Source organism: Ursus americanus, chromosome 2 (assembly GCF_024610735.1).
Source record: "Ursus americanus isolate L20-20 chromosome 2, mUrsAme1.1.p, whole genome shotgun sequence".
In the NCBI taxonomy this organism is placed as follows: Eukaryota; Metazoa; Chordata; class Mammalia; order Carnivora; family Ursidae; genus Ursus; species Ursus americanus.
The window spans coordinates 65,286,806-65,536,332 of record NC_142128.1 but is presented as its reverse complement, the minus strand read 5'-3'; the positions used below and the strand labels follow the sequence as shown (position 1 = coordinate 65,536,332).

General features: G+C 49.4%; 7 protein-coding genes and 3 long non-coding RNA genes across 29 annotated transcripts; 2 read left to right on the top strand and 8 right to left on the bottom strand.

Annotated features, from left to right (window-relative positions):
• Window positions 1-5,266: 5,266 nt before the first annotated feature.
• Window positions 5,267-22,795, bottom strand: ELK4 (ETS transcription factor ELK4). The gene is made up of 5 exons (XM_045787523.2): window positions 22,440-22,795; window positions 15,430-15,645; window positions 13,463-14,341; window positions 11,862-11,978; window positions 5,267-10,288 (listed from the first exon to the last, which is right to left on the bottom strand). Exons 2-5 carry the CDS (start codon window positions 15,634-15,636, stop codon window positions 10,190-10,192), a joined length of 1,302 nt encoding a protein of 433 aa, XP_045643479.1. The 5' UTR covers window positions 15,637-15,645; window positions 22,440-22,795; the 3' UTR covers window positions 5,267-10,189.
• LOC123785676 (uncharacterized) lies at window positions 21,634-36,455 on the top strand. 7 transcript variants are annotated; one of them, XR_015722097.1, is made up of 5 exons: window positions 21,634-22,054; window positions 26,484-26,636; window positions 28,845-28,949; window positions 32,537-33,536; window positions 34,099-36,455. It is a non-coding gene; the product is annotated as an uncharacterized LOC123785676 (long non-coding RNA). The 7 variants fall into 7 exon arrangements; XR_015722096.1 differs by having other exon boundaries at window positions 29,144-33,536; XR_015722099.1 differs by having other exon boundaries at window positions 28,845-32,676; window positions 33,354-33,536.
• Window positions 36,456-37,322: 867 nt separating this feature from the next.
• On the bottom strand, window positions 37,323-56,678 carry SLC45A3 (solute carrier family 45 member 3). Of its 6 annotated transcripts, none has more exons than XM_045787522.2 (7): window positions 56,534-56,667; window positions 54,874-55,008; window positions 53,970-54,130; window positions 43,860-44,235; window positions 42,196-42,978; window positions 41,181-41,446; window positions 37,323-39,088 (listed from the first exon to the last, which is right to left on the bottom strand). In XM_045787522.2, exons 4-7 carry the CDS (start codon window positions 44,029-44,031, stop codon window positions 38,651-38,653), a joined length of 1,659 nt encoding a protein of 552 aa, XP_045643478.1. In that variant the 5' UTR covers window positions 44,032-44,235; window positions 53,970-54,130; window positions 54,874-55,008; window positions 56,534-56,667; the 3' UTR covers window positions 37,323-38,650. The 6 variants fall into 6 exon arrangements, 4 of the variants coding, with proteins under 4 accessions (XP_045643478.1, XP_045643476.1, XP_045643477.1 ...); XR_006777699.2 differs by lacking the exon at window positions 53,970-54,130 and adding an exon at window positions 40,340-40,448 and having other exon boundaries at window positions 38,955-39,088; window positions 40,571-41,446; window positions 56,534-56,668; XM_045787520.2 differs by lacking the exon at window positions 53,970-54,130.
• Window positions 56,679-84,659: 27,981 nt separating this feature from the next.
• Window positions 84,660-112,236, bottom strand: NUCKS1 (nuclear casein kinase and cyclin dependent kinase substrate 1). 2 transcript variants are annotated; one of them, XM_045787518.2, is made up of 7 exons: window positions 112,001-112,236; window positions 94,969-95,018; window positions 92,419-92,524; window positions 89,690-89,745; window positions 87,849-88,001; window positions 86,900-87,046; window positions 84,660-85,841 (listed from the first exon to the last, which is right to left on the bottom strand). In XM_045787518.2, exons 1-7 carry the CDS (start codon window positions 112,015-112,017, stop codon window positions 85,642-85,644), a joined length of 729 nt encoding a protein of 242 aa, XP_045643474.1. In that variant the 5' UTR covers window positions 112,018-112,236; the 3' UTR covers window positions 84,660-85,641. The 2 variants fall into 2 exon arrangements, with proteins under 2 accessions (XP_045643474.1, XP_045643473.1); XM_045787517.2 differs by having other exon boundaries at window positions 86,900-87,049; window positions 112,001-112,232.
• Window positions 100,624-111,960, bottom strand: LOC148110641 (uncharacterized). Its single transcript, XR_015722078.1, has 2 exons — window positions 104,102-111,960; window positions 100,624-103,872 (listed from the first exon to the last, which is right to left on the bottom strand). It is a non-coding gene; the product is annotated as an uncharacterized LOC148110641 (long non-coding RNA).
• An 8,139-nt stretch (window positions 112,237-120,375) lies between the features above and the next one.
• RAB29 (RAB29, member RAS oncogene family) lies at window positions 120,376-127,014 on the bottom strand. Of its 5 annotated transcripts, none has more exons than XM_045787513.2 (6): window positions 126,897-127,014; window positions 126,358-126,615; window positions 124,006-124,077; window positions 122,932-123,113; window positions 122,523-122,644; window positions 120,376-122,239 (listed from the first exon to the last, which is right to left on the bottom strand). In XM_045787513.2, exons 2-6 carry the CDS (start codon window positions 126,479-126,481, stop codon window positions 122,128-122,130), a joined length of 612 nt encoding a protein of 203 aa, XP_045643469.1. In that variant the 5' UTR covers window positions 126,482-126,615; window positions 126,897-127,014; the 3' UTR covers window positions 120,376-122,127. The 5 variants fall into 5 exon arrangements, with proteins under 5 accessions (XP_045643469.1, XP_045643471.1, XP_045643470.1 ...); XM_045787515.2 differs by having other exon boundaries at window positions 126,923-127,010; XM_045787514.2 differs by having other exon boundaries at window positions 126,358-126,620; window positions 126,897-127,005.
• On the top strand, window positions 126,325-138,703 carry LOC123785672 (uncharacterized). Its single transcript, XR_006777698.2, has 3 exons — window positions 126,325-126,463; window positions 132,797-132,897; window positions 134,075-138,703. It is a non-coding gene; the product is annotated as an uncharacterized LOC123785672 (long non-coding RNA).
• A 107-nt stretch (window positions 138,704-138,810) lies between these two features.
• SLC41A1 (solute carrier family 41 member 1) lies at window positions 138,811-161,060 on the bottom strand. Its single transcript, XM_045787512.2, has 11 exons — window positions 160,672-161,060; window positions 157,885-158,936; window positions 150,064-150,171; window positions 148,885-148,956; window positions 148,094-148,238; window positions 147,804-147,950; window positions 147,049-147,196; window positions 146,112-146,191; window positions 145,063-145,197; window positions 144,585-144,733; window positions 138,811-141,381 (listed from the first exon to the last, which is right to left on the bottom strand). Exons 2-11 carry the CDS (start codon window positions 158,257-158,259, stop codon window positions 141,196-141,198), a joined length of 1,545 nt encoding a protein of 514 aa, XP_045643468.1. The 5' UTR covers window positions 158,260-158,936; window positions 160,672-161,060; the 3' UTR covers window positions 138,811-141,195.
• Window positions 161,061-170,080: 9,020 nt separating this feature from the next.
• On the bottom strand, window positions 170,081-193,464 carry PM20D1 (peptidase M20 domain containing 1). 3 transcript variants are annotated; one of them, XM_045787511.2, is made up of 13 exons: window positions 193,238-193,463; window positions 189,643-189,729; window positions 187,982-188,214; window positions 187,483-187,569; window positions 186,277-186,410; window positions 185,865-185,948; window positions 185,082-185,157; window positions 184,649-184,710; window positions 184,324-184,402; window positions 182,392-182,463; window positions 176,815-176,983; window positions 174,317-174,416; window positions 170,081-173,115 (listed from the first exon to the last, which is right to left on the bottom strand). In XM_045787511.2, the coding sequence occupies exons 1-13, from the start codon at window positions 193,407-193,409 to the stop codon at window positions 172,992-172,994; spliced, it is 1,479 nt and encodes a 492-aa protein (XP_045643467.1). In that variant the 5' UTR covers window positions 193,410-193,463; the 3' UTR covers window positions 170,081-172,991. The 3 variants fall into 3 exon arrangements, with proteins under 3 accessions (XP_045643467.1, XP_045643465.1, XP_087712695.1); XM_045787509.2 differs by having other exon boundaries at window positions 185,865-185,984; window positions 193,238-193,462; XM_087856569.1 differs by lacking the exon at window positions 170,081-173,115 and adding an exon at window positions 173,813-173,983 and having other exon boundaries at window positions 185,865-185,984; window positions 193,238-193,464.
• A 7,132-nt stretch (window positions 193,465-200,596) lies between these two features.
• Window positions 200,597-229,139, bottom strand: SLC26A9 (solute carrier family 26 member 9). 2 transcript variants are annotated; one of them, XM_087856565.1, is made up of 22 exons: window positions 228,984-229,138; window positions 221,640-221,744; window positions 221,329-221,471; window positions 218,478-218,617; window positions 218,247-218,357; window positions 217,450-217,625; window positions 215,569-215,733; window positions 214,844-214,996; window positions 214,456-214,538; window positions 213,544-213,691; window positions 213,137-213,250; window positions 212,856-212,933; window positions 212,201-212,296; window positions 210,257-210,363; window positions 209,529-209,598; window positions 209,317-209,409; window positions 209,071-209,184; window positions 208,195-208,476; window positions 207,080-207,134; window positions 205,809-205,954; window positions 204,295-204,366; window positions 200,597-203,085 (listed from the first exon to the last, which is right to left on the bottom strand). In XM_087856565.1, exons 3-22 carry the CDS (start codon window positions 221,451-221,453, stop codon window positions 203,038-203,040), a joined length of 2,376 nt encoding a protein of 791 aa, XP_087712691.1. In that variant the 5' UTR covers window positions 221,454-221,471; window positions 221,640-221,744; window positions 228,984-229,138; the 3' UTR covers window positions 200,597-203,037. The 2 variants fall into 2 exon arrangements, with proteins under 2 accessions (XP_087712691.1, XP_045643845.2); XM_045787889.2 differs by lacking the exon at window positions 221,640-221,744 and having other exon boundaries at window positions 228,984-229,139.
• Between the last annotated feature and the right edge of the window lie 20,388 nt (window positions 229,140-249,527).

Sequence of the window (249,527 nt, the reverse complement as noted above, 5' to 3'; positions counted from 1 at the left end):
GCCGGATCAGACAAGCCACGGCAGGAGCCCGGATTCTGTGGTTTTTATGTGAGCTCAGTGGGAGTTGCGAACAGGCAGGGCACATGGTCTCATTTACGCTTTTTTTTTTTTTTTAAGATTTTTTAAATTTGTGTGTCAGAGGAGGGGTGGGAAGAGAGAGCAGTAGGCCAGAGGGAGAAGCAGGCTTTCCGCTGAGCAGGGAGCCCCACTCAACTCGGGACTCATCCCAGGACCCTGAGATCATGCATGACCTGAGCCGAAGGCAGACGCTTCACCGACTGAGCCACCCAGGCATCCCTCACTTACACTTTTTGTTGTGTGGAGGAACTGTGGGACAGGAGTGAGACCAGGACACCAGCAAGGGCACGACGGCCCAGACTATGTAAGACAGGATGATGGACAACATTGGTAGCGTCAGAAGTAGTGAATGTGACTGGGTTCAAGCTATATTTCCAAAGTCAGAATTTGCTGATGGATGGGGCGTGGGTGTGAGGAAGAGGGGAATCTAGGATGACCCCAAGGCACGTGACTTGAGTTCCTGGCCCTATGACAAGGCCATCGGCCACTGGAAGATGAAGGGGGTGGTGCTCAACAGCTCTGTTTCGGGCATGTTCATTTTTTGATGCCATCTTGGATATCAAGAAGGCTGGTAAATTTCAAAGTTGAGAGCTTCAAAGTCAAGCCCAAAGGTATCAATTTCGTGGTCACATACACATAGCACTTACAGCCCTGGGACTGAAGAAGACCGCCGAGAGAGAGAGAGAACGTAGAGGCTGGAAGGCTGAGCCCTGGGGTTAACACCTCGAGGTTTGAAGAAAGAATATGATCCAGCAGGGCGAGAGAAGCCAGGGAAGGAGGAGGAAGTTCAGGAGGGACCGTGGTTTCCTAGAAGGCATCGTGAAGAGTATCTCGAGGAGGAAGTAACCAACGCCACCAGGAGTTCCGATGAGGGCTGACCATCAACCGCAGGACTGGGCAACGTGGACGGTGGCCTGGACGAGAGCGGGGTTTCTGGCAACGATGATGATGACATATTCAAAGCGCATGGGAACCCTAACATCAATCGTGATGCTCCAGCAACCACCTTGACACCACTGCTTTCCATCGGGTAGAAATGATCTTTCCAGTTTCATTTTTCATGACATGCCGTCCTTGGGTTATCCTAAGGGAAGTCACCTTCATGGACTCCAGTTACGGGGCGTTATCACAAGTATTGTGCTTTCTAGTGACAGTCAGTGTGAAAGCTTCCAAAAGTTAATGATGCTCTCCTACCTGGTAACGTGAGCCCTGGGAAATTACCCAATGTTGGGCTAGTCTTTTGTCATTCGATGCATCTAAAAAACCCAAAGTGACTGCAAAATGGACCTTATGCCTCTCAGGAGGATGTGTCCACAGAAAGGTTAGAGAATGGTGGATCAAACAAGCTTTTTTACTGAAGGATTTCTTAGAGCTTTCCATATTCTAATAATGCATTTTGAATCTCCAAGAGGTGGTGCCACCATTTCCCAAACTTATTCGACCTCATGGGACTGCTGTTATAGGTAATATTGTGACCACAGTGGCTTAGGATCCAGCAGTCGTCAGAAGTGGTTCCTACCCAACCACCTGAACACGGCTTACCCACCACCTGAAGGGACTCTTCACTGCGGCCCCCAAAGAACCCTCTGTGACACTATCCTGTCATCCACACCTAGGGACAGGAGACAGACCTCTGTGATGTAATGTGTGCCACTTACTAACCCCGCTTTCCCCATGGATATTGGATCAACTCAGTTCTGAAAGAGCCTCATTTCATTTACTTCATGAACTCAAGTCTTCAGTTTCTTATGCTGAAAACTACACGAAGAGACAATGCCTTGAGCAGAAATAAGCAAAACATGCTTCTCGCAAGGGCTAGAATGAATCGGATTAAATTTTTTAAAATTAAAAAGTGGAATTCAGAAGTAAAATAAAAAGATTTCACATGGAGAGTAACTTTTCTAGCCCATCGAGTTCTCTTAATTCCTTTTTATATCCATGATCATTTTACAGTCTCCCCTTTCCACCACCTATATCCCAGCTCAGGCTTTAACTATTTTAATGTAGATGTGCATCAGATAGTTGAGACCAGGTTTTAATGATAACCACGGGGACCGAACTTTTAACTTACACTTATGTATTTAGCATGGATGAACACAGAATCCACAGAGACCACCTCAATGGATGTGAGAGGAATGATCAATTCAGAAAGTCATTTTGTTAAAAATATTTATTTAAAAAAATACAATTGTTGTCCATATCTAGTTGCACATATACCTATTAACATATCTATATAGTTTTGGACTTCAGTTAATCTGCTACAGTGCTTTCCTAAAGCTAGCTTGCCATTATACAAAGCAAATTCCTCTGTCAGTTCCTGCATAAAAATAGGTTTTTTTTACACATCATCTTTCTAAAAAGGCGCACATCACCATTACAGAATTTAACAAAATTTTTGCATAAAACTTGAAGTGATAGAAAAACCGATCACCTGATTGGTTATCAGAGCAACGCCTTGCTACGTCTGGAGATGCACTGAGTATCAGCTACACTCTTCTCTTTTAAAAGCAGCATATCATAAATCCCTCAAAGTGCTAGCATGTCGTCCTCACCTACCTACGCTCTGTGTGAAGGTTCTTTGCTGCATTCGAACAGAGTTCGAGACTCTGGCTACGGTCAATCCTAATCAGCCTTAAAACATCACCCCTCTGTTTCCCGACAGACTAGGTCAGACTGCTGAGCTAGGAGACACGGCTGCTTCTCTCCAGCTGCACCAACAATCAGTATGATTTTAATAAATGGTAGCGGTTACCATCATATTAACTGCGGTGTTGGGGAAGAAGAAAAAAAGCGATTTTAATACTTTGAAAGTCTCCCTAACATAAATTTCACGGACGTTAAGACAAGGTAGTAGTGACGCGTTACCCTCATTCATTGCTTTGGGTAGGTGTGCGCCTGCATTACACAGAAGCGTTCCACGGACACAGAAGGGGTGGATACTAGATACTGTGAGAGATCGATTTCAACAAGGGGGAAAATAAACAACGAAGGAACGGTCTTCTCAGTCAAGTTGATCTAGGCTGGAGAAAAGCACCCTTGACAAGTTCTTTTTCCCGCATCTCCTAAACTAAGACGCGGATGTAAAAGAATTCTCCTCTCCGGTGTTAATGCCACAGCAGCCATATGCTTTTCTTCCGCATCAGACACGGGGTGGATGGAAATCAAATGTTGACTATTTAATAACATTCAACTTCCGTGTGATAACCACACCTGAAGATCCAGTAGAGCTCACAGAAAATTACTGGTTTATTCTTCAAAATGCAAAGTTGTACACTTCTTTTTGTTTTTAAGCCAACTTGATTATCTGTCCGATAAAGGGTAGAATTCTAAAAAACTAATTTTGTCAAAAATTGTATTCACCTCAAACCAAAGCTACCAGTAGCAGAATGACTGGACTGAGTGTTTCACATTTAATCTTCCCTACCCACAGAGGTCAGTGAAACTACATGAAGGCAAAAGTGCAGAAGCCGATATGACTGTGATTAGGAAAATCAAATGGCCAGACCGAATCAATAGGCCGCGAGTGATCAAAAAACTTAATTGTATTAATTTCTATCTTTACATATATGCATATTAGTTAATTTCACTAATCGTGAACAGGGAAGTTCGTAAGACATTGCTACTTCTCACATAAGCACTGAATGTAATGTACATATAAAGGCCTTGGTAATACTGCCCTCAAAAACAGAAAATATGAAATGTCTTAGAAGGGACTATGTCCCCCGCCTAACGGACAATAAGCAACGACGAGTGAACAGGAAAGTGGATAGTTTACAAAGCTGAGTGTACCCCATCAACTGCAGATCATTTAAAAAGTCATACATTTTTACAAAGCACAGTATTAAAAGCTTGTAAATGATTTTAAAACTTCCTAGCTGAAAGATCATACCTTCCAGAGCCTGAAAGAATAGCTCATTTGGTAATCTATTTGTCTCTTCTCCAAAGAGTCTTAATTCCAGAAAACATAAATGAGAAACATTACTTCTCTGACCCTCAGTATCCTTAGGTCAAAATTAAACAAAATCTTTAAGTGCTTCCAGTTATTAATAACAAAACAGTGCTAATAATGGTGCCCCAAAAAGTGCCAAGTGATTTAATACCAGTACGTGGCATTCCCACCCCTGAACTCTACTCTAGGCTTATCTGAATGATTCTACTGGCTAGAACTCTGGCCCAGCCACAGGCCACGCCCACCCTTGTCCAGAAGGTCCCAGGCCTGTCCTAGCAGGGCTCATGATCCCTGGAGGGACAAGAGTCAGAATGGGCCCTTATGAGATGGGAAACAAGGCAAAGCTGAAAAGAACATTCAGCCCAAGATACTCTGAGGTTTCTGCTAATGCTTTTTAGGTACAGTTTAGAAGGATAAACTAGGCTACGGTGCCCGAACTCCCACCATTTCATCAATTCACGGTCAAATCTGTACTTTAGAAATACTATTCTTAGTATAAACCCCTGAGAAACTTGAGACGACCCCACCAGAATGAGGATTCTACACAAAAGTGGAAGTGTAGAAATGTTAGGAAAGGGCAGTGATGCACACGCCAGGAGAACGGGTCAACTTGGCTTCGTTCAGCACATGGCACGTGCAGCCTTCTAGTTCTAAAATGGTGGCAACAATTAGCCTTTAAAGTCTATGATTCTAGGGATTTAAAAATAAATGTGCAGGGCATTCATTTTTTAAAAGTGGCAACTGCAAAGTGCGGCCAATTTTTTTTTTTTTTAAGATTTATATAAAATAGCCTAGGAGCCATCCTAAAGGAAGAAAACTGTATGTTCCCTCTGAAAGATTTACTTACACGCACACGCACACACTCAGAACAGCAGCATACCCACACGTACACAGGTACTCAGCCGATACACCAGAAAGACTTGGAAGGAAATGCTCTCGTCTCCCAATTACATCTTTAAAAATAAAATTTTAAACCTCATAAAACTTTCTGATGAGAACTAAAAACACCTAGAGTTCAAGAGGGTTACTATGTTTGATTGTATCCCTCGAGAGTTTTGTTAGGGGGTTCACTTAAAACGATGTTAACAACAGCTCGAATGTCTTGGTTTCTCTGGAAAGCCTGAAAGCCAACACCTTCCCTCTCACACAAGCCACTCCGGGGCGCCCCGTGTAGATGACAAATGGCAGCATTCCAGCGACTGCCACCTTCTGGCAGGCCATCAATCTATCGCAAGTTGGTTTGGGTTTTTTTTTTTTTTTTTTTTTTCAGAAAAGCCTGATGGAACTGGCAGCTTCAAATGGAACATTTAAACCACATCAACAACTCACCTTTCAGACTGCTCTGTTTACAGGTCAAAACATGACTTTTGTGCTTACAGGTTCCACCAAGTACGAGAAATGAAATCAAACCGCCTTCTTTTCTTGCTTAATACACTACCACCCACAAGAATTCTAGATTCTAAGATTAAAAACTTCAAACTTCGGTAAGCAGAATTCTGATGACCTAAGAGGAATAACAGGGCACCTTGTTTCAGGTAATGCAGCATTAGAACTAACCACATTTATTTGTTGATCCAAAACCAAGAAGGTAATTCCTAAAATGTTTTCCATAGAACCCACTCTCGGGTCAGGGCACCCGCTAAAGAAAGGTAGTTCATGTTGACCTGCACTTCCCTACTGTGGGGTGAGCAATTCACTTCTCAGCTCCATTTAGAAATAACGTGTTCTGTCCTTCCCTCAGCTAACACGGTGAGTAGTTTTTTTAACTCTCCCGTTGGTTTGGTGATTCATTTGGAGCTCCAGGTTTCTGCACAAAGACACATGCACTCGTCTCCAGACTGGTCTACACGCCTAAGAGCGGCACCGAGCACCATTCTAGATTTCTGGCAGGTATAACTAAAATATATACAAGTAAGTGAAGTGGTAAGTAGCACTGGCCCGTCAAGGAAAGTATTTCTTCAGATGCTGAAATGTTCCAACAAATAAAAAAATCAAAACTTATGAATGCAGCAAGAAAATGGAGGTGGTTATAGAGTTTTGCATAAAGCAACTTAAAATAATTCAGAATTCGTTGGTAAAATAGAACATTAATAAGACCAAAAGAAGTTTGTAGGCAGAGTAGTCAAATAAAAGTCAATTACAGAGTCATACCTAATTTGGAGAGAAAAGAAAACAGGTTGTCAAAAAGACTATGCATGAAGCTCTGGAGAACATCTGGTAATGGGTTATGTATGAAAAAGAATTAATACATTTCAGGAAGTTGAAGACAACTTTTCCTGAAGATTTCCAAATGGAACTTCTAGAGATATGACAAGAAAATCAGATCAAACATGTAAAGCATTCCTCCGTATATCACAACAAAAGCATCCACCTTCTGTTTTCAAGATCGGACTAGACACAATACCGAGTCAGGGGTCTTTAAGGTAGAGAGTGCATGCTGCCAGAAGGCGCACAAGACAATCTCCTGGGGGCAAGAAGAAAATACTAGAACTTACAGTCAAGATTTCCTTTTTATACCATCCTTAATTCCGATTTTTGTGTACGTCTTATAATGTACATGACTTTCACACAGCGGTTCACAACTTAACTTACACACGTTTGATTCTGCAATAGGAAAATGGCGTTCAAAAACTTTTACTGAGCAAGGTGTGTGCTCACAAAGGCTGGAGACCGCTTTTCTGAAATGCCAGGGGGTGCTTCCAGGTGCTTGTGTTCCCTAGAAACATACAAAACTGACTTCAGAACTTCACAATCCTAACAAATACTCTGAGATCAGGATGAAACAAGGTTACCAGGCCAAACCTCACATAACACCAGCTATGAATGGGCCTGTAGTGACACTGTGACCAAGAGCCTGCTGTGACGGCCACAGCATCCCAAGCCTCTGACTTCCTTTCCCCTCCAAGCCAGAGTGACACACAGTATGGAGAAAACCAGAAATTGTGCCAGGTGAATAGACTCAACACACCTGCCTTTTTGGACCTCTAATACAGTATGTAAATCGTCAAGGAATTCTTCCAGTTAAAAAAAATCCCGTACCCTTTCACCATATATACATGTGTATATAGATGGGCTCATGGGCTTACTTTCCCCATCAAAATCTGAAGAAAAAATTTATACTCATATTTTTGCCATCAAAATGTGGAAAAGTTAAACTATATTTTAATTCTAAGAGGCTTACATTGACTTTTTGAGGATTTCTGGATTATTCCCTTACATATGTATTTTTAAAAATCGGTGGAAGTTCTCACCTTTGTTAGAACACACAGAATACGTCATGAGGAATATTATATTACACAAGCATTGACAAACCATTAAAAAAAATTACTGAAGTTAGACATGTGATTTTAATTTTGTATTTTAAAAAATCAGCATATGAATGAGAAAAAAATGATGTTAGAAATTATGTGAAAATCCACCCCTGGGATGGAATGATGCCGGCTGAGTGTGCAGCTCTGTGTTCACCCCTGCTCGATTCTAAGGCAGTGGCTTAAATTCAGCCACAGGGGGAGTCATTTACATCATGGAATCAGCCAATGCTCCAATTTCAGGACTTCTTTTTTTTCCCCCTTCAGAGAGCCTGGTTGTATGTTCCCAGCATACAAATGAGTAGATATGGGCCAGAGCAGATGAAAAGGTAATAAGATAATCACAGATGATTAAAAAACTCATTCAACCTGCTCCCTTACCTTACTCTGGGCTACTTCTGCCCACCAGCCATCATCCTGGTGAAGTGCCTCGTGATGGAATCCAGCTACAGATACCAAACAGAAGTCTCTCTAGTGAATACTGATCTGAAGTGGTCTGTCAGCTTTTGACGCTAAGAACAACCCTGGATGTTCCAAAAACATGAAGCTGAGACTTTTTCAGGAAGGAGGTAGTTTACAAACAGAACGGTCTGCCTCATACCCTTGAGCTAAGGTTGTAAACTTTCATTGAAAAAAGGAAACACACACACACACACACACACACACACACACACACACACACACACACTTCTCCACGTCAGCTGCTCTCAAAGAGAAAGCAGATCATCAGTCTCCTGAGGCCCGCGCTCTTGGAGGCTTCCGGGGCTGGTTTGCAGGACAGAGGACTCACTAAAACTCGCTCGTAGGAAGCTGCTGTGACTGAGTTTTAATGGTGCCCTTGGTTCCCAGGCACCCCTGTGCTGCGACAGTTAATCTTCAAAGATACTGTCTATGAAAATGACCAATGGCTTTTCTCCTTTACTTCAAAAAGATAAAATACTTTTGTGCTTTCAAAATTAAAAATACCTAGTTAAACCAAGCCATCAATACTTACATTGAAAGTACAAAATATTCATTAACCTAATAAAACTATTCCAAAGTGCTGCTGAGAGGTCCGATTTCGAAGAAGCATGCAGAGTAAACGACTCCATGTGGGAGCCAAGGGCCATCGTCTGCTCGCCATCGCTCGGAACACGGCCTTGCGACACTGTTACGGCCCCCCTCAAGAACAGGTCTTCCGACTGGTGACCACAAATGAACCGCTGACAGGGCTCCCACACCACAAATACAGAGACAGCTCCCTGAATACCGTTCCTCCGCCGCTACTAGCCTAGTGTGGACGCCTCACACTACAGTTTCTCTACACTGCGCAGAAACATATTTAAAGTGAGCATTACACGTCTGGAAGATGCTGGTTTGTCTCAGTGTCCATCTGAGCCCTCAAATCCTTACTCCCTCATTCCACTTAGTGGATGGGATTCAGTTACAAGAACTGTTTCTAGAGTTAAAAGATGAGGTTAATGGGCAGTGTGGTGGTGGGGGGCATATAATCAACTCTAGACTTTAAAAGCCAAGTTTTCAGAAGATTCCACTGTGAAGTTGGTATCAGTTCAGTCTGGAGGCTTCACAACTCCGCCCACACCTGGCACTGATTACCATACGCTAATACTTTATAAATGTGGTAACGCAGAGATGAAGGCCTGCGTTTCTCACTACTGATGTGAACAATCCAATCCCTGCGTGTGAGCATTTCCAAACAAATTCTGCCGCTCTCTGAAAAAAAACTTTTGTCAAAGGAATAAACACATCTCTACCTGACCACAGATTTGGAGGCTTTGCTTTGCTTTTCATCTTCCTAATAACATCTTTAAAACTATCACAACCTCTAACAACCTTAAATTTAAAAGAAGGTAAAAATGCAGTGGAAAATAGGGTAAAATGAACAGAAAAGAAAAAGTCTCTTCTAACTGGGACAGCCCCACATGTTGTTTCAAGTCATTCAGCTGAATGTTGACTCAGAGACACCTCCAGATTCAAAACCCAGCTTCACCCTAAAAGCCATCACTTACCAGGCTGTGTACCACGGGGGTATAATCATACCACCCAGAGAGTCGGCGGCACTTCTGTGCTAGAGATGGGGTCCCCTAGTCTCACTGGTTGTTGCAAACACTGTCTTAAACCCCAGGTTTAAAACATCTTCCTACGTTGAAATAGACTAAGCTCCACGCTCCGTTCACAGGTTCAGACGAAATCACACCTATGGCTACGAAACCCACTGTGATAAAGGTAAGTAAGAGTCTTTCTGTGGAGTTGCTTAGTATGCTACCCTTCACAGCAAAATAGAATCTCTCCAATAATATTCCTCCAATCTTACTTTGTGTGAACAGGAACGATTCCTTTTCCTTCACTGCTTGTATACAGCTCACTTTTAGTTATTCCACAGAACACACTTAGTCCTGAATATACGGCCAACTGCATTTCACATCTCTCCAAATAAGACACTCAAAGCATTCATTGTTTTCCTGGCCAAAGGGTCCCAATAAGGCAAAAGGAGTAACTTTGTTCTTAACTGCTCTTGCAAAGCATAGCTAGCTGCTAAACCCCACCAAAAATTTCTTTAACACAAAGCTCAAAATATTTAGAAAGAAAGGAAGGAAGGTAGGAGTGAAGGAAGGAGTGAAGGAAGGAAGAGGGAGGTGGAGTTTGAACTCCAATTAAGGCATTTTTATATACAGTCCAACTTCAGTCATATTCAAAGGGAATCTTAAAAAGGCATCTCAATGGGGAATGGCAAAAATCACAATAGTCTATTATTAGCATTGTAGAACTATTAACCGCTCACTTCAAATGTAATCATGTTGAATGTCTCTCTGTTTCTTTATTCCTTGGTTCTCTCATTCCACAAGTGCATAGGTTATGTTTTCTGTAGATCTGGGGAAAATGGGCCAGGGGTGGGTGGTCCATCCAGGCCAGACACAGTGAACGGTCCATGACTATTCAGTACAGAAGGAAACTAAGAAAGAAAATAAAACACGTTATTATCCTATTACTCAACCCCAACTTTCACTTTCTGTCCCTGCTACAGTCCGAGGCAGAACGTGAAAGCCACCTGCAGTGGCTCATGGGACAAAGGTAGTAACCATTTATCGTGGAAAAATATGATGCCACGGCAAAAACTTTAAAGAAAAAAACTGTTTGTCCTACACGTTAAATATTAACACTCTCTGGCCTACCTTGATGGAAAGAACAAACCAAAACCTTCCCTCATAGCCTAAGGCATACAGGTTTACGTTTAACTTCACACAAAGGTTTTACAAAGTTCATGAACTAGAGTATCATTCAATTACAAAGCAAATCACAGACCGTCAAAAAGAGGTCCAGAAAGAGATGCCCATCTATGAACTCTATTTATAACCGATGCAAATAGTTATAGGGTGTTTATCCTAGAACAGAGCTCCCCGTCCTGTATTCTAAGACCAGTTCTACAGGGAGAGTCCAAGCTGAAACTGTGTGAGCACTGTGGCTTTGCTTAAGGTCTCAGATCACTCTAGAACTCAATTATCTGTGAGAGGCAAAGAAAAATGTAAAAATAAAATCTGAAACATTCTCAACACTCTTTCTATTCAATAATTTAGAACTTTTTGCAAACAAACAAACAAACATAGAAGGACTTAATTTTCTTTTGTCCTTCCCAGTTCATTTTCAAAAAAACAAATGAAAAGTTAAATTGCAAAATACAAGAAAATCTCCCAGTGAGTCACCCCTAAGTAAGTGAATGAATCAACCAAAGTAACTCTATAAGTTATAAAGTCTAGACGCTTGGGGAAAAATAATGGTTAAAAGCTCTGAGACCTTTCCTATGATCTCAATATCCATTTTTTAAAATATATATTTTAGGGGCGCCTGGGTGGCACAGCGGTTAAGCGTCTGCCTTCAGCTCACGGCGTGATACCGGCGTTCTGGGATCGAGCCCCACATCGGGCTCCTCCACTGTGAGCCTGCTTCTGCCTTTCCCACTCCCCCTGCTTGTGTTCCCTCTCTCACTGGCTGTCTCTATCTGTCAAATAAATAAATAAAATCTTTAAAAAAATAAATAAAATAAAATATATATTTTAAATGTTGATAAGTCTCAATTCTAAATGAGCGAGAAACAGGAGTATCTGATAGAACATTCTCAAAAGTTTTCTCTTTTTAAAAAATCCTCAGGTAAAAGAGGAGATATATGTGCAGATTTTCCCACAAATTTTCACACACGCCTATTTTCCTTTTTTCCAAAAAGAAAAAAAAACACAAAAAAAGGATTTCTAGCATTTAAAATGACAAAGAAATTGGGTGGGTTCAAAATCTACTACAGTACTGAACAATTCTTGGTCTAACTGAAGTGTGTCTAACAGTCAAGAATGAAAGGGAAGCACGGCTGTGAATATCCGTCAGTTGTTTGCTGCCTGGCAAATTAAGCCTCAGAAAGCACATTTATTAAACAGAAGTTTTACGATGATGAGACTGAGGAGTGAAGACACTGCCTTTGGCCTTTTTCTTCATGTGGCAGACCCCAGCTGCAAGAGACAGGCTGGTAGGTGCCTTACCTGGAAGAGTGTGTTAGCACCTTGCAGTCTGGCTGGACTCAGGGGAGCGACCGGGCTCAGAGTACTCCAGAAGTGGATGCTGGAGAGCAAGGGGCTCGGCGTCAGTAAGATGGGCGTCTGCAATACGCAAAACAAAAACGGTCACTAAGTGACTCATCAGGAGTATGTTTCCACCTTATAATACTACACCAATAGCCCTGAACCCAAATATTTTTTTTTAATTTATTTATTTGAGAGACAGAAACAGTGAGAACGTGCACACGAGTGGGGAAAGTTAGGGGCTGAGGGAGAGGGAGAAGCAGACTCCGTGCTGAGCACAGAGCCCCATGCGGGGCTCAATCCCAGGACTCCAGGATCATGACTTGAGCTGAAGGCAGACGCTTAACCAACTGAGCCACCCAGGCACCCCAACCCTGAACTCAAGTAGTGTCCTCTTCTCTGCTAAGTATGTCTGAAATTTTATTATGAGGAAAAGCTCAGAAATTATTTTTACAACCTAAGAAAGATAAAGGGCGAAGTATTTTTTAACCTGTGTTTTGTAGGGTCTTTCCCAAATAGAGAAACCAACCTGGTCAAGTGCAGAGAAATAACGGGTAACTGAAGTCACAAACACAGTTCTCCTTAGTAATGGGAGGTCTGGGAGTCATCTATTTAAATGTTACGGGGGAGGCGCCTGGGTGGCTCAGTCGGTTAAGCCTCGGACTCTGGATTTCGGCTCAGGTCATGATCTCAGGGCCCTGGGATCGAGCCCCACGCTGGGCTCTGTGCTCAGTGCAGAGTCTGCTTCTCCCTCTCCCTCTGCCCACCCTCCCAGCTCATGCTCACTCTCTCTCTCTCTCTCTCAAATAAAAAAAATAAAATCTTAAAAAAAAAAATTCTCTCTCTTCCTCTCCCTCCCCACCCCCCTCTCCCTCTCTTAAATAAATAAATAAATGTTATAGGTGAGCAAGTTAAGAAATAGCTAATGCAACTACAAACTTGTTAACATCCCACCAGTTGGTTTTCTTTTTTTTTTTTTTTTTTTAAGATTTTATTTATTTATTTGACAGAGATAGAGACAGCCAGCGAGAGAGGGAACACAAGCAGGGGGAGTGGGAGAGGAAGAAGCAGGCTCATAGAGGAGAAGCCTGACGTGGGGCTCGATCCCGGAACGCCGGGATCACGCCCTGAGCCGAAGGCAGACGCTTTAACCGCTGTGCCACCCAGGCGCCCCCCACCAGTTGGTTTTCTTAAGGTTCTCAGGACTTATTGTTTTCTAGCTTTTGACATTATCACTATTTTTTTTTATAAGATACCAATGAGTTTTATAAGACGCCCCCCCCCCCCCAAAAGAGGAGAGAGAATAGTTGCTTTAGGAGGAAGTGGACAACTATTTCTGGCTTGCAGAGCCCATGAGCTCTTGTGCAGCCCACGCTCCTCCAGCCTCGTGCGGCCACAGTTCTCATCGGGTGCAGAACTGGATTCCTTTCACAGGGTCAAAGCCCGCCTTTCTCAGACAGACCGAAGGAGCCGCAGGAGGACGGGAGGTTATCAATTCGGGATTTGTTTTAAAAGTGAGTCAGTGCAACCATCGGCGGCGCCAGAAAACAAGAGGTGGTTACCTGTGAGAACAGGGCTGGCGTAAGAGAAGCCGTGGGGAGAGACGGGCTCAGGATTCCCAGTGGACTCGGGTCACTGCCCGTGATCACGAGGATGGGTGCCAGCTCTAATCCTTTGGGTTTCTTGGATCTTGAGGAATTACTTGTTTTGTCCTTTTCCAGCAAAGCTGAATCCTGGTCTTTCGGATCCAGTGACAAGTTCTCTGAAAGTTCCATGGGCTGCGAGGCCACTGACTCGATGTCGGTGTCGAGGTCAGGGTTAGGACTCAGCGGCGGTGAAGGTGTCCTGGGGGTGGGGGGCTCCTGCCCAGAAGGGGAGGCGGACGGGATGGGGGGCGTGGCAAACGCGGGGGCGACGCTGGCCGCAGAGGCCGGGGCCTCCAGGGAAGGCAGTCTGGGGGAAGCCAAAGTCTCCAGCGCTTGCAGAGTTTCATCTGAAGGCGGAGAAATGCTTGGGCCGGCCGACGGGGCGGCGGCGACAGGTTCAACGGGCAGCTTTTTGGAAGGTGTTGTGACGAATCTGATGACAGATGGTGTTGGCTCCTGGGGCAGCTTCTTCTCCGCCAGCTTCTCAGCTGGACTCTCGATCTTCATGGGTTTGAAGAGCTTCTTATTGGAGGAGTTCAAAGAGTTGAGAGTGAAGGAAGAATACAAGCCGGAGTGTATGTAGTCATTGCGGCTGGAGGCCCGGGCCCCGGGCTGCGGGGGCCTCTCTCTGCCCCCGTTCTCGGGGTCCCTGGAGCTGCTGCCCCCTTCCCCGCAGCTCACGGCTTCATAGTCTCCCTCAGTCCTGCCCACAGTCAGTGGGTCCATTTTCAGAATCTCTGGGTAAGACACAAACTTGTACACAAACTTCTGACCATTCACCTTTTTAATGATATTCTGTAGATAAATAAAATAAGCATGCTTATACTTTCTTGTAAACGTACCTCCAGCAGCCCATGAAGACGCTGACCTGATACGGGTCTCTATTTGGCAAGGGGTTTACTTCTAAGAGCTTCAAAATCACCTACACTTATCTAGCCATGCCAAACCCAGGTCCTAGCGCTACGGAGCATAAGCTGAGCGTATTTAAATGTGTTAGGAACAACTGCAATGATATGCTACATGAAAGAGAGGTTTCAATTGCCTAACACCCTCAACCAAATTATCTGTATTAAGGCAAAGATCACTGAACTCCAGTCTCAAACAATTCCAAAGGTACCAGCCATTCGCATCCTCAGTAAGCACAAAGGAAGAGAACATTACTTCTGCTGGGCCTTCTACTTCCTTCCAAAGTTCCAGTTCTTTCTTACCTCACACCCCCATTCGGGAAAACTGATAAGACCAATCACTTAAAGGTGAAAGAAATTAAGATCTCAGCTTCTCATTCTCATTCTATCCATTGGAGCCATTCATTTTACCTCAGAGCCCAAGAACGTATCCAAAATAATAAGAAATTTAAAAATAAATTTTAATTAAGAAATCAAATCTGTGTATTAACAGCTATTCTTTAAGGCCTTAGTTTGTGTTCTCTGGATAAAATTAAAAAGTAAAAAGTAAACCTAAAAAACAAGCATATATGTGACAACTTTTCAATTACAATATACACGAGAATGTTTTATTTCATCCTCAAGAATCTCAAATTCTCTTTTCCTTATTCCAACCCTATACTCACTTTTTCTTTAAAGACAACTGCAATTAGTAACAACACATGCATGAGAAGTGGGCCTGCAGAAAGAGGGCTGGAACATTTACATGTTTCATCCTAATTCCCAACTGCTGAAGTGACGAAATAAAGCGGATCGAAATCAAACAGGACAGTGATCATTTTGCAATGGACACAAATATCAAATCATTACGTTGTACACCCAAAACTAATAGTCAATCACACTTCATTTAAAAAGGTTTAAAAATAAACCAGGATATTAGTATCTTATAACCTCAACAGAAGAGAGGAACAATTCTTGTCTCAGGCGGACGTGTATTACCTTCACGTAATAGTATCTGAGAGCGCGGCTGAGTTTGTCGTAATTCATATTAGGCTTGTTTTTACGAATCCCCCAGAGCCGAGCCACCTCTTCTGCCTGCAAAAGCTTGAACTCCCCATCATTGGAGGTCCAGCTGATCATGTGCTTGTTCTGAGGCTCCTGTAGGAGCTGAAGGAGGAACTGCCACAGGGTGATAGCACTGTCCATAGCAATGAGCTGAAAGACACACAACAGTATTAACAGCCAACACTCCCAGGACACCCCATGCCGGGCACCGCGCTCCGAACATATTCTGCCTTCATTTCATTCCCACAGCAATCCTACAAAACAGACGCCGCTGCGGCCTCATTTCACCTTTGAAAAAACTGATTCAGAAAAGAGTTAAGTCACTTGTCTGAGGCCAAGCAAGTAAATGGTGGAGCTGACATTTAAATCCAGGCAATCTGGACCCAGAGTCCAAACTCTTAAGCAAGCCACACTGCTTAAGAAAGTCTTGCTGGGAGACGAAGTTAGTTCCGTAAGTCACAGGAGCAGTCCGATGGTTGCCGGTCACCAGAGTGTACCGCTCTTACTGAGTTTGCCTCAGAGACCAGCATTTAAATCAAGCAACTTGGTTTATTTGCCAGGAGTACCGTGTGCATCTCATGGTGGCCCGAAGATGTAGGGAATAATCTACTTTTGCTCCATGGGTATGTCTCTCCAAATAGTTTCCGTTCTCATAAATTAATTTACATTTAAATTGGCAGCACTGAAAATTCAGAAAATGCTCCCTGATTTAATTTACAAGTTCTGTCACCATTCTGCCCACAGGGTTACTCCTTTTTAAATTTTTTCTTAAAAGGAGGCTCAGCTTGAACTCACAATACTGAGATCAAGCGTCACATGCTCTACCGACTGAACCAGCCAGATGCCCCCATAGAGCCTTCTTTATTTGATTAGTGGCCTTTATTTGATTATCAAGACATGAAATGAAAAATCATTCAAGATCTCGGGTTTTAGGATCTCCCTGTTTAAGCCAGAGTTTCTCAATTTTGGCTCTACTGACATTTTGGGCCAGAGAATTCTTTGTTCCTGGAGGCTATCCTGTGCACCGTAGCTGCTCTGATCCCCTAGATTCCGGTACCCCTCCTGCCTGGTCATGACAATCAAACATGTCTCTAGACGTTGCCAAAAGTTCCCCTGTGAGACAAAATCATCCCAGTTGATAACCATTGGTTTAGGCAACGGAGCAGCAAAGAAATGCTCTCACAAAGTTATTTTCCTTATAAAACTTCAAAACCATACCCCATCTATTAGGAAGAATTCCCTAGGGCAGAAACTCTGGCCAAATATATAAAAGAACATCCTAAGAAGCCTATAACTGAACTATAGACACATAAAAACTGAAAAACCTTCCTTTCTTTATCTAGGAATGAGATCTCAATGGACCAGAACAGGACTTGGAAACAAATTAAATCAATTCCATTAAAATACTACAGAAATAGGTAAGTTGGGCTACAACAAAATTTAAAACTTTTCTGCTGCAAACAATACCATCAAGTAAGAAGCAATATTCAGAATGGGAGAAAATATTTTCAAACAAGGGACTTGCATCAGAAATATATAAAGGAATTTTTTAAAAGATTTTATTTATTTATTTGACAGAGAGAGCACGCACAAGCAACAGGAGGGGCAGGCAGAGGGAGAGGGAGAAGCAGGCTCCCTGCTGAGCAGGAAGCCCAACGTGGGGCTCGATCCCAAGACCCTGGGATCATGAACTGAGCTGAAGGCAGATGCTTAACATCAACTGAGCCACCAGCTGTCCCTAAAGGAATTATTTTTTTAAGATTTATTTATTTGGAGCACCTGGGTGGCTCAGTCAGTTGGGCATCTGCCTTCAGATACGGTCATGATCTCAAGGTCTTGGGATCCAGCCCCACATGGGGCTCCCTGCTCAGTGGAGCCTGCTTCTCCCTCTGCCTCTGCTCCTCCCCCTGCTTGTCCTCTCACTCTCAAATAAGTAAATGAAATCTTTTTAAAAAATAGATTTATTTATTTATTTGAGAGAGAGAGAGAGCTGGCATGCAAGCTGGGGGAGGGGGAGAGGAAAGAGGAAATTCTCAAGCAGACTCCCCACTGAGCATGGAGCCCCACATGGGGCTCAATCCCAGGACCCGGAGAAAATGACCTGGGCTGAAATCAAGAGTTGGAAACTCGGGGTGCCTGGGTGGTACAGTCGTTAAGCGTCTGCCTTTGGCTCAGGGCGTGATCCCGGCGTTCTGGGATTGAGCCCCATATCAGGCTCCTCCGCTGGGAGCCTGCTTCTTCCTCTCCCACTCCCCCTGCTTGTGTTCCCTCTCTCGCTGGCTGTCTCTCTCTCTCAAATAAATAATCTTTAAAAAAAAAAAAGAGAGAGTTGGAAACTCAACTGAATGAGCCACCCAGGCTCCCCCAAAATTCTTATAATTAGGGGCATCTGGCTGGCTCAGTCAGGGGAGAATGCAACTCCTGATCTTAGGGTTGTTGAGTTCAAGCCCCACAATGGGTGTAGAGATTACTTAAAAATAAAATCTTAAAAAAAAAAAAAAAAAGGAATTCTCATAATTTAAAAAAAAAACAGAAAATAGGCAAAGGATTTGCAAAGACATTTCTTCAAAGAAGACAATCTGACAACAAGCTCATGAAAAGATACTCAACGTTAGTTACTAGGGAACTGAAAATCAAAACCACGTAAGATACCACTTCACACCTACTAGGATAGCTATGATCAAAAAGACAGACAGTAGGGGCGCCTGGGTGGCTCAGTTGTTAAGCGTCTGCCTTCAGCTCAGTCTGGGATCGAGCCCCATGTTGGGCTCCATGCTCTTCTGGGAGCCTGCTTCTTCCTCTCCCATTCCCCTGCTTGTATTCCCTCTCTCACTGGCTGTCTCTATCTCTGTCAAATAAATAAATAAAATCTTAAAAGAAAAAAAAAAAAAGACAGACAGTAAGAAGTGTCGGCTAGGATGATGTAAAGAAAGTGAATCCCTCAGGCATTGCCGGTGGGGATGTAAAATGGTAGAGCTGCTTTGGAAAACAGTGTGATAGTTCCTCAAAATGCTAAACAGAGTTACCATATGACCCACCAATTCCGCTCCTAGGTATATACCCAAGAGAAGTGAAAATACATGTCCACACAGACACCTGTACAGGAATGTTCGCAGCAGCCTTATTCCATATCGATATCCAAAAAGTACAAACAACCAAATGCCCATCAACTGATGAATGGACAAGCAATATGTGGTGTAACTACACAGTGGAATATTATTCAGCCAGAAAAAGGACTAAAGTACTGGTACATTCTACAACATGGACAAACCTCTAAAACATCACGTGAAGTGAAAGATGTCAGCCAGAAAAGACCACATGTTGTATTTCCATTTATATGAAATGTATTCAACACAGAAAGTAGATCAGTGGTTGCTAGGGGCTGGGTGAAGAGAAGAATGGGGAGTGACTGCTTTTGGGTTGATGTGAATATTCTAAACTTATGATTGTGGTGGTGGTTTCACAACTCTCTGAATATACTAAAACCACTGTACTGTACAACTTCAGTAGATGAATTTTATCTCAATAAAGATGTTAAAAACTAACACTACAAATATTACAAAAGCGTAGGCCTTAGAAGCCTAATTCTAACAACGTGTAACTCACAAAGGATGGGATCCTTAAAGGTCAACTATGTCTGCTCCCAAAAAAGGCAGGAGATGAGAAACTGTAGTGGAAGACAGCAGGGTTTCGAGAACTTTTCCGAGACCCTCAAAATGTCCTCCAATAATCCTTAGTTGTCACTCTGAAGCTGGTTACAGATACTGTCTTCTAAAAGCAGAGATGAGAAAATAAAAAAGAACAGGAAGCAGGAGACGTCCCCAGTCACACAGTTAATGAAGAAGCTGAGCCCATGAATCCAAGTCTCTTTCATCACAGTCAGTCACAAACTCTGTTCATCAGGAGAACCACTCCCTAGGTGGGTAACTGCATTCACATCACCAGTAGGTTGTAAAGTATTACAACTGGATACTAAGTGATAATAGCCTACAAACAGAAGTGCTGCTTTAATGCTAAGTAACCCTGCCCACTAACCTTTCCCATAGCCTCACTTAAGCTGAGTTAAAAGAGTAGGTTTAGGGGTTACCTGACTGGCTCAGTCAGTGGAACATGTGACTTTTGATCTTGGGATTGTGAGTTCAAGCCCCAGGTTGAGCATAGAGCTTAAATAAAAAAGAGTGATTTTATATTATGATCCATCAAGTATGGGGGGGGGTTGCTATTCCTCTCAAATTACCAGAGACCCTTTCTTCTAATGATGTCTGCTCATGGCTAGTTATTTTTTAATCACATAATTTCCCGTCTAAATTTTTTTTTTTTAGTCTAACCCTGTGAAAACTACTCCCTAGTAAATTTTAGCCTAACCAAGAACTGTCTCTATATTTCCAGATATCATCTTCATAACGAGAATGCCTAGGGGGGCTCCTGGGAGGCTTATCAGTCAAGCATCAGACTCTTGATCTCAGCTCAGGTCTTGATCTCAGGGTCCTGAGTTCAAGCTCTGCATTGGGCTCCATGCCCACCGCCCCAATACTTATAGGGGTCGGGGTGTGAATGTGTGTGTGTGTGTGTGTGTGTGTGTGTGTGTGTGTGAAAGAGAGAGAGAGGGAGAGAGAATACACCAGTGGGAAGGGAAACGGGGAGCGAGGGGACAGCGGGAGGGAAGGGAAAAGATGAAGGTCAGAGAACTGAAATCTCAAAATGACTACAAATTTGGTGACTGTAATTCCATTTGTTTTTGGAAAAATTCCCAAACTAAATCCCAGTCTTAATACCTATCATATAGACAATGCTTGAGCCCCATGGGTTTATAATGGCTAAGGTTATAATTGCCATCTCCACAATGAACACATAAGTGCCATCCTGGGCAAAGTGAAGGGTCCCCAAAGTATACATGCACCCATAGGGGTTCAGGTTTCACCTTTCAAATTCTACCTTCCCTTCTGGTTATTAGGGGAGCGCATGTATTGAGTCAAATGTTGGTGAACTGCTGCTGATACTTCGGGGCAGAACCTAACTGTTGCAGAAAATGCCGATGCTTTTTTAGTACTTTACAGTGCCTCTGGGATACAAGGTTGTTTAGAATCAAAGGGCATTGCGGTTTTGGAATGAAGCACTGGAAAAGAATGTTCTTTTGCAAAAAACTAATATGCATATAAAATGGACATCTTCAGTGAGTAAAGGAATATTTTATTCATTCAATTTTGATATCAGATCATACTCTGAAAAGTTGGTGAACTCTGGGTGTACAGTCAAGTTGAACCTCTTCATTTCAGTTTCTAAAAGTGGGCTAGCAATATGAAATTCGTTATTTCCTCAGCCATAAAAGAGAACTAAAGAAAAAAACTTCCAGAAAACAGTTATTAAAAAGGTGAAATAAGTCGAAAAATACAAATAATTTTATTCTAGCTACTTATCAATAAAAACCTTTATTTTCCTTCACGGAAAAATTCAAGTTTTCTAAAATTACACTTTTAGAAGAGCTTTTCAGGAGTATAAGGAAGGAGCGAAATACTCAACCGCTGCAGATGAAAGAGTGTGATCTCCTCGAGGAGTTAAATGTTGAAAACAGTACTGATTCTGCCTTAACACTTCAAAGACAGATCAATCCCAGAGGTAAACGGAAAGAAAGCATGTTGAAATAACCTATTAGGGAAAGGAAGTCTCTAGTAAATGAAACTTTTTCCACCCTAAACATGTTTATAATACACATAGCCCAGTTGCTGTGGTGACCCACAGCCCAACTATTTTTCAGAAACAGCAGTTAAGACCCAAACACTAAAGGTCTCCAAATTCAGCGCGCTGCTTAAATAAAACAAAACCAAATTATGTATCAAGATTAGTTTTAAATTAAAATCACCGTCGTTTACGAAAACCAGGAAATCTCTTAACTGTACAGTACCCTATATTAAGAAAATATTGAAAGTATAGTTATTGCAGTAAAACTTGACAATATTTCCATAAGACTGTAATGGATTTCACTTTCATACTTTTAACGCTTAAGGAAAATCAGAGAAGGGAGCTCCTGACGGGGAGGTGGGAGAGGGTGAACGGAATCACACACATTTTAATGAAAACACCACTGACAGTCCTAAATATTAAAGCACCAAGTACTCCGCGCAGTGGGGTAGTGGCTGGGAGCCCGCAAGGGGAAGGGAGGACCATCCACAGTTGGGATGAGGAAGAGACCAGTCTTCATGTGAATGCCCTAAACTTCAAATAGCAACAGCCTGGGAAAAAGCCAACTGTGTATTTTTTTGACTACTTCAGTCAGTCAACAATACCCCTTATTTCCTGCCAAGGCCAGTTAATTAATATTCCGCCCCCAAAAGATGTTTCCAATTGATCCTCCCAGGAACCAAGAAGCGACCAGCCTCGCGGCAGCTGTACATTAAGCGGAAAGTCAAGGGGGGAGGGGGCTCGCGGGACAGAAGTAGAAAAAGAAATGAAACTTGACACCGGATGAACAGCGAGCTTGGGGAGAGGAAGAAACTTCGGTGACCGTGTGCCCCAGAGCAGATCAAAGTCCGGGGAAGAGCCGCAACCTCACGCGGCCTTGGTAAGCACTCAATTACTGTACTTTCATTTTCCAACTTCCTGTCACCACAGAGTCAGAATTCGGCCCCCTCCCCAGGCCAAAGAGCCACTGCCACCCTGTGCCCCAGGGACCTGCGGGGCGAAGCGGGGGACCCGGCGCTCCGCCGCCCACCTGTGCGCGGCGGGGCTGGGGCCGCGGGCAGGGCAGGGCGGGCCGGGGGCGGGTCCCAGGGGAGCGCCCGCCCCCGCCCCCGCCGCCACGCTCACTTCCTGTTGTGCCGCCTGCCCGCCCCCCCCCCCACTCCCGGCCCCGGCCCCTGCTCCCCGCTCCCCGCAGCTGGGGGGCGGCGGCCGCGAAAGCCCGAAGGGGCGCGGGGTGGACGGGGCGCGCGGGGCCGACCGCTCACCGAGGCTGCGCGCGGGGCTCCCTCTGGGTCTCCGCCTCAAGCGCGATGCTTCTCTCTGCCCGCCGCCTCCTCACGCTGGTAGCTCGAGGACGGCGCGGCAGCCGCTGCGACCCCCGCGGCGGAGCCAAAGAAGGCGGCGGCGGCCGACCCGAGCCCGCCGGGTGCCCGCAGCCGCCCGCATCGCCCGCCACCGCCGCGCCCGCCGCGGCTTCTCGCGCCCCGCCCTCTCCGCCCCCGCACGCGGCGGCGGCGGCGGCGGCGGCGCGGGTCGTGGGGCCGCTACCCGCCGGGCGCGCGCTCGGGGCGTTCCTCCACGGGGCCCAGCCTGCCAGTCGCTCCGTGGCCGCCGCCACTCTCAAACCCCCCGGCTACGTCGGGGCCCCTCCCAGACGCCGTTGCCTCCACGCGTCAGTTCCGGGGGCGGGAAGGGCGGAGCCGCTGTTGGTGCGGGGTCGTGAGCGGCGGCCGCTCTAAGCCTGGGTTTCGGGGGTCCCGGGGGCGAGCTGGGGCGCAGTGCGGCTGCCCCCTGGAGTTCCGCACTCGCCGCTCTCCGCCGGACTACTGAGTGGCTGCTAACGGCTTGCTGAAGCGTCCGACCGAGTCCGCAGCACCAAAGCTGCCATCTGCGGGGGGGGGGGGGGTGGGACTCCGGACAGCTGGGGGGCCTCTCCGCCTCTCCCGGGTCCGAGAGAGAGGGAGGCGCTCGCCGGGCGGCGGTCCAGGGGACCACCTCTGTTGTTGCGAAGCTGAAGCGTGAGGGCTTCTCTCTCCTGGGCCACTCGTCCTGCCTTTTCCCCAGCTGAGTGGACGGAGGAGTTAGTAACACAAGGAACACCCCCCCCTCCATGAATATTAACAGCACTGTGGCTCACTGGCCCGCGGACTGACAAATGGAGTCAGATCTGGAATCCAGTCTTGGCTTTACCCCTCACTATCTTGGAGACCTTAGTAACTTTAACTTCCCAAAACTTTCGTCGTCTATGAAATGCAGAGAGAATCCATTCTCTTAGAATTGTGATGATTAAAGCAGATCAGGTGCACAAGTCACCTAGCAGAGTTTCTAGCACATAGGTTCTTGTTAAATAGAATTCTTAAGGAACCAATCACACTTGGTACTAAAGACTACTTGAGTAATTTAGCAGCAGAAGGGATGCACAGTCAGTAAGCTGGATTGCTGAACAAACCCCGAAGAAATAGATTGCATATTCTATTTAACAAGAAACCAGAAGGCCAGCATGAGTTAACTTTGCATGGCCATTTACTATCTGTAAGACCTGCAGAGAGTTGCTTAACCTCTCTGAACCTCAGTTCCTCGTGTAAAATGAAGATGATAATGTGCAGCATTGCTAAAAAGATTGAATGAAATAAAGACTGTAATGTGCTTAGTGCGTTTCCTGGCATATAGTAGACACCATTAAATGGCGATGTCATTTATTTTTGCCTCCACCTCACCCCCACAATTGAATTCAAGGTAAAATTAATTGAACTCACTGAATAAAGTGTGATCCTATTATCCCTGGTAGAGTTTTGGAAGAGAATTAACACTTCATTTTATTACCAACCTCCTCCACCCTAAGAGTAATTATAACCCAGAGGTGTTCCTGTAAAAGCAACACTACCAAAGATGTTACCTTTTTAAAAATAATTTTACCAGAGGATGTAAACATTTTCATTAAAAGGAAACGTGCAATAACTGAAAAACACTAGCACTCTTGGCCTCTGATATAAAATGTTTCCTCGCAACAGTTTCCATTTTAGAAACCGGGAGGAAAAAATAAGTATTATTAAGGTAGGCTGTGTAAGCGACACCTTTGGAAACATTTGTTTATAGAAAGATTTCATTTTAAGCCTTAGACCAAGAACAGTTAAGGGTTGTGGAACTCTTCAACGGACTACCCTGCTCTGCCCAAACTAGCAGGAAACCTCTGATTCAGCCTCAGGGTCTGCGGTGGTATCACAATTCCTTTAGACAGAGTTGACAGTCTTGTCGATTGCAGTATATTTTTGGAAAAGAGCCTACTTTGGGAGTTCTTAAATTAGTCATAGCAAGTCTGTTTTTAAATTGACTTTTTTTTTTTTTTTAACAGTACATGTTGACAGCAGAGAAACTAGAAAAGTCAGATTTCGGATTGGTGAACTGGGGGAAAAAGTTGATTAATGTGCCCGGTTTTCCCACTCAAGATTCTATAAATACAGAATCTCTCTCCACGGTTCCTCACACGACAGATGGTTGTTTTTGCAAACTCCATGGTGGTTATGTTGCTTTTTTGTTATCTTGTTTGGTCACTTTCCCACTCAATAGATTTCTAGTTGTAGCCTTGGCTGCTCAGGGTTATCTCAAAGTTTGCAGATTTTATTTAAGTGGTTTCATACATGTTTCTCTGCCTGCCCTGCCCTCAGTTGTGTTTTTCAACCATTTTAGTTACTCCAGCGCTGCCACCCGTATTCCCCTAATTTAATGACATTTCCTATCCCAGTAACATCTCATTATGATTATTTATTCTCCAAGCAAGTTCCCCTTCCCTCTCCCCTATTTCTCTGCCTCGTCATTACCCCCAAGTTAAGGTCCCTTTTTCCTTAAGAAATATTTCATGGACTCTGAGCAAGCACGGAACCATCCGATTGCCTGCCCTGTCTTCCAGACAATGTCTTGCAGCACATGGAGTAAAGAAGAGAGCCTTAAGTTAGAAAAAGCATCGGCCGCTCCAGATAGGGACAGATGTGAAGCAAGCTGTGGCGTGTGTGTCATGAAGGAATAAAACTTGGGGATTTCTGAGTTCTCGCCTTGCAATCTCCCTAAACTCCAAGCTTGATCCTCCTGAGAAAATCTTTATGACTTATCCCTTCTGGGCCTCACTTTCAATATCTTTAAAAATAAAAGCTATTCATACCTTTCACTTGTAGTCTGTAGTGGATGGAGGCAAAGAAAAAGACAGTTGATCAAAGTAGGCTTTGAGTTCTTGTTCAGTGACCCTATAGTTATTACGTTCGTGGGGCTTAAAAGGCCAAAGGAAAAGTTAACTTTGAAGTTAAAATGCAGGCTAACTGGATATTGAATCTGGCAGCATTTGCTAACCCCACTACTGATCAAGGCCCTAAAATTCACCAAAGACAACCAGTGGCGTGATGGTTAGAAATGATCTTTACACCAAGACTATTATTCTGGGCAAAGAAGTTTTATTCCCAACAATAAGACCTATAATCAGAGGGTATTCAAGGTCCAGAGAAAACCCATGAAAAAGCCTTTGAACAAGGTACTCGTGGCCTCTAGACTATGAGGAAAGCTCATGGAAATATCTTTCAGCGCTAACTGTAATCTTCACACAACACCCTGTTTTCCCAGAGAGGACATGACAAGACATGACTTTATCGCAGCTCCCTGCCTGGGGCATAGTACGGATCTAACACATTTCATGACCCGTCCCAAACACACCTCAGAAATGGCTTCGTATACTCTGCTTCATTGGACTCTACACCCAGTCAACTTCTTTCCTCCTCCACTAATATCTTTTTGAAAAGATTTTATTTTATTTATGTATTTATTTATGTATTTATTTATAGAGGGAGGGAGGGAGGGAGGGAGGTAAAGGGAGAGGAGAGAGGGAATCTTCAAGCAGACTCCACACCTAGCACAGAGCCTGACGTGGGTCTCAATCGTGCAACCCTGAGATCATAACCCGAGCCGAATTGTTCTTTGATACATGTATTTTTTCTGGGTTATGAAAATTGCTGCGGAATATGTATTAGAGAAAGAGGACAGAACTGATCACTTCTTTCCTAACTGCCCTTTGGAAAAGATGTAACTTGATTGACAATCTACCTTGTGGGTAGGCATGTAAGATTCTGGGTGGTTTGACTAAACTCGTTGTATTCAACTCTCTGAATTTGAAGCCAGAAGTTTTGTTTCCTCTCTTGTAAATTTTATGATAACTGGCTGGAATTTTTTTTTCCACTTAAAATTAATTCAGGAACAACAAAAATGTTAATTCAGGAACCACCACCAGAAGGCTTTGTTCTTTTTCTTTTTTCTTTTTTTTTTTTCAGGAATTTTCAGTCGTGGACCCGCAACACTGACGCCCTCGGAGACCATCAGTTTTACGGTTCTCTCGCATTATCTCTTATGATCCTATTGACATAGACAAGAAATTCAGCCAAGGATCCAGAGATGATGGGGAAGGAACAGTCAGACTGACAAAGGTAGGGGTAAGCGCAGCTCTTGGAGCCTGGCAGTGTTGTGGTGAGGAGGGAGAGGGAGGGAAATTACCACCTCCCACTGCATTCAGGAACATTTCCTGAAAGAGGTGGAGTTTGAAACATTTGGTGCTAATTCAAAAATGTGTACTGCCAGCTTTTTTCTGCCTTACTTTATTTACCCAGCTGCGAAACAGAATTAGTTTTGCCATGCCAAAGAACGCGTAGCTGGCAAGCTGCATACCCAGTTCAGAAGTGTGACACAGCCAGCAGCTTCCCTCCTTCAGACGCTCAAGGGAAGGAAATTTAAATTCTGTCTAGGCTCACCCCGTAAAATGGGGTAATTATAGGGCTTTTTCCCCACTTCTTTCAGCTTCTCCTGCTGCTCAGAAAATGCAGCCATGATGCATGTAACTGAATATGTCTAGAAATCAGCTTCCAAAGGGAGAGCCCTGAAGTGGAGGGAGAAGAGGGGGTTCTCCCAGAATGGAAAAGAATCCAAAGGCAAGGTTTCATGGCAAAGAGAGCTCTGGTTAGATTTTGTTTGGAATTGTCTCCCTCCCCACTGTGTATACCCTTCATCCTTGTTTTCTTGCTTCCTCCTGACCCCCCACCCTAGCTGTCTCCCTCAGCCTTATTTTTCTTTCTTGGCCTACTTTGCCTTTCCCTTCCTTACCTCTGTGCCTTAACCCTGCCAGTGGCCCCCTTGAGAATTTACTAACAGTGATAGTGGTCCTCAGGCCTGAGAAAACTTCAGAGCAAAAAATATATTTTGGGGAGCGCCTGGCTGGCTCAGTCGGTAGAGCATGTGACTCTTGATCTCAGGTTTTGTGCTTGAGAAAGCACAAAAAAGAATTAATGCTTTATAAGATAGATAGATAGATACAGATATAGATAGATAGAGATAGAGACAGAGATAGAGATAATATTTAAGCAGTAGCCATGTGCTAATGCTCTACCCTGGATACTTAAGGAGCCAAGGAGATGACTAATTCTCTTTAGAAGTTTCCTAAAAGACCAGGGGCTAAAACCCACCCGGACACAGGAGGGGTGTTAGTTGGGGGCGAGGACTGTGCTGGGGGGAAGGAGGAGAGGGAGAGGAGCCTCCCGTTCTCAGCCCAGCACCACAGGAGCGGGCCAGGCCTTGGAAGAAGCAGGAGGGGATTCCTAGGGAAACATTCTGTTCGGGTTGCTCTTCCGGTTCGCCTCACCGGCCCCACGCAGACTTTAGGGCAGACTTTAGGCTCAGCTCAGATGTCACCTGCTCTAGGGCTGGTGACCTCCATCGTCTCCATCGCGGCCAGTGCTGCCCCTGCCTGCGGTGCTCCCCGCGCTCACCTTCTCTGTCTGTTCCACCCTTCAGACTGAGTCCTTGAGAGGAGAGCCTCGGTCTCAGTCACCCTCACAGCCCAGTGCCCGTGGCTGCCGTCCCTTTGCCAGGAGCTGCCCAGTTAGTGCTCATGGAGCAACTGGACCAGTGAGGCCAAGGGGGGCACCCAGCTCAGAGACGCAGACGGGAGGTGGGAGGTGCGGGGTGCCCAAAACTTCCCCAACCCCACCCCCCCGCATCCTCCCGCTCCATCCCCTTGCCTCTCTCAGGTCCTTACCCTCTCACCCTCTCACTTCTCCATCCCGCCAGTCAACAAGTTTGGTCTCACCCATCCTAAGAAAACTCCCCTTCCACCATCAGCCTATTCTTTCCTTTCCTTCAGGATCAAACTTCAAAAAATAATGGTTTCTATTTGCTGCCTCCCTTCTCAGCTGCCACTCACTCTCCAGTCTCCTGAATGTGCCTGCTGTCCCCACCAGTGGCTCTTCCCGGCCTTGTCCCACCCACCACCCCTAGTCCTCCTTGAGCCCAGCTTAGACCTCTCCGTTTTAGGTAAATATCCCCAGGTCTCCAAAGCAGGCTTAGATGTCCCTTCCTGGTACCTTCCCCGAAGCGCTGGCCTCCCTTGTCTTCTGTGAGTTTCCCTCTGTCTCTCTGACCAGTTTTGGTCTCTTTCGGGCTTTCTGTTCCGCCAGCTCTGAAGAATGGGTTCTGGACTTGCCCCAGGCCTCTGGCTCTGGGTGATGGTCCCTCGGTACACTCCCCGTGAGGGGCCTCATTCTCTCCACGGCTTTGTTCACTACCCAAATGTTAGACCCCAAACCTTTCTTTCTGACCCTCAATTCTCCCCTGACCTCTGGATCCCTGTCTCCAATTTCCTACAGGATTTCTCCTCCTGGATGTCCTCAGAACCCTCCATCTCAGAATATACAACCTGAACTCAGTACCCACACCGGCCACCTGAACCAAGTCCTCCTTCCTGCTTCCAGGTGAAGGCACCAGCCAGACACCTCAATCATCCCTAACAATTCCTTCCTCCTCACTCTCCAAACACAAGGGGTCACCATGACCTGTTGTGTCTAATCTCTAGAATATCTCACACCCATCCCCTCTTCACGGCTGTCCCCAAGGCTCACTGTCTCTTGCCAGGACTGATGCAATGGTCTTCTACTTTCTTTCCCAGGATCCGCGCATGCCAGCCCACCCCCACATCGCCATAAGCAAACTTTCTGACACACATGCTCGAGTGTGTCACTCCTCTGTTTCAGAGTGCCCAACGACTAATTTCTCTTCTGCTTCCACGAAAAAGTCCAAACTCTAACCTGAAAGACCTGTGAAGGGCAAGGTTTAAAGGCCACGTCACCCTGTCTCGGTGTCCCCTGTTTTGATTAGTGGCCTTTTCCCGTCTAGCCCCTTTTCAGCCTGAGCTCCAGCCTCATAAGCTTTGACCCCTCAGACACATCCAGCACCACCAGGACTCCAACCTTTTGTTTCTGTCGCTCTCTCGGCCTGTAACATCCCCTCCATTCCATGGAGTTCCTCGAAAGCAAACACCATGTCGGTCATCTTTGCACACCCTGTGTCTCCTAGCCTTGTGCCCGGCACATAACAGGGACCTACTGAATATTGAATGAAGGACTCTAAGATCTCCAATGTCACTTCTCCCCTGCTTCTCCTGACCACTTTCATCCCAGGGAGATGTGAGTGTTCCTTCCAGGCTCATTCACTCAACAAATATTTCATGAGTTCCTGCTACATTCCAGGCACTGTGCTGAGAGGCAGGGATATGAGAAACTTCAGTCTAGGGTAATAGACTGTCAAGGAAACAATTATAACACTGAGAGAAGTGCTGTGATAGGGGTCCTTTGTCACACACCTTTCCTGTAGAGAAATTAATATGAAAAGCCAAACCATGACCATCATGCTAATTGGGGAGAATGGTGTCTGGGCAGAGTGGTGGGGGGGGCAAATGTTCGGTGATATCTCAGTCTATTCAGGCTGCTGTAACAGTGTACCACAGACTGCGTAGCTTATAAACCACAGAAATCTATTTCTCACGGTTCTGAAGGCTGGGAAGCCCAAGGGCAAGGCACCAGGATGGTTGAATTCTGATGAGAGCCTCCTTCTTGGATCATAGCTGACAGCCCTCTCTCTGTGTCCTCACGTGGTGGAAGGGGAGAGGAAACTCTGTAGGGTCACCTTTACCAGGGCACTAATTCCATTCTGGAAGGTTCTAGCCTCATGACCTAAGCACCTTCCAAAGGCCCCACTTCCTAATACTTAGGGATTAAGATTAAGATTTCAACATATGAATTGGGGAGGGAGGGGTGCCAACATTTGGACCATAGCACATGATAACTAGATGTGCCCGCTGCATTTCAGGCCTCACCTGCCACAGGCGAGAGAGTCCCTTTCCCTGCACAACATCGGGCCAGTCACCCCCAACACCTTCTTCATCTGGTCCCCTCTTTCTGTTTCCTACTGACCATCTCCCTCCTGCTGCAGCATTCTTCTTAGCTGTCTTAAAACAATCTCCTAGGTTCTAGCCAAACTCTGCCACCTTACCCTAGTTCTGTATGGAACAGAAGAGGAAGAAAAGCGTACACCCATTTTTAGCCTCTATAACATTCTGTTTTCTCTTATAGCCATTTGTGTCCTTGGGATGGGGACCTGAGTTTCCCTTACCAAGTAGAGTGCTTTATACACCACAGACCAACATGTTCAGTTGGGTGAATGGTCATACTTCCCGCCCATGCCCTTTGCGGCAACTGACCATTCTCTACAGCGTCCTATCAGAGAATCTCAGGGTGGGAGGTGCTTAAAAGTAGAGTAGCTCAACCTTGCCTTGTGCGTGAGTCTCCTCCGCGACCTGCCCCGAACACTGGTCTGGTCCTCGTTCCCCGGCTTCCAGTGCAAAGAACCCCGACCTCCCACAGCAGCCCGGTTCCCCTCTGACAGTCAGAGTCTGTACTCCCAGAGCCTTCCCCAGCCCTGCTCTCTGGAGAACACGTACAACCCCACTCCGGCCTCCCCAGATCAGCCCTTCTGGGAGCCGGGAGCTGAAGATGGCTCTCCGGCCTCCTGAGGGGTCTCTCCTCGGCCAAGCTGGACACATCTTCCTCCACCCCTCCCTCCCGCACGTGATGGGATTTCAAGCAGCTTCAGCATCTCGCCTGTGGCCCTTGCTCTGGATAGGAGGGGCAGTCACGGTACCGTACGGAACCGGGCTTTCTCTTTCAAGCTCTTGACCCAAAGAGAGAATCGATCAGAAGCATCATAGGAGCAGAAAAGCAAAAACATTGCACCTAAGGTTTGAAAATAGGCTACTGATTCCCTCGCTGCTCCAAACACCCTGCCACCCACTCTACCCACAACACATCCCCATGTAACTAGGAAGGCAGACGGCATGCGCTAAAAATGTTCTCTTTAAAAAGATGTGAGCGCTCCTGCTAGAAACCCATATTTTCAGAAGTTTTCTGTGAGCTCACTGAATTAAGGATGGGGCCAGCTCCGTGCATGCAAGCCCCCAGATGCGTGCAGTCTCAGCTTCCCAGCGTAGCAGGGCTGGTGCTGCTCTGAGCCGGCCCGCAACAGAGTAATAAGGAGTGAGGCCTGTGGTCCTGCCCCGTCCTTCCTGTCCCCTGTCTCCCCTTGTCCTCAGTGCCTCTTCCTTTCACTTTCAAGGACCAAACCATGCCAGCTCTGCGTAGTTCACTTCAGTCAAGGACCTCCAAGAGAGTAGGAACTCTGTCTTCTTACCCTGTACCCTTGTCCAACCCCTTCAACAATTGCTCTTCAGAAAACATTTCAAGTCGCTTATATTCTCTTATGAATTCATGTCAGTACCTTATCTTCCCAGGGACATTTGCATCTTAAGTCTTATTTCTAATTATGGTCTCCAGTTAAGGGGATTCCAAACGTCAGCTAAGACGCGAACGTGGCTGGTAAAATGGGCAGCGGGAAGAGCCTTCATTCTGGGGCTTCTGTGTTGTCACCTATAAACTGAGTGGGGGCTGTTTGATTTCCGGCTCTGGCATCTATGAGATGCTGATTTGTCGGGCGGTAGTAAAACCTCCTCGTATTAGTCAGGTTTCTCCAGAGAAACACAACCAGTAGAACGCACCTGGAGAAAGGCTTGTTACAAGGAATTGGCTCCCACGACTGTGGACACTGACAAGTCCCAAGATGGGCAGGTGAAGACTTGGTGAGCTGGAGACCCGAGAGAGCCGGTGGGTAGTTCGGTTCAAGTCTGAGGGCCTGAGAACCAGGCGGACCGAGGTGTAGCTACAGTCCGAAGGCCAGCAGGCTCGAGGCCCAGGGAAAGCCGATGGTTTAGTTTGGGTCCACAGGCAGGAAAATGTTGATGTCTCGATTTAAAGGCAGTCAGGAAGAAGGAATTCTGTCTTGCTCAGAGGAAGGTCAGTTTTTTTGTTCTGTTCAGGCCTTCAACTGATTGGACAGGGCCCACCCACATTTGCTTTACTCGGTCTTCAAATTTAAATGTTAATATCATCCAAAAACACCCTCACAAACACACCCAGAATAATGTTTGACCGAGCATCTGGGCATCCCACAGCCCCGGCAAGTTGACACATAAAATTCATTGTGGAAGCAGATGATGGATCAGGTTTGCGGTCTGAGAGGCTGGGGAGGCTGTGAAGGGCATAAAGAGATGGAGCCCCTACGTCTGTGAAGGAGCTTCCCGGCCACGTGCAGGTGAGTCACCTGAGGCTGCTACCCCTCAAGTGTGGGGCAGTGAGTTCAGCGCGCTGGGGGGACTCAGGCTGCGAGCAGGGCCCTCAGGGCAGCGAGTGGGTGGAGAAAGGGCGATGGCGTGGCTCATAGATCGGTCCCGCAGAGAAGCCACGGGACAGTGGCAGTGAGGTGAGCAATGAGGTCATCGGCGTGAGGCACATTTATGATGCAGAATCAATAAGACTCCGTGGTTTTATGACTAGCGCATGAAGACCGAGAAAAATGTATGTACGGTTGATTGAAATGCTCCTGTATTCCAAGTGCTCACAGGGTTGAAACCATGTTGAACTTGTTTCATAGAAGGAAATAATCTTTGTCCTGGTGCTGCTTCCCTGCCTCTCCTGCACGCTCCTCCGTAGGGTTGGTACTTGTCAGCCTGCCTGCACGGTTAGAAGTAACTTTTCGCCAAACCTGTCTTGTTTTCCCCTGGGGAAATCTGAGCACCCGAGAGCAAGGACCGCACCCCACGCATCTTCAGACGCCCCCCCTTCGCGGCGTGCACCGTGCACTTCTGCCTCTCGGGTAGTCTGTGAACAGGAACGGTTGATGAGTCGACTGGCTTGTGCGATGGAAGGTGAGAAGACGGGTCTCACCTTAAAAAATAGAATAATGACCTTTTTATTTTGGAATTCCGTTAGATTTGCAGAAACGCTTCGGGGTTAACGCAGAGGCTCCTTGTAGACTCACCCCCACCTCGTGCAGTCAGTGGTAGAACGGACATCGGCCTGAATGCATGAGCCCTCGGACGGATGCGTCACATCCTCCCCGTTGGCCTCGGTTCTGTCACCAGTGAGAGACGGTTCTGTCACCAGTGAGAGACGGTAACAGTGTCTGCCCTGCCCCCCATGCTGTCTCCATGTCACTGGCAGGAGGCCAGCCTGTGGGGTGGTCTGTGGGTCCGGGCTGCTGTCCCTGGAGCCCGCTGCCTCCCCCTTCCCGGACCTAGGGCCCCCGGCAGCCAGCGGGCAGCGCCCAGTGCGCCTCCTTGCAGCCCCACGGGAGCGGCCGCCGGTCTTTTGTCAGCACAGCCCCAGGGCTAACAGAAGCTCCGCATATGGGAAGGCAGACAAATACTATTTGATGAAAAGGAGGAGAGAACATTACCTAACATTACCTGGGGACCGTAAAGTGCTCAGCAGTTTCTCGGAGAGTGGGGGCACAGGGCACAGGATGATAGAGAGGTCAAACACCGGAAGGGGCAGATCGGGGTGACCCTGTCACCAGGGCCTGCCAAGCTGCCTCCTAATGTGTGCAGAGGTCCAGTGACAGTGTTGGGTGTCAGAAAGTCCCTGCCTCAAGTGGGCCTACAGTCAGTGGTGACGAGACAGCCAGGCTGCTGTAATCAAATCGGACCCTGGAAAGCAAGGGTTTTTTCCCCAACAGCATAAGAAGTAACCCAAGATCCCAGCTGCCCACTGGCTGTTCCCCACTCTGCTCCTCCTGCCCCCCCAATCCAGCTATAACCGGCTCTGCAACCGCGGGCACCCCCAGCCGGAAAGAAGACCCAGGAAGGTACAAGGGACTGGGGTACCACCCACCCAACTCCACCCCTCGCCCCCCTTTCTCCAGTTCCTAGGTTCAAAACACAAGCTAGGATCCAGGGCTCCATCCCTGCCTGGGAGGCGGGCAGAGCGCAGCAGGATGGGGCCAGAGCAGGCTTCCTTTCTCCCCCACAGAGATCTTATTTTTCCCTCCTCTAAACTCTCTGGTTTCTGCTCTGCATTTTCCATGCATATCCTGCCCCATACATGTTGGTACATTTGATTCACAGATGTTTGTTCCTCTCACCTAAATTCAATGGTCTTTTTTTTTAAGATTATTTATTTATTTATTTATTTATTTATCTGACAGAGAGAGAGAGCAAGCGGGGGGAGTGGCAGGCAGAAGGAGAGGGAGAAGCAAGCTCCCCGCTGAGCAGAGAGCCCGGACAGATCCCACGACCAGAGTCGAGGGGACTGAGCCACCCAGCGGCCCCTCAATGGTCTTTAAGGGCACGAGCTCGACTGCACTTGTCTGAGACCCCATGTGGAGAGGACTAAGGCTAGTTGTAAGGTCTTTGAGGCCACTGGCAGCCTCTTCCCCTCTCCGGAGTTCCCTTTCTTCCTGCTCCTCTCCTCCCTTGTCCTTCTCAGCAAGTTGGTGTTTCCATGAGGAAGGCGGTGAGGAGCCGGGGCGCCTGGGTGGTGCAGTCGCTAAAGCGTCTGCCTTAGCTCAGGCTCAGGGCGTGATCCTGGTGTTCCCGGATCGAGTCCCACATCGGTCTCCTCCACTGGGAGCCTGCTTCTTCCTCTCCCACTCCCCTGCTGTGTTCCCTCTCTCGCTGGCTGTCTCTGTCACATAAATAATCACATAAATAAATAAAATCTTTAAAAAAAAAAAAGGAAAAAAAAGGACACTAAAGGAAAAGGCCTCTCTGGCAACATCACGGAAGTCGGGGAAGCAATTCGTTATTTTGGAAACCAGTAAATACAAAGAAGGAGTCAAGCACTTTTTGAAGAAATACGATTTTCCACTGCCTATGAAATAACGGATAGAAGTAAAGATATCGGTGACTACTAAACATCAAAAAAGAAAGACAGACAGACAGTACGTGCTCTCTTCTAAGGAAGTACACACATCTATAAGGTATCCTTACAAAAACAAACAAATCGAATCTGATCTGGTCTCTGACTTTACCAATTTACAGAAAATGCGGAGGCAATAACATGTGACATGTCACTCTGGGAATGTAATCCGCAAAATCCCGATGACCTATGTAACTGTAACAAATGACAAGGAAAAGAAGAAAAGAAAACTGCGGAGTCACCCACGGATTACAAGAGATCTAGGAGACATACCAACCAACTGCAACATCTGGGACTTATTTCGGTTCCAATTTGGGCAAAAACTACACAAAATTATGAACACTAGATATCTGATTACACTAAGAAATTATTTTGTGGCCAATAGTAATGTGGCTATGTGTTTTTTTGGTTGAAAGTCCTTACCTTGTAGAAAAACATTCTGAAGTACTTAGGAATGCAGTATGAATGAATGGAATGAAATCAGCTTCAAAATTATGTAGGAAGAGTATACAGAGGTATTGTTAAATTAGTTAAATATTAAAAGGCCTGTGTCATTATGATGGGACAGTCAAATCTGAATCTAATCAAGCCTCTGGATCTTGTTACCAGCTCAAAGGGAAAAAAGGAGAGAAAGACGAGCATCTTCAATAACACTGAGGATACATAACCTGATATAGAATGTGGGCAATTCTGGAGAAAACCTTACTCTTCCTTCACAAATGCACGGCATTAAAAAAAAGAAAATTAAAAAGAGGGAAATTGTTACAGTGAAAAGAAACCAGAGACATTGCCACTAGACACAATTTATCTTGGATGGATCTTGATTTGAACAAACCAACTGTGGAACACCATTTTTTGAGCAATTGGAGAAAATTATACATGGATGGGGTGATCAGTGATGATAAGGAAATGCTGTTTGTTGGATCTGTTCATGGTATTGTGATTAAGTTGCTGAAAAGTTTTACTTCTTAAAACACACACTGAAGTATTTACAGGTGAAATGAAATTGTGTCTGCCATATGCTTTAACAATACCTCCCCCTCAATGGGTCGGGGAGAGAGAGTAGATAAAATTAAAATGGCAGAATGTTAATAATTATTAAAATTGGGTTCGTTGTACCAGGCTCATTATTCATGTATGTTTGAAATTTTCCATAATAAAAAGTTAAACATAGAACATTTTAAAGATTTTATTTATTTATTGGAGGGAGAGAGCATGGGGGGGGAGGGGCAGAGGGAGAAGCAGACTCCCCACTGAGCAGGGAGCCCGACTTGGGGCTCAATCCCAGGACCCTGCGATCATGACCAGAGCTAATTAGACACCCAACTAACTGAGCCACTCAGGCGCCCCCCCTTTTAAAGATTTTATTTAGAATAAAATAAAGAACATTTTAAAAATAAATAAAGCTGGTTCTTTTAAAAAAAATTATTTAAGTAATCTCTGTACCCAGTGAGGCTCAAACTCCCAGTTCCAAGATCAGGTGTCACATGCTCTAACCACTGGGCGAGACAGGTGCCCCGAATAAAGCTAGTCCTGCACATGGTGTTACCTACACTGACCACGAGAACTGGGAACAGGAAGGCCAGCCAAGTTTGAAAGGGTGAGGGAGATGGCATGGCAGGGAATACTCTGAATGTGACCTAAGCCTGGCAGGAAGGGTGAAGGAGACAGGAACCAAGGCTCAGCGGTGTTGAAATCCTAGCCTGCACGCCTCCAGGTTCCTTTCTACGTCCTGCTGCTGTAGTTGATAGAGGGTGCTTGTTCCAACGTTTTGGCCCTCTGAGAAAGAAAATGCCCCCACTCTCCTGGACTCTGTTCTTCCTGCCCCCCACCCCCAAATTCCCAAACACACTCTCCAATCCAAGGGGGGTAGCACATCCAAGCCCAAGCCCCAAACATTGGACGAGTACTGGTCTATGGCTCCATCTGCTGGTGACACTGGGAACTGAAGCTGCCCAAACAGGATCCCTACTGAGAAGGATGCTGAGGATAATTTGAGAGAGATCTGATCCTTCCCCCTCAGGAAAGATAAACACAGGCCAATGAAACATAGAAGAAGCCTTTAATTTCATCACCATAAACATTATACTCTGATTGCTCACATACAGTATAAAATATTTACTCCACTAAATAAATAAGACACAACATTATTGCAAACGGCACTTAAACCCCCCAGAGATAAGACCTCCTTAGCCCAGGCAGGGGGTACTCCTGAGTTTCTGTGCGAGATTCCCCAAGCACAGATATGCCCTGGGGCTGAGACGGATAAAAGCTCGAGGAGCCACACTCTGTGCTTCTTTCTGGTCCTGCAACAGCCCCAGGGAGAGGGCTGTGGAGCCAGTAGGGAAAGGTCGGGGGTGGGCAGCTCCTTCATCAGCCCAGCCCTAGAGAGAACTGAGGGGAGTGGGGGTGGGGGGCAGGCTGGGCCAAGAGAAGAGGGGAGGCTAGGGAGGCTGCTGAGACCTGGAGCCCCACCGTCCACTTACCCCCAGCTCCCCCAGCCTTGGGTAACAGGATTTGGGATATCAGCTGGGTAAGCAGAGCTTCCAAGGTCCTGCGTTAGGCAGTTTTGGGGCCAGACCAATCACCCAAGGGAAGATGATTCTGGCAATGCTCAGTCCAAGAAACCAGCCATGTCCCGGGGCCCACTGGGGATCTCACCTCTTAGACACTGAGATGACAGAGCTGGGAATTGATCCCCCTCTACTTAGTTAAATAAATAAGTTAAATATTTAAAGGCCTGTGTCCCTATGATGGCAACACAGGGGCCAACAAGCCATGTCCTGATAAAATGTAGTCGTGGGGAGGATGGGAGAAAGGCAGTGCTACGCGGCCAGGCTTCCTCTCTCCCCACCAGACTCTTACCCAAAATTAACTTTCATATTCTCAAATCCTGCCGAGGAGTTTCACACTAGAAACTTCTCTGCAAGAGCAACATTGAGGGAATCTATGGGATAAGGGGTCTTGGAGGTGAGAGGCCTGGGTATGTCTTGACCAGGACACTAGCTGTTAACCCTGCCCGGGTAATCCCGCTGCAGAGTCCTGCATTCCAGTGCATGGAGCTAATGAAATGCCCTACCCTTCTGGCCTCCCTGTATTAGTCCAGACTGGAGCCTGTTTGGACCAACAGCCGGCCCTGAAGACTGGAGAGAGAAAGAGAGAGAGAGAGAAGCCCCAGTCCCCCACCTCTGCAGCTCTGCACTTCACCGCCACGGGGTGGCAGCAGAGAGCCACACCACTTCGGCAGCAACAGAAACTGGAAGGCCGGCCCCCCAGGCCTAGGAGGCCACCTGGATCCGGAGTGGGGGGGGGGGGGGGCTGTGACCAGTGAGGCAGGCCCTCCCTCAGTGGGTCAGAAGGTCAGAAGTACTCTACAGGGAGTATTTGGCCAAGTCGCTCTTGTCGAATACTACCTGCGTAGCAAAATAAATGGCCACCAAACCAAGGCCTGCAGCGGACACCATGTAGGCAGTGACAGACTGGCTGAGCTGCACAATGGAGCCCATAAACAGGGACGGGGCCACCTGGGACAGCAGGAAGGCACTGTCCAGGATGGCAAGGTCCAGGCAGATGCCCCGGCCCGGAATGACCCTGGCCTGAGGCACCTCGCCCACCACCACACGCATGGAGACGTCGCAGGAAGAGGCCCCACAGAGCACAGGTGGAGAAGGGAGGAGGCTGCTGCCTCCAGCACCCGTGTGTCCATTGGGGAAGGGAGATCCGGTCTTGGGGCCTGGTGGAAAGCTGGGCATCAGGCTGTCCTCACTGGCACTACTTCCGGCATCTCCTCGGTATTTGGGCAGGAAAACCTGGGGCAGGGGGACAAGGATATGTAGGTATCCAAGCATAGGATCCCAGCTCTAAGAACAGACCCTGGCCTTCATACCAGGGGCTGGAAGAAACCAGCCACCCAGCCTTAATGACAGTTGTGCAGCAGGTCAGAAAACCAAGCACACCCTCCTTGGTCTGGGTCTAGTTAGGAATCTCCCCAGGGATTGGGGATGGGGAGGGGACAGATCTGAATCCAGAAGTCTAGGTCTCCTCTAGCCTCTCCCGGAACCAGTAAGTGGCAGACAAACTCCGACTGCAGGTCAGGAAGAGAATAGAACCCCAAGGTAGAGGAAAAAGACGGAATGAAGACAGGTGAGAAGAGACATGTGTGAGAACAGAGGAACAAAATCCAAAGGTGGGACCCCTGATGGCGAAATCCCCACACAGGCTTTCTTAACCCTCCTACTTCCTGCCCCCCACCACTTCGCTTTGGGACATCCTTCTTAACCTCGCAGAGAGAGGCTCTGCTCCCACTGGGGTCCCAGGCCCTACTGTGAGGTTCATGGCCCTGGACTGAAGATCCAGCAGACAGCTGGGGGAGGAGAGGAACAGGAGGAAACTTCCAGACTCCTATAGCCTAGCCGTGCTAATGTGGAAGCCCTTCTTGCTTCTTACTGTGTGCCTTAGATTAGGGTAGCCTGCCTCTGCCCAGGCCCCCCTATTTAAGGACGGGGCCAGAATTCATCCCCCACCGTCCCTGTGCCCGCTGGTGCCTCACGCAGAAGGCTCCCGAGAGGGCTGCGCTAGAGCTGGGACCTATGGGAGCTCAAAACGGAAACCAACAGCTCCTGGTGCGGCCAGCAGTAGGCAAGGCAAGTACAGACAGTATACAGGGCCAAGTGTGCCGGCAGTGGGCCTCCCAGGACCTGTCCTCCCTGCCTGCCACCCCCGGGAAGACCAGTGAGGCTGGAGCCCCAAGAAGCCCCTAGGGACAGACACGCTCCGCGGTCCCAGGGGACCAGCCCCAGCACGTTCCCTGGCGCGAGTGCGTAAGCCCACGCCTGGCCTCTGGACACCAGCCCCCAAGCCCCGAGCCGGGGCAGTGGAAGGATGGAGGCTGAGGAAGGTTATCTGTGTGCTGACGGGGGCCTCAGGGACCAGGCTACCCCAACCCAAGGCCTGGCCCTCCCTCCACACACCGCACCCCTGCAGCTACCTACTCAATGAACCACCCTCCTAGCTAGCTACTGCCCCGCTACCTCACTCATGCCCTCCAGGGGCAGACGTACATCTTCCCTGCATCTGGAAGCTCCAGGAGGGCCGGCCTGCATCTCCTCCCTCAGGACACCCCAGCTTCTTACCCTCTGGGCGGAGCTCTGCACCCGGGGCTGTAGCTCACTGAGGCCAGTGAAGGGGACAAAGGCGACCACACAGCTTTGGTCAGGAGGCTTCCCACAAAACGGGGCCCCTGGAGGGGCTGGTTGGTGTGGGGCCAAGCAGGAAGGAGGCCCCCAACTTACAGTGGCCAGGCGAGCGGTGGCAGGTGCGGCAGGCTCAGAGATCCGCCGTGGGGGCGGGGGAAGGGGACGGAGACAAAGGGGTGAGGCAGGAAAAGAAAAAGAGAGAATTAGGCAGAAAAAGAAGATAAACCAGAAAGAGAAGGGGTAGTAAGGAGCCTTCCCCAGCTGGGAGACCAAAGCAGGGCATGGGTCAGTCACAATGCCCCTTCCTGAATAAAGAGAGCCGTTGCCAACCCCAGACCACCCCCACTCACTGGCTGCTGAAGCCAGGTGCCCCAGAGGCCATCTGATCCAGCCCACCGCCCTGCCTCTGCCTGGAACAACCCAGCCCAGACTGAGGGCCTCCACTAGCCAGATTCTTCAGGATTCCCAAAGAAGGATTTAGCATTTCCTGCAATCATCCACTCAGTGCTTTAGAGTCCTGACACCAGGAAGTCATTCCCAGAATCGAATCTACGCCCTCCTTCCGCAGCCCACGTCTCTGGCCCTGGGCTACATGGGCTTCCTCTCCAATCAAAGAACGGCTTCTCCCATGTCTCTGCCCAGACCCGGTTAGGGGCTTATCCGTCTCCCCTCCGCCCCCGCTCCACCCAGTGGCCAGCGTGAGTACCTGCTTCTCGCGGTGGTAGAGGGAGGCTAGCGTGTAGGGCAGGATCTGCAGGGCTGAGAAGGTAAAGCCGGTGAGGGCGGCCGACGCGGTCACCACAGCCACGCTGCGCGACAGGCACATGGTGCCGGCAGCGACAGGGAAGGCCACCACGCTGGCCAAATAGACGGCCCGGGTGCCGCATCGCTGTACCAGCCGGTCCATGACCAGAGAGAAGAGCAGGGAGACAGCACACTGCAGGAACAGCCCCAGGCTGCCCATCCGGACCCCTGCAGGGTGGGGGAGAAGAGGAGGTCAGCCCCCCAGCAGCGGGAGGCCCCGTACAAGCTGGGGAGGGGTCAGACTGTGGGCACCTGTCGTCGAAGACTCGGCATGGACCGGACCTGCTCACCCGCGTCATCTCCACCCAGCTGTGGCCACCGGAGTCTAGGTTTTTCCACCGCCCTTAGACGGTGGGTGCTGCCAAAGCCTCTGGCTAAGGGCAGAGGAAGACGTTCTGAGGGTTGTTTGGGGGCCTCAGCTAGTGCTCAGCTCTCTGAGGGTACGAGGAAACACAGAGACCGCTCTGCCTCTGGCTCCAGGACAGAGCTCGGGAGCGCCTGAGCTGAAGGCCTGGCCAGGGAACGTGGCAAGTCAACAGCGGGAGGAGAGGGCACCCTGAAGTTGGGGCCCTGGCCTTACCCCTCTACTCCCTCTGCTCCTTAACTAAGCTTAGCCTTTTCTTCTGGCAAATTGGGGCAATGACTCTGAACAAACTCTCCACGGCCAGAGGCCCAGAGGCGTTGTCAAGACGGCAAGCCCAAGCCGAGCTGCCCTGCACCGTGGGGGCCACGTGCAGAGATGGGGCCCACTTTCCTGACAGGCAAATCAGGAGCCCAGACGCACAGCTACCAGCCGGGCACAGACTGCAGGCTGTGGGCCTCTCCCAAGGCCGGGCCGTCCCCTGGGGGTGGGGGGGAATCTCTCACAGCAGCCCCCTCCCTGCCCCCCCCCCCCCGCCTCGCTGCTAAGGCCTTACCTTCATCATACTGTCTCCGGGCATCTGTGCCGGGCGCAGCCCGGGGCACGCCCTGGTACAGCCCCTCGCCCACGAAGTCCGTGTAGAACAGCGTGAAGGTCATGAAGGCCATCCAGCTGCACAGCTCGGCCACGAAGAGTCTGCGCAGCGTGCGGGGCACACGGCAGCAGAGCCGGTGCAGCCGGGGAAACAGGGCGCCCAGGGTCCGGAAAGCCAGGCGGGTGTGGCACGCACAGCAGTGCGGCCCCGACGGCACCGCCAGCCCTTCCGCCGGCTCGGCAGGCCCCAGCGCGGCCTCCTCGGCCACAAACAGTGTGGCCGCCACGCAGGTGAGGAAGATGACGGTGAGCAGGCCAAAGAGGCACTCCTCCTGGGTGCCCAGGTAGGGGGCCAGGGCACTGGCATCCCAGTCGATGGCGGGCAGGAGGTAGCCCAGGCAGCCCCCGAGGCTGATCATGAAGGCATAGACGGAGAAGGCCTGCCGACACTGGTCTGGGTCCCGGAAGAGGTCAGAGAGCAGGGCCTCCAGCGGGGTGAAGCAAACCTGGCCACAGAAGTCCAGTAGCCCCACCCCCAGGATCAGCAGGGCCAGCTCCAGGGGCCTGGTGTCCGGGCACAGCAGCCCCGCCAGCCAGCCGGCCCTCGGGATGAGGAAGAGGCTCAGCAGGACGCCCAGGGACAGGGCCCAGATGAAGGGCCTCCGGCGGCCGTAGCGCCCACGCCAATGGTCACTGGCTGAGCCTAGGAGTGGGACCGAGACGAGGCCCAGCACTGGACCGATGCCTGCAGGAAGGACACACCGAATGAGCCAGAGGCTGGGGGCTGGGGCCCTCAGGGGCCGTGGGGGAGGGGGACCAAGCTCTTAGAGAAGGATGGAAATGACCACCATCCTATCACATGCAGGGCCACCTCTGTGCTGGACACAGTGCGGAATATGTCACACCGACTCGAGTTTAGTCTTCGTAGCTAGGATTGCTAACGCCCCGTCTTGAGATGGGCACGCTGACGCATGGAACAACTGGTAAGTGAGCCTTGAGCACAGGCGCCGAGGTGGGGGGCAGGGGCAAGGGGCAGAGTTTCAACAGGCAGTCTGACCCCAGGGCCTGTGATCCTGGGAGCCTCCGCCCCAGGGTGACCACTTGCCTTCTGTGGCTTTTGCAGAACACATCTGTGGTCAGGAGCCCAGCCCAGGCCTGAGGGGTAAGAAAGAGCCCTGGCTGGGAGACCCTGATCCCACTAACCAATAGCTAGCCCTCCAGCCTGCCTCAGTCACCCAACCACTCATCAGCCTCCATGACCTCCTCTGTGAAATGGGGGACCCCAAAGGTGTCGCAAGGATTAAATGAGTAACAGAGAGAAATCAGAAAGGGCTGGACAAAGGGGTCAAGAGCAGTGTCTCCTATTTGCCAGGCATTATGTAGGGGTCAGGGGTATTGGGGTGACCACGGAATGTTCCTGTGCTCTTTTCCTATTGGGCCCCCCTGCCCCGTCCAGCCCACCATCACCCCTCCACCCTGCAACCCCTCCCTCCCCCCCCTCCCCCCGGCTCCACAGGCCCAGGAAGAGCACGCAGCCACCTCTCCCGCTTTGGGCAGACGCACTGCCACCCTACCTCCTGGGTGTCGTGGATCTGCAGTGCGAGGGAAGGAGGATGTGGTACTCACCTAGCACCATGGTCATGAACTTCTCCTCGACCCCCACTTCCAGCAGCAAGGGCGGCACATAGGTGATGCCGGCAGCCAGGCACACCTCCAGGCCAAAGGTCAGCAGGTTGACCAGCAGGAGCTGGGCCTTCCGATGCCGCAGCAGGCGGCCGGCCCACAGCCTCTGGACCATGGTGGGCTTCACACGCTCCACAACTGCGGTGGCTCAGCCCTGCTCCGGACGCCCAGGCCTCTCCTCCTTGCTGCCACCAACTGCCCCGGCCTCGGCCAGGAGCCCATTTCTGCCAGCATTCCGTGCAGGTCCGGCTCCTCAGTCCCTGCTAAGCGCCTGTGGCCGTAGGGTGCCTCGGTGGGGACATAGCTTGTCACTCGGATCCTGAAAGGACAGGGACCATCAAACACAGACTGTGAAACCCCGGGAACCAGGCCTCCAGGATTTGCTCTGAGTTCTGTGAATCCTGTTCACTCCCAGGCTGGCGACGACAGTGTGGCCGGGCCACCCCTACTGCCAATCAGGAAATGCATGTTAATATTAGCCTAAGGCTGACATAACTAATAAGGTAAATATGATTTTTAAACCTCAGCACACTCCAGAGCCAAACAGACGTCCGTTTTTCTCTGTTTTGGAATATCTTTGCCATTGCCCTTGCCTGCTGGGATGGAAAAAAGAAAAGAAAGAAAATCGAACCAACTGAACTCCCAGTTCCCCAGGCCCTGTTATCAAGGTGCCCCTGGAGACCTCTGCCAGGCCTGGCGTGTTTGCTTTTCTCTCTCCACTTCCCAAAGCTGGGCTGTTCAATTCCCCTTTGTTAGGAGTAGCACTTCCTATTCCGAGCTGCCTGGCCACAAGCCACGGTGCACCATAACCCGAGCCCCCAAGGACAAGGACAAGGCGGGGAGGGCGGGGAGGCTGTGGTTTGTTGGGTTGGGTTTTAACCTGTCATTGAAACCACTTAAAGAGGGCTCCCCTGGGGGAACCTGGGCCTGCAAACCTCTCCCTGGAGTTTCTCTCTGTGCTCAAGGCTCGTGGGGAAGAAACATTCCCACGTATATTGCCCAACTGTCAAGGGACAGTGGGGCCTGCTCCCAGGTCCCTGCCTCCCAGGGGCACCGGCTGGTGGCAACCATAATGACCCCGGTGACGCGGCGTTGGCAGGAGGCCCCACCACTTCCCTGCAGCCTTTCTCTGCCCCCCAAATGGCTCCATTCTCAGCAAAGAAGTCCCCATGGCCCTCCCTGCTAGGCCTGCCTCGTGTGCCTAGAGATCTCACTGGGGGAGCCCCCACCCTGTGCCCCCAACCCCCAGGCAATTGGCTTCCAGGTCTTGCTTCCTGACAACAGGACCCGACACTACCTGCTCTGTGTAGGGATGACCACAAAAGAGGGAAAATCAAGTCAGCCATGAAGAGGAGTATAGAAGGTGGGTCTTCGTGAGAAAAGGCAAGAGTCCCCTAACTTGTCAATCATTCGAAAGAGGTGCAGACAGAGCTTCATGCCACTCCTGGCTGGAGTCTAGACTGCGTTCCCCTGCCTCACCAATTCACTCCCATTCACTCCCATAAAGGCCGTGGACCGGCCCTGCTCACGAACAAGGTCCACAGCCCAGAGGGCCCCGCCTCTGCCCCTCCCTGAGTGGGCACCTGGGGCACCCTCGGCCCTCCTTCACTCCCCTCCAATCTCAGCATCTCATCGTCTGCCGCTTCCACTTCTTTTATCTTTTCAAATAACACTCAGCCTTCCAGGGCCTTCTGTGCTACAAAGCCCGTGGTAGGTGTTCTCTGAAATACGCCACAGAGAAATCAGATGGCCGCCAATCCCCGGGAAGATGTGTCCCTCCCATAACCCCATAACCACTTTGCAGCTGGTAGACCAGAAAGGAAGGCTGGGCAACCAGCAGCCTCCTCCCCAAAGTTCTGCTCAGACCCAGACCATCCACTTTGGGAAGGGGCATGGACTCTTATGGGGGTGGCATGGGGAGGAGTGTAAAATACTGACCCCCAGAGTCCCTAAAGGGGTGGAGGGGGCCACATGTCAGTCCTCCTCGCTGGGCAGTTTTGAGCCAATCCCCTCCCCTGCCTCAGCAACCCCACAAGGAGGGCAGGACCCCGCACATAGACCAAGATGGGGGTACTCTCCAGCCTGGAGGGAGGGGTTCTGGGTCAAAAGGCTCCCAGCCCATTCTACTCCCCGCCCTCAGTCTGGGAAGGCCCTGGACACTCCCAGCTGTGGGTAAAGGGACCAGGTCCTCCCTGAGCAAACAGACCGTCAGACCCAGACTCACCCACAACTTGCCCACATTCCCAAGCTCTCCTTGCTCTCTGTGGTTTCAAGTAAATTGCAGCTCTGCAAGAAAACGCTAATCACCCCACCTGCCTCCTTCCCGTCCTACCCCAGCCCCTTTCTCCTAGGAAGAGGCAGGACACCCTCCTTAGCCCAGGAGAGAGAAAGACAAAAAGACCAAAGGGGGTGAAGAGAGGAATTTCCCTTCACTCTCCTTCAGTCCAAGTAGCTCATTAGCCGCCTCCCTCTCCCTCCTTTCTCCAGCCTCCTCCACCCTCTCCAGCACCAGGTAACTGGGGGCTGGGCCGGGTGAAGAATTCTTTGAAAGGAGTTGGGTAGGAGGTGGGCAGGCTCCAAGCCCAGCTCGGCACCCCTCTGTTCTTAGGTTGCTAAGCCCGTCCTCTCTCTTTTGACTTCTACTGTGCCTCAAGGTCCAGGGCACTCTAGCCACCTCTAGAGTGGAGTCTTCCCAGCCCAGGACTGCCTAAGGAATTCCTCCTCCCCGAACCTTCCCCAGAGCCCTAGTCTCACCCATGTCATCCCCGCTCTGGGGTCCTCAGGGCAGAGTGCACCCCAAAGGTCCCCCACAGTGCTCACCGGGCACCTGCCATCCCTCCAGGACACCATCACAGAAGCCCAGGCCCTGCCCGGTGCCCAGGCCCAGAGCAAGTGGTTCCCCCCACTTTGGTGGCAACCACTCCCTTCTGCAGCCCAAGGGCACGCTGCCCACCAAAGCTTCTAAGTGACAGATGACTGCCCGCACCCATTTGGGGCATTCTGCTGTCTTCATCAGGAATGCAGGCGGGGAGACAGAGTTCAATTCTCCTCAGCACCCTTGGTGTCAGAGGGGCTTCTGACTCAAATCCGCCTGTCCCACTGCTCCCGGAGCACTCAGCCTGTCTGGCAAACAGAAGATCAACCCGCAGAGCCGGCCTCCCGGGGCTCACCTGGTAGGGAGGGGGCGGGAAGAGGAGGGAAGTGGAGGTACCGCGAGGGGAGTGTGGCCTGACCTCCCAAAGGGAACAGCAGCCTTCGGGGAGGACAAGTCCCTCTCAAGTTCCAAGTATCTGTCCTCCAATGACAGGACAGCAAGAAGGCTGGAAGAAACGCAAGACCTCCAGGAACCTCCTTGGAGCTCTGCCCCAGGCCACCTTTCCTCATCCCTGGGGGAGCAGAACCAAGCACGCTGGGCCCGCTCAGTGAGCCCAGCCCCAGAGAGCAGGAGCCCTACGGGCAACGCTCCCCACCCTCCAGCGCCCACCCTAGCACGGGGGGGCCTGGGAAACTTTTACCCAAGGAATGCACGGCTGAAAGCAGCGTGGGGGTGGGGGGTGGGAGAGATGGGAAAGACCGAAGGGCCCCCCCCACCCCCACCCCCACCAGGGAAACCCTGGCCACACCCCCAGAGGGGGCAACTCCTAAAGTTTCAAAGGTGGTGAGGGGGCCGCACAGCCCCTCGGGCGGAACGGCCCACGTCGGGTCTGGCACAGGCGAGCGTGGGGAATGAGACTGAGCGGCAAGAACCGACTTGGCCTGAACTCTCTCCAAAATGCAAAAGACAGAGAGAAGGAGGTGGGGGGAAGGGCGAGAGCCCACTCTGGTAGCCCCCTAGGAAGGGAGCGTCAGAGGGACGCAGAAAGAGGCCTTTGAGGGCTTTCAAAGGGGCTCCTGCCACCCTCACGACTGAGGTGGGGCCCGGGGGGAGCGGGTTCCCTCGCTGACAGACAGAGGCCAGAGGAGCCCAGGCTCGGGGCAGCCCCGCCGTGGGCCAGTGTCAGGCATCAATTCTATGGGCTCTTTATGCGGGCCGGCGTCCCCCTACCCCGCCAGGCACATCAAACGCTGTGGCCCCCACCCTGACCCCAGCAGCTCGGCGACCCTGCGTCCTCCCTCCACACTCACAAAGCCGGCCCGGCTTTCTCACGCGCTCCTCTACCCCTCACAGCCCCCAGGCGGCCCCTCCCACAGAGAAGGAAACGCAGTGGGGTGGGCTCCCTCCAGGAATAATGACTCAGCTGCAGAAAGGGGGTGGGGTCACTCCTGGCCAATCTCCCCAACACACACCCCACGCACAGGAGGCTGTCTGGGCCCAGGCTGGGAGGGCGGGTGAGGCGAAATCCCCAGGTGGAGACTGCAGGAAGGGGGGGACCCCCGTTCTCCCACACCGGACTGGATACTAGGATCCCCTTCCAAGCTGAGCTCTCCCAGGCCCTCTAGGTTGGGGGCAGGGAAGAGGGCTGGGGGTTCACCAGCCCCGCATCCCCGTGACCCAACCTCCTGCCTCAGTCCCAGGGGACCAATGTCCTTGGCCTTACCAGGTAAAACCTAGCACACTGCACTCCCGAAATGAGCTCTGCCCTCGTGGGGCCCTGGGGCACCCCAGAAAGAGGCAGGGCTGGCCAGCCAGGAGACCTGAAAATGAGCATCCCTGGGAGGCCGCAGCTCTCATTACAGCCCCCGGCCGGCCGGGGACGCGGTGCGGTGCGAATTGCTACCTGGGCAGCTGGGGAGGGGAGAAGGCCCGGGGGGGGGGGGGGGGGGTTTGGGCCCGCATAGGAGACGCACCTGGTTTGTCCCTTCCTACCCACATTCAGTCTTTGATTCTTGGGCTCAAACTCCCAAAGAAGTGAGGGTCTGCTCTCCCCCACCCCACCCTATAAAAAAGGCAGCGATCTGCTGAAATACCCCAGACCGACACTTTGTAGGGTTCCCCCAGGCACCCGAAAACTCTGCCCAGCATGCAACCTCTCCACCTCGAGGGAAGGGTCCGAAAGAAGAAGGGCTGGACAGAGGGGAGGAGGACCCCACCCCCGCCCCAGGCCCCAGACTCGCTCCCTAGCTCCTGTCTCCCCCAGGGCCCAGAGGCCAGGGATTTGGAGCTCGCCCTGCTGCGCTGCCTTTTCTTCCCTGGGACTGGAAGCCTTCTGCTCAGCAGCTTGTCAGAGAGAGTGAGGGGGCTGCAGGCCAGGACACAAAGGGGGATTAGGGAGAAACCTCTCGGCCCACAGAGTAATCCATCAAACTCTCTCCCGGCTGCCAGCACCGGCCCCTTCCCACTCAATTCCCCTTCCAGCTGCCGCAGGCCCCCCACCCCCTCCAGCTCCTGAGCCCTGTCGCTTCGGGCAGCACAGAGAATCCCAGGCCCTGGGGGGGCAGAGGGGGCACACCGCAGACACTGGGAAAGGGGCAACGGCCCCCTCCCCCCACTCACCCCCAATGTGTGAAAACCCAACAGGTGGCAGTGGCTTGGAGGAAAGTTGCTTTTGTTGCCCTGTCTGAGAGCCCCAGCCCAGCTTCTGAAAGGAAACCAATGCGAAGAGGTTGGGGAAAGGGGAGGGGAAAGGACGGCCAGGCGGGCAGTCCCGGGAGCCCACTCTCTTCTCCCCTCCCCTCTGCAACTCATGGACAGGAGTTCTGGGGCTAGCCTGACCCTCACCTTGGCCGGTCAGTCCTGGCCAGCCGAAGTGGAGGTGAAGCCCCTCCCCAAGGGGTCACCTGGCAAGTCCATAAGTCACCGTCTGCACAGACACACATCTGACTCTGGGCAGTGACCTCCCAATCAGACTTCCTTTCTGAGAATAGTGGTGACTCAAGGTCACACTGGGTCACCTTGACCAAGTGCCCTCTGAACCAAGGCGACCAGTTACTCTTCACCCTGGAGCTCCCTTCTACCCCAGGGGCCACCAGCCTCTGAACCCTAGCGGGTTCAGCAGGGTGTCCCTGGGGGTGGCAGCCTGATCTTGGTCTGCGCGCCAACTCCCCCAGTCACATGACCCGGGTCGTGGCCCTCCCAACCCCGCATGAGGGGGTCAGGCCTTTCTTCTCTGGTAGCATTCCCCTCTCACCCACATGCCACCCACTCAGGCACTCACACCCCTTTCGCCCCCAGAGGCCAGAGGAATGCCAGGAATGTAAATGCCCCCCAGGTGCTGGCCCCGACAGGTGAGGAGAGGTCACCCCAGCAGACCTGCCTGGTGGCTGAGGCTGGGAAGGGAGATGGAGGGCGGAGTCAGCCTCCCACGGTTATGACACAGGGTGGATCCCAACCCCAGGGACAGGAATCACAGTGGCTGACACCGGCTAGCTGTCCAGAAGGTGTCTGGCATGTGCTGGATACCTGACATACTTTTCTAATTCCAACCTTTCGAAAATGCTGCCAAGTGCTCTGAACTGGGAACCAGGACAGTATAGTCTAGTTTCAGCAACTGTGGCTGCTGTGTGGCCTGGACAAGCTATTTCACACACACACACCCACACTAGGGATTCACACGTGTAAAATGAGAACCAGTCTACATACCGTCTGAGGCTCTCTACAACTGTGCAGCTCAAGGATCTCACGCCCACCCGCCCCCCACTGCCCCCTTCCTTCCCCAGCCTCAGGTATGGTGCTCTCCCTGGACAGGTGCCTACTAAGTGCTCACTGCCAAGGCCACATGGCATTGGGGAGGGGGTTCCATAGCTTTCCATGATAGGGAGGCCCGGGAACCGGGTGGAGAGGGGCTCCCAGTTGCACTTACCCCATCCTCCACCTGCCTACTCGCGCACGCCAGAGCGCCAAGGGCTAGCGGCCACCTGAGCCTGAGCCCAGTAACCAGACATCTGCGGACAGAGTTGCCCTCTCCCTACTCGCTCCCAGAGCTGGACTCCAATTTCCTGGCAGAAATTGATAAATTCTTCCTCTACTTGGGCCACAATAAATGCTTCCCTACAATGTGGGGTAGCGGTACCAAGAAATCCCTTGGTCCGGGGTGGGGAGGAGAATGGGGAGCTTGGCACAGGCTCCGGGCCGCTGGGAAGTTCTCTCCCCCTGATGCCTTCTCTGTTCCTACAGCCCCTGCGAAGTGAAACCTGAAAGGCCTCCCTCCTAGTGAATTTGAACTTTGCCAGTCAGCCAGGCGGGGCAGCTCTCCCCATCCCGCACAGCCAACCCTTGCCCGCTTCCTGCCGACCGGCCTCCCTTAGGACGTGCAAGCACACAGAAAAGAGGCAGAGGACGGAGGGTCTGGACACACCTACCGATGAGCAGAACCCCAGGCTGGAAGGAGGACCAGGATGCTGGTCCTGGCTCTGCAATGCCCCACCTCTAAGGTCTCAAATTCAACGGTCTCGGTCTCTCGGGGCCCTTCAGCCCTGCTACCCTACGGTCTGTGACCAGTCCTATTTATCATCATGGGGCTCTGGGCCAGAGCCAGCCCTCTGGAAATGTGTTCTCAAAACCCCAGTCACTCAGTAGTGAGCAGGGTGCAAGGGGGTTCCAAAAAGGACTCTTTTATTAAAGAGTCCTAGTTTGCCCACCCTTGGAGGAAGTATGCCTCAGTGCATGCAACCTAAGCTCCCCCAAAGGAATGTCAAAGAGGACTAAAACTAACCTGCTCACTCGCTCACCCAGCGACCCACCCAACCCTCGCTGAGGTCCAATCACAGACAAGCCCAAGGTGAAGGTGCTGGGGCTACAGAAACAATGGCTGGCAGCCCCCTTTGGCAGTGCTAAGACACAAGTCCCTGAAGTTGGGGGTCCAAGGTGTAGGGCATGGCCTGTTCTTCCAGGGCTTCCAGGGGGAAGAAGCCATGTTGTGGAGCCTTAAGATGAGTGGGTCGGAACCATGCAGAAAAGGGCAGATATTTGCAAAACACAGCCACTGAAGCCTGGCCCTTCCATACACACCTGCCTCTCCTTTCGGCCCCTCCCCGGTGAGGCATGGTGGAAAGAATACCAGACCCAAGATCGTGGCAATGGGTTTCGATCTCAGATCTGGGCCCAAGATGGGGGAATCTATCAGCACTGGGCTTGATTTTCCTTCCAAAGTATCACCATGCTCCAGTTACCTCCTCCAGATGCCTCCCCATTCACCTGACCCCTGTCCAGCTCATGTCCCATATCTCTAGGGCTCCCTGGAACCCAAGCCATCAAGGATCCCCTCTTTCAGGGGTGCCTGGGTGGCTCAGTCAGTGAAGCATCTGCCTTTCACTCAGGTTATGATCCCAGAGTCCTGGGATCAAGCCCCGCTTCCAGCTCCTTGCTCATCAGGGAGCCTGCTTCTCCCTCTCCACGCTGCTCCCCCTGCTGGTGCTCTCTCTGTCAAATAAATAAATAGATACAACCTTAAAAAAAAAAAAAAAAAAGGAACCCCTCTTTTCCCCTCTTTCCTCCAAATCTTGCAGCCCTCAGTGTTGGATACTGCCAGTGGTCCTTCCGGTTTGTTTCCCTACCCCTGCCCCACTAGACCTTCGACTCCTGGAAAGCAAAGACCACAGTTCCTGTCCAGGACCTAGAAGGGGGAGTGCTCAACAGAAGGCTTTCCAAGTGAGGCTGAATCAGGATTCCTGTCTAATGCAACGTGACCAGCCTGCCAGGGACTCAGGCAGGGCCACACTCGAGGTATTTGGGTGCTCAGCTCTTTCCAGCGACAGGAGCCAGGAGTGGGAAGCTAGATTGTCACATCCCTAGGAATGGGCTGTGTGGTTCCAGCTTGGACACTATTCACCAGCTCAAAAGATATTCAAGAATAGAGGTTGGGGTGGGACATAAGAAAGAGCATTCGGGAAGGAGGGACTTGTCTCTGGCTGGCTGCTCTTGAGGGTAACTATCTGGCTGGGCGTTGGGTCTGGCCTGAAACTGGTGACTGAGGGACTATGGCCCATGGGATCAGAGGCTGTTCTCCAGCCCCTTTCTTGCTGGCTCATCCCAGCATCCCAGAGAGAGGGGTCTCCAGAATTAACAAAGAAGGGCAAGGGAACACACATGTATTGAGCACCTGGTCTGTGCAGGCACTTTGCAAAACATGCCTATCTCATGTAATCCTCTTTGTAACCTTGCAAGGTGACTATTATCCTCTCCATTTTACAGACACAGACTCCACGGCCAACAGGTGAGGCAGGCCCGTCTCCAATATCAGAAGCAAGAAGCCCTACAAGTCATTCAGGGTCAGTGGCAAAACTGTGGACTGTTTCCCATGGAGGAGGAAACACAGACCTCATAGTAGGAAAAGGGATTAAATAGGAAGCTCTGGCCAGATACCAGGACCATCCCGTGATGGCTCGGTCAGCCCCTGCCCCCCAGCAGGGACACTTAATACACTAGACAAAGCTCCACACTCCAGCTCTAATGCTGGGAGTCAAGTGGCATCAGCGTTCGAGACGCTGGGCCTGGCACCAACTGGTCCAGCCTCTCCTTGCTGTCCAGCAAACGGGGCCACTGACTATTCAAAGAAAGCCAGGCTGGGTTTTTCTTCTGGCTATCAGAAAGTGATGCAGCCCAAGGGCTGGGCGGGGGGCGGGGGGAGGACAGAGCAGAACCCTGACTTCAGTATGCTCTCTCCTCCTCATATAGTTTCCCTAAAAATCACAGCAAATCACCTTTCTGCATAGGGGGCTCTTACTCTTTCAAGATACATATTCACCTCTATGATCCCCTGGTATTCTCTTCCACCTTGAGGAGACAGGCAGGGCAGGGGTTTCTGGACTGATTAAAAAACAAGTCACACACAGTATTGATGGAAGAGACCAGGATGTCCAGTCCTGGTGTGTTCTTTGCACCAGACCACAAGTTCAACAGCAAGTAGGTCATTCACGGTTTACATATAGTTATATATGGTCTAATTCCCTTGCTCAGAAACTCTGGTTTCTAAGCGTAAACCGCAAAGATTGCCTCCCTTGTCACCAAACAGCAGCAGCTGACATTGATGGGCTCTTTTTACACACCCCTGCTGTGCTGGGAGCTTCACCTGTATCAGCTCCTTTAATGCTCACAATACGCGAGGGGGGAGGGGGTACTGTTATCCTCATCTCACCGCGGAGGAAGGTGAAGCACAGAGAAGTGAAATAACTTACACAAGAGGAAATGGGCTTGAAATTCGGGCACCTCGGTGCTGGAGGCCAGTCTCTTCACTAGTCATACGGACTCCCTGAGGTCCGGGAGAGCTTGCTCCCAAAGAAACAAGAGCAGAACCCAAACACAGAGTCCCATGCTAGGTGCTGCTGTCCATTCGGTCCTGGGTAATAGACACAGTTAAGTACAGCTAACATTTACTGACCACTTATTACCTAAGGCACAAATCCCAGGGCTCTGTATGCATGATTTAATAAAGCTCTACATTTTTCATATTTTATACATTATACACAATCAGCTATTTCTAGTTAAGAAACAAAAAAAGCTACGGGATGCCTGGCTGCCTCAGTGGGAAGAGCATGCAACTCTTGATCTCGGGGTCCTGAGTTTGAGCCCTAAATTGGGTGTAGAGCTTACCTAAATAAATAAATAAACTTCTAAAAAAAGCTGTAAAGTATGATCACTATTATTATCAGCCCCAGATTGCGGCTAGGGATACGGAGGCTTTGAAGAGGTTAAGGAACTGGCCCAACGTTCCACCGCTGGTAGAGCAGCAAACATAGAAAGCCTGTCTTTCTATAGTCCACGTTCTTACCCATTGTGTTGTGCTGTCAGGCTCTAATGGTCCAAACGAAAGCACTTAATTTCACCTTCGGAGTCCCCAGACCATCCCCACCTTTCTGCCTTGTCCCTCCAGAGCCCCGCCCGGGCTGAGAGGGAGGGGACTCCACACCATCCTGCCACCACCTGGTAGCCTGGAAGGCCCTGGGTGGGTCACCAGGAATCACTCTGCAGCTCCTCCTCCTCCTTCGGGATAACCCCGCAGAGCCAAGAGGGGCAGCGGAGTTCACCACACACTCCGCAAGGACGTCGGAAAACTTCCCCTCACACACCCCACACACATACCCTAATTGGGGCCTGGATGTCCACAGCTGTACATTCACCCACAGCTGTATTTTCCTCTTCAGACTCAGCCTGCTGACTCAAGCTCCATTTTTCTGAGCACTTTTAGAAAAACAGAGTCCTGGCTCCATGACAGGCCTGGGGGGAGGAGATAAGGGAGGAATGAGGGGATGGGACCCATCCAACAGAAGGGCCTGCGACCTCAAATACCGTAGCACTCACTCCCTAAGAGAAGCCACTCTGCACATTTCCCCGGGCTTCCCTTCCAGGCTGTCCTTCCTGGGCCCTCCCCTCCCTACCCCCGCGTGCCAGCCTGTTCCCCAAGCCTTGGGCAGGTGAGCCCCACACCAAGGCTGTCCTATTCTGAAAGGAGATCTGCTACGGGCATCAGAAAAGGCAGCCAGAGGCCCCCAGGGCCTCACCCCACCCCTGAGCAAGGCTTCCAGGAGCGCAGTAAGGGTGGCTCTGGGCCTGGGTGCACGGGCTATGCCCGGCTGCAGACTGCAGGGCAGCAAAACAGCAGCTGGGCTATTCTTAGTGTCCGCTCCACTGGGATCAGGTCTGTGTAACAGCTGAAGGGCAAGTCCTCACCAGGTACCCACCATGCCAAACCCCTCCCTAACCCCAACTCTGGCCCCTGGAGAAAGGAGGAAGCAGGGTAGCGGGAGTAGCCCAGGGGGAGCAGGAAAAGCTGAGCAAGTTCGAGTGTCTGTGAGGAAGATGGAAGCTGATTCAGAGGTCAAGGGCAAAAGCAAGTCACGGGGGTTCTTGCGCTTGAGGGGAACAGCAGACGATGGGAAGGGCTGGGTCTCACTCAGGAGAAACGCCGCAGGTCCCCCCAGGAGCTTCTCAGCAGGCCGTGCTGCTGCCTAAGCCCAGAGTCCCCAGAAGCCAGAGCGGGTGCCCAGGTTCCATCTCATCACACCTGTTTGCCGATCTCAGCATTGTCGCCGTCCCTACCTGAGGGCCCCGGGAGGCGCGGAGAAAAGGGCCTCTCCTTTTCCTCCTGCCCTGAAGGGTGACCGAGGCGGCGGGGCAGGGGGTAGGGGAACCCACACACCCACACACTCCAGCCTCAACTCTGCCCAGAGCCGGGCCCCAAGACTAACATCCGAGAGCGCTCGGTCACCTTTCCCTCCCTTCGTAGCCCCGCACTCCAGCCCAAGCAAGCTGGCGCGAGCCCGGGGACCCCGCGGCATCCCGGCCGCCGGCCCCTTTCCCGGCTCCCCAGTGCCGGACTGTGCGCGCCGCGGTGACTCATCCCGTCCCTTTCCGGTGAAGCCGAGACAAGGGAAGAAAATAAATGCAACTTTCCAAAGAAAACTCTGACGCCGGAGCTGCAACAGGAGCGAGCAGCCGGTCCGCCTGCCGTCCGCCCGGCCCGGAGCTCCCGGGAGGGCCCGCTCCCCGCCCACTAGCCGCCCGGCCCGGGACAGCTGGGGCCCCGGCGCTCCAGCCCGGCCCAGCCCGCCCTGCGCGGAAGAAAGCCGCGCTCCACAGGGACCGAGCGGCAGGACAGGGGGCGCGCCCGGGGCCCGCCACCTCCCCCGGGAGTGGCGCGGGGCGCAGAACACGCCACCCCGCGGAGCCCGGCCGCGCGGCGCCACTCCCTCCCCCGCGCCGGGGGTCCCCTCCCCCGGGAGAAGAGGGGGCGCTCGCCTACCTGGCCTAGGCGTGCGGCTGTCACCCGGGGCCGGCGCGTGCGAGCTGGTCCCCCACCCCCGCCTCCTCCCAGCGCGCGCCAGCCGGCCGCTTTTAAATCTCCAGGTTGCTCGGCGGGGGAAGAGAGCATGCGCGCTGGGGCTGCGGGAGGGGGCGGGGCGAGGCGGGTCGGGGGTGGGGGGTGCGGGAGGGGTGGGGCTGGTCCCTGGGGGAAGAAAGCGGTAGGTCTCCAAACGGTCTTTGTAGCCGCGACCGAGACGGGCAGCCCCCGCGTGGCTCCCCGACTGCCCTGTCATTACCTAGGGCAGTGCACCGCCCCCTCGCCGCTCGCCACCAAAACATTTAGGTAAAAGCAGCCCGGCTCCGCGGGGCACCTCCCCTCCCCGTAGCCAGTCTGCGACCATTACCTGCACGTGCTATTCTGGCCGCCCGCCTGTCCCGGGGCCGAGCTGCACCCCACCCAGCCAGGACCAGCCTGGAAAGGAGATGGCACATTCTCCCCCAGTTACTCTTCCTACCGTTTGCTACGCTCTGGAACAGAGCTTCTTGATAGCTAACTCAGTCGCTCTATCTGAAGTTAAAAGCTGAATTTCAATTCGTTGTCTCCTGAAGGATGTGTATGGGGAAGAGGGCGCTCGGTAAAATGTTCCCTTTGTCAGCTGTAGAGCGAGGTCCCAACAGATACCGTGTTTCCAGAATGCCTTTGACAAGAGTGGAACAATGCGGTGGGAGACAGAGAATTGGAGGCCCAGGCTGGCCTTGGGGTCGGAGAGGCCCAACTGGGTCTTTTTTTTCCTTCATGGAGTTTTATTTGGTTGGAGAGAAACCCCACTTGTGTGGGTTCTTGACTTGAATATTACAAAATTGCAGGAAGATGCCTTTGAAGGGGAGGACCTAGTTGGCTGTAGCCCTGAACGGGGCACTGGGTCACTGGGACCCAGTGCTGGCCCTGTCACCAACCAGGTGTAATGTGAAGCAAGTCCCTTCCATATCCTGGGCCTCTGTAAGGAGTTGACATGGAGCTGGGAGGCCAAGAAGAGAGGGAAGTAGAGAAGGGGAGAGGAGCAATGGAGCCCCCGTGGGGTGGCCCTGCGGAAGAGGGTGCAGGAGAGAGTGGAGCAAAGTCAAGAACTTTCTGAGTCACTAAACAAGTTTAACTTGGAAACTGTCTCAGCACTCACTCCTCCAACAGGTGACCCTCTAGGTCCCCGATGGCTTCTCCAAACCTTTGGCATACCCACATTGTGGCCAGCAGAGAGACTAGAGTCCTGGGTCCGTGAGCTGGTGTCCCCTCTGCCCCAGAAAAGAGGGCAGGAGTCAGAGGGAATTCCAGGTCAGCTGGAAAATTACAGAGCAGGAGAGAGTGGACAATGGTATTTTCCAGGATCAGAGAAAGACCTCTGGGAGCAGGAGGGACTTGTCTGTCCTGCCTCAGAGGAGTAGCAACCCCTCTCTGCCCCCTTGACTTTTTGCCAGGAGCTGACATGCCTCATGCCTTGTGACCTGGGGAAGTGGGAGGGGGGCTCAGGGCAGGGAGCAGACAGCGTGGTATGAGATCCTGGACTCTATCCAGCAGTCTGGCCACCTGAGCAGGTAAGCGCAGGTGACCCTTCTTTACCAAGCCAGGTAGAAGCTCTCTCCAGGGCCTGCCCACCCGGCACAGGGCGCCGTTGGGCCCTCTGCTACAAAGATGTTCCCTCCTCGTCTTTCCGCTGGTGTAGCCTCCTGCCATGATAATAATAATTAACTATTACTGATTGTGTCAGGCACTTTCTACATGCTCTCCGTGTCTTAGCTCATTCCTTCCTTATGACAACTCAGACACCAGTACCGTTTTCAGATAAAGAAACTGAGGCAACCCCTTAGCCCAATGATGACTCCCCATCCACACATACCCCAGAAACAGTGACTTCAGAGTCTTAGAGAAAGTCCTGACACCCATGCTACGGTCTCACATTGCTGGGTCCTTCTGCCCAAGTGGCAGCTTCTGTAGGTCTCAGTTCCCTTTTAAGTCTACTGTAGGAAAACCACCATGTCCCTTTCCTTCCTCCCTGCCCCCACCACACACACACACACACACACACACACACACACACACACGGAGCCTACTCCCTAGCCACTTCCCATTTATAGGAAATGGGGGATGACGTGAGGAGCGAGGCCATCCTTGGGGACCGGCTAATAGTCTGGCTGGATATTGGAGAAAGGGAAGATGCTGGTAACAATGCATTAGCTCCTGCCCCCACCCACAGCCCCTTCCCATTATCCCTGGGCTCAGAACAAGCATCATCCTCTTTCTACAGAGATAAGATACCCAACTGGGGCTGCTTAGCCTGGAAGAAGGCGGAGAAGACATGAAGGGTCTGGCTTCCTCTTGATGTTTCCATCTCATCCCGCCATCCCCACCATCCAGTGATTCTGGTCCCTTAAGGGCCTCTTTGCTTTTTCCCCTGCCTGTCTCAGGATGATGGGATGAGCGGTCTGTTTAAGCATGAAGGCCACCAGCAGGGCCAAATCCTGGCTGTGGACTAGGAAGGGGGAGGAATGGGTCCCCTGGACACATTCATTCCATTTATGGGATTTCTCTTGTGGCAAAAGAATTGGAGATAGATGTATCAGAAGTATGTACAAGGTGTTCATCTCATCATTCTTCATAACGGTGAAAAACTAGAAACAATTTAAATGGCAAAATAATAAGCCATTGGCTAAGCAATTTATGGCAAATCCCTATAGTGGAACATTATGCCTCCATTAAGAATGGTGATAACAAAGAATTATTTTATTTTATTTTAGTATTTTATTTATTTGACAGAGAGAGAGAGCACACACGCACTCAAGCATACAAGCAGGGGGAGCAGCAGGTGGAGGCAGAGGGAGAAGCAGGCTCCCCACTGAGCAGGGAGCCCAACTCAGGACTTGATCCCAGGACCCCCGGATCATGACCTGAGCCAAAGGCAGACACTTAACCAACTGAGCCATCCAGGTGCCCTTATTTTTATTTTTTTAAAGATTTTATTTATTTATTTGGGAAAGAGAGCACAAGTGGGGTGAGGGGCAGAGTTGGAGAAGTAGTCTCCCTGCTGAGCAGGGAGCCCAATGCAGTGGAGAGGGGGTGCTCTATCCCAGGACCCTGATATCATGACCTGAGCCAAAGGCAGACGCTTCACCAACTGAGTCACCCAGGCGCCCCTAAAGATTTTATTTTTAGGTGATCTCTGCCACCAGTGTGGGGCTCGAACTCATAATCCTGAAACCAAGAGTCGTATACTCTATAGACTGAGCCAGCCAGGCGTTCCCATGTAGAATTTTAATTGACAGAGAAACACTGATGATATATTACCAATGAAAATAGCTGACTACAGAAAAGGTGCACACCGGTTTTCTCTAATTGGGAAGGGTGATTTTGACCTGGGGTGCGCAGTAGGGAAACTTCCGTATCGCCACATTTCCCATATGGATCTTAGATTGCTTTTGTAAATAGAAAGACTCAATCAACACCATTTGTTAAAAGGGAAAGAATAAAATAAGATGAAGGAAGGAGGAAGAAAGAGGGATGAGAAATCACCAGGGACCTGAGCAGGAAAACCAGCCGAGGGCCTCCTTACCCGAGAGGTTTGGGTGAAGAAATGAGATGGAGCAGAGTTTGAGAAAAATGAAGAAAGAACTGGAGGGATTATACCCACACACCTGGGCCATATTTCCACCATGAACAAGACCTTCGTGGGCACAGAAGAGGAAGAAATTGAAGCCACCGAAAGAAGAACTGGACAACCACATCTTCCCCCTCAGACCTCAAGCTTGGGAATGACAGCAGCTGCTGGCTCCTGAGGTCCCTCCTGCTCCCCTTCGATGGTCATTGCTAGAGGGTGGAGTGTTGGAATGGCTGGCCAACCCTGCCCCCCATGAACACCGCAGGGGACAGCCCAGTTTCAGTGGCACCCCACGGGAAGTTTTTAAAACAACAACAGACACCTTCAAGGGTACTTCCCTCAGGAAAATTCCTCTGACCTTGAAAACTAGAAACCCTTTAAGGAAGAGAACTAGAGAAATTTCCTGTGGATTTAAACTTCCTTCTGAGTTCTCCCCTGCACCCCCACCCACCCACCTGGGCCTCTGGGGGACCAGGGGAGAGACCAAAGCTGCCCCCAAAGCAGAGGGATCCAGCAGAGCAGAGAGCAGAGGTAGGGAAATGTGGCGCCTGTCCGAGGTGCCTTGCGAAGGTGTTGGCTTTAGCAGCAAAGCCAATGTCAAAACGAAATGGTTTCAGAGGGCTGGCCTAGAGGAGAGGGGTCACGGGCGGGAGATCACAGATGAGTTCACTAAGAGAGCGGGTCCCAAGCAGCTGTAAGCAGGTTAAGGATGGGAGGGCCATTGTGGGGCTTTCAGGTACCAGGTAAGGGGTGAGCCTCATTGAGCAGAGTGACCCTTCCCAGCTCTGAGAGCCAGTGAAACCCATCCCACTCCCTTCTCAAAGGCCAGACCTGAGTCCTTTAGCCTCCCCCATGTTGTAGGGGCATCAGCAGAATGTTCGAATCCGGGAGCCTGGAACTAGAGCGAAGAGGGCTCAGTCTGAGAAACTGAACAGGCTGGTCGGGACTGGGGTTAGCGGCTGGACTGGACTCCTTCAGGGCAGTGAGGCAGAGGTGAGAAAGGTAACGCTGTCTCCTTCCCTGAACGGGTTTCAGGAGTGAACCAGACACCTTCCCCATAAGGACCTAACTGGCAAAGACACTTGTTAGCTGGGCTGGGTTCTAAAATGCCTGGAGCAACGAGGTGATTATGTCGCTGTGAATGCTGGGGATTCTACTCCAGGAGCTCAGACTGCCTGAGGGGCCAACTACCAGGCGGGGTTGGAGAATGGGGAGGGACAGCCAGAGGTGACCCGGCTCCCCGCCCGCCCTGAGCTCTCCCACCAGCTGGTCTCTGAGAGGCTGTGTGCTCCAAGGGAAAACGTGTGGGCTCTCCAAGGCTCCTTACCAGGCATCCAGACATTCATTCTCATTCAACAAACATTTATTAAATAACAATCACAAATCAGGCTCTGTTCATGCCTGCAAGCAAGTCACGTAACCTGGGAGTCTCCATTTCTACGCAGAAAGCCTGTTGCTAAGAACGCAGGCTGTTGCCTACATAAGGGAGAATCATCCAGCCCCACCTGCAGAATCCGACCCGCGACGCCATGCGGGGCGCGGGGGCGGGAGGGGGGGGGGCGGAGAGAACGGACGGTGCGCGCTCTGCCCTCGAGCGCGGTACCGTCTTTCCAAGGAAATAGAAAGTGCTGCAAACAGATGATTCAGCCACAGATCAGCGAGAGCGCAGGAACCTCGGGGCTACACAGCGACTGCAGAGGTCAAAATGATCACAGAGTTCAGTGGGATAAATCCGGGGAAGCCGGGCAGAGCCGGCAAGTTCTGAGCGGGGCTTTGGAGGCCAGTTCGCTGGTGACCGGGGGTGATAATGACTTGTTTCTGTGCTGTACTTACCGGCTTACAAAGCACGTTCACAGATATCGGGTGTAATTCTCACAGGCAGGTGCCTACCTCCTTTTATAGATGGGGAAACTGAGGTCGAGTAACTCGCCCAAGGGGCAGAGCAGAAGCAAGAGAGAGCCCGAGGCCGGTCGTTTGGGCGTGCTCAGTGCCCTGAGTTCCCTGCCAGCGGCAGAGGCCGGGAGCAGCTCTCCCTCCGTGGGCTCTGAGCCTCGGTGCTGGGAGTGCCGTGGCAGCAGGCCCAGACAGAGCCCGACCAGAGGCCAGGGAGCTCAAAGGGGATTTGGTTGCCGACTGTGACTCCACGGCCTTCAGAGTGGGGAAAATAGAGGGGTCAAGTAAGGGGCAGGAGGGTGCAAGGGAAGAGGCCCCAAGGAAAGTCTCAGTCCCTTCTCCCTGTGGGGCTGACTCTCTGGACGGCAAGGCAGGAATACAAGGAGGAGGGCCCCAGCCGTCCCCACCATTAAGTGCTCCAACACAGAGGCCAGGAGGGCCACACGAGGCAGAAAACACTAGAACTGCAGCAAGAGGGATGGGAGTCAGACGAGAGGAGGGACTTCCCAGGCAGCAGAGGTAAGGTGTAAAATGACCAACCTCCCTTCCTTAAGTGTCCCCCTCAAGCTGAATCCAGAGCAATATAGCGAAGGAATAAGGGATGGGTGAGATGACCCCGGGCAGGCCCCGTCTTGGGGATCCGCTGGGGGGAATCCTGTCACCTGGGCAGCTTTTCCTCTTCTTCGAAGGATGACCTCAGGGTGCCAGGAGTTGTGGGGAATAGGCTGGGTTGGAATGACTTTTGGCAGGATTTACTACTGTACCCGGATCTGTGTGCGTGTCTGCGGAGTGAGGGGAGCTAATACTAATTTAAGTGGCTGTAAAGCCATTCTCACGGTCCTGATGCAATGCTCAGTATAATAAGCAAGTGAGTAATTAGTAATTAGATTGTGAACTAACCTCTTGCCTCAGGGTATGGTACCACTTTTGCACAATCCATCCCCAGGCCTACGGGGAAGAGAGGCACAGGCCTGAGTCTAGGTCTGGGCAGGGCCACCAGTCCCCACAATCTGGAGCTCCAGAGAAACAGAACGGATTGGTAGGAGGGGGCCTTCTGCTGGGCTCCAAGGCCAGGAAAGGGAGATGGAACAAGCCACAAAGTCTATATCCTAGCTTTTGTTTGGTTTTTCCTTTGTTTTTTCTCTTCTCTTCTCTTCTCTTCTCTTCTCTTCTCTTCTCTTCTCTTCTCTTCTCTTCTCTTCTCTTCTTCTCTTCTCTTCCTTTCCTCCCTCCCTCCCTCCCTTCCTTCCTTCTTTCTTTCCTTCCAAGTAGGCTCCACACCCAACGTGGGGCTTGAACTCACGGCTCCAAGATCAAGAGTCACATGCTCCACTGACTGAGCCAGCCAGGCGCCCCTGGTTTTTCTTTCCTTTAATTAATTTCAGAGGCCCTCCCAGTGCTGCCATGTACAGTTGTACATGTTATTCACTCCGCAGGCGTAAGTAGGCAAGGCTCATGGCTGCATCGCCCTTTCCCTAGGTTGCATAAAGGCTCTGTACCGGCTGGCCGTAGTCCTGGCATCTTCGGTGGACCAGGCTCTGTGCCCGGCTCTGAGGAATACTTCCTGCCTCTCCCCTCCTCTGCTTCGGGTCACTCCTGTCCTCCTACCCCTGTTTTTAATCTTACACCCACCCCCAGAATAGTTTCTCTAGGGACTTGGTAGGGGCAAAGATCATGGACTCTGGAGTTAGAGACTTGGGCTTGCTGGCCAACTGTGCCCTTACTAGCGGTAAACTTGGAACAAATGATTTAACTTTGCAGAGTCTAGGTTGCCCTGTGCAAAATGGGGATTGCAGTACCCATCCCACAGGGTTGTGTGAGAGGTATGGCATGCTTAGCTTAATGCCTGACACAGCAGTAAATAATCACTGCCCTGGTCCCTTTTCTCCCATCCCCTGCCTCCCACCCCCTTCTCAGGGCGATTGCCAGGTTCTTTCCCCCTCACCCTGCCAGTCTGTGTCTTTGTCCCTGTTTCCCCTTTCCATGAAAGTAGCAGTCCCTTGCACGTGAATGGCACTGTTTTTAAAACCCTTGCACAAACACCTCCCAGTTGCTCCTGATCTTTCTGAGCAACAGAAAGGAATGGTATCAGTTCTGCGTTTATAGGATGAGGACACAACACCGGAGAGGTGACTTACCAAGTATTATGTGGCTACAGGGTGGCAGAGCTGGACTAGAACCCAAGGCTCACTCCCTTTGTGCTGACCCTTTGTGCTGAGCTCCCCAGGGGTCACGTGGGGGTTTCTAGAACCTCACCAACACCTTCCAAGAATGAAAAAGGGGAGTGGCAGGCCATCTGAAACCCACAGCTTTTTCTTCTTCCTTTTTTTTTTTTTAAAGGTTTTATCTATTTATTTGACAGAGAAAGACAGTGACAGAGGGAACACAAGCTGGGGGAGTGGGAGAGGGAGAAGCAGTCTCCTTCTGAACAGGGAGCCCAGTGCTGCCGATCCCAGGACCCTAGGATCATGACCGGAGCCAAAGGCAGAACCACTCAGGCGCCCCTGAAATCCACACTTTCAAAACCTCTCTTCCATGCTCTCAGCCCAGAGCAGGTGAGCAGCAGAGGAGAGCCCGGGACCAGGGGAGCTGTTGCTCTAGCCTGGGCAGGAAGCAGACTGCTATCTTCAGCTAACTGCCAGCGCTGGCACCGGAAGGCTGGGCCCTATCAGAGATGCTGAGATCAGACCACACGCAGTGGGCTGCCTGGATGTGAACCGTTGATAACACCCCCAGCCCAGCTCAGAGACAGGCCTCCCTCCCTTCCCTCACTTAGCCTCCAGCCCTTGTCCTCCTTTGCTTGGGATAGGCTATGTATGCCTTGGTTATTTCAAAGTCACTCAGCCACTTTGGGCCTGTAAGTGAGCTTGTCTATTGCAAGGGGTGGGCACAAAGATCATAGCTCATTCCTATGAACATTCCCTCCCTGGCTTTATGGCTTTTGTGCTCAGCATGTCATTTGGTCCTCACAATGACCTTGGGAGACAGGTATCATTAGAAGGGGGTATTGTAAACTTGGAGAGGGTAACAGGTGACTCACGAGGGCTACACAGCTGCTAAGTGTTGGAGCCTGGCCCCGACTCCCAGCCCTCTGACCATGTCTACTTCTAAAGAAGGCCACCTAAGGGGGCGGAAGGTGCTGGACCTGAGCCAGGAGAGGCAGCACGACGCTCTGGCTCTGGCTCTGCTCCCCGAGAAGTCATTGGGAGGATGGACCTTCTCTTCCTTGGAGGGCACAGGGCAGCGGGGGGGGGGGGGGGCCTCTGCCCAGCCCTCCAGACTTCCCAGAGAGGTCAAGGGGGGGACCGGCAGAAGGCCAGAAAGACAAGGCAGTGGAACAGCCAGCTTCTGCTTCCACGCTGTGCCCTTGCCCACCCTAGGCTGCCCCGTCCGTCCCCAGCACCCAGACTTGTTCAAGGCCTGAGCCTTTACGTTTGCATTTTGATTCTTCTCCCTTCAGGCCTCCCTACCCCCAGGGCCACCGTCTCTGCCTCAGGGAGGGGGAGCCTCCCAAGGTGATTATAAGCTCCCCAGAGAGAGAAGCCTGTCATTAGGAGCAGACTTGCCACTTCCTAGAAGCAGCTAGCTCTCCTGGTTTTTTTCTAAGAATCTGCCAGGGCTCTCACAGACTGCCTCCTACACGGGGCCTGTGGTGTGGACGTGGACCAGCTTCTGCGGAGAAAGGGGACCGAGGGCTCCCCACCTTTGTCTTTGACGGTTGCTGTGCCTGAGGTTAAACTACTTGAACCACCCCAAATCCCCCCCTTCTAGGGAAAAACTAAGGGCAAGGGGCTCTCGTGGGGCACTGTTCTGAGGGCCTTTTCCCCAAAAGGCTTAGCAGGTGTGCAGCACCCCTCCGTTTCTCTGGCTGGGGGTGAAGCGGGCCTTCCAGGCGGTGTGACAGAGAGCTCTGAAAGAGGAGCAGTACCCTGAGGCCATGCCGTCCTCCCCACCGCCAAGCAGCCTCTAAGTCAAGCCCTTTTGCTTCTGACCATCAGCCGAGGGTCCACACACCTCTTCTGGAAAGGGCCACACAGGAACTATGGGGGGCCACGCTACTCACCTCTGCCCTTGCGAGCCCAGGAGCAGCCCAAGACCTGGCAGGCACGTGAGTGGGCGTGGCGTGTTCTACTATCATTGTCTTTCTGGACACTGAAATTTGAATTTCACACAATTTTCATGTGTCACGGAATAGTCTTATTTAAATTTTTTTTCAACCACGTAAAAACATAAAAATGCTTCCTCCCTCGTGGGCCACACAAAACCCAGAAGTGGCCTGGATTTGCCCCGCAGGCGGAGGTGTTCTGTGTGTCCCTCCACTGCCACCGCCTTCCGTGTCACCCTCCTTAAATACAAAGGGATGATGCTGTTGATTAAAGGAGCGGAGCAGAGATTAGTGTGCACCCGCACCCAGGGGCTATTTTACTGCCTTTGGATAACCATGTGGATTTATTTTTAAACCAGTGCTTATTCCTTCTCTATTTTGTGCTTTTGCACGGCAGCTAAACGGTAGCACTTCTGTTTTACATCCAAGGAATGGGAAACGCAGAGAGGTAGAGTGACTTGTCTAGGGTTGTGCAGTTAATGAATGGCTAAGCTGGGATGTATACCGCCACTGGGTTGTCGGGTCTCTGAAGCCAGCATTCTGCTCACGTTATGGGCCTTTTCCAGGCCAGTGCAACCTCGGGGGGATTTATCTGTCATCCAACAAAATACTGGCTAAGCCCCTTCTAGATGCTGGGGACACACGGGTGAAGAGGACCGGCAAAGTCCCCATGGCTTAGAGAATACATTCTAGCAGGGAAATGGCACAGATTCATAGCTAAATAATTTACGGCGGCTGTGAAGGAAGAAAAACAAAATGGTGAGTTAAAGGGCCTGTGGGAGGGGCTGAGGAGGGAGGTCAAGAAAGAAAGGACCCTCCGAGGAGGTGACATTTGGCTAGATCCTGAAAACTAAGGAGGAGCTCACCCCTGGAAGATCTGACTGGAAAAATGGAACAGCAAGTGCAAAGGCTCTGAGGCAGGACTAGAATGGAAAGAAGGCCAGAGCAAGAGAAGGAGGCAGAGATGGGGCAGGAAAAGTGAGTAGAAACCAATGATATGAATTTCATTCTTGTGCAGCAGGAAGACACTGCCAGAAGTCAAGCAGAGGAGGGACATGACCTAATTTATGTTTTTAAAGATACTTAGGAGGTATGGAGTTGCCAAGGAGAAATATCAATAAATCCAGCAAAAAAAGAAGTTCAAAACAAAACAGGATGTTTGCTGAGAGGACTGGAGCAACATGGGGAGGGCCTAAATGGCGTAGGGGATACACCCAAGGAGCACTCTGTCTCCACCTTCTCTCTCCTCCCCTGCCACCACCCCTCGCTTGAGCAGGCCAGTCCTCTGAGACCCAAAAGGAGATGGGAGAGAGAACTGGCAGAGAGAAGGAGGCATTTGGGAAAACAGTGTCCTATTGTCCCCTGCCATGCCAGCGACTGCTTTCAAAGACCAGGGGCTCTTCCCAACCACCTTGTTGGCCCCAACCTGCACCTGGAAGACTCCAGAGGCAGGAGAAGGAGATAAGAACAAGGAACAGGGTGTCAAGAGTCTGCGATCTCCTTCTCTTCCAGAAGAGAGACCCAAAGGGAGCTACCCCTTGTTCAAAAGAAACAAGAATGGGAACAAGTAAGGAGGGTTCTGTTTCTCCCTTTCCAGTGGCCAAGGGCTGGGGACAGTCCTATGATGGGATCAAAAGGTTAAGCATCTTTGTCAGGTCAAAGTCTCCGCTGGGAGGAGGGCCGGGAAGGGGCAAATGGTTTCTGGAAGGCTTTGGAGGCATCAAGGACTTGGGCTACTTGGAGTTTGGAATTTGAAGGGAGGGGTGGGTTGGCAGACAGTTCACTTGCACGAGGCGGGGAAGGGATCTTACCCAGCACAGTCCCGTTACTGTTCCAAAGGGGGACAGCCACTGCCCACCTCAAGCCTCTAACACAGCAAGGAGAAGCACACCTTTGTAGGTAGAAAGAACAGCATATCCAGCTGAGCCGTAGTGGAACTGACGACCCCTTGGGGCGGAACCCCATTGGCCGGATCCGGATCCTGCTCTGCGTTGAGGCCAATGCCCGTGCCACAGAAGGAGAGAGAGGCGGCCTGCATGGAATCCGATCGGCTGCTGAGTCCAAGCTCCCCACCTTTCTCAAACTCTCCCTGCTACTCTTATGCTTCTATAGGCTTCCTTTAGACCAGATTTCTGAAGTCTTTTGAGGATTAGCCTGGCTCTGATGTCTGTTGCCCCTCCTTCCGCTTTGGGAAGGGAGAGAAGAAGGAAACTAACATGTCTTCGGGGGTCACTTGGAGTCAAGAACTTTGTAGATTCTGTTTTATTCGTTCCTTATGACTCTTACGAGAAAAATATTTATGTTCCTTTTACAGATTAGGAAGTGGAGTCTCAGAGAGGTTAAGGACCTTGCCCAGAACACACAGCTAAAATGCGGTGCTGGCAGGATTTGAATCAGGTCTGCTCCCAAAGCCGCCCTTCCCTTCGCTCTTAGAGCTGCCTCGGCATCTCTGTGACTTCCTGGTGTGTCGGTGCACACTGTCCTGGGCTCTTTGTTGGCTGTTCTCAGTCTCTTCCGCCCGTAAATCGAGCCCTACGTTTGGTTTCCCTCCTGTTGTCCCAACTGCTTCACGCTAATGATGACCGGGCATCTTCCGATCAATCCTTTCTTCAGAGGTGCCTTGATTTTTGGTTGGTTTTTGGAGGTCACACCATCATGCACGGTGAGTCTTGTGTTCTCCCTCACCGGAACCTGGATAGAAGTGCTGTCTGTCCCTTGTCATTACCAAGGAACAGGGACTGAGGATCCACTGTGTGCCCACAGGATGCTGTCACTGGATAGAAAACCACTTGCTGTTCACATAAAACGTGGATGCCCTCATCCACGGCAGCTTTATTTGTAATAGACCCAAACTGGAAGCAATGCAGATGTCCTTGGACAGGTGCACAGTTAGGCAGACTCTGGTACGAACACGCCAGGGATTACAACTTGGCAATGAAAAGGAACGAACTATTGATACACATAACAATTTGAGTGGCTCTTCAGGGAATTATGCTGAGAGGTAGGTAAGCCAATCCCACAAGTCACATGCTGTATGATTCCTTTCATATAACATGTTTGAAGTAAACTTTGAGAAACGGAGCACAGCGTAGCAGTTGTCAAGGATAAGGGATGGGCAGTGGGGAGCCGGTTACGGAAGGACAACATGCGGGATCCTGTTCCCTGTGGGGTGGTAGTTGTTCAGAATGTGGATTGCGACAGCTCAGGTGGACATAGGCGACAAGACTGTAGAAAAGTAAACACAAGTGCAAACACGCGCATGCCGCCGGTGAGTCAAATGGGCCGTCTGCATGGGATTGGTGAAATGTATCCGCCTCAATATCCCGGTTGGGATAGGACACTAAGTTTTGCTAAAAGTTACCACTTAGCAAAGTGTATAAGTAATCTCTCTGTATTACTTCTAACTGCCTGGCAATTTACAATGATCTCAATTTCAAAAAAAGATTTGAGAGATTTCCTGCCCTCAAGGGCCTCACAGTCTCTGTGTGTCCCCTGTTCCTTTCCTCTCCTTCTGTCCGGCTCTGGCTGGGGGTGGCAGAACGTTGTTGAGACATAATAAATGCGTGGTCTGATTTTTCTCATTTTTCTCCGGAGGAAATCACTGTGTGGTCAGTGAAGGGCCACCAGTTCTGGTTAATCTTCATGCCTCTTCCTGATTTCCCCAATCCCAAGCTCCTGGACTTTGCATTTTGTTAAGGGAGAATTGGGAAGGGGAGTCACCTAGAACCTTGGGGGTCCCCCCACCCCCCGCAAGATTAAGGGTGTCGGAGGAAGGCCACAGAGAAGAGGCCAGAGAACCAGAGAATTCTCCCTGGCTGGGCGCCCCCTGGCTCCTCCCCTCCGCAGGCCCGAGAGACCGTTCCCCCAGCCGCGCCCTCTCCCTCTCTCCAGCGGTGGAAAGAGGAAAGGTGCCCAGAACCCTCACATCCTGGAACAGGCTCCATGAGTAACCCTTCCAGGGAAGCAGCAGAACAGCTGTTTCCTGCTCCCGTCGCTGCTCACTCCAGGCCCCCTCACCTAGGGTCCCACGTGGCACCGTGTTCTACCACCGCCTCCCGGGGACTGGGCCACCGACGGAGGCCCCCAGGGAGGAAGAGCCTGCCACACGGCCCAGGCCCTCCGCCAAACTCCCCTGCCTGCCTGCTGTGTCCACCTTCCCACCCCTCCCGCCCCCCCAGCCAAGCTGGAGGCAGCCGCCTGTCCCCAGCAGCTGGACACAGCAGGGGTGGGCCAGCCACACTCGCTCTCACTCCCAAGTGGCAGCTGAGGGGCTATGGATCAACAAGCCCTCTTCCCGGGGACTCTCCGACGCAGCCACCACCCCATCTCATCGTCTGCTCCGCTCTCCTGACAGTGGCCCTGTGTCGCAGCCCAGCCCAGCGGCAGGTTGGCACGGAGGCCCGCACAGGCAGGAGAAACACATGCAGCCGGTGGCACCCCGGGGAGGGCAGCACAGAGGACCGACAGCTGCTTCCTTCTTGTCCCTCCCCTGATACCCACGATGAGGGGGCACCGGGGCCTGGGGTTTCCCAGCTCGACTGGGAAACTATTTCCTTTCACAAAGAGGCCTGTAATTAGCCTGGCGGAAATGGGTGGGGGGGACCTGGAGATCCAGCATGGAGCTACTCTGACAAGAGAGGGGAAGCCCCCTTTCCAGCCTCCCATCCTCCAAAACACACAAACACCGGGTCCTCTGCCTGTTTCTCTCTCGGACCCTCACCTGGGGCCACACTCGCCTTTGCCACCAGCCGTGGAGGGAGAAAGGCAGAGGCAGGACCGCCTCCCCCCCCCCCCCCCAAAGAGGAAGGTAGACCTGTGCGGGACTGGCTTCACTGCTCCACCTTTCATGTTCACTCTCCACTCACACCAGCCATCCCGAGACCCTGCAGGTGTGGATGTCAGTTCCAGGCTTCCCCACACCCAGCACTCCCTCCTTTGTGGGGACCTACTGCAGTGTGAGAGAGGCAGGGCTAAGTGGGGGCTCCCATGACTCCCAACCCCCAGCCTGCATTAGTGCAGCCCTATCTCCCACGCAGAGCTCCCATGTGAACCGCCTCACGAGGGGTACTGGTTACCTATGGTGTGTACCACGCACCACCCACCACCCTTAACCACAGAGATCTGAGCGGCCTGGAGAATGCTGTTCTGGAGCAGGCCTGGCCTGTGCCCTTCCAGAATGTTCCAGCATTCCAACGCAGACCCTGTCTGGCTCCATCCACAAATACCAAAATGTACAAGAGAAGCCTGTTGTTTGCCAGCTACTTCGTAGGACAAAAATAAATAAACAGATAGGCCTGAAGCAAGGCGTTGAGGAGGCTCAGGGGATAAGGTGCCAGGAGGCCAGGAGCGCTGAGGCAAGCAGGCTGGGTGGTTCCCACCCCTTCGTCCCATCCCCTTGTTCCTGCAGATTGCACCATCATCCCACCCTCAAGAGAAAACACGGAGACGTGTAACTTCCCTCGGCACCAAGAATGAAGGCCCTGTAGTCCCCGGCTGGGGCTGCTCCTAGCCTGTGCTACCGATGCAATACTGACTTGTCAGCCCCGGGGGTGGAAGTACCACAGGGAGGCCTCAGACTAGACCCTTTCGCTTAGGACCCTCACTCCAGCACTGAGAAGTAGACCTTACTGACATAGTCAACAGCCTGAGAAACAGTCCAGGGAGGCGAAGTGTCTTGCGAAGCAAGGGCCCAGCTGGTTGGTTCGGGGGGGAACCAGAACTCAAGCCCAGGTCCCTGAATTTCTGTCTAGAGCTTTTGTTTGCTTTTCATTGTATCTTTGTTTTCATCTGTTTTCCGTCAATCCATTGCCCCCTGATGCTTCTACTAGAGGCTGGATATTCTGGGAAGCCCATGAAGGGAAGCAAAATGCAGGGGAGCGGCATTAACCTTGTTAGTAAAAAGCTTGCAGAGCGTCGTGGCTGTTGGGCTATGGGATCTGGGGTACATGGTTCAAGCATGTCAAGACCTCCGTTTCTTCCCCTGTAGATTGGGGATAGCGATATTACCCATATGTGAAGGGACTGTCGGAAGGATTCAAGGATAGAAGGCGTGGTAAATGTTCGAGACGGTTCCGCGCACTCAAAAACAGGAGTTACTGTTATTATTAACACGACGTCAGAAGCAGTAGAAGTTGACCTCTGAAATGAGTTTCCCAGGGTGAGATGTACATTACTGAAAGATGTTACCACGTATGTTCTCTTTGCTCCGTTCTTGAACGTGAACATCTGTGGTTTGTCGAAGACGTTTTCAGGGTCCAGCTGTCTTTCCAGGAAGAGAATGAACAAAGGCCTCAAAACCAAGGCCTGGAGTCCAAGAGCAGGCAGCATCCTTGAGTCACAGGCGACAGGTGTCAGAGGAGGTCTGTGAGTGTGGGATTCAGCGAAGGGAAAACGATCAGTTTTGTCTCCGGGACTCTTACAGAGAGGTGAAGCCTCCAAGGATGAAGGTAGTTATTTCCAGGAAAGGCGAATAAGGATTCAGCTGTAGGATTTCATGGGTGCTGTTAGGCCAAACCCCAAAAGGACGCAATAACTGCTCTGTCTCAGTAGCACCGCCCAGGCCAAGTGGCCTTTTCCGATCAGGACAGAAGGGTGAAGATTTGGTCCCATGGATCCTTTGGCATGATTTAACCCCCAGTGGTTCTCAAAGGTCAGTGTGCTCCAGAATCAACCGGAAGGCTTGCGAAACCCATTCTGTGGGGCCCCACCCGGGGTCCCTGCCTCGGTAGGTCTGGGATGCTCCCGGAGATTCTGCACTTGGAACAAGTTCTCGGCTGATGCCGAAGCGGCTGGTCCCAAGATCACGCTTCGAGACCACTGGCTGAAAGCACTTTCCTCCGGGCCGCGAAGTGTGTCAAATTGCGGAGCCCTTCATACCTTGCTTTCCAATGCATGTAACAGTTGCGTTGAGTTATTAATGATTACTCTCTTCTGCCACATTGATTAGAAAATAAAGGTGTGTATTATCAATTAAGAATTTTATGTTGAGGGGCGCCTGGGTGGCTCAGTCGGTGAAGCGTCTGCCCTCGGCTCAGGTCATGATCTCAGGGTCCTGGGATCGAGCCCCAAGTTGGGCTCCCTGTCAGTGGAAGGCCTGCTTCTCCCTCTGCCTCTGCCCCTCCCCTACATGTGTGCTCTCTCTCTGTGAAAAATAAATAAATAAAATCTTAAAAAAAAAAAAAAGAAAAGAATTTTATGTTGAAAACAGGAAAAAAAAACCCTTGGGTGAAGAAATCTTTTTTGAAAGTCTGATTGACATACTATCAAGTGAGTAGAGCAAAGGGCCTCAGGAGGCAGGTTCCTTATTCCTCACGCTAGTCGCTCACGCCGGCTGCCTTCCTGTGGAGAGCCCTGCCTGCTGTGCCTCTGACTCCGCAAGAAAGCTGCGACTTTGTCTTCAGACAAGAAGGCTTCAACGTTCCTAGTTTACAGCGAAGCTTTCTTAATACCACACTCATAAGAGGGAACAAAAACTCAGTTCTCACGACCTTAAATGCTGACACTTGTCCAAAATGCCTAATGAGGAGGAAGCATGTGTCATGTACTTTCACAGAACTCAGGGATGGTAATTGGGTTGAGAAAAGTGAAAATTTTACTAAAGCCAAAAGGACCAGTTCTAGCCGCTCAAACAAGATAACATGACAAGAGGAACTTTCGACTTCTGGGAGTTATCTTATCTCCACAAGAAGCACAAGGGATGTTCTTTAAAATCTGATGGAAGAGATTGTTAACAAGATGACAGGCTCCTGACCAGAATGTCAGGATTTATAGTTTGACCGTTACTGAACTTACATAAACCAAACTTTTTTTAAAGGCCTCCTCACTCTCTGTTGAAATTGGGTCTTTCTTCCCCGAAGCTGAAGAGAATTTGCGGGGGAGGAGGGAGGCATCCAACCCGCTGTAGTTTATCCCTCAGTTGCCAAGCCGGGCTTCGTCTGTAGAAGGCTGTCCTGATAGGGGCCGTCCAAAAAAGCAGAATAGTGAGGCTCCGGGATCGTGAGAACACAGGAGGCCTCGCTGCATCACTAAAACAGTTCAGTTGAGGCCCCTGGGTTCTGTCCCCGAAAATGGCTCCAGGGGATAGTTCGATGGCTTCCTCTCTGGTGTGAAACTTGAAAGACCGAAGACACAAAACTATGCTGATTTCATATCCCCAAAACATGCAACCAGCAAATATTTCACATCCGTTTTGTCATCCAAATGTGTGTGCCCTCAGTGACAGAGACGCCCCATAACTAGTACAGTTTGCAACCGCGGGATGGCCATTTTTGTCCTCTGAGAAGCTGAAGACACATTGAACTCCCATCAGCTCTGTGCACTCCTATTACTGAAAACGCACTTCTCGGGGTGCGGTGACTCGGGCGATGCTGTCACTCTTCCCTCCCTTCAAAAGCTGCCCTGTATTGTGGGGTTGGTTAAAGTTTACCCTTTTGCGAGAGTGTTCTTACTAATAAATAACTCATTTGTACTTCAGAGACAAAGCTTAAAGGCTTTCAGTTCTGGAGGAAGGAGCTTTCCCGCCCATACCTTGCCCAGAGGGACCTTGCTGCTTTTGTTCCCAGTGCCAACGGGGACTAGGCGGCTAGGGTGCACTGGGGTGCATGGCGAGCGCTTTCCCAGGCGTTAGGTGCACGGGAGAATCGGGGCCCTTAGTGTCCCCCTTCTATAAAAAGGAGAATGAGGTGGGGGGAGGTGCGGGGGGCAGGTGGGTAGGTGACTTGCCTGAGATCACCCTGTCAACTGACCTTCTGCTTCAGCCACTATCAGCCACAAAGCTTCTTGGAGCAGGTCGCAAGAGGAGGAAAGACGATGGCGGGGGGGGGGGGGGGGGGGTCAGTAAAACAAAGGACTGCTCGTGCTAGACTTGGCATGATGTGTTCTTGTCAACTCTGCTGCTGAATGCATACAGTTTCTGGAAGAATCCAATTTTAAATATTTCATGCTTTAGTTCCTTAAACCATAAAAATGTCCCAGAAATGCCACTGAGATCCAAAGTATGTCTTTGACTGGGTTTCCTATCGGGGAGTAGGACAAAAGTCTTCACTATAGCACAGGTCCCAATTTTGGGTTTGGAATATAGTCACCATAATTTTCATTGTCAATAAATATTGCTGGCTAGGGGCGCCTGGGTGGCTCAGTCAGTTAAGCGTCTGCCTTCGGCTCAGGTCATGATCCCGGGGTCCTGGGATCGAGTCCCACACTGGGCTCCCTGTTTAGTGGGGATCTGCTTCTTTCTCTCCCTGTACCCCTCCCCTCAGCTCATGCTCTCTCTCTCTCACTTGCGCACACGCTCTCTCAAATAAATATAATCTTTAAAAAAAAGATTGTATTTATTTGACAGAAAGAGAGCACAAGCAGGGGGAGCAGCAGAGGGAGAGAGAGAAGCAGGCTTTCCTCTGAGCAGGGAACCCGATGCGGGTCTCAATCCCAGGACCCTGGGATTATGACCCGAGCTGAAGGCAGACGCTCAACCGACTGAGCCAACAGGCACCCCTAAATAAATAAATTCTTTAAAAAATATATTGCCGGCTAATTCAGAGGGGCTGTCTAGAAGCAACAAGTGTTCTGGAAACTCCCATTTCTACTGTCTGGCATTATTTATTTCTTAAATTAAAAAAAAAAGTCATCTCTATGCCCAGTGTGAGGCTTGAACTCATGACCCCGAGATCAAGAGTCGCGTGCTCTACTGACTGGGGCAGCCAGGCGCCACCCCCCCATCCCCCGGTCTGGCATCATTACTGTCTGCACTTAGACTTGAATCTCCCAGCGTGGGGCATCTGCTCACAGTGACTGCTCCGCGGTGTGGCGCCTAGAGAAGACTGAGCGGCCCCTGAACCAAATATTAGGTCTTGTTGCTTCACTCGAGGGCGTGGGGAGAGAATGAGGGAAAGCAAGATGAGAGGAGGAACGGCCTGCTTCGCTGATGCCCCGAGACTGGCCCATTGTGTGAGGCCTGGGACAACAACTGATCTCTGTACCGCGGTGCCGTGTCTGCCCTGCACACCCGCATTCGCACCAGCACTTCTCGACAATGAAGCTTTGGAAGCTCAGCTCTGCACTGTCCCAGGTTTGCCAAGAAATGCTGTTTGTCTTGTATTTGAGCCAGTGCTGTGGCCGTCCAGAGGACAGGACCTACCCCAACCACTTCTAGGCATACCTGGTTCATGCATACACAATATTTTTATCCCAGAAAGAGTATCCCCATAGAAACCGTTCATTCACAAAAGAGAAGGAAAAGAGCGATAGTGATAAAGGAGGTCAGAGGCAGGAGAAAAAGAGCAAACGGGCGGGGCTTGGAGCTTGTAACTGAGATGTGGCATGCATTAGATATGAAGTGAGGTTACTGAAGCCCCAGGTTATGTTCCGAGATCTAAACAGAATGTCAACTGAGTCCTCAACCCAAAAAGACAGTCTTATGAAAGAGCTTTGCTATGTATTATTCTTAAAAACTTTGGAAGAAAGACCACATTTTAAAAAGGCTTAGTGTTTTATCCCACTGGGCTGAATTAGTGAATTACAAGAGAACTGAAGTGAGGAAGCGTGTATGTGTATGTCCCTGTTCCCACGCAGTGTAGATATTGATTCTATCAGTGCACATACTCAGTTCACCGTGGACGAGAATCACTCCTCGCCATGGAACCAATCAGCTAGAGTTACCAAATCGTCACTCTCATCCTAGAAGTTTAGGCCATCACTGTTCTTGCTCCAATTACTTTCTACCTTCTTCAGAGCCTTACCTAACCCATCCACCCTAATCTCTTGCAGTCGGGAGAGCACTGACCACATATAGACTGCATATTCCTGCTCCCACCTGGGGTGGAAAGAGTACACCTATTAGATACATTACAGTTCACATGGGCCAAGCAAGTGGTCTTACACATTCTACTAAAAGGACTTGCGTGTGTGTTCGCTACATAAATTATTTCTATTTTTTTTTAAAGATTTTATTTATTTGTTTGACAGAGAGAGACACAGCCAGCGAGAGAGGGAACACAAGCAGGGGGAGTGGGAGAGGAAGAAGCAGGCTCCCAGTGGAGCAGGGAGCCCGATGCGGGGCTCGATCCTAGCACCCTGGGATCACGCCCTGAGCCGAAGGCAGACGCTTACCGACTGAGCCACCCAGGCGCCCCATTTCTATTTTTTTAAAAAGATTTTATTTACTTATTTGAGAAGGAGCACAAGCTGGGGGAGGGCCAGAGGGAGGAGAAGCAGACTCCCCACTGAGCAGGGAGCCCACCGACCAGGGCTCGATCCCAGGACCCTGAGATCACGACCTGAGCTGAAGGCAGACGCTTCACCAACTGAGCCACCCAGGCGCCCCTATATTATTATCTATTACTAGCTAACACATTACCAATAATAGTAATATACACAGTCTCCCACAAGCTAGCCCTTAAAGTCAGAGTTTTAGACGAATCATTTCTAGGTGCTGCCTTAGAGCTAAATCAAGGCAAACTATTATTTCCAACATGTTGTTATCATATTTTTAAGTAATCATTTGCTTTACTAGTATGGAAACTCTGGGTGCACCCTCTCCCTCCCTGACCCCAGAATTAGTATGCTCTCTGTTTCACAATATTTGTCCAGGACTTTCGTACTGAAACAGGGGCACGCCCATGAGTAAGGCTGATTTCTCCTAGCCAAAACATGTCAAAATGGGTACCTGTCCATTCTACTAAGATAACGGAGGGAATGAGAAGCATGCCATCAAGATAAAGGAACAAAAGGTACCAGGTTGCCTTGAAAACAAATTTCAGTATTCGTTGTATGTGAACATGTGTTCGTGTTGCTTGTGCAAGAGACAAGGCTTTTGAGCTGGAGGGCAATTTCAAAAGACAACACCTGTTTCAAAATAGGGCTGAGAGTTCACAGTTGCATTTTGAAGTCTCAACATACCCTTTCATTTTGGGATATTATCCATGTAGGTTTTGGGAGTTGTGAAAAGAGAACATAAGCAGACTGATGTGCATGAATCAAGAGATCCCATCTCCCACTTAGACTATTGAACAGACCGCTGCTGCATACACTAGGATGTGAGGCGCGCAGGCAGACCACAGAACCATTCTAACGCGAGTAGGTGGGAGGGTGTCCTGATACAGAGGACGTGAGCGCAAGGGGACAGTATCTAAAAGTGAGTTGGGAGGATGCCTGTCTGGTTCAGTCGGTAGAACATGTGAGTCTTGATCCCGGGGGCGTGAGTTCAAGACCCATATTTGGCCTAGAGCTTACTAAAAAAAAAATAATAATAACAATAAGAAAATAAAAAATAAAAACGAGCTGGGGAGCCGCGATTCCTTTAGCTGAGTATCTGGAGGACAGACACTGCCCTCTACTGGCAGAGGAGAAGGGCTGTGTCGAGATGACCACCACTTTCCTCAATGGTCAGTCACTATCTTAAGACACTCTGAAAATCAGCGCTTTTAATAACTTGAAGCTTCAATCTAGGGGCCACAAGGACTTTCAGGTAAATTAACAACAAATTTTCATATCTTATCGAAAAGAGATTTTTCCTTTTAAATCTTTGATGTTAGTTCTTGGACTGGCGCATGTTATCAGCGCTACTGAGATGAACAGCAAAATGGTCAAAAGGTTATCAGGAAGGAGGCTCAAGGGGTCCATTTATACAAGATAGTGGGGGCTGGTTTTAGAAACAATAACTGTGACAACTCAAAGCACACGCAGCTAATGACCTGATTTCAAAGCCTTGTTGTAGCCTAATACCAGCCCCGGCAAACCGCATCCTACCTGAACCAGTTCACGCGCCATGACACCAGAGGAACACAAACATCTGGCCAATGGCAGTTGCTGGGAAAACTCAACGAGGTATTATGTAGACAGAAACTCTCCATATACTGCAGAGTGCTGTACGTCTACAGTGTTAAATTACAGGGTGCTAATTAATGCTCATGGACAGGAGTGGAGGGAGCTCCAGGTCTATTTGTTTGTCCTCTGATGTTTGTCCTCCCGATGGTTTTTGAAATTCCTGACACCAGATGACATTTCTCCAGCATTGTACTGAAACAGAAATTCAGTATGTTAATCGTAAAACACCTAGTTTCTTTTTTTTTTTTTTAAGAGAGTGGGAGCACGTGAGGGAGGGAGAGGGGAGGGGGAAGGGCAGAGGGGAAGAAGGAGAAGGAGAAAGAGAATCTTAAAAAAAGCAGGCTCTAAGCCCAGCAAGGAGCCTTCCACGGGGCTCAGTCTCATGACCCTGAGATCATGACCTGAACAGCAATCAAGAGTTGGACACTTAACCAACTGAGCCACCCAGGGGCCCCAAAACACCTAGAGATTGAGGAAAAGTGGCTGGTTCTTCTGAAGTCAACTTTGACCTGGGATAAACAACTCTGTAAGAAATAAAGTTATCTAGTCACTGAGTGGTAATAGCATGCAAATTTCAAAGCCAAGCTGAGTTGGTATGTTAATTACAATATTTAGATGACAAGGCAAGAATGTAAAACAAGGGGAAAGGAAGAAAGGAATAAAAGCCCCGATAGCTACGATATCAGCCCAATTCTAAAGAGGGATTTTTTTTTTTTTTAAAGATTTTATTTGACAGAAAGAGTACAAGCAGGGGGAGCAGAAGCAGGTTCCCCTCCAAGCAGGGAGCCAGATGCAAGGCTTGATCCCAGGACCCTGGGACCATGACTTGAGCCAAAGGCAGTTGCCTAACCAACTGAGACACCCAGGCGCCCTAAAGATGGATCTTATACCATATATCTAAGTAATATTTAGCTCTAAATTGCAGGTTAGTGTCGTTCATATGGGTATCTGAAATTGAATGCAAATGTGTTTTTTGAATATAAGTATTATCTTCTCCCATATATTATTGTTGAAAGGATTTTGCCCTCCACAACTACATAACCTTGGATGTGAACATGAGGAAAAATGCTAACTAGGAATCCTCGTGCACCCAGTGCAGTGCTCCCCCAATTATCAGAAGTTAGGAAATCTACTACCTCTTCATTCCATACTCTTTAACTATTAATTACTCCTTTTGACTTTTGAGACAAGACATGCCTTTCTTGTCACCAACAACAGTGATAGTGTCTAAAGAATTCATTCCGGAAGCAAGTTGCACCCTAGAGTCAGGCTGGACCGGGAGCGGACAGGTCAAGGTGATCAACTGTAGAATTAGTGTGTTTGCTTGAGAGTGTTTTAAGAAGTACACAGAGCACACATCTGGGTTATAAAAGCCCTTTTATAAAGCCATTTTTAAACAAAACAAAAAAAAAAGTTTACAAAAGAAAAAAAGATACAGAAAAAGAATAACTTGCTTCGTATGTCCCAAAAAGAGAAAAAAATAAAGGGGACAATGCCAACATGCTCAACAATAAAGGGTTCTTTTTCTTATTTTTTTTAATACAAAATACAAGCAAAGGATACACATACTCAAAACAGAGCTCAGGAGCAGACGCGCAGTCCTGGAGACCCTTCAATGAAAGAAAGCAGGAGTTTGTTTTTTCTTTGTCTATGCAGATACATACAGAGACTGGGATATGTAAAAATTAAGTATCACAAAAGACCATCACACAAGTCTACCAATGCATGTTGCATCTATAATTCACGAACATGGTCAACAAAATCATGTTCACTTCAACCTCATTTCATTTAAATTAAAAAAGAAATCTTTTAAATAAAGTGGTTACATTCAAACTTCAACTTCCTTAGTACCACGCTGCCGATGTGAGCACCGTGAAGGTGTCGCAAGGACGCTCAACCCCCTGGTGTCTGATCACGTATCTAGCAACACTGTAGTATTAAGAAAGGGATGCCCCCCGTCTCAGCCCACGGACTAATTAAATACATTTAAACAGGTTCCTCTCTATAATCCTTCCTGCTCAGAACGTAGAAGATTAAGAACTAAAATCAAGGAAGACTGGGAGTTTTCGAACTGGCAAAAACGAAGTCTGAAAGATGAATCAAGGCAAACAATTACTGAGAACTTGGCTGCTGCTTCCTTCACCTGGCAAGTCTTCAAGTCTTTCCTTAAATCTTGCAGGAATTAGGTGTATAAGGTTTGCTGCAACATGTTCATGGTAAACAAACTCTACTTAGAGCTCTTATTTACAAATCTTGTAACAAATACTTCTGGAGGAAAAGAAGAAAAGAATTCACTAATTTCCCGAAGACGAAAGTTTACTTGCCAGACATATACAAACACACACTCACACACACACACCCACACAATATTTCCAGGGGTTTTATACATGTTATTTAGGGCATAAGCTGAGTACTATACCCCTACACCCCATTGAAAAAGGAACAACCAAAAAAAAAAAAAAGAAAATTCTAATTTTACCCTCCCCCCGTAATCTAGAAAACCCTCCCTTCACCCCTGATGTACAAAGTGTATGCACAATGGTGGCATTCCACCAGCCACACAAAGCATGCTCGGACAGCTGTCGCCAGCTCAGTCCCTCCATTGGATGGCAACAGGCAGGTTTACGGGACTTTTCCCAATAGTGGTTAATACACAGTCAGCACCACTGTGAATTTTGTGAATTAGGCTTTGAAAAAAAGTGTAACTTAGGGATTTGGGATTCAAAGAGTCATTTTGTATCAGGTTCATCCCAAGATGAAGGGAAAATCGATTGCAGATGGAAACTTGGCTATAGATAGCTTGATGTCCCAATATTCAAACTAAGTCCCTTTTCAAATAAACCCAGCTCTATGCACAGATAAAAGACAATTTTCTGACCCCAAGAGCAAACAGCTTGCTCTATTTTCCCTATCCCGCAGCAGGAAATGTTTATTACTTGTTCTGCTTAAGTATCTATCTGAATGCCTTTAAAGAGCAGAGCCCAGGTGTTGTCCTTTCCAAACTCCTAAGGTGATCGTTTCTTCACAGTGCAGCTACTGGTGATGCAGAAACAGAAAGAACTGGTCAAATCCAAACCCCCCCTCTTCAGAACAGCAACAATGGCCGCATAATCTTTTATAAAGCTTTCTCTATTGCTCCTGGTAAATTCTGCTCTTGCCTTCCTACTACTCTCAAAGCATCTCTTAAACTGGTTTAAAGATAAGCCCCTCCTTCTCCCAACTAGTACTCTAAAATCCACTTGTTACTTGTATGTTCATGGATAAAAGAAGAAACATTAAAAAAAAAAAAAAGCATCGAGTCTAGCTGACCATATCCACAAGTGCCAAAAACTTTACTGGATTATAACCTCAAATTCCACTCTTGATTCGCGTTACCTATAAGAAAATGCTCTTTCAACTAGTGCCAAGGATAGGTATGAACTGAGGACTGAAATGGAACAAACCAGTTACTGTGGGGGGAAAAAAAACAGGATCCAAGCTCCTTCGTGGGAAATCGACTACTATTCTTCCAGAGGAAAACACTTGCACTGTTACCTCCCTAAAGGAGGACACACCCATCACTTTCCCTTCGTGGACTGCACAGGGCGTGGGGCTATGAAAGGGAGAGAGGCTTCAGAAAGCAAGACAAACCTACTGTCACTGAAATGTATCCTGTGGGCCCGCTCCACTGATTCCCACCTGCGGTGGGAGGGCTAAAAGCAGCAGCAAGTTATGGATTTAATTAGATGCAAGCTACCCATTTCTAGCTGTGGGTGTTCGGGAGGGAAGTACGGAAACACAGAATCGCAAGAACTAGAATGTAGTGTCAGTCAGCATAGCTGCCGAGGTCCATGTTCCAGAGGTAAGCCTAACAGAGCTAAGAATTCAGGTACCACAAGCACCTTCTGCGAGAACGTCCCACTTCCTGAGCACTGCAAACAAGACCGCGAACGACGCGCTCGGCAGGTCACCATAGGCACGCTAGAGGGAAAAACGGGAGTTGAGTCAAGGGTGGTGCCAATGGCCAGTCACTGTTAGCTTCTAGCTTGTCACCTGGTCCTGACGTTGCTACCAAGCCTGACTATTGAGCACCTGTTTCCAGTTGAGACACCACAGTTGTCCTCCTATACGCATGCATGATTTGAGGGGAAGACTAGAGTGTTTTAAATCAATAATAAAAAGTGAAAAAAAAAGGTCATTCAGAGCCTGTCTCACTTGGGGACACAGATCCTTTTGTCTAGTCCATTAGAAATATATAAGACATTTTTCAATCTCATGAATTAATTTTTAAAAAAGGGATCACAACCAAATGCACACAAGTAACCTAGAAGACAGGACTGCTTCTGAAGAATGAGCATATATCAGAGATGTTAGTGCAGAGTAATATATTAAAGAGACCGTGTTACATAAAATACCGAGGCTAAAGTTTTAAAAGAGCCCCCCCATCTTCACGAAACATAATCTAAGAAAAGTCCAAATGTTATTAGGAATGTAGGACTTAAAGTTATAAACCCCTAAAAACAGACGTGCATGGTGGAAACACTGAGAGGTCTTTTACTAGACGAACACGAACCTTCTTGTTACAATTGGATACCCAAACCCACCACTAAAGCAGACAGAATAATCTTTAACACCCTCATTACAAAATTTACAACTCTAAAGTTAACCTTCATGAAAGATAATAATCCAACTGCAACTTATGTTCAAGGTTTGCATTTTTGGCCAAGTACTAAAATCTCCAAATTCATTCTCTAGCACGCGCAGTGCGCAACAGTGAAAGGACTCTGCCGCCGGGTGTTATTTTAGAAAGTCCCACAGTAAGGATAGTCCTTAAAGTGTCTTAAAAATCAGAGTAAAAATATTCCTTAAATAACCCTTTGTTCTAGGAACATCTGCAAGAAAGCCATGTTGTCTAAGAGAAAAACATGCTCTAACTTAAAAGACAGAAAGCGAACTGCATAAGATATCGAAGCAGCACACTACATAAAAAGGCAGAGGTTAGATTTCACTATTTTTTCAACTTATTAGCACACTAAGACCCCTAACCCTTGCTCCCATGAGCTCATGGTATCAGGATGCAGAGGATCAAACCTACGGAACTATCTCCTGACTACTTTCATAAGGCATGTGAAGTCTGTTCTCGTGGCACATAGGCTCTTAACCCCATGGTCTCTCTGGCCCTGGGCCCCTGAAACTTTTGCTTTAAGCAACGTGAGCTGTAAGCAGGGGTACCAGGAGAAAGACAAAAGCAAATCGAACAGTCTGGAAGTTGCATTTACCATACTCCCAGTCAAGCGCAGAATGTAAAGTGAAGAAGAGAGCCAGAAGAAATCATGTCTCAGAGCAGAGCCAGCAGGCTCTGGGGAGGGGGTATGCAGTGGTATCCTATCTAGGAGCAGGAAGCTGAGAGATGCATTTCATGTGTCTATGAAGAAATGGGAAGATAGGTATGTGAAAAAAACATTCTATCCCCAGATAAAAACAGAGCATGGTTCATGGGATCTGAATGCACATTTTTGGCATAAAAGAATTTCAATTTCCTATTTTCATAAAGGAAAAATCTCAAGTCTTTGTGATTGAGTTTCACATTAATTGGTACTTTATTTGCTTAAAACCTAAACATTGTCAGTTAAGAAGAAATCCACTCTGGTATAGATCTTGCCATTTAAATTCTAGGGTTCTTTTTTTTTTTTTTGATCCTTGGTTAAATTTTATCCAAGAAACAGACTAGATACATATATATTTAAAAACATGAACCATTAGAGAATGAAATAGGAAATCAAGAGTGATTTAAGTTTTGGTGGCCTTTTTTTTTTTTTTTTTTTGCCTTTTTTTTGTTCTTTTAAAGTTCCTGAAAGGCTGTAGCAGGATAAAAGGATCACTGGCTCCGGGTCTCTTTGAGATAACAAGTGATGAAATTAAAAAAAAAACCAAAACAAAAAAACCCCCAAAACCCAAAAACCACACGCTCAAACAAGGTCAGGTAATACCATTCCCTGCCTTGCCCCCAAGGTAAAAAATACGAATACTTTTAGTAACAATTCAGAATTCATCTTTATGTCCTACCTGCCCCATCGATGGAAGTTTAACATCATGATTTTTTTAGACATCTATACTTATGTATATAGACATATAACTTGTATTAGATGACAATTGATTTTTTTAAGTCCAGGTAGAGAAAGAAGCAATCATTTTTAACTAAAACCCTTCTACGTTTTTTGATTATGGTTCAACTTGCTACCATTTAGCAAAAAGCAAAATTTCCATAGTGTTCATCTCAAATCTTATTGCTTTACAACTGTGGTATACCTTCCATTAAAAATAAAAAGGTGAAGCAGTCAATCCAGTGATTACTTTTTGACATGGCTTTCATTGGGAAGGGGTGGGAAAGAGGGGTGATGGCAAAGAGAGGACCAAGGGACAAAAAGGTAAATTAAACTTACAATGGTTTTCTTAAAAAAGAGAGAGAGAGAGAGAGAGAGAGAGAGAGAATATGTTATTTTCAAGAAAAGGAAAAAAAGCACTGAAAGCCCATGAGTCAAGCCATAGCCAAAACCATGTTCTATCTTAAGTAGGTTTTCTTTTTTTTCCCCCTTTTTCTTTTTTCTTTTTTTTTCTCTTTTTTTTAATAAAATCTCTCCCCAAACCATGATCACTTTTTTAATCCTCCCCAGACTGGGCTTCATCTTCGGACCCTTCGTCCCCCGATTTCTCAGGTGGAGGGCTTGCGGAGGGCTTCTTTTCCGGAGGGCTTTCTGGTTCCTCGTCTTCTTCTTTGGGAGAAGGAGTCTTTTCCTTTGATGCCTTTGAAGCTGTGGGGCGACCCACCTTCCCTTTGCCTTTCACAGGGCTTGGCGTCACTGGAGAAGAAAAATACCAATGTGGGGAAGGGAAGAGAAGATCTTTGAATAAAAATCGGCTATAAAACAAAACAAATAAAGACCACACCCCAGCTGACTAAAACTCAAGGTGGGCACTGGTTCCAATCACTCCTGCCAGCACTATGGTGCTGTTATACGCAGTAACGTTTGTAATAAAGGAACAGGGTGCTGCAAAACTGCACACCATCCTTAGTGGCTCGTGAACACAAGCTGTTCATGATAAAAGTCATGTTTAAAAAGCGGGTCAAAAAGAATGGATACAACAACGTGAACAGAAACTGGAGTCATCAAATTTAAAAAAAATTTTTTTCTAAGGATGTGTCATTTATTTTATTTTTTTTAAGTAAACCCTATGCCCAATGCGGGGCTCGAACTCATGACCGAGATCAAGAGTCGCATGCTCTACGGTTGAGCCAGCTGGGTACCCTCATCAAGGAACTTTTGACAGTTCCATGATTCCGAGCAGTAAGAAATGTAAAAACCACCAGTTCTATCGGCCAGGAGAAAAACAAAGCAAATCTAGCTTTCTGATTTCCCGACAAACGAGCTGTGACTAGGACAGTATCTGGCACCCCACAATGGCTCCAAGAAAATGAATCCAGGTTGCCAAGTGTGGTTTTATTCTAGCACAAGGATGGTGTAAGGATCAGACAGCAGTCCTGGAACCTGTGGTTACAGGTGTGCATTTTCACCAGGTCAGGTCTTGCCTGGCCGCTGGGGTTGTGATGCGGGCGGGGAAAGCGCAGGCGCGGCTCTGCTGCTGCGGGGTTCCTGCCGCCGGGTCGCTGCCAACCCTGCTGCGGGAGGGGGCAGCCGCGGGATGGGGCTGCGCCGCCGAACTCCTGCAGGGGCCACGGGCCTTACTAATAAACAAGTGATCCTTCCCAGTGTGGAAGACCGGAGCCTCGCAGAACTCTCTTATTCTTGTGAGGTATGTGGCCAATGGCAAGCCCTCATGAAGAATTTCTGTAGAGAAAGTTGATTGGTTCTTGAAATTTTTCAAAGCAGCCATTTAATTTCACTTGTGCACAACTCACCTGTGGCCTTTAGCCTGGGTTTGGGCATTTTCTTTTCTTTTCTCTCAGGTTTGGACTTCTTAACCATCTTTTTGTTTTTCTTTTTTGAACTGCCATAGTCACTATCATCATCGTCTTCCATTAGGAAATCTTCATCGCTGCCAGAATCTTCTGAGAGGAAAGAAGAATTTCAAAGTCCAACTTAATGTATACATCCTCCCAAGGGAACGAAGGGAGACAGCGCTAAGCATGACGGGAGGAGGGGATCTGGGAGTCAAACACTCTTGGATTCTGGTGGCAGCTGTGCGGCCAGTCTGGCTGGAGTCATCCCCAGTCCCACGTGTAGAGCGGGGTTAGCATGCACACCAGGGCTGCACCACTGACTTGTTCAAAGAGTCGGTTGAAAACAGGAAGAGATAAAACTTAATCTGAATAAAAACTGAAGCCATCACATAGCTTCTTTTTTTCCCAGCAAATAACTTTTGGTAGTTCCATCGTTCCCTTGTAGTACTGGGGAGACGACGGAAATGAAACGGAAACAATTTAGTGTTTTTGGCCCAACTACGAATAAATGAAATTAAAGCTAAATACAAAGCAAAAATACATAGTTTATTAATCTGAGTAACGTGTGAAACACCTACGTTCTGCTATTAACATTTTTTTTGTTGTCAGGGGAGGACGTCTCTACCTTTTGCTCCCAGGCCAAAATACAAATCCTAATCACCACACCCACCATGTAACCGTTACTTTAACAACTGTTTGTTTAGTACTTGAGTTCCAATGACGGACATCACAATCAAGAGGAGCCGTGAACCTTTTAAAATATCAACCAATATCAAAAACACCCATTTCTTCTAATAGCAAACATCTAATTGGAGACACTGGCTGTAACCTTTAGCGGCCACAACAACGCAGAAGAAAAGGTCACAAACTACGATCACGACCCAAGTAACAAGACGGTGCCACGTACTCTCCTGGAATGGTGCCTCCTCCTCCTCCTCCTGCTCGTCCTCACTGCCCACATCTTCCATGAGCATCTCTCTCTGCTTGGAAGCTGCTTTAGAGGCGGCCTGTCGCTGCTGGCGCACATTTTTATGATCTTCTTTCTCATCTTCGCTGTCCTCTGTAATATCAGAGTTACAACGCAGCGATCAGAGAGCTGTGCATTTATCTGACAGCTGACTAGAAGAGCCAAGGTGAGACAGAGCCTGCGGCTTCCCTCATTCAGTGGGGTAATTGTATCCTTAACAATTCCTACCAAATACATAAAAGAGGAGCTAAAATTCAAAGAATGAACTTGAAAAAGATTATGTCCTCATTATTGCATAGAAAATAGCATAGGCATGTAGTTTTAAGTAATCATAAAGCTGAATTTAGGTGTGAATAGATGCTTCCTATACTGTATTTTAAACTTGTATATCACTGTGTCGCCCGAAAATGATCAATTACATTTCAATTGACGTTCACGGTTTTTAGAAACTAAAGTTAGAATTGTGTGTGTGTGTGTGTGTGTGTGTGTGTGTATGTGTGTGTGTGTGTGAGAGAGAGAGAGAGAGAGAGAGAGAGAAAACACTAGCAGGGGTGGGGTGGGGGTGGGGAGGCAATCTAAAAGCAGGCTCCACACAGATGAGCGGTTCCCGATCTCAAGACCCTGAGATCATGACCTGAGTCGAAAGCTTTAACGAACTGAGTCACCCAGGTGCCCCTAGAAAAATATTTTTAAATAGAAAAGGGGAAGACTGGCTTCCAATGGTATTATTCTAAGTTATAAAACATATGTGTTTTCAACTTAGGCAGTCAGATAACAGGCTAGAAAAGGAATGAAAGCAAACAGCTCAAGGGAGTGAATTCAGTGGAACTTTGTCTACCCTCCACATATTAGCTAACAGCAATCTCATGTAGAGGGAGATCCAGGAAGGCAAAAGCAGGGGAGTGTAGGTCAAAACTAAAGCGGTTGGGAGCAACACGGAATAAACCCTCAATACTGAGAAGAGTTAAATTCAGAAATATAAATACCAACAAGTAATCAGGATTTAACATTTCATTTGGCCATGGAGTCTCTATTAATGCTTTTGTGTTAAAATTCTTACTGAGAAAGCCTTCTCTGTGGCTACTGTTTCAAAGGACTACTTCCCAGCTGAAACAGGTAAGTGCAAAACTACCCTTTGCTTGCTCTTTACCCCAGAGTTCATCACTGCCCCCCCCTTTAGAGCTCTATGTCTCTTGGTGTTATATATGCTCTTTTAAATCTATTTAGTTTGGGGGCGCCTGGGTGGCTCAGTTGTTAAGCGTCTGCCTTCGGCTCAGGGCGTGATCCCAGGGTCCTGGGATCGAGCCCCGCATCGGGCTTCCCGCTCTGCGGGAAGCCTGCTTCTCCCTCTCCCACTCCCCCTGCTTGTGTTCCCTCTCTCGCTGGTTGTCTCTCTCTCTGTCAAATGAATAAATAAAAATCTTAAAAAAAAGAAAAACCTATTTAGTTTGATGTCTGTTATTTGTTCATGTAAGTGGTGGTCAATGTTAATTATGCATGAGAATAATCTGTAAATATTTTTAAAAAACAAAGCCCCAATGTCCCACTGAGACCTACTGAATCAGAAATCCTGGGGTGGGACAGAGCGTGTAGGCATGTTAACAAAAACCCTCACAGGAGACTGTAGCAAGCCACGAGCATTGAACTCTTCAAAGATGGCAACCTCTTTGTAATGCCAGTATTTACAACAGTGCCTGGCATTATTATAAAACCACTTATTAAAATGTCCAATGAATAGAGATATGAATCAATCCCCTATTATATTAAAAACTGTTTACTACCTGCTGAGTGAGAATCATCCTTCTTGGTCTTCACATCTTTTTCTTCAGAGTCCTCACTAGAAAGGGAAGGAGGGGAAAAGTTTAAAAATCTTAGATCAAAATCTAAGTGAACATAGATCCCGGTGTCTCTGACAGGGAAGACCACTGAAGAACGCCTCTGTTGTAGATGTAACAGTCAAACAGACGCTGAGGAGTGAAACTGCTTCTATTATTTCCCTAACTTTGCAGGCATGCTAATGAATACGCACCATTTTATCTACATCTGGAAAATACTGTTTTCAAAGACCCAAAGGAAAAAAAGAAGGTATCTCAACACGGCCTGAAAATGTCTCACCTGTGGATAAGGCCTGGTTCACAAGAACATTTAATAATAAAAAACAATTCTGTTGTCAGAGGCAGAGTACAAAAATACTAAAAACAAATTACATAACATGTGAATGTTGGGAAAGTAGGCAATTAAATGGATAGCACCAAATATAGACGCAAAAAACACCTAGAACACAATTATTAGAGGAAACCAGAGCGCAATTATATAAATTACAATATCCTTGAAAATTTATCTAAAACAAAATGAAAATAAATCAACTAACTATCTCCTTATATTTTCTGCCTCCAATATTTGTAATACATCAGAAACACCAACACATAGACCTGCTTGTATCATGGAGAAAATAAGAGTCAGCTCAAGATCACTGCAAAGTAAAATAAGGAGACAGTGCTTCAAAGTTCAATGGAAAGTTTTATGAAACAGTTTTTTTAAGTCACAAAGATGCACACTTTATGTCCTTACAAATCTGAACTGGGGAATCTGGGTTCTAGTGTCCTGTCTTTGTCATTAATTAGTTGTATGATCTCAAGCAAATCACCTCGTACTCCTCAGTGCTAAAATTTTATGATTCAATGAGAATTGTTTCCAATAAACAAAAAAAAGAAACGCTCATACATAAAAATTGCCTTCATAGCTTTTTCAAACAGCAGGTCTTGTAAATCTCTTTTGGTATTTCCTATAATCTAGACCACACTCAAATGACAAACTACCAAACCAAGATTCCTGAACAAAGAGAAAAACCAAATATATTTCTTTACTAAGCAATCTAAGACACACTGTAATTCTGGAACCTGTGACTATTCTAAATGTTTTTCTGCAAAATAAGCACTGAATTCACAAGTCACAATGACGAAGAACGACTGCTTTCTCTAGTTCTTTTACTATCGGGTTTATAGGGACCATTAATCCTTGAGTCCCATTACAATAAAGTCAAGTAAAAGCTCAACTTTTAAGTAGAGACCAATAGAAAACTCCACACAACAACGGTCTGAGGGAATAAACTGTACGAGGCAGTTAATATAAACGGCAACAAAACCGTATTTCAGCCACTCCTGACACTTAGGAAAGAAAAATAAAACCGAATGATTAGAACAAGGAAAACTCTAGGCTAGATATGAATTATATTGATGAGACATTTTAACAGGCAGCAAGGGACAGAGAAATTCATTCCTAAGAGAAATCTAAACAATGAATATAACGAAAGAGAACCGCAACTGGGCTGTTATACAAAACTGGGTTAGAGAGACAGACTACAAAACCACGAAAGACTTGTCTTCCACAGCACAATCTTGTCTGATTTTTCATCAAAACCACGTCTCTGAAATTTTCCAGGAAAGAAAATATTGGAGGTAAATATTGTTATTTCTACAAATTTAGCATCTTGTGAATTCAGAATGGAAAGACTTCCGTGTGGGGCTTTATTTTATAAGATTTTAGTACTTGAAGGTAAGTATCTTGGAAGAACTGATAAGAAAGATTTCATTTCTTTGAACTCTCCTACTTAACAGTAGTATTTGGAAGTAGTATTGCCTAATGGTTAAGACGTGGACTTTGGAGTCCAACAGACATGGTTCCAAAACCTGGTGGTCCCTTTGCTGGAAAACCTTGGATCAATCGCTGGACCATCTCTAAACTAGCAGTACCCTAATAAAGGTGTTACGAGTACTGAATGAAAATGAATATAAAGTAGCACATAATAGAGACTGGCAAAGAATCATAAATGGTAGAGGTCATCATCACCACCATCACCATCATTAAGAAGGTCTTACAGTTATGCTACACGAAGTATGAGAGTGTGTGGATCCATGATCGCAGAGGCAAAAATTATAATATCCTAGCTTCATGAAGCAATTACAGTCAAAATGACAGCTCCTGTGAACTTGTTTATAAAACTAAAGGAAAGGGGAAAAAAAAAACCCATGAATGATTAAGGTATCTGAACAAAGGAGAACTGATTATAGACAGTAAAACTCAGCAGGCTACACAACTTAGGATTCTAAAAGCTTTAGTTACGATTCTGCCAGTGCCGGGTGACTGAAAGGGAGAGGTCACTCATTCTGCTAGCACTACGATGAAAATGTCAATACTAACGTTAGGTAACAAATTACATACTTAAACAATCTCTCTGCTTATGTTCGGAGGTCTGAGGCAGTGACAAAGGCATTCCTGGAGATCACCTTGGATTCCAGGTTGAGTTCAAGTAAGCCTCGTGACCTTAAAGAGGGTAACGTGCAGACTCAAGAAGCAAGGCCTGAGATAGTAAGAAATACGCAAAACAACATGAAATGGACAATAAGCACTTTCCCAAAGTAAACAGAGATTCCACCAATTCAGAAATCAGAGACCACCCTCACCTCCAGTGGGCCAGAGTAAGCAGGAAGAGATTAACAATGCCTCTTACCTATCCTCCTGTGAATTCTTTCCAGATCGCCTCTTATTTTTAGCTTCTCGGGGAGATGACCGAATTTTCTTAGCTGGAGGGCCTGAATCTCTTCCATAATCTTCATCTAAACAGAGCATTTTTCAAATTCAATGAACTATATTATGATTTTTACATGTAGAAATCACCACTGCTTATTTTGGGAGATAAATATCTCTCAAGCTATTGAAAAGTGAGGGGGCAGGATTTCCCAAATAATTTTCTTTCATTTTTAAAAAATAAATTGTTTTCTACCCCAGTCCCTTTTAGTCCTCATGCGTTTACTTTAATATACCCATAGCCAAATATCTCTTTACCATTTCATACCCTTTTAATTTCTTAAAGATATTGCCATGTTTCAACATCTTCCTATTTACTTGAAAACTATTACAGTAATAAAGCAATACAAGCATTTTAGAATGTAGAGAACCCACAATTCTACAATCCTAACACAATTACTGTTATCAAGTAAATTACTTTTATTTTTATTTTATTTTTTTTAAAGATTTTATTTATTTATTCGACAGAGATAGAGACAGCCAGCGAGAGAGGGAACACAAGCAGGGGGAGTGGGAGAGGAAGAAGCAGGCTCATAGCGGAGGAGCCTGATGTGGGGCTCGATCCCAGAACGCCAGGATCACGCCCTGAGCCGAAGGCAGACGCTTAACTGCTGTGCTACCCAGGCGCCCCAAGTAAATTACTTTTAAACTGCAGTATTAAATGCAGCATACTGTGACACTTGAGGAAAATCCCTCCAATTTCAAAAGTCCTATAGAACTAAAGAAAATTATCCAATCTTAAAAATTGATCATTTCTTTTTTTAAAGACTTATTATTTATTTGAGAGAGAGTGTGACAGCATGAGGGGAGAGGGTCAGAGGGAGAAGCAGACTCCCTGCTGAGCTGGGAGCCCGACGTGGGACTTGATCCTGGGACTCCAGGATCATGACCTGAACTGAAGGCAGTTGCTTAACCACCTGAGCCACCCAGGCGCCCCTAAAGACTTATTTATTGTAGAGAGAGGGTGCACATCATGAAAGGGAGGAAGGGCAGAGGGAGAGGGAGAGAATCTTCAAGCAGGCTCCACGCCCCGCGCAGAGCCCGACGTGGGGCTCAATCCCACAATCCCGAGATCGTGACCTGAGCCAAGATCAACAGTCAGATGCTCAAATGACTGAGCCACTCAGGTGCCCCCAAAATTGACTGTTTCTAAAACTGTTTACTACACCATTATATTAACAGGGGAGAGATCTGGAAGTAGTCTGAAACGTCAGCAAGTAATAAATGGTTGGACACATTATAAATTCCATTATGGAATATCACACAACCATTAATAGGAGTTTCTCAAATAACTTTTATTAACAGGAGAAATATACTCATAAGTAGGAGTGGGATAGGAGGGGGACAGAACCCAGAATTCTACAGCAAGACTTCAACTACATTTTTAAACAAAAGGTTAAAATGACCATTTGTTAGCCAAGGGACCTTGAATAATATTTCTGCCTCAATTTCCTTATCTGTAAGCAATAACAGTATTCCCCATTTTAATAGGACTGCTCTACTAAGGATTAAATGAATAAATGCAAATATTTAGCAGCATTTAATAAACGTTAGTATTTCTTCTGGGAGGTTGGATTATATGTTATTATTCTTCTTTACATTTCTGCATTTTCTAAGTTTTCCCAAAGTGCACATATTACTTTTATAAGTAAAATTAGATTAAAAAAAATAGTAAATGCATCTGGAAAATAATGAGAGTAAGGCATATTCTAAAGAAACCGTTTACAGCTCAGATTTAAGACATACTATTCAGGGACACCTGGGTGGCTCAGTTGGTTACGTGTCTGCCTTTGGCTCAGGTCATGATCCCAGGCTCCCTGTTCAGCGGGGAGCTTGCTTCTCCCTCTGCCTGCCACTCCCTCTGCTTGTGCTCTCTCCCTCTGACAAATAAATAAATAAAATCTTAAGAAAAAAAAAAAAAAGACAGAAGTGCCTGGGTGGCTCAGTCAGGTAAGTGTCTGCCTTTGGCTCAGGTCATGACCTCACAGTTCTGGGATTGAGCCCCGCATTGGGCTCCCTGCTCAGTGGGGCGTCTGCTTCTCCCTCTACCCCTCCCCACTGCTTGTGATCTCCCTCTCTCTCTCTCTCAAATAAACAAATAAAATCTTAAAAAAATAAAAATAAAAAAAATAATAAAAAAAGATATACTATTCATTCCATGACAAATTAGTTCACAATCCAAGATGTTTCACAAAATACTTTCATCTTACCTTATTATGCAAAAAACTTAAACTAATATAAGGTATGAGTTTTGCTGTGATTATAGCTGGAGACACTATCAACTAATAAATACTACATCCGAATTACTGAACATTTAAACTATGGAATCCAAAATCAGAGAAGAAAAAAATTATTTAAGTATTTATTATCAATGACTCACTAAGGAAAGTTAAAATCCATGCAAGTTCAACTTTTGTTTTGGGTGACACAGAGCCTGACATAATTTACAATTTATTGAAATCATGAAACTTACCAGCATCATCAGATTCCTGAAACTGTGAATAATCAACGACCTTTCTATTTCTGTAGAAAGAAGAGACTCTAATTAAGATAATAAAAATGTAGGACTTCACATGTTGTTACAGAAAAGCCTAGTTTAAACCAAAAGTATTTCAAACTACAATTCTCCTACAACTCATCTCAATGATAGCTCAAATACTAGTCTCTCCCTCAAAACCTCCCACCTCCCAAAACACGCTTAAACAGCAAAATGAGCCAAACTACCCTATGTATTCATTAATGACACAGAAATATCACATGTGCACCAAAAACTGTAAATGTTTTACATTTTTATTCTTACTGCTATATACACATACACGTGTATACCTGATAAAATTATTACTGTGTTTTTTCAAGGCAGAGTGATTTTTATATAATAGTTACACTACAATATACAAATTACGGTGACAGTAGATTAAGCCTTACATAGAAGAAACAACTGATCCATTCAGAAGATGCTTTTTATTAAATGGTCCATAACTAAAAATATGAAAGTCTCACAAATTTAGGTATCTACTTGACTCAATGATTTTAAGTACTTCCTATTAGGTAAGGCATCTTTAACAACTTGAACCAATCTTAATTTCCATTTTCCTACTTCATACTCTCAACGTTTAAAATTCCTCCTTCAGAGATATATAAAAGCTTCCATGTTAGTATCCAAATAGCCTGGCTTTCAAAAGAGCCTTCAAAGTACTGTGCCATTTAGATACTGAATAAGTGAACTGAAATCATTAAAAGAAACACGCCACCAACTACACTTAACCCTGAGCAGAGGAATACTCCTGACTTTATAGATTAAGACGCCATTTATATCCAAAGACAGGATGCTCAGAATTCAAGCATACATACAATTTGTATGTAATATGTGAAAATGAACGGTATAGGAGTGAATTCTGAAAACATGGGGCTTAGATGTGGAGGAAGGTACAGACATACCCTTGGCTTTGGAGAAGATAGGCTCTTACAGGGATTTTGCTTCTGTTTTTCTTTGGTCTACCAGCAATGAATTATCTTTTCATCGTACTGCCTCAGTAAGTCAAGATGCAAAACTATAAAATATGCTCTAAATATATTTTGTTAAAAGCAGCTGATTCTATAAACAAACGATACCACTGTATTAGGAAAGTTTATTTTAAAAACATCACTATCAATTCCACTTATATGAGATATCTAGAGCAGTCAAATTCAGAGACAGAAAGAATGGTGGGGGCGCATGGCTGTCTCAGCTGGTAGAGTGTGCAACTCCTGATCTTGGGATTTTGGTTTGAGCTCCCCATGAGAGGTAGAGACTACGTAAAATAAAATCTGGGGCGCCTGGGTGGCTCATTCGGTTGAGTGTCCGACTCTTGGTTTCTGCTCAAATCATGATCTCAGAGTCTGGAGAGTGAGCCCTGCAGCTGAGTCGGCTTGAGATCCCCCCACCCCCACTTGTGCGCATGCTCTCTCTCAAATAAATATACAAAACCTTAAAAAAAAATCTTTAAAAAAAGAAAAAGAAAGAGGGATGGCTCAGTGGCTCAGTCGGTTAAGTGTCTGCCTTCGGCTCAGGTCATGATCCCAGGGTCCTGGGATACAGTCCTACATCAGGCTCCCTGCTCAGTGGGGTCTGCTTCTCCCTCTGCCCCTCCCCCCGCTCGTGTTCTCTCTCTCTCAAAAATAAATAAATAAAAATAAATAAAATTAAAAAAAAAATAAGAATGGTGGATGCCAGGGGCTAGGGGAAGGAGAGAGTAAGTTAATGCCATGTATGGAGATTGGGTGCACAACAGTGTGAATGCTTGCAACACTATAGACCCGTACACTTAAAAATGGTTAAGATGGTAAATTTCACGTGATTTTATCACAATTTAAAAAGAACAAAATAAAATGTTTTCTATAAAAAAAGACTATTTGGGGGGCCGAAAATTAAAAGTCTACTGTGTTTTAACAAAACAGTGATTTTTAATGACAGAAACTATGAAAACCAGTATTATGACTATGTTCTGTATTATTTAGGATCAAGAAAAATAGGACATGTAACCAGAATAAGAAAGTATCCAGAAGAGGGAGTCTGAAATCTTAATCTCTTAACAGTTAATATACAGGTTCTGAAATTGCAAGCACAGTAATTCTAGTTTATCCATGCTGGTGGGATTGCAACTGCAATAATGGTACAATTTCTGGGTACCATCTACCAATAGATATATTCTGTGAGACTATATGAAGAAGGGTAAACAGAGCGGCAAAGGGTAACCAGAATGGTGAAGGGTGTATCATATGAAGAGCAACTAAATGAACTGCAATTTTTAACTTGCCAAAGAGAAAACATGTTAGCTACTCTAAAGCTTTGAAAACAAAGGAGCAATAAACATACTGGCTTACTAGCTTCCCGATCAGAAGATTACGTGTGGGTTCAACATAAACAACTTTGTAACAGTTTGCTAATGATAGTTACTTCCTTAGTCTGTCACTAGGAATACTCCAGAATGGAATTCTAAAGTAAAAAGTATAGAATCTTTGTTAATAGGAATCTTGGGTTCTAGTTCTAGAACTTCGGGCAAATCACATAATTTCTCTGGGTCTCAGATCCTTCTCTGCTGGAACTGATGGCCTAAACTGCTGGACAGATCTAAAAAGTTATCTATAATTTTTTTTCAAGTTTAAGTAATCTCTACACCTAACACAGGGTTTGAACTCATAAACCCGAGATCAAGAGTCACACACTTTTGCAACTGAGCCAGCCAGGCACCCCTATGCCATAAATTTAAATAAAATTATTATTGTAGTTCAAGGAAAAAGTTTTCCTCAATTGCAAATGGTCAACTATCATTCTGTGTATCACACATCTTAACTCATATCACTGTACCATTTGTTTTCTTCACTAATCTGACCTTCTTGAATGGTCTTATGTCCATTTCCCCCCCACATTTTTCTCTTTTCCTTCCTTCCTTCCTTCCTTCCTTCCTTCCTTCCTTCCTTCCCTCCCTCCCTCCCTCCTTTTTTAACCACAGAGCAAGGTAAAAAGCAGACACTCAAATATTTCTAATTTTTTGCTCTTAGGGCCAAATTTAAGAGCTCTGTTAGAAATCTAATTTTAGGGGCGCCTGGGTAACGCAGTCGTTAAAGTGTCTGCCTTCGGCTCAGGGCATGATCCTGGCGTTCCGGGATCGAGTCCCACATCGGGCTCCTCCGCTGGGAGCCTGCTTCTTCCTCTCCCACTCCCCCTGCTGTGTTCTCTCTCTCGCTGGCTGTCTGTCACATAAATAAATAAATAAAATCTTTAAAAAAAAGAAAAAAGAAAAAAAAAAGAAATCTAATTTTATAAGATACTTGAGAGGATAATATCCAATCTCCTTAAAGTCTTTGAAGGCCTTATCTTTTGCCACTTAATCAAGCAACCCAGAGGTTTGTAATTCCTCCAGTCAGGTTGTTTCATACCAGTTGGTCATGCTTCTCCTTGGCCTACATTGCTGCTTGCATCACTCCCACTCATACAGGATACAACCTCGCCCCTCTCAACACTTTAATCCTTTACTGATAGTATAACTATACAATCTACTGAATTTCTGTCTTAGCTAAATGTGAACTTCTTGAGGACGGGGGTTGTCTCTCCTACATTCACAACACCAAAATCAAGAAATGCATTTGATGAGCAAATGGACTTGGCATCTGCAAAGGGTCAGGGTGGGAAAGGGTATCATGAGACAGGATGTATGTGGCAGGCTTCAGCCTATCAGACACTTATTTCCCACTGCCTTTAACAACAAAAGAAAATTTCGTTTCCTCCATATGAAAAAACTAGTTATATTAAACCTAAGAAATTAAAAAGGCAACTATTTAGTACATTTTCTCCTATTCTAGTTTTCAACAAGCAGACCTACCAAAAAAAAAAGCCATGTAGACTATACTGATATTATAGAAGTAATCAAATATAAATTTTTCAAAATTAAATTCAGAGGCCACTCCCTCATTTGAAACACAAAATATTTTACCTGCAATTATGTGAAAATGGCCAAAATTATCAGAATTAGCTGATGAACATAATAAATGTCATTTATCACAGAAACTATAAAATCCAAGTTAAGCAAAACATAAATATAGAAGTAAATCTATCTTAAGGATAACGAGGCCAAAAAAAAAAAAGAATGCATCCATCTATAAATGTTAGATGAAAAGAAAAAAATAATTTAAATAAAGGATCTGTGATAACAAGGGTCATTCATAATAACTCATTATAATGATTTATAATAATAATTTGGTTCATTTCCTGCTTTCTAAAGATGCTTCAAAACAAGAGTAGAAATACTATTCCATTACTTGCAGATTTACCTTGCTTAGGCTGGAAATCACTTTTAATGAACGTACACTAAAAATTGAGGAGATATAATAGGATGGAAACACAACATTTATGAGTAATATTTAAGTCTACAGGCATGAGAAGTTCTACTTCGAGTTAAAAACAAAAAAACATCCTTACTTCCTCAAAATACCATTCCTGGAATTAAATGCCGAAATTAAACCAATCCTTCAGTGTAAAATGAGCACCAACAACTAGGACAACAACTAGAACTGGGAGGACAACGCAAACTTTCACTATAGCATAGAAGGTTAAAAACACAGATTTTTGCAGTGGGTTTAAATCCTGGCTCTGCCACTTACTAGTTGTATGTCCTCTAGCAAGTTACTTCCCCTCACTGAGCTTCAGTTTCCTCATCCGGAAAATTGGAATAACACCTATCTCTCAAGACTGTTGTGAGGGCCAGCTACAGAGCCAAGCAATAGAGAGCAGCTATCATTACCTGCAAGCACTAACTTGTTCCACCAGAACACCACTGCAGTTTTGAACATACACAAGTAACACTTTTAATTATTTGAACATGATGATTTACTGTTTTAAAATATGTATGTCCTAGGGAAAATCTGTGTGTAACTTTTGACTCCTCCCCCCAAACTAAACCACTAATAGCCTACTGTTGACTGGAAGCCTTATCAATAACATAGCCGATGAACACATATTTTGTATGTCATACGTATTCCTACAATAAAGTAAGCTAGAGAAAAGAAAATGTTATTAAGAAAATCCTACGGATGAGAAAATAGATTTATAGTATCGTGTTGTATTTACTGAACAAATCTGCATAAAAGTAGACCCACGTAGTTCAAACTCAGTGTTCAAGGGGTCAACTGTATAGGAACACAAAAACTTCAGTTAAGTGCCTGCTCTTACTTTAAAAACGTACATGCTCTGTCTAGATTCTAAATGTCCCTTGCTCACAATAAACCAATTCCGGCATGATCACCGGAGGGCTCTGAGATGAGAAGTCCCAGCTTTTGCCTCAGGTTAAAGCGCAAAAACCAAGGGTAAAGTGGGAAGCCAAACAAAGAACACGAAAAGATCCGGTTTTGGCACCAAATGTGGGTAACTCAAGCAACTGAGAAGCAATAGGTTTCTTCCACTCTCTTACTCATCAACTTCTTTCTACTAAATACTGAGAAGTCTACACCCAAATGCTCTTTCTTATAGCAGCGACTGTCTAAGACCAAAACAATGATATTCGTGAAACAAGAGGTACCTCCAACCAACATTCTAAAAAGTCAAGGATCAGTGTTTGAGTTGAAAATTATCACAACTTTGAGATGTTACCTAACCTTCTCTTTTTTTTTTTTTAGAGGCGGAGACAGAGAGAAGTGAGGATGGGGAGAGGGAGTGGGTGAGGGAGAGAGAACCTTAAGCAGGCTCCATGCCCAGCGTGGAGACCAACGAGCCTGATGCTGGGCTCGATCTCACAACCCTGAGATCATGACCTGAGCCGAAATCAACGGTCTGACGCTCAACCAACTAAGCCACCCAGGCACCGCCGCCCCTCCTTTTAAAAGTAAGCTCTTGGCCCATCGTGGGGCTTGAACTCATGACCCTGAGATCAAGAGTTGCATGCTCTACCAAATGGGCCAGCCAGGTGCCCTTAAGCCTCTTAACTTTACAGATGAGAAAACTAAAACCACATAATCCAGCTCTAATTTATAACAAGCCTGCGCATCAAAATATGGAGATGGGTAACAAGGAAGTTCTGGGGGAGGAAGCAGAACTTCCAAATATAACTAAATTATTGACACCCTAAGCTTCATCCTACTTGAAAGCACAAAACCATTTTCTCAAGGCAAACTGGGGAGTCTTTTAGTACATCTATTACATTATTAAGCTCCATCAACAGAATATACTCTCATTTTTACCCTGAAGTAGTTCTGGTCAATGCAGGGAAGAAGAATAAAAAAAACCAATCCACCTTGCTAACTTTCTAGAATTTAACAAGTTCCTCATTAGGCACATTTGAAATTTGAGTTTTGAGAGACCTAAAATAACCAACATTGCTCTTTTCACTAATCACCTGGGTGGTAAACATCACATTCAGTCAGATGAATGAGATCCTGTAGAACAATGTTTTTCAATTGATAGGTCACAACCCACGACTGGGTCCTGAAATTTATTGGTGTATAACCAGCATTAAAACAACAAAGCAAATCAAAAACATCAGAGAAAACTGTACTTAAATAACAGTAAGCTCCTGAAGCTTGTTTCAGGTGTTTGTGTTCTTGTGTGTAGTGACCTCATCAAACAAGTTTGAGACCCACTGTTTTAGAATAAAAAGTGGATTGCAAAAAGAGATTTCTAAAGTCCTTATTATTTTTACCTTTACAAAAAACAAGTTGTTAATGATCCATGGCAGCAAAAGAATAACATCCCTTCCTATTTTAATTTCCTACCTTTTTAAAAAAATTATTGAGCAGGCTCCACGCTGGCTGTAGAGCTCAACATAGGGCTTGACTCATGACTGTAAGATCAAGACCTGAGCTGAGACCAAGAGTTTTTTTTTTTTTTTTTTTTAAGATTTTATTTATTTATGTGACAGAGAGACAGCCAGCTAGAGAGGGAACACAGCAGGGGAGTGGGAGAGGAAGAAGCAGGCTCCCAGCAGAGGAGCCAGATGTGGGACTCGATCCCATAACGCCGGGATCACGCCCTGAGTGGAAGGCAGACGCTCAACGACTGCGCTACCCAGGCGCCCCGAGACCAAGAGTTTTAACTGACTGAACCACCCAGGCGCCGCCCCCTTTAAAGGACTGATTGACTGATTTAGAGAGAGGGCGGTTGTGTGGGGAGGAGCAGAGGGAGAGGGAGAGAGAATCTTAGGCAGGCTCCAAGCCCAGTGCAGAGCCCAAGGAGCCCGTCTCGGGGCTGGATCCCATAACCCTGAGATCATGACCTGAGCTGAAATCAACCGACTGAGCCACCCAGGTGCCCCAGGTTTTATTTATTTTTTAAGTAATCTCTACCCCCAATGTGTGGCTTGAACTCACAACCCGGAGATCAAGAATTGCATGCTCTACCAACTGAGCCAGTCAGGCACCCCTAATTTCCTATCTTTTTAAAACACTTATTTTTTCAAGCTTAAGCACTCATAAAACTTATCTAAGTCTGGTGGCCAGTGGTAGGGCAGGAGGTATGGTGATATGGTGATGATGACGACACCAGGTGTATTATATGTACTAGAACTACTGGACTTCAGACAATCTAATCCAATCTTATCCCAAACTTGTTATCCTAGCAACAAATGTCCCTAGAAGGGAATCCTGAGAACCTCTCATGACCTTCCAAGGCAGCCTATTCTAAGAAACTCCAATAATAAATACTTCAAGAAGGTGAAATCTGCCTGTAAAGTCCACTCACCAGTTCTGTCATGTCTACCTCCTGGATTACCATGTTTAAATCTAACGCCTCCTCCAGAGTAGCCCTTACTTTATACGGCAGTTTCCACTTTTTCTTCAAGGCTCAATACTAGGGTTCCTTCAGCTCCTCCTCATAACTTATTCCAAGCATACTCCTGACCTAGTCGTTACCCCGCATACCACCCGGGATTTAGTAAAGTCTATCAAGAAGCACCCCAACCTAATCATAACAACATAATATGGTTTACAAAGGTGTATGTGGAGGACAGAGGGAGATCAGGATTACAAACTTCCTCCTCCTACCCTACTCCGTGTTCATACTAACGCAATCCAAGATCTCAATTGCCTTTTGGGCTGTTATATCACACCATGTACTGGATGTTGCAATTCCATTAACTAAAGCCTCCTGTTCTCAAGATCTAAAACCTTTTTGTACTTCAACATATTATTTATATTTCTCAACTTCCCATTATCTGCAGACTTACTCAACATAGGCCAAGAACAAAGTCCTTTAAGGCATTAGTGGAAATATTCTTTCAGGCACACCTCAATCTATTCATCTGCCTTCTCTGGGTATGGGTACTGAGGTCCAAGTCCTTCACAGTGAATGAGCATTCTGCCTACATTTCTTCATTTTCCCCATAAGGACCTCATGTGAAACTCCGTCCAAATCCCTGGTGAAAGAAAAACTCGTGAAAGGGGGCTCATGGTTGGCTCAGTCAGTTAGGGTTCCAATTCTTGACTGCCACTCAGGTCATGAGATTGAGTCTCAAGTTGGGGCTCCAGGCTGGGGGTGGAGCCTGCTTAAGATTCTCTGTGCCTCTCCCCTGACCTGCCCACTCACTCTCTAAAAAGGGAAGAAAGAGAAAAAAAGAGAGAGGGACACCTGGGTGGCTCAGTAGGTTAAGCGTCTGCCTTCAGCTTAGGTTATGATACCAGGGTCCTGGGATCAAGTCCCACATCGGGCTCCCTGCTCAGCAGGGAGTCTGCTTCTACTTCTGCCTGTTGCTCCCCCTGCTTGTGCTCTCTCACTCTGACAAATAAATAAAATCTTTTAAAAATTTTTATATAAAAAAGAGAAACACAGTATTTTTACAGTATTCTTTTACTCTAATTAAAAAAAAAATGGGTTCGTTTAAACCAATGATAGTTAAGCTTTTAAAAAATAAACCTTAGGGGCGCCTGGGTGGCGCAGTCGTTGAGCGTCTGCCTTCGGCTCAGGGCGTGATCCCGGCGATGTGGGATCGAGTCCCACATCAGGCTCTTCTGCTATGAGCCTGCTTCTTCCTCTCCCACTCCCCCTGCTTGTGTTCCCTCTCTCACTGGCTGTCTCTATCTCTGTCGAATAAATAAATAAAATCTTTAAAAAAAAAAAAAAAAAAAAAAAAAAAAAAATAAACCTTTTTTGTTTGACCGAAATATTCCCAGGAACCACAAAATAAAACACAGCTAGTAAAAAGTAAAAGCAGCATTACAAGAGCATGAAGTTGTCTTATAATTACAAATTTAAAGAATTTTCTCATTATAGATTTTCCCAACTTGTGTTCTGTCAAGACAGGTTTTCTAAAGATTTCCTGGCCAGATCAATTTGGATATTATCACCTCCTTAAACAAGTGAAAGCTCTGAAAGTCTTGCATTAAAGAAACCTGTGTAAATTTCGTCTCTAAAATTACCAATATTTTAAAAACAAAATGTGAATCCAATGCTTGAGATATCCCCGAAAGCCAGCATTAGGAAGACTACTGACCCGAGACTGGGTTTTTGTTAACCCACGCTGAATTTAAAATCATCACAACAGTAGTTAGTATGATGCACCAGATACTTCACCTCAATTCTCATTTAATCCTCACAATCTCACAAGAAGAGCTAATAAACGTGAATTCAATTTTATCTGAAGAATCTAATGCTCAAATAGGCTCAGTAACTTTCCTAACACTGCAAGTTATTAAGTAGTAAAGCCAATTTTCCAACTCCAGCCCATCTGAACCAATACTCCACAAGGCACTGTTGTTACCTGTACCACCTCTCAAACCTTCCCTTCCTGATCGTTCACAAATCAAACTCCTCTACAGAATGGAGACCACGAAGCTTCTCCTATCTACATAAGGTTCCTGTACCACCACACTACCCCTTAAAACTTAGGACATTTGTCTCTCTCCATTCTTCTATTCCTCAAAGATTATTCATATGCCAAATTTTCTCAGGACATTAAGAACATTAGTTCATAAAAGTCAGGATACCTGAACGCAATTAAGGGTAACTTCTTATGATTGTTTCATTCATCTTAAGTTTCAAGTTCCTTTTGGCTAAGATTTATTCCTTTGATTGTATCTTGTTATTGTTCTGTTACAACTAAACGCAAAATTCAAAAAGTCACAAGATGCAAGAAAACAATAAGTAAAATAAAGGAAATATAGGAAAGCACTCCTAGGTTTTTCAGATGGTGTTTCTAATTTCTGCAGAAAAGGGGAGTGACGGCGTTTTGGAGGATGAGCCAGGCAGGTGTTTATTAGGTCACTGTCATACTCCCCTACCAAATCTTTTATCCACTTGCTCATGTTGCAGTCTAGATGAATAAATATTAACTCTTATATGACACTTATTCCCAAAAAATACTCAAGTTCCACCATACTCTCTCCATATAGGAAAATATTGTTTAAAGGTCACAAACGCAAATTTCAGGGAGTATAAAATAATAAATAAAATGGGCTAGAATTTTCCCAACATGTAAGTTGAGTGTAAAACCTATGCATTTAGGGACAGAGAAACCTCAAGGCGGTCAGACTGAAGGGGCCTCAGATGCGCACACTACCCAGTAGAGTCCTGTCTGCAGCAGTGTCTCGGGAACCTCAGTGGACTCTTGCAGTTGTCTTAACTCAACCACCAGGCACAAATCTATCAGGTTTAGTGACTTATTACAATGAAGGCAATGGCCCATCAGAAGTGTGAAGTACCTCACCATACAGAGGAAAACAAAAGCATTTGGGGAAAGGTAGATTTTAGGGGAAATTTAAACGAAGCAGTATCTTGATAGGCTCAAAGCACAGGGAAAATGTGTTTAATGGAGTTCACATCTGGTCTGACCACAAGTGGGTCCTATTTCTTGGCAGGGAAGTTAAGCTGGCTGTGGAATTGGGTCCAGGAGCTCCTCATCTGAGGCTCTGAAGGTGTAAACTGAGTTCTCCAAGTCAAAGGGACCTAGCTCTGACGGAAGTGTGGTGTTTCATTCTTACTACTTTCAAACAGCAAAGTTTCTGATAGTCTCTGCTTTGAGAGAATCATTTCTTAGGAGGAAAGCAGTAGTCACTTGAAGGAGGATTGTTTTAAGTCTTACAGCTACAACTTATCTGTGGAAGACAGCCAGCCATGTTTGTTATCCCAGCCCAATGAATGGCAGAGTGGATTTTTTATTTCTAGGTAGAGCTAATGTTTACTTTCTCAAGTAGTTCATCTTCTGGGTCATTTTAGCTTGACAGATGAAATCTCCTTGAAGATCACCTTGCTTAGCAAGTAACTGGAGAGGTGCACAATTCAAAAAACAGACGTGCACGAAGCAGCACCTGAAAATATGCAACACGAAGCACAAACCCTCTTTGGCAACCTGTGGTCTCTTTGCCTGAAGTATTTCAAAGACCTGTAATTATGGCTATTTAGATAGTAGTTATCTAAAAATATGACAATGCAATTCTCTAACCATCAGTTCTACTCAGAATCTAGATATAGTTTAAAAAACAAAACAAAACAAAACAAAACAAAACAAAACAAAGGGATGCCCCAGTTTGACCAAAGTGGCTCTATGCTAAATCCAGTGTTTTCTATTGTGCACAACATGGCGGTCTGTTAAGTGCTAGCTCTAGTCTCAACAATCCCAGAAGTTACTTCTTCATAATCTGGAGTAATGAGGTCATATTTATTTCTATCTTTGCAGCTGAGAATTTAAAGATGCAAACAGAAGTAACACTTCACAGCATACTCAATAGCTTCATTATTATTAAGTTCAAGTAGTCAAAGTTTGCAAAGGAATCCATCTGGCTGCGCATGCAGGCTCTAATTCTTACTACCTCCAGAGAAGCGCCAATCACAGGACTATGAGTCGTGTCCTAGAATTACACAGTACGGTGGTGACCTTGTTTTGTATGTCTGGGGAAGACAGGCCATATACAAAAATAAATAAAACCCATTGCCCTCTCTTTATTCAAAATTACTTTTTCCTTATTAATTTTATTTCTAGAGTTGAAAGAAACCTATGAAAACTGTAAAATGCTTCGTAAAGGCAAGCTACTATTATTCTAATGGAGTTCAACATATCTCCATTATATAAACCTAAGACCAGAGCCTACATTGCCTGATCCCTGGGTTTCTTTCTCTGCACCACGTTACCGCCCCCCAACAATTAGTTTTATTTAAAACACTAAAAATTCAACCACTTACCTTAGTTTGTAACTTTTGTCAAGTTAAATCAACTCCAATTTTTAATCAATCTTAATTTTCCTTCTAATTTTAACACACTAAGTTTTATAATGGGTGTTAACTTTCCATATGCCATGTTTTTTCTTTGACCTTTATTTTTTTTTAAAGTGAGCTCTACATCCTATGTGGGGCGTGAACTCATGACCCCAAGATCAAGAGTCACATGCTCTACTGATTGAGTCAGGCAGGTGCCCCCTCTTTTTGTCTTTTAATGTGATGTATCAGTTATAGATTTTAAGTTTCGTTCCTGGACAAATCCTACTTGATCATACTTATTTTTAATACACATTGGATTTGGTTAGCTAATACTGTTTGGCGTTTTTGCATCTATACTTGTATGTAAAATGGGTCCATTAATTTTTTTGTAGTGTCCTTCAGGTGGCTTTGAAATCTGTTCACTTAATTTAGTCAGGGAGATTAAATGCCCTTGTATTACAAAATGTATACACACTGAAAGCAACGTTCACATTTCCTCCAAGTGTCACACTATTTCACTGCTTTTCCCACTCAAGTTATATTCCTTTAACTCTGTCACATATTCTCCTATTCCTTCCAAAGAATTTTTCTCCCTTGTCCCCCATTTTAAAGTTGGTCCTCCCCATCAAAGTCCTATTATGAACTGTAACCCCTTCCAAAGATGGCAAAATGCACTATTACCATGAGAAAGAATAACACCCTGTGGTAGTGTGTCTCATGGGGAAGATCACATTGGTTGTGGGTTGGTCACACTTGGATTTGAATTCCTGCTTCACCTCTTCATAGGTGAACCGGGCCTGTTAACTTAGCCAAGCCTCAGCTACCTTACAGATGAGATGGGAGTAACATGCATCTTGCTTGAAGCGTTGTTTGAAGAATGTGAAATATGTGTAAAGTTTCTGACAGAAAATTTGGCACAAAAAGTTGCTCAGTAATAGTTCTTTTGAGTTTTGATGTGATTTTATCTTTTCCAGATTGAAGGCTGAAAAAGTACTTCTGTTAAAGGTCCACAATCTCTAATCCACAATTTAGGAATTCAAAAAATTCTGAAAACCAAATATTTCAGGTTTACCTGAACAATGAGAGGGCTTTTTAGTTGCTTTTTTTTTTTAGTGTGAAAATTCAGTTTTATTACAGAGATATTAAGGTGTTTGATTACAAAAGTACTACTGTGGAATTCACTGGTGATGGCCCGTTAATGCACAGTACAGGCACCATTACTTTCAAAATTTTTGAAAAAACTGAACTTCCAAAACAAACATGGCCCCAGTGATTTCAAACTACACAGGGACTGTGGACCTATACTACATTCTATGTGGAATCAAATATAGTAAATGCAAATCTAGTAGAAAGGAGAATAGCTAAAACTCATGCAGTTTAAATACAGTTTTGCTACTATTTCTATACTTTAATTCCTTTGGCTCCAAAGTCATCACTGGTAAATTGAAGGGACTGGACTTATAAGTTCTTTTCAGTTTTTCAAAAACATACATTTAGTTAAAAAGTATCTCTGAAAATAGAGTTGAACAGAACTGCTCTTATTTAAAACATTTATTTAAAATAATTTCATATTAACCAGCACGAACCTATGCTTTCACATCTAAACTTTCAAAGTTAAAGGTTCCTTGCAATCTCAAGTACTAAACAAAAGCCACCAGATATCAAGTACATTTATGGTCCGAAGAAAGGAGCAAACATTGATCTGAATGACTTGGATCATTTTCAATAAGGGAGGAGGATCTTTGGAGAATATACTAAACTGAATTTCGAGAAACCTGGTTTCTAGTCTGGGCAAGTCAGTAAATCTCTGAGCTTTCTTTCTCATCTTTTACAAGTAATAGCATTTTCCTTCCTTCCTTACAAGAATCACGAAAAGTACTTTGAAAAGTTAAAAAAGTGCCGTACACTACAACAGCATCAATACTTACCAGGCCGAAGGTAAAGCGATTATTATTCAGAAAGGGTGAGGATAAGCAGGCCTGAGAATTAAGAAATCTAGGTTCGAGGCCCAGCCTCTGCATCCAGGGTATGATGCAAGGCACTTCACTTGTCTGGGTCCCCATTAAGCCACTTGTAAAATGAATTAGCCTAAATTTCTTTCTCGCTCCAAGACTATAATTTTATGCTATAAAATTGAACCCAAGGCCTAAAATATTTGAGCTCTCATTTATACACAATGAGTCAGATGCTGTAAAAGGTAGAACAGCCAATTCTGTGTGAACAAAACTACTTAGGTGTGTTGCACACACCTCTATGCAAAAACCTGCTCCTGCTTATCAGTTCATCATTCCCTAGACATGGAAATTGGTGTCAAGTAGCCATTAGTACATTTCTAACTCTTCTTTCAATGCTCAGGTTAGTATTAAAATGAAAATGAATAATACTTACAGTAAATATGAACACAAGAAACATCTCCAAAATTATATATAGGCCCTAAAGGGCAGAAACATGCCCCAAAAGAAGATGCGCTGACACTTATTTTTCAACTTGTGTTTTTTTGGGTTTGTTTTTAAACAGGTTGATCATTCTGATATCTGGTCAATGTCTATCATTAATTTTTTGTTAAATGCCCTCAGGTATAGAGATTTTTCATTTTACACCTTGGAACAAAAGCACTTCCCTAAGACAGGACTTTTTTATTGCAAAATTTAACAAACCACCAAACTCAAGTTTAATTATTTCTGCTTTATTATTGGTCATGAGTATATTAAAAACTTTTTAAAAAGTTACAAAGACTTTAATCACTAAGATATATAATCAGAAACCAAGTTGCTTTAAAATTAATAATATGAAAGTGACCCCAAAAGCCAATATATTAATTTCATTCTTTAATTAGGGGCAAATAGACAGTTGAAAATACTTTTAACAACATAATGAACAAGAAAAAATTTGTGAAGTCACAAGGCCTCCAAAAAACGGACAGACCCATGCTCAATATAACCCCACCTGGTGATATAAAAAAAAAAAAAAAATCAAGGTTTTCAAGTAAAAAAAGGTTCTGTTCGTGCTCCAATATTTAAATCTGGGAACACAAATTCAGGCAGATGAGTATAATAAAGTCACAACAATAAGATAAAAAGTCATCAAAACCTAGTGAACCGAAGTTGAAAGGTATAAAAAAATAGTCCAATTTCACCACACAGTAATTTACTTCCAGAGACAGGAGATCCAATCCAGATGAATCAAATCTTTATTACGATATTGTCTACTTAACCTGATCCTAAAGAAAATATTCTACATAAATTGATGGGATACATTGATCAATTTTCATGCCAAAAAAAAGTATGCATACTATAATGTGAAAAATCTATTCAGACTCCTTGCCAGAAAGTGGGCAAAACTCTTCCCGGTGGCGATGGTGAGTTATCAGAGATGCGGGTAGAAATTAGAAGGCAGAAAAGCAGTCAGGTAGTTAGTTAGCACTCTCCTCATGCCCACCCCGAGCGTAGAAGTATGCAGTCCCATACCACCACCAGTTGGAGACGGATGATCTAGTCAGGAGATACAACGGTGTGGAACACAACCCTTTCCCGGGTTCCAAACCTCTCTTTAGAGCTCTAGGTCAAAATACTTCCGTTTCTCACAAAACTTGGAATGAAGAAGGGGAAGCAACAACTGTTAAAACATTTTAAATCTAAACCTTTACCTATTTATCTAGAAAACACTATGCGAAGCAGCCAATTCCTTACATCGAAAGCGTCACGGACATACATTAAAAGTAAGTTATTTGCAACAGCTCTCCTTTTAAAGGCCTCAACACATTGGATTAAGCCACACCCCTCCACAAATGGCACATTCCATACAATAGCCAGGAGGACGGCAAAGGGCGATTCCACCGTCCGCTGGGGAACAGCAAACTTGTTGAAATTCTCAGAATCAAGTCTATTGGTTGCCTGAATCTAGTCCCTTTATTATTTCGGTTATTTGGGGGATAAGAGAGGGTTACAAAAACATCCGAGACACGTACGCCGAGTGTGCGTAGAGACAGGCAGCGGGAACGAGAACCACACGGGATTTGGGTCGTGCTGTTAACCCGCACCTTCCTGAGCAGGGACATTTCCCCGAGGAAGGACATTTCTAGTCGGAGGGAAACAGCGAGCTCGCTGTGGGGGAGGGGAGCAGTTAACCCGCTCCGAACTCCGAGTTGGGGGGGGAAGCAGCAGTCATTATTTTCCAGGGCCCAGTCCCGAGCTCTCACTTTTGCCGGAGGGGAAAAGAACGGGTCCCGCCCACGCCCGGCCCAATCCGGGAGGCGGGGCCCTGCAGCGACCCTGGAGAACAGAGGCGGGGCCGGGTGGCAGTGCTGCCCCTCCCCCTTTGTATGGAACACCCCCGTCCGCTAGAGAAAGAGGGCTGAGTTCCCTCACCCCCACGCAAGCAGAGGGGACAAGGGGCCACACGGGCATCTTAGCCCCTCCTCACTTAAGGTGGGGTGGGGAGCCGAGCCCGAGTCCGACTCGGCCGGTCCCCCCGCGGGCTCCTAGGGGTTGGCCCCGAGGAGGTGGGGCCTGGTGGGGACGCTGACTTCACACCCCTCCCCCTCCGGCCGCTGGCGGTTCAGGGAACACCCCGCCCGCTCCAGTGCGGCGGGTGGGGGAGGCAGCAAAGCAGCCCGGAGCCCTGCAGCGGCGCGGGGCGGGGAGGAGCGCGCGCATGGGCGCGCGGCCGCCACCCCCGCGCAGCCCCGCGCGCCAGCAAGGCCCCCCACGCTCAAGGGCGCGCGCGGGCCCCGAAAGGGAGGAGGCCGCGCGTGGCACCGGAGAGGGCCGACTGCAGGCTTCTGTCCCCCAGTCCTTCACCACTCACCCCCAACCCCCTCCATCCCGCTCCAGGCCTCGGACTCCGCACTGACCTGACAGGCCGAGACATGTTCGCTGTCGAAACAGGACCGAGTCGAGAAGCCAAAGACCAGGACCCCCCCCACCCCGCGCGCTCGGCGCCCCACCCCCCCCAACTTCGGCCGATGGGGCCGCTGCCGCCGAACCCCGAGCTGCTGGCTTCTCAAACTCTGCTGCTTCTTGGTTCAGGGCCCCTTAATCAGACGAGCCCCCCGCTCCCCCGTCTCTTCAAAATGGATGAATCAAACCAGCCGAAAATGCGCCAAAGCCGCGGTGCAACCAAACCCACTAGAGCCTGTGGGCTCCGCCCCATCACTCCCGGTCATTGGCGGTTTCTGCCAGATGCGCCGAGCTCATTAGTCCGTTTGAATCATCACGTCTCCCAGACCCCGCCCCGCGCACTGATAGGCCCCGCCTCCTCCGTGGGGTCCTGTTAGTCAAGATGCTCTGAGAGTGCACGGCCGCAAAACAAAAATGGTCGCTGCTTGGCCCGCCCCCTGGTTTCCACTCCGGAATTGCAGATTCGTTTTGGGTCGCATCTTGGAACGACTAGAAAAAAAGATTTACATAGGGTTCAACGTCATTTAATGGTAGTTTAATGATGCTTCATTTTGCCTGCCTTGATCATCTAGAATCTGCACTAATAGAAAAACCCGTGGGATAGGCAGCTGATTCGTCACTAAGGGGCTGCTTCAGAATTGGAGGGAAATTCCATAGGTTCAAAATTTTTGACCTTAAACGCGTTAAGTCCTTACCCCTGGCTTCAGCATTAGCCCTCAGGGGCGCCAGCCACTGTTGGAGCAGAAAGGCAGGATCATAATCAAGGAATAACTTCACTCCCAATTTTCATTCTCCATTCTGGACCTTGAGATCCACTTCAGGGTCATTAGAGTCCCCGTCTCCGACATTACTTCAGGGGCTTAATAATGATTAGAAGCATGTGCTCTGGAGCCACAGCATGTTTTGGTTTGAACCTCAGGTCCACAGCTTAGTAGTTGTAAAACTGTACCTCACTGTGCCTCCGTTTTCTCAAGTGTAAAATGGGGAACAAAGATACTTACCTCATAGTGTTATTAGGATTAAATGAGTTGAAGTATGAGAAACCCCCAGGACGGTCACCGTGCACAGTAAGCAGTGTCTAAGTATTTGTTATATTCAGAATTTGAAAGATGACCTGATCTTGGGTAGGAGTGGGCTCAAGACTCAAGACAAACAACCTAGGGTCACTTAGATCATTCCATTTAAACTCATGAACGTTTGTTGAATGCCTAAAATTCTCAGAGTTAGAGCTGAGGATCCCTATGGGAATGACTAAGGTTTACTCCACCATTGTAAAATAAATTTCAGTGCCTGCCACAGACAGCCTGTTAATAACCAACTGAAGATACACTCCATAAACAAACAAACCTAACACTGTCTGCCTCCCAAAAATCTCCCCTTATAAAATCTGGCTTCTCTAAAGGAAGGGAATGGCATAGCCCACCAGTGAAGCATTAAACAAACTATCTTTTCCCTTTAGCCATGTCACTCTACCCTTTCTTCCCTGAATTTGTGTGTGTGTGTGTGTGTGTGTGTGTGTGTAGTAAAAAAGTGCAAACAATAAATTCACCATTTTAATTATTTTTAAGCGTATACTTCAGTGGCATTAAGTACATTGACATTGTTGTGCAACTTTCACCACCATCCATCTCCAGAACATTTTCACCTTCCTGAGACTCTGTACCATTAAACACGAATTCCCCATTCCGTCTCTCCCCAGACTTTGGCACCCATCATTTTACTTTCTGTTTTTATGAATTGGGCTGGGAACCTCATATAAGTAGAATCATACAGTGTTTATCCTTTTGTGTTGACAGATCTCACTTAGCGTAATGTCTCCCAGGTTCAATCATGTTTTAGCATGTATCAAAATGTTTTACTTTTTAAAGGCTGAATAATATTTCAATGTATGTATATACCACATTTTGTTTCCCCATTCAACTGTCAGTGGACACTTGGGTTGCTTCCAGATTTTCACTACTGTGAATAATGTTGGTGTGAATACGGGTGTACAAATATCTCTTTGAGCCCCTGCTTTCAGTTCTTTGGGGTATACACCCAGAAGTGGAATTGCTAACCATATGGTCATACTGTTTTTAATTTTTTTAGGAATCTCCATATTATTTTCCACAGAAACTGCACCATTTTCATCCCCACCAACACTGCGCAAGGGCTCCAGTTTCTCCACATTCTTGCCAACACTTCTGGTTTTTCGGTAGTAAGCATCCTGAATCAGTGTCCAAATATATTTTGACTAAGTATATAGTCAAGCATGAATGTCAAAATGCCAGTGCAGAGACTGGGGTGGTGCAGTGATCATCAGTGACTTTGCTGAAGGTTGTTCTATTAGGGCAGATTGCTATTGTTTTAGAAAATGGCTTTATTTAGTATTATGAGATGAGGCAGAGAGATTCTTGTTACTCATTTATTAGGTAATGAAACGAACTGGCCATAGTCAACATGTCCAGGCAGGTGGAAAGTTCAGGACGGTCTTCCAGGCCTTGCCCATCTAGTTTAGTTCAAGGCCAGTTGATAGACGGCCACTGAATTAAGGCTCTTCCTCTTCCAAGGTGAGGGTCATACCTTACTCTCTCCCCACTTCAGCTTCAGCTAACATCTTCCCTCCATTTGCTTGTTCATTCACTAAATATTTCAACAAACACTGTCTCTTAAGAAGAAAGTAACTGAAGATTTGAACTTCTAGTTTACTTTTTAGTGGACAAGTACTGAATTATGCCTTCAGGAGCTCCAGTACTGTCTCCCGGGCTCCCAGAATGTGGAATGCAGTCTTCAAGGTCAGTTCCCTCTTGTTCATCCCCAAATGCTCTGCCCTAGGCACATGTCTCAACCACAAGCAGTTTGTGGAAACTGAAGACATCATACGATAGGCTAGACTGTAAAAGCACCATCAGACAATGCTGAGCAGACAATACACATCATAAAACTATGAAAAACTATGAAAACAAAAAAGCTAAGGAGACAGAAAAGGCAGTCATTTCTTTTCCCTGGAAATGAGATTTAATGGGCCTTTTAAACTCAATTCTTAATTTCCCTACTATTTTAGTTATATTTTGGGAAGCAGTCTTTTCCTTCTCCCCTTAGGGTTTAAGACGCTAAGAAGTGGCAGTGCTGGGGTGGCGAACTGAGGATTCTTCCCCTAACAAAGACCCATTTCCTTCAAGGCTATGCTATAATAGCTGGGTGATTTATAACAAATTTTGGGCACTTACTCTATGCTGGGCACTTGTACTTCTGTGACTTCATGAAAGTCATCCAACTGGAACTAAAGACAGACACAACTTCTACTGACCGCAGGAGCATAGCAAGCCACCTGTCTTTGAAGACCCTCCCAAGAAGTTAAAAAAAACTTCTCCTAGACTTTTTTTTTTTTTAAAGATTTTATTTATTTATTCGACAGAGATAGAGACAGCCAGCAAGAGAGGGAACACAAGCAGGGAGAGTGGGAGAGGAAGAAGCAGGCTCATAGCAGAGGAGCCTGATGTGGGGCTCGATCCCATAACGCCGGGATCACGCCCTGAGCCGAAGGCAGGCGCTTAACCACTGTGCCACCCAGGCGCCCCTAGACTTTTTTTTTTTTTTTTTAAACTTCTACCTCCAATCTGGGGCACCTGGGTAGCTCAGTTGGTTAAGCATCTGCCTTCAGCTCAGGTCATGATCCCAGGGTCCTGGGATCAACCCCCACATCGGGCTCCCTGCTTGGCGGGGAGCCTGCTTCTCCCTCTCCCTCTGCTCCTCCTGCTTGTGCTCTCTCTCTCTCTCTCTCTCTAATCAAATAAAATCTTTAAAAAAATAAAACTTTTACCTCCAATCTGCTGACTCTCTGCTCCACCATACTCATAAGAAAGGATGGGACAGAAGGGCTATGCGTCTGGTTCATCTTTCTACAACCCCAGAGGCTGAGTAGCCTTGGAGATAGGTTCATGGTTAAGGAGGATGCTCCCCTGCCCTCAGATCACAGCCAGAAAAAGACTGGTCCACAATCAATTTAAATGTTTAATTTCATTTTCTTGTGTATATTCCTTCTGTTCCAGATTTCTATCTTCCTCTCTACTTTAAAGAGTGTTAAGAGCTAAGGTTAGGTGGATTTCTGTAAATAGAGATTTTGTTTGGGTTGTGGGACTATGCGTGGATTGGATTTTTCTTCTTCATTTTCCTTCATGAGATTTAAAATTTTTCATTAAAGTATTAAAAAATCTGTAGACCCGGGGCACCTGGGTGGCACAGTCGTTAAGCGTCTGCCTTCAGCTCAGGGCATGATCCCAGCGTTCTGGGATTCAGTCCCACATCAGGCTCCTCCGCTAGGAGCCTGTTTCTTCCTCTCCCACTCCCCCTGCTTGTGTTCCCTCTCTTGCTGGCTGTCTCTATCTCTGTCGAATAAATAAATAAAATCTTAAAAAAAAAATAAAAATAAAAAATAAAAAAATAAAAAATCTGTAGACCCACTTAATAAATGACTCTTCGTTTCTGTCATACTAAGCATTCGTTATATGGAAAAAATTCAAGGATGTCACCACCAAAACACACACACACAAATGAGAAGCAGTGTATTCTGTAGTAAAGGGTCATTTTCTGGAGTCACACTGCTTGAGGCTAAAAATCAGTTTGCCACTTGCTAGCTGTCTAACCTTAGGCAAAGCCTGAATTTTTTTCTGCCTCCATTTCCATATATATATACCTATCACAGGGTCATTGTGAAAATAAGAATAATCCATGAGCAGTGCTTAGGGGAATACTTAGCTTATAGCAGCGCTCAAATGTTAGTTCCTGGCGACAACAGCTGAAAATGGAATGGTGGTTAAAATCCCTGTACTTGCAAATAAGAGAGCTGATATTCAAAATTAAACGATAGTCACTGCATTTGGGCGACATATCTTAGAAAGTGGAACTTGCTGAGTACACATCTTAGGATACAATGCACTGCATGCTACTCAAACTGCACTTACTGGGGCCCCGAATTTAATACGGAAGCATGCATGTCTCCATTCCATACATGAACATGGTCTTAAAAGCTAACGCAAACCAGAAGTTCCAAACCCCAAAAGGGTCAGTTCTGTTTCTCTAAATGTTTGGACTGATTTTCCTTCTTTAAAGAGTATTTAAAAATTTTAAGTCATCTCTATACCCCAGATGGGGCTCAAACGCACAACCCTGAGATCAAGAGTTGCACACTCCATGGACTGAGCCAGCCAGGCACCCTTGGCCTTATTTTCTAAAATACATTTTTCAGGTCAAATGTTTCCCAGAAACCTAAATGACAGAATGGAGTTGGGAAATTCGAAGACTTGCAGTTACGTCTTGACTTTATTACAAATTCAACCGTCTGCCTTTCAGCCAAATTTTGAGACATTGTTCCCTCAAACATAAAATGTGAACTATTTGCTTTCTTATTTCAAAGATAGCGTAAGAAGCATAGGCAACTCACAGACCTGAGGGAAGAGTTTATATCAAATTAGATATTAGCAGTCAGTGCTACTGGGCTGCCCTCCTCACATCACGATAAATCATAAAATGCTTATCTCCTTGCTCTTCCTATCTGTTCTCTCCTCTTTATTCTCATTACTGTGTAGTTAGTTCCTAATCACATAGATTCTGAGTGTGAATCAAATTTGAGTAGGGTGCCTGGGTGGCTCAGTTGGTTGAGTGTCTGACTCTTGATTTTGGCTCAGGTCATGATCACAGGGTTGTGAGGTCGAGCCCCATGTGAGGCTCCTCACTCATCGGGGAGTCTGCTTAAGATTCTCTCTCTCCCTCTGCCCTTTCCATACCCCGCACTCTGTCTCTCAAATAAATAAATACATCTTTAAATGATTCAAAAAATTACCATCACACAATGAAGTACTGTGAAGTGTAGGTGATAGTCAATTTGACTAGGCAATGGGGTGTCCACATATCTGGTCAAACATTATTCTGGGTGTTTCTGTGAGGGTGTTTCTGGATGAGATTAACACCGAAATCAGTAGACTGAGTAAAGCAGATTACCTTCCATAATGTGGATGGGCCTCATCCAATCTGTTGAGGGCCTAGAGACCTAAAGGCTGACCCTCTCCTGAGTGAGAAAGAATTCTCCTGGGTGATGGCCTTCAAGCTGGAATATCAGCTCCTCCAGCCTACCGGCCTTGAGACTGAACTGGAACATCAGGTCTGCATGGTGGACTTGCCAGCCTCCACAGCTGCCCAAGACAATTCCTTATAATAAATCCCTTTATGTACATACATATCTCCTATTAGTTGTGTTTTCCTGGAGAATCCTAATGCAGAGCAATACCGTTATATCCTGAAACTCTGCAGATTAAATTTAAGAGGATTCAAATTATGCTTGAAAGCCAGAGAGAAGGCAGGGTTTTTCCACCAATGAGGGCCATATGTAGATATATTCTCAAGTCTTGGGTATTTATGGCTGAAGCAAAAATACATGTAGTACTTTCCAACACACAGCAATTTCTAGTGGCTTCCTACCTATTCCAACTTGCACCTTTGGGGATTACTTGGCTTTAATAAATGAATCACTTACATAGCTGAAGCTTCTTCAAGAGAGTACAGTGAACCAAGAGGGTAGAGGGCAAAAGGGCACTGAGGTTTGTGTCCTTGGGCAATCTGTCAATGGATCTTATAGAATACCATGGAGATGTTTACATCTTCTAACCATAGCCTTAGATCATGTCAAAAGCAGACTACTGCTTACAAAAGGGCAGCAACAGACAGAAAAAGCTCATGTTAGATGGGACACTGTCCTGAGGACAGAAGACAGACCACTTAAAGAAGAATTAAATCTGGAGATGATAGGACAGAGAAATCTCTCTCTCTCTTTTCTTCTTTGGTAAGATTTTAGTTATTTATTTGAGAGAGAGAGAGTGAGAGAGAGTACTAGCGGAGGGAAAGCAGGAGTGCAGGGAGAGGCAGGTGCCCTGCATAGCAGGGAGCCCAATGTGGGTTTGATCCCAGGACCCTGGGATCGTGACCTGAGCTGAAGGCAGACGCTTAACCCACCGAGCCACCCAGGTGTCCCCGGAGATGATAGGACAAAATGAGGAACCCAAATATACCTTAGTAATAGCTAAGGCAAATGAATTTGGGAAATCATTTTGGGAGTAATTCTGGCTCATTAATAGTAACAAAAGAGCAAATCATCACTTACTGTGGAAGGGCCTTCCTTGACCTGTAGTCTCTTTTTCTCTGCTTGTTTGGTGACTCAGCTATTCTGTTCAGTCCAAAGCCAGGGCAGGGGGGCCTGGGTGGCTCAATCGGTTGAGGGTCCGACTCTTGATTTCAGCTCAGTTCACGATCTCGGGGTCCCGGAATAAGCCCCGCACTAGTCTCCACGTCTGGAAGGCAGTCTGTGTGAGGAGTCTCCCCGCCCCCTCTCATGCCCTCTCTCTCAAATAAATAAATCAATCTTTAAAAAAAAATTGAAAAAAAGTCCAAAGCCAGGGCAGTCACAATCCCACAGCTCTGTTCTCAGCCCTTACTTGGGTCTCTTAAAAACACTCTGCAGGAAATGCTTATGTTTTCTTTTTGTCCAAAGACCAGCTGAGTGGCTGGAGGGGCATCTTGTCTCAAAAATGGAAACTTCTCTAGGGAAGGGCTACAACAATATTCATATTCCAAACAATTGTACCAAGACATAGCATCCAAATGATAGGATATAATTATTTTTTGTATAATGATGTTTCTAATCATGTAAATATTTCCCCTTTTAAAAAAATCTTCAATTGTTTTCCCTTTTCTTTATGGATAGGGACACAAAGAGGAATTAGTTATATTTCAATTTCTTCTTTAATTAGTTTCAGCCCTACAATACTCACCACTTATGAGCGAAAATCCAGAAGGGCCAGCCTCCAGCAAGGCTTGAAAAGGCAGGTAAATCCTGAACCAGTGCACAGGAAAAGAAAATGTCTTTAGTTTGTCACAATGCTCACATTTCCAAGCAGTATTTGGAATCTCGTATCAAGTACTCAATTAGTATTAGGCAATTGATACTAGTAAATTAATAGATAGAATAACATTTACCTTCATTTTTAAAGAAGGTATTTAAAAAATAGGGGCGCCTGGGTGGCTCAGTCGGTTAAGTGTCTGCCTTCGGCTCGGGTCATGATCCCAGGGTCCTTGGATCGAGTCCTGCATCAGGCTCCCTGCTCGGCGGGGAGCCTGCTTCTCCCTCTCCCTCTGCCTGCTGCTCTGCCTACTTGTGCTCTCTCTCTGTCAAATAAATAAGATCTTAAAAAAATTAGATAAATAAAAAACAAAGTCTCCATTTCCCTGATACTCTTAAATTATTAGTATAAAATAGTATTTTAATAAACTCACATTAAAAGCCAGTAACTACCATGAATACAAGACTTATTTTGCCTTTATTTGTGACTTTTGCAGAGGTTTAAACCAGTAAATAAAAATCCATTTTCTTTTCACATAAAGGGAATTTGCTATTCCACTCTTTATTTTCAGAATCGTTGTAATAAAAACCTATTTGAAAAGGGTAACACAAAAGAGAACTTCAAGGTCTTCAAACACTGTGCAAAAGTTAGTAACTGGCATTAAAAATGGACAAACCAACCAACCCCTGAAGGCCTGGCTCCTGTCTATTTCTGACATTTGGCCTCTGATCATTCTCTTAGGAGAGTAGTCTCCAAAGTCTGGGGTGTATCAAAACCGCCTGGAGAGCAAACAGCGCATAGGGAAACCCAGGATCATTTACATAGGGAGTGCCTGGATCCTGCATCTTTACCAAATTCTCCAGCAATGTTTTCCAAACCAGGCTGGTCAAATGACCTGGGTAGCTTTGAAAAACAACAACAGTACATTCCCATACCACACCCCTGGAAGTTTTGATTTGGTAGGCTCGAGTTTCAGACCCAGAAATCTTAAAACGTACACATTTTATTTTAAAAAATTTAACAAACTTCCCAGGAGGTTCTGATAAGTTCAATTTGGGAATCTTTCTTAGGACACGTACTTAAAGTGTCTTTCAAAGAACTCTAGGTCTCGGAGTTCACGAAGAATATTCATAACTTTGGGTAGGTTATAAATCACCATCCTGTGAGAATTCAACAAATGAAGCTGTCTAGAAGTGATTTGATACTAAAAAACCTACCTGATTTAGCACTTAAATTACTTAATGATTTTCTGTCTCTCTACTCTCTCCACTCAGGTGAAGGTCTGTACATAAAATTTGTTTCCTGTGGTTGGTAAGTGCTAGGCACCAAAGTGCTCAGAAGCAAGTTGCCCCATAGGATTTTGTTCTGCTAACCTCTCCCTCTTCCATTCAGACCCCCAGGGCTGTAAGGAACAGACCTATTTCAGGGTACCACAGCCAAGCGATGTCACCTGCAGCATTAGGCATCAAGACATCAACCCAGAAACCCTGTGAACCCCGCTCCCACCCCACTGGTAGGGAGATACTAGAAAACCCTAATGGGACAACTGCTTGAGGAAAGAAAGGCTCTCGTCACACGCAACAGGTAGTTTAAAAAGCTTGACTATTCTTGAAGCCCAGACAAGAGAAAGCCAATTATGACTTTAGAAGCTTCAAAACTAGAGTGACTTTTGGGTTACCTCCTGTGACCCAGAACCCACGGATATCCAGCCCCACTCCTTGCCCATCTCAGAATCACAGGTTTCAATTCAAAGTCCAAGACAGAAAGAATCTGAAAGCAATAACCTATGATGACTTTGGGAAATGCCCTTTGCTCTCATTTTCCTCGCATTCCAAAGTCAGATCAGACTGACATATCCACACACATCAAATGGAAAAAGAAACACAAAAATAGGTGAGAATTACGATCCTTAAAACACAGGTGCTGACTTCTGATGCTTCCCACAAAATCCTAGATCACAAGATGAGGGATAAGGTGATCTTTCTTATACAGAAGGCACTGAGCCACGGGAGCCAACAGCAAGTAAGAACTTGGGAGAGATGCAGAGACACACACGAGTCCCAGGTCTTTCCTTAGTGACGACAGTCCTCCTCCCTGGACAGCTGGCAGGAGACAGTTCAAATGTACTTAGTAAGATTGCTGGGTGGGCATCCGAAGGGAAGAGATGAAAAGGCCTCCTAAACGCAGGAGGGAGAACAAGCCAGACACTGTTAGCAGCAGCCCCAGCTGGAGGAGGGCTTGGTCTGTAGATTGATGTAGTCCCCTTGGGTGGATAAAGACATATCTTCTCTGGAATTGCTCACCATCTTTTCAATTAGGACTCTAAAAAGCAAACAAACAAAAGACTGATAAACTGGATGGAACCAAGGGAGACATGGCAGACGTTGTCTTATCATCAGATGGCATTCAGTCAAGCCAGGAGGTTTAAATGCCCCTTTGTCCCCAGTTATCTCGGGAGAAAGGAGAGCATCCCTGACCTTCAGGAGCTGGCATTCCAGGGGCTCAGTCTGCTCTCGTTTGCCCAGAAACAAGAAAAGAAGGTCCACGGGGCGTGGCAGATGATAAGTAAATCTGTGTGTCTAGCCCTAGAACACGCACTACTCACCTCATGGCCTCATTAATATTTTTGTTCTCCTTGACTGATGTTTCCGTCCAACCGGTGAAACCATTCTCTTTACTGAAACGGTCAACTTGGTCTCTGCTCACTGCCCAAGGGGACAGGTCACACTGGCAAAGAGAGTACATACAAGGCAACACCATAAACTTCTGGAGAATAGGAACACTGCTCAGACACTTCTGGATGTAAAACCTTTCCACCAATGGCTAGAACACCAGCATCTAAAATCTGGCCAACATTCTTCCCAAAGAAAGTCCCAGCATCCCCTGAAAGAAGGTAGAGATGATTTTGCCAACTTGAGAAGGGGAAATGGATGCCCGGAATCAGCATTTTAGACATGCTCACTCTCTGACCACAGAGAGAGGCCAGGGGCCATTTTCCCAGACTGACCACATACTTTGTTGGCCAAGAGCAGGCAGGGCACGGGCTCTCCATTAGGCAGCGTGAGCTTGCTGTCCAAGTCCTGTTTCCATCTCTGGCTGTTGCTGAAGGTCATGGCGTTGGTCACATCAAACATAATAACGCAGGCTGAGGCATCCCGATAATACAGTCGAGTCATGGAGGTGAAGCGCTCCTGCCCTGGGAAGAAAGGAGGGAGCCCCCGAGAAGGGGATACCAAGAACCAGTCTCAGAACCGCTTCGGATACCCTGCCCTTTCTACCTCGTTGTTGGGGAGGGCATTAGGCACCGTGGCTGAGTCCAGATTCTGCACCCAGACCGCCCAATTCCAAATCCCTGCTCTGTCATTTACTATCTCTATGACTTTGGGCAAGTGAAGCTCTCAGTGCTTCAGACTTCTCATCGGTAGAGCGGGGATAGAAGCAGTAGCTTTTCTCACAAGGTTGTGATGAGGATTAATGACTCACTGAATCTCAAATGCTCAGGAAAGTGCTTAGCACGTAGTAAACACCACCTATTATTATTATTATTGTATCGATTTTCCGGGGATCTTGTTTCTCCCCAAGATCAGCTGGAACCCTGGAAAAAGCACCCTCCCTCTGCTGTGAGAGCACCCATCTATGGTCTGGACAGTCTACCACCTTGCTAGCCGCCCCCCCCCCATTCATCCAGGGCAAAACATCTACGGACAATATCTACAAGCACTCTACAACCGCCCAGCTTACGAATCCTCTGAACAACTCAATCATTCCAGCTCCAGAAAAAACCTTCTGGTTTTGGGGCACCTGGGTGGCTCAGCAGGTTAAGCGTCTGCCTTCGGCTCAGGTCATGATCCCAGGGTCCTGGGATCGAGCCCTCATCAGGCTCTCTGCCCAGTGGGGAGTCTGCTTCTCTCTGCCCCTCCGCCCCTCTCCCCGCTCGTGCTTCTCTCTCTCTCAAATAAATATATACAATCTTAAAAAATAAAAACCCCAAAAAACAAACTTCTGGTTTTGCTACCCCACTTTTTCTGAGAGCTTGCTGATTAAACCAAAATTTCCTCCCTTGCGGCTCTCCCGCCTTCCCCGCCTACCTGCGATGTCCCACAGCTGCAGCCGCACCATCTCTGAGTCAGACCACTGGAGAACCTTCAGAGCAAAATCCACTGAAAACACACGTACAATTGAATAAAACTTACCTTTATAAAATCCACGAATAAGCTCAGATCAAATATGCAGTTATAACCCTAGAGACACACCACTCCCATCCTATGTATCTATTTATTTTTAAGCTCTCAATGGGTTGAGATGAGCCCACACGCACGCATTAAGTGTGGAACAGCCAATTCTTTCTTTTTAAAACATTTTATTTATTTATTTAAAGATTTTATTTATTTATTTGAGAGAGAGAGAGAATGAGAGAGAGAGAGAGAGAGAGCACAAAGGACGGGAGGGTCAGAAGGAGAAGCAGACACCCTGCTGAGCAGGGAGCCTGATGCGGGACTCCAGGATCAAGACCTGAGCCGAAGGCAGTCACTTAACCAACTGAGCCACCCAGGAGCCCCCTTTTTAAAAAACATTTAAAATTTTATCATTATCATAATTGTTATTTTTTAAGTGAACTCTACCCCCAGGGTGGGGCTCGAACTCGCGACCCCAAGCTCAAGATTCGCATGGTCTTCTGACTGGGGCAGCCAGGTGCCTCCCGGTGCCTCTGGCACAGATAATTCATCACCACTCTCTGATGGGGTCTTCAGCTTTCACGCTCTTGACAAACTGATTTATTTGATACTGCTTGTCTCTAAGGCTGGGGATAGAAGGGTGGGAGCAATTATGAAAACAACTCCTAATTTCAAGTTAAACAGCTTCTGGAAGGTCTAGGGGGTTTTCTAGGGGAAGGGATGATAGGGCAAAAGGGGGAAATGAGGTAAGTGTGGTGGCTTTTGCATCTTCCACATTCAATTTCACTGTTGGTTTCTAATCCAATTGTATTATGAGAAAAACACTGCGGGGGGGGGGGGGATTCTACACCTTCCATAAGGCTGTAGGGATTATTTTGGGTGGGAATAGGGTTAAGGGAAGAGGTTCTTCCAAGGAAGAAGACAAGGTATGGACGGTGCTTGAGAGCAGTGCTGGAATCTGTAGATGCTAAGACTCCAGGAGCTAAGCCTGAAAGAGTAGGCCGGGAGGGAAACGTTTTGAGGAGAGAAACAGAGTAACTTCCCAGATTTGGAAATACATTTTTCCACATCTGTGTCATAAATGAAAGCTAGGGGGAATTTAGAATAAACACTGAAAAAAAAATTAGCCAGGGCCATTATTCTTTACTAAAGTTAAAGGAGAGCAATTGCTAAAAACTAATTAGCGAAACGCTTTGAACCAAACCCATGAAATAGGAGCCCTCCTATTATTTAGGAGTGGGGGACAGAATGGCAGGGAAATAGTCTTTGAAACTTTAAACCCTAAATGTTGCTGGATGTTCTCAAGGAGGATGTTTTCATTGCAATGTTAATGCTTGTTAATTTTTTAAAAAAATTTCATAATGAACACCAGCACCCACCTTCAAAATTTACATCAGTGCAGGTTTTTATCCCCTAAAAAAAGTTCTCTTACTGTTTGTTAACCCTCCCTCTTCACCTTCACCTTAAGGTCCTTAGCTCTTCCCAGCTAAGGACCTTAACAAAAACGCATTTCTACTTCTGGGAAAAACAACAACAACAACAACAACAACAACAAGAAACAAACAAAAAACAAAAAACTTGAGCCCAAGGTCATCCCTAGAAAGAAATGTATGAACTTCTTGGTGTTCCTTTTCCCCCTCGTCAGCTTGAGAGAAAGGGGGGTGGGAAGATAGGTCAGACTCCTTGAATAATTTCTTGCTGCCTTTATTTAAGCAATCCGTGGACAAAAATACACACAGCTCATCAGCCTTGCTGAGCATCGGATTGTGTGGCTCAGGGGCTCTCCCATTCAGGCATCCCCGAAAACAAAGGTAGGATCCTTGAGTCCAGACTAAATACCTTTCCGTTCCTTCATCAGCTGTGAGAGGCAGACCAAGAGCCCCAGCTGGCACTTAATCGGGCCTCCCGGAGGGGTCCCAGCGGCCTCGGCTGATCTCAGAGATTGGCGGGTGACCGCTTGGAAGGTTGCAGGAGGAGACCTGAGTTCACAGTTCCCCCGAGAAACGCAACAATTGCGTATTTTCTCAACCTCCCTTCCCCATTCCTCCTCTTCACACCTCGGCCCAATCTCTTTCCAGGCGGTCAGCTCGGACAGGGTGAACCGAATTGGGGAAACGCAAGAGACATGTGCAAATCAAACACCCGGCAAGTCCTCCCTCCAAGATCCCAGACACCTACTTCCTGACCCGAGGAACGACCCAAGGACACGGAGGCCCCCGGCCCCAACCCGCTGGGGTCCACCCGGCCCTCGCGGCGACATCTCACCTCCCACCGTGGACTTGTAGTGTTTGCTGAAGCTGTCCTGGGAGTATCGCTGCACGAGAGACGTCTTGCCCACCGCGGCGTCGCCCACCACCAGCACTTTGAACAGGTGATCGCGGCCGCCCATGGCAGGCGGGCTGGACTTGTGAAGGAGGCGGCGGGATGGGGGGGTGGGTGGGGAAGGAGTCTCTTGTTTTAACCCCTTTCGCTCCGGACCCCTACAAACTGAAGTTCGGCATTGTAGCCCACCGCCGGCTGAGGCTGTTCTGACGAGAAAGCAGAAAGGGAAACTTTGCACTCAACCTTACGCGCTTCCTCCCCGCGCGGCCGCAGCCTGGGTGGGGCACAGGGCGCGAGCTCTGAACCCCCCGGCTGTTGCACCTTCTCCCCCACCCCGCCCCGCTGCCGAGAAACGGGACGCGACGCAGCGGTGCCTCGCCCACCGGGACTTCCCCGGAGCGGGGCCGGAGGACGACCGAACCCCGACCAGCTCATTTCACAGTCGGGCTCAGATGGTGGGGTCTTCCCCGCAGGGCACAAACCAAATTCGGGGGAAAGAGCGGCTCACACTTGGATTCCCGGGACCCCGGACCGCCCCGGGCCGCTCGGTCCCCGTTCCTCGGCACGCGTGACGTGCCGGGCGGCTTGGCGCACTACATTTTCCAGCTTACCTCGCGGCGAAGAGACCTAGCAGAGCGCAGAAACTCGCCCGCGAGGCCTCCTGGGAAATGTAGTTTATGAACTCTGTCTTTAATTTAATCTGCGCAAAGTTTCAAGGTTTTCAAACTCCTTCAACGGTTCAGAATCTTATTTTAAAGTAATTCTGGAATAGAAAGCTCCCTTGGAGACTCTTTGTTCCACATAATTTCACCTGCCTAAATCCTTCCCCAGATAGATTTCTCATTCTTTAAAGGTTTTATGGAACTAAGATGAAAAATTATTCCATAGATTCCATATATTATTCTACTAATAGAAGCTCAAGCCTCATCCTTCATGCTCCTAGCGAAGTCCGTTTGCTATGTCTTCAATTTGACAGACAAACCTAGGCTCTTATGAATATGAAGGCTAGCTCTTTTATTTGCCATATGACCCAGTATCAGTCAGGTTCAGGAACACTCTGATGGAGAGACTGACTCTTAGAAAAACTCATGCCATTAGATGTCAGTTATTATCATTTGATAACTGGCCACAGCAGTAGAGGTAGAAAACAAGAGACAGTTCTTCCTTCTCACTTCCACTATTCCCAGTCTATCGTTTGAGCTGGAAGTCACCTGGAGGACACTGGGAGTCCTCCTCCGTCAGCTGCTGCGTTGTTCATAAGTAATCGTTAAACTACAGTTTGGCAAATGACTTAAAATCTTCAGCCTATAACCTTTCTGACCTGTCCCATCATGAGTTAAAGAGTTAAGGGGTCGTGAGTTTCATGGCAAGCAAAATAGCTCCGTTTTCTGGGCTTTTGCCAGGAAGAGATGAGAAAACAGCAAGGCCATGGGAAACACAGCTCTGCCCAGGTCTCTTGATAGAGAGGCTATAACTTATACCCTTTGAGGAAAGAATATCAGCATGGTTCTCAAGGTGTTTAACCCAAAATGTTTGTTACCCAGGTATGGGAGGTCAGGCTGGCTACCCATTTCCCAGATGTCTGAGAGCCCTTTCCAGTGGTCTCTTCTCAGTTCCCATTGGCTGTGACATAGTTAACTACTCTTTGACGTTTATTTCTCACATGACTTTCTTGTTCGTCCTCCTATCTGTCTGATGATAACCACCTTTTGCTTTTATGGTTTCTTTCCATCCCATTGCCCCCAGAACGGGCTATTTTCTAAGACTTGATTCTCGATCCCTGAGTTAATTCCTTAAACTCTCTCTCTCTCTTTTTTAAAGATTTATTTACTTATTTGAGAGAGGCAGAGAAAGAGAGAGAGGAGAGTGTGCACACTAGCGGGAGGGGCAGGGGGAGAGGGAGAGAGACTCTCAGGCCGACTCCACAGTGGACCCCAAGGTGGGGCTCGAGCTCCTGACCCTGAGATCAGGACCTGAGGTGAAATTAAGAGTCAGACATTCAACCGATTGAGCCACCTAGGCGTCCCTCATTCTTTAAACTCCTTACTGAATTGTCCTTGGCTTCCTGTATCTGTTAGTGTTGACTTTATTTATATTTTTATCTCCAATCAGTTTTGTTCAACTACCATGAAGGTGCCTCTACTTGGACGTCTTTTCACAGCTTCCTTCTTACTACCTCATCACAAAACAGCTCCTTTTCTCAGGTTCCCCATTTTTGTCACTGGTCTCATTGTTTCTTCCTGCCCCTCAGGCTTTGAACCTTCAGCGTTTAAAAATTTTTATTTCACTGTGGCAGGACCACTTAACATAAGACCTACTGTCTTAACAAATTTTTAAATGTGTGATGCAATACAAAAAATACACATGTTTGAGTGTGCAATAGTGGTACCATGTTTTACAGCAGATCTCTAGAACTTACTCATCTTGCTTAACTGAAACTTAGGCCCATTGGTTAGTAACTCCCATCCCCCCCCCCCATTTTTTGGCAACCACTATTCCACTCTTTGATTCTATAAATTTGTCTATTTTATTTTTATTTTTTTAAAATATTTTATTTATTTATTTGAGAGAGAGACCACAGAGGGAGAGTGAGAGGCAGAAGCAGACTCCCCACCGAGCAGAGTCTGATGAGTCTGATATAGGGCTGGATCCCAGGACCCTTAGATCATGACCTGGGCTGAAGGGAGCCAAGGGCCCCATATTTTAATTTTTTTTAAAGATGCATTTATCTAGGGCGCCTGGGTGGCTCAATTGGTTGAGTGTCTGCCTTCGGCTCGGGTCGTGGTCCTGGGGTCCTGGGATCGAGTCCTGCATTAGGCACCTTGCTCAGCAGGGAGCCTGCTTCTCCCTTTCCCTCTGCCCCTGCTTGTGCTCTCTCTGTCTCTTTCTTTCTCTCTCTCAATGAATGAATAAATCTTAAAAAAAATAACTAAAGATGTATTTATCGAGAGCGAGAGAGAGAGCTCGTGAGAGCAGCCATGTGTGTGTATGTGCACGCCCACGGTGGGGCGTGGATTGGGCAGAGGGAGAGAAAGAATCTCAAGCAGACTCCCTGCTGAGCTCTTGGGGGGGGAGGCAAGACCGACTGGCGGCTCCATCCCACCACCTGAGATCATGACCTGAGCCAAAACCAAGAGCTGGATGCCCAGACACCCCTAAATTTGTCTATTTTAGATATCATATAAATAGAATAATGCAGTAGTTGTCTTTCTGTGATTTGGTCATTTCATTTACCATAATGTCCTTAAGGTTGCTTACCGTAGAATTTCCATTTTTATAAAAGGCTGAATAATATTCCACAGTAGGCATATACCACTTTTCTTATCTATTCGTCTGTAAGTGAACATTTAGGTTGCTTCCGTGTCTTGGTTATTTGTGAATAGAGTTGTAATGAACATGGGAGTGCTAATATTTCTCTGAGATTCTGATTTCAGTTCTTTTGCATAATTATCCAGGAGTGGGATTGCTGGATCATATGACAGTTCTGTTGTTAATTTTTTGAGGAACTTCCATGCCATTTTCCAGAGTGGCTGCACCATTTTGCATTCCCACCAACAGTGTGCAAGGGTTCCAATTTCTCCACATCCTTGCCAACAGTTGTCTTTTTTTTTTTTTTTTTGGATAATAGCCATCTCGACAGGTATGAAATAATATCACACTGTGGTTTTGACTTGCATTTCCCTGATGATGAGTGACATTGAACATTCTTTTATCTACCTGTTGGCCGTCTGTATGTCTTCTTTGGAGAAATGTCTGTTCACATCCTTAGCCCATTTTTTAATCATGCTATTCATTTTATTTTTGTTTTTCGCTATTGCGGGCGAGCATTATGAACACTGACTTTACACACATCACTTTACAGCCCCCTCCTTTTGAAAAAAGTCGTTCACCACGTCTTCTTCTTTTTTTTTTTTTTTAAGATTTTATTTATTTATTCGACAGAGATAGAGACAGCCAGCGAGAGAGGGAACACAAGCAGGGGGAGTGGGAGAGGAAGAAGCAGGCTCATAGCAGAGGAGCCTGATGTGGGGCTCGATCCCAGAACACCGGGGTCACACCCTGAGCTGAAGGCAGACGCTTAACTGCTGTGCCACCCAGGTGCCCCTGTCACCACGTCTTCTGATTCTCCTTTCGAAAACGTTTCTCCACCGGCCTTTCTGCTTCATATTCAGTGTCCCTTCCCTGCTTAGCTTTCATTACCTCACACCTGGATCGTCTTCAATAACCTGTTTATTGGTCTCCCTGATTCAAGTTCCTTTTATCTTCAGTTTATCTTACACACTGGCCAGAATGATTTCTCTAAAACATCACTGTTTGTTCCTTCAACTGCCTCGCAAGTATCCACTCACTTGGCAGCCTCCCTGAGCTGCCGTCCCAAACCCTGTACGCGCCAGCCCCACCCTCCCTAACCAACTTTATCTCACCTGATCTCAAATGGGAGTTTCCCCCTTCAACAACGTACAGTTCCTTACACTCTTTAGAAGCCCTATTTCGTTTCTGAATTTGCACCTTTGCCCAGGGTACCTGAGCTGTCAGAATACCCTTCAGGCCGCTCTTCACATACCTCTCTTCCCTGGATTCAAGTTCTCAAACTTCCATGTGTGTAAGAGTCACCCGAGGCACTTGTTAAATACGGACATTCTGATCCAGGGGAATCTGTCTTGTTGTGTAGTACCAACGGGATTCCTAGACCAGATTCCACTTTGAGAAATGCTGGGAAGGCCTGACTTAAGGGTCAACTCCTCCGTGAACATTTCCTTTGTCACTGCAGCCCTCAAAACCTGTAGCATTATGAACTGCTTGACTTGTAGTCCCCTATGTGACCGATTTATCATGATGTAACTTACAAGCAAGCAGCATGTTGCAAAGTAAACAAGGACTTCAAATACGAAGTTTTGCTTTGGGGCCCTGTTGTCCGTGAGAAAACTTCCCCGAAGTTTCCCAAATCAGAAATGTGAGGAGCAAAGATGTAAGAGTGAAGATTAGCAAGTTCCTGGTGTCCCCCCAAATCACAGAGTTTCTATCCAAGGAGGGACAGTTCCCTTGCTGGGGGCCGGGAGCGTTTCTTCAACAGTGAGTTGCAGTTTCCCAGAGAGGCAGTTAGGAATAAGAGGCAGGGAAAGCCCATTCAGAGAGCCAAGCAACTGATCTGCATATGCGTGCTGGGAACACGGTTGTTTGGAAGCTGGGGAAAGTGGTAAGCCTTGCTTTGTTACTATCACACTTCCTATGGCTGTCTGCCTCCCTCCTTTTTACTTTTTCCTTCTCACTTTTTATTTTGAAAATGTTCAAACCCACAGAAAAGTTAAAAACGGAGTACAATGCCTACCAGTCCGCCCTTCAGCTGGATTTCAGTGACTAACCCCGTGCCCCATCTGCTTTATCTCTTCGTGTGTACGGCACCACGTGAAGGGAAGTAGTACACACTTCATCCCTAAATACTTCAGCCCACAGCTCCTAAGAATGACATTTGCTTACAAAACCCAAATACCATGATCACACCTAAGAAAATTAACCTTAGTTCAGGAATCTCGTACACGGTGTACTTTACAGATTTCTATAGCCTTTGAAATATTTTTTCCTGCCTCTGATCTCGAATACAAAGTTCATGCATTGTGGTTGGTTGTTTTATTTCTTTCATTTTTTTAAAAAAATATTTTATTTATTTATGTGTCAGAGAGAGAGAGTGAGCACAAGCAGGGGGAGCGGCAGGCAGAGGCAGAGGGAGAAGCAGGCTCCCCGCTGAGCAGGGAGCTCGATGTGAGACTCGATCCCAGGACTCTGGGATCAAGACCTGAGCCGAAGGAAGACGCTTCACCGACTGAGGCACCCAGGCGCCCCTCTTTCATCTTTTTTTTTTAAAGATTTTTTTTTTAATTTATTTATTCGACAGAGAGAGAGAGACAGCCAGCGAGAGAGGGAACACAAGCAGGGGGAGTGGGAGAGGAAGAAGCAGGCTCATAGCAGAGGAGCCTGATGTGGGGCTCGATCCCATAACGCCGGAATCACGCCCTGAGCCGAAGGCAGACGCTTCACCGCTGTGCCATCCAGGCGCCCCTCATCTTTTTTTAACGTAGAACTATGCTGTGTCCAGTATAGGACCCAGTAACAATGTGTGGTTATTTACATATAAATTAATTAAAATTAAGTACATTTAAAAATCAGCCCATCAGTCATCCTGGCCAGATTTCGAGGTGCTCAGGTGCCACACCTGGCTAGCGAAGAGCCTAGAGGTAACTGTTTCCACCGTCCCAGACAGTTCTGTCAGACGGCATCAGTCTGTAATCTTTTTTTGCTTTTCATAACATTGACTTTCTTTTTAAAGAGTCCAGGCCATTGTCTTGTACACAATCTCACAGTGTGGATTGTTTGTTTTTTCAAGGTTAGATTCTGGAAGAACATTTTTTGGCCAGAGCCCTACACAGAGGATGTATTCCATCACTACTTGCAGGTGCCTGCTGGGGACACCTACAGTATGAATCGGTAAGTACTTGCGAAAGAGGTGACCCAGCACCAGGCAATCACCTGAGGACTCGGGAGCTTGACGTCAAATAGAAGAGCAAAGGGTTCGGACACCTGCGTGGCTCAGCCGATGAAGCTCAGGTCATGGTCCCAGGGTCCTGGGATTGAGCCCCACATTGGGCTCCCTGCTCAGTGGGGAGCCTGCTTCTCCCTCTGCCTGCCCCTCCCCCTGCTTGTGCTCTCTCTGTCAAATACATAAAATCCTAAAAAAAAAAAAAAAAAAAAAAAAGAGCAAAGGGTTTATATGGTCTCCAGAGCCTCCACCACTGTGCCAGGATAGAGAGGAAAATGCTTTGTGACCTAAAATGCAGCCTGAAGTGACACAGCAAGTGGCCCAGCAGCGGGGGTGCGGGGGGGTGTACAGACCCAGGGAAAGGTGACACCATGGGGCTCTGGCTGTTCCTCGGCCCCAAACTCCATGCTCCTTTAAATAATCATAACTATGGGGACACCTGGGTGGCTCAGTTGGTTAAGCAGCCGACTCTTGATTTCACCTCAGGTTCTGATCTCGGTGGGGAAGTGGTCCTGGGATGAGCCGTCCCCCTCCCCACCATGTAGGGCTCCACGCTCAGTGGGGAGTCTGCTTGAGGATTCTCTCTCTCTCTGCCCCTCCCCCTGCTTGTGCATGCACTCTCTCTCAAAGAAATAAATCTTAAAAAGAAATAAATAATCCTAACTTTTTGGTGATTGCTTTGGGCACAGGAAGCAGCTTGGTGAGGTGCCTGTGACCCAGCTAAGCATTCAGCCGGAAGGCTTCACACCGAGGTCCCCTAGGGAACCCTCTAGAGAGAGGCTGGGAGGCTCAAAGAGCAACGTGCCGCTCATTCCTCCACGGGCTTGTGCCCTGAGTCTGGGGTTAACTTTGCACCTGGGTGCATCAAGGGAAAACACCGAACTCTAGTTTTTACAGTTTTGTTGCCACATTTGCCTCCTTGAAAGGATCCCCTCCCTTCCACTGCAAATAAGGACCAGGGAAAGAAGATAGAAAAAGGGCAGAAGCCAGAGGGGAAATTTTGGTTTAAAGAACTGAGGGTGTGGTCCCAACTGTCCATGTGGCTCTGGGGAAGTCGCTTAGGTAAAATGAAGGTGTTCCCTTCCAACACAAATGATTCTGTTCTAATTTTCTGTGTCTTTTTAGCTCTGCGAGAGGGGAGGAAGGCAGAGATGATTGTACCTAAAGGCCATCCTTCGCTGCCCACCAACAATCCCTGCCTCTCCACCGAGACTTGGAAATACTACTGTGTCTGTAGCTCTCTCGGAGTTAAGCTCTAACATGATCATTAATGAGAAGTCCCCAGGCAGGAGACTGGCTGAAGGCATCTGCAGGGAAGTGGGTCAACCTCAGAGGCAGAGAGAGGAGACTCGGACAGTATGCTGGCCCCACCTCTTTGGGCTCGGTCTGGTGGACACCAGAATCTTCGGGGAATATCTGGCTGGCTGCCAGGTATCCCTATTATGGAGACTTGTGCCACTGAATAACTAGACCTGGTACCATTATATCTTCAAGTTCTAAAACTAACTTCTCCGTTAGGATTCTAACCTCCCTGGGTACCTTCTGATCACCTGGCTTCCCGTGTAGCTTGCCCCAGGGAGCGAATGTGCTGGGTAGGCGGACATGTCTGTTGGGCCCATTTGGTCTTAGGCACAGGCCTGAATGAGTTTGTGGGTCCAAGTCAACCTCCCTGAGATGATTTCTGGAAGGGAGTGAGTTTCTGAGCCTCTGAGGATGAAGCCAGGCTCAGGGGCAGGTGTGTTCACCCCGTGGAGACCTATCCGTGAAGCCAGCGGGTCCTCCTCACTGCACAGCTCTGTCCGACTTCAGCCGCACCCGTGTCACTGATGAGTGAGACCCAGGACAGACCTGGGTCTGTTAGCTTCTTGATTCACTAGTCCTTCCTATCATCCCAAACGCTGTATTCTGAGTATTTCTCTTCTCATTTTGCTATACCACCAACTCAATTGACATTAGATAATAATAATAAAAGCTTCTGTTTATTGAATCTTCTGTGTGCCCAACAGCCCCACGAAGAAGGCATTATTGTCCTATTCTATAAATGGGACAATTGGGGGATCAGAAGAGGCTAATTATGACCACCAGCTGAAAGAGGTGGGATTCAAATCTATGTCTGTGTATCTCTAAAGCTTGTGCTTATTATTATTATTTTAAATATTTTATTTATTTATTTTTGAGAGAGAGAGTGTGCGTGTGCGTGAATGAGCAGGGGGAGAGGCAGAAGGAGAAGGAGACTCCCTACTGAGTGGGGAGCCGGGGATGCGGGACTCAATCCCACGACCCTGGGATCATGACCTGAACCGAAGGCAGATGCTTAACCAACTGAGCCACCCAGGCGCCTTAATTGTTATTATTTTAATAATTAAGCTCCATGAGGAGACTTAGGGAGACTTCCCAGAAGAAGAGTTTTCTAAGTTGCCTCATTCTGAAAGTGGACATGGGGATTCTTACTTATTGAGGTCAAAGAGGAAGAATCTGCCTTGCTTGGAGAAGCAGCCTGGCGATCATGCCCAGTGGGAGCAGGAGAATTCCAGTGATGCCCTAGGACGTCCCAAATGATCCTGACCGCCATCTTTGACCCGGATACAGGAAGAAGATAACCCAGATTCTAAGCAGAGCAAGACGTACGGAACGTAGAAGCACAGGTGGGCACACGATGACTTGTTCTGTCCTCCACAGCTTGGGAATTACAGGGAGAAGGATCAGTGGCTCCTGCGCTCCAAGCTTCCCCCAGGAGTACCTCAGGCCTTGGGGACATTCTTCCACCCCAACCTTCCTGAACCTAGACAGAAGGACGGTTTGGATCTTGGCCTGGCAATCAGGAGATCTTAGTAAATATTTCATATTTAACAGGGTATTTATTCTTTTGAAACTTTAGTTTTTCTTTCCACAGAGTTCTTTCTTTTTTGTTTTCTTTTATATATTTTTTAAAATTCAAATTCAAGTTAGTTAACATACAGTGTAGTATTGGGTTTCAGGAGTAGAATTTAGTGATTCATCACTTACATACAACACCCAGTGCCCATTGCATCAAGTGCCCTCCTTGATGCCCGTCCCCCGGTGACCCCATTGCCCCACCAACTCCCCTCCGGCAACCCTCAGTTTGTTCCCACAGTTGAGTCTCCTATGCTTTGCCTCCCTCTCTGTTTTTATCTTGTTTTGTTTTCCCTTCCCTTCCCCGATGTTCATCTGTTTTGTTTCTTAAATTCCACATACGGGTGAAATTACATGGTATTTGTCTTTGACGGATTTATTTCGCTTCTTTTCACAGGTTTCTAGCTCTTAAAAACCAAACACTTCATTTCTGAATAATCTGTGAGGTAGTCAACAACTTTAGTAATGTACTTGAAACTCACACGTGACCGTCGGTGGCAGAGTCGAGGACAGAAAAACATGCGGTAGTCCCAGCCGGACCGCAACCTAGAGCTCCCTTAACGCAACGTTCTTTATCTACTTCTTCAGCATTCCTTTGATAGGAGTTAAGAGAAAATAATTTCAATAATGTTCAAAATAAGGGATTTTTTTTTTTTTTGCCATGCACGGAGTATGACATAACATTTAAACTCATTTGGAATTATTTTAACTTTTTTTAAAAAGTCACCAATAGCTCGGCAGTATTAGTCACTCACACTTAACTAAACGTGAATATTGCCATAAAGTCTTTCAAATTATGGTTAAAAAAATCTTTTCTGGCTGGCCAAACTGTTCTCACTTTTCTGCAATTTCTGTTTTCTTTCAATTTGTTTGTTTGTTTTTAATTTCCCGAAGCCAGTCATTTTCTTGGGAACCACATGAAAAGATTTTATATCTAGATAACGTAATAAAATGCAGTATAGTGCGGTCAGCAGCATGATACTGTCCATTAGTCAGTTTCTGGATTTTAGCTGAAGGAGAGCGGATTTCAGGAGACTGTCCTCTGGTGCTGGCGGATCTCAGGGTTGGTGTTGTTGCCTGTAATTATGTTGCAAAGATACCATCAGGGATAGACTGGCGCCTGGGAGGCATGTTTTTAAATGTCCACTGGAAGATACTATCTATTTCAGTAGACAATTAGCATTGGGCGGTAATGTAAGGTGTCTCATGGGCAAAATTGAGATAACAGGCACCATATTTCTGATCATTTCAGCAATGCCTTTGTGTTCTCTATATAGGGCACCTTGGGCAGCTGTTCCATCTGGCTCTAGGCGTGGTAGGAAGGCACTGGGCTGAGAGAAACCTGGGTGTGAATATATGACCTTGGGCAAGACACTTAACTCCTCTGAGACTCAGTTTCTCTCTCGTAAAAGGATGATAACATCAGTTTTTCAGAGTTATTAGAAATAATATTGAAGTTGCAAATGAGGCCATTATTATTTAAAAGTATACGGTATAGTATAATATACTGTGGGCAAACATACAAATAATAATTAACAAGCAATTATCCTCTTTCTGTTAGCCCTTAATAAATCTTATTAACATATTGCTTCTTTGAAGAGTTAGTCCGAGAGCCCAGGCCTGTTAGAAAACACTGATTTCTTAAATGTCCTCACCAAAAAAAAAAAAAAGAAAGAAAAGAAAGAGGGTACATATGTGAAGTGATGGGTGCGTTCATTAACTCGAAGGGGGGATCCTTTCACAACATATACATATATCAAATCATCATGTTCTATTTTAAATATTTTACAATTTTATTTGTCAATTATGCCTCCATAAAGCTGAAAGAAAAAAAGGCTGATGACCGAGATGAGTAATGCTCAGGATTTAGTATTCGCTCGGCAAGGTCGTCACACATGCTGGGGGGGAAGTGTCCTGGATGGGCAGGGGTTCGCAACAGAGGCTTTGGAGTCAGACAGACCTGGGGGTGTTGCACGGGGGCCCCGCTCTTCCATATCTGCCATCTCAGAGTACCTGCTTTGTCACAAACGTGTGTTTGTGTGTGTCCCATGAGGCTGTGTTGTCACGCTCTGCCCTCCAAAATCCAGCCACACGGAACTACTTATGGCTCCCCAAAGCTCCAGCTCACTTCCCTGCTTAGCATAGGATTCCCTCTGCCCATTTTCTGCTAACTCCTATTCCCCTTGGCTTCTTCCCAGACTTCCCTGGCCCCTCAAGACTGGGTTAGCTGTCTTTTCCACCTGCCCGCTCCCGTAGCCACCCTCTGTTCACCCCTATGGTCACCGCGTTGACATTGCCTTGTCATTGGCCTATCCCCCACCCTTTTAATATTGACTAGTATCTTGGGGTTTAGTGGGTGCTAGGCACCGAGCTTGGTGCTTTATGTGCATTACCTCACTGACGTCTCCTAGCAATTGTAGGAAAGAGGTATTAGTGCAGAGAAGGAAAGCAGGGTTCAGAGAGGGTACAGGATTCCCTAAAATTGCAAGCGGAAGATCTGGGATCGGAACCCCGGGCTGGTCTGACGGCAAACCTTTTGTAGTCCACTGTACATTTCTAGGGCCTTACAGGGCTGAGCACAGGGAAGGCAGGTTGCAAGTACTCAACAAATCAGAGCTGTTCTAATTTTGACCCAACCAGAGGGTAAGCCTTTGCAGGGAAGGAATCTTACCCCACAGATGCTTGTGCCCCTCAGCACGGTACCCCGACTGGAGCGGGCTCAGTGTGCAGAAGGCAAGGACCCTGCACTGGCTTCTGGTCTGTGTCCCAGAGCACCACTCATTGTTTCTCAATAAATGACTGATGTGTGTTGTTGTTATTAGTTTTGTTTTTTTTTTAAATCACACATCTCTGTCTGTAAGAGCTGTTTCGTTTCTGGTCATGCTCTGGCCCCTTTCCACTTCCGAGTGAGGAGGGAGGGACTCCAGAGGGGGTGCAGAACCACTGAGGCTGCTTTCAGGTGAGACACACAGGAACCACCAACCACCTAAATAAACGTTCTCTTTATTTTACCAAATATAATTTATCAGTTACGTTGACATTTGTCAATTCAGTTATAGTAACTATAAATAATTCTCTTAAGACACAGTTCTGTAACTTCTGAAGGGTACAAGAGTAAACCAATGCTGCTCCTTGCAGCCAGGCCCAAAGTACATGCAGTTTGTGCAATCAGGGGAGAAGAGAATCTTCCACAAAAGTCCACTTCTTTTTCTTTCCCGCTCACCCTGTGGTCCTCCCTCTGTGCACACACTCGGGGCTTGGGGCATGCCCACCTTTCTGCTTTTTCGGCAAAGGAGGAGGCTCCAGGGTCTCCAGGGTGGCCTGGCTGACCTCCAGAGACGAGGAAGAGGTGAGAGACTGGGGCAGGGGTGACAGGAGAACACAGGGGCACAGCCTCAGGGGTGGAGGAGCTGGTTTTGGTGCCTGTACAAGAGTAGTGTGTGTGCAGATGTGTTCGGAGGTGGCGGGCAGACTGAAAGAGGGCCTGAGGGAAGCGTGGAAACAAACCTGGGCTGGTGTTAATGAACTCTGCCAGCCCCAGCCTCAGCTACATAGCCTCTATGATTCCTTCCAATTCGAAGACTCCAGAGGTGGCATGGGTGGAAATGGAGGGAAAGGAAGGACAGTCTCTGGAGGTACCGGCCAAGTTCTCGGGAGGAGGCATGGGGTCGGGAGGAGCCAGGGTCACTGCTTAGCTTGCCCCTGGAGGTGGGTCCTTTCTGCTACAGAGAGGAGGGCCGATGGGGAGGCCGTGGATGGAGAGGCTAGGAGAAAACCTGCATCCGAACATGCAGATTTGCACACACTCGAGTGTGGACAGATTTCCGATCTGGTCAGAGCAATGGGTGGGGCGGGGGCAGGGGCTCCAGTGTTTCCCGAAGCTTGCACGGGGCAGAGAAGAGCAGCAGCAGCCCGTGATGTCCAGCCTACCGAGTCTGAATCCTCTTTTGGGTGGCTGGTGAGAAGAGGTGGAGGGAAGGTGAGGAAGGGTAGTTCAGGGACACGGGCTGCTGGTGGACTGACGGGGTTGGGGGCTCTCACTGGGGTCAGCACGGCACAGAGCTGAGATCATCGAGGGGCAGAACCCGGCCTGATGACCCAGACGCAAACAGTTCTAGCAAGGACACTCACTCCGTCAGATGGCAAGGGGCACAAGGCCTTTGTATCTGGGGAACGAGGCGGGCTGAGAGCTGTCTGCCTGACCACTGGCACGGTACCTGCCACATGGTGGGCACCCAGTCACCACCGCTCGGCGGAAGCTTCACACCAGGCCCGCACAAGAGCTCCTCTTGGGGACGCTGTGTGTTTGCAGAATGGGTGAAGGAGGGCATGGTGGATGAGGGCAGAAGCCGAGACAGAGGAACCCTGACCTCCACAGCGTGACAGCAGGAGTGATCTCAGGAAGTGACGGAGGCTAAGGTGACCACAGGAAATGTCCTCGGCAACAGTGAAACACCCCTGGTTGCCCTCCCCCTCCCAACCATGCTCCACGTACTCACTCCCTGTCCCTAATCTCGGAACCCAACCCGCCAAGCTCTGGGAAAGGTAGTGTTGAGAGACAATGAGACATGAAGATTGAACAGAGATAAACAATCGGTCCTCTGGGCCCATGGAGGATGTAGATCTTGGTAAACCTATTGGTGGACATGGGTCCACAGAGAGACCAGGCCGCTGCTCATTTCTTCCCGGATGTGACGATCAATGGGAAAAAGATCAAAGGGCGGGGTTGGTGGTGTTTATCAGGCGACTGGGTCAGGGGTATGTGTATAGTTTGAATGGTTAGTCCACCTCACTCTTTTCGGCACAGAGGGCCGAGGATAGGGCTAGGGTTCCAAGGGGCCAGGAGCAACTATCTCTCCTTACTAGAGCTTTGGTCCATTTCTAGAAAAAGAGTGTGTGTGTTTTAAGGGGATGGTGGAGGGGAAAATGATATTTATCTCTCTGTTCAATCAAAAAGGAAAAAAAAAGAAGAGAGAAAACAGAAACAAACCCAAAAAACCAGAGCCCACTCACAAAGGGTTTCTCATTAGGGCCATGAGTGAGTTTGCTAAAGTTAACCAATGTCCCCAGATCCCAGATGGAACCCCTGCCCCAATCCACCTCACCTGGAGGCACCCGCCATGAAATTGCACTTGGTGATTGTCTCAAAAATCTACTTGTACTGCTTATCTCAGTCCATCTGTCCTGTCGGAATTCTTGCTATACAAACTTGGCTCAATGTATAAAAATCCCCATTGAAAATAATGAGAATTCGGTATCAAAGTGAAGTCCTAGAAAGAGGTGGGAGTGTGGAGTGGGGTGGGGGGAGGGGAACAAAAGAAAAAATTTGAACAGAAAGTGCAGGGGGTGGGGGGCAAGGTTTAGTGACCAGGCTAGTCCCCGACATCTGTGTCTCGGTCCCCAATGAGCCAGAGGACATGGAAGCTGAGGGCTAGGAGCCCAGTGCCAAGCAGGTCCCCCAGAGCTGTCAAGTACGGGATGGAGAAGTTGTCCGGGTCCAGGCCCCGGCCCCACATCCAGTGCACCATCCAGTCGGCGATGTACAGGAGAATCAGCACCTGGGGGACAGAAGGGCCCGCCTATAGCCATCGCCTCTCTCCAGGGGGAGCCAGAGGCCACACGGTAGAGCACATTCGCCGCATCCCGGGCCTTGGCGAGCCACAGTCCACATGCGGGGACAGTTCATCTCGCCACCCCAGCCACCCCTTTATGCTCATCAACCGTGCAGTCACCGCCTGGGGCAGCCGATCAGCGTCCCGAGAGCTCTTCGTGGAGGAAGATGCTTCTACTCCCTGGACCTCCCCCAACGGCATGACATTCTGCTCCTGAACTGATCAAACAGGGGACTTCCTCATCTAAGTCCTGCTTATTGCAGCATGTCAGCCCTCTTGCCTCGAATTCTGGGTCATCCTATTCTTGGGTCACTCCAGTGCCCGCCACGTCGGCCTCTCCGGGAGCCTGGCAGGGGGCTGGGGCCTGGAGCTTGCTTTTCACACAGGGATTTCTCCGTGGAGCCGAGTGGAATAAGGACAGTGTTTGAGGCTGCTGCTGGCACAGTTGTCTAACAGTTGATTATCCCAAGCTAGCTTCCTCCTGACCCCTTCCATTCTGCTGTTGTGGGCTCAGACAATGCAAGCCTAGTTTAACGTGAGCCCTGGCAAAACAGAATTACGAGTAAGTCAGCTGAACATAGAGCAGAGAGTGCATATCAACTCAAAAGACATTGTGGGGTATCTGATGCTTGGATTTATCTGTGCCCTTGCTTCCCTTCCATGTCTACTGATCAAGAACGATCCCCACTTTGCTAGTGGGCCCAGGATCAGTGGCACCAACAACAGCTGGAAGCTCGTTAGAAATGCAGAATCTCAGGGCTCCTGGGTGGCTCGGTCGGTTGGACCTCTGCCTCTGGCTCAGCACATGATCCTGGAGTCCTGAGATCGAGCCCCATGTTGGGCTCCCTGCTCGGCGGGGAGTCTGCTTCTCCCTCTGCCTCTGCCCCTCCCCAGCTCATGCTCATGCTCTTTCTCGGTGTCTCTCTCTCTCTCTCAAATAAATGAATGAAGTCCTAAAAAAAAAAAAAAGGAAATGCAGAAGCTCAAGGCCCGTTCTCGATCTCTTAAATCAGAGTCCGCACTTTAGCAAGACTCACATACACTTGGAAGTTGGCAAAGCACTTGATCTGGAAAACCAGGGGAGAGCAGGAAGGCCTGCATCTTCTCTACACTCAGCACCACTCCGACATCTGGGCTCCTTAAATGACTGTATCTGTGTGAGAATGAAATGCTTTCTACCGGTAAATCTCCAACACAGTCATTTGGGAGGGAGGTTTTACTCTTGACTGTACTTTGCAAAAACTGTGGTATGTAAACTCTGCCCTAAGGGGCTCAGATGCAGGAAATGGAGACCTTGGGGGATCCTGAAGCCAGAAGTGATAGCTAATTTTAGGCCAACTTGGTTGTTCTCCTGTCTTCCCTCCGAGGCCGCCAGAGGTCATGGCTCCAGCACCCTTCATGCTGCCCCTTGCCTTGCACGCAGCTGCCTGGTGCTCCCGTGGCCTGCCCCTGGCCTGCATGAGAGCCAGGCCCCCATCGCTTTGCGCCCTTTCCAGCAGCTGCAAGAGAGTCCCAAATAGTGTGGCTAGGAGGACTTCGGGACATGCCCCAGGAAGCGCATGGCAGCAGCTGTCCCCTCATTCCATCCTCGTTCCAGGGACACATGGCTGAGCGGAGGGAGCAAAGCGATCAGGAAGAACCTCTCCAGGGGGCTCAGTGCCCTGCTCTGGCCCTCCACAGGCCTAGAGAAGGCCGCAGAGGTGAGCTCAGCTTAGCCCAGGGCTAAGCCCCAGCCGCAGGCCCTTGGCATCCTCGCCCCGCTTCCCCCACCGAGTTCACTTAACTCCGACTTGCAGGGGAGTGTGGCTGCGGGGCAAGAGCACATGGAAGGTTCTCAGCCCAGCCCTCACTACGCTGTCCCAACACACAGACTGAGGTTTGGGGTGAGGGGCTGGAGGACGAGCGGTCACCCGGAGGGGCCTAGTTAGATGTAATTCTGTACATGTCCAGAGAGAAGAATGCAGCCGTAACAAATCAGGGTGCTCCTCTCTGTGTGTTGATGTGGAATGAACTCTGAGATAAACGGTGCGGTGAAAACACAGGGTGTGGACAGTACTAGAGTACGTTACAGACGTGTAGAGAAAAGGAGGAAAACAAGAAAAATTATATGTTTGCTTGTATAAATATAGAAGCAGCTTGAAGGATATACAAGAAATGGACTACACGGGCGGCCGGGAGGAAAGTGCTGGGTGGCAGAAAGAGGGCGGGAAAGAAGAGCTTTCGCTGTGAATCTTTAAAAAGTTTTGAATGATGGGGCTGTTACTACCACTCAGAAGTCAAGTCTATGGAAATTGACAATGTCTACTAGGGCGAGTGGGGCTCCAAGGGGAGTGCGTGAGGGGGGCTTGTGATGGGGGAACAGTTCTGTCTTGACGGTGGTGCTGGACGGATGGATTGACACAGGGGACAGAACCGCACAGAATTAAACACACACACACACACACACACACACACACACACACACACACACACACACACACACGGGTGCGTGTGAAGCCGGTGTAATCGGAGTAAGCCCCGTGGATTGTTCCGATGCTGACTGGCTGGTTTGGTGATTGAACTGTGTTGTGTGGGATGTTACCAGTGGGGGAAACCGGCTGAAGAGTACATGGGGCCTCTGTGTACATACGTTTTGCAACTTCTTGTGAATATATAATTCTTCCAAAATAAGAAGTTGAAAAAAAACATGGGCTACCACTACAAGGGAGAGAGCGTGTTGTATCCGAGAATGGCAAGGCTGGACAGGATCCTCCAGGTGACCTAGTGTGGTGGTTTTGACACTTTTTCAAGCTGCGAAACCCTTCATTCAAATGACATCTTCTAAGGAAGCCCCAGCATGCAAAGCAGCCGAGAGGAGCTCTGTGGCCAGGCCAGTGGGGATGGCACCCCAGGCCCGCCTGCTCAGCACCCTACAACCGGCCTACAAACCACCACCTCAGGGCCATTCCTCTCAATGTGCGAATGTATCCCAGAGGCTCAGAGAAGTAAAGCGACTGGGCCAGCGTCACACAGCCTGTTCGTGACTCTGCTGGAATCATGGACTGTCCTCCGGAGCCCCTGTCCGGTGCTTCTCGGCCACCCGGTCCCAGAGGGAGGGGCGGCAGGGCGGGCGGCAGCACCCCCCCGCCCCAGCTCCTGCCCGGCCGTACCTGGAGCAGCGCGGCCGTCATGTAGAAGACGATGAAGACCAGCGTGAGCGAGGTGTGCCCGCCCTGCATACAGCTGATGGTGTAGAGGAACACCAGGTGTCCCGGGGCCACAAGCAGGAAGAGGACTCGGGCCGAGCGAGAATTCACATCTGGGACCAGGGGACAGAGGGGGGCAGGAGTGAGGAAGAGGAGCCCTGGCCCCAGAAGGCCTTTCGGGCCGGAGGTGCCCCACTACACTCCAGGACGGCGGGCGGCTGATGGTCTCTACCTCTCCACTCCAAGGTCCCCCGTCCCCATGGCGTCCCCAGAAAGGACAGTCTTCCTGCCTGGGATCTGCTCTCTAGATAGCTGGTGCGGCCCAGCGGAGAGGGAGAAGCTGCCTAGCCAGGGCCCAGCTGTTTCTGAAGGGAGTTCCCTCATTGTTGGCCCCCTCCCTCCAGGGCTGGAAAGGACCAGGAGGCTGGGACTCTGCCATTACCAGGACTGAAGAAGGTGGTACAAGGACTGGGACAGCGGCGAGGGGCTTGTTCGGAGTTCTCCCCTGGCATCCCATTCATGTGTAGGAAGGTGGAGATGCGGCTGGCCTGCACCGCCACTAGATTGCCCCCAACACCTGCGGAGAGACAGAAGCGCTGAGACAGCCTGTGGAGTGAGGAGTGGGGAGGGCCTGACACATTCACCAGTCCCCAGGAGAAGACGGAGACTCCAAGAAGGAAGACAAAGACACCCCCCCCACCAGGAAGTCATCCAGGTTGCTTCCATCCTCCCCTCTATGGAGACGTGGCCGTCCCACGTGCCCCTAGGGAGGCTGAGAGTGCAGGAAGGGGCACAGACGCATTTGCACGCTGAGGCAGCCTGACTTGGCCAGTGCAGCGTGTGCACCTGTTGTCTCACGTAGCCGAGGTGACAAGGCCTTGCCCTGCCCAGACCCTCTCCACAGCTCTGAGCCGACCCAGGCACCCCTTGCCCCTGGTGCTGGATCCAGGAACCAAGTTCAAGGGTCAGGTTTGAGCTCTGGACTCTGGTGCCTCTCCTAGGCACCGTGCTTGCTGTCATCTGCCCTCCCACCCCCGACCTCTTCCCTGCTCTGCTCAGCCTTGCCTTGAGCTCTGAGTGGCTGACCTACAGACCACGTCACCCAGCTCCCTTGCTGGCTGCTTCTCATTGGGTCTATTCCACAGGAGCCAACAGGACACACTCAGAGGGTGGAAGGAGAGCTCAGGTATTTTTTTTTTCCTTATCCCTCTCTTTTTGGCAGTGGCTTACCCCTGTCGGGGGCAGAGAAGTGTTCTCTCTAGGCTCCTATAACATTATTTTCTCCCCTTGACCCTGGTGGACGAGGGCTTCCGGTTTTGCTCATCTCTGGTTCCCTCCCCACCTCCTCGCCCTGTGAGCAGCCCCTTGGTTCAAGTCTGAACTGTCTGAGCCGGATGCTCTTGCTGTCGGAGTCCTGACTGATACAAAGGCCCTCACGTCCTCTTCTCCTGCCCCTCTCCTTTCTCCCGGCAGCTGATGCCAAGACCTCACCGTTAATCACAGGCGTGAAGACAGCCATCCCTGCAAAGTTGGGGTCGGAGACAGTCTTGTCCAAGATGAGGCCTCCCACACTACACAGACAAAGACAACGTGACACAAAGATCACCGACAGGCTGTATTTCAGTATTTCAGTTCCAGGGGCAACAGGCCCATCTGGCCTTGGGGAGCAAGGGGCTCCCAGGGGTCCCTTGTCTCCTAGTCCTTGCCTCCTTTGCCAGAACCGGTTGCTGCTTATAACATTCAGACTTGGCACAGTGCCCCCCAGAGCAAACTGGTGGCATGGGGTCAGGCCCCAGCCTCCTGGACCTGCCCCCCGGGCTGGCTAGAGGAGCCCAGGGAGAGCCGCTGTTGCTCTGCCCCTCGGTATTTATTTCCCCCTGTGGTCACAGCACTGGGCTCTTCCTCAGGAACTACCTCTCTCAAACTCAGTCACTATGGTTCAGGCGACATTGCTGCAAGGATGACCAGGCCCCAGCCCCATCCAACCAGAGCATCACACCCCTGAGGCCGCAGTGAGTCAGGGACAGCCATGTGACTGGATGAGAGCCAGGGAAACTCTCTGGTGGGACTTTGTGGAACTGTGGAGAGACTTCTTCCTACGGGAATTAGTAGGGACCTGGAGCCGCAGGCCACCACGGGGAAAAGCAGAGCTGAGAGATACAGAACACCAGAGCCCCAGTGCTGTCACTGATGCCCCTGAATCCAGCTGCCTTCCTAGTGCCCTAAGCCAGCGCATTCAGCTTTTTAAGGAGACCTGCGTCAGGTGGTTTCTGTCACATGTAACAAAGGGCATGGAGCTGATGGACTCCGGAAGGCGTATCTAGGCCTTTCTAGGCTCTGTACCTCATTTCCTCTCTCTAGGGCTCAATAGGCAGTCTGCGGCGGGCTGAGAGGGGGGCGAGGGTGTGTCCCGAGGGCCGGGGCCTACCTGCTGATGGCCATGGCAATGATGACAGGCTCCCAGCCCGAGTACAACACCTCCCTTGTGGCTGGGCTCCGCCGGGCCAGCACCACCCAGACAGGCAGCAGGGCCACGAAGAAGGCACACACCAGGGGGTAGATGTATTGCCAGTCATCTGAGAGAGGCAGAGACGGGGGAGGGGGGTGAGCACTGCGGCTCCCTGCTCAGGCCGCTCGTGGCTCGGCCCACCAACGCCATTCTAGGTGCCTGGAAACACGTGACCTCACTGATCCTCACTGCAAGCCCAGCAGAGAGGGCGAGCCAGCCTTGTCCATCGTGTAGATGAGGAAACCGAGCAGAGAGCTCCCCAGGCCTGGGGCTAATTAGGGGGAGAGACCAGCTTCTAATGTGTCCTTGCTTGGAGCCCCAGAAATCACTGTCTCCCCTCCCCTTCTCCATGCTGTGAGCAGATTCCAGGCTTCTCTCCTTCAGCCTTTCCCCTTTACTCCTCCAAGGCAAGCAGGAGTCCGCAGGACTAGGCAGGCATATATTTCCCAGATACTTTCCCCTGTGCCCCTGCTGCCTGCGTGACTTCGAGAGTACTTAGCCTCATGCCTCCTAGCTGGGGGTGTGGGGTGTGGGGTGGGTAGTACAACATTGTGCTCCAACCAGATGGTTACGAACACAGAGGAAATCCTTACACATTTGCAAACCCACTGCCGTCTCTCCCAGTCCCACCCGGGGGTCCACCCTGGTCATGCCCTCAGTGGCCTCAGCCTCACCCCGCTCCAGGTAGAGTCCCCAGCTGATGCCTGAGAGCAGTGCCAAGGTGATGAGGTCACCCAGGCTGGCGGCAATGGGTGTGGCCACGTTGTCTGGGTTGATTCCAATCTTTCGAGAGCCAATGATGACTCCGATCATGATCATACCTGGGGAGGAGGGGGAGGGGCCGGGCAGGGGAGAACAGATAGAGAGGTATCAACAAACGAAAGGAGAGATTGGAGGTGCCAGGCCCAGCCGACACCTCTGGGGCAGCCCTCCCTACTCCCTTGCCCCTCCCTTCCTTCCTTACCCAGTACCAGGGAGGCGATGAAGGCCGTGGCCACGCTGCTGGCACAGAGCAGGAATGCGTGCGGGATACTGAAGTGGCCGTCAGGGATCCAGCCAAAGACCACGGCTGCGATGGACGCCAGGAAGCCCACGACCGTGGCCTGCACCTGACGTGGGAGTGGTAACTCAGAGAGCCCGTGGGCAGGGGGTTTCCTAGTGCGGGTCGCCCGAGCGCTTGGCCAGCCCTCTTCCTGGCTCTTAGCAGCTCCAGGAGGCAGGCTGGGCTGGACTGTGCAGTCCTCTCAGGCTGGAATGATGTCTTTATTTATTTAGTTTCACACCAGACACTCGTCCTGGGCAGTGCACCCCGCAGGAGCCCAGGACATGTTACTGGCTGAAGGAGCCAGTCATCCCCTCTGGGGACCGGGGTGAGAATCCACAGAGCCTGAGCCCTCAGTCAGGAGACAAGGCCTGGGACTCAAGGGGGAAGACGCCCAGTCTGGATCCTGTGTCGCCTCACACAGAGATGGGACAACACTGGTCAAGGACAGTCCAGCACTCTGAGGCTGCTTTGCGGGAACTCGAGCCCAGTGGACCCCTGCGAGCGGAGAACTGACACGGGACCTGCTGGGGCCCTCCCCGTCTTGGCTGCTTGCCTGGGAAACTTGGTTACCTCCTCAAGCTGCTTCGGGAGAGGCCAGCTCGGCGGGATGCTGGCGCCTCGCTCACAAGCTGCTGGAGCTGAACTCAGTCTTTCAGATTCCTGACTAAGGGCGAAGCTTAGCCCACCCTCCCTAGTCTCTGCTTTCTTACCTGGATGAGGGCCATGTTCCCAGTGATCATCCGCCAGAGTTCCTTAGGCGTGTCCATGTGCCCGATGTTGGCCTGGGAGAGGGAGGGCAAGGGGCTGGAGCTCCAGGCTGCAGCTCTGTCTGTTAGGACCCTGCCTGGACCAGGAGGCAGTGCATGGGCTCTAAGATGCTGGGACCAGGGCATAACCCCCAGGGAAAGTGGAGCAGCCTCAAGGAGGCCAGGAGAAGGAAGGAGCTAAAGAGCCTGAACTCCTGTAGCTGGGTGGGGGTGGAAAGGGGGCTCCCAAGGCAGCCCCCTCTCTTCTCCTCTTCTCAGGACAGCTGCCGAGCAGAGACAGATTCCGTCCTGTGCACTGCTCATCTGGGAAGCCCCTTCCCACATGGGTCAGAAGGACCCGATCCCCGGCTCTGAAGACAGCTTGCCATCTCGGGCAGGAAAGGTCGGCTGCTGGTGCGGGACTGAGGCTGCAAAAGGGTTTGGGAAGAACGAGGTGGCATGGGAGGAAGCCAGAAGTCAGGCCAGGTGGGGAGGGCTAGACTGGCTGCCACTCTCTCTGCTGCCTTCTCTAAATGTGTAGCCACGTGGGCCATCCCTGCCACCTGGGTCCCCTGGCCTAATGAGTTTTATTGCTTCCCACCTCCCACCCCATGGCCCCGTGTCCGGTTCAGTCTCTGAACCCTTGTCGCCGATCTACGGGGCTGTGGGCAGGGGGAGGGATAAGCAGCCCCCTCTCTGTCTCTTCTCTTAATGACGAGCAAGCTGCTGTGAGGGAAGGGAAGGGGATGCGTGGGGGGCTGGGAGGGCCTGGCTCTGCTCCTGCCCAGCTGCGGAGTAGGGCTGGAGATCAGAGGAGGCCCCCATCTGTGCAGGTGGAGGGACCAGCATGATTCTCGCCTGTCAAAGCTGCACAAACAGTCACGAGGCGTGTTGCAGAGCAGGGGGTGAGGCAAGAGTCCAGGCATGGCTGGGACATACAGAAACGGAGCCTGGGAACCACTCTGGGCAGGGAGCCCCTGCCCGGGAGCAGGACACCCAGGCTGGGATCTCCCTACACCTTCCCACCCCAGCCTCACACTCTGGGCCTGGGTGCTCAGGAAAGGCCTGAGGTGAGCTCTCAGTCTGGCTCTGTGCTGCCCCGAGTCTGCTGGGTGCCCCATGCTTCCTCGCCAGGACACTCACTGCAGTGGACAGCCTCGACGCCAGGGTCATTTCCAGGTTCCCCTTAAGCCCCAGCAGCGCAGGCACCAGGATGAAGACCTCTGTCACCTTCTGGAAGACTTCCCAGTGCTACAAGGTGAAAACAGAACCCAGGAATTTCAGTGCCCCAAACGGCTGGCATCAAGTTGAACAGATAGTCTGGGATCAGGGGCTTGAGGAGGAAACGGAATCTGCAGGGCGTGAGCACGCCGGCCGCCTCTCCTCCAAGAACCCTGGACCCAAACCAAGACCACGGTGCTCCAACAACACAGTCCCCCCCTTCCTGCCACCCAGAAACGGGGAGACATGGAGGGGCTCTTCCAGGCAGGAGACCCCAGCCTGGCTCCACTCCCTCTGCCTGCTTTCTGGAGCCGAGGGACAGGAGGGGAGGGCCCACACGGCTGTCACCGCAGGCTGGCTTACACCCCAGAACTCCTTCGTGATCCCCCTCAAATAGCAATCCCCAACCTCTTTGCCTTCAGCCCAGTTTTTCTGTGGCCTCAACCTTGGGTGGTGTTGTCTCAGCTGTTGAGAGCTGGGCTCCATGGGGCTGGGGCTGAGGAGATTAGAGTTTGTTTGGTTTCTGTGTCCAAGGCCTTTGGGCCTCAGCCACAGCAACTGTCTTCTTCAATAGGCTCTGAACTAACACCGGGGTCCCCCAACCTGTGCGTGCTGGTCTGCAAGAGGCTTTTCATGCCTCCCCCGCAGTCCCTCAGCCCGCATACCTCCCCCAAGCTCTCGGTCAGGAAAGGCGAGTGTACCCCTGCAGGAAGAGCACTGGACTAGGAGTCAGGAGCCATGGGTTCTAGTTTCGGGTCTATCAGGCCTGGCTCTCCTGGCAGCTCCTTCAGCCAAGGGCTGTTCAGTGCCGACTTGCGCTAGGCCAAGCACGCTACATACATTTTCTCATTCCAGCCGATCAACAGTCCCCTCAGGTATGGGCTGTTTTTATCCCCATTCTGTGAATGAGGAAAACGAGCTTCAGAGGGCACTGTGCTTGTCTGTGCTAAGGGGGAAAAACCAAGGAGCTGGGACTGGCTTTTTGAAAGCTACTTGAACTGCAAGTGAAACTGGAGACTTGCAAAAAGGCCTGGGATCGCGTCTCCCTGCCCGGTGCCCACTGCCACATGGGCTCCTTTATTTGTTTTTTATTTGTTTCAGGAATGGAACACCTTCGGGTTTGGAGAGGGAGGAGGGGGCAGGCGGCCAGGCGGGCTCATGGAGGTGGATGGGGGGTTCATGGCCAGGAGGCAGAGCACTGTAGGTGGGAGGACACCGGACTGAGAGCCTTGGGTCTCCTACAGAGGCCACGGGGATGGGCCTCATGCTACCTCCCCAGCATCCTCCCCCACGGACCAGCGTGGGGACCTCAGACACACTACGAGGGCCTCAAGCTCCCGACTGTAAAATGTACAATTCAGGGGTCACGTTGGAGGGCCCCTAGGGGACTTCAGACACACTATGAGGGCCTCAAGCTCCCGACTGTAAAATGTACAATTCAGGGGCCACGTCGGAGGGTCCCTAAAGGCAGCTCCAGCATTGACACCCCATAGTTAAGAGGGAGGACGGCTGCAAATCCAATGCACAATGGGACACATCACCAATACCCATCAGGACGGCCACTACAAAGATACCCCAGAAAGTGGGGCGCCTGCATGGCTCAGGCGTGAAGCGTCTGCCTTCGGCTCAGGGCATGATCCCAGGGTCCTGGGATCGAGCCCCGCATCGGGCTCCCTGCTCAGCGAGAAGCCTGCTTCTCCCTCTCCCACTCCCCCTGCTTGTGTTCCCTGTCTCGCTGCCTCTCTCTCTGTCAAATAAAGAAATAAAAATCTTTAAAAAAAAAAAAAAAGATACCCCAGAAAGTAACAAGTGTCAGCAAGGGTGTAGAGAAACCAGAATGCTTGTACTGCTGGTGAGACAGGGAATGCAGCGCCGTCTACAGAAGACAGTAGGGAGGGGCCCCCCCAAATTAAACATAGAACTACCATATGATCCAGCAATCTCACTGTTGGCTATATATCCCAAAGAAGTGAAGGCAGAGTCTTGAAGAGATATTTGCTCAGCCACGTTCCTAATAGCATTATTCACAATAGCTGAGAGGTATGCACAACCGAGGTGTCCATGACGGATGCATGGAGACGCAAAACGTGGGACATACGTCCGATGGAATAGTAGTCACCCTCAAAAGGAAGGGTATTCTGACCTGTGCAACAACATGGATAAACCTTAAGGACCTTATACTAAAGTGAAAGAAGCCAGTCACAAGAAGACCCATACTGTATGATTGCACCTACATAAGGTATCTAAAGTCACGGAATTCACAGAAATAAAGAGTAGACTGGTCAGTTGCCAGGGGCTCGAAGGGGATTTAGCGCTCCGAGTCTCAGTTTTGCAAGACGAAGAGTTCCGGAGATCTGTTTCACAGCACTGTGAATAGACTTAACACTACTGAGCTGTACATTAAAATGGGTAAGGTGGTAAACTTTGTTTTTACAACAACAATAATAATCATAATCATAATAGAGATGAGCAAGGAGTATCAGAGGGGGCTGGGGCTAGGGCCACAGACCTGGGGAGGCCGGACACCAGGAAGGCCTATAAGGTAAGGCCTATTCTTGTCAGAGTGCGTTTTGTGGGTGTATGTGCATGTGTGGTGGGGAGAAGTTCCTACCAGGACCCTGGGGGAAGGTCGGATCTCCTTAGGGCTAGCGCATAAGCTTACCTGAGCTCCTGGTCTGGGCCCTCACAGGGGGAGGGCCTAGGACTCTCTTTAGGGGAGCCCCTCTCTAAGACTAAAGATGGGAAAGAATCCCCCTGCCCTGCTCCCTGTCCCCCAGCAACAGTTGCTGAGCTCGGAGGTACCCGCAGGAAGAGCCAGCCCCTTGCAAACGCTGGAGGGATGCAAATCCCTTCTCACTCCTGGGGTCCCGAGAGAAGGCAGCCCCAGTGAGCTGGTAGGCTGGTGCCTATTACTGGGGTTCTAGTTCTCTGCGGGCCTGGCCATACTGGGCTTTGCCTCATCCTTTCTCACCTAAACTGGACAAACAGCTCCAGAGAGGGGAAGAATTCCCCTCCGCTCCCCTCCCCTCACGAGGGTGGCTGACTGGCGACTTTTGACTTTCGAAGCTTCTCTCAGAGCACAGCCACATATCCCCTCCTCACTGCAGACCATCCGGCCCTCCCAGCTCCAAGCTGTCATCTGTGTGTGGAGCTTGGCCCTCCCGCCAGGCGTATGTAATGTATATGGGCTGGCGGGATAAAGGAGCCTGGAAAGAAATACGTTAAGGGTGTGCATGGAATACGGTCTAAATTGTTTGTGAGGAACATTGTTTGTCTTTGTGATTATTTAAGAAAAAAACGTAGGAAGCGCAGCTAAGCCCCTCTGGCTGCCCCATCACACTCCCAAAGCCCTCGGCCTCCCAGCACACACGCTAGCAGGACCTAGAAGGTAGAGGGTTTCAGTAGTGATGAGCTGACGGACAGACAGGCAAGGAGAAGAAGCTGCCACAATACCAGCTCCTGTGCAGAAGTCTTCCCAGCCCACAGAGAAGTCAGCCTGGGGTCTCACACCACCTGACCACCAGCCCAGCAAAACCCTGAGCTGGAGCCTGGGTCAGAGTAGCCAATTCCTACACACATACTTTCTTCACCCACAGAACCTTCTCAAAGAGGCAGCTCAGGCCGGGGGAGGGGGGGCAGGGTGGAGACAGACAGACAGACAGACAGACAGACACACACACACACACACACACACACACACACACACACACACACACGGCTCTGGGAGGACAGGGCCCCCAGAGGCCCGGGAGGTGGAACCAGCTTAGGGGGCAGGGCAGCCCCGGGGTTGAGCGGGTAGAAGGTGGCAGGGGCAGACAGTGAGTGTCTCTCTTTCTTCCTTTGGCCTAATTCAGGCCCATCCTGTTCACCCTGGCTGGGAGTGCCTGCCTGCCCCTGAAGTCCAACCTGTCAGCCAAGCGCGCACCCACGCCTTCCTGCTCGCTGGGGACAGAACAGGCCATGTTCCAGGAAGAGCTGCCCCACTTGGCAGGGGGAGGGGTGTCCACACACAGCACTGCTTTTCAGAAACGCAGCTCCTCTTCCCTGTCTTTCTCCGTCCTTGACAGGGGGTGGGGTTGGGGGCTCATTGGGCTCTGCTATCCGGGGCTGAGAAATGAGACAGCTGCCCCCACACCCCCAAATAATCCTGATTCAAAGCAATCACCCTAAAAAATCTCATACCTCAGCAGCCCAGCCGGTACCTCTTCCCTATCCTTCCCTCTTGCCTCTTCCGTCCCTTACCTCCTCCAGCCCCATATACTGACTCCAGCCTGCTTTTGAGTATTCTGCCCTGAGCTCCCCTCCCCCTCCAGGACGGTAGAAGCAGGCCAGGAAGAGTTGGAATCAACAACAGTAAGAAGACGAAAATCCCTAGAGGTAGGCTCTGAGCCCCAAGCTAGGGGAGGACCCCAGGAGGTGAGCTGGAGTTGCCCCTTCCGGGTGAGGGGTGAGGACTGAGTCAGATCACCTGTCTGAGGCTTTCCCCCACTGCAGGCATCCCAGGTGTCCAAGGACGAGAGGGCAGTGCCTGGGTATTCAGGGCTGTACAAAGTGTGAGAAAGGGCGGGGTCAAGGAGGATGGGATCCGAGCGTCCCGCCGAGGAGTGGAGCGCAGGCAGCCCTGGGAGCAGGCCAGCCAGGGAGGAATGATTCTTTCCCCTCCCCTCCCCTTTCATCTCATACACAGCAGGGCAGAGAAGCCAGGGGAGGAGGTGTCTGGGCGAAGGGGTTGTCTCCTTTCCTTGGCATCCCCAGCAAGTGAGCAGTGAGTTAAAATAAGGCCCAGTCTTAACACAGCTGGGAATTCCAGGGAAGGCTGGTCCGCCACCTCCTGTTTCCCCTGTCTGTCCAAAGGCTGACAGCAAAGGGGAGTGAGAGGCCAGCAATGGCCTAGGACCAGACTCGGGGGCGGGGCCCAGAGCACCTGTGGCAGACCCATACCCGCCCACATTCAACCTCCCCCAGTCCCAACCGGGGGCCCAGTCCCGATTTCCTTCCTAAATATCATAGGAACTTGCGGCCACGGTGGGACGGTGGAGCGGATGGCAGTCCATTTATCCTCTTTCTACTTTTGGCCGGTACACCAGCCCCTTATCTCCCTGCAGAGGCTGGCTGTGCACGTTGACTGGGCGGGAGGGCAGATAAGAGGCAACAGAAATGACCTTCCAGAAGGAGACTGAGTCTTCTGCAGTAGGAGGGAAAGATGGGGGGGCCTTGGACCAAGGAGACATTGGCACCAACTCGGACTTCTGCTCCTCTGCTCTGAGACTCTGGGGACTCTCTATAGCCATCTCCTCCAGATGGCCCTGGTCTCTTAGGCACTCCCAGATTCTGTCCCACCGAAGGTCAGCTTAGTTTATGAAGGGGGATGCAAGTGTGAATCCCTAGAAATCCTCCTGTTCTTCCTGAATCTGAGATGTCAGCCACCCCTCCCCCCGATTTTGCTTCCCTGGATGTGGAATAAGAATCTCCCTGTGGTCCCATGTCCCGGGCTTTCTGCACCCTCCTCCTACCCTGATATCACTGTAGCCATCTGCAAGGCCTGCTTCAAGCCAGCTGTGGCAGCAAGGCTGGGGGAGGGGGACAAGGACAGACTAGCCATTGTCATCCACATCCAATGGACCCTAGCTCTGGGGTGAGCATAAGTGCCACACCGAGGGCAACTGCTGGCCCTCTGTGGGCATGTTGGGCAGGCTCCAAAGGTCCCTACCGATGTCTCAGGCTCATGGGTGTGGGGTGGGGGTGGGGCAAGATGTCAGAAGCCTCTTCCAGCTCTGGAATTCTTGGAGTATGTGGGAGTGGGGAACTGCTAAGAACTTTGTTCTTGTTCACTTCAGAATATAACTCCAATTGTTCCAGATTCTGATCCACCCTGTTCTTCGAGGGAAGACACAGACTGCAGACTGCTCCCTAAGTCTTTAACCAACTGGTGAACCGTGGACATGGCGTAGGCCATAGAGGTTAACGGCGCGGGCTCTGAGTCAAGATGACTGGGGACAATTAGCTAATCCCTCTAAGCCAAAGGTTCCCTATTTACAAAATGGAGATGATCATGGTTTCTACCTCATGGGCCTACCTCCAGAAGGGCCCAACAAATGTGCCCCATTACTGTTACTAGTATCCAGAAAATAAAACAACTGGAACCTGGTTCTATATTCCTTTGTAAGTACCAAACCAGAACTCAAAATCTCTAAAGAATGAGAATCAAGGCCATAGGAAAGGGATGGAAGAGGTGGAGAAACTGCTACCCCAGTCTTATTTCTCCTCCTGCCACTAGCCCCCCTCATTGCCCTAGGAGGTGAAGCAGCCACTAGGGGGAGGAATCCCAAGCCTGTCTTCCCAGCTGCAGCTTGGCTTCCCAATCTCCATGAGGAACAACCCTGAAGACAGTAGGTTAGGGGAGAGGGAAGGCAGTACGAGGCATTCTGGCATGACATAAACACCATCCTCATTAGCAACAGACTTCTCCTAAGGGCTCAAGTCGAAGTGGTCCAGGTGGACACCGTTGACAGAACCACCTAGAACCAACCACCCTCAGTTCCCTGGGACACCGGCAGAGTGACCTCCATCCACCAGCAGGCCGCTCTGCATCACCGCATGCCTCCTTTGTAGGGTTGGCTTGCCACCGGGGAGGGGATGCTGAGTTCCATGGCCCCCTGAGAGATTTCACGGTTAGGGACAAACTGGGTCCTGGGGCCAAGGCCAGATCTCCTTTGGTCTTTGTGTTTCTCCAAGTACCTAGGACAGAGCTCAGCACTCCGCAGGAATTTGATACCTGCTAATGATTAACTTTGATGACCCTAGCGCCTTCGCGGAAACTCCACTGGGCTTCCTGCACTTCAAAAGCTTTTCTCTGGAAATAAGACTGGAATGATCTCTTGGACCTGAAGGTTCTGGGTGAGTCCTAAACTGCAGTATGTTACATAGCATATCCCTGGCTCTAGCTTCCAGGTCCTGCCAATTCCCATCCTTAACGCTACCCAGTAGCCCCACAAAGAGCCTTCTTTGCCCAGGGCACATTCATGAAAGACAGGTAAGAAGCAAAGAGGAGAGAGAGTTCTGCCCAGACCTGGTTACATTCTGTCCCCATTTACACCACGTAATTAGCACGTTCAGGTCTTGCCATGCCAACCTCCCCCCACTCTACTTCCTGCCCAAATCATGCATCAGATAGCATGTGCCCACCCCTGTTTCCCAAGGAGATCGTGCCAAGGTTACAGGCAGATAAGCAACACAGAACGCCTTTAAGAACCTTCCCACTTAATTTGAGACCCTCTTGGCAGCCTAACAAATTCCTGCCCAGCAGGGGGATGGAGGGGAGACTCGAAACTGAGCTTTCTACTGTGGGTATCCTTGAAACCCCAAGTGAAGGGAAAAGAAAGCAAAAAGAGTCCCATCTAAATGTCTCCCCTATGGAGCTGGGCTCAGGAGGAATGCCCGGGAGGGATGGCAGGCAACAACCTCGTTCCCTCTCTCCTCCTCCAAGCCTGAGCTCTGGAACAAATTCTCCCTCTGTTAAGCAATGCTGCCCTGACCACCTTCTCAGGGCTACTGGGCTTCCTCGAGGCTTCTGTAGAAAGTAACTAGACCAAGAAGAAATTGAGGATGGGATCCAAAGGGAAACGGTTCTAGGAAGCAGCAGCTGCTTCTCACAGGGAGGTGGAGAGAAAGCAAGAGTCAGTTTCCCAGGAGGAAAAGGTAGCCCAGGGCTCACGGTCAAGAGCTGCCCTACCCAGGTCCTACCTGAACGATGTCCAGCACCATGCCAGCAGCCACAGTCCCAAAGCCTGCCAGGAGGAAGGGGAACAGCACTTGCAGCCCGATGGAAAAGGAGGTCTCCTTGAGTGGGGAGGGCGGTGCAGGGCCCCGGTCGCTGCTGACGTCATCACTTTCATTGCTCTGGCTCCCGTTCTCCAGCAGGGCGTCCTCCTCCCGGACCCCCTTGGCGTTGGCCCGGGACTCGATCACCACCACCTCCACCCCAGCCCCATCAGGCCCCAGGAACTCTGAGGTCCCGGCCAAGGGCTCTCGCCCGGGGCCATCCGAAGAGCAGGGTGAGGGAGTAGGGCCAGTCCCGTTGAGCTGGTGGGCTTCCTTAGGCTCTGGCTTAGAGGACATGACGGGAAGGGAGCGGGGAAGGGGGAACTTTCCTTTCTCTCTCTCTCTCTCTTTTTTTTTCTTTTTTCTTTCTCTCTCCCTAAGTTGGGAAAGCACTTAGTCTTGGGGTGAACCCAGGCTCGGGCGCCGCGGGACCTCTTCCCACGGTTCTCCACTCCTACCAGGCGCTGCGAACACTGATTCACCGACAGGCAGCCCCATCAAGCACTGAAGCTTCGAGCTGGAAGGAAGCAAGAAACTCCCCACCAGACCCTGCAGCTGGCCACTAGGGGTGCAGATGCCAGACTCCACTGGCCAGCGCGGTGCTGGGGGGAAATTTCTCTGGCCTCTTATCTTCTTTGGTTCTGAGCAGCAGGATCCTCAGCACAGGGGGCATCCAGAGTAGAAGAGCCCGGCCAAGTCTGGGGCACCCTCTGAAGTGGCCCCTCTTTCATGAAAAGTAGCGTGAGTTCAAATCCCCCAGAAGGCAGCCTCGGCCTAGGGCTGTGGCTCCGTCCAGCGCCTCTGGCTGGGCTCCTTCAGCTCCTTTAGCTTCCCGCAGCTCCTTGGGCTCTGCTGGTCCCAGTGCACTGTCTGCGTCCTTCCCCTTTCCTCCAGAGATTTCCTTCCTTCCTGGGAAGACCTTGTCCCGCCCCAAATCCCTGGTCCTTCAAGTCACGAGAATCTGCGTGGAACACCTGATGTGGGAAGGAAGAAGACAAAAAAGAGAATGTTACAACATGGCCAAGGACAGCTCATACCGGGACAACTTTCCCACAAGGCAGGCGTAACGGGTTTGCCCGTTTCCTCCTTCTTTTCACTAAAACTACCCATTCCTGCCCTGGAGGCCCAGCAGGCCCTATCCCTGCCGTCCTCCCAACTGGCAGCCCAGCAGGCCCTATCCCTGCCGTCCTCCCAACTGGCAGCCCACCGCCCCACAGGGATCACCGCTGTGGTCAACAGCAGCGAGATGTGGCCAGCCTGGGGATTGGGATGATGTGGCATAGGACACCTTGACATTGTCTTCTCAGCGACCAGGGGTGGACAGGGATGTCCCGGGGGAGATCCCTTCCTGAATGCTCATTTAAAAACCCAGGATTATTTAAGTGTGGTCTCCCAGTGGGGTCAGTTACAAGTTCAGTCACAAGCTCCATGCCACACAGGAGACTCCACTGTAGAAAGTGATTGTTTACAGTCACAAGACAGCTGTGCAAGACAAATAAACAGGGAGAATCTGGTCGTTAAATGGAAGTCTCCAGATCCCCAAACGCCCTAGCCCCCGAGAGGGGGAAAAAAAAAAACCAAGGAGGACTCCCTGGGCAATGGGGCAAGGCTGCCAGACCAAGGCCAAGAGCCAGAGGCCTACCCACTCCTGCCCTTGAGAGTCAGCAGTGTTACAGAAAGCTCAGACGCTGACTGGGATCCAGGCTTCTGTGTCTACTTCTCTCCCCTGCTCTTGGCTCCGTGGGTTTGTCAGATAGCACAAGAGAGTTATCTCAGTTTGAGGGGGAAGAGGGAAAAACTATTGGTTATTATGCGCACATTTCAGTTCCCTAGGTTCACCCTGTTCCCCAGGGTTACTGAGAGTTGGATATAGTGGAATTCTAAAAAACAAAAACAAAAGCAGCAACTAAAAAAAAAAAAAAAAAAAAGTAAAACAAAGCAAAGCAAAATACAAAGCAGCATAAGCCAAAATGCACTTGCTCCCAAATGCAAGCCTCTAGCTGCAATGTCCCCACGTTTCTTGTTTAAGGGATCCCCAGGCCCCGATCCCACTCTATCGCATTTCACCAAAATAGTTCTTACAAGGAAAAAATAAATTTAAAGAGAATTTCCCTAGGTAGGATGAACAAGTATTTAAGTATTCCAGACACACACAATTAGTCAACTCCAGTTTGGGAAAGGGTGATTCAAACTCCAGTAACTGACCCATGGGAATTGTTTTCTCTTTCTATGGGCTCCAGTCACACATCCAAATTCCCTTTTCCAATCTCCTTAAACACAGTCCTGCGGTTCCCTCAAACACCCTCACTAGAGATCCAGAAATTGCCCTCAGGGCAGGAGAGAGTCCACTGCCCCAATGCCAGCAGTGTCTGCTAGAACTTGACCCTCCCTCCTCCTCCTGTCTTCCTGGCAGGCCACCTAAACTGAAAGGGGGCTCGCAGGAAGAAAAGCCAGTCCCTCGCGCCACTCCTTCCAGTAAAGAGACTTCGGACGGGCCTAAGGCCCTCGGATGAAAGAAGCAAAAGTGAACCAGGATGCCCTGAGGAGGGAACAAAAAAGACCCGTTTTAGTATCTGCAAACCCGGGGGGCGGGGGAGAAGTAACTGGGTGGCCTTCCCCCGCCTCTCCCGCATTCAGGCTCAGCAAATGCGCTGAGCGCCAGGGCGTCCGCCCTCCGCCACCCACCGCCCCAGACCCAACAGGACTGACCTGCCTCTCGCTTGGGAGGAAGGGGGGCGCCTGGCGAGTGGCAGCAGGGACCCGTGGTCTCGGGAGGTGCAGGGTTCCCCCCCTTCTCATCACTCCTCCTCGGCAGTCCTCCTCGGCCCCCGGCGTGCCCCCCCCGCACCCCCGGCCAAGGCGAGCGTCCAGCCGCGACACCCGGCTCGCTACATTTCGCCTCTGCGTTACAGCGAGGCCGCCGCTCCGCTTCCACGAGGGGTAGGTGGCCGGGGAGGGCAGGATATACCGCCTCGGGCCCGGGCGGGGGGACCCGGACGGGGGACCGCGGGGCTGAACTCACTCGCCCCCAATCGCTTCTTGCCTGCGGACTTGGGCCCGACTGGTTGGCTGCTAGTGGCAAACGTGATCTGGGGCAGACTGGGTGGCACCCCCCCCACCATCAAAAATAGGTTCGGGATGGACAACGGCAGTAGCCAATAGGGGGCAGGGGAGAGGGCGGGCTCAGCCTCTGCCCTGCCCCTTTCCTTCGCTTTGTGCCCCGGAGGCGGGGCGCCGGGGAAACGCAGTGCGAGGAGTGACGGGAGCTGCGGGCCCGCGGCGGGTGCCGCGAGTTCGCGGGTCCCCTGGCACCGCGGCCGGCGGCCCGAGGTTCCCGCTGCCCGGCGCTCGCGGCGCACGGCCACCTCCTCCGGAGCCGCCCCGCCCCGCCGCGCCGGGAGCCGCCCTCGCCCTTTAAAGGCGTGTGCGCCTGTGCGCGTTTCCTCGCGCGTCTGGAGTGTTTCCTTCAGCCTGTGGCCTTCGGGAAGACCGGGAAGCGTTGATGTGGAGCCGCTCTGACCCCGCGGGCTCAAGCAGCCATCCCCGTGCTCCTTCCCGCGCTCGGCACCCGGAGAGAACCGTCCCCACCTCGTCCTTGGACACAGCCCTTCTCTTGTTGGCTCGGCACCTCGCGCTGCCTCCGGATCCCGTGTTCCTCTAAGCAAGTGGCTCAGCCCTGACCCAACCGGCCTTAATAAAGTCCCAGTTTTGGAAGGGGTGGGGATGAGCGGGCGGGAGGGAAAAGAGGTCAGATTCGCGCCTGGGGTCCCACGGGCACCACCTGAGGGAGGGGCGGGGGGAGCCTGGCTTCCTCTGACCCACTGATCCTGGTGGCAGCACAGAGGAGAGAAGTCTCCATCCCGGGCTAAACGAAATCCAACTTTCCCTGACGCACCTTGTGGGATCAAAGAGGGGTGTTCCCATCTCGCCTTTTGCCACTTCCTCCCTGGGGTATCTTCACCTCCACAACGCAAACTCAGTACCAGCTGTCTTTGGGATGTTTTTGTGCAGGGGGTGTGACCTACCCCAGAAAGGAACTGCTACCCGCCCCCCCAGGTTTTCCCCTCTTGTCAGTGGAACCTGTGACCAGTGGTTCCTTCCTGTCCTTTTCCACAGGGAAGGTGGCTCAGGGGGCATTCTAGCGTGACTCCAGACCCCTGGATGGGGTTTGGAGTAATGTTGGGCCTGGGGAGAGAACACAGTACTGGGTTTGAAGCTGTTGGCTGCCTTTTCCTCCTTCGGACACACACGAACACACACAGCAACCTGAGCAAGTAATTCCTTTGGACAAGGGTGACAAACATAAGCAACCTGCCCCCTCGCCCCCCACTCTAGGATTTAGGAATATTTCGGTTTAGCTGCTAGGACATTTGCATCAAGGGCCTGCAGTCTCACAGGATCTCTAGAGGAAATGTCAGTGTCTCAGAACCCCAATTTTGGGGGCGCCTGGGTGGCTCAGTCGGTTAAGCGTCTGCCTTCAGCTTAGGTCATGATCCCAGGGTCCTGGGATAAAGCCTCTCCACAGGCTCCCTGCTCAGTGGGGAGTTTGTTTCTCCCTATCCTTCTACCCCTCCCCCTGCTCCTGCTCTCTCTCAAATAAAAAAAATAAAATCTTAAAAAAAAAAAAGAACCCCAATTTTGGCTTCAACCATTGGGTCTCTTTGCCTGGAGACAGATGTAGGTGCTAGACAAGGAAACAGTGGGCTCTATCCAAAAGGATCTGTTTTTGAATAGGGGGTGTAGGATTAAGTGGGACATTAAGGCCCGTGTATCTGGAGACTTTTCACTCGGGGGCTGGAGACAATTCCTGTCCTGCTTCATTCAACAGTCTTCCCTGTTGCTTTAAATCGGTGCCACAGCTCAGCCACCTGTAGGTAAAATCTTGGTCTCCCCCATTGCCTCCCCACCTTCCATTTTTTTACCCACCTAAAGACAGTTCACTCTCCTGTGGCTTTTGTTGGTGTTGTTTTTAATCAAAGGGTACCAGACATGTGTGCAAATGCACACAGCCTAAGTGTACAGGTCAACAAATTAGGACACCGTGAACATACCCATATAACTGGGGCCCAAAGCAAGAATTAAATCATTCCTGGAATCCCAGAAGCCCTCCTCATTTTCCCTCCCAGCCACTACCCCACCCTCCTTACCAAAGGTAACCTCTAACATCATAGAATAGTTTTGCCTGGTTTTGAACTTTATTTTTATTTTTATCTTTCTAAAGATTTCATTTATTTATTGGACAAGAGAGAGAGACACACAGTGAGAGAGGGAACACCAGCAGGGGGAGTCAGAGAGGGAGAAGCAGGCTTCCCACCGAGCAGGGACCCGGATGCGGGGCTCCATCCCAGGGTCCTGGGATCGGGACCTGAGCCGAAGGCAGATGCTTAACGACTGAGCCACCCAGGTGCCCCGTGGGTGCCCTGTGGTTTTGAACTTTATATAAACGAAACCATTTGTGTAGGTCTCATTAGGTCTCATTTTGTGTCTGGTTTCTGTCAATATTATGTCTGTGAAATTCATGCATATCACCTTGTGGTAGCAGTGGCTCATTCATTTGCATTGTTTTACTCTATGGCATTAAGTGAACATTCTATAATTTGTTTATCTGTTATTCTGTGTTTTTTTGTTTTTTGTTTTTTTAAGTAGCCTCCATGCTTGTGGAGCCCAACGCGGGGCTTGAACTCACGACCTGGAGTTCAAGACCTGAGCTGAGATCAACAGTCAGATGCTTAACCGATTGAGCCACCGAGGTGCCCCTATCTGTTATTGTGTTGATGGACATTTGAGTTGTTCCCATCTGAGGTTATTATGAATAATGCTGCTATAACAATTTTGTTTGTGTCCTTTGGTACACTTATGTTCATATTTCTGTTGGATATATTCCTAGGAACAGAATTACTAGGTCATAGAGTAATCCTATGTTTAGTGTTAGTGAATGCCCCTAAATAATTTTTTGAACTGCTCATGTTAATTACACTCCTGCCAACAGTGTCTTAGAGCTCCAGTTACATCATATTTTCAGCACACTTTGTATTGTCCATCTAAAAAGATTTAAAAATTTAACCATTCAGGTGGGTATATAGTGGCATCTCATTGTGGTTTAAATTTACATTTCCCTGATAACCAATGAGGTTAAGCACCTTTTCATATCTTTTGTCATTTGGATATCTGTTCAAGTATTTTGTCCATTTTTTGGGGTCCATTTTGTATTTGGCTTTCTGTCTTACTGCTTTGTAGGAGTTCTTTAAATATTTCAAATATGAGTCCTTTGTTGGTTTTAGGTATTGCAAGTATTTCTATCAGTACATAAATAAAGAAGACTTTGGTTTTGGGGTCTTGCGAAGCCTCAGGGCCACTGGGACAAGACTGGGAGCTCTGGGTCCATTTTGGTCACTAGTGTATTCTCAGTTCCTGGCCCTTAGTAGGACTCAGAAAATACATTGAATGAATAATGGATGAGATCGCTAAGACTCATCCAGGTAGCTTGGCCTGTGTTGTGGTGATCCCCAGGGTCAGACATCGAGAGGGGCTGGAGGGAGCAGATTTCCTTCCAGCCCTGCCAGCTGTGACCTTGGGAAGGGGAAGACACCCAGCCCTTCCCTACTAAAAGAGCAGAAATAGCTACAATCTGTGAGGAGAGAAGCACGGATGTAGGGAGCAGAGGTCACAGATGAAAAGACAGGAACTAGCAGCAGGTAGCAAGCCAGCCAGATGCTTCGGAAGGAGGGACCCAGTTGGGGGTGGCTGCTCAGAGACCCTCGAGGAGACGGTGAGCATCACAGCAGACAAGAGCCTCCAAAGTTCACATGGGCCTCTTACTGCCTCAAGCCATGCCCAGAGCTCTCCTATGCTTAGACACACTTTCCCCTCTCTGAAGGAGCTGCCTCGAGACTTTGGTTGCCAGGTCTCATTCCCACCTCCCCAAGGGGAACTCTTTTTTTTAGATCTGGGCCTGACTTCCTCATGGCCTGTAATGTCCATCCTGAAGATGGAGGACGATTACATCACTGCCAGTCCCTGCTCCAGGAGGAAGTCTTGCCTCAGGCCTGTGCGTTCTACAGCACGTCTCTGTCGTGGTCTTTCTTCCCAGTGCCCTCTCCTTTCTTCTTCAGCCACAGGAGACATCAGGTCAGCTCAGAAGTCTCTGTAGGAGAGGGGTTTCTCCCTTGCAACACTCTAACACACTCGCAGCCCCCCTCTCCCAGGTCCCTAGAAGACAGTGAAGCTAGTGGTAGCTTTAGAATTTTCTATATAGGATGAGTTTGGGGTAGAAGACGAGGAGCTAGATGGTGTATCGTGAAACGGCCTTTGTATAGCAACCACAGTATTTTCATTCAGAATATGAGATATTTGGTGGGGGTGAAGGATTTGGGAGAAGGGGGAGGTGCTGCTCACTGACAGGGACCTGTGGAGGAGCCGTGAGGGAAGCATCTCTGTGGGGTTTTAGTCTTGCTTGGCACTTTTCTTGATACGGGGTTCAATTAGCCTCAATCTTGAGGTCCTCCATGTCCTGCAGCCTTCCTTCAGGGACAGCTGAAGTCTTCTCCATGGACTACCTGGATACTCCTCCTGAAACATCATAAAATTCCAGAGCCCTGTACATCCTGGATCCCCTAACCGGCATGGCATAGTCACAAGACTGGCCTGACAGGGCTGGAAACTTTCCTGTCTTTTGTTTCTGCTGGGGAAGGGGTGCCCCCTCCCATTTTTCCCCTTGCCATAACCCCTCCCCTGCTATCTCCCTCCCAGAGGTCAACTTCTTTCCTGCTGCCCAGAGCTGAGGTGATATCCCCTTCCGGCTTTATTCAGTTCTAGGAGGATGTAGTGATGGGGGTGGGACAGGGAAGTGTGGCCATCTGTGCTCAGGGCTGGTTGCTCTCGCCACCGCCTTTGCTTCCCTATAACTGGGCTCCCCTTTCCCAAAGTCCCCTGGATACCGTCTCTGGATTTCTTGAGGCGGGAAGGTTGCAACTATTTCAAAGCTGCCATCACTGGATATCGCTGGAAAGCCCCAGCAACAAGCGCAATTGTCTGGTGAACTCTGACTGGGGATACAGTAGTAATCTTTGAGAGAAAGTCTTGCAGAGTGGCATGTGCCCCAGTTTTGTAATCACATGGGTTTGAATCCATGCTCAGCCACACGGTAGGTGTGTGACCTCGGGTAAGGTCCTTTATGTCTCTAAGTCATATCTATAAAATGGAGACACTACTCTCTTTTTCAGAGATGCTGTGAGGATTAGTGATGATGTAGCATTTGGAACATTCGCGCACATAGTAGGAATATCATGATTCCACCATAGAGGAAAAGGCACCATCAAGGATCAGGCATATGGAAGGGGCGGGCCAGGCTCTCTCCGGGATGCACACGGAAGTCTAGCCTTCGCAGACTGTGAGGACACTCCTGAGTGGGAAGGGTTAAAAGTGGACAGTCTTCAGCGCCGTGGATGCCGGTGGGGAGCTCGTCTCAGGACAGCAACCCTACAGCAGGTCATCAGCCAGATATGGGTCATCTTTATCTTTCCAGAGCCAGGATGCAAGAGGATACTAATTTGCAAACCAGATAATTGTTTAAAACTGCCCTCATCGTGTTTACTGTTCTTTAATTATCCAGTAGTCCAGGGTTTCCTAAACTGGCCTTGTCATAGGAATCACCTGTGGGCACTTCTTTTAAAATATGGATTTCCAGGCCTCTCCTCTGGAAATTCTGTTTCCAGAATCTGGTGCCAGGCCAGGAAATCTACCCTTTTAATTGGTGCCCTAGATGACTCCTTTGATCTGACCAGTTTGGGGAACGGTGTCCCAACCTGGTGGTTTTCAACCATGACTGCCTATTAGAACCTCCTGGGAAGCTTGAACAAAAATATACCTTTGTCATAGGAGGAAACGCTGAACTTTGTCTGGGAAGGCTCTGGAAGTCTTCAAAGACACGGAGATGCTTCGGTTGAATCTTCCTGTGTGGATTTATCTATTAAATTTTTAATCCTAATAATTACCCTATGAAGTAGGCTGTTGCAGCACAATAGGTCAAAAACAAGCCCATGGATTGGAGAAAGTAGGTGTATTGAAAACTTATTTAGGCTCATTCATTAGGGAAACGCCAATCAAAATCACAACGTGATACCATGTGACATGCAGTAGGTTGGCCATTAAAAAAAAAAAAAAAGAAAGCAAAGCCCAGAAAATAAGCCTAGGTTGGTGAGGATGTGGAGAAATGGAAACCCTTGTACATTTGCCGGTGAGAGCACAGAAGGGTGCAACCACTGTAGAAACATTTCACTGTTTCCTCAAAAGGTTAAGCATAGAATTACCATCTCCCCAGCAATTCCACTCCTAAGTCGATGCCCAAAAGAATTGGGAATAGAGAAAAGCATTCTAGTGGAGGGAACAGTGAAATGGCAGGCAGGCCAGGGAGAATGTGGCATTCTTGGGGAACAGCAAGTTTTTCAATACATAGTTGGATGCATGTTGGGGTGTGGAGGGAAAAGACAGTGTGCTACTTTGGGTTGATATCAGTGACACAGCTTGAGACATACCTTATGTGGACTTTTTGTTTGACGTGCTAGGTTTGTTTCCCAAGGAGATTGCAAGGTCCTCACCATATCCTCGCCAGCTTTTGGTGATGTCAGTGTTCTAGATTCCGGCCATTCTAATAGGTGTGTAGTGATTTCTCGTTGTTTTAATTTGCATTTTCCTGATGATGTTTAACATGGAGCATCTTTTCATATGCTTATTCTCCATCTACATATCTTCTTTGGTGAGGTGTCTGTTAAGGTCTTTTTATTTATTTTTAAAGATTTATTTACTTATTTGACAGAGAGAGAGAGAGAGAGGGAGTGAGCACACAAGCAGGGGGAATGGCAGGCAGAGAGGGAGGGAGAAGCAAGCCCCCCACTGAGCAGGGAGCCTGATGGGGGCTCAATCCTCGGACGCCAGGATCATGATCTGAGCTGAAGGCAGATGCTTAACCGACTGAGCCACCCAGGCGCCCCAGGTCTTGTTTTAAACATTTTTTTACTTAAATTCAATTAACATCTAATGTATTATTGTTTTCAGAGGGACAGGCCTGTGACTCGTAAGTCTTATAGAGCACCCAGGGCTCATTATGTCACGTGCCCTCCTTAATGTCCAGCACCCACTTACCCCCTCCCTCCACCCTCCTCCCCTCCAGTCTGTTAAGGTCTTTGGCTCAATTTTTGTTCAGGTTGTTTTCTTTTTGTTCTGTTTTAAGAGTTTTTGGTATGCTTTGGATAGCAGTCCCTTATCAAGTATGTCTTTTGACATTTTAATTTAAACTTAGTTCTTCCTCAATCAGACCCTTAGATGGAGAGTCTCGTTCACTCTCACAGTGTCAGTTCATGCTGATAGGTTGATGACTCCCAAATATCTTTGTCTTAGACTTTTCTTCTGAGCTCTGGGCTTGGATGTCTCAGGACTTCCAGCTCATGGTATCCAAAATGGAGCTTGTCATTTCCTAGATATCTGCTCCTTCTTTCGTCTCCCCCATCTCAGTGAATGAAGTCACCTCTCAGTTGGTCATGTCACCCCCGTGGGAGTCCTTCTTGATGCCTTCCTCTACCCCACCTCCCCACTACCCATCAATCACCAAGTGCCATCCATTGACTCCACCTCCTAAATACCTCAAAAAAAAATATTTTCTTATTGAGGTGAAAGTCACATATAAAAATGAGCCATTTTAAAGCATACAATCCATCGGCATTTAGTCTACTCATAATGTTGTGCAACCATCAGCTCTTTTTAGCTCCAGGACATTTTCATCACCCCAAAAGGAAACCTTTTACCCATTAAGCATTTACTCCCCTCTCCCCCAGCTCTACTAGCCTGCTTTTCGTCTCTGTGGATTTCCCTACTGTGGACATTTCACATAAATGGAAACCAAGCCATAGGTGACCATTTGCGTCTGGCTTCTTTCATTCAGCGTGATGTTTACAAGGTTCCTCCGTGTCATAATGTGTGTCAGGACTTCATTCCTTTTTATGGCTGAAAAATAGTTCATAGTATGGATATAACGTATTTTGTTTATCCATTCATTTGTTAATGGACATCTCGGTGGTTTCTACCTTTTGAATATTATGAATAGTGACGCTGTGAGCTATTGTGTACAAAGTTTTGTCTGAGTACTTCTTTTCAGTTCTTTCGGGTATATATGTAGGAATGGTATTGTTGGGTCATATGGTAGGTAACTCTAAGTTTACCTTTTTGAGGAAACAACAAGATAATAAAATCTATTAAAAACCCAGGGGTGGGGCTCCCGGCTGGCTCAGTCAATAGAACGCACTACTCTTGATCTTGGGGTTGTGAGTTCAAGCCCCACATTGGGTATAGAGATTATTTAAAAATAGGCTTAAACAACAACAACAGCAACAACAGCAACACAACAACAAAACCCGGGGCACCTGGTTTGTGCAGTCCATTGAGTGCAGCTCTTGGTTTTGGCTCAGGTCCTGATCTCAAGGTGGTGAGATGGAGCCCTGCTTCCAGCTCCATGCTTGGCTCGGGGTCTGCTTGATTCTCTCTCCTTCTCCCTCTGCCCCTCCCACTCGTGCTCTCTCTCTCTAATAAATAATAATAATAAAAAAAAAACCAAGGATGTTTCCATCACTTGGGATTCAGTGCTGGCTCAGAGCAATCTGTCACCCCACACACATTTCCTGAGACTAACACAGTTCAGGCCCCAGAGAAATACTTCTCTACAGAGCCTGTCCTGTGTCTTCAGAAAAAAAAAAAAAAAGACATGTGAACACTCTGAAGAAGAGTAGGTTCTGTCCCTGTGAACTTCAGAGTCGCGCATGGCTTTGAAGTGCAGGGAGGGACTGGGCTGTCCAAGCGCTTAGCTAAGAGAAGAGAAAATTGACTTGTCAAATCCTTCCTCTCAGCGTGACTGCAACGGATTCCTGCATGACATGTTCTTTCTCAGGAGTGCTGAGTGTCCATTTTCTTGCTCTTCGTTGAGTTCCAGTTTCTGGTTCTGGACGTAGTCATGAGCCAGTGTAGTATTTACGACATTGCACATGGTGGCTGAGGGATATTTTTTGGTATTAAACACTTTATGTTTTTCTTACATTTTTATATTTGTTGGTCTAGATTAACATATATGAAGCATGATACTTATCCTTTTTATTGACAGCTACAAGGACACCGAACACTGGAACTGCAAGTAGTTTCATTTTTATAGACTTATTAAAACGAATGGAGACTTTGTGTCTTTCTCCTATCTCCTCTGGGGTAGAAGAACATTGGATCCAGAATGGCCAAGTTTTTGGCAACCCGGGTTCAACATCAAGGGACTCCAGCCAAACTTTATTCCTTTCCTTTCCTAGCCTCTTTGCTTACGACTATTTTGTCTTCCAACCTCAGGAAGTGAGGTGTGAGTAAGAAGCTTGAGCCAAATCTTTGATGAGGATGTAGGGTATACCTATGATTATTGCCAGAGTTCTTTCAAGATGGATTTGGGGAGTGGTAGATGGATGCAGGTAGGGATGGAGGAAAGTTCCAGATTCGTTGCCCCTTCCTGCCCAGAGCCTTAGAGCTCATGTTGTCCTGGTCTGGCCAGCACTCTTGGCCACTCTTTCCAGAAGTCAAGGTCCACAGGGCTGGAAGGTCTGCATTCTCGGAACTGGGATTTGGAGCAGTTCCCTCTCAAGGGCCTTCCTTCCCAATGCAGAGTCTGGAAAGACCATCCTTTCTGGGACTAGGAGAGAGTGGTGAGACCCAATGGGGACAAGGCCCCTTGCTCATTCTTCTCCCAGTTACCCCATGGATTATTAGAGACCCAGCTGTCCCCAAACTCAGAGAAGGGAAAAAAGCTGAACCCAGAAGCTGGAGTGGGGGTGGTAAGGAATGTTGGCAGACAGAGTGAGAGGTGTGAATAGAGAGAGGTCAGCCAGGGGAACAGCGAGAGCTTGAGCTAAGAACCAAAGCCAACCGTAGAACAGCCTTTGTCTTTGAGATCTCCTTGGATCGGAATGAATGAGCTACACATCACAGGTTCTTGGGGTGGGCAGTGTGGTGCGATTGTAAAAGCACTGGTCTTGGGGACTTTTGACTGGCATCTGAATTCCAGGGCTACCCCTTAAGAGCTGTGGGATCTGGGGCAGATGACCTGAGTCTCAGTTTCCTTCCTCTTTAGTACTCTCAGCACAGGCTTTGGACTCAGAGACACTTTGCCCTCAACACCTGCATGACCTTAGGCAAATGACTTAATCTCTGGGTCTTCGTTGCCTCATCTATAAAATAGGGGCAGTAGGCCTTGGAGCTGTTGTGAGGATTAAGTAAGATAACGGATGGGAAGTAGATTCCTTTATGAATTAGGACCACGGAACAATGGTGTGTGTGGGGCCAGGTGACCTGGGTCTGGATCTGCCCCCAGCTAGGTGTGTAACCTCTCGGAGAACCAATTCCTCCTCTGTAAGAAGGGGTAATAGTACTTTCTTCATGGGGCTCTTGTGGGGCTCTGATGAAATAAGGCACGAAAGCACTTTGTACAGCTCTGTGTGAAGGTGAAGGGTTACTTCTATTCTTCAGCTCACCCTCTAACAAAGGCTGAATAAATTCTGAATTGGCCAAAAAAGGGAGGGTGAGGGAAGGAATGTGAATCTTAGGGGGAGCAGCAAAAACAGCTCAAATAATCCCCACACTGTGTTTCTAACTCTTTCCATTAAGCCTAAGCTCCAAGGAAGAGCTCACGGCCAAGGGCACAGAGGGAGGTAAGGAATTGGGGGTATGGGGGTTGTGAGGCGGGAAAAAGAGCCTTCTGCTGTCAAACCCCAGGAAGGCATGAAAGGTCTTTGGTGAGGCAAAGAAGAGGGAGTCTCTCAAGTCCCAGCTCCATGTCTCCCTCTCTGACCCCAACTCCCTTGTGACTCACAAAGCTCAGCTCCCAGCCTTGAGCCAAGAAAGGCTGCCTTCCAATGCCCCCTACCTGGCAGCTACTAAGCTGATTCAAATATGCTCAGGGTTAGATTCCAGAGAAAAAGGACAGGAGCTCCGCTGTCCCCTAAGGGAGCGTAGCTTGCCCCTCCTCTGCCCACCACCTGGGGCAGAGCCCCTCAAGTCAGGCTCCTCCTTGCTCCCCCACCCCATAGCCACCACTCCCCTTTCAGAGGTCAGAACCGGGACCTGATGCCAGGGCCAGAGCCCTGCTGGTGCTGAGCTTCACTGCAAGGCAGCATCATGAGTGCCCTTCTCTTGGGAGCTCAGCCCACAGGATGTGCCAGGGAAATGTTTCCACAGATTAGTGCCTCCTGGGGTGGGACAGCAGCAGCAGGTGGCAGGAACAGGACAGGGGTGGGAGCAAAGCCCAGGGAGCCCTTGGGAGGAGCCCAAGGACAGAGGCTCTCTTCTCCAGGCTCCAGCCTCCAGAACCAGAAGGTTTGGGATTCCTGCAAAGCCCCCTGCCTCAGTTTCACCTCTCAGTGACCACTTGATGCTGCATAGCTCACTTTATTTGACCGGCTGTTGTGGTAATTACAGCAGTATCACAGTTTGACTAAGTTCTGATCCGGATGTAGAATAAATTGGAGGGTTGCAGGGGCAAGAGATGAAGAGCCAGCTAAAAATTCCAAAGGAAGGGGGAGGATGAGAAAGTTAAAGCAAAAAGAAATACATCAGTGATGGAGAAGGCAGCCTGGCAAGCATGCCCTAAATTAAACAGTTCTAGAAGGTAAAACCTGGTTTTCCAAATCTGCATTTGTCAAGTCAGGTCTTAACAAGGAGCAGTTGAATAACCAGTGTAAGACCAACGAGCCTGGTAACTTCCAAGATCGGGACAAGAAGGCAGTAAATGCTGGTCAGCCGAGGGATGCACGTGTTAGGAGGAAGGAAGAAGGCAGATTCCTGCCGGCCCTCCCCTACCCCTTGGCCTTGTTCTTTGGTGACTTCAGGTGTGAGTAAGGTGGGTGGGTGATGGCTCACCAAGTGGTTTTGACCCCAAGTTTCATCAACATTAGCTTTCCCCCTTGGCATGGTCATGGCTGAGGTCAGGCACTCCTAATCCAGCCGGACCCTTGACCTCATAGTTCGTGCCGGTGCGGCGCTGGCTCCTGGTCCGCGCCAGCGTTCTGGATAAACTCAAAGATGAACTTCACCTGGGTCTCGTAGGCTTGGACTGAGATTTTCTCATTGATTCCGTGGATGCTGAGTGAGAGAGATTTTGGGGAAGACAGGAGAGAGCCAACTGTTGGAGCGCAAGTGTTATTACCGAGGACCCCCCACCCCATGTCCCCTGAAGCCACTGGCCTTTGACTCGCCAAGGGTAAGAAGTGAGGTTTCACATGACATCTCTCCAGGGTCCAGCCCCATCGCAGAGAACAGTGCAGGGGCACATAATAATAATAATAATAATAATAATAATAATAATAATAATAATAAATCTTGGGGAGTTCAGAGTCGTTTCCCGCTTGGGAATCCATGTGATCATTTCTCCTCAGAGGGGAAACTATCTTCTTAATTCTCTTTCTCTTAGGCCAGAGTCCCCCTGGCCCCCACATTACTAGGGGCACAAAAGCAGAGGGAGGGCGACTGCCCAGGGTCCCTGTGGGGCCTCTACTTCACCTAGGAACTTCCCATCAGATCTTGTGCCCATGACCGGTGTCCATACAACACAACACACAACCAAACCACACACGCAACCTCAAAGATAGAGGAAAGAGAGAGTAGCAACCTGCTGTCCCCATTAACAAACAAGGCCCACGAAGCTGTTCTTATGCTCATATTCAAAGATTTTCATTCTATGGACCACTGACTTACGGTGGGGAAATAAGGTCTGGATATGATAAGGAACAGAAAGATAAGTGGAATTCAACCCCCCCCCCACACCCCAGGACTAAACATTTGCTGAAGAACCCACCCACGAATAGTAATTCACACACAGTAGTTAACATTGGTAGTCAGGTCTTACAGTCCTCTAGTGCATTTTCTTCTGAGAATTCAAGCCATGTGTCCGCCTTTGACCACATACAGGTCTGGATTTCACTGAGTGGTAACTGAGAAGTCTGGAGTCTCCCTTTTTGGGGAGAAAATGAAGCCCAGAGGGTAAGTATTCTTCCAAAGGGAGGAAGAGGGGGGATCACACCCAAGGGTCCTAATTCTACGAGGTTCTTTCCAATGATCTGATTATCTCCATCCCAGAAAAATAGTGGCCAATTCCCATACATTCTAGGGAGCAGCAAGACTGACAACGAGGAAATTTGGCCAGCTGGGTTCAACAATGTCTTCATTTCAGGTTGTGCCACCCTGGCTTTCCCCCATTCTGTGGACTGGCAGGAGAATGGGGTGGGGATAGGTCAGATGAATTTCCTCCTTCACCCTGCTGTTCGAACCTGTTCCACTTACTCACCTACGGAAGCTCTGAGGACGCAGGTAGAGGGGGTTGAACCGGTAGATGCCAGTGGTGAGGTTTGCATAGTGTCTGCTGTCTGTGTTGCCAATACAAATGCCTAGATGGGGAAAATCAAGAGGAATGGGGCTTTATGGGAGCCACCAAGCCAAGGTAGTGGTGGGAGGTGGGCTGACTGGAAAGTTAGGACCTCTGGGTCAATAAGAACATCACCAGGGCCCTCCTGGGAGCCTGCAGCTATGAATTTTTGTCCTTCAGGCTACCCATTCTCAAAACCCTACTAAAATGCCATTTCGGCCAGAAGCATGGAATCTTCTCCCCAGGACATTAGCGAGTTAAACCTTGAATGATCCAGACTGAAGTGTCCTCTCTTCATAATGGCCAGGGAGGCCATTACCTTCATTTTATACCCTTAGCTGGGCTATCTCAGAGATCTAGCTCTCCAGAGATCTAGCTATCAGTCCTTTATTGCTTCAGCTCTCTTTATATCACCCTAGCTCAGAAATCAACACCCTCCAGGGAGCTCTACTGCTATAAAATGCAGTCCTTTTAAGGTAGAACATAATTCCCTGTTATTTTCATCCTCTGAAGGATGACTTTGTCTTCCATGAGTCAAACTTCAGGTTAGGAAAGTCCCAGGATAGTCTCCAGGGTCTTGCTGTCTTGAAGGTAGTAGCAGCTCACCCCACGCTCCAGCTAGGGCTGGGACTTGTCCCCAGTGGGGGGGTCTCTGAGAAAAGACCCCCTGAAGCACCAATGAAAGAATGGTGGGATGATTTGAGATGTTCACTTGTGTTTTGTTCCATTTTCCACTCCTAGTTTCAAATAGGTAACTAGGCCCTTCAAACTCTTTGTTTTGGGGATTTCTACCAGTTGATGTCTGCCTATCTTTTTTCTGTAAAGGCCTAAACTTGTTAATGGGATTATGGTGGGTGCCTCAGAAGGGAGAGGGTAGTTCAGAGAGTCTTTGAGGGCCTAGAAAGAAGAATCAGGGACTAAGAGGGCCGGCTTGGTGGAGACCCAGGCCTTGCTCTGTGGCAGGAATTTGAGGAGGTGGCAGACCTCAGAGGGGTTGGCTGCCTGGTATGCTCAGGGAGGTGGGGTCTTAGGTCCAGAGTCAAAGATCCCACTCGTACAACAGGCCAGGAAATCAGAGGAAATCTCCAACCTGAAGTGACTTTTTAGCTAGGCTACAGATATCCAAGGTAACCACAAGCACCGATGACTACAGGCCAAGGGACTCCCATGCTATGTGGCTACCTAAGACCTTGAGGGCTTACTTCAAAATGAAGGTGGTGGTAGGGGTGCTTGGAGGCCTCAACAGTTCCCCAAGTTGAGTATCCTGAGGAGTGGGGCTTACAGCCAGATTTAAGTTGATTAAAACACAGGCTGCCCTTTTCCCACCAGACTTTGTGGCCGCAGAGCATCACGGTACTCTCCTTAAGGACCCAGGCCTAGCACAGAGGCAAGTCCAAAGTATGTGCTTAGAAAATGAGGGAATCCGGGGCCCCTGGGGGGGCTCAGCTGGTTACGTGTCCAACTCTCGACTCTTGCTCTTGGCTCAGGCCATGATCTCAGGGTCCTGGGATGGAGCCGCACATCAGGCTCTGCGCTCAATACAGAGTCTGCTTGTCTCTCTCCCTCCCCCAGCTTGCTCTTGCTCTCTCACTCTCTCTCTCTCAAACAAATAAACAAAACCTTAAAAAAAAAAAAGCAAATAAGGGAATTCATGATTAAACTTGGAATTTGAAAAATCTGGTCTTAGCATTAGAGCATTTCCTCCTCACATCATGGACCAGAGATCCTCAAACTGTGGTCAGCCATCATCTGGTCTCAGAATCCCCTGGGGGATTTGTTAAAAAGGCAGATTCCAGGGTCCTCTCCAGATCTGGTTAGCCTGAGTCTTTGGGAGCGGGTCCAGGTAACCTGCACTTTAGTAAGTTCCCTAGGTAATACTCTTCCACTCTTATATTGGAGAACCACTGTCTCCCCAGCACAGGTTTGGAAGGCAGGCTGGAAGACTAGGGAAGGGGCACAGATGCACTGCTGCTGGGACTGGTCTGGGCTGGGAGAGGGGAAGGGGGTTCATGCCAATGGTATAGGCGGGGCTATACCAGTCTGTTGAGCTCTGCTGCTGAGCTGTTATCCTGGATGGATCAGAACCAGCCTCGGAGAAACTTGGGCCCTTCTGTGGCTCCTCCAGAGGAGTGTGTGGGGGGCGGTCTGGGCTGGGCTGAGCCTCTCCTCCATACCAGATACGCTAGCCTAGGTTAAGCTAGGACCCAGGCATGACTGACCTAATTTATTGTTTCTGCTCTTTTCCTGTTTGCTTTCTGACTTCCACGCCGAGGGGAAAATACAGTTCCAGTCTCATCACGAGGGGAAGCAGCCAGATGTTTCCAGGCTGAACAGCTGGGGTGGAGGTAGGGCAGGAGACATTAGAGAGGAAACAGTTCCAGCCCCCACCTCCCTCCAGCCCCAGCTGATGAAGTCATTACCTGGGACAACAGTGCTGACTTCCGGGAAGATGGACTGTATGGTCTGGCGGAGCAGCTGGTAGCCCAAGGCCTGATGATCGGAGGGGCTAACAGGGAGTGGGTCAAAGGCATTCAACACGTGGAACTGGACCCGACTGTCAGCCACAATGTTCTTGACGAGGTCTAGGACCTTAAGGGAGCAAACAGAGGGAGTCTGAGTTCTTACTATCTGCTACCCAAGTACCCTATGAATTGAGAGTCCTGATTCCTCTCCAGCAAGGCAGCGCCAGGGCAGCTCATGTTTGCACTGGGACCTCAGTTTCAGCTGACTGGCTGCAGGACGTGGCAGAGTTGGGTCTTCCTGGCAAGCCGTCTACAGCATGGGAGACTGAGGTTAAACGTTCGGGAGGCTTGCCTTACAGCCACGAGGCAGGCAGGGAATTGGAAAGTCAGGAAATCGTGTGTCCTTCCTCTTGGGCTGTGAGTCATGGCCGGGTGGAATGTAGAAGACACAGCAGAAAGGGGAACACGACGGTCTTGAGGCAGGGTGACAGATGTGATGACCTCACTTCAACCTGGGTGTCTCAGACAGTTGAGGAAAGGGTCGCACACTTTTCTTCCTCCTCTCTGGGCATCCCTGCTTCCTGTTTGTAACCAACTTTACTGGAGCCAGGAAGATGAGCTCAACATAGACAAAAAGTCAGGCATTGGGGGACTGGTATTCAAGTTTTCTCTTTGCCTCCTTTCCTCAGGAAGGAACCCGAGGAAGCTCCTAGAAAATTCAGGCCGAAACAACTAGAGCTGAATCCAGCACAAGTCCTGGTCCCAGGCAGGACGTAGACCAGACCCTGTGGATCAGGTCACATGGAGACATGTGGGAATGGATCGGGAGGCTGGCTTAGGGTAGCCCCCCAAGCCCACCCCACCACCCAGGGAAAGCCCGAGCAGTAGTCTCGACCCTTCTGATCAGCAGGTGCTTTGGAACTGCCTCTGCCCTAGAGAGAGGGGTCCCATAGCTGAGGCTCACCTGCATGGGGGGGCATTATCTCAAGCATACCCCTTTTTATGGTAGTGTCCCATAGAAGCATGCTAGGAGCCGAGTCTGGAAAGGAAATGAGGGTCCTATTTCTGGCTCAGAAACCACCACTGAGCCAAACCAAATTCCCTGCTGTTGGATTAGCTGGGGGTGGTGGTGGACAACTCACTTCTCAGAGCTTATTTTCACTAGAGCATTTCTGTCCTAAATCCTCTAATACACGAATTAGTACATAGTCTTGATGTATCTTCAGCCAACTGGGAGGTTATCAGTCATCTCCTATAAAGTGGGTTGGGACTACGCCTGCTGACCCCTGTCCCAAATTCCTGTAACATTCCTGCCCCCAGAAACTGAAGAGGGCACACAGATGGGACCCCTCTCTGTGAAGAGGCTATAAGAGCTCAGTTTCCCACTAACTCTCAGGCCAGGTCCTGATGTAAGAGGAGGGGCTACCTCATTTCTGTGTTTTCAGGACCAGGAACATAAAAGGCATGCAATGGACGTTGGCTACAAGAAACTGAAGAGATATGAACCAATAAAACTAGTGGGAGTTGGCTCGCGAAGTAACTGGTCCAGGATTATACGGTCGGTGTCGCAGGGCTGGGTAGCTGAAGCTGTCTCCGACCTCACAAGGAGGCTGCTTTACTGCTTCCAAAGCCCATATGGGCTGAACTGGTGCTGAGCAGGGCCCAAGAGAGGACGGTGCGCACTAAGGTGGATTCCTCAGTGGTGTGGATTTTGAGCCAGAATTTGATGGACAGACGTGAAACGGGTGAAGAGGCAAGAGACAGTCTGAGCAGGGACAGGGGCATGCGCACAAATTGAGGAGTGACACCCAGCCACGGAGAGCCACTTTGAGCCGTGAGACCTTGGGCAAGCTGCTTAAGCCCTGTGCCTCAGCTTGCTTGTCTGCTAACGGAAGGATCACAGCAGCGCCTACCTGGTAAGGTGTTTGTGACGCTACTGGAATTAACAGACGTCAGGCGCTTGGGCCGGTTCCTGGCACATAGTCAACACTCAGTATATGCTAGTTCTTTGTTTAGACTAAAGGAGCCGCCCTGGGCAATCATCAGGGGCACAAGGATGGGACGAGGAGGAGGCACTTGTGAATGGTAAAAGGGACCTCAAAGGTTACTTTCGAGCACATCAGGCTCTCACTGCTCTGAGCTTCCACGGCCCTTGCCCCACATTCCCATGTTACATTTTCCCTCTGTTTTACGTGTACACATGTTTTTCCCTTGAGTGAATGATAGGTTTGTTGAAGGCAAGAACAAGGGATACCAAAAACATTGCTAAGGTCTTTAGAGTTCAGAGTTAGCAAGTCCAGCCTCCAACCCGCTGGAGGGCAGGGCTTCTCATTAACACCCACGACAGACTGTCATCCAGCCCGCGCACGCATACTTCCACGGCGGAAGGCCCACCATCACGTGTTATCATTCATTCTGCCTTGAGCAACTTGGTTATGAATGTCTTTATGAGGAACTGAGCTACGGCTTCCTGTAGCATCTCACCCCTCTCCCTTCATTATTGTATATATTTTATATCCTCCCGGGCATACAGTATATAAGCGGCAGATCAGCTGCGTTTCACCTCTGTTGAAATTAGACGCCTGTGCCCTTGTTCCCTGGAGGCAGTTTCCGGTCTCTGTTCTATGTCGGGTCCCAGGGTAAACGTCACCCCAGGGGACTGACCCTCTGTTCCGACCCCACCCCACAATCACTTTGTGACACAACATCCTATGATTTGCTTTATGATACTTGCCTCTTAAAAAATCAGCTTGCTCATGTATTTGATCGCTTGCTTATTGCTGTCCCTTCCCCACTAGAACATAAGTGCCACCGGGATGGGAATCCTGGCTGTCTTGCTCACCGTTCTCCCAAGTGCTCAGAAGAACATCTAGCCTATAGCAGCCACTCAGTAAATACTTGGTGAAGCAATGCATGGAGAAAGGCAGGCGTCTTCTGTACCACACTCTGGAGAGGTGGCCCGCATCCACCCCTTGAGAAGCTCACTACCATCCAAGGCGCCACATTCCCCAACTCTCCTTCAAGTGGGGGCTTCCTGAACCATCTCCCAGTGATCTTATTTTTACTCCTCGAGGCCCATTCAGAACAGACCTTCTACAGGGTAGCCTGGACCATTTCTGAAGCCTGCTCCTCACACCTAGGTGCTGGAGACCTCTCTACATCCGCAACATGGGAGACACCAGTTAGAGATGCAGGAAGAGGGTTCTGGCAACTGTATATGCTCCCACTGGGTCCAGCCCAAGGCCCTGTCCCCTTGGCCTTCAGACCAGCACAGTGTCCGAAGACGGAACCCGATGCGTGGAAAGGGGGCACGAGGGAGGGGAGGGATCAGAACAAAAGGTGCTCATGCTTTCAGATGCTGGAGGCTTTCCATTCCTCACTGGGCAGGATGGGCCCAGGGATTCCAGGGATTTCATGAGATAGACTGGGAAGGAAGGCCACTCTGGTGAGGGACCAGAGAGGAGGGAAGAGTGCCAGAAGCTGGGGAGATGAAAGCCCCAGCTGGTGGAAAACAGCCCTTGGGAAGGGCACGGAGTGGGAATGAGGCTGGAAAAAAACTGGTAGAAAGAAGTTCAATGGGGGGAATTCAGTGATTTCCTGGCCCCGTGATCCTCCAGGGAGAGGACAAAGGTTGGCACTCGGATGAAAAGCAGCTGAGCCCACAGCTCACACCGGTCCCAGCTTTCCCCGAATGCTGGGTGGCGCTGGGGCTGGCCATCAATCCATTCCCCCGCCCCCCTGCAGCGAGGGGTGGGCCTCCCACCCTGTGTGAGGACAAATAAAACCCTCCGGGGGGGAAGAACTTAGGGAGAAAGGACCACAAAAGTCGAAGTGTGGCTGACCCTCGAGGATCAGCACCAGAGACTCAGGGAACACCACCTGCCCCCAATTCTGCTTCATTCTGGAACGTACTAGTCAGTCCATAGTTGTTAGGTTGCCTCTTGAGATCATTTTTTGAAGGATTAGATTTGCCTTTTGAACTCTTTTTTAGCTCAGCCTGCTGTTTAAATAAGCTAGGCTTTCCTGCAGATGCCAAACACTCCGCACAACGGCTCCTCAAGCCTGCACCTTTTGGCTCACACGTCATTTCCTCGGGGAAGCCTTGCCTGACCCTACGCGAGGTCTGGTTCCCTGTTACGTTCTCCACTGGCAGCTGGTCCCTCTCCGTCATAGCGCTCATCCCAGCTTGCAGTTACGTACCGATTTTCAGCATTTTTAAATTGATGTTTGTAGCAGGCCACTGCCAGGCTCTGTCCTCGACTCTCTTCACTTCTAATTTTATACATCCTTCCTGTGGGATTTTATTGACTCTAGAGGTTTCATTTATGTCAGTAATACTCCAGCCTGTATCTCTAGTTCATTCTCGTTCCAGACCTGAGGTATTTATAATTGCCTATTTATAATTTATAAGCTTCTCAAACTTCTCACCCACTACCCTTCTCTGTGAATGTGCTCTACTTCCTGAACTCTCCGTCTTGGGTAAAGGTATTAGCACCTGGCCTACTATGTAGCTTAAAAACCTTGGAGCCGTCCTGCCTTTCTGTCTCCCCTAATGCATGACACACGACATTCTGCTGAACCCATGTCTCCCACCCTGGCAGGTTCCTTCTCCGCCCCATCACCGCTGCTCGGTCCGCTGCCTGAGATGCTGTCACAGCTTCCCAACCGTCTCCTCCTATGCCAGCACTTCTTCCGCATTGCCACCAGCACCGTCTCCCCAGAAGCACATCTGAGGACATCACGACCCCGTTTGAAGACCTCTGACAGTTCCCTCTGTCCACCGCACACAAGGCCCTGAGTCCCACTCTCCAACTCCATTTTCACCACCTGCCACTTCCGCCCGGTCTGTCCTCCTCTTTAGCCTTACTTTACTTTAGCCTGACTCTTTACATGGCAGCTCAAATTTCTAGTGTCAGAAAGCACTTTCTAGATCCTCAGAGGCAGGGACCTTCTCTGGTCTTTTAGCAATTTGTTCATCCCGGTCTGTCCTCCTCTTTAGCCTTACTTTACTTTAGCCTGACTCTTTACATGGCAGCTCAAATTTCTAGTGTCAGAAAGCACTTTCTAGATCCTCAGAGGCAGGGACCTTCTCTGGTCTTTTAGCAATTTGTTCATCCCGAATTGTTTTGATCGTGAGCCGGTGGGGTGGTTCTGGAGCTAGGTCGCTAGATGCGTAATCTTTGGCACGTCCCTTACCTGATTTTTTGATTAAGGATGATAATAGGGTGGTCGTGGGCATTAAACGAGCACGCATACACCTTAGAACAGTGCCACACACCAAGCAAGCCTGCGGGGTATGTCTGCTACTAGTATTATCATTTATCAGACTCCAAGTTCCTCCCAAACCAGAGGTCTTCTATCCTCATCAGCTTCTTGGAGGCCTCCAAAGAAAGTTCAACAAATGCTATTGAATAAGCCCACCAATGTTCGTTAAAAGATGGCAGTTGGCCAGTCCTGGGACGGCAGCTACACCCAGACCCTGAACACCACACATCCCCGATACAGAACCGGCGGTTGGGAACGGAAGTCACGCACCTCCTGGACGGTCTGCGCAGGGTGAATCCGCATGTTGATTATGGCCTGGGCCACCGGGGGGATGACATTCACCTGGAGAGAAAACCACAAACCCTGGCCTGAGCCACATGGGCTCCCCTGCCCGGGAAAGGCCAACTACCACCAGTAGAGAGAGGAAGCCAATTTGAAAGGCACACGGCTTCACTTTCGGTGGGCCCCTTGTCTTCTGGGGCGCTTGACAAGGGGTTATGCTCAGAGCTAGAGAGGTGTGGCTGCGTTAGGCTAGACCTCCATGCTTCTTGGTCGTGGAGGGGGTCACAGAGAGCTGCTCAGAGCAAGACTGTTTCCTCCGGGACCACGCAGACCTCTTGCTCCTGGCGGTCTTCCACGCATGCTCTCTTCCTGGGGCACCTGGGACATCCCTGCAGCAGTTAGTGCCCACTCGGGACGGGGCACCCCGAGCCGCCGCAGGCCCCCGTCATGCTGTGCTTGATCCCCAAAGGCGGCGATGATGGTGGTTTCCCACGTCTAATTGCAAAATTTGACTCTGTTCTCTGCCCAACCAGGAAGAACCCAAGGTGAACTGGAGGAGAGAGTTAGGCTCTGAGCGGAGTTTTTCCTCAGAGGCCACAAGAGAATGGACTCCCCAACTCTGAATCTTTCTTTGAACTGGTTCGGTGCAACAAAGCACTGGAGTAGGGGTAGGAGAGCTGGGCTGTTACAAATTAGCAGTGGGATTCTGCATAGTTATAACCCGTTGGTGCCTCTGTTTCCCGACTGGCAATTGGGGCGATGGTACCAGGAGGGCTGTGAGCAGGATGAAATGGAGTGACAAAGGTGATAGTATTCCGGACAGATAAAACGGCATTCACATGCAAGGACACAGTATTATTATTTAGGTGAACGCTCTAGGCAGCTGGGGAAGACAGCTCGGGTCTGGCGGACACACCGGACACTCCAGTCGGTGATGCCAGGAGTTAACTGAGGTGCCATTCATTGTACTCAACCTGGGCTCCAGGTGACCACAGCTCCACAAGGCCACCCAGTAAGCTTGGTGCACGGCGCTCCCTAGAGTAGTGCTGGTGGTACTGGTAGTAAATGGAACGGTCTCACTTCACTCAAGATTTCAGAAAGGCCTCGGCCCAGGCTACGCAGGGTGGCTGTGGCTTGTTCCTTTAAACAGAGATGCCCCTTCGTGGCCCATCCAACTGGAAGTAGACCAATTTACCAAAAAGTAGTTCTTGGAAAAGAAAAGCCTATGAAAGTAATAATTCACTCGACATTTATTTCTACGAGTGAACTTCACTTAGAGTTGATGTCTGTTCAGATTACCCAGTATTTAGTGTGTTTTGGGAAATGACTAATATACGCCTTTAGGCGTTGTATATATCACAAATGTTATTATAGACTTTATAAATGGTGGGTTAGTTTCTTTCTTTTGACTCAGAGTAGCATGAGGGGAAAAGACATTAATCATTAAATTTGTTAGGTGAATCAATCTTCCAAAGTATGGTGAAGAATAACCAAAAGATCCTTGATGGTAGAAAAGTTAGAACCTTTAGTCTAACTGACCAAACTGCTAGGTATATATTTAACATGTTGAATGAGTATCGCTCACAAAAATTAACTCCCAAATGACTGCCCTTCATACCAGTATCATGGTTGTTTTTTTGAAGGGGTGCAGACTCAAGGAACCTGAGAAGGGCCATGGACACCCCCTAAAATACACATATACAAAATCCGGCTAGCAATTTCAGAGGGTTTGTAGACCTCAGCTCCAACACTTGCTCTTGAGGTGACACAATGGGTATCACTGTACAGTTCAGCACTGGGCCTTCCTATTATTCACACTGTAATCAGAGAAGGAAGAAGGGACCGGGAGATAAAGCCAAAGGATGGAGAAGTGAGTGGACAGTGAGGAAAAGGTGTAGGGGAGGATCCAGGAGATGTTACCTTGACTCCTGCGTTGAACATGGTGAGTGCCATGGTGGTCCTGACCAGCGTGTTGGTTATGTAACTCCTCTCCATGAACCTAAAGCAAAAGGACTAAGGTTAGACATTAGGAAGAACTGTCCAACGTGGAGAAGGAATGAGTTGGAAGATCACCCACTTTCCTGAATCTCAGAGATCTTTAAGACTAGGAGGGACATCCTATATATGAATTAGATGTAGTTTCTGGTGGCGAAGGGATGATTAGTCAGGCCCAGTTAAGCCAAAGGAGAGGGGACTGGGTAGGCTTGGGTTGGAGGATGAGAAAGAAGGAAAGACAAAACTTTACCTGCTTACAAGGGGCCCAAATAGCCACAGGTTGCTCAAGATAATATTGGCAGGGAAGGGGAACTGAAAGGGAAAGAACCAGATCAGCAGGATTTCAGTGGGGTCAGCATAACAGGGTCACTGCACCCGAGGCATGGGTCTCTCCCTGCTTTAGATCTGCCTTGAGGGCCCTCAGTGGCAGCCTCAGGGACGAGTGGGAAACAGCTCCCAAAGGTGCCTGGGTGTGTCAGGTCTTAGGGTCTCAGAGAAGCACCAACACCCCTAGGAAGAAGTCAGATCCTTGTGTCTTGGCTCACCCTCTGGCTGAAAACAGGTGAGTACGTGCACAGCACTGGTCAGCAGTGGGCCCCTCTACTACTCTGAAAGCTACTTCTCTGCCACCCTTTCTTCCTCTCCCACAGCCGACCAAGAGTACGGGAGACACCTTTTCCCACCTCATGTGCCAGTTCCTGCAATGTCATTTTCGTTGGCCCGCTTACAAACATGTTCGGCATTGGTGTCTGCTCCAGGCTGCAAGAGAAAGGGAGTTCTCAAGACTTCCCCAACCCCAGTTAAAGATCAGCGATCTGAAGGGAAGAAGGAGGGATACAGGATTTTTCAACAGGTCTGGCCAGGAGGTGTTCCATTCACCTTCTCTCACTTCCACTGATCCACCTGTTTGGAGACCTCGACGCACAAGTGGGACCACCTCTAGTCCATCAGCAGAAGCTGTCCCTGTTGACCAAGACCCTGTACCCCAACTCTCATGGCACCTACCACCTTGTAGCAGAATTATCAGTCTCTGCAGCTAACTGTGAGTTCCTTGGCTGTGTTTCTTTCCATGGCTGTATGCCCACCACTGGGCACAAAGCCTTAAACACTGGTAATCAGTTACATATTTAACTGAATTAATATTCTTCTTCTTCCCACTTTGCTAAGAAAATTCAGCTGGAGGGAAGCTTTGCTGTGACAGACCCTGCTGTGCTCACCCACAGCCTGCAGCCCTTATGTCCTGACCTAGCTTTTATGGGCCAGCTCTTGCTTGCAATATGGGTAGATCCTTTTCTGACCTTTGATCCCTGCCTGGGTACTGGTGGCTCTGTCCTCCCTGAAGCCCCCATTGTGGCTTCTCAGCCAAGCTTCAGGGCCGGAAGCTTAGCCTCTTCAAACTCAAAAGCGGGAAAGTACCAGGTCTTCCATCCCGAGTCTGGCAAGGGAGCGGGGCCCGTGTTGCTTACCGGCTGACAGCGGCTGCGAGGACGCCGATGCTTGTCTCCTTTGGGGGAGCTGAGGAGTGGCCTGGAGTCATGTTTACTTGCAGCCTGAGGTTAATCAAACCCTTCTCTGAGACTGCAATCCTGTAGGAGAGGATCAGAGAGGGCCCTCCTGACTTCCTCCCACCTTGAATTATCCCAAGGCCCCAAAGGCCCGCCTGCACAGTGGTCTGGTGGTCTAGGAGATTGGCTTCATCTGCTTAAAAAAATTAACACTAGAGGAAAAAGGGAAGGGGGAGCCCAAAATTGGTCGAAGTTCAGGGCTAGAGGAATAAAATAAAGAGCTCTGTCAATATGGCTTATAGACGCCAGGCTGGGGTCATCTGAAATGGGGTGAGAATACCTTCCAAGGTAGGGGGTGGGGTACTTTACTCACATGGCAAAGGGCTTCTTGAGGTAGGAAACGAAACCATCCAAGATGAAGTTACCCTCGTCCACAATGAAGGCTAGCTTGACACCCCTCGTCTGTAGCAGGGCTGAGATCTTCTGAGCCCCATTATGCCCTGACACCTGCAGACATTAAACCCATGGCCACAGTCCTTCTCAGCCAGACCCCCAAGAGCTAATGGAGACCCATTCAACATAGCCAGGGGCTCCAGAACCTCCCTGCCCAGTCTTCTTCTGGGGGGAGTGGGGAGGGGACGGGCAAGGGGCCGAGATGATCCTGCTTCACAGAACCCTGGAATATCACAGCTGGAGAGCCAAACTGCCCTCATTTCACAGATGAAGAGGGTGGGACCTATAGAATGAAGTGACTGGCCCAGGGTCAAAGTAGGTGACATCACTGGAAATAAAACACTGATTCTTTGCTCCCCGTTGGTTTGCTTTCTATCACACCCATGTTCTCAAAGTGTCATCGATGGAACACCTACCTGCCTCAGATATTACCAGGGAGTTTGTTAAAAAATGCAGAATTATGCCTATCACTAAATGAAAGAAGCCGATCTGAAAAGGCTATATATTGGATGAGTCCAACTATAGGACATTCTGGAAAAGGTAAAATTATGGAGACAGTAAAAAAAAAAAATCTGTGGTTTCCAGGGTTTGGGGGAGGGAGGGATGAATAGGTGGAGTAGAGAGGATTTCTAGGGCAGTGAAACTACTCTGTGTGAAACTATAATGGTGGACCCATGTCACTATACAACTGACCAAGCCCACAGAATGGACACCAAAAGTAAACCCTAATGTAAACTAGGGCTTTGGGTAATTATGATGTATCAATGTAGGTTCATCAGTTGTAACAAATACCCCTCTGGTGGGGATGCTGGTAATGGGGGAGGCTGTGCACATGTGGTGTGGATATAAGGGAAATCTCTATGCTTTCTCAATTTTGCTGTGAGCCTAAAATTGCTCTAAAAAAAATAAAGCCTTTTACAAATTCAAATCTATGGCACAGGGTCCGGGAATCTGCATTTTGGTCCAGGGCCTGAGACAGTTCTGGCACATAGATACCCAGAGGAGCTGGCAAACCCCCACACCATATTCGGGAGACCCTGTAGCTCGGGAGCAAACCGGACTACAGTGAAACTCTGCGCCGCAAACAGGGGTCCTAGGGACGGTTTATAGCGTGAGGAGGCTCTACCTCTTCATCATGGCCCAGAGCAATGAAGAAAGATCTTCGAGGGATGTAGTTTCTGTTCAGCAAGAGCTCCAGGGCCTGCAGGATTGCCTGGGGGGAAGAAGCAGAAGGGATGAGGGAGAATCAGGGCATCGGTGACATTCAGCTGCCTGCATCACGGCTGGTGGGGCTGGTATCGGACACTCTCTTTAAAGAGAACAAATTCAAGTGGCCCCGGGGGATGGGAGGTGAGGAAACAGCTCCTTCACCAGCTGGAGAAAAGCCTAAATGTATCCGTTCAGAGCTGAAAGGGTCCCTGGAGATCATCTACTCTAGTCCTTATTTCACAGTTGAGAAATCAAGACCCGGAAAAGGACAGTGACCAAGTGATGGCTGGAACCCAGGTCTCCTGGGGCCGAGGTTCTTTCTACCATAACCTCATGCCTCCCAGGGGTCAGCTGAGCATCCCCAACCTGGATGACTCTTTAGGGCCCCGGGGCAGAGGGAACAAAGCATTTCAGACCATCAGAGAGTTCTTGTTGTCCAGTGTGCCTTGGCCATGGATGAAGCCATCACGTTCCAAGCCAGAGAAGGGGGGCACCTCCCAGCCTTCCTCAGGGGTGGGCACCACGTCACTGTGCGCCATCAGCATGTAGGGCTGCAAGCTGGGGTCAGAGCCTCGGACAGTGAACAGGTGGCTATACTCTCCTATGACTTCATGCTGGATAAAGCTGGTTTTGAAAACTGTTGGAAAGACTAGAGACAAAGGGATGAAAAGCAGGGAGAGAGAAAGTCAGATTTAACAATTTCCTTTGGTTTTCCTACCGTTTAATAGAAAATGTCTACCCCCAACCTCCCTTTTTGAAAACATGCTGCGTCCTGTAGGAAGCCTGGAACAAAGCCAGTGTGATTCCTGATTTGCCTGGACAATCTGTGAAATTCCTCTTCCTCATATTTTAATGCAATACTACTACGTAATAATGGGCACATCAAGATTCCATCATGGTGACAGCTGGTAGGTCAAGATCTGGTTTGGTCTGACCTGTAATATGTTATCACAAGTATATGCTACCGCACTATTCAGACGAGGAGTGTGTTAAATTTTAAATATAGTAGTCCCCAATATCCAAATTACTTGGAACCAAACATGATCCTTATATTTAAAAAAAAAGCAAGACCTTTTTTTATTTGAAAAATAATATTCCTACTCTGTGTCATACGGAGAGAAGATTGCTCTGACTAGCACAAGGCTACACTTCTGCGTGCAGGTGTGGACGTTCTCGGGGTCAGTAACTCAAGTTATAGACAGTGTTAGAGAGGGGGGTACTGGCTATACACCTAGGCTGGCTCCTCCCAGCCCTGACAACTTTGGAGGGGCTGTTCTTTTCTTTGACTTAGGAAGAGGGCCTCACTACTCTCCATGAGCTTTTCATAGGGGGACTGGGGAGTTCCAAGTCTCCTTTTTCTTCTTGACCCATCCCTTCTTTGGCTCACGTGCTGGTGAGGGGCTGATATGGCAGCTCAAAGTTGCTGACGGCCTCGAAGCTCAGAAATGGGTCAGTAAAGAATCTAGAGAAGGGCCTGGGTGGGAGGAGTGTGTACATAGGTGCGTAGGTGTGTGTCCCGAGGTAGAGGTGGGAGGAGCATGGGGTATAGTTTCTGGAAACTTGCATGGGAAGAAGGAATTCCTAGTCCTACCTTTTTTTCTTTTTTGAGTATAGCTGACACAAATGTGCCCTTAGTTTTCGGTATACAACTTACTGATTTGACAGGTTTATATATTATGCTGTGTTCACCACACGCATAGCTACCATCTGTCCCGATACATGGCTGTTAGAATATCACTGACTGTATTCCCTATGCTGTACCTTTTATTTCCTTTCCTTGTCCTATCTTTTGATTACATCATATTTATTGACTGTTACATATTTAGGGCAAAGATCGGGAGAGTTCAAACTCCAACCCAATAGCTATGTGCTTTAGTTTTTCAGAGGCCAAATAAATCTATTTGGCCACCATTCTGACTCCTGGGGAGCTTCTATTCCTCCCCACTGTGTGTAAACTCAAAATAGGCCCACGGCAATTTGACTGTCCTCTGGTCAGTAACAAAAGAAGCTTCTTCATCACCTTGTATAGAACTGTGTCTGCAGGGCTACTGCCCCCCACCCCAAGCTTGTGGCTGACCTGTACGAAGGTATTCTCCAAACTCGGCCAGGGCTGTTACATTCAAGTTCTCCGGGCTGAAAGACACTGTTGGAATCCGGATGGCACCTGTCAGGGGCAGACAGAGATGCGAGATTACAGATGATAACCACCACTGGTTTTCCCACAGCCCTCTGTGCAAAGAGAGTTCTTTGCATTCAGGATCTTATTGTGGAGGGTGAAACAATCCTATGAGGTAGCACTGCTGTTTTCTCTGATTCAAATGTGGGAAAACAAGTTTAGAGGGGTTAAGTGAGCTGCTCAGGACTGTCCTGAAATAAGCAGCAGAACTGGGATTTAAGACCAGGTCTTTCAGGTTTGTTTAGACTAACATGGTTCTTCTTCTTCTTTTTTTTTTTTAATGTATTTGAGAGAGCCAGGACATGTGGGGGAAGGGGCAGGGGGAGAGGGAGAAGCAGCCCAATGCAGGGCTTGATCCCAGGACCCTGGGATCATGACCTGAACTGAAGGCAGACGCTTAACCGACTGAGCCACCCAGGTGCCCCTAGACTAATATAGTTCTTAAAAGAATATAAAGTCCTATGTTCACAATAGTTTTATTTACAATAGCCAATATAAGAAAACAAATGGAGTGTCCATCAATATATGAATGGATAAAGATGTGGTACCTCACTAAACACCAATAAATTCTGTCAAATTGTTTTCCCAAAAGTTTGGAGCAATTCATGTTCCCCCTAGCAGGACATGTGAGTGTCAGAACCCACCTCCACATGCAGAGAGTTACCCGCCTTTGGCAAAGTTTGCCCTGTGGTTGGATAAAAAATGAGATGCTGTCGGTGTTTGCATTTTCAGTTCCCTGACCTCCAAGGCAGCTGAGCATCTCCTCATATGGCCATTTGCATTTCCTCTGCTGTGAACTGCCAGGCTAAGCCACTCGAGCAAGCTCCTTTATCTCTTTTTGCCTCGGTTTTATTTTCTTTCTGTTGGGCATTAAGACCTACATCTGGGGCTGTTGTGAGGACCAAATGAGTTAACACTTGTAAAGTGCTCAGAACTGTGCCTAACACGCTGTTAAGTGCTGAGTTAATGCTGGCTTTAAAATGGTTTATTCACTATATTCATAGTTGCTTGGATTTACCCAGAAGATCTCCAGAAGGATACAAAGGAATCTAATACAAGCAGCTACTTAGTTACCTTTGTGTATTTGTGGGGGCGAGAAAGTTGTGGTGGTTGGTGGGAAATGGGGACACGAAGGCAGGGTGGGACTGAGACACACCCCCAAGACTGCTTACACTATTTTGGGTTTTGTTTTAACTATGTGAATGTATTACCTATCCAGAAATAAAGGAAACATTTTTTAATTGGCAAAAAAAAGGTATACACACACACACACACACACACACACACACACACACACACACACACACAGAGATTGGAATATTACTCAGCCATAAAAAGTGAAATCTTGGCATTTGCGACAGCATAGATGGACCTAGAGGGTACTATGCTAAGCAAAAAATCAGACAGAGAAAGACAAACACCATATGATTTTACTCCTATGGGAATAAGAAAGAAAGAAAGAAAGAAAGAAAGAAATAGAAACTAAACAAATAAAATAAAACAAACTTACAAATACAGAGAACAGACTAGTGGTTACTAGAGGGGAAGGGGGTCAACCGTGTGTGATGGTCACTAGACTTGTGATGGGGATCACTTTTCATTGTATACAGATGTCAAATTATAAAGTCGAATACCTGAAACTTTTATAAATTGCTTCTAAGCCTCACTCTGCCTCTGAAACCACCATCCCTTCGATGAACCGGAGAAGCCCCCTATCCTGGGTCCCTACGTGAATGAGGCTTTGTGTGCAGAGAGTAGGCTTATTACTCGTGGACTGGCTCATCCAGAGTCTCACTGATCTCTCAGCCAAGGCCAGCTTTTTGGACACCTGATGCCTGTGAAGGGGCAGATTCAGAAGCTCCCGAACAAACTCCTCAGTCCTAAATAATCTTCACCCAGATGTTTCAGTTCCTGAATTGCTATTAGGTTTATCCCTTTGAGCCCTGAAGGCTTTGCACTTTAAAGAGATCCATTATCATATGCAAACACCTGTGGGAGGGGAATGCAATAAATTCTGAGAATATTTGCTTAGATATCCCAAAACACAGTGCGAAGAACAAAGGCACCTAGGCAGTGCATTTGTCAAGGGAGGGCCTCTGAAAAGACAAGCTTACCTCTGTAATCAGTTTTGCTAAGGATCAACCTTGCATCACAGCCCACCACATAGATGGGGAAGTCAAGGATCAAAAGATGAAACTATAGGAGACAAATTCAAAATCTGATCTCAAATATTTTGCCTTGAGGCATGTGGCTATATATGGGTATATATATAGGCCATACAAGTAGATATAGGCCATGTAGCCATGTGGTTATAAGGTCCCTACTTTGGGTTCTTTACATAAGAAAGTTTTTGCTTTCTTTTGGATGAAAAGACTCTGGGGTGAGCAGCTGCTCACTGGCTTTTAGAGAACTCACTATTTGTGCTGTGCTTTGGGAGAGCTCTGCTCTGCCTCCAGACCAGGCACATGTACAATTTATATTCAACCATGGGGGTTAGCATTGGTTCCCTGCATCTGCCTGCACATGTTTATGTAGGCAGTTTCTTTTAATCCATTATTTAACGAAAGGGAAAAGACTGGAGCTAGGCCCAGTGGTGAGGAGGATCTCATTGTCCCATAGGATCTAGCCCTCAACAGACCGTTTCCCCTTTTCCTCTGGAAAATGCAGACTGAGAAGGCAAATGAGTTTTTAACCTTGGTTTGCGGTCTAGGGGAGAGATGCCTGTTAATTAGGAGAGGAAATTTGGAACATCTCACACCCCTTTACGGAGTCATCTGGAGTGGGGTGGATCCTACAGGGTGGATCCTACAAGCCACAGGTGTTATCACCCAGTGCTTACTCCTTGCTGTGGGGTCCCTGGGGAAAGTCATTTAACTGACCTAAGCTTCAATTTCCCTCCACTGTAGATAAAATTAAGATAATTTAGTCTTAAGATATCACAGAGATTTAACAGAAGTGAAAACTTTCTAAGGTTAAACAAACTGAGGGCGTCAGAGGGGAGGGGGGTAGGGGAATGGGATAGACCGGTGATGGGTAGTAAGGAGGGCATGTATTGCATGGTGCACTGGGTGTTATACACAACTAATGAATCATCGAACTTTACGTCGGAAACCGGGGATGTACTGTATGGTGACTAACATAATATAATAAAAAAACATTTAAAAAAAGTACAAATAAAAGCTATTGCAATACTGAGGCAAAGCAGGGGGTAGGCTGGATGACAGCCAAGGCAACAGGGGCGACGGTGGAAGCTAGGGATGGTTCCAGGCGAGGCAGGGAACACCCGAGTCCCCAGAAGCCAGGTCTGGGGCAAGAGTGGCGTCCCCACGCCCGGGCACGAGGTGCTGGGACTCGGGCTGCGCTGGTCTGGGGAGTGTGGTGGAGCTCCAGTTCCAGTAATGGCCCCGCTGCGGTGGGAGCGGGGCGGCACGGGGTGGCCCAAGGAGAGAGGGACCTATATATCTGGGCATAGCTGGGCAAAGGGGACCAGGCTCACCTTTCAGCGCTTCCTTCATCGCGAAGCGCTCGCCTGGGCTGAACTGAGAAGGGATTTGCGGCGCCCTCTGATGCTCCCGGCCCTTCAGGCCCTTCGATCTGGAAACTGTGGAGATACCTAGCAGCAGCAGCACAGCCGCCAGAGCCAGCACGTAAACACCGTGCCGAGCCATGCTTCCCTCTGGTCTGCAGCTGGAGTTTGGACCTGAACTACAAGCCCGTTTGTCGTCCTGTCACTGCTCCAATTCCCGCAACTGCCTTGGTCCCACCCTATCCCCAGACTTGACCAATCGCCGCTTGCCTGGGGCTGAGGAATAACCAATCGACAAGACGGCTCCGCCCAGGTTCGCAGGGCCTGTTGGGAGTGGTGGTTTCGCGGTCTGGGATAGGCTGAAGTAGAGCAAAGGTGAGGACTGCAGGTAAACGGTAGGTCTTATGTGCCCTTGATCTTCTGCTTTGAGATTCTCAGAAATCCCTTGCTATATGACAAGTCAATGAAAGGGGGAAAAGGCAAAATAAAATCAGCAAAGCGTATCAGACCTCAATCTGCTTCTCACGTCTGAAGTTTAGAACTTGATTACCATCCCCTCATACAGTGGGGGAGCTTTCCGGCCCGAGGCTTTATTTAATCTGAAATGCAAACAGTATTCCTCTATCTATAGATTTTGCTTTGAATGATCAGTTCAGAGGGCTTGCTCCTGTTTAGGAATTCGTTGAAAGTGTTTTTGATATTAATGTAAACACTGCATTTTTGCAACTCTAGGCAAATACGCAAAGACTGAAGGTTTTGAGAAAGATTGCGTTTTAATAATTTTATTGTATTTAATAAACTGAAATTTTATAAATAGTTATTTTGTAAATAGCTGTTTAGAGTAAAGGATCACTTTGGAAAAAAGAAAAAGAAAATTGGGACACAGAATAAAATTAGATTTATTGGAGCCAGAAAAAAAAAAGAAAACATTCCTTTCATATCCCTTGATGCAATTTAATCTGCCACTAGTCACATATTTTAGAATTCTCTAGAAAAAAATCAGTAGTAGGGCTGCATATCTACTCATGCCCAGAGCTGTAAATTCACACTCCTGGTATCTGCCAAAGCTCAGAGAGGTTGTGCTCTGCTCCCTTTCGGGAATCCTACTTAAAATCATCATCATCATCATCATCCTCATCCTCATCATCCCCATCATCCCAAACAAAAAACTACAATCATGTATTGAAATACTTTTCAAAAGCAATCTAAAAACAGTATTATGAAACATTTCACACATACTGAAATGTGTAAAGAATAATATAATGAATATTTCTGTATTCACCACCCAGCTTAAGATCTAGAACACTAAAAATAGAGTTGAAAAGAGTTTTTAAAAGTGTAAACATTGGGGGTGCCCGGGTGGCTTAGTTGGTTAAGCATCTGACTCTTGATTTTGGCTTGGGTCATGATCTCAGGGTTGTGGGATCAAGCCCTAGACTCACTGGGGAATCTGCTTGGAATTCTCCCTCTCCCTCTCTCTGTCCTTCCCCTAAAATAAATAAATAAATCTTAAAAAAAAATGTGAACATTGGTAGAATTTTTAATACAAAGTGGCTTAATTTCTACCAAACTTCAAAAAAATTTTTTTTTAAGATTTTTATTTATTTGAGAGACAGTGAGAGAGATCACAGAGATAGAGGGAAAAGCAGACTGCCTGCTGAGTGCAGAGCTGGACTGGGGGCTGGATCCCAGGACCCTGATTGTAAAATAAATATACATTTAGGCGCTTGTGAATTATTTGGAGAATGCAAGAAAATATATAGAAAACAACGCTTCTTACATGGTTAGTCCTTTTTGTTTTGCTTAATAAATCTTTCTCTATTTCAAGGTCATACACATATTTTGATGTGTCATCTTTTAAAAGTTTTAAACTTTTGCCTTTTATATGAAAAACAAAAATCATTATCCAGAGATATTCCCTCATAATATTTTGATGTGTTATTCAACCATTTTTTATGCCCTCACATACTCACATATAAGGTCTATGTCTTTTTTATTTTTTTACAAGATTAATAAAGGCTCTAATTTCACACACACACAAAACTCTATGCATAATTTAGAAAGGAGACACAAGTAAGGAAAAACGATAAAGGATATAGAGGAACTGTTCTGCTAACACACAGATAAAGTGCCGCTCCATACAAAACAACGTAAGGAATCAGAACCAAGTCACTCTGAACACAAAGAAAGAAAATCACCCCACAAGTAATGTGGTTAAACTGCCAGTGTATTTCATTACGCAAAGTGTAGGACCCTTACTCCCATTTTCCTCTTTATAGCATAAGTAAACAACACTGACGACAGGCCAGAGAGTAGGGATAGAAGGACAAGCTCAGAGAGGGATGGAACCTGGGGATGAGAGGTGTGAGGTCTCACTCCCCAAATCCCCCCTGTTCTTGAAATAGGCCAGGTCAGTTGATTGCTCTTCTTTGTCTGGACATTTGACCTACCGAAATTGGGTCTCGATTCGGACCCTCATCCCCACTATTTTTTTTGCTAGTGAACATGTCTGTACTTCAAACCTCTTAATGAACTTTAAGTGCAGAGCAGTGTTACTGGAGCGCCTGGGTGGCTAAGTGAATTAAGCATCCACCTCTTGCTTTAGGGTCAGGTCATGATCTCGGGGTCCTGGGATCAGCCCCGTGTTGTGCTCCTCCCTCAGTGTGGAATCTGCTTGTCCGTCTCCCTCTCCTCCTTCCCCTGCTCTCTCTCTCTTTCTCTGGAATTTGAATAAGTAAAATCGTTTTTTTTTTTTTTTAAGATTTTATTTTTATTTATTTGACAGAGAGAGAGTGAGCGAGAGGGAACACAAGCAGGTGCAGAGGAAAGGGAGAAGCAGGCTTCCGGATGAGCAGGGAGTCGAAGGCAGACGCTTAACGACTGAGCCACCCAGGCGCCCCTAAAATCTTAAAAAAAATAAAAGTCCAATGTTACTAAAATCAACTGCTTATATTCATACTGGCACGCTTCTTATTAAAAACTTCAAAACCTCAGACATATAGCACACGTGGAAAAAAATAATTTACTTTGTGTAAATATGATACAAAAACAAGACGGCCTGAAGTCCAGTAATCAAAGCATGCCGTAAAGGAGTCACCGATGTGACATATAGCAAAAGAACTGTCGCAAAACTCTCAAGGCCTAACAAACTAGTTTCCCAACAGAGTATATATGTTTTTCAGATGCTAATAAGACATACCGATAGAGACAAAATTAAAGTTTTGAAGTAATGCATTAGAAAGATCTTAGGTGGCAGAAATCCGTTCAGGTTTGGGACACACTTAAAGAGAGCGTTACTCAGTGTTCAAGCAAGATGGGGAGGAGGAAAAGGACATACCTGTGTTTTGGGGACACTTTTATGTGACTTACCGCTGGTACTGGGTTGTGGATTTTTCTCAAAGTCTCCGTAAGTACACAAGATCCAAATGCACTTGGGAGATGTGTCTTTGTTTCCCTGATTGAAATCGGAACGACTGCCCAAGGGAGGGGTTCAATTAAATCACACAGGGCGGAGGGAGGGGGAGGTTTGGATGACTAATAAGGACGTCCACTGCAGTCATTTCAGAGGACAAAGAAAGAGGGAGAAGTAATATATTTATTTGGTTTAATATAATCTCTTTTAGTAGATCACAAATGAGTTTTAAAAACTCCTTTTTTTTCTGTATACTTCCAACCCCCGTGCTCTTTCTACACTCCTAACTCCCAAATACGTAGAGACACTGCCCAAAGTCTCTTCAATTTAGGTGTTTCCGATGCGTGACTGTTTTAAAGTGAAACAGATGCATATTATATACAAAGTCCTATATTTTGTTTCTTTCCTTTAGCTTATATTAAAAACATTTCCCTGAATTTAAATATTCTTTAAATTCTTTTACCATGTAACATTTGATACTCAGTATATGCAATGAACGTAAAGAGCAAATAACATGATCACCTCTGCAAAGATCAATAATGTTGAAGGTGTTTGTGTCCACTAGGGCCTCTACTCTTCCATTCCCTGCTCTAGGTTACCACTCCCTGAAATGGTGTGTCTGAGTGTGCTTTAAATCATTCTACCACCTATATGATTATGAGAAAGAGAGAGTTTGGTTTTGCTTGCTTTTATAAAAGTGACAGCATGCTTTTCATAGTCTTTGCTTTTTTCGCTCTACCAGGAGTTTGCGGGACTTGTCCGTACAGTTTCATCTAGCTGCAGTCTGTTCACATTCACCATGCAAGACACTGCATTCTGCAAATACATAGATACTTACTGTACACGTGTCCTGAGCCACAGGGGAAAGAGATTCTCCGAGGTTTATATCCACGAGTGGAAATGTTGGGTCGTACTTGACGTGAATGTTCAGCTTTATAGGGTAATGCTGAATTATTTTCCAAAGCGATTGAACTAGTTTATAATCCCCTCGGTGAGCTGTGCTTAGTATCGGAGTTCCTGTTGCTTCATAGTCTGTATGTTTTGACCAGCGCTTGGCATTTCAGAGGTCTTCATTTTGCCCATTTAGTGGCTAGAAAATGATATCTCATTGTGGTATTAATTTGTACTTCCAGTTTCATAAGGACTTTGAGCATCTTCTCATGCTTGTTTCCCAGTGAAATGACTATCTCTGTCTTTTGCCCATTTTTGAGTCATTTGTCTTATTGGCTTTTAGGAGTTTCTATATATGCAATACTAATATTTTTTTGTCAGTTATACTTCCGTTGCAAATAAGTCTATCCATTTGTGTCATGTATTTTCACTTTATGGTCTTTTGATGAACTAAGGTCTTAATTTTCATGTAGGTGAATATATCGTTTTTTAAAAATCATTAAGTACTTTCCGTTTATTATTTAGTAAGTCTCTAGTTCAAGGTCATAAATATATTTCAATCTGTTATCTTTTAAAAGGTTTAAATGTTTACAGTAAAGTTCTTAATCCATCTGGAATTGACTTTCTGTAAAAGGCATAAGGTCAGGGTCCAATTTTATTTTTTTTCCAGTTAGATAACCAATTTTCCCAACACCATTCCTTAAATAGTCTACCCTTTCCTCAGAGATCTGCAGGGCCAGCTCTGTCCTTTACTGTTTTCGTACGTGAAAGGGCCTGTAATTGGGCTATTTTTTTGCATTGGTTTCTTTGTTTATTTCTATGCTAATATGACTAACTTAATTATTATAGCTTTAAAATATGTCTCCATACCGGGCAGAACACGTTTCTCCCTTAGTCTGTTAATGTAGTGAATCACATTCATAAATTTTAAAAATGTAAACCATCCTGGGAAAAACCATTACTTAGATAAACCCACTGCTGGATTTTCCTTTAGGATTTTTGCAACTCTGTTTATGAATTTGATTTTGGCCTGTAGTTTTTCCTTTTTAATGATGTCCTTTTTTGGAATTGGTATCAAGTGTATGGTAGCCTCAGGAATCTCATTAGACAGAATGGTAGAGATTTCTAGCGGACCCCGGTATCCACTCCCCTTCTTTCTAAGTAGCAAGAATCCTGAATTTGAGCTCAATATTCGGATATTCAGCTGCAAGACCACATTTCCCAGCCCCTGGCAGCTGGGTTTTGCCATGTGACTACATTTGGAGAATGGAAGATAAGCCGAAGTGTTGCATGTGATTCGAGGAGTTGTTTTTATGGAAATGTTCTTCTTTAATCCCGCCCTCCAAGCTCAGATGTGATGGCTATACTCTAGCAACCATGTTGGACCATGATGGTGAGTTCTATACCAACGGAGGGCAGAGAGCTGAGCTGGAAGTAGCCTGAGTCCCTGGGGAGCCTCATGACAATACCAGCTCTGGCCTATCTACCTTTGGATTACTTTTACAGAGAAAGGGAGAGAGAGAGAGAGAGAGAGAGAGACAGGGAGAGAGACTTATTTCTACTGAATTTAAACTATTAAAGGAATGACTTCCCTCCCATTTTTTTTTTCAGCATTCTCTGAAAAAAAAAATATGTGTGTGTGTGTGTGTGTGTATATAATTGGACCAGAAACATAATATATTTTTCTAACAATTCTAAAAAATAAAGTAGTCTGAGTCTGGTTTTTTTTTTTTTTTGTTTTACTTAATGGTTACAGGACTTTCCGACTTCAGACTTTACTTTTTTTTTGATTTTGGTAAATTATATTTTATTAGCAATTTATTCATTTTGCTTAAGTTTTCAACTTTGTAGTAGTTAAGAGCTTGAGCTCTGGAGCCGGACTGCTTGGGTTGAAATATGTGACATTTATTTATTTGTTTATTTATTTATTTGACAGCGAGAGAGGGAACACAAGCAGGGGGAGTGGGAAAGGGAGAAGCAGGTTTCCCGCTGAGCAGGGAGCCCGACGCGGGGCTCCATCCTAGGACCCTGATCCTAGGACCCCAATCCCAGGACCCTGGGATCACAGTCTGAGCCAAAGGCAGACACTTAATGACTGAGCCACCCAGGCACCCCTTGGGTTGAAATCTTAAGCTCCTTCATGTTCATGGAGTTGTATTGAGTGGGAAACTTACTTAAAACCTTTCTTTTCTTAAAGAAAAAAAAACTTTGAGTCTCAGTTTCCTCATCCATGAAATGGGGATAATAATAGTCTGTACCCCTTAGCATTTTTGGGAGGATTAATTGAGTTAATACATGTAAAGCTCTTGGAAGAGTGTATAGCTTATAGTAACCGTTCAATAAATGTTAGCTATACTATCATTACTATCTTTTTTCCTTTGCTTTCTTTGAGTTTATTTGTTTTCTTTTTCTAACTACCATGGTCAAACAACTGGTTCATTAATTTTCAACTTTTTTCTGTTTTTGAAGATCATATTTTTAAGTAATCTCTACACCCACTGTGGGGCTCGAACCCACAACTGGGAGATCAAGAGTTGCATGCTTTACTGACTGAACCAGCCAGGTGCCCCTCCCTGCAGGGTTTTTTTTTTTTTTAAGATTTTATTTATTTATTTGACACAGAGAGAGAGAGAGAGAGAGAGAGAGAGGGAGAGGAGCGCACACAAGCAGGGGGAGGGGCAGGCAGAGAGGGAAGCAGGCTCCCCGCTGAGCAAGGAGCCCAAAGTGGGACTCCATCCCAGGACCCCGGGATCATGACCTGAGCTGAAGGCAGATGCTTAACTGACTGAGGCAGCTAGGTGCCCCTCCCTGCAGTTTTAATACGTAGTATTTGCATTCTTGTTTAAGTCTAAATGTTTTCAATTTTCCATATGATCTCTTTTTTGACTCTGAGTTATTTAGAAGTATTTTTAAAAAACTCATCCTTTTTGCGTGCAAGTTTTTTTGTCATTGAGTTTTAGCTTCAATGCATTGTGGTCATTGCTGTGGTTCTTCAAAATTCGTTGAGAATGATGTAGAGCCTAGAACGTGATCAACTGCTGTAAATATTTCATGTGTACTTAGGAAGCACACATTTTAGTTGTTGTGTGCACAATTTAACGCATGTCCATCAGAACAAGATTGTTTTCTTTGTTGTTTAACTCTTTCATACCACACTATTTTTTTTCATCCATATGATTTACCAACAGTGAGAGAAGTGTGCTGAAATCTTCCGCCGTATTGGTGAATGGCTCTCTGCTCGTTTCCATCTAGGACAGTGCAAAGCGAAGCCCGCTTATTCTGGAGGTGACTTACTCTGTCTTGCCGTCAAACCACCCAAACACATGCATTTGTTCACATTTCAAAACCACTTTATTACCAAAATGAACAAAAGGAGAATGCTGTTTAAATTAAATAAATTACACAAACATCGCGAGTCCCGGGCTTCCCCAGGGATCCCATCGTCACAGGTCAGTATCACTAAGAACATTCAAAAGGATTGAAATTCTGGATTATTTCACTACCTTGCCCTCCTTTCCTGCCTCAGTCATGTCCGCAACGCGGTCTGTTTGACTTTGCTTGTGTTCTTTTCGAAGTCTTCCAGCAGTGGAGTTTTTTTCAATGTTTCCCTCTACCCCATGTGTTTCCAATTTTACCTCCACTGTCTGGACACTTGGTTCAAAGGACACCTCTGCTCGGGATGTCCTGAGGCTCTGTGACCTTCCCCTATCTCCTGGGCCCGAGTTGGACTTTGAAGGAGGTGGAGTAGGGGAGGATGAGTTGTCATTGGCTAAAGTTCTTGTCCTCCTGGAATTTGGCACTTCGGGTGCTGGGCACAGTGAATCCCAGATAACATTGTCTTCCACCTTCCAAGTTTGAGTTCCATTGGCAGCCACATGGCATAATGAAATCACAGAGAAGCAATGCTTGTAGGCCAAGAATCTGTTGGCTCTTTGCCAGCCCCTCTCCTTTAACTCTAAGAAGACTTGCTAGCTGACCGGCTCACTCGACACACAGACACACAACGCAGGTCAGGCTGAAATTAGGAATTGGGGTTTTTGTTTTCAGGCTGGGCCAGCCCAACCTGTTGAGCAGGGTCCCTGAGTTGAAGGAGCTTGGGAGAGCAGTAGGGGAAGACCGAAAGGTTTTCTGTTGCACTTCCATGGAAATTTCCCCAGATACTTGCACATGCCATCTATTTATTTTCAAGTCAACGGCAGGGTTACTCTATTAACCCCTCACATCCATGAAGAACGTACCCCTCTTCCCATCTGTCCTAGAAGAAGATGACTTCAGGTCCTGAGTTTGTTATGGAAGCCCGTGGAGGAAGACTCAGTCTGGATCAGCCCTTTGCTGTGTTCTACACCCACTTGGGGGATGCCGCTGGGCCTTGGGTAGCTTTCTCCCCTGCCTGGCTGAAGGATCTAGGCTCCAAGCTGATACGGGAGAGTTAAAATCATTGGCTCTTTGCCAAGTGAAAAAAGCACAAAGCCGACTTCCTAAGCGGGGGAGGCGTTTCTGAAGTCAGGGAGACTGTCAGGGCTCAGGTCCCACCAGCTGGCCCTTGGTTGTCCCTAGCACCCCCCTCCCCAAGTCTCTAGGACAAGAAAGGATTCCCAAAAGCTGTTATGCAGGATAACTGGCATCTGTTACTAAGCTGCCGGAGGATTCTGGTAGCTACCCTCCCTGTCCTTCTGGGATTCCCAGCGTGTCTCGAGTGGAAGGGGGCAGCCCCTGAAGGCCGGGGGCAGAGTTCATGTTTCAGAGGCTGTGGCAGCTACGTGGGTGGGCTGCCCCTGGAGAGGTAGCTCTGGAGGCCCCGAGGGCCCTGGCCACCCCCCAGGCTAGAGTTTGAAGTGCCGAATAGCGGTGGAGCACCCAGCAGCCTTGTGATAAGGAGAAGGGAGGCACAGTCACCAAGACCGAGATCCGGGGGTGTCAGGAGCATGGGGTCCCAGGAACACACAGCTGCCAGGGACTGAGTTGGGGCAGCTGGAGGGGGCAAGCCATCAGGTCCTAAGCAAGTTCATCCCCGTGTCCTGTGATGGCTTGACACCATCTGACACCAAGCAGTTCGGGCCCAAGGGCCTTTGCACACTCTGTCAGCAGGGACATCCTTTCCCTTCTGTTCTCGGCTCACTCTTAAAGGCAGCAGTCTGTGGGGGGAGTGGGTCCCGTCAGCTGCCGTCGGCTGTGCCTGTGTGGGTGCGGCAGGGCGAGCAGTAGGCTTTCTCATTCTGGCCAGGGCCCTGAGCGTCAGCAGGAGGCTGAAGATGTGGCTCTCCTTGCTGCTGAAAGTGGCTGGCTCTAGAGATGCCAGGAGTGAGGCAGGGGAAGCGGAGGGGTGAGGGGAAGGGAAGGGAGGGTCCTGAGGTCCTGGTGGATGTGCTCTCCTCTACCCGAAGCTCTTCATGACCCCAGGCTCATTCTTCTTGGGAGTCCCAGATGCCTCGTGCCCTGGCGGCAGCATGGGGGGCTGGCGGGGCCCTCACAGGGCAGTCAGGGTCTCTGCGTGAAACATACTCCCGAACATCTCCTGTAGGACCACGGAAGGATAGGGGAGGGGAAGGGAGAGCATTAGACCTGTCGAGGTCACAGTGGCGGCAACCATGAGGTGACCCCACGAGTCCCCGGCCAGAGAGAGCTTCCTGAGTGTGAGTGTGTGTCAACAGGGGAGAGGCGGGCTCAGCCTGAGGTGAACAGGTACGGAGGTGACAAGAGAAAATGCTTGGAATCTACTTAGAATCACCTCTGGTAGGCTCTGTGACCTCCCCGTGTCCCTCCTCCTTTCCGGCTTCACTTTCTTTGTTAGCTGACAGGAGGGTGGAGATCAGACAAGCTGTAAAGTCCTTTCTTGCTCTGATAAGCTATTTGGGGGCCTAGCCAAGGTTTCTGGAATGTCCTGGAGATTCCACAGGAGTGCAGAGATCAGTCTGCCAAATCTTTGTAGCTCCGGCTCTCTTTCCTCATGTCTCCCTCATGCCATCAGCACCCCCAGAGACCTGCTCGGTGGACATGGAACTCGAGCCCGAAAGGAATGCCAAGCGGTACAAAGTGAGATGTGATTCCCAGGCCTGAAGCCAGACTCCTCTCTAGCTAGTCATCTGGGTTTCTTGTAACTCAGGGCGGTGGGGTGGTGCTAGTTTGCCCGTCAGGACGACAGGGCCCTGTGGGGACAGGACATCGGCGCAGCCATGAGCACTTAAAGGCTGTCTGTAGGCGATAACACGTGTGTTCTTCGAATTCATCTGACCGTCCCCAAATACAAGTTTCTTGAGGGCAGGGGTCTCACGCTGTATGCCCACCCGGCAACTATGCCAGGCAAGCAGTCTTCCCATATCTGTTGAATTAATGAAGGAACCCGTGAATCCCTCACGGATCCTGTGAGGTAGACGGGGCCAGGTATCACCCACACCTCCCCTACTTTACAGTGATAGACACTGGGACCCCGTGTGTTATGGTCCGTCCAAGATCAAGTGTGGATGCTGTGCAGAGTTAAGAAAAGATGTTAGTTCTCGAGAACCTCGTCCAGTGTCTCTCCCTTACCCCCACTGTGTGGTTTTTCAGGGAGTGAGAGGAAGTAGGATCTGCTATACAAGAGAGATGAGAGAGAAACACCGTGGCCTTCAAGATCATGGCTCTGGCTTGGTGGTGAGAGAGCCCAGTGAACACCTTGGGTTTGGAAGGATCTCCTTCCAGCTCCTGGCCCCCCCCAACCCCCCATACCCTCCACCCCTCAGCTCACCTGCTCTAAGTCCCAGTAGCTGGGGCTGTCCTCCTCCAAATCATATAAGGACAGCTCTGGGTCCACTGGAGCCTAGAAGTGGGAGAAATGGGTGCAGGATGAGCTCCATGAGCGAACGACACGGTCTGGTGCAAATGGCAGCCTCCGGGTGGGCACCGTGTGTTCTGCCACATGACTCACTCCTTGTTCTTCCCTTCCCTCCATCTACTTCACAAAACGTAGCACGGGGTGGCCTTCCCCCTTACAGCAGAGGGGTACATCTGGGGCTGCCCTCCTCTGCGGGCATCTTAGAGGCAGGGGAGCTGATGAGGACGCTTAGCTAGCTGCCTGACCTTGGGGAATCCCTTTCCCTTCTCTGAGACTCTGTTTCTTCATCCGTAGAAGTAGGATAATCAAACTCATTTTGCAGGCTTTCTATCTCACCATGTTTTTGGAAAGGGGTGTGTGGGTGTATAATTTATATATATGAATGTATTTTGTAATATGTAAATATAAATATATTCTATATATAAAAATTATTTTAGATATATAACCATAGTAACTGAGCATCATTTGTGCAGTAACAAATGGTGAGGATTCTTCCAGAATCTCCCTCTTTTTGCTCTGTGGACAAGGCTTGTGAAGCCAGAAGGCCTGTTGTTCCTGCACAGTTGTTCTCAGTGTGGAGGGCAGGCACCAGGGCCCTGTGTTTTCCTGGGCAGTCTTTCAGCACTTAGAACAGATGGCTTCACCTTCATCAGTCCCTTACAGCAAAGAGCAAATGGTTGCTCCAGGGCCAGAAAAGCCTTTCTTATGACCCAGGCAGGGAAGGTTTTATATATAAGGAGGTGTAGGGCACAGAGTCTTGGGAGGCCAAGGTCAGGGGCTGAGCTGGGAGGGACCCTGGGAGCAGGGGGTGGCTGGAGAGGCCCAGGCAGGGACCCCAGTCAGTGGGGTGGAGTTTTTCTGCCTCCCCAACTTTCTGGAGTCCTAGACACTGTGATTTGTAGCTCATTTGCATGCCACTTAGTGAGCTAGCAAATTAAATGTCAAGAAACTGAGACAAAACTTGGATCCAGCCTCTTCATCCATCACCAGTCTAAAATCTCTGAGCTCTGCTAGATTAAAATGGGCAGGCTTCCTTGCCCAAAGCCTCTTCTAGAACGAGTGAAAGAGGAGGGCGGGTGAACAATGCCAGAATACTGGGCATACTCTAATATGCTTTGAGTGTTTGTGTGACCTGGAAGTTAATATTAAAAGATACTACAGTATACAAAGTGCTTTCAAGTGACATGACAGGCATAATTATCAGTTAATCTTAAAATGGAAGCAAAAGAAACACGCTGTGAGGTAGGTAATGTTAATTTAGGGTGCTCGTTCTACAGATAAGGAACTCTGCAATGACAGTTTCAGAAAAGTGAAAGGACAAGAGTTGGTGGTGGAACCCAAACCTTCTCCTGGGTTCTTTCTTATGCCCCCCTTCCTGCCATTTCAGTGCCCCAGGGCCTTGGATTCCCGACATGCAGGGACCTTACCCCGTGGAAGTCACGTCCTGGGGCCACTTCTCTGGCATTTGCCTGGGCAAAGAGGACAGCATCATGTATGCTGGGAAAGACGTGATTGCGCTCTAGACACCCATCTTCAAAGACACCGCCATGGCTGATGTCCTTGTACACCTGGGCTGGAAGGAGGAAAGGGCTTTCAGACAGGTAACAGCCATGTGGTCTGGAGCTGGGGGTGGGGGAAGGATGGTGAGAGGGAAGGAAGGGGAGAGAGAGGACTGAGGGCTGCGCTCTTTGGGGCATCCAAAGGCCAGACCAAGGCATGGGCCTTGCAATATCAATTCTGGACAGCAGAGGGCAACATGAGCTTGAGGATGCTGAACTTCCCACTCAGGCAGAAGGAAGCAGTTTGATTGAGAGAGGCAGTACTTTGTGGGGATTGAGAGGGAAAGGCTAAAATGTCCATAAGGAGGCTGCTGCCAGTTCTATGCCTGGATGGTTCGTTCTTCCTCTTGTTTCTCTAGACCTTTCCCACAACCTCCAATGTGTGGCAGAACCCTTTTACCAGACGCTAGAGATGATTTCCTGAGGACTGCCCAGTGAGGGAGGAGCCCACTGACTCTAACGGCCATTGCAGATTTTCCCTCTGAGCAGGTTCCACAGAGCCTGGGTCCTGCTCAGGCTAATTGTGAAGTTGGGCCAGCCCCCAGAAGGGCTCTGGCTCTCTGCAGGTAGTGGGGGGTATGTGCCCCTTCACATCCTGCTATGTGTCTGTGTGTCCCTGTCCCGCACTGCCTCCCTGCTGACCATGTGAAAGTCTTCTGCTCTGTGGACATGCCTTCAGGACTGTGTATGGCGCCCTTCGGAGACCGTGTGTGCAAACGGCGTGCCTGCGTGTTCCCAGACAGCCACAGTGTGTGTGTGTGCTTCGTGCTCATTCATGGGCTTGCAGATTGGGAGTGGATCCCCAAATTCATCCAGTCAACCCCCTAATTTGGCATAAGTGGAAATTGATCCCTAGACAAGAAGTGACTTGGCCAAGGATACAGGCAAATTAGTAGCTGGGCTTTGGACTCCACGCCCCCGCTCCCCCCCACCTGCCCCCTCTGTTATTGAGACCCCTAGCGTGTTTGCACAATCTGGCCACAGTTTCTTCTGACTTGTGCTTGAGGCACTTATGAGCAGGTAGTAATTGGGGGGAATTATCTGGGTGCTGTCACGTCCACCCTCCCATTCTGCCTGTGGCCAACCTGTTCGTCCCCTCCTCCCCCCTTTGGGTCCTCCAGACGTGCTCCTCTTCTCACCGTGGATGTTCACCAAGAACACCTTCACACCGATCTTCCCGTAGGTGGAGCTCAGCTAGAAGTGTTGGGGGAGGGGGGTTGGGGGAGGGAGACAAAAGGAAAGGAATGTTCTGAGTGGGCCTCAAAAGTGATTCACAAAAAGCACTTCAGAGGGGAAGCCAAACAAATAAGCCACCCCAAGAGTCCTGGCAGCCAAAGATAAAAATAGCAGCAAAGCACACCACTTCCCCCTGGAGTGTTGGCTGTGGGCTTTTCTGGAAAGCAGGACAGAAATGGGGCTTTGCTGATGAGGCGGGCACTTAAAGACACCAGGCCCCTTCTTGTGGGGTCAGATCTTTTCTCTCAGTAGCTTAGATTCCCAGGTTCCCCCTCTTTCCCAACTTTGTGGCTTCAGGCAGAAGTGGCAGGGAGGACAGACACCCACCCGGACTCCGGGTCCAAGCTAGGGCAGCAGGCTGGGCCCAGGGCTGGGGATGCGGCCTTCGGGGCACCTGGCTAAGGCTCTGTATGAGACTCAGCCTAAATGCTGTCTGTGCGCCTCGGTTTTCCCGGACAGCCTCTATCTGAGCCAGCTCTGAGGCTTGCAACTCCCTGTCATCGGAGGTGCTGCTGAAAAGTTATCAGAGGGATGGATGCCTTTATTCAAGGTGTCCCATGGACTGCCACTTTGGCCTGAGAATGTGGGGCACTAATATTTTGTGGTCTTCTCTTCTCAGTTGACTGGAATTGACTGAGGCTGGAGTGTCTGGGTGAGGATGGGAAGGAACAGCAGACCATGAACCAGGGCCAAGCTGGACTCTACTCAGAGGACCCTGGGGTGGGTTCCTGGTGGCCTGAGAAGGAGCTTGGGATGGCCTCCACTCCAGAGGGTACTAAGGCAGATGGGATGGTGAATATCTCTCCGGTACCCCTGTCCAGCTGTTCATCATCTTGGGCTGTCTGGGCCTGCTTTGCAGAGAGCAGCCTGTCCTGGTCATGTCTGAGGGAAGCTCCTTTTTGACTTTCCTCTCTCAGCTTGTCAAAATGAGGGCTCCAAGGACAGGGAGTGCAGGAGAGCAGGGGTGAGGGTGTTGGGGTGGAGGGTGGCCTGGCACTCCCTCTGCCTGGGGCCTCACCTTGCCCAGGGCTTTGATGCCCATCAAGTCCACAAAGCTGACCCCACTCATATCGAGGATGATGGTGTGGAAGGTGACAAAGGGTGGGACGCTGGCCAGCATGTCACAGGGCTCACTGGAGGTCTCAGCGGAGGCTGGTGGCTCACAGTGGGCCGCTGGGGAGCTGTCAGGGCTGAAGGTGATGTAGGAGACGCTGGCACTGTTAGCAGGGGTCTGGTTGTTATTGGGGTCCGTCGGGGAGGCATTCTCAAAGTCCTGCTGGAGTTCCTGCAGGGAGACAGTCTGGGGGGGGGTGGGGGCGGGGAATCATCACACTGAATCACACTTTGCTAGAGTTGAGGCAGGGGGCAAGGAATGTGCAGGTGGGGGTCAATAGCTGAACATAGTGGTGGTGAATACAAGTCCCAGAACCCCACGGGGGCGGGGGAGGCAGGGCCTGCGTGCTCAGTCTCCCACAAACCAAAGTTGGAGGACCCCTCCAGGACCTATCCTCGGCCCACTCTGCTGTGGGAGAAAGTGCCTTTGGAAACAACTGTGCTCCTTTTTACATGTGTCGTAAGTGCTGGCTTCTCCCCAGAACTCCCACCCTCACATCTCAGCTGGGTGGGTGCCCCAGCAAATTCACTGCTGCTCCCCACTTGGGGTTGTTCATAAGCCTATGGGCCATATCCCGTCTTAGCCAGAAAATGAGGAGGGACCGTGGGGGCTCAGTGGTTACCCCCAGGAGCTGGCATCCCCCCTCCCAAGGAGAAGAACGCTCAGTGGGCACCAGGCACTGGCTGTAGAGACTTTATGTCTTTGCCTCAAGGGGTGCTGTGAGGTGGGGCCGCAGAGGGCAGGATCCGTGAGGTCAAGCTGCTCCTAGCGTCAGTTCACCTTGGTTTTCATGAACAGAGACTTCCTCTGCTGTGTGGGCCTCAGCCTCCCCTTCTCCTGCTTCCTGAGGTATTTTTGCTTGGCCAGCAGTACTTTCTGGGGGTCCACACCCGTCTGCAGGGAGAGAAGCAATAGCAGTTTGGACCTCCACCCTCTTTGAAGGTGGCCTGCCTCCCAGCCCCCTTTCTCCCATCTTCCGGTTACTCTCTGTTCAGCCCCTCTGGTCACCGGAGTTCTGAACCTTACCTTAGCAATGACTTTTTGTCTGAAGATCTCTGAGTTGGCAAAGTAGAGAGGGGAGCAGTAAGTGACAATCTTAACACCCTCGATTTCCTGGACCTAGGACAGGGAGACTGAGTTCAGGTGGCAGAAATGTCTTTATTGGCTTTTTTTTTAAATCCTCTTTTATTTGGGGTGGGGGCATGCAAAAGAGGGAGGTCATAAGTTTGGATACTTACCCTACTATAGGCCTTGGGATTAACATAAATGTCGGTGTCCATGACCTGGGCCAAAGTGTAGCCATTTCGACTGGATGAAAAAGGAAAGGAAAAAAAAAAGAGCATGCTAATAGCCAATGGGCCTGGAAGGATGCTGGGATGGGAGCTGGGGCAGAAGGAGGGTGGGACGTGGTCTCTTCCTCCTCCCTGGGAGTGTTGTGTTGGTCTTTCTGCACTGGAGACATACGTCTGGTGGCATTATGGTTGGGCTATGACTAGAAGGATGACAGGCGGGTCTTTGACATAGCTCCCAGCCTGGGGCTCAGCACAGAGAAGAGGTGGGATATGCAAGGTGACAAGCTCAGGTGGTCCTGAAGTCACCACCTCCTGGTTCTGAGTTCTCAAGAAGAGAAGCCAGGGCTTCTCTCACATAGAGCATCCTTCCTGCCCTGGCCTAAACCCTCTTCTTCTGGTGTCCCTGGCCTGCATCCCTTAACCCTTTTATAGGAAGGACACGGCATCTGTCCTCTGGCCTGGTGTTTCCCCGGGGAGGGTCCCATTTGGTCTGGGGACTGGCAATGCCTTTGGACAGACTTGGGGTCTTACCCACCTGTTCCTCTCCTACTTTGGTCCCCAGCCCTCTGAGCCCATGAGAGCTTCCTCTGGGGTTTCAGGGTATGGCAGTCAGTCAGCCCAGCCTGGGCGCGGGGCCCCACTGCTGTGCCTTTTGTGTGTGGGGGTTTACTCACAACTGAGTCTGGAAGACCACAACCAGGGCGGAGAAGGCGACGCCCACGGCCACACCGTAGGGCAGGCTCAGGAAGAACGAGGAGAGGAAGCTGACCACCCAGACACACTGTGAGGAGAGAGATATCAGAGCAGGCCTGGGGAGAAGGCTGCCTCTTTGGGGACGTCTTCCTGGAATAGCTAAGGCCATTCTGTTTCCGCAACCGCAGACCCGCCCTCCCCTTGTCATGGCATTTTGGCATCGTCTTATGTACTGGTGCTCTGGTATGCTTGCACATTCCCCCTAGACTGAGTGCGTCGAGCAAGCTTGATTGGTTTTTAGTAGACAACCCCAGCCACACGGGGAGGCAGCATGGCACACGCTGAGCCCACGAGCGTCAGATACGCCTGGGTTCAAAGTTTTATTCTCCCACCTACTAGTGATGTGAGCCAAGTTGCCTGACCCACAAAAGGGGAGTAATGATACCCGTTTCATGAAAGGGTTAAAGAGCTAAGGCACCTAAAGGTCCTGGCTTGGTGATGGGCACCCAGTGGTCACTCAACAAACATGAGCTCCCTTTCCCCACCAGTGGGAGGCTGTGTATCCCTGAAACATGCTCGGTGGTCTTCCCAGCCTGACGGCCTGGGGTCTGGTTGGGTGGGTGGGAGGCAGGATTGCATGCCGTTTGGATAGTTGCCCCTTTGATTGTCCTTTACAGTCCCCCAAATTCTCTAAAGGAAACAAATTTGCCCACAGCCCTGTAGAGAACTGTGAGGTTCGGATGGGAGCCCAAAGCACAATGTAAATTTCAGGAACTATTGTCATGGCGGGGGGATTGCTGGGATGTGATAAAAGCAGATCTTTGGGGTGGGAATTGGAACATTATTTTCCCCTATCCTCATCACTCACTGGGGGACCCCAGATGGACCACTCACTTCTGTGGCTTTAAGGATTTTCCTCAGGTACCATGCAGGCAACCCCAGGAGACAGTGCCACGCAGAGGTTTGCCAGTCTAAGATGTGGGTTCCAATCCTGACTCTACCACTTACTGCCCCTGTGGCCTTCGACAAGTTACTTAACCTCTCTGAGCCTTGGGTTCATTATCTTTTTTTTTTTTTTTAAGTTTTATTCATCTAAGTCATCTCTACACCTAACGTGGGGCTCGAACTCATGACCTGGAGATCAAGAGTTGCACGCTCTTCCGACTGAGGCAGCCAGGCACCCCTTGGTTTCATCATCTTGAAAGGAGGTCAGTAAATCCTGTCTCATAAGTTATGGTGGAGCTTAAATGGGGATCGTTGTCAGAGTCGTCAGTACCTGGTAGCCTTAATACTATTGTCTAACGCGAGAGGCGCTGGGACCGTGACGAATCATAACAATCAGTCATGTTTGCTGAGCGTTGCGTGGTTGCACGGTGCTTTCCCATATGATCTCATTTAATCCTCAGAACCAGTGTGTGATGAAGCCATGACTGCTGTCCCCATTACAGAGGAGGAAATAGCACTCCGGAGAAATCTGGCGACTTCCTCAAGATCCTAGTATGAGGGCTCTAGGTTCCAGGGGTTTTGTTGCTGTTGTTTTTAAAAACTATTTCTTTTTGCTTTTTTTTGGAACTACCAATCAGAAAAAGAATCATAACTAAGTTTTACTGAACCCAGGACACCATTCAGACAACATGCTCCTTATGTGTGTTATCTCTTGGGCGGGTAGAGAGTATAGGATACCCATTTCTCAGATGAGAAAGCCAAGACTCAGAGAAGTTAAGGGACTTGGTCATTTAGGGCCAAGCCACAGAGCCAGTGAGCAGTGGAGTCAGGATGTGAACAGAGGATGTCTCACTCCAAAACCTGGGCTCTTAACAGCTCCTTCTGCAAATTAGGGAGCAGCAGAGCTGAGGGGTCACCGACAGAAAGAGCTGACAGGGCCGTGGGGGTGGAGGAGAGGGCAGGGGCCCCCTGATACCTACACAGTCCAGCTTGCTCTTCTTCCACAGGTAGTAGGGGTCAGCGAGTTGCTTGAGGGAGTTCTTGAGGTTGACAGCTATCAGTGCTCCGAGCACAGACTGGGGAAGCAGAACATTGTTCTTTCTCACCCGAGGTGTCCCCTTCTTCCTCCCCTTCCTATACACCCCTGACCCTGGTTCCCGGCAGGACAGAGCTCTAATTCCAGAATGTCTCTTCTGGCAGAGCCCCCAAATCTCTGCACTCCATCTCAGGGCTGGAGAGTGCAGGTGCTAGGCCGGAGGGGGGGGGGCATGCTGGCCTTCTCCGCCCCTCCCCTCTTCCCTCATCTGCAAACCACCCAGTCCCAGGGCCTCCCTAGTCAGGCACTCCTAAGCACTTGTAAACGCTGATGGGGGCGTTGACCCTCAGGTCAGAAGGCTGGAGCTTGCCACCAGCCCTGCACTTATGAGCCGTATCACTACAAATCACTTAGACTTTTTCAGCCTCAGTTTCCCTCACCTGTAAAACGAGAAAAGTAAAACCTGTGTTGTCTACTTCACAGGTTGTGATTAGGACAAAGTGTGACCATGTTGGCACTTTGTAGAAGGTTACGCAACCCTTAGGGATGGTCCCTCCTGGAGTCTCCCTCTGGCCTCTGCTCTCCCGCTGGGCTCTTACCTTGGGGAGAGGGTACAGGTAGGACCCCAGGACCAGCATGGTGATCACCACAACCAGGGATACACACAGGCTTGCCACCTGTTCAGAGAAAGAGTTGGGAACAGGGCATAAGTGTGAATTCTTGTTCTTGACTTATTTCCAACAGATGCCTTTGGGGGAGTGGAGACTGAAGGGAGGAGAGGAAGGTTGGAGAAGCAGCTGGCCTGGCTTGCAGGTGCCCTGGCTTCTCTGGGGCAACTGTTTTATTCCCCTCCCCCCCACTCCCCTGGTACAGCACTCACCTGGGATTTTCCTCCAGCTCCATCCACAGCCAGAGTGACCGAGAGAGCACAGCAAATGACGTGGATTTTAAAGAAAGAGCCAAAGAAGTTGCTGCAGCCCAGGGCGATCATCTCCTGTGGGGACAGGGGCAGGATCAGAGGCTGGGGCAGGTGGGGGGTGGGCAGCAGGTATAGACCAAACATAGTTATCCACGCAAGCTGGATCTTGGGCCTAGGACTCGAGAATGACCCTACTGCTGGAGAGCCAGACTCCCCACCAAGCAGAAGTCGGCCTCCTGTGGTCAGAGCCCCTCCTCACTGGTAGGCACCTCCCTCACCACAGCCCGAAGAGCCGCGTGGTACTTCTCGCCAGGCCCCTGTGGGACCTGGCCCTCCTGCTTGGCCTCGCTGGCAGTGGCCAGACCTACCTGGTTAGAATCCACGTCGTAGCCGTGCTTGCTGGCCAGGGTCCGGCCCATGGCCAGGTTGATGACATAGCCCACGATGGCCAGTGAGAAGGCGGTGCCCATCATGTCCTTCCACTGGGAAACCACAGGCAACACGGGGGTGGGGAAGCTGCCAGGGAGCCGGAGAGGAGGCAGGGCCCAGAAGTGTGAGAAGAGGAACGGCGAGTCCTTCCCCAGCCCACACGGATCAGCAAGGCCCCACTGTGCCAGGAGTCGTCCCCCCCGCCCGTCCCCCCCATCATCTGAGTCCTCAGTACCACGCTGTGGGGCAGCTGCCATCACTCCCATCGACAAAGCAGAAACCAAGACGTAGAGCCTCCCTCCTCTGAGGTCCCAGAGCCCGTAAGGGGGGGGTGCTCGTGTGTTCACACCCAGGTCCTGGACTCACTAGGCCACAGATCCACAGCCACCCTGCCCGCCCCCCGCCCTCTCCCCCTCCCCCCTCCCCTCTAGCCCCGCGGCACAAGCACCACCCTTCCCCTGCCAGGGCCCCGCGCGGTGCCTGGCACAGAGTGGAGCTCCATAAAGGTTGTTTTGCTGCTAACAGCTTCCTCTCCACGTGGAGGGAAAGAGATAACACATGAAAGGTGACAGAGAGCCGGAGAAGGGCTGATCAGAGAGGCTTTGCTTTAGCGATATCCAGTAAGGGGGCTGTTGGGGGCGTGTGGCAGTGAAGACACACTGTGGCACAGCCACCCTGGCTGATGGCACGGCCGTCTTCCGTGATAAGTAACAGAGATCACTCCCACTCGGGCGGTGCACAGAGTCGACAGGGCTCTCTCACAGAGCTTGTCTCATCTGGGTCTCTGAGCCCAGGCCTGCATGGAGGGGTGTTGGTAGGGGTGGGCAGGCGTCTTGACCTCCCGGACTCACCCATGTTGGATCTCCCCCACGATCTGCATGTGATACTTTTGGGGCATCTTACAGCCCCCAGAGATAGCTGTTGCCACCACCACCTGCAAACCCCAAAATGGAGAATGGGGATTGGCAGGGCAGGGGTCACTCCCAAGCCTCCCTTTTCTCTGGGGACCCCAAATCCCACTGCCTGGCCTCCTCGAAGGGGACCAAGGAGTAGGAAGAGTGGGAGCCACATACAGGGAGGGTGGAATGGATTCCCCCAACCTCCTGTTCTACTATCTGCCAGTGGAGGGCAAGGTGAAGGCAGGTAGGGGCTCCCTTGGGTTTGGCTGGAGCTGGATTCCGTTTCTCATGGCCTCTCCAGCCTGGCCCCCAACACCCCAGCCTGGGGCAGGGTCCTTACCACAATCATCTCCGTAGGGATGGGGAAGCGAATCCTGTGCATGTAGCGAGCATTGAGTTCCTTCACCAGCACCAGGAAGACGCCACTGATGAGGGCGAAGATGAGCGAGGCGATGTTGGTGTGGGGGAGGTTTTTGCAAATGTCAATGAAGGTCTGGGGGAGATAGCATCATGCTCATGGGCTCCCACCTCTTCTTCCCATACCATCCCCACCCTCGGGTGTCTAACCCAGTGGAAGGGTGTCATCAACGCACATGGAGGCACACCAAAGCAGAATTCAGACCCTGGTCACCCGCAGCACCCCATCTTCCACCTCCCTCTCCCAAAGGGCACCCTGGGAGCTCATGCCAGGTTGGAATGTGGATTCTCTTTCTCTCTTTCTCTAGAAAGAATTCGAACTCAAGGAGGAGGGTTGGAGATTAGACATAAGGAAGGACTTCCTGGGTAAGGAGTGGTTGAGGCCCTATGTCAGGGAACTGGTGGAGAGTGTACAGCTCCTTTTCTGCAGGGATTAACCATAGAGAACCTCAGTGCGCCCTCAAGGTCATGTGTTTCGCCCTCCCTTCCAAAGTGGGAACCCCCTGAGAATCCTCTCTGAACCATGGGTCAACGGGCTGTTGTTTGGGAACATCTTGTAAGGAGGAGCTCACAACTTCTTCAGACAGTAACCCAACTCTGTGCCTGCTTGAGGCCCTCCCCATTGGCAGGGTGTGCTCCTAGACTCACAAAGACAATGGACCCCGGGCCTGCGTAGGAAGGGATGGTCAGTCCAAAGATGTACTTGAGCACGGAGATCAGGATCTGCAGGCCGGCTGCCGTCATGAAGCCCCGGATGAAGGACTCGGAGAGGTAGATGGCCACAAAGCCGAACTGCACGATGCCCAGGCCCATCTGAGACGAGAGAGGTGGGGGAGGGGGAACGACCGAGAAGGGTTAGCAGTGCCCACATCTGCTGGGCCCAAGCCCAGGCTGGAGTTCCATGCAGCAGCCCCAGGGAAATGAGCCCTTCATGACCGTGTCTGGCCCTCTACTCTGCCGGCAGACCCCGAGTCTGCTTTGGGGCACAGGCCTCTTTGTCGCTTCCTCTCTCTGGCTTCAGTTTTCCTATCTGAACTGGGTCCTCCCCCAGGGTTTCCTCTCTCAGTAGTGTCTTAGTAGACACTGCCATCCACCCAGTGGGCTAACCAAAAACTTGGGGGTCATCCTCCCTCACCCGCACAGCCAGGCTACTGCCAAGCCCTTTGACGCTCCGGGCCTAATGATCCGTAAGTCGGCCCCAACGGCGGTCCTCTCTGTGGAGGGGGAGGTCTAGGCCCTCGAGAGTCTTGCCCGGGCCTCTGCAGAGTCTCCTGACAGGCCCCCTGCTTTGAGTTTTCTAATCCACCTCCCACCTCTCTTCTCTATGGCCTGAATGATTCTTATAAACTGCCAATCCCACCCAAAGCCACTGCACAGGGGACAGACCTCAGCCTTCATTGTCTAGCCTCTGCCTCGGTTTCCAGTCCCTTCTCTGGCCCATCCCCCAAAAAGCCTCCTGCTCTCTAGTCACCCCAAAGTTCTTGCCTTGTCATTCCCTGGTCAGTTCACACTTGCAGGCCTCCATGCTTTGGGGTGCATTCTCTCTGTCTGGACTGTCCTTCTGTGCCTCATTCATTTGGTTCCTGGCCAACCTCTACTCATCCTTTAAGACTCAGGTCAAATGTCACCTCCTCTCTGAGGTGAGGCCTTCCCTGACTCTCTCTTTGGTGTTCCCACAGCCATTTGAACATAGCTCTATTATGCGGCTTATCTCACGGCCTACAAGTTTATCTGTTGACATGGCTACTTCCTCTGCTGGGCTGGGAGCCTCTGGGGAACCGGGCCTCATCTCTACTTATCTTTCCCCTAAGGCCTAGCCCAGCTCCTGGCACAGCGAAGCAACCAAAAGCATTAACGGAATGAACAGACGAATTAAAGGTGTTGTCTGAGGTTGCTTCCTGCTCTTGTGTCCCACCACGCTATGTTTCCCTTCGCGAAACCTAGCAGAGGGGCACCTGGGTGGCTCGGACGGTGAAGCGTCTGCCTTCGGCTCAGTTCACGGTGGGATCTAGCCCCACATGGGGCTCCCTGCTCAGTGGGGAGTCTGCTTCTCCCTCTCCCTCTGCTCCTCCCCCTGCTCATCTCTCTTTCTCAAATAAATAAAATCTTAAGACAAAAAACCTAGCAGAGGCCTTCGCAATTTGTGCAGCTGGCGTGGTATGGGCGATGCTGTGGCTTGGAGCAGAGGAGGCTGGAGGGGGATGGGGGTGTTAGACAAATAGGAGGACTGTGCTGGCAGAGGGGCGGGCGCTGGAGAGCGTGGTGGGGAGAGACCGTGAGCCTTCCAGACAGTCTGGGACTCAGGACAGTTTTACCAGGTGCAGATGCTGGATTTATGGACCTGCTGGAGGTAGGTGAGGAGAGACACGGATTTTTTGGGGTCTTTTGTGGCCCTGGGAATGGGAAAGTGGGAGGAGGTAGAGCCCTGAATCAGCTTTAATGTCAAAACTGGGGTGTGGAGGCAGGGGCCGGACGGAAAGATGCTCTCCTGAGGCTGGGCCCTTGACAGGGACGTGGCTGTCCCCTCACCTGGATGATGGCAGTCAGGCAGGCCAGTGTCGCTGACACGTGCAGCCTCTCGGCCTCCATGGCAGCCGTGTCCACGTAGCTTTTATTGGTGGCGTTGTTGAAGACCCAGAATTTCGACTCTGGGGCCAGCTGCAGACAGATGTTACCCACCAGGATGCTGATAACCGCAAAGGTACCTGTGGTGTCCCCCCAGCCAGCAAGTCAGAGGTCTGGGCCACACCCCTGGATGACAGAAAGGGGCCCAGGAGAGCTTCCCTGCTCCCAGAGGGATGGGTCCCCATGCCTCCAACGTTCTGCTCATATGTAACTATGACCTATGCTTTCAAGGGACTTTCACCTCAGCTGCTAAAATTATTTTGTGGGTCGCGTGAGGAAATGAGCTTGGAAACACAAGCAGTGCCTGACCCAGACACAGGCCTTGTGACCGGGCCCCTTCTCTCCACGTCACTTCGCACCAGAGAGCTCCAAGTGTCCCTGCAGGGACCAGCCTGAGAGTGACTCCGTAGTTTCTCACGTCTGTTCGGCACTTTACAGCACATAGTATATCCTGATGTACCGAGTCCTCCCCACGTTCCAGGGAGGGAGACAGAACAGGGACGCCTAACCGAGCTCGCGACAGCTACCTGGTTTCTCTAAGGTGGCAGTGGACCTGGGACTGACGCTCACAGTGCCAGTCCCTTCTGGACCAACTGGCACCAGCTCTAGGGGAATGCGGATGGAAAACAGAAGCCGCCCGGCCCCGCCACCTGTCCTTGTAGGCCAGGCCATCTTGCCGGCTGAGAGGGGAGAGGGCTTACCTGGCACCATCTGGTGTATACCCCCCAGGAAGAAGTAGGTGAGGAGGGGGAAGAAGGAGGAGTAGAGGCCGTTGACGGCAGGAAGGTTGGCCAAGAGAGCAAATGCCATGCCTGCAGGGGACGAAGAGATTGCAGGCTTAGGGGCACGGCTGGGTTATGGAGGTCACGGCGGACGGGAGAGGACGAGGGGGGAGCAGCAGGCCACGCCGACCTAGGACACCGACCCCTCACCTTGTGGGACCTGGATGGATCCACCACTGAGTCCGCCCAGCAGGTCGGGGATGATGTAGTCTTTGATCTTGTACTTGGGGAGCCAGGAGAGCACGGGGAGCAGCCCAAACACCACAGCTTTGATCTTGGCTGAGGAACATCTGGAGGGGAAGAGGGCAGGCTTCCAGTCGGCACTGCATGATTCGGACACTCCGAGTGGGGGAGGGATTCTGAGATCCCGTTCCTGGTCATTGATTCATTCACTCAATCATTCGGAATTCACTCAGAATCCAGTGCGCGCCCACACCGTGCGGAAGGCCGGGGACACTGAGGAGGACAGGCCGGGCTTTCCTTAGAGAGCCATCCCCATGCCCTGGCCTTTGGCTCGGCGTCTTCTGGAGCTGGCTGCTCACCTAGGACGTCCACAAGACTTGGCGTAAAGGCATGGATTTGTGGTCACTTAGCCCCCACCTCGGATGGCCTTTCTCCAGTCTGATGGAACACAGGCCTGGGCACCCAGGTCTGGGCTCCTGAAGCTTGTTGTACGTGCTGGGTCATAATGACTTCCTTTTCATCTATTGTCCTCACTAGACAGCGAACCCCACCAGGGCCGAAAGTCTGGCTCCCATGTTCATCTTGTATACCTTGTGCATTGTATTGGAGTATTTAGTAAGTATGTGCCGAGTCACTGAGTGAATGAATGATTGAAAGGGTAGGCTGGTGTTGAAACTCAGTCAGAGTAGGGGCTGCTGCCATCTTTCTTAGCACTGCCCCCGAGAGACGGCTCCATTGTCCCTGCGGGGTATGTCTCTGCTGACTCATTGTCCTTCTGTGTGGTGACTCCAATGCTGGAGCTCTTCCTACTGTTAATTCATGGGGGGTGGGGGTGGAAAGAACGGGGGAGCTGTTCGTTTGTCAGCGCAGGGTGGGGAACGTTGATTCCTTCCCTGTTTGTTGAATACCTGGAGGTCTTTTCATAGAAACTCAGGAGTGGTAGGAACAAGGGCCTCCAAACGCAAGGGTGACAGCTCGTGGATTGATGACTGGAAGGGGGTGGGAGGCATTTGCTTTTCTTCTCCCAGTTGAGGGAACTCAAATACTCGGGGCCCATTTGGTGACTCACTGGCCCGCTCTGATTAGGCCTCCTTTCCTTCCCGGCACCAATTCCCGCTCTTTGCTCTTGTTAACAATAGTTTCCCTGATACTGGGTCCCCTGGATGGCACCCAAGACGAAAATCAACACAGACAATGCTTTGTACCCTGTGCAGAGACTTGGACAGATTTTCTGTCCCAACCACCACTCTGGGAAGGGCACCACCATCAACATCCTCTGGGGGCAGATGGGTGCCTCTCGCATCCTTGGGATGGTGGACAGGGCTTTGGACTAGTGGCACATAGCTTAAAGCAACTCAAAGCTTTGTCCTAAGGGAGAACCAGCCCTGCAGGAACTCGCTCAGGTTCGTTTGTGGCAGGGAAAACTGGACTCACAAATAAAGAGCTGACTAGGGGAAGACACACAACCCCCTTGAGGGCTCATACCTGCCCGGCCTTACTTGCGAGCCTGCCGTATGTCAGGCAAGGCAACCTGAAGCTGAGAGAAGAGCTGGAAACATACGCCGAACACCTATCCAGAGGCTTCAGCGGCCAAGAGGGAAGTGGACAGAGGGATTAGCTTTCTAGCCATTCATTCATTCATTCATTCATTGAACAAATATTTATTGGAGTATTTTCTGTGTGTCAGGCACTGTTTAAGGCTCAATTCCAGCCTCGTGGAAATTGTTAGTTCCCTCCACCACTTTATAGTTTTAATCTATAATCTTTTAGGCCAACAGTGGATACCCTCATCCCTCCGGCACAGAAACAACCCAAACTTCACCTGTTTGGGAGCTAAGGCTGGCAGAGCCCACCTGTCCAAGGAGCACCACAGCGGGTAGGGTGCCCAGACACTGAACACCCAAGGCTTTGGCTGTAGCCGGGCAGAAATGGAGCCTCCCAGGAGCAGTAGGGTTGGACCGGGGCTTTTAGTGAAGACTCAAGTTGGTGATTCCTGCAGCCTAAACCAGTTCCACCTGCATCTCCACTTCAGCCATTGCCAGTGACCTCAATCCAGGTAACTGAATCAGCTATTTCCCCAGCAGAGTGAGGAAGAGCAAGCCAGCCCACAGCCAGGACTGGGCAAGGTCGGCCAGGAGTGTAGGAAGGGGGAAGGTGAAGCTCATAGCCTCGGGTTTCTGCAGGCTGAGTATAACTCATCTCATGAAGCCCCCTCGTTGGAGATGAGGTTCTGCTACCCACCAGCACAGTCCCAGAGATCTGAGAGTGGAAGGAACCCAGGGGTCTGGCAGGACCCTATCCTGGTAGGTACCCTTTAGGAAATCCCAGGAATTTAGGGGCTGCCTTTGGGCAGTCTCTGGATCAGGAAAAGGAAGGAACATCGAGGAGAGAAAGAGGACAAAGGGCACGGAGTGGTGGCTTCCGATCTTTCCTGATCAGGAGGGAACAGGGCATTAAAGGAAGGGCGCTGACGCTCCCACTGGCCCATGTGGTGGTGGCATGCCCATCTAGAGCTCCCTTAAGAACCTAAGAGAGACTTGAGTGCACTGAGAATAAGGCAAGACCTCATGCCGGGGATTGGAGATGCCCTACAACTCTGAAACTGTGGCCAGCCCTTGCTGCTACTCCCCACCCTTCAGGGGTGGGCGTCAGTCCAGGAGAGGTAGTAGGGTCTTAAAATCAGGGTTCTGAACCTCCCCTCCCCAGGGCTTCCCCAAGCCCTGTCTTAGCCATACTGGCGCAGGAGCCATACCCCGGTGCAGAAAGGATTTTGATGGGGAGCAGAGGAAAGAGGTGTCTGGGCTCTGGGCCATGTTACCTGAAGGCATTGCGAAGTTTCTCTCCCAGTGGGTACGTCCGGTCCTTCTTCTCAAACTCATCATCAAAGAGGGTGAGAGAGTATGCGGCTCTGTCTACCACGTAGCGGGGCCTGGGCTGGCTCATGTCTGGGGCATTGACAGGCTTTGGGAGACGCAGAGGAGGGGAAGATGAGAGGCATCTCTCTGCAGCTCCAGCTTGGGCCTTCCCTCTCTCTGGTTCTGCCCACAGCAGGGTTTTATTCTGGTTTTCCCCACCCCCACCCAGCAAGGTGCCTCCCTTCCCGCTTTCAGGTCTTTCCACCAGACTCACTTCTTTTGGTGGCCTTCCTTCCCAGGCACTGATGATGCACACACTTGTCCTGGCTGTTTTGCTTGGCACCCAGCACGTGGCTGGCACGCCACACCTGTGATGTCACTGTCACCCCCGCCAAACACCAGGCAAAGAGGAGGTGGGAGTGCAAGCTCAGGAGTCGTCACAGCTGGATATGAGCCCGTTGGTCCTGTCCCCCGCCCCCAACCCTGGCCCCTGGTGCCCCCACAAGCCCCCTCTCCCTCCCCAGACCTCAGTTTCCCTGGGAGAAAGGCTCATACCATTCAGCCAGTCAGCTTGGAAGAAATACAGAAAATGGCCTGCCCAGAGGCAGAGGGATGGCAGAGGTGACCTCAGGAGGACCCTTCTTGAAAGAGACACCTAGGACTTCACCAACAGGTTTTCCCAGGGGGATAATGGCGCGTTTGGGGAAATCTGGATGGTCTGAACCGGCCGGCTCTCCCACGGCTTCCTGTGTCTAACCTTTCCCCCACCCTTGTGTGCTGGTGTTTCTCTCCTCCTTGCTTTTTGCGCAACCTTGCTGATGTTCCAGGAGCTGAACAGGGCAGAGCTGGGTGCCAGGGCCCCTGAGGCCCAGACGAGCTCCCTGTGGGAAACATCCTCCCTCCCTCCTGCAATGATAGGTCCCTGCTCCTGTCCCCTGCTCCTGGCAGCTGGGAGAAGCCCCTGGGAGCACCTTGGAGGAAGGGGGGGAGAGGGAGGAGGTGGGGCAGGTTTGAAGGAAGGAGGTGGGGAGTGTGGGGTGGCTGTGGCCAGTTTGGCAAAAGATTTGAGATGGGGTTGAAAGTGAGAAACCACTCAGGGAGCTAGGGACGTCCCTTGGCTTCCTATGAAAGAACGTGGGTGCATAGGGGTTATCGGAGGGGAGCAGGCTGGTGGATGGCTTTCGTGGAAGAGAACATGGCAGAGAGATGGAAAGTACGGTAACTAAGGGTCCAGACACCTGACTTCTGGTCCTGGCTTTATGGTGAGGCGAAACAGACATCACCTCTCTGAGCCTTGGATTCCTAGTCAGTAAAATAGGAGTAACATATCGATCTCACAGGGTTGTGAGCGTCAGATGAGTTATGGGCAAGAAAGAGATACCTAAAACGTACAAAAAATGAGGCAAATGTGAGTTGCGATAATCAGTACGATTGTACCCAAGCTGATGAAGTTTGGGCTGGTGCATTCCATTCATTTGGTCGTGGGACCCCGGGGCCCATCAGAACCTATAAGCAGGGGCGCCTGGGTGGCTCAGTCAGTTGAGAAGCTGCCTTCGGCTCAGGTCATGATCTCAGGACCCTGGGATCAAGCCTCGCATCCGGCTTCCTGCTCGGCGGGGAGCCTGATTCTCCCTCTTCCTCTGCCCCTCCCCTCCCCTCTGCTCATGCTCTCTCTCTCTCTCAAATAAATAAATAAATAAATAAATAAATAAAATCTTAAAAAAAAAAAAAGAACCTATAAGCAAGGGCTGTATGCCTAGCAAACCCCAGGGTGCTCTCCAGCTGGGAGGGGGCCAGGGAATGAATCTGTCCACAGCACCTACGCCCAGCCCCTCGCCTGGTGCTTCGTACGCACTCACCAAATGCTTGTGGAATGAATCCAGAAATGGTGTTTTGGAGAAGACATGGGCAGGAATGAGTAAGAGCAATAGCATGGGAGACATTTCAGTGGGAGAAGTGAGAGACAGAGCCGTGTAAGGAAAACCAGCACACGCTTTAGAGCCAGAATGACCTGGGTTCAAAGATTCGGTTTCTTCATCTGTAAATGGGGATAATAACAGTCCTGGCTGGTTGCCAGGAGGATGGAATGAGACTGTGTGAAGTGGCTGGGCTTCCCAGGCACCCAGTAAATAGTAACGGTGGTGATTACTATTATTAAGATGGGAGGGTGCTTCCTTCCTCTTAGGAGAGACCATTCAGAGGCTTCCAGGCCTTCGTCCTCCAGTGAGGCAGGTGCCCTCGCTCCTTCTTCTCCTCCCCACCCTCTCCAGGGGCTGCAAGGGTCTAGCTTTCCAGGTGGCTTCCCTGAGCCCTTTGGGAGCAATGAGTGAGGAACATAATTGTCCAGAGGAACCAGAGCCCCAGCCTGGCTTGGGAGAAGGACTGGAAGGGGTCTTTCCCTGCCATCGAACAGACTGCCTCCAAAGGAATAGCTAAGATGCTCAAGGGGAGCTGGACCCGAAGAGGGGGGCCCTTGGAAGAGCCCCTTGGAAGAGGGAGTGATGGGAGATCTTGCTTCTGTGCCCCTGGCAGGTGGTGGGTGGCCCCTGAAGCTCCTTCCCAGGCTGCTTTCAAAGGTTCTAAGTTCTGGTAGTGTGTTTGTGGGGGAGGGGGTTAACATCTGATTCCACAGAACCCTGCTAACCCAGCTCCCCCTCACTTCCCCATTTCCTCAGTGGGATCTTCCTCTCTGTCACCCAGGCCACCCCCACATTTGTCCCTGCCCTTTCTCTCCCCACCCCGGCCTCCACCTTCGGCTGTTCATCAGATCTCATTGCTATTTCTTTCCAGTGTCCCTCCTGTCCCTCACCTCCTCAGCTCTTATCTCACACCTGGACTATTGCATGAGTCTTCTGACTGATTTCCCCGTCTCCAGCCTACACCCCCCGATCAGAAACCCTCGGCCTCCTCATTCCCAGGAGGGTCAAGCCCAAACTCCTTATTTTGGTGTGTTTGTTCTTCCACCATCTGGCCCTGTGTTGGTGGAGTTTGTAGAATGGTTGGCTAGGTCCCCTGGCCCCATTCGGCACCCCCAGACAGGCTTGGCTCCATTTTACCCCTGTGCTCTGTCCACACTTTCCTCCTTACCTCTTTTTTTTTTTTTTAAGATTTTATTTATTTATTTGACAGAGAGACAGCCAGTGAGAGAGGGAACACAAGCAGGGGGAATGGGAGAGGAAGAAGCAGGCTCCCAGCGGAGGAACCCGATGCGGGGCTCGATCCCAGGGATCTGGGATCACGCCCTGAGCCAAAGGCAGACGCTCAATGACTGAGCCACCCAGGCGCCCCTCCTCCTTACCTCTGATGCCCTGACTCATTCTGTCTCCCTAGACCTGCCCATCCTTAAGATCTGCTTATGTTCCTCCTCCTCCCCACCCCTCCCTCTCCTCTTTGTCTTGCTCTCTTCCTCCACCTCCTCCTCCTTCTCCTCTACTGTGAAGTCTTTCCTGACCACCCTGGTCTAGGATCTCTTTTTCTCCTCTGACCTCCCTTTACTTGAGCCTCTCCAGCCTGCACACCGATGTTGGCTTTGGCTACTCTCGGCTGTCACTTCCAGGGATGGGAAGGAGGCAAGGGGGCCGTGGTGGTGGAAATCCTTCTGGAAGGGGGAGGCTTCCTACAGAGGGGGCCAGATGCTAGGGGCGTTCCCGCTTACATGGGCTAACCGAGGAGAAAAAGCCCCCTTGCTTTACTGGAATGCAGAATCTGTCCGTTCCCATATGCTCTGCTGGTTCCTCTCTGGAAATAGGGTGGTACAGGCTCTGAAGGGGAGAAGGCTCTGGAAGCTCTCCCCATCCTGAGCGTGTACCACACAAATAAGGTGAACCCAGCAGCTAGCTCGACTCAGGTGGTTTTGTCTAGAAGGGAACTTACGTCCGAGGCTGGTCTAATCCTCTCCTTCTGTGGATAAAGAGACTGAGTCTTAGAGGGAGGTGGTATGGGGATGCGAACGAGGCCTTTGACTCCATCTTAATTGCTCCTGTTGGGTCCCAGACCTTCTAGGGACGACCCTGCTCTGGCTGTCTGGGGGTTGTCCCCTCGGTGGCATCCAGAGTGCCCCTTTCGGAACGCTGCAGCTGATGAAGTGGGATTTCTGGGTGCCACCTCTCCTCTCGAGAGCTCTGTGGGGGGCTCTGACTCCTCTTTGGGCCCTTGGCTTTCCAGGGACAGTGACAGACAGAGTGGCAAATCTGCAGCCGCAGGAGCCACCCCAGCTGCTGGTGAGGAGGTGCCCTGGTCACACTTCCTAATTCCAAGAACAGGGTTTGGGGGGTGGGGCTTCGGAGGGGGGTTACTTCATCCCTGCCAGTTCTGTGGGCTGAGGGGGAGAGGGGGATGGGAGAGGCCAGGTGGCGGGAGTCACCGCCTCTTGTGGACCGCTCTGGGGTTCCTGCTCTGGGGTTCCCGGGGAGTGAAGGGGCTCCCACCATGCTAGGTTAGGGGTGGGGAAGTGAAAGAGGGAGCAAGCAAGGGAGAGGTGTAGGGGACGTGAAGACTTGATCTCTAGTTAAACAAACACAGCCCTGCTGAGTGATGTCACATCGCTGAAACTAGTCGAGGGCTCTCTTGCCATAGGTGTGTATCAAGGAGCCCTGCCTCTCGTCAAACACTGTCAGCCCCTCTCCGCCTCCCATCCCCCACCGGATCAGGGGTAAATAGCAGGTGCCATGTGACAATATGGAGGAACAAAAGGGTGCCCCTGCCGCCTCCCCTTCTGTGGAGAGGAGGAGGGGCGGGTCCCAATTTACTGGAGAGACCTGGTTGGGGGGGAAGCTGTGGGGCTTAAGGGAAGTAGAGGGCCAGAAGGAAAGTGCATGCAGAGGGTAGGAGAGGTGGGTGTGTGGACAAGTTCCAAGGCTTGGCAGGGAAATGGGGTCACATCTGGGGCAAGGGGGATTCAGGGGTTTTGTGGAGCTGAGGAGCTGGTGGGGAACAAAGGGGAAATAGACTCTGTGTGGGGGGGTATGGGCTGAGTAGACCTCCTCCTGGTCTTCTTCGGGGGGGGCCCCTCATCAGGATCTTAAATAACCCGCACAGTGAATTCATACAAAAGAAAGCCCACAGGTACCTCTTCCCAGGTATATGTCTGACTAGGTCTGTCTACATCAGTAGAAAACTGTGCGCAGAGATGGGCTTGGGCACAGTGCCCGAGTTAATGCATGGAAAGGCTTGGAAGGATGCCTGGTGAGAGTGCAACCAATTCTGACCCTGTTATTATTCTTATTTCTTCGATTACTCTAGAGGATTCTCTTCCTTTCTCTGCAACCTTGGGCAGGTCGCTCTGCCTTTCTTGGCCTTTCTTTTCCTATCCGGCCCAGTCTACCCCGCCCATGTTCTTGCCTTTGTCCCTCTAAAATTTCCCAGAACTGGTGAGAAGAAGGGTGGAACATCTCTTTAGATGAGGGTAGAACATCTCGGGAGCAGGGAGGCAGAGAGCCATCTGTGGGGTTTTGGTCAGGTCTGGAGGTGATCCTGTCATTGTGGCCCAGGCTGACTTCCTCCTCAGCCCTGCTCTGTGTGTGTGTGTGTGTGGTGGGGGGTTCTTTGATGGGAACCTGTGCCAGGCACGGGAGCAGCCCCGGCATGGCCAGCTCACCCTGGCGTTCTTATCACTTGTCCTAACCTGGGCGGTCGCTGTGTTCTGGGGAAAGGAAAGGTCACTTTGAGGTTTCCCTTTTGCTTTAGCTGCTAGTTGCTTCCCGCCGCATCCAGGGTGGGAGCCACAGGGAAAGAGCCATGTCTGAGTGGCTGGTGGGTGGGTGGGGGGAGTTGGGGATGGGGTAGGAGGGTTGGCGTCTCAGCTGGGGACTGTGTCCCTGACAGGCGGAGTGAGGGTATAGGGGCTGTAGGTCTCCAAGGCATTTTATCTATATCCTTTTATATCTATTGCCCCCATGTTTCTTGGGCAAACCTCTCATCCCCTTCTCACCCTGCATAATTTCCTCATCAGTCACGTGAAGGGGAAGATGAGATGTCCCTGAGTTGTCTTTGTGCTCGCCGGTGGTTCTAGGGACGGGTACCCTTGCTGGGGAGAGGTTCACTGCTACCACCCCCAAATCCCACTCCTTATCTCTACGCCCACTCTCCCCTCCTTCTCTGCTCTGCCTGCTGGGGATAGGGATGGGTGCTGGGCTGAGGAAACAAGCTCCAGTTAAAGGGATTGAGGTCAGACTTTGAAAAGCACTTTCCAGCAGGGGAGACCTGACCAAGGTCACGGGACACTTAAAATAGACTTCTGGAAGTCTGCAAGGAGAGTAGGGTTAGTCTTAGTGGAAGTGGGCAAGTGGACAAGGAGACCAGGAAAGGACCCTGCTGGTCTCGTTCAAGGAATCCAGAGCTTAGCCAGCACTGAACTGGTCCCTCCTTCCCTCAAAGAGCTCGCTGGCCTCAGACTCGGGTTGTTTGGTTCGGTTCAACACATACTCTCTAAACGCCAATGATGTGCCAAGACTCTGGACGTCAAGAGATAAAAAAGAGTCCATCTCTGCCCCCAGGGATTTATACAGATGAGCACCTAGAACAGTCATCCAGGCCCAGGAAACACCCAGAAGAGGCTATCACGGTGATGGAGGAGGCGCGTTCACCCCACGCTGCCCTGGAGGGCTTTGCCAGGTTCTGCGCCCCGGGACTGTGGGGCTCTGGCTGTGAGGAGGCAGTGGGGAGGATTGTGAGGCTCCGGGCCGGGGTTGTCTGTGTGAGTGAAGCCATCCAGGGGCATAGCCCTCCCTCAGTCCGCCCTACTTGGGGCGCGCTCCCACTCCGAGGGGCACACTCTGAAAGTGGGTCTTCCTCCTGGTGCCTCAGATCCAGTGGGGCCAAGTGTAAGTGGGGAGTTTATGCTAGAAAGAGAAGAGATTTGCTTGACCTAGGCTGGGGACCTCACTGGCTGATTTTGAGGAGTGGGGGCACTGTCTGAGGGTGACTTGGGACCCCTCACAGCCCCAGGATGAGTCCAGTTCCCCCGGACTGATGGAGCTGTGCCCTTGCCGCCCCTCTCCTAATCCTCCAGCTCTCTTCCTTCCGCCGCCTCCAATCTCTCAGGATTAATGGGGACAAATGGGATTCCATGCCGCCCATACGGGTGCCCTGAGCTGGTGGAGAGGTGAATGAATAAGAGAACATCTGGGGGGGGGGCAAAAGGAGGGGGAGACAGCCACACAGAGCAGGCTGGTGAGCCAAGCATTACGAGCTTTTTGCTTCCAAGACTTGAAAAGAGGGAAGAGTTGCGGCCAGCGGCTTCAAAGGCTGGCGGCCCGAGGACCATCCAATATTTTTGTTCTTTGCGAAGGAAAGCAGCCCTTGTTTCCCCTCACTCTGTTTTGGGGTCTGGCAGACCTCCTCCATGAGAGCCCCCATCCCACAGCCCCGTTTGGCCTCCTGCCCTGTAGCTGAAGTCCTTCCCTGGAAGTGAGGACCCAGGGGGCTCCTCAGAGGTGGAGGCTGGGGGCTGCTCTCAGACTCAGGGGCCACAGCGGCTTTCCCCCTGGGGCTCAGGTTGACAAACAGCCCAGACCCCCAGGACTGGTGGGCTCCTGTCACACCCCATCTCTGTGTCCCTGCTGCCCCCCCTCTTCAAAGGATGACCCCCAGCCTGGTGGGGGGTGCGGGTGGGGCTTACCGGTGGGAGAGCGGAGCCGGCGGGCAGGGCTGCAGGTGTGTCTGGGGAGTAGGCAGCCGAAAGGTGTTCCGAGGTGTGCGAAAGGGCTCTGCTCAAATAATCCAGGGAGGCGTTTATAAATAACTTCACCTCAGGGCCACGGGGTGAGCCCCGGCTTCTGATTGGCTCCGAGGGGAAGTGGTTTTGAACACTACACCATAGCTAAGCCTGAGGAGATAGGAAAAGGAGATAAGGGGAAAAGTTCCTAAATGAACAGCCCTTTTTTTGTTTTACCTGAGGAGCAGAGCTGTTTGATGGGAGCTTGGCACTTCCTAAATCCACCCCGAAGACAATAGGTCACATTCAGCGGGGCCCCTGCCCCACAGGCTCCCCCAAGGCGGCCGGGCGGAGGCTGAGGAGGGGACAAGGCAGACCCCTCTCCGAGCTTGCTGTCCTGCTGCTCGCAGGGCTGGGGTCAAGCCAAGGAGGCTCTTGGACAATGGAACCCATTGAGGCCACCCGAAGGGTGGGGTCCTGGGCTGCTTGCTTTGAAGAATGGAGAGCTGGGCGTGTGTTGGGGGGACAGTAGACCTCTGAGCACCCCTGAGTGAGGGGACGAGCCATGGCTGGGAGGCCCTGAGGGCCCTCGGGACGTTCTGGGCTGCAGTAGAGACCTGGTTCCCAGTTCTGTCCCCAGCCCTAAGCCACTCATCAGCTCTGCGCCTCCCATCTCTCCAGAAGAAAACAAAGGCTCTGAGATGGGCTGAAACAAGTACAGAATGCTTTGGTAAGGCCTCCCTGGAAGTCAAGGTGAAAATCCCCCTGGGAAGGCAAAATGAGCTAGTTTCATATAATAGGGCTCAATAAATATTTGTTGAATGAATGAGAGAATGAATTGTCTGTGAGCCCAACCCAAGGGAGAGTTTATAGATGCATTGCCTGTGGGGCCCCAAAAAACCCAGAGGTCACTGAGAGTTGTCAGGGTGTAGCCAGGGGCCTGAACATGACTGCAGAGAGCTAGAATGCAAGCCACCCTACCATCTGCTGCAGGAAGGATGATGTGTGCATGGACACTTCCTCGAGAAGCCCTTCCCCAGACTCCCACACTGGCTTAGCTGCTGGGTTCCCGTGATTCCCTTTGCTTCACCATGGTGACGATACCCTGATCACAACGGACGGTAATTATGCCTTCAATTACCAGTGTTTCTCCAAAGACTTGGAACTCCATAAGAAGGGCGTGGCCGTGTCTGTTTTGTTCACTTTGGTATCCCTACCACCCAGGCCCATGCCTGCACTTAGTAGGAAGTCAGAGTAGATTGATGGAATAAGGGAAGGATTGTCTGATGGAGTCTTTAAGCACAGCAGAGCCAGAGGCCAAGGCTTCATCCATGCATCTCCAGCATTATCCAGTGGCATGGGTAGCTTGACTTGTTCTAAATTTTGGGCAGACAATTCCTAGAAAGCAGATGAGGCATCAGGCTCTCCCTATAGCCAGGGTGACAATGGCTATCAAGATCACACAACTGAGTCCCCTTCCTGGGATACCATGCCTGGCAGGGAGACTTCTGGTTTTAATTTGGTTCTTTCAGAACAGAGAGTGCATTGCCCAACTGGCTGGAGCATCTGGGGCTGCCTGCAGGTGTATTTGTTTCTTTTAAATGACCCATGGACATTCTGGTCTATCAGTTGGTCTAGTGTGAGTTTTGTTAATGTGAGTCAGCCTCCCCTTAGTCTGATTGACTTTCCATTGTAACATCTGACTTTCACACAGGTGATCTGGTTTAATTCTCATAACAATCATGTCATGTAGGCATGTTGCTCTCATTTTTCAGGTGAGGAATCTGAGGTTGAGTCAAGTGAAATAACTTGTCATTAGGTCACAAAGATCTGGAAGGAAGAGAAGGAATCAAACCTGGATATTATAGTTTCAAATCTTATGCTTTGCCCACTATTATCACTTTTATGTTTGAACCTGTGAAGCTTGAGACCTTATACAAGACCCCACCTTTTAGACACTTTGTTTCCCTTTTAGGTATAGCTCCAAAAGTAACTTGGATAACGATGGCTGGGGCCACTGGAACAGGGTCTGGGGCTGAGAACTTGTTGGCTTTCCTCTCCAATCCTTCTCTTGCTGTTTTGGCAAAATTCGGGATAGGTAGATCTAGTCTAATTAGAACAGGAAGGATAGATGAATGCAGAGGTTTCTACAGAGTCACCAAGGGAGCTGGACAGAAGTCTCAGAATCTGGGGGGACTGGTCATGAGCAGGAGACCCAGGAAGGAGGAAGCCGGACCAGAAGTCAGATGACCAGAGGACAGGACGGGGAGAAGCCCTAATGGCTCAAAAGGGCATGTTTAGGGGTATCTCGGGTGGAGTTAAACTGTGGGACAGAGTTAGGGCTGGTGGGGAAGAAAACAAAGACACAGAGAGACAGGCAGATGGCAGCAGTAGAAGCACAGAGAAAAAGAGAGTCAGAAACAGAGAGAGGAGCAAAAAAACACCTACTGTTTTGCTCCCAAAGCAGCTCGGTCTTGAGGTTTGTTAAATCATTGTTTTCACAGTGAAAGCAGATAAGCACCCACCCTCCACCTCTCTCTGGAGCAGAATAGATTGTCCTTTGCTAGCAAGCTGCTTTACCCTCACATCCAGGACTGAAAGCTGTGTTCGTTCACTCATTCATTCGTTCATTCATTCACTTAAAACCCCTTATTGATCGAGTGCCCAGATCCTGTTCTGGGAATACTGAGATAAATAAGGCACAGTCCTTCCCGTGAAAAGGTCTTGCTCTGGTGGGGAGGACAGGGAGACGAGGAGAACACCATCATCTAGAACTTGGAGTGCTGTGGGAGAGCAGAGCAGAGGCACCAGGCTCAGCCCTTGAGGGGAGGGGGAAAAGAGATCAGGGCAGACTTCCCCTGGTGGGGGAGGTGGGGGGCCGCAGAGGGCACGCCAATGCTGGAGCCTGGAGACCTGAGCTCTAAACCCCAGGATGGCTTCTTCCATGACGAGGTAAGATAGAGGCTGCCTCTGGAAGCACTATTTGTAGAAGGGGTTTCCAGCTTGTCCCCAAGCCCGCTGACTTCAGAGCCCATTCAATGTTCTCTGCTGTAAGCCCATCCCTGTGTCTCCCTCTGACCCACAGCTCGGTCATCCTCCTCCAACACTATTGTTCAACACCTCTCAACACACACACACACACACACACACACACACACGTACGTACACATGCACACACACACTCACTCACTCATACCAAACAGGTTTTGAAGATTTACTGAGTTATGCAGATAAAGCCAAAGTATTCACAAATTACCCTCCCGACACACCTCTCTTTTGAGCTGGTCCGGTTAAGTTTTCAGATGAGCGAACTGAAGCTAAACTCCCAAGAAGGAGGCTAATTCTGCCACCTCTGTCTGTCCGTGGGCCTCTGGCCTTATCTGCATCTGCTGGCCTCTTGCATGTGTGCTCTGTGTGGGACGTGTGCCAAAGGTGTGGGCAGGATCATGTTTTGGGCAGTGACTTAAGCAAACACCTCAAGGCTGGGGACAGAAAAATCTTGACCACCCTGCCCTGCAGTGGCAAGGTCTGACTTGGCCCCACGGCGGCCAGTTTCACGAGTGCATGGGAACTGGGCAGGCTGTGGAGAAACCCAAAGAACAGCTAATTCTCACCTCTCTCCCCAGGGAAGCCAGGGGCTCCGTCCCGCAGCTGTGAGCATCTCAGGCTGGTTGGGAGATGGGAGGTGGGGTGAGTAGGGTGATGCCGGCCTGTGACTGGTCTTTCGGCTCAGGGAACTTGAGCTCCTGCTGTGTGCCTAGTACTGTGCTCTGTGGTGGGGACACAAGACCCACGCGAGCCAGTCCTTGGGAATTCGAGAGTCCGAAGGGAGCAGGCAGAGGGCTTCTGAGTTCATCTGATGGCAGCTGGGATAGTATGTTAGCAGGAACCTCGCTGGGGGCTCTGAAGGGTGGAAGGTAAGGGCTCTCTGGAGAGAGTCTGATTGGAGTTGGCCAAGGCCCCTAGGCATCCGCGGTCAGAGGAAAGGGACTGTCACAGATCCAGAGAATGGGGAGAAGAGGAACGGGCCTTAGGGTTCATCGGAGTCATCTCCCTGTGTCACAGACGAGAAGCTTGAGGCCCCAGAGACAGGAGGGACCTGCCCAAGGTCACCCAGAGACGCAGGGGCAGAGCTGAGGTCGGTGCTCGCCCCAGGACTCCAGCCTGGCCCTGAAGCACAAACCAGGTTCTCTGCCTACAGAGGGAAGAGGGGATTACTTGGGGACCCCTCCCAGTCCCCATTCTCAGTGTCACTCGTTTGTCACCCAGAGACGTGCTGTTCCTCTGAGCTGGGCACGTGCGGAGGGACTGCCCTGCTTGCTGAGCGCCAGTCGATTTTGTTAAGGTTGGGGTTTGGGAGAAGCAGATGTTAAGGGAGGGGCTTGGGGGAAGCAGGTCTGCATGCCGGGGCTGGAGAGCCCGGAGATGCGGTTCCCGGGTGGGCCAGTCCTGCAGCTTCCAGACAGAGGAAAAGATTCTGCCCAGAACCAGAAACTGGCGGACTGGGTGAGGGCGTTGGAGGCAGTTCCCGCTGCCCTGGGCATGCCGACAATAAGGCTGGAGGTGGGGAGGGGGTGAGTTCCAGGCTATTAATGTTGACTGACGGCCTCCTGGCTGTAATTCTGCTTTGAGGCCTTAAGCCAGGCACATATTAACCTGAGTGTAGGGGCTGCCTCTAAGGGTGGGGTGTAGAGGGCAGAGACCCCCAATTCAGGGGGAACTGAGGTAGCTGGAGAAGCATGGGATTGCTAAGTGTGGGTTCCAGGGCCTCATCCTGTCTCCAGGGTCTAGCTTGGGCAGCAAGAGAATTGGGTTCGAAGGTGTTGCTTTGTGACCTTGGGAAAGTCATAAGAAAACGATGTCACCTTTCCTAGTTCACGTTCTCCAGGAAAGAGTAAGAATGTAAGGTCCCCGTCACCCGCCACCCAGCCCAGTGCTCCCTGCTCTTCCGCCCAGATTACCCGGAGCACCCAGACCTCTCCTCTCCGAGCGCCACGGCGGTGCTCTCTGAACCCCACTGCTGGCAGAAGCGGGGGTGTTTTAGGTCTTGCTAGGTGTCATCTCCTTCACAGCTCCTTATGAGGGACTGTGTCGCATGCCCTTGGGAGACATCGAGATAGAATGGAAAGAACAAAGACTTCATGGTGAAATCCTGACTCTGGGTTTTCTAGTCATGTGACCTCGGGCCACGTATGAACCTCTCTGAGGCCGGTTTGCTCATCTGTAAAAGGGGTCACCAGGCAAAAATGAAGTGCTTTCGTAAGGCAAGGTCCTTTCCTTGGGGCGCACGCAGATGCCCCCCAGATGACTGTGCACCGCATGGCTGTTGTTCCTCTCCATCAGCTCTGATACCCCACGGCTTCAGCCGCACCCTGGCCAGCGGACCCCTTCTTCACCCTGCACGGTGAATGCCCCTTGCGCCCTTGTCCCGGGGAACTAGGGAAGCAGGAGTCTTGCGCTCCACTCGAGGTCTTGCCCTCAGCCTCTCAGGAGGCAGCCAGTTGGCAGAATGGATTCGGGAAGGTTCTTCTCCCAAGCTGCTGTAGTAGAGCAAAACCATCACAGGTCTCCTGTCCCAGGCTTTGGAGTCCCAGTGCCCCCTGTCCTCTTTTTGCCTCTGGGTGGTGCCGAGGGTAGAGGGCGGAATGCGAGTGTGAGCACCTGTGGTCTGGGGGCAGGATGCTTTTCTGAGAGGGAGTGGGACTCAGGGCAGGCTCCTTCCCCCGCCCCCAGACTTGCCTGGGCCTGAGGCAGCTGGGGTGAGCCCACTCAGCCTGTGGGTCCTGGAGCCCTCCTGCCTGAGGAACAAACCAGCCTCTCTAGGGTCAGCCTCACAGTAGGCGTGGGCAACCTCTGTAAGAACAGTCTGGCAGGTGGAGCTGCCCTCAGTTCAAGGCGGGGTGATGGGGGGAGTGTGTCCGCCAGGAGTTTTTTCCCAGTGGCTGTCTGGGGGGACAAGTCCAGGAATTTATCAGTGCCCCTCCCCCAAATAAACCTCCTATTGCTGGTTTTTTGTTGTTTTTTTCACCCTCCAAGGTCAGGCACTTAGCACCTCATTCCTTTCTCTCCCTCCTTCCAGCAAACGCCTCTGCCCGGCTACTCATAAAGGGCTCAGACAGAGGTGGGAGCATGGTCAGGGGTAGGTTTTCAGCCCTAGAGAAGGGGCTTGTCCCCTCTGGGTGGGGACTGGCACCGAGCCAGGGCTGCGGCCTGGGACATACGCAGGGTCCCTTAGGCTGCTCTGCCTGACCGGCCTAAGTCCCATTGTCCCCCTGGGAGTCAGGGGCCTGTGGGCCGTGCATGGGATTCCCTGAGCACGCGGTCCCAGGGTGAGGGTGCAGGAGGGAGTTAGGGGACGGCCCCCTGGGACTTCAGCTGGGGCCACTTTTCTGGGATTTGCAGCACAGCAGGCAGAGGTGGGTATGACAGGGGCTGGCTGGGTGGCTCCGGGGTCCAGGGCGCAAGAAGTGCGTTTCCTAGCCCCCCCCACCCCAGAGTGCAGGGAACAGGCCACAGCGTGAGTAGGTTCTGGGGAGTCCTGGGGACGCCTTGGTTGGCTGGGGCTAGTTCCTGTCAGCCCTCCAGGGCTGGGCTCCAGCCTGGGCTACTCACAGAGCGGCATTGTTCCCCGGGAGCCTCTCGAGCATTTAGCTTGTCTCGTCCTGCTGGTACATTCGTTGGCTGTGATTCCCACTGAAGACATCTTCAGGGGGCAGGCAGGGCGCCAGGCCTGTGGGCAGGACCCAGACTGCTCCACTGAGCAGGGAGCTCAGGAGCAGCAGGGCCTCATCGGCCTGTGGCGTGACCATCAGGGCCCTTGGCCAAGGGCTGCGGCCAGTTTGCCTGGGAAGTTCTGACGCTGCTGCTGGCCCCGGCCAGGAGGCTCAGGGCAGCCCGTCAACCGGAGCGACGACGCGGGATTGGCTGAGGCTCCCCAGGGATGAGCTCTGTGCTTATGGGCAAGTTACTGAACTGTTCTGAGCGCTCCGTTTCCTCATCCACAAAATGTGGATAATGACAGCACCTACCTCAGAGTGACACGGGACAGATGAAGCAAGGTAATGCGTGGAAAGCACCAGCACTTTCCGGAGTCCCCACCCCACCAACACTGTCCTTTCTCTTCTGCCCTCTCCCCAGCCAGCTTGAAATGTTCTCCCTTCCCTTCTCAGTTGTCCAAGTTCTTCAGCTCAAACCACACCTCCTCCATGAAGCCCGCCCTGTTTGCTCTGATTGTACCCACACTCAGCAGGACTCTCAGGTCATGACTGAAGCTAGGCACTGGACCATGTGCTGTGAGGGATTTGCCTCTAATGGTTTACAAATGCTACCTTCCTGCAGCATAAGATTTGGGCATTTTGCTTCTGTGGTGTCCTTCTTGGACCAAAATGTACCCTGCATAGGAACACAGGCGCTTGCCACTGACCGAACGCACCCACCCTGGGTCCTGCCCCCGGCAGTTAGAAGCACCATTTATTGTGGTTTCAGCCATGCGCTGTGGAGGTCCAAGGGTTCCCAAGAGGGCTGCCGTGGCACCCACACCCCAGAAGCTGGTAAGCTCTTGTTCTTGTGATTGACCTGCATTTGCCGGCTTGTGCCCTCTCCCTTCGACTCAGAGCCTGAACCCCCTCCTGGCTGCAGTTTCCCATGGCTGGGCTTGGGAGGCTCCGGGGGTCCCTGGGTAGGTTTTTCTGCTCCAAACTCATTCTTACTGTCTATTGTCCACCAGCCAGGGAGAGATGGCCCCTCTTTGAGAATTCTGCATGGCTGCTCCTGGGGCTCCAGTCCTTGAGGGCCCGAAGTCTCAGTGCACACTGTAACGGGCATCCTCACTGCATGTCACACAGAAGTGTGGGTGGCGGCTTCTTCTCTCCAGTCTCTGTCACACTGTGTTGGCCCAGCCCCGGGGGTGCTATGGTAGACTGCTAGCTACCTACCTTCAGGGACAGTATGACCGTGAGGCACGTGGAGGCAAGCTGGACTCCATTTCCCAGCTCTCCTTACAATGAGGTGCGGCCTTTGGACCGAGCCATCACCAGTAGAACGTAGAATGAGGTGAACCACTTCTAGGTCTGGCCTTACAGGGTTGGGTATGCCTCGGCCATGCTCTTCCCTCCTCTTGCCACCCTAGTGACCCAGCTTCCATCATGCATGATGACAATGGCCTGGCAAACGGGAAAGCATTCACAGGTGGAAAGGACCCTGAGTCCACAAATGACCTCAGAAAGCTGAGGGCTCCACCAGGCTGGACGATTCATCTTGAGCCTGTTGTATGAGAGAAAAAGTCCTATATTCTGCAGTCCATGGTATTGGGGTTTTCTGCAGTGTGTGGGAATTTACACTTCAACACACACATGGGCCTGAGTGTGATAAGAGCACAGCCCCTCCAGCCTCTGCTTCTAGTTCTGCACACAACACTCCAAGGGCTGGACCGATTCCCGGGACTTGGCCTAGCAAAGGGGTGATAGAGACCCATTTCCTGGGTTCTCCGTCTCTGTTCCAAAGACTTGACCACAGGGATTCCTTTTCTCTTCATAGAGAGGTCTGGAGGGCCTCTGATTCACCGACTTGTCAGACACACCCAGACGCTGGATCCCAGTTTCGGGTCAGCTGGGACGCCCAGCTCTGTGCACCTCTACCAGCAGAATTTTCGTGATGGATGTCCCAGTGAAGGTTAGCTTCCCTGGGTGAGGGCTCAGCCCTGCTGCTTGAGAAGACAGGGAAAGGGGTAGGGGTCTTTAGGTCAGGAAAGCACCTTGTGGGGCGATAGCGTCTAGGCTGTCCTTGATAGTCTCCCTGGGAATAGCAAGCAGGTGATGTATAAAGTTGTGCTACTCATGGAGGTTAAGCAAAAATAATGCTTTAATGACTCCTTGCATTTGCAGAACACTTATAGTGTATATATAGGGTGTTTTCACATGGGCTATCTAATTGGGGCCATGTCCTGTGATGTGGCCTGGGCTACTCATTCCGATTGAACATTTGTGGAGACCGAGGCTGTTTCCCACTCACCGCTGGGAAATGCCCAGGCTCGCACCAGACCTCAAGGTTCCTGATTTCTAGCCTTGTGTTCTCCCTTCAATACCCAGCCAGCTGAACAACCACGCATTTTGACTTATGCTCAGGAAGTGTTGGGCACTGAAGGTGATGTTGAAAGGAAGGTATTGTGTAGACCTTGCTGATTCACTTAACCAGCCCAGGCCCTAGTTTTTTCTTCTGCAAATGGGAAGGACATCCCTGTCATTCCCGGACCAAGCAGAGGGTTTGTTGTTCTTCCCACGCACCCTGTCCCCATCTGATTCCTGCCCTTACTCCAGGACTGCGAATTGGTCTGTGGGCCCAGTCTTGTCCAGGGAAGCTGGGGTGTGGGGAGGAAGAGGCATCCTGGTGCTGCTGCCCCCAGATGGACCCACTTGGGGCAGACCATACTAGGCTGCTCTTGGGAAGTGTCATTTGAGAAAAGCCCTCAGCCTAGGGAGACTTGGGGGAGGGGGAGGGGGATATGCTCTTTCACCTTGAGCTCCCAGCCATACCTGGTGCTTGGGCGGAGTGCAGGATAAAGGGCCAGTGCGGAAGAAAGGTTGGTTTAACCTCAGTGACCCTGATTTTGCTGCCCCACCAATTATACAAACACAGCCCTGTGCACCCGACATAAGAACATCCACATGCCGAGAGCCACAGACCCTAGGCCCCATAACCCTTTGGCTTCTATAGAAGAGCAACATGTAGGATTTAAGTTAGACACAAAGGAGAACTTTCTGGGGTGAGAATATTAGATCAGAGACTGAACAATGTGAATTCTTCTGAAAAAACTATGATAGTTTTTATAAATGTGAAAGAAATGCTTATCCCGCTTCCTTACATCTTAGCATGGGGATAGAGTGGGAGTGGGAAGACCCTTAAACTGGGCTTGCCCAGAGGCAGCTGCATAAATCAGGTGTGCAGTCCCTGGTAGTGAGCCTCTTCAAGCCCAGGCAGAAAGAAGGGCAATAGAAGAATGAAGTAGGAGATGCAGAGGAAATATACCCCTTACTTTTTTCTGTGTCTGGGGATAGGAGAGAAAGCGGGATTCTGGGCTTGGAATTCAGCAGCAAGGGGCTACTTGTCTGCTGGCCAACCAGTTATCCAGGAAGCTGGATTCCTTGGTCCTTAGAACAGGGAGATGGTAAGGAGTCTGTGGAATGCAGCATTTCCCTATGTCCAGTGGGCCAGTGACATCTGAAGTGGTCCTCAGGGCATCGGGTCTGCCCAGGTGCATGAACTCGGGCAATGGAGCAAGAGGGGAACCTGGTGACGAGTGCTGAGAAGGGTGACTTGTCTCTCCGCGCAGCCAGAATCGACCAAATGGAATGAACCAAGTCCCTGGGAGAGGGGCGGAGAAGGTCCTAAGGAAGTAGGATGATTCCTTGATGACAGGATTCTCTTTATATCCACGTTCTATTCTGAAAATTGTCAATATCTAGGACCCTGAGCACCACGGACCAACTATCTAGATTCCACCATTAACATTTCGTGAAACGCGCTTTATCCCCGTCTGTCCAGCTCTCTATCCCTCTATCCGTCCATCAATCCCTTGTATTTTTGGATGCATTTTAATTAATTAATTATTTTTTAAAGATTTTATTTATTTATTTGAGAGATCGAGAATGAGTGGGGAGAGGGAGAGGGAGAAGCAGGCTCCCCACTGAGCAGGTAGTCCTACGTGGGGCTCGATCCTAGGACCCTGGGATCATGACCTGACATGAAGGCAGACGCTTAACCAACTGAGCCACCCAGGCGCCCCTGGATGCATTTTAAAGTAAGGTGCAGACGTTAGTACCCATGTAGCCAATACTCCAGTATCATAGCATTAAAAGAGTTTACTATTCTTCACAGTTATTTCTTTTAAGTATTATACATGATGATGCATGGATCTCAGTGTACCGTGTCTGAGTTCTGACAAACGCCAACACCCATGCAGTTCAAACCCCTATCAAGTTACAGAACTGGTGATGGTTCCAGAAAGTTCCCTCATGCCCCGTCCCCATAACCCCCACCCTACCCCCACCCAACACTGCCCTGATATTTTTCTACCCTGGATTCATTTTGCCTGTTCTGTAACTCCATTCGTATGGTTGAAATCATACAGTAAGTATGCTTGGGAAGGGTTCTCCCCCTCAGCGAAATGACTCCACATTCTCTGGGAAAGAGTCTTCTTTATATAAAGTCAGAACTTTTTTTTTTAAACCACCCAAAACCATGTCCTCAAATCTAATCTTCATTTGATGCCGGGAAGCCGTGTTTACAAGGGCACGATCAACAGCTCAGCACGCCCATTCTGTGTGTCCTTGACCAGCTGGACAGGGCTGAGCCCCCGAGATCTGCGGGCTGCGCGAGGTTTCTCGGCACCCCCTCCTCTCTGCTGCGAACTGCCCTCCCCTGGCCCCCAGTTCATATCTTCTTCCCACTTCGAGGCCGGAGCACTGTGGGCTCCGCCTTCTTCACACCCTCCCCCACCCCCTCCCCCAACCCAGAGGATCTGATAACCAGTCATTTACACGCCATAACTGATAGCCGGTTACACTGTAACTGGACCGCCTTCCACGGAGTCGCGGCCTCCACTGGGTATTGACTTGTTCCCGTGTTTATCTCCCAATGGGGCCCCGATAGGCTTCCCAACCCTGTGCCTCTCTGACTTCACCGGAGGCTCCCTAAGGACGGGGAGCCCTGACCGTGTCCCCACTGGGGCCCGAAGGCCTAACTCAGCAGTGCTCATAGCTTGAAAAAGCTACCATAGGTTTTCAGTCATTATTTGAATCAACCCAGAGATCGAGCACTGAAGGCTTAAAACTTTGGCGATATAAAAGTACTTCCAAGCGGGCCGAAACAGGGAGGAGGGGTGGAATGGGATGTTTCTGAAAGACCCAAAGGCAGCTGCCAGAAAACCCCAAATAACAAAAATTCAGGAAGTGAGTAGACCAGATGGGAACAGTTTCAAAAGAGTCATTGAAGAATTGTGTATTTCCTCAAAAGTGAGTGAGCCATCCCACTGTAGACGACATTCAGGTTTATGCATAATATGAGAGCACCCCACCCCCCAAACCCGCCGATCTCTGAGTCAAAGCAGGCTTGAGGATTGTATCAAGATTTCCTGTGGCTCGAGTTCTCCGACTTGCCCCTCCCGCAGCACGTCCTAGGCTGAGAGGCACAAACTTCCACAAAGGCATTTTAGGCATTGGTGGGAAATGGGAAATGGGTATGTAGAGTCCAACGGACCTAGAAAATCACTCTAAGTCCATCCTGCTGGACCTGAAGGGGAATCTCAGTTGGTCCTTTTTATCAGGAGTTGGTTGTTGGAGGGGTGCTTATTGGGTTGGACGCCTCCCTGCTACCCCCTGTTCCCAGGCGCCCCCAGCCACCCTCTGAGTTCTTTAAGCAGTGGAACTGATAATACCATCTTGGTCTGTGATCCCCATAGAGGAACATAGGCACCAATAAACTTGAGTTAAGTTATGGGGATCTAACGCCTCCTAGCCTTTCCTTTCCAGGACATTTGTAGTAGGGGAAAAGAAAAAGAAAAAAAAAATCTGTAGGAAGAGGGTGAGAAGTGCCTAGCCCTAAAATAAAATTTCAAACAGCAGTGAAGAAGTCTTTCTGGATGGGGGACATTATTGGTGCCCCTCAAATTGCAACCACTTCCTACCGTCCCCACCGTAAATGTGTGCATGTTTGACTTATCTGAATTATAGTTTGCAAGCTGCTTCCTCCTTCTCTGGCAAAGGACACATAGAGGAAGCTCCTACTAATACTTGAGGGTGTTAAAAAAAAAAAGTGATAGCTGTAGAAAACTCCTTTGAAAGATCAAAAAGATCAAAAAAAATATATATGTATTTTTTTGTGAATGACCTTCAGAGAGCTTCAGGCATTTTGTCCTTGACTGGTCTAGCCCAGGGTCAGGCTGGGGAGTGAGGTGGTGGAGCAGAGACAGGGGCCAAGAGAAACACCCTGATTAGGAGCCTGGAACCCCTTCCTGCTGCCAGTGAAACCACCTCTCGGCTTCACCCCAGCCTGGTCCCAGCCTAACAGAAAGTGGGAGCTTTAGCTGGGGGGCACCAGAGCCCCAAAGATCTGCTTGCTCCCTGGAATAGGTCAGCTCCAGCTGATGGACATTCCGCCTGGGCTGCCCCGGGCAAACTGGGAAAGGACTCACCCAGTTAATGAGCTTTCCAGCCACTGCCTGGGGGCTGGAGTCAGGCCCAGGGGACTTTTGACAGCTCCCTGCATTTCCCTCTCCAATTTCATGTTCCACAAACACCATGCTTCTTAAAGTTCCATCCTACGCAGAACACTCTTTCCTTGCATATTATTTTTTACTGCTTATGAAAGTAATTCTTGCTCATTGCAAAAGTTTCACACAAAATAGTAATGTGCAAATAGGAAAGCAAAAGCCTCCATGATCTAATTTTCCTGAGATAACCAGCCTTAGCAGCTGAGCACACACCCTTCCAGATCTTTCTCTAAGCAGGTATAGTTCATTCATGCCGAGCTACATGTTTCTCCACACCTTTGCTCATGCTGTTTACGCTTGTTTCTTGGAATGCCCTTGCTTCTCTTTTGCCGCGCTCACATCTGTACATTCTTCGGAACTCAGCCCACTTTTTCCTTTTGTCATCCCCCAGCCGGCACCAGGAGCCCCTCCCTGGGCTCCTCGAGCCTCTGCACAGGCTTATCACTGCACCTAGCACGATGAACGATCAATTCCTTGTTGATGTGTTAGTCTCTCCAATTAGAATATAGGTTAGTGGTCAAGAGATGAGGGCCAGGGTGGACCCCAGCCCCTCTGGCTCTGCTGGGCTGTCCTATTCACTCTGGCATCGTCAGGGTCTAGCACACTGCCTGACACATGATCGGCACTCCATACGTGTCTGTTGAATGAGTGAGTGAATGAGTAAGTTCTGGGCCACGGCAGCTGTCCCCACCATGGGACTTTCATATGAAGGTGGAGGGCTACCAAGGGACGGAATCAGCCAAGAACAGAAGATCTCCATGTTGTGTGGTCTCAAGAGCTGCCACTAGCTTACAGTGGTCGTATAATCTGGGGAACAGTCCCCTCAGGGTGTTGTGAGGTTGACAGCTTATGAAGTGAGGTTTCCTGCCATCTCCCACCACGACAGCTTTCCTACTCCCGCCCAGGAGGCAAAGGGCCCTTTTCCCTCAAGCCCAGATAGACACAAAGAGCTCCGGTCTCTGATAGAACTTTCATAATTGGCTTCCCAGGGGCAGAGCTCCAGATCCGGCAGCTAGGCGACTTTAGGCAGGTGCCCCAACCCCGCTGAGCCCCCTTCCACAAGAATAAAATTAAAATGCTGCTAAGAACACGGGCCTTACTGGCTCGAGAAGACTAAATTAAAGATGATTGCTGAGCGCTTTGTAAATTCCCCAGCCCCTTATCCTGCCCCCACCCAGGGGGGGTTCAGAGTAAGAGCAGGGTGCCAGGAAATCTGGACTCTAGCTCTGCCCCTCCCTCCCAAGGTGACTTTGGGCAGGTTGCTTCCTATTTCCTCATCTGTAAAGTGGAGGTGGGAGGGGGACGTGGTCTCTAAGTCTTCCAGCTCGAACATTCAGCATGCTCTGGAAAGTAAAAAGTATTGCAAAACGTCCCAGTTCCTCGTACTATCATTTGGCTGTGAGCAGAAAGCTCTCTGCTAGTGGCCAGCACGGCTGGGGGCTGGGGGCCGGTGGGGTGGGGGCCTCTGTTTCACTGCCGAATAGGAGCAGTGAACACTACCACTGGCAGGCCCCCAACTAGAAAGCTCCCTCCCCTGCCCCCAGCCTGAATTTCTGTGCTGGGTCACCGTGACCTCACCTGATGCTGCAGAACCCTCTGCTAGCTTCCACGTGCCCAGAGAGGGACGGGCTTGGGGATGGTTTGGGTGATGTGTCTTTCGTGACATTTGAATTCTTTGGAACCTGATCATTTGAGGTTGGGATTAAATAGGCAAATCCCAGAGTCTGCTCTTGGGGAGGGTGGAGCCTCTGCGGAGGGAGAAGGCTGACAGGTGACCTGGTCTGGGGAGTGATGGAAGAACTCAGTGCGGGCTGGAGTCTGCAGGCTTCGGAGGGGCTTAGGATTTGGGTTTACAGAGGAAGGTGTCTGAAGGCCAGGGTCAAGGCCAGGCCAGCTGAGGCTGAGCGGCCAATGTCTAGGCAACAGAGCACGCATACATTTGATGGATCAAGCACTCCTTTTCCAGAGAGTGCCAGATACCCCCAGAAGGAGCACTGGCGAGGACATCTTTATTCGGAGGTCACCTTCCTGAGCACCAGAGAGGCTGAATAGACGTCTCCTTTCGTTGGTTCCCTGGGCAGGCCTCTGGTAGGAACACGGAGAACATTCGAAGTGAGTGCTTCACACCAGCCTCCTCTGGACAGTTTATCTCATGGTTTGATCCTCAAGGGCACTCTGGGCCCCATTTATAGAAGAAGAAACCAGCGTTCAGAGATGCCAGGACCCTGCCCCAGCTCACACTGCTTGTTAGTGACAGAGCCAGGATTCGTGGGCCAGGCCTCCTGCTCCAATTCCTGAGCACCTTGCTGTCTGGGACTCCCTGGGGCTCCCCATGTGCGGTTGGGGGGCAGCACGTTTGCACACGGCCTGGCTGAATCTGGGGGTTGGAGGGCAGGACTGCGGAGGGGTCCCCGGACCGGCTGGGGTGGAGGGGTAATGGGGAGTGTTTTCTGCTCATCTTTAGGCTGGGGGGAGCTCAAGAGGCTTGGGCTGGGCTGCTGGAATAACTCCTGAAAGACGGAGGCAGAGACTGGGGGTCACTCCACCCAGATGGAGGTGGACCATCACCCTGCCCTTGCCCCCTGGTCCAGCAATCAGATGTCCCCGTCAACGGGGCAGCCAGTCTGCGCCTGTTCGCTGCCCTGAGACCCAGTGAAACCTTTGTCACTAGGGAAGCTGCCCGGCCAGGCTGTGTCATTTCTTCTCCTCTCTGGGCCTTGTCTGCCTCTCCTCTGCTTCTTGTTACCCTGGGCCTGAGTTGGGGGATGGTGGGAGAGGGTTTCACTTTCCCACTGTGGCTAGATCCCAGATCCCAGCTGGTGTCCTGCCCCACCTGTCCATCTGCCTCCCGCCTAGCGTGGGCAGCAAGACCAGCTCTCTGCTCCTTTGCAGGAGCCGTCCACCCCTCAGCCCGCCCTCTGGTCTCCCAGGAGAGGTGGTCCGGGGGCAGTGTACTGGACTGGCAGCACCTGGGGGGCGCTGTTAAGATCAAGCTGGTTGGGCCTGACCCCAGCACCTTGGGATTGGAATTTTTGAGGCTGGAGCTCGGGAATCTGCATTCTGATAGGCTCTTTGGGAGAGTTCTGAGGAACTGAAGGTCAGGAGCTAGGAGGCCCGGAGTGAGAGCATGAGGTCATCACACCATACTCTGACGGAGGGACTAATCTGCTGGGATGCCAGGAAGGAGTCTGGGTTGGTGGCAGTGAGATAAGACCGGTTGAATGAGCAGAGTTTCAGAAGCCCAGGCAGGAAGGCAGTCCCCTGGCTGGAGGCCCTTGAAGTGGAAAATTGCTCTCACCTTCCAGTCCCACCCCCACCTCACCCCACCCCCACCCCAGGCTTCTTCACAGGAGAGCTCTCTTTGGCAGACCCAGCCAGGAATGCTCAGGTTCGGGTCCAAGGAGGAAATGTGAGGAAGGGCTTGGAGATGGGCCAAGAGGAGAGCCAAGGAAGTGATGAAAGATATTTTTAGGATTACTTATTCCAGCAAAGGCTGAGGGGGCGCCTTATCGCCATCCAAGAACTCGGAGAGGCTTATTTATCAGACTCTTGACCTAACAATCAGAGATTAAACAAGAAAGGACCGAGGTGAGATGGCAGGAAGGGACCTGTGAGGTGCTGACGCGGGTCCAGGACGAAGGCTGTGGGAGCTTCTGTCCTGGTGTTTTTTGAGGACAGTTCATTCAGTTGTTTTCCTCAGATATGGTTTAACGTCTGCGCTGGGCCAGCCCTTGCTCAGTGCAGGGAAGAGAACGGCCCGCAAGGCCACGGTGCCCGCCCTCCTAAGCTGAGGGTCAGGTGGGGAGTCCCTTCTGCCTGGAAAGCCTTTGTCCTTGTGTCCGCCCAGGGCAGACACCTGGGTGGCTGTGGCTCACAGAGGTGTGGTTTTTGCCTAGAGAGACTGGCATGGTTTGGATCCCCAAAGCAGGAGGGGGGAGAAGGGGAGGATGTGCGGAGATCCTGGGTGGGCATGGGACGCGGTGCTCGGAAGGCTGGAAGGCCCTTCTGTGGCGTCATTCTCCTCCCTGGGGAGATACCTGCCCCCCCCCCCCCGTCTCTGCCTTTATGATCCTGCAGGGAAACATCGAGAGAGCTGGACTGGCTGCCAGCTTTCAAGCCTGGGGCCCCATTTCCAGTGGAACCTCCTTCCCTATGACTATGAAGCCTATGGGCAAGCTGAGCAGCCCAGGCTGCCCCAGCCACTGACTGTCCCCTGGGGAAGCCCCTGCCTCAGAGCCAGTAGCCCAGCCAGGCCTGCCGGGGATCTTCCCTGAGCTCCCCCCTCCCCCGTGGCTGCCAGAGTCACCGGGGCGCTGCTCCCCGCTGCTGCTGGATACCTGGGCCACCCAGGTACCCCTGCTGGGTGCAGGCGGCTTTAGTTCATTCAGTTCAGGTTTCTCTGGGAGCCTCGAGCGATCAGGCAACTACTTCTGCCTTGCCATCTGTCTGTCAGCCTCCCCGCTATTTAGTTTCTGAGGGTTTCTACAGCCCAGCACTGCCCAAGGGTTAAGAGGGACACAGGAGAAACCTCTGTCCCCGCTCCTGGGGTGGCCGGACTTGTACGTATGAAGTAATGAGAGAATGATTCAAGTGCCAAACCACAAGGAAATGGGAGTAGAAACTGGGGCACCCTAGGTCTGTCCAACTCCCCTTCCTGAGTCATCGGTAACCCGCGGTAAGTTCCGGAACCTCCTTCTAGGGGTTCTCCTTCTGTAAAATGGGAGGATGATCTGTGTGCTTCCCCACACGGAGGCGAGGTTGAGTACTGGGACAGACTGGAACAGCGGCTTGTCCTCGAGCACTTCTTAGGTGCTGGCAATGCCGCTAAACCTTTGAATCATCTCCCTTAAGCTCCTTGCAGCCCTGGGAGTTAGCACTGCCATTACTTCTGTTTTACAGGAGAGGAAGTCGAGGCAGAGAGGAATGAGTCACTTGGGCTCCGAGACGTTGGATTCAGCCGTCATCCGCCCAGGCTTTTTTGCTTCCAGTAACCAAGAGAGTGAAAGGGCAGGAAGAAATGGGTCAGCTGCTTTCAGGCCCGAGGGTTGCCTCCTGGGCAGACTTGGCCTTCAGACCTGGAAGCAGGACCCCCATGTCTCCACCCAGCTCCTGTGACAGGTGGCAGCTGGGTACCTGCTGGAAGCTCCACGTCCTGCCTAAAGAACCCCATTTCCTCTCCTGAGGTGGCCCTCTTGCCCCGAGCCATGGTCCTTCACATCTCCCCACCTAACAGATCATGCATTAACTTCTTGGCCTTTTCCAGAGCACTCTCTCCATCTTCCCAATGTTATTCTTCCCATTTGCCAGAAGAGGGGACTGAGGGTGGGGGTGTGTATGTGAGGTGGGGGTGGGGGGAATCAGAGACTTGCCCAAGCTCCTATGGCTGGTAGACTCTCAGCCCGGTAATAGTCACTAGACAGGAGTCTCCAGAGAAGACTGTGAGAGAGTCTTGGCCCTTCCCTCCCCGGGTCCCTTCGTGACTCAGCATCACTTTGGTCAGAATGCTGAGGACCCAAGGCCCAAGCATGGCCCACACCTGCCGAATTCATTCAACCATTCGTTTATTCAACCGTATTTATCTGCCACACTCCAAGAGCTGTGTTATATGTGGGCGCCATGGGGAATCGCCCCTGGGCCGCTCAGAGTCCGGGCTGTCAGAGGGACAGGGAGGCGGGCTCCGGGCAGCAGTTATATTACCAGGTTCGAGTACTGAGGAGGGCACCTAAATTTGAGAAGCAAAGATGGCTTCCTGGACGAGGTGATGAGGCAAAGTCTAAGCTGAGACCAGAGGGATGAAGAAAACTAGCCTCGGAAGATTAGACTGGTAAGCGAAAGGGAGGAATGTTCCAGGCAGGGGTAGCAGCATTCGGGAAGGCCTGATGGCAAAGGAGCCCTTGGTGCCCCTGCTGTTGTGTCCTCAGCTCCACTCGAAGCTCCCTCACCCCAGCTCCTTCCATCTCACAACTGTGCCGTCCCCCCCCCCCCCCCGCCCCGTGTGCCCAACCCCCCCTTCCTCTCTGCTGGGCAAGCGGGGTGTGGGCACCATTGCATCCGCCTGCCCACTGCCTTGGCCTAGAGATGTCTGGTGTGAATGTGGATTATTTCCCTCCGGGGGTAACTGGAGAAGAAGCGGCAGGTGAGGCGGCAGGCACAGTAGCCAGGAACATCCTGGCGCTGGCTCTGTCCTGGAGACCCGTGGAAAGCCTTTGTCCCCACTGCCTGTAATGGGTTTCAGGAGAGAGCTTTAATATTTGCAGCAAACAGAGGCACAAAAGATGTGGAGGGCTATTGTGGGCTCTCCAAAGAGGAGCTAATCCTCAGGCAGGCCACCTCGGCCAGAAGGGGTTCAAGTGCTGGGCGGGCCGCTGGGGGGTGTCCTCATTTATGAGCAACTGTAAGAGATAATAGCGCAGAGGGGGAAGAGCTCTACACAGGTGGACGGAGGTGGTGAGAGGCACAGAGGCACTCCCCACCGAGGGCGGGGGCAAGGGGGTAGCACCTGTCCTGAAAGCTCAGGACACAGGCGAAGCTCCCCCACCCCCACCCATCCCCGCTCAGCTCCACTCCGGCTCCTCCGGCTCCGTGCCGGAATCTGCAGCTGCCTCCAGGCGGCCTGTACTGCCTAGTCGACTGTCCTTTGCCCGGGGGTCAGCTGAGTCTGGGGGTGGGGAGTCCGCCAGGGCTCTCGGCCTCTCTTTCTTCCCTTTCCCTCTCTCTAGCTCTCTCTCTGGGCCTCTTTTCGGTCCACTGCACATAGACAAGTCATTTCTTAGCTCCAGGGGGCCAAGAAAAGAAAAATCAGTTGTATTTGCATATCATTAGCATAAAGAGACTCTATTAGCATGAATCTGTTTTCAGCTCCTCCCTCCTCCAAACCTGCCTCATCATCTCTGAGTAAGGGTACATCAATGTCCTATCCAGTCACGAGGACAAGGGGAAATATTGGGGGGGGGGGCGGGGGTTGGGAAAAGGGCTTTGCCCTGTTCAGGGTATGGAGGGGAAATAGCCCAAGTAAGAAATCTGTAATCCTAGGAGTGAGAGGTTGAAAATTCAACTCTGCCAACTTTGCATTATTAGGACAGGGGGTTCTGCCAGAGTCCCCTCACCCCCAAACAGCTTCAGGGGTACGAAAAGCTAGGGTTGGAAATACTGAGGAGGAAATGTGACCGTGTACTAGTTGGCATTACAATTTGCATAATTCTTTGTCATTTGCAGGGGTGGGATTATTCCGTTTTCTAGAAATT

What these genes read in the sequence shown, in the direction of transcription:
- ELK4 (XM_045787523.2), bottom strand. Translation starts at nt 15,636, where the DNA reads ATGGACAGTGCTATCACCCTGTGGCAGTTCCTCCTTCAGCTCCTACAG. An exon ending in TCAGATACTATTACGTGAAG is followed by an intron (nt 14,342 to 15,429) that starts GTAATACACGTC and finishes ATTTATCTACAG; the next exon opens with AATATCATTAAAAAGGTGAA. An exon ending in GTGCTAACACACTCTTCCAG is followed by an intron (nt 10,289 to 11,861) that starts GTAAGGCACCTA and finishes TTTCTTTCTTAG; the next exon opens with TTTCCTTCTGTACTGAATAG.
- SLC45A3 (XM_045787521.2), bottom strand. Translation starts at nt 44,031, where the DNA reads ATGGTCCAGAGGCTGTGGGCCGGCCGCCTGCTGCGGCATCGGAAGGCC. An exon ending in GTTCATGACCATGGTGCTAG is followed by an intron (nt 42,979 to 43,859) that starts GTGAGTACCACA and finishes TCCTTCCTGCAG; the next exon opens with GCATCGGTCCAGTGCTGGGC. An exon ending in TCTACCACCGCGAGAAGCAG is followed by an intron (nt 39,089 to 41,180) that starts GTACTCACGCTG and finishes CCCCTGCCCCAG; the next exon opens with GTTTTCCTGCCCAAATACCG.
- NUCKS1 (XM_045787517.2), bottom strand. An exon ending in GGAGGCACCATTCCAGGAGA is followed by an intron (nt 87,050 to 87,848) that starts GTACGTGGCACC and finishes CTTTCCTCTCAG; the next exon opens with AAGATTCTGGCAGCGATGAA. An exon ending in ACCCAGGCTAAAGGCCACAG is followed by an intron (nt 85,842 to 86,899) that starts GTGAGTTGTGCA and finishes TTTCTTCTCCAG; the next exon opens with TGACGCCAAGCCCTGTGAAA.
- RAB29 (XM_045787513.2), bottom strand. Translation starts at nt 126,481, where the DNA reads ATGGGCGGCCGCGATCACCTGTTCAAAGTGCTGGTGGTGGGCGACGCC. An exon ending in GCCTGCTCTTGGCCAACAAA is followed by an intron (nt 122,645 to 122,931) that starts GTATGTGGTCAG and finishes TCTCTTTGCCAG; the next exon opens with TGTGACCTGTCCCCTTGGGC. An exon ending in AATATTAATGAGGCCATGAG is followed by an intron (nt 122,240 to 122,522) that starts GTGAGTAGTGCG and finishes TTTGCTTTTTAG; the next exon opens with AGTCCTAATTGAAAAGATGG.
- SLC41A1 (XM_045787512.2), bottom strand. Translation starts at nt 158,259, where the DNA reads ATGTCCTCTAAGCCAGAGCCTAAGGAAGCCCACCAGCTCAACGGGACT. An exon ending in CATCGCCTCCCTGGTACTGG is followed by an intron (nt 147,951 to 148,093) that starts GTAAGGAAGGAA and finishes CCTCCTCCCCAG; the next exon opens with GTATGATCATGATCGGAGTC. An exon ending in GGGACTCTACCTGGAGCGGG is followed by an intron (nt 147,197 to 147,803) that starts GTGAGGCTGAGG and finishes TGCCTCTCTCAG; the next exon opens with ATGACTGGCAATACATCTAC.
- PM20D1 (XM_045787509.2), bottom strand. Translation starts at nt 193,409, where the DNA reads ATGGCTCGGCACGGTGTTTACGTGCTGGCTCTGGCGGCTGTGCTGCTG. An exon ending in CTCAAGAAGCCCTTTGCCAT is followed by an intron (nt 185,985 to 186,276) that starts GTGAGTAAAGTA and finishes CCTCTCCTACAG; the next exon opens with GATTGCAGTCTCAGAGAAGG. An exon ending in TGTTCAACGCAGGAGTCAAG is followed by an intron (nt 182,464 to 184,323) that starts GTAACATCTCCT and finishes TTTTCTCTCCAG; the next exon opens with GTGAATGTCATCCCCCCGGT.
- SLC26A9 (XM_045787889.2), bottom strand. Translation starts at nt 221,453, where the DNA reads ATGAGCCAGCCCAGGCCCCGCTACGTGGTAGACAGAGCCGCATACTCT. An exon ending in GTGGTCTTCCAGACTCAGTT is followed by an intron (nt 209,599 to 210,256) that starts GTGAGTAAACCC and finishes TTTTTCATCCAG; the next exon opens with TCGAAATGGCTACACTTTGG. An exon ending in CTCTGTTCATGAAAACCAAG is followed by an intron (nt 208,477 to 209,070) that starts GTGAACTGACGC and finishes ACCCCCCCCCAG; the next exon opens with ACTGTCTCCCTGCAGGAACT.